The following is a 223,775-nucleotide window of genomic DNA, read 5'->3' as shown; positions in this document are numbered from 1 at the left end:
CAGGAAACGCAGCAGGAAGTGTGTAGACACGGTTAATTATACTGTAGAACAAGACCAGACAGGAAACTAATTTCAGTGTGTTAGTTACATTCAGCCTTTAAGTTATTTATAGACCAGGCCACATGTATCTACAGCTATGCTCAAATAACATACTAACTCTTGCAGAACCTTCAAGATGTTTCTCTTTTTTCTATTCGGTGGAAAAGATACGGTATATTCCACAAAACAAAGTAATAAGGTTTACCCACATTTGGCTCTCAAAAGCTCACTCAAAAAAAGAAAAAAAAGAAATCTGTCATAATTTACTCACCCTCATGTTGTTTTAAACCCATCTGACTTTCTTCTGTGAAATACAAAAAAAAGAGGAATTATGAACATTGTGCCACTTGCTCTTTTCCATGCAGTTACAAAAAATGGAGACTGGAGCTTTCAAGCTTCAAAAAAAAAAAAAAAACTAAAAGCATGAAAATGATCCACATGAGGTCCATTAACTCAAAACAATTGAAACACTAACACATGACTGAGCATGAACAATGTTGGTAACCAGACAGTTGATGGTAGCCATTGACTTCCATATTGTTTTCTTCTCTACCAGCAACTGTTTGGTTACCAACAATCTTAAAAATATCTGCTTTTGTGTACAGCAGAAGAAACTAACTCATACAGGTTTTGAACAACTTGAGACTGAGACATATTTTTTTATTTTTGCGTGAACTATCCATTTAAAATATGTATAATATCCTAATAATATATCCTGTTCCCCTCTATATTACATCTGGAAAGTACAAGGCTACAAACACAAATAAACTAGCTAATGTATCTACTGGTTGTTCTAAACCTAGTCTAGTCTCAGTTATGATCTAAAACAAAGGCAATAGCCTGAGATTTTTCTGTGCAGGACGGTGGCTCAGAAAGGCCTTGTTCCATTAGTGTAATAATCCAAAGTGAGTCTAGTGTTTGAATGAATTATTGATAAAGCTGAGTAAAGAGGGTAAGCAGCAGGCAGAGGTATACTTTGATCTCACAACTATAATTTCTCTCTCAGAACATCTCTCGGAGGATGGCAAGAAGAACTGCCACTTCAAGTTTTAGAGGGATTCAAATAAGTCTGCGCCCTTTTAAACTCAGTGAAAACTTCTGCAGTTCACTATATTAGCATAAATGAGACCATCAACACTTTGTGAGCTGTGACATAACGCTAACACCATACAATTACAATAACAACCCCCCCACCACCCCAAAGCAATATTAATACATTGAAGAATAGCTCAAAATGAAAAACAGAAATCTGTACTATCCTACATAGAATGAAAATGACTTTTGTTCTTTTGTGAAACAAAAATTAATTGCAGATTATTTGATGTGTGTATGTGCATACAGTATATTAAATTCTGATAGCTTGTAATATAAATCAATGTCTTTATATAAATGCATATAAATACCAATTGTCACTTTATAACCTCAAATAGATTTCTTAAGATAAATGCTTAGTTTTATTATTGAAGCTATGTTTGTTTTATTGTGGAGGCAAAATATAATGCAATGCCATATAATGATGATTGAGAGATGAACCTATGTTTTTTTAAAGCATGATGTATCATATACAGGTGCTGGTCATACAATTAGAATATCATCAAAAAGTTTGTTTATTTAACTAATTCTATTCAAAAAGTGATACTTTTATATTATATTCTTTCATTACACACAGACTGATATATTTCAAATGTGTATTTCTTTTAATTTTGATGATTATAAATGACGACTAAGGAAAATCACAAATTCAGTAGGCCTATCTCAGAAAATTTGAATATTATTTAAGACCAATACAAGATTTTTAGAAATCTAGGCCAAATGAAAAGTATGAACATGAAAAGTATGAGCATGTACAGCACTCAATACTTAGTTGTGTCTCCTTTTGCCTGAATTACTGCAGCAGTGTGGCATGGCATGGAGTCGATCAGTCTGTGGCACTGCTCAGGTGTTATGAGAGCCCAGGTTGCCCTGATAGTGGCCTTCAGCTCTTCTGCATTCTTGGGTCTGGCATATCGCATCTTCCTCTTCACAATACCCCATAGATTTTCTATGGGGTTAAGGTCAGGTGAGTTTGCTGGCATATTAAGAACAGGGATACCATGGTCCTTAAACCAGGTACTGGAAGCTTTGGCACTGTGTGCAGGTGCCAAGTCCGGTTGGAAAATGAAATCTGTATCTCCATAAAGTTGGTCAGCAGCAGGAAGCATGAAGTGCTCTAAAACTTCCTGGTATACAGCTGCGTTGACCTTGGACCTCAGAAAACACAGTGGACCAACACCAGCAGATGACATGGCACCCCAAACCATCACTGACTGGAAACTTTACACTGGACCTCAAGCAACGTGGATTGTGTGCCTCTCCTTTCTTCCTCCAGACACTGGGACCCTGATTTCCAAAGGAAATGCAAAATTTACTTTCATCAGAAAACATAACTTTGGACCACTCAGCAGCAGTTCAGTCCTTTTTGTCTTTAGACGCTTCTGACACTGTCTGTTGTTCAAGAGTGGCTTGACACAAGGAAGGCGACAGCTGAAACCCATGTCTTGAAACCCATGTCTGTGCGTAGTGGTTCTTGAAGCACTGACTCCAGCTGCAGTCCACTCTTTGTGAATCTCCCCCACATTTTTTAATGGGTTTTGTGTCACAATCCTCTCCAGGGTGCGGTTATCCCTATTGCTTGTACACTTTTTTTCTACCACATCTTTTCCTTCCCTTCGCCTTTTTATTAATGTGCTTGGACACAGAGCTCTGTGAAAGTTATTGCTTTCTTTATTCAAACTGATTTTCTTTTTCATGAATATATGATTGACCTGAAGAATGAAAGCTGTTTCATACACTTGGAAAATTATGATCTATATCATCACTTATCGACATTAGGGGTGTGACAATACACTTAGCTAATGAGATGAGACAAAGTACAGATACTTGGTTCACTAGAATGTGACAATATTTTTAAGAAGTTTTCAATAAAATGTTTGTCTTTTTATTACAAAAAGTAAAACAATGCAGTTGTATTTAGAAATATTTTAACTAATCTAGGCCTGTAACTAATGATTATTTTGGGTAACAAACAGACTTAAGTGAAAACCAGGCTTTAGTATGACTATTTATATATAAACTAACAATGAGGCAATAATAATTGGCTCAAATAAAACATCAAAACTAAGAAATTATAAGATTGTATTGAACAACACTGTTAAAATACATAATGTAATATGCCTATATATATAACATGAACAGCGTTTCTCTAAGTGTGGGGAATAGAGACATGACAAACAGGTTTTGTGCCCATCTTTTTAATTCCTTTATTGACCATACACTCAAAAACAAAGACACATTTAAATGTAAGCCTTGACGTTACTTAACCTCTTCACACGTAGTTTAAAAGTATTTCAAGGCGACCGTTATTGATCGTAGTATGCTTTATGGTTCCCATGGAGACGCGCCATTAATAGCTTGTCACACCGCAGCCACAATAGCGCTGAGTGACTGATGATCTGCTTTTATTTCCTTTTTTATTCAAAATTTCACAAATGTGTTAGCTATAGCAGAATATATCTGATATTCCGATTGTCAAATATGTGCAAGTGGATGTGTTTTGTTTAAACACATGTATAACGATCGCATTAGTTGAGCTGTATGCGCAACTATTTTAGGTAACGTTATCAGTGACTGTATAAAAACAGTTATATATAGACGGTTTCAACGGCAACGTTCTTTTTGCATGGATTTTGCAAAGTGTCAAAATGAATCAAAGCACAACTAGGTTAACGTTAGTCCACACTTGTATTGATGTTATCAGAGGCTAAATGCAAACACAATTATTATTATTTTTTAATCTACTTTTGAGTCTTATTTCATGCAAAGTGATAATATAATTGCACTTTCATTTTCTTTATTTGAAAGTTTTTAATGCTGTTATTTGATGTAAAGTTTTTAAAATGTGATGTTAATAAAATACATTTTAACAGTTAAACTTAAAGCCTAGTTTATTAACATTTTGTTGGGGTGATTGGGGACAGGTGGGGCTCGGAACCCTTTCCTATCTCCGAAGTGGGGAATGGCAGAAAAGTTTGAGAAACACTGAGTTAGCTGATGATTTGTTATGTTGACTGGAGTTGGCTGGCTAGATGTTCGTTTGCCAGTGTCCTATGAGGTAAAGCCAGAGGGTGCCAGGGACTGTGTAGAACCAATGTCACTGAATTGTAACTTAAGTTGCTGTTTGCTCCAATACAGTCACCCGTTTTGGGGGGGATTGCATTATTAAATAATGCTAATTAGCATGTTACCTTTTACACAAGAAAATTATACAATAAATTAATTAATAAATATGCCGCGAGTTTAACCCCACCCCCCCAATGGTAGACCCAAAGTTACGCCCTTGCCTGAAGGTGTCAATGGTTGTCTTTTGGAAAACTGTCAAGTCATCAGTCTTCCCCATTATAGTGTAGCCTACAGAACTAGACTGAGAGACCATTTAAATGCCTTTGTAGGTGTTTTGAGTTAATTAGATGATTAGAGTGTGGCACCAGGTGTCTTCAATATTGAACCTTTTCACAATATTCTAATTTTCTGATACTGAATTTGGGATTTTCCTTAGTTGTCAGTTATAATCATCAAAATTAAAAGAAATAAACATTTTAAATATATCAGTCTGTGTGTAATGAATGAATATACAAGTTTTACTTTTTGAATGGAATTAGTGAAATAAATCAACTTGATTGATGGATCAACTTTGATTGAACTTGATATTCTAATTATATGACCAGCATCTGTATGATATGGATCATGAAATATTACTCACAAAATAAAATGCATTTTTGTGTTTACTCTACAAAAATCATTAGATTTGGACTTTAGAAATGTGCATATCAAATATGATACAATAAGCTTTACAGGGTTAAAATTTGAGTGGTAGCAAGTCCTTTTTACTTCAGCTAGCTCCATTAATATGCTTATTTTACTCGTGATGCATCTGAATTCTTTTTATTGTTTAAATGTCAGCTAAATGTCAGAATTTTCTGAAACAATTTTCTTTATACATGCTTTACAGAAATGTACAGGTACAGCATACAGAAATACACAAAAAAATTAACAAAACATAAAAAGCAGCATTTAAATATTGTCAAAGCACTAAGGCTAAACTTTGGTTTGCTGTTTTGTTCCATGTGAATTTTCTTTGGTGTAAATCAAAAAGAACTGAAAGTCAAAATCACACTTGTCCATTTCTAAAGATTCAAACAAAGTCCCAAATAATTCAGAGTAAAATAAAACCACTATTCACTTTTAAACTGCTTTGTGCTAATCTCCTGCAAGCATTAATAGTAATTTGAAAAATGAAGAGGTTTTAAACGTGGCTGGAAGCCACTGATGACACTCCTTTCAACAAGACGCAGGGGGGTTTCAGACGCATCATTTGACATCAAGGTCTCAGATTAGTGTCATTGTACAGCTAACAGCAAGACAAGAGATTGTACACAATGCAACAAATCAATAAGCAAATCTAGGGGTAAGTTATCACATTTGGGAAGTGGTTGAAAATAAATCTTTTCTATTAAAAGACAGTGACCATAAATATCTGCTGCAATGCAAGATCCAGCTTTTGTACGCTCAGAAGTTGCAAAATATCAATGTACTGATTTGTTGTGGAGCTTTCTTACAAAAAGAATGGTCAAAATTTAATCAGGGATCCACGCACATGGTTTGGATCATCAAGCATTGATGTGAATCCAAATCTTACGGCGCAGTCACATTAGTTAAACTTTGGCAAAGAAGGTTTATTATCAATAGTATAGCGATTCATGAAGCCCTCTCTAATCAGATGCCACTTCTAAAATATGTAGCCTTGTGGTGTGATCACATTAGAAAAACATCAGTTACATTTTTCAAGCAAAAAAGGTCCAATATCAATTGTCAATAGCATAGCGATGAATAAAGAACAGCTCACACAAACATCACTTTTAAACAAAGAAGCTTTCTGTTGGTCAGCTTGGCGAATTCATGTGTAAATTTGACGGCACCTTTTAAGACTATGTGGTGGAAACCTGAAAAATGCTGTTCTAGAGGTAGGAAGGCATAAAAGCATATTTGAATCAAATGGTTGCCTAACATCCTGTCCACTAAGATCCTGTATATGCAGTTCGGCATAAGTTTAAAAAAATACATTCCAATTTATAAATTTTTTCCCCCGATTTCTACTGAGAAATAAGAACTGTGGTCATTAAATATGACCTTGCTAATCTGTGAATTTGTTCAAGATCATTAGACGTGATGTAACAGTGCCTTGAAAGTTTCCTTAAAAGGTGTCCGTTTTCATGAGTGGGCAGCAAGACAGTATCTTAGGTTTTGAACACAGGCTCTTAAGACAATGTTTACAGGCAAAAAAATCTAAATCCAGCTGTACTTCTAAGGCCAAAACAATAAAAATGACCTCAAATTAAGACGATGATCTGAACACCTATCTGAGCTTCACAACAAAAAAGGCAAAGAACTTAAGACAAGACCAGTTTGATCCAGCAGTAACAACGAATTTCAAATGCAGCATACACGCATTTTAAAGATGAACTGAGTGATTTCTACACTACTAGGGCACCAAATGGAATTGCAAAAAATTTCAAATGCTCCCCCACTCTCCTATTGGTCAGTCAGAATGTAGCTCCGCCCTAAAAAGCACTCCACTGGTGCTCAGTCATGCCGATCAATCAAATAAATTAGCAATTCTATTAGATGCGCATTTGCAAGAATGCAAAAATTATGTAACAATACATAAGCTTAATATAGGGGGGGGGGGGTGTAAAAAGTTAGCATATCATGATTCGTATAAGGCTATCCCGGCCAGATTGTCAAAGGTGCAACATATCCGCAACATTTTTATTACTGTCTGTTATAGTCCCTTAAAACAGAAAGAGAAATTAAGGAATGTGTTTAGGTTTGTGAGAAACACTACACAAAAAAAGCATTATTAATGACAAATAACAGTACCTCCGGAATAACAGTGGAAACAACAAAGCCGTCAACTCTGTTAAAACATTATTGGTCATCAGTCCGTATCGCTTGCCAGTAGGAATAAGAAATGCAACACAGGTAATTGGCCCTCTGACATCACTCAGAGAACATCACTGCCCTCTTTTGGCAGTCCAGTCTTCACAGTCAGTATTCGTACAGGTCTTGTACCAGAGCAAAAGCAAGTTATAGGGGAGTCTGGGTCAAGCTTTGGCATATGCAAACAGGTTTAACACTCTTAAGTAGGCGGGAAAACCAAACCTGGTATAATTTGTACGTCACACGTTACGGTAGGACTAGTGGAGCTCTTGGAAATGTTACATTCAGGACTCAAACCAGTCCGTTAGCTGAGGAATGGTGAAGGCAGGATGTTTGAAAGAGTTTTCCATAAAACACACACATCTCAGTGAGCTACAAAGGAAGACGGAGGGGAGGGACAAGAGAGGCAGTGTAAACATTGAAGAGAGAGGCATTTCATTTGGCAGACAATGAGGCTTCTCAAAGGAGGTAGTGGGCTGAGGGCACTGGGAGGTGACTGAAGGACAAAGTGGTGATGTTTAGAGGGATGACAGGGCTGGCTGGCTTTATGTGGGTGCAGAGGTGCTTTCCTGTGGGTTAGTCCTGTATGAGCCTTCCTCTAGTGCCCCCCTCCTGTCCTCTCGGCCGTCCCCAGCGGACAGACCCATCGGGGGCTTGTGTACAGTCACTGAGCCCTGGGTGAGGATAGAGTGGGTTTCTTCACCATCCCAAAATGACCTGCTTGGGACATCTGAGAAAAGAAAAACGGAGACTGTAAAAATAAGTGCATGCACTAGATCAGTTCCAAACCCTACTGAGCAGACTCTCTGTTTACTGTATGCACAGGCAAGTAAAATAGCAAAAATCTACTTTGAACCACTCTTCATGATTAGCAAACATGGTAATAACTAATGCATGCCACACAACTAGTGTTCATTATGTGAAGCAAATCATAAAAAAAAAAAAGTAAATATATTTCATTCATATTTGTATATACAAATTATACCATATTATAGAAATATATGCATTTAAGTATGAATTAAATTACATTTAAAATTTACATTTTTCTTAAAACTGGCTGTGATCTAGGATGGCATTTTCTGATTCTGCATTCTGGAACTGCCTCATGCAAAAAGAAACTAGATTTGGCACAAAACATCCTATAAAACAAAGTATCTTAAGTTTAACGTATTAGAATAACTCCTAAAAATGCTGCCTAGGTAAGAGATCACTGAACTGAATAACAAAGCAATGGTGAAAGGAATATTATTAAAACGGATAGGTCCGGTCCTTGATTCTGATTAGTTGGAAGCTGGTGTAAATTACACTACAAACATACACCTTTGTTTACTTGGGTGTTGCTCGGCGACCACTTTTCTGGAACCACAACTGTTTCTGAGGAACTAAATTGTTTGGTGGAAGAATACTGTTTTTATTTATATCATTATACTTTATTTGCTCCGTTTTATTCTGTGTTACCTTACTACGTATATAGAATAACCGTTTTATAAAAGCAATAAGCCCCATGAAGTGTGGTTTACAGTGAATTTATAACAGCTAAGGGGTGTTGTTATGCACTCTAACAACATCCCTTAACTGTTATAAATTTACTGTAAACCATGACTTCTTGGGGCTTATTGCTTTACTGATAGGAAATAAGACTGAAATGAGGTGCATAACAATATGTGGTTCATCTCACCAGTGCTATAGTGTTGTGACGCTGGTAGTCGTGGTTCATGGTTGGTGAGGAACACAGAGGCATTCTGCTGACTTATAAAACTCTCCAGTGCCGCATCTGCGTGCTCCGTGTGCTGATCCCGCTCTTGATGGCTGCTCTGGTGTCCATCCCGAGAGATCTGAGATACAAGGGAGTCATCCTCTGTCAGGTAGGCGTATGGACAGTACTCACGCGTGCGCGAGTAGATGTTGGCATTGTCGTAGCAGTCTGAACAGATGACTAGAGGGCCTGGTCCACCTAAAAACACAAACGAAGGTCAAGACGGCCGACTAGTCAAACAACAACCCATTAGCCATCAATGAGGTCAACTGGTGAGACAAACAGCCCACTTTGCAATGACATGAGGGTGAGTAAATGACAGAATATTCATTTTTGAGCAAAATTAAATAACTTGTGGGAAAAATTTAAAACTTAACGTTACCATTAGGGACATTTCCCTGTCCCTCTCTGGGTTCACTCCGGTGGAAGCTGCTACGTCCAGCAAAGAAAGAGCCCACTCGACTACCTAGTCCATTAGCATCTGGATTACCAACACTGCTCACTTCACCATAACATACTCCTGTAGAAACCCATCACAACACGATAGCATTATACTTCCATTATAATGATTTACAGAAACTATACAAGTTTTTATAGCCTTTCTGAAGGAACACAGGGTGACTTTACCGTCAGTGCCTTTGTGGACGTAACTGTTAGCATGAGACGGCATAAGCTGCTGGTAGCTTCCATTTTCTGAGTTACTGTAGCCCTCCTGAGGCTCGGACAGCGTACCCTGAGATGAGAGGTAACTGGGAATGTCTGCTGATAGGTTCATCTCATCTGGAATACACCAACAAAGAGATTTATACATTAAAATTCATGTCATTTTTGTGCTTAGACTTCAAATTATTTAATTATTGATGAATGCTCAAACCGTTATAATGGATATTTTAAATACTAGGTAGGGTTTTATATATATATATATATATATATATATCTCCTAGTAAATAGCATTTATTTAAATTGCATAATATTTCATTAAAATAATAAATTTAAAATAAAGTATATTTTATAAAGATAATATTCGTTATTCTACTTCCTTTTTTGTTGAACACCAAATTATTAAAAATGTAGTAAAAACAAACACAATTTCTTAAAATGTAACTAATTTCACTACATTGTTACCATCTATGAAAAGTAATGTTAAATAGTGTTGCATTACTTTTAAAACATAATATCCAAATTGTGATTATTTGAGAACTGCAACTATGTTGATCATTTAATCACACTTTGCCATTCAAAAAAGGGAATTTTAAAAGGGAAACATTACCAACATTTCACAAAAGCCCTATGACTAAGCATTATTTTCTATTAATGCTTTCTATTAATAACTAGAAATTATAGGCTATAACAATCAAAACACACACACACACACACACATATATATATATATATATATATATGTAGTTTTTAATATTGTTTAATATTATTTTATTTTAATTATTTAAAATAATACAAGGAAAGTTGTGCACTGACCTGTATTTGTTATGCTGTAGTCTTCACTCTTCCTCCTCATGTGATAAATGACCATGACCCACACAAGCGAGGTGCCAACGACGCAGCAGACGACCACCATCACTACTATGCCAACTGTTGTCCATCCGTCCTGACTGTATATGCTGGTCACCGGGTCACAGTTGGCTGAGGGTGAGACGCTGAGGTAGATATGACCGCGCTCTGTGCCAAGCGTGTTGGACATGATGCACGTGTATTTCCCTGCATCAGCAGGGCTGGCATCTACGATTATGAGGAGCTGATTGGCTGCGGCGAAGAAGTGACGTTCCGTCAGCACCAACGGGGCATCGTCTTTGGTCCAGTTGAGACGGGGGGCAGGACTACCACGTGCTATGCACTGGAGGACAGCAGTCTCACCTCGGGCAACATTACGGTCCTCTAGAGGGCGCTGGAAGGATGGGGTTTCTGTCAAACAGACCAGAGGCAATTCATTTTTAAACTACTATCAAATGTAAATAATTCAAAAGTAATTTTGGCCATTAGACCATGGTAAAAAACTATACCAAGCACAGTAAGAGTGGCATTGGTTGACAGGGTGCCCGCCTCGTTTTTCGCTGTACAGCTATAGACGCCCATATCCTCCGTCTTCACATTAGCAATGAAAAAAGTGTCATCATCTGGCATGACATGCATCCTTCTTTCACGGGCGGCAGGGAAATTGATACCACCGTCTTTCTGCCAGGCGATCTGCGGTGTCGGGTGTCCCTCCGCAGCGCACTCCAACCTAGCGACTGTACCGGTGCGGATGGTCAGGTCCATAGGTGTCTTCAGGAAGGTGGGGAGCTCTGGAAAAAGTCATTAAGAGTTATTTTCACTGCTTTACCCAAGTAATTCCAGAAAGGCCTGAAAACTTCAGACTTCACTTGTAAAGCTTTACTATAACAAAGGTTATTACAATGATTCTTTCATGTATAATAGTAATAAAAATATTATAGAAATTATTCTAAAAGTACAATAGAGTACAACATAAATACCATGGTATATGAATATCTGATTCATACTATACCATTAGTACATTATTTAAGGAAAGTAATAAATATAATAACATTTGTTATTAATATAATAACATTATATTACTATAAAGATTCACTATTTATGAAATGCTACAACAGAATTCACACTTTGGCATTCAAATATGAAAATAATTACTGAGGACAATAATCATATTTGGGGTGTGCGATATAAAAAATTTTTGATTGTTGATGATTAAAATGTCTCCACAGTCTGCTTTTGAAGAAATATCGCAGTATCGTGCTAGAGCGCTCGTTCTATCAGTTGTAGTTCTGCCGCCTCATCCACAATATATACCGTACAACACAACATACACTCACATCAATTCTTAACTCAGCGGTAGAATTGCACTCACAAGACACTGCACTTCGCAATCACAAAAGTAGATTATTTGGATGTGCTTTAAAGCCTTGGTGGTTAAACATTCACATACTGTTCTGACGTGCGCTTTTTTTTTTGAGTGAGTACACACTCTAAAAAGCCTGTTAAATAGCGCCTGATTACTGGGCTTAGATATTCTTCACATCTGATTGCACTAATACTGTCGAAAACACACAAGGTTCACATATAAACAGTTGGTGGTCATGTCTAAAGATAAAGTAAACAGCTGAGAGAAAAACGGATGCATGCCTGTATATTAGATGCATGCAGGTCTTAAAGTGACAGCAGACTAGATAGATAGATAGATAGACAGACAGACAGACAGACAGACAGACAGACAGACAGACAGACAGACAGACAGACAGACAGACAGACAGACAGACAGACAGACAGACAGACAGACAGACAGACAGACAGACAGACAGACAGACAGACAGACAGACAGACAGACAGACAGACAGACAGACAGACAGACAGACAGACAGACAGACAGACAGACAGACAGACAGACAGACAGACAGACAGACAGACAGACAGACAGACAGACAGACAGACAGACAGACAGACAGACAGACAGACAGACAGACAGACAGACAGACAGACAGACAGACAGACAGACAGACAGACAGACAGACAGACAGACAGACAGACAGACAGACAGACAGACAGACAGACAGACAGACAGACAGACAGACAGACAGACAGACAGACAGACAGACAGACAGACAGACAGACAGACAGACAGACAGACAGACAGACAGACAGACAGACAGACAGACAGACAGACAGACAGACAGACAGACAGACAGACAGACAGACAGACAGACAGACAGACAGACAGACAGACAGACAGACAGACAGACAGACAGACAGACAGACAGACAGACAGACAGACAGACAGACAGACAGACAGACAGACAGACAGACAGACAGACAGACAGACAGACAGACAGACAGATAGATAATTTATTGTCCCTTAACGGGAAATTTGTTCTCAAAGATTATCATACAGCACACGCAACTGGCAAAAAAAATAAAAATAAAAATACACATACATCCATACATACATGTACACATGTAACAGCAACAACAAAAACACAAAACGGTGAATGTTCAACTTTGTAGTCTATTAAGGATTGAAATTGCAGATGGTACAAAGCTCTTTTTGAAACGAGCCCTTCTCCATGTTAGGGTCCTGTATCTTCGCCCAGAGGGCAAGAGAGTGAAGTGGAGTAGACTAATAGTACTAAACATGTTGCCGCTTGTCATTAAAGGAATAGTTCATCCTATTTACTCACTCTCATGCTGTCCCAAACCTGTATTAATTTTTTTTCTTGTGCTGAACACAAAAGAAGATATTTTGAGGAATGTGAATAACCAAACAGTTGCTGGTCCCTGTTGACTGTGATAGTAGGGGGTTAAAAATACCTATGGAAGTCAATGGGGACCAGCAACTGTTTGGTTACCCAGATTCTTCAAAATAACTTGTATGTTCAACAAAAGAAAGAAATTCATTCATGTTTAAAACAACTTAACAGTGAGTAAATTATGACAATTTTCTTTTTTGGGTGAACTATCCCTTTAATTTTAATAAAACAGAACGCAAAGAGAAAAATCGCTCACTGCTCTTGACTGAAGAACTTTAAAGGTCCCATGACATGGATTATTTCCTTTTCTTTAAATGCTTTTTAATGTTTCCTTAGGTGTACTTATATTGTTAGTATGATTTTTACATTTAAAATTTAGAAATAAAAAGCATTTTTATATCCTGATATTAGCCCTCTGGCTTGAATGCTCTGTTTGAAGGGGCGTGTCTGCTGTGTCTGCTGTGACTCAGAGTAAACGACAACTGTTGTGATTGGCTGACATCTTTGCATTCGAAATGCGTATTACATGTGGAACCCCTCTCAAATATATATATATATATATATATATATATATATATTTGAAAAATAAAGTGCTGTTTGTTTTATTTGTATATTATGTGTTTTTGTAACGGTATCTTTGTTCTTATTTTTTAATAACAATGATAAAAAAAAAGGATTCATCCATTTTGGCCTAAACATTCGCAATTCTTTTTTTATTTTACACTCTGTTACCTTATAAACTTTGTTTTAATAAAGGGATATTAGTTTGCCTACATCTATTAATATTATTTATTATCTATTCAAGTGATATGGGTTTTAATATAATATATTAAATAATAAAATAAGTCTTTTTATAGTATCATTAATCTTATTCAAACCTTGTACAATAGTTATTAAACACTTAAAATAATTTTATGTAAGGAAAATATAATGTTAAAGTTCTATAACACTAATATTAACAACATTTTCTACTCATGAAACGTGACAACAGAATTCATTCTCCGATTAAATGGCTAGAACAAAAACATACAAACCAATGGCCAAACAAACCCTAATCAGCACCATGTGCATTTACAGTGTTTGCTTTGTGAATTAAGTTTCTGTTATTGTTATATTCAATTATTGGCTTACAAATCCGCTCCTCCATCAGTATCATGAACTGATATAAACAGCGTAATTAAATTGCTGAGGTCGGCATCCCAGAGGGCTGCTATGTTTGTTCAACAGACAAGGAAAATTAAACTGACAGAGCTCTGAAAACAACCATGGAGAAATGAGGGGTAAATAAGTCGAGGGAAAAAACAAGTGGCAACCTGCTTATCAAAGCATAGGATTCCTGCAGATGATCGCATAATCGACACTTTAAATTAACAATCTGACACCAGCAGACACTCTGAATTATTTTTTGAAAATCCTCTAATTGCACTAATCTCCAAAAAATAAATTTTTGCCTTATAGAAATACTTTTTTGAATAAGATCTATGACAGAGGAAAAAACAGGACGAAAGCTGTTTAAGTAACAATCGATTTTGATGAAGCACTAACCATTAACAGTGAGCTTGGCCATGGTGGAGTAGTTGGATCCAAAATGGTTGGAGACCACACACTGGTACTGGCCCTCATCTGTGAAATTGACATTAAGCAGGTGGAGTACGGTGGTGTAGAGGAGGCGGTGATCCTGGTACCGAGCGTAGTTCTGCACCTGAGCATCATACAGCACCTCTCCGTCTTTGCGCCAGGCGGTGCTCATGGGAGAATCGCTGCTACTGAACGCAGAACAGTTTAGAGTGATGTTGGTCCCACGCAAGGCCACAGTGGTCTTGGGATGAGCGCTGATCTGGGGTTTAGGGAAGTCATCTGTGAGTGAGACAATGAAGAGAGCTCAATGCAAGAAAGAGCTACAATTTAAAGTTTCATAAAATCGCTTTTTTTATTGGCACAAGACACAAAACAGAAAAGGGCACCATGAACGTTCTGTTACTGTAAGGTCACTCACTGCAGACAAAATCCTCTGGTTTAATAGCAAGCACACTAGATCCTGCCAGGAAAGAGGGATGAGCACAGACGGCAGCGCAGGATTGCTGGAACTGACTGTCAATCAACCACTGAGCCAACCACTGCAGCTGACAGTCACACAGGAGGCTGCTGGTGTTCAGATCACTGAGGAAGACAACAATACAAGCATTATTGAGAATACACTATACTATTCTAATATACAAACACGGTTACAGAAATATACAAAGATACAGAAAATACATGAAATACGTACAGTCTGTAGAAAGCAAAGAATGACTTACAGTGTTTTAAGTTTTAAATGAGTGAAAGCATCAGGATGAATAGACATGATGCCATTCTTACGCAGGTCCCTGCAGAACAAATGTTAAAAGATTATTTACAATAGAAAAACATAACAAAAATTCTTTGTGTTTGCTGAATAATGGAATGGACTGGATTATATTATATTGGATTTCAGTGTAGTCATTGTCTTTATACAAATAAGAACAATATAACAGCATATCCTTATAAATTTATGAATCTATAACCTAGAGTATTTCACGGAGACGGGTTTAAAACATGACTTATAGAAATGGGTCTTTTCTGTTACATTTTATAAAGGTTTGATGCTCAATTTCACTTGAATCAAGTAAACATTAGCTCTATTAGCCTATTTCTGCCTAAGTGTTAAAAAAGGCTTTATCTCGCAATTACAGAAGAATACAGAACAAAAGATCTGCTGCTTTGAATGTTGTGATGTAACTTCACATCTCATAGTATTTTGAAAACATCAGCTCTCATTTTTACTGGATGGAATAATATAAAAACTCTTCCAGATGTTTTTATTTTATTTCGATATTTTTATGGAAGTCTGTGCCTGTCCTTGACTACAAAACAAACAGGCTGTGAAAGTTTAGAATACAGAAAAATGTCATTTTCTGAGTTATAAAAGAGATACAAGGCTGAAAGAGAGACTCACAAATGCTCCAGCTCCATCAGCCCCTCAAACGCTCTCTTAGTGATGGTCCTGATTTTATTATTCTGTAAAACTCTGGAAAACACAAATATATACGCACATGTCAAGCCACACTTTACATCTCTGAGTCAGATCAAACAGCTCGTATCCACCAACAGACTCACAGCGAGTTCAGCCTCTTCAAACCCACAAACATGCCAACCAAGTCCTCGATGGCAAGAGAGATCTCATTATTTCGGATGTCCCTGGAATGAACAAACATCAAGAACGACCCATCAGAATATTTTCAAACTGCTGCTTTGTAGAACATGCTTTCTGTTATCAATCTAAAATGTCAGAGCTGGTTTATTTGGTGATTGTACATCTACAGAGACTTGAGTTTCAGTGCTCTAGGCAGTTCAGCGCCATTGTATGCTTTTCATGTATAATAGAAGGTACTGTACGTGGGAGTATTTTGAGCGTGTTTTCACGCACTGCTGATTTTAAAAGGCTGAAATCCCTTTTCCAACTGTGCCAAAGGAACATGAGGTTATGGGAAGTGGGCATGTTTGAATTTGTTTTTTTTTTTCTGTGGGGTAAGCTGAAATTAAACTAAACTAGAAGGATTCATATAGGGCTTAAACTACAGGGATAGACTGTATCTGTTTGTCATTAGGGGCTCTTTTTATTCTACAGAGATAGAGCTCAGTGCTACTTCTATTTTCCATCAAGATCATTTGGTTACACAAACACACCTGTTTATTATCTGAGAGCAAATACAGGGATGTTTGAATATCATAAGAAAAGAAATACAGAAAAATCAGTAATGTATGCCAGTATTTACCAGCAAAACTGTTAGAACTATTATTTGCTAGAACTCTAATACTTCCAGCTATTACTGCAACTTAAAAAACAAGTAGTATTTATATTTTATTAAGAAAATAATAACACTTATATGTTGCTTATATATATATATATATATATATATGTGTGTGTGTGTGTGTGTGTGTGTGTGTGTGTGTGTGTGTGTGTGTGTGTGTGTGTGTGTGTGTGTGTGTGTGTGTGTATGTGTATGTGTGTGTGTTTTGTGGGATGAATGAAAATCTTGGCAGGGCAAGTTAAAACCTGAATTACTGTCCTGACCGACACAGCAGGAAAAAACAAATATTTAATGCATTTTATACATAAACTTAAGGCTTTTTATATAGTGCTACCAAAACTATCTGCATAAAATGAGAGACAGAAGTGAAATGTGTGTTATCTTACAATGTGCGGATGTTAGCCAGGCTGCTGAACACTCTTTCTCCCAGGTGTGAGATTTGATTGTCACCCAAGTTGAGACTCTGCAGGAGACCGAGACCAGAAAACACCCAATCCTCCAGTCGACTCAAGTGATTGAAGGACAAATCCCTGGAATCAAAACACACACATATGCATTATCTGAGAGCCAACAATCAAATACAGCACCTCTAGAAAAAAAAAAAAACAAAGACACAGATCACCCATTTCTAAAAAAATAAATAAAAAAAATGTCACATTATTGTATATACTGTATAATTAAACGTTAAGGTCAGGGCTGAAGAGACTCACAGCTCCTCCAGGCGATGGCAAAACTCCCAGGCATCGGCTCGGATGAGTCCAATATTGTTCTGATTTACCTGCAGAATCCGGAGCATGTGCAGGCCATATAACCAGCCCTTATTCAGCTCTGTCAGATTATTATACTCCAACTCTCTGGCAGAGAACAGAGCACACATCACCCATAAATCACTACTTTGATTCATGTGAAATGGAAACTTCAATTATACATTTAAAAGCAAGGGGGTTTATTATCATAATAATACTAAAAAAATGAATAAATGATTGTACAGCCTTTTTTGGCAAAATTAAAATTTTAATAAAAAAATAAATAAAAATGTATATATTATATATATATCTATATATCTATATCTATATATCTATATATATATATATATATATATATATATATATAGATATAGATATAGATATAGATATAGATATATATATATATATATATATATATATATATATATATATATAGATATATATATATGGCTCTAAGATGGTGATTTTATCCACAAAAATTTTCTCTTTAAAATAATTTAAACTTTTTTTTTTGGCAAACAGCAATTTCTAGCTACAAATCTTTTCTATTTAAACACTTTATGATCTACTGAAACCCTGGAAGCACTGACTCACAGTTCCTCCATGTTTTCCAAACCAAAGAGAGCTCCATCCATCAGCTTTGTGATGCCGTTGCGCTGCATCTTTAACGATTTAAGAGCCTTCAGTTCTTTGAAAATGAGACTTTCCACCACACGAATCCTGTTGCGCCTCAACTCTCTGAAAAATGAAAAAACATGAAGAGGGGCACATTACAATGAGAAAATCCAAACTACTGTCCAAACCGTCGGAGAGAGACAAGACAACAAGGGAAATTAACTCCCCACTTGATAATATCAGGTGCATTTAGCACGCAGTAATCCTGTCAGACACAATCTAATTAAGCACAGCAAAAACATCCTATTCATGAGCCATGAATACGCACAAGACTTGGAGATGAGAGAGGGTGAAGACTTTATCAGGCAGCACAGAGAGTCTGTTCTGGTTTATCTTCAACACCAGAAGTGAGCTGATGTTTCCGAAACAACCGGGCTCCAAGGAACTTATCTTGTTTTTGCTCAGGTTTCTGATGGAGAGAGGAAACAGACAAATATCTGTGAGCCCCAAAAGTAATCAGAAACACCAAGCAAAACATCCAGTACTCAATGACAAAAAGATCAAAACAACAATTGATATTTAACTCAAGGGAAAAGTATAACTTCTTCAGAAAGCTCTCTTAATGTACCTAGAATTTGAACAGTCTTATGAAGGTGCACAATTCAGACGAGCTTGAGTACAAAAACTCACAGATGTTTCAGCTGCATGGGAGGGAATGACCCGGCCTTAAGCTCAGATATAGAATTAGAGCTCAAGTCCAGACTTTCCAGAGATGAATATGGCAACAGCTGCTCCGCCACAACTTCAGAGATTCGGTTATGAACACTGAAAATGAACAGCAGATCGTTATAGAACCATATCAACATACATTTACTCTTAATGAAAATTAAAATAGTAATCAATCACATAATCCACTACTAATAACACTTCAGTCAACTGCGTGACACTACATAAGCAACTGGAGCAATTTCACCAGCTATAAACAACAGTGAAGCCTGAAAAAGAATGAAACGCAGAGGGAAACTTACAGTGACAGCGCTGTGATGTTGGATGAGACATCTCCAAGAAAAGGCACCGCTGTAAGTTCATTCTGATTCATAGACCTAAATTCAAAGAGAAAATGTATTAAAACCTAAAAGTCTAAAAAGAAAAAACTTTACAGAACAATAAAGTCTATTATAAACCAAAAACTACTTAAGGAATAGCAAAAGGCTTATCTTTTTGCTCTCACTAACAAAAAAAAAAATCATTCATACGTTTACTTTAAAAGATTGCACAGGGAAAAAAACCTCTGCACCACAACATTGGTGGACATTTTTAGATATATACTAATAGGTCTTTGACTTACTAAAACTATTTTATTATCAATGAGAGGGCAGAAGGCATGTGTATTAGTTTTTTCTGCAAAAAAAGTTTTGGATATGTTGGTAATTTAAAGACCTTATATTGTCATGTATCAAACAGTAGGCTGTAGAGGGAGGGGGGGGGGGGTGCCTTTGCTCCAACCAGTGCAAGATGCTTTCTTGTTACTAAAAAACTATTTTATTATAGTATAAATAAATAAAAACATATTGCGCTATTTTATAGAGAGAGAAAAGTTGTTTCTACAAGGAATCATGTGACATTTCAAGGTAACTCCAAAAAAAAAAATCATAAATATTGACTAGAATTGCACCAAACTAACAAATGTGAACTTATCAGCTGTCAGTGGTGCGTCAGTATCGTGCACATGTGCAGAATCCGCAAACTGCTGGAGGCTGACCATCTCCAGAGCAGGTAAACATCTGCTGTGTTACTCACGCATGGGTGATCCAGACTGGAGCTCCCAGAGCTGCAGCAGTCAGTCTCTTCCTACTGCAATCCAGCAACTGTGCTGCACCTGGACCAGCGGAACACGTACAGGGAGAAGGGCAAGTGTCCAGGCCCGCGACACTCACTACGAGCAGGAGCAGGAGCAGGAGCAGGGCCTGGGGGATGGGCCAGCCCTCCGCCATTTTGAGCTTCTTGGTCGCAAATGATCAGTCACAATTATGACATTAATGAGACACAGACACTAATCTGTGTTTTAAAATATAAACGTGATTCCATATGAATCCGAATTAAGTTGAAACACATTGCAAAGCTCTGATTTAATCTCTCTCGGTTTGTCTCTTCGAAATTCCCTTCTTCCTCCTTGCAATCTCTGCAGCTTCAAGAATTCCCAAACGGAGCGTCAAACAAGCTATAAGACCCGGCAAAAAAGTTTCGGTATTCCGAGATATTTAATGTCCTATTTAAGACTGTTTGTTTGCATTTGAGGGGAAAACAGAATTCAACTAAAAGTCGTCTTTCCAAACATTGTTCCTCGACTTTTTTCCAAAGGAAAAACAAACCACCTTCTTCCGTTGACACGTGATCCGCCCCTCTGTCACGTGCTGCTGGAGGCCTCGCGTCATTGGCCAGTCGACTAATCCGTCAAACTTTCCTTTTTTTTAACTGTTTGTTATAAATGTTTCATGAAAGTTAAAATTTAAAGTGTGTATTATGACAGCTTTTCAATTGTATTGCATCTCTTTATTTACTCGTTAAATTAAATAGCTAGATTTTTTATTTTGGTCTTGTTCCCTAAACTTTAACTCCTGTAATACATTTATTTAAAGGGATCAAACTCTGCTTTGCAGTCTATCAAAAATGTAAATAAATCATATTTTGAGTTCATTAATTATCTGTTTGAACAGTTTGTATTTTTGTAGCAAGGAATTTTGCATCTTCATGATCTGATAAAAAAAAATAATAATAATAAATAAATAAAAATCTGAAGATAAATAATTTTAAACAACAGTGCATGTGATTGTTTGCTTTCCAAGAGTGGTTCCCACAGCAACATAGTTTAAAATGTGAAGTTATGCAAAAGACAATGTTATAGATGTGTAAGACAGAAATGATCTAACTTGTATGTTTGTGCTAAGGGCCAGTTCTCTGACTACACTCTCAATGTAACTCAAATTATAAATTAGACACTATAGTGAGATGAGATATTTTAAACAAGGCTGGCATGTTGACATCAGTAATACATTGTGCCCAATGATATAACAACAAAATTAACTCAATTATGTAAGATACATTTAATATATACATTTAGTTACTATGACTTTTATATTGTATTTAGAATATTACATCTGTTGCATTATATTGTGTAACACATTAGGTCAATATGAAAGCAACTATTAGCTGCATTTAAAAATAATTAAATAAATGCTAAAATACATGTTTAGCTGCATGGTGCATGTTTTAAAATGGCTTCCACAGTGTTAAAATAATAATAATAAGAAAACCTATCTGCTTTGACATGAACAGACTCATTTACACATTTTCAAAAATTTGAGGTAAACTTGTCACACCAGAATCGCCCAGGCAGGCAGGTTAATCATATGTTGTATGATTATTGATGCATGGAGAAAGCAGATAATAATAATAATAATAATTGTAAAAGAGTGAGTGCTGAAGTAAAGAAAATCAAATGATGAGGCCTCATAAATGGTGTCTTGGTAAATATATAAGAGACATATGAGGTGTCTGTAAACCATGTATTTTACTGAGCTACTCAATTCCTTAGGCATTGTTAGTCAATAACTGCACTGCTTAATCCGTTCGTTTTCTAGGAAAATGCTTTAAATATGTTGCTTTGAGCAAGTTTTTAGACAGGTGAGAACTTGTCTTTTCTCTCCTGCTGCATCATCCACCCCTGTTTCTCACGGGAGAAAACAGGTTATTATTTGAGCCCTGTAGACTTGGAAGTCTTCAACAGTGGATGTGTCACTGGAGCGAACAGTCAGTCAGTTTATTGCAAACAAGAAAGAAGTGGTCAGACATAACAAACATGTTTCAGCGGACCTGTCGACTGGAAATCAGTGTACCCACACAAATTGTGCATGTCGTTGGTACAGATCTTAAGGTGATTGTGGACCGGTAGGTAACGTGACAATATTATAATCCGTTGTTTTCCTTCACTGTGTTATTAAAAAATTGCATATTGCATGAATTGAGGAACTGTATAGCTGTAGCCAAGCCCACATTGTAAATACAATGGAGCTGTTTTTAGAATAAGCATAAAAGATACAAATTGTGTGCTGACGGTAAATATTAAATGCATTTATTTTTATTGAAAACTTTAATTGTAATTTTCATATCATATTCTAGAAAACAAAGTGCCTATAGTTACTTTAAAAGTAACCCTCAACTGTGTTTAAAATGTTTGATTAATTTATCTTTGGATTAAACTGAACTCATATAAAAAAAAAACATTTAAATTATATTAGGGGTATATTTTATTTATTTACTTATTGAAAGCATTGTGTAAAAAAACTAGAGCTGAAACAACGAATCGATTTAATCGATAAAAATCGATTATTAAAATAGTTGTCAACTAATTTAGTCATCGATTCGTTGCTAAATAACTTTTATTTGCCGTAAGCGGCTCATTTCGTGCATATTTCAAATCTGCGGTGACCAAAGTGTGGCAGTAATGAGCCACCGGAGGTTTTACTCAGCCAGTACAGCAGGAGAAGTAGCGAATAGCCAATAGCTGGCCTCGTTTTATGTCACGTGCTTCCCGAACAGCGTCTCTGCAGCATTTAGCGGGATGTGGGAGACTGGGAGTACTTTACTTTGAGCCTTCAAAAAAGAAGAGTAACCTGTAAACTCTGCACTACTGAACTGTTTAAGGGGACGTTCACATATCGCGTCTTTTGCGCGCTCAAGTTCGTTATTTCCAACACCGCACCGCGTCGAGTTAAAAACATCTCAACTTTTCAGAATGCTGCAAGCGCATCGCGGGTCATGTGACAAGAACTAACCAATCAGCTTCATCCTTTCCCGTAACAACGTTAAAAGCTCAGTCAAGATGAAAGGAACAGCTGATCATAGTTGTATGTGGATTTCCATTTTGAAATAAATTTAGTAGCAGAGCTACTGCAAGCGATTTTTTGAGCTGCAAATCCATTTATCCTTTGCTGAAATTTCCGCGTCTTCAAGGAGAGAGCACGTCACGGTTGCTTAGCAAAGGCAGACGCCTCAGGGGCGCTTCTGCCCGAGCGCTTTGGAAAGAAGGAGAAAGCGGTGCACCTAGCGTTTTCTACGCGTTTTTAGGCGCGATATGTGAACGGCCCCTAAAACTTTTATTTGTGCAGATTCTCCAGTACAATGTTGTTTGCAAATGTTTAGTCGTAAAAGCTGATAACATTGCTTTTTAACAGTTAACATTTAAAGCTTTACAAACATGTTCTGTGATCAGTTTGTAGTTTACCAGTTCAAAATTCAGTCGTGCAGCCTAATTATGACTGAATGAGAGAGGTAAATTTTTAAAGATATTTGAAATGCACTTTTTTTCTAAGTATTCACTGCTCTTTTTCACACAGCAGGTTTTTTGTGTGTGACTGTCCAATTTTTTTTTCTGGACAACCTTCTGATGGATTTTACTTTAAATTGTGATTTCCATTCAGGTTTCATGCCATTGGCACTTTATTCGAAGGATTGTTTACAATTTCACAGCAAAAGCTATAAAGCTGTTTCCCAGTAAATAATAAAATACAATGCACTGCAATTTTATTCTGTTTTATCCTTATTCTTCGTGAAAATATGTTCTGAAAGATTCCTTAATAAGCTTCGTTCGGGATGTTAAACTACTTTAGGAGCTCTAAGGACTGCCATGGTGAAAACATTATTTTAAATCTCCTTGTGAAATTTGCTGGAGTATGGGTCAGTGTTCTGATTGCAGAAGAGTTCGACAAAGGATTACTAACACAATAAAACAACTCCAGGTATATTTTTGATTAGGATATGACAATGCAAAATGGTTAAAATCTCTTAAAAATCTATGCTGAAGGATAAAGACCATTTATTAATAATTTACTTGGGGGAAAAAATGGAAAAAACTAAAATATAAGTACATAAACCGATTAATCGATTAATCGTAAAAATAATCGACAGATTAATCGATTATCAAAATAATCGTTAGTTGCAGCCCTAAAAAAAACGAACAATAAAAATGCATGTTTTATTTCAAAATTTGTATCGACTACATTTTGCCATGATACTAAAAATTCTAAAAACAAAAACAGCAAAGATCAGTGCTAATTAATATTAGTCTAACTTAAATATTAAGTAAATAATATAAAAGGGAAAGGGAAAAAAGATCATGCAATTAATGGACAGGGGTGTAATATTAACTCCACAGACTATAAAACAGATTATAAAATGTGGCTTCTAATCTAGACAACAAACCAATAACCTTAGCATTTAAATCCCCAATAGCACAGAAATAATTGAAATGACTCTTAATACAATTAAGTGTACTCACTAACAAATCTGAATTATAATTTAAATGGGTGAAAAATAATGACTTCTCCAGAACAAGTTCTCCAGAACAAAATATGTGCAGCCTTCACACGGTGCACCATTATTGAAAAATATATTAAAATCACAATTAAATAGGTTTTTATAAGTTTATTCAAAGCCATCCCTTAAAAACAACGTAGCCTACTGTCTTCGTATTTGCATCACGTGCTTGCAAATTGTAAACGGTTTATTATCCTGAGGCAACACGGCGCAATCGTGGGACAAATGGGCGTTAACAGCGCCCTCTAGCGTCAGTCGCTCTGCCTCGCACTGAGCTGTGGGCGTTTCCAGTCAGCTGAAGTCTTGCCACTTGGCCACTTGCCCCTAAACATCCATCCACCTGCATTCGGTCAACCACGGCGACATCTCAAGTACATAAAGGGGTTAAAGGGAATTGTCACTTTGAAAGGAAGACGCATCTTTACAAATCATGGTGCCCCGACGATCATTTACCATTGACACTGAGAAAACGACAAGGACGACATATGTGCTCGGAACGGAGTTGACGGTGAATTTAAACAGGTGGGCGAATGTATTTTTCATGTAACTTACTATGTGAGTGGAATCATACGAATATTAGAACGTTGTTTTATATTATAAGGGCAACCACACGGGATGCGTTCTTGTGTTTGTAAACAGCGCGACGGAGCTCAAGGGAATTAAACACAGCGGTCGATTTTAATAGCGCGAAAGACCTATTTAAAGGGACGTTTCGCCCAAAAACGAAAGTTCCTTTATAATTTAACGTTAACTTACTCGCTCTGTTGTTGCTTCAGAACCCGTTTGACGGTTTCCTTCCGTGGAAAACAAAAGGATACGTTAGAGAGGATTGTTAGGATCTGACAGACTGAGTCTCTATTCGCTTTCGTTGTAACTTAACGTATATGATTGAATGGTGACCAAAACTGTCATAATGTAATAAAATGTATGTTTGCATGCTACAACATTCCTGCTAGTTAACGTTAGTTGTCTAATATGATTTATATTTTATTCAACGTTGTTTGTGATCAGTGTCAAATTGACCAATCATGTAACGACCAAGCATGTTACTGTCTGACCACTGAGTTTAATTTAGATCAAAGGAACATATTTAAGGGATTCATTTCAAAATGAATATTATTATTTTAACAAGCACTTCATTACAGACTCTGGGAACCCAAACAGTCAGTCTAAACATAATGTCACTTGAATGGGTGTTGTATACACCGATCAGATGATATGAATGTAATGCAGTTTTGTAAACATGATTTATAACTAAAATCGTCTATTGTTTGTAAAGTTTCTAAACAATTCATTGGCGACATCTTTCTTGAATGAACTGAGTTTTCAATATTTGCTGTTTGTCATGATTGATCTGTTTGTTCTGCATCGCTGAATATTTGGTGGGAGAATTCAGGGGGCATTAATGACTGAAGAATTTCTTCTTTCAGTTCCAAAGGCGGATGAATGCAGTTGTTGTGCTGCAACATTATTTAAATTCATCACTGAACTCGTCTCAATGCTTCTGTTTATAACAGCCACTGTCGACAATTGTATTTGATGTTTTCCAAACCTCCTAATAGCTCTTTTCTTTGGGTTTTTAAAATACTTTTTAAAAAAATATATTATTATTAACCCACAGTGAAATAGACAATCCCCCAGCAATGTCATCATAACTAGCGCATGTTGTCTTAGAAGACCGAATTGAATCCTAAACCTATCATAAATAACCCACTAACTAATGCAGTAGTTGTGACACTTGTGTTGGTGACATGCCATCAGTGGTGTGACATGCTAGAACTAATCATCTAAATCCATTTTAAATTACTTCTTTAAAATTAATGTCAGAAAATTGTGGATTTCTTCACAGAACTTCATTTTTAACATCAGCATTAAATTCTCTAAGAAACACATTGTAGATTCATAACTTTGAGCATGAAGCTGCCAAATCAAACTGTCAACTTTGTTACCTTTGGGTTTACAATTTTAGTACATTTTTAATCCAGTGGTGGCGAAGCTGATTTTCAGCATCATTACTTTAGTCTTAATTGTCACATTCATTCAGAAATCATTTTGTATTATTATGCATGTTCAGATGTAGAAAATCAGATGTACTGCTTTATATTTTTGTGGAAAAGAAAGGTCAAAAGAAAAGCATTTATTTAAAATGTATATATTTTGTTAATGTCTTAATTGTCACTTTTTATCAGTTTAATCGATCCCTCCTGAATAAAAATAAACAAATGATGGACTCTAAATATTTCAATATGTTTGTTTTAATCAGTTGGGTTTGATATGGTGCAATACAGTTCTTTTCTGTAATATCCTACAGAGAAATAGATAAATTCCTAATGTGTCTGTGGATGTGTGTGTTCTCTACAGGTGTGCCCCACCGGAGTCCAAATTCTTCTCGATAAAATGCAGCCCAAACGTGTATTACAAGATCACTCCCCAAGCCAAGGACAAGAACACCGTTCCGTACCCCCTCACCCCAAACTCTGTCCTCATCATAACCATGGACGCAATCAGCAAGACTGCCAACGACAGCAAGGTACCTACAGTACATCCAATCACCTTTGTCCTAAAAAAAAATCTTCATCATTAAGAGCAAACACTGAAAAAATCTGTGGACTTTTCCGCATTTGGAGGAAAATTCTTTGGAATGGATTTAAACAAGATAAAATGTTTGAAACTGAGCCAGAAATACTAGACTCTAGTATGAGAAAGCATCAAACTAGCAGAGATATTTAAAAGAAGGATGTGATGGGGGAGTTTATTGTGCCAGATTCCACTTGGGTATATTTCTCGATGTTTGACCAACCTTAGCATGAACGCAGATAATAGTCCTTTAGAAAATAAACCGAATTGAAAGGAATCAAGAGCTGCAGACAGGAAACTGCTTGTCTCGTCAGCCTTGTTCCTCCTGATGCACACGATGTGGTTGACCCTGTTACTAGTCTATTTTAATGCAATCATTACAGTACAGTGATGAATCACTCTAGTAATAAAAAGAGCCACATTAATTGTGACAATGATCCACATAATGCTTGTTTCCATCTGATGCGTTTCAGCTATCTGTGAGGTTCTATGGAGAGAAAACTGAGGCTCTTGGGGATGCCCTGCTGCATCTAACAGCTGTTGGTACGTCTCAGACATTTTCATTCTGAGACATACGCCTGTGTTTATGAATAATGCTTATGTAAACCGTGTCTGTGCTGTAACTGTAAACATCCTCGTGCTGGTGGGACTGTGAAGAAACAAGCGAGCCTCATGATGTCTCTGTTCTGTTGCAGAGATATCTCTGGACGTAGATGCTGACCGAGATGGCGTTGTCGAGAAGAACAATCCAAACAAGGTGAGCTTTGTTCAGTAGCATCATTATTAGGGAGATTTGTTTTTGGCTCATTGATGCAGGTTTGGAGATGGTGCTGAATCTGATCCAATGAATTCGTTTAGATGAATTCGAAGTCTTCGAGATGATATTCATTGTTCAATTTGTTTGCTTTTTGCACCCTCATCAAAGAAGATATTTTGAAAAATGTCTGTGTTTTCTTTTTTTGCCAAGTCAATCGGGTATGGAAGCCTGTGTCTGCTGTGGAATAAAAAATTGTGACACTTTATCTCATAATTCAGACTTTTTTTTCTTGCATGTCTGAGTAATACCTAACAGTTGACTTTTTTCATATTTGAGAGATATAAACTTGCAATTGCAAGGAAAAAAGTCAAAACTCAGAATTGCAAGAAAAAAGGCAGAATTGCAAAATATAACTCTGAATTCTGAAATGTAAACGCAGAATTGCAAAATATTAGTCAGAATTTAGAGAAAAAACTTGCAATTAAATATATATATTTTTTTATGTGGCAGAAACCGGCTCCATAATAGGATCCAATGTCTTTTGAACCCCGCTGACTTTCAAAGTATTTCTTCTATATTCCAACAGCATAGTGCTATAGTAGATATTGAAGATTTTATTTGAAGAATGTGTGATGGTAGTTGATTTTGGCTCTAGGGATCGTGGAAGTGGGGTCCAAATGGCCACGGTGCAATTCTGCTGGTCAACTGTGACTCAGAGACTTCTTACAAGAAGACACTGGACAGTGACAATGATGAGATCCGCAAAGTCTCGGGTGAGTCTGGGCAGGTCTGGTGTCAGATATGGGATGCCACAGACATTTGTTAAGTGTAAACAGACTTTGTACTAAAGTGTGTTGTACTTAATCAGCATTTTTAAGCACCATAGGCACGCAAAATCATACTTCCTTATTATTCATTCATTATTAATCTTGTTTGGACAGAATGCATTGCAAGTCCAGTAAAACTTAGTTTTTACCTTTACAGTTCTAATAAATATACATAAAAAAAAATAGATCCATAAAAAATATAATTAAATGTACATTTTCACCCAATTTTGTATTTTTATGTGCATATTCAACTGTTAGCTTAGTTAACATCTAACTCTGCTCTTCAAATGCCAGGCCGTGGAAAGGAAGTTTTTATTTTTTTTTAATTGCAGATTTGCAGGACATGTCCAAAATGATCCTGCGCACCAACGGTCCAGCTGAACTTCCTGAAGGCTATAGACTGACCATGCACATCTCACAGAGCACTTCAGAGAACGTGAGAGTCTTTAGACCTCGCACAAAAGGAAAGAAAGTCGATGGTTGGAGTGAGTGAATAATATATTTTATATAATATACAATAAAAAAATTTCAGTATACATTTTTGAAGAACAAAGCATTTTGGAGCTTGTATAGTGTTTACTATGAACTTTTTTTTTTTTTTTTTTGTAACTTGGTTTGCTTATATAAAAGTTATTTCAGTTAAATTTATTTATATGGTACACAATTAGGTAGAAGCAAAAACTGATGCATCATAAAGGAACATCAGTATTTTACTGAATGGGTCCTCTTTCTTTCTTACCAGAGCATAAACTCCTGAAGTTGTTCTTGAAAGATTATATCATGGTGGTGGGAACGGACATGCTGACACAGGAAGTGCCCAATCTAGGAGGCAAAACTGAACAGGAATTCTTTGTTGAGGGTCTTCGCTTCCCTGATAAAGACTTTGATGGGCTCATCACCATCAACCTCAGTCTACTAGAGCCCTGTGGCAAGGTTAGTCTGAGCTGATCTCTCATGATAACATTCTGTGCTTTTATGCAATGCAAGAACTTCTGTAGTCTGTAATAAGTTACACTATAACACCCTTCTCTAAAATGAACCTCTAAATACTAAACATTTGTTATTATTTTATTAAAGGATTTCCCTGAAACTCCAGTCTTTACAGATAAAGTGGTATTTCATATTTCTCCCTGGATCATGACCCCAAATACGCTCAAACCTGTGGAGGTGTACGTGTGCAGGTGATTCAGTCCAAGCTTTCTTTAACCCTTCATATATCATATAACAAAATGCGATTTCCAGAGATGAATACAGATTTTCCTTTTTATAGGTTTTTTTTTTTTTTACTACTCACTCTTTCAGTCATGGGGAATACTGACTGTTTTGTCTTTCTTGCAGCACAGATGATAACTACTCATTCCTGAAGAGCATAAGGAACCTGGTGGAAAAATGTGGCTACAAACTGAAAATATGCCATAAGTACATGAACCGAGGTGACCGCTGGATGCAGGTCAGTGAAATCTGCATAGGCTGATGTATTGTTAACTAGACAAGCATGTCAGGTGACTGTCATATGAGATGAGTAATTCCTACTGACTCGCACTCACTCTCTTTCCACAGGATGAGCTTGAGTTTGGTTACATTGACTCTCCCCATCATCACTTCCCTGTTGTACTGGACTCTCCTCGTGATGGAGCTCTTCAGGATTTCCCCTACGACTCCATTCTGGTGAGTGAGATGAATAAATGCACCCAAATTCACCCAAAATGCTCATGCTATTCCAGGCCAACACTGGCATCAAATTTTGAGCATGCACTAATCTAAAGATCTAAATAATCTAAAACATTGTGTCACAGGGGCCAGACTTTGGGTACGTGACACGGTATGCTTTAAATGAGGAGGTGAGCAGTCTGGACTCCTTTGGTAACCTGGAAGTAAGTCCACCAGTCACAGTGAACGGGAAAAGTTACCCACTTGGCAGAATCATCATTGGGGTGGCGTTCCCTACGTATGTACCACAACTCGACTCCCCTAACAGTAACCAGAACTAAAACACTGACGTTATATACTTTGACTTCATATTGTTCCAAACAAATATATGTCGATTCGAATAAACAAACTAATACCTGAAAGATCCATCAATAATTTTTGTGTTTAATTTGAAGTGCAACACATGGCCGCAACATGACCAAAGTCGTCCAGGACTTCCTGTGGGCACAGAAGGTTCAAGAGCCAATAGCACTGTACTCTGATTGGCTGTTTGTGGGTCATGTGGATGAGTTTATGACCTTTGTTCCAGCCCCTGACCGAAAGGTAAACCGATATGCTCAGAATACTACAATACGCTACCAGTCAAAAGATTGTAATAATAAAGAATCTCTTATGCTCACCAAGGCTGCATACATTTATTTCAAAATACATTAAGAATAGTACGTTTTTAAATGCCAGTACTTTATTCTGAACATAGCCAATATCCAAAACAGTGCTAACTTTAATGGTTGGATTGTTCAGAAATTCAGGTTGCTGCTTGCTAGCCCTGACGCTGGATACAAAGTTTTCAAAAGCTTACAAATCAATGGGAATGGAAAAGCAGAAATGTTTCCGGGTAAACACTCACTACTTTTCTCTTTCCAAAAAGTTTACCATCCGCCACAGCTAACAGATTTGCCTGAACAGGTTTGCCAGAGGCCATCTCTGTAAATGAGATCCTGAGTGACAAAAAGCTACAGGCTGAAAACCGATATGTGCAGGTCAGTGAAATACACAACATTCACAAATACTGTACCCCGTTAACACATGGCATTAAGATGTGCTTTGTGTCCAAACAGTACCTAGATATATTTGCAGCCAGATTTGACAGATTATGGGAAAGAATAATGCTGGCATCTTCTAACTTTTCACTCAGAACTGTATTGACTGGAACAGGGACGTGCTGAAGAAAGAGCTGGGGTTGGACGATGAGGACATCATTGATTTGCCCATCCTGTTTAAAGTGTTAGAAGAGGAAACGAGGGCTGTGGCTTATTATCCCGACATGGTACATTATCAAGAACTAACTGAAAGTCCACTCACACTTGAACTATTTGATTTTTCTTGTAATTGAAAATTAAAGTGTCACATGATACTTCAGAAATCATTCTAATATGCTATTTGCTGCTCAAGAAACATTTATTGCTATTATCAGTCTTGAAAACAGTGCATACCTTAAATGTAAAGTATCATTAACCTATCCTCTTATATTCTACAATCAGGCATATTCAGCTTCTTGAGGAATCTGCTATTATGTTTTTTCCATCTAATTGACCTTTTGTTTTGATGCATTACCTGCATTTACCTACAGGTGAACATGATCGTGTTGGGGGATCAGCTGGGCATCCCAAAACCGTTTGGGCCGAAGGTGAATGGCAGGTGTGCTCTGGAGACAGAGGTGTGTTCTCTTCTGGAGCCTCTGGGCCTCAAATGTACCTTCATTGATGACTTTGCCCCATACCACAAACTGCTGGGCGAAGTTCACTGCGGTTCCAATGTTCTTCGAGAGCAGTCACCTTTCAAATGGTGGAACCTAGAGCTGTGAGAGAAAGAGACTAGACCAAGTCTCTTTAAGTGATGCCCTATTAAGTCTTTACAGTAGTTAATTCTGGCAATAAACAATACATAGAGTAAAATACTAACTGGATAATTAATCTAAAAATGGAAACATTCTCATGATTTACTCACCCTCTTGCTGTCAAGCTCCGAAACCGAATGAGAAATCATTCATATCACTGTGTACTGTTCGGTATTCATACAACAGCTCTCTATGAGGAGCAGACAGAAGTGCTTGTTCACTGATGAATGCCTTTTGTTGCACCCACACGTTGAGATTTGAGAGCTGCTGATTTTCAGTAAATGCAACTTGAACGAGAGCAGATCATGCACTTATGAAACAACATGAGTGTGAGCAGACAACAGTTTTTAGTACTTTGTAAAATTCTTATAACTTTCCTCTGATAACCAGGGCTTGTTTTAGCAGTATAATTCCTCCTCTGGCTGTAGTGGTGTTGCTTCAGGATTTCTAAAAAAAAAAGAATTAAGGGCTTACACAATTATACATAATACTTTGAAAAGTGGTTCAAAATAATGTTAAACTGTTGTTTTATTGTCTTTTTCTAACAAAAAGTTTACAAAGTCTTTCTTAACTGTGAACCATGAATGTTAATTCTGTGTTGCCTTACTTCTAATGACTGAGAATTTGATTTAAGAACTGGGAATCTGTGATTTACTGTCTTGGGTGTACATTTTTCCATAATGTCCATTTCAGCAATAAATAAACATTTAATTACCCCTCTGATTTTTATTAAATTTATTACGCAATTTATTTTGTTTTATTACAAAAAAAGGGAGAAAATGTTGTATTTACAGTGAAACATTTCATAAAGTAGCACAATAAGCACTTGTAAGGAACAACAATCACTTGCAGAAAGCAGTCAGTGTTTGTTTGGAATGAGTTAGGCTTTAACATGTGCAAACACATAAAGTACAGTCGACCAATCAGCAGAGACCTAGGACTCTGACACAGTGAACGTATGGATTCAGCCAGCCAAAAATATTTCTTCCTTACAATTAACTGTTCTAGAAGTATCACCCCTGGAAGCACCCAAGCAACCAAAAATTTCTCAAATTCTACTGTACCTCTTCAAACATAAATACCAAGGTATTTTCATGTTTTTGAACATGAAACTGTGTCATGTTTCTTCTATGATGGTAATACCATGGTATTCTTTGAAATGTGCATCATATACACTAAATACCATCGTATTTTAAGGAACTATAAAGTGACTAAAATGTCTGCAAACATAGACATTTCATCATTAAATGAATAAAACGTGTATTTGGGTTTGAAAACAAAATAAAATGCCTAACATTTGCTATTAAACAAAGCATCTGATGAGTATTCCCTAATCCACATCCACTATCACATGTGTCTGCAGTTTTACATTCATATTGTTCACATACAATATAAGCTAAAACATCTTCAGGACTTCAATATATCTGATTTGAGAGACACAGCACAGCTAGCTTTAAAACATGAAACTACAAACATGACACTATTACATTAGTGCACAGATTACACACAGACAGCTGTGGCCTTACAAAAATATGTTGATCAGTAAAACAGCATAATCTTAATAATATTTAAAAAGTATACAGCATATCACACCTGATCTATTAATCAAATTATGGGATGCAGAAATGGCTTGGGTGCTCGATGCCAGATAGAGAACTATGCTGAAGAACAACATTTAACATTTACCTATACTCATTTTCAACATTACATTATGACAAAAAACAGAACCACACATAGATGTGTATTACAGTGCATGATGGGTTTATGTTGAACCTCATTTGTTTTTCTTAAAGATGTCGTAAGCAGTGACAGCTTCCCATCCCATTACTAAAAGATCTACTCACCACAGTGAGCCTCAATAAATAAATAAATATGACAAAACCCAATCCCACTGAATGAGAGCTACTGTTAAAAAAAAAAAAGAAAAGAAAGAAAGAAAGCAGCCTATGATAAGGCCATAATCATGTGTAATTCATTGCCAGCTGGCAGCTCTTTTCTGTTCTTCTAGACGTGTACCAGCCTTCAGCACAAGCCAGGCAGGTTTGCTATTTTGTCTACAGACCAACAGCCACATGATAGAAGATAAAGGGCTTGAGTCCTTCTGATGCACACTTGCCCGACTGTGCGCCGCAGGGCTGGAACTAGCAGTTCGATCCCATTCACATCTGTGTCTCTACAGGAACAGGAGTGTCCGCTGCAGAGGGCAGCTTATGAAAATGCTGAAAATAGCATATAATGAATGATTAAAAAGAATAAGATTTATACAAATGCATATACTGTATATACAGTTCAACAGTTTGGGGTTGGTAAGACTGTTTAATGTTTTTGGAAAGTCTCTCCCTCTCACCAAGGCTGCATTTCTTTAAAACAAAAATACAGTAAAAGCAGTCAACATTGAAATGTTTATACTTTTATTACTATTTTAATAAGCAATTTATTTTTGTGATGAAATTCAAAGCTGAATTTTCCGCATGGTTACTCCAGTCTTCAGTGTCACACAATCCTTCAGAATCCTTCTAATATGATTTGCTGCTCAAGAAGCATTTCTTACTATTATCAATGTTGAAAACAGCTGTGTTGCTTAATATGTTTGTGAAAACCGTGATACTTTTTAAGGATTCTTTACTGTCACCTTTGATCCTTGCTGAATAGAAATATCAGTTTCATTCTTAAATGTCTTACTGACCCCAAACTTTTGATTTGTAATGTAATTTTCTGAATGCCATGCTAAATTACAAATATCAGTACAAATACCTTAACAAAAATCATAAAGGGATTAAATTAGGTCTTTAAGAGGTATAACAATGCAACTATAATCAAATGATATGCCCAATATCACATCAAAACAGATAAAATCCACTTTTTGCTGTTCCTAACCTGTTGATGGACATCCATGAAGTCATCTACAGCCTACTGGACAGCTAGCAGTTCTGTGCAGAAAAACGACATTAGATCTGATATTCAAGAGCAATTATACAGCTACAGAGAGAAACAGTCATGCTATGACTTTAAAGGGTAAATATCGAACATATTATCAGTTTAGTTATTTGCTTAAATCCACTTATAACATTAGTGAAGGTTCATAATCATCTTCCAACCTTTATACGGGACGTTTTTATTCTGCTCTGCCTGTAGGACTATAAAAATGGCTTTTTTTATGACAGGCATGTTCTTATGGCAAGCACATTTCTTACCGAGTGTTGTCTCTCTGTTTTTGGACGAGGTTCAGATTGCTGTCGAAAGGGACCTATAGTGAAACAAGATTAAAAAAAAAAGACAAAATTCAAATGAAAACTGAAAATATAAAAACTAAATCTAATTCAAAATATTAAAAAATACTTAAGCAGTATATCAATAACAATAAAATAACACAGGCTCTATTGTGGGCCTTAATTTCATCATGTAAATTCCCTTAGTATTATTGAGACAATATTTGCTCATAATACACAGCTGCAAAAAATTTCTTTTATGGTTAATTATGGTTGCTACAGGTTAAAAACAGATCTCCAATTATTTCCGATTTATTTTAGCTCACTTCTGATTGAAATAATAGAAGTAAAATAAGCACAGTAGGAAAGTTGTTGGTCTGTCAGTGGTGTATTTTGTTTGTGATTCATCATATCTCATATAATCTTTTTGCTTCTGTTACCTATCAGGAAACATATCATTTACATTATTCATTTGGTATATGTCTTTATCTCTGGGAATCAAACACATGACCTTGGCATTGTCGACAATCACACTCTACTGTACTGTTTGAGCTAATGGGATGCTAATGCTAATGATGAAGCTACAGTACAGGGTTGTAGAATAAGCAATATTTGTCTTATACAGGCTTAAAGGATTAGTTCACTGTCAGAATAAATATTTCCTGATCTTTTACTCACTCCCATGTCATCCAAGATATTCATGTCTTTCTTTCTTCAGTCGCAAATAAATTTCGGTTTTTGAGGAAAACATTCCTGGATTTTTCTCCATATAATGGACTTCAATGGTGGCCAATGGGCTGAAGGTTCGAATTGCAATTTCAGTGCAGCTTCAAAGGTCTCTGCATGATCCCAGCCGGGGAATAAGAGTCTTGTATAGCGAAATGATCAGCCATTTTTATTCTGGAAGTGAACTAATCCTTTAAGATGGGTAAATTGCATAATATTCATGATGAGCACAACATATTTCTGGCCTCCTCGATGGAGCATTTTACACGCACAAAAATTGAACAGTCAAACACATAAATTATCATTATGTAATAAATATTTGCTTGGGTTGTTGGGAGGTGAAATGTTTGTTCCGTCTCACCCGGTGAGCTGCTCTGACAAGCAGTACCAGAGCCGTCTTCCAACCATACACCGCTGTATGTGAACGAATCTCGTTTGTGAGGCGTACCGGCTGAAGACACACTCTCCTGTGTTCCAGAAAAATGAAAAACATATGCAAACAACAGAACCATTCAGTCTTGCCAAATTATACAGGTGTATTGATACTTCTGTACAGACAATTAAATGCAAATTCCATTACGCATGTATGCATTTGCCTGTGAATAGAATGGGTGTTTAAATAAAGGTGTTTTTTTCTGCCTGTCAGTTTGTATGAATTTTATCCAGTGACAACAATTTGATCACAATGTAGTGATCTTTTAAGTAAAGAATGAGTCATGCATTGATCAATGATGAGTCAGGTGTTTGTGACCACACCAGTCCGGTGTCGTAGTCCTCCGTCACTTCATGTTCCTGCTCGTTCTCTTCCACCACGCTTGTGAAGCTACTGGCATTGGACGAGGAGCGAGACAGATCCTGAGACTCTGGGATGGAGGGAGCTCGACAGCACAGGGCCGAACTACAAACACACACACGCATATGCACATATAAGAGATCAAATCAACCTGAAAGTCTAGACATTTCTTCAAAACTTGTTTTGTAACTTATTAATGTCTTGAAAGGGCTGAGGGTAAGTAAATGTGTCATTTTGGGGGAGTGAACCACTCCTTTAACCTTTAATCACCATTAAATACATTTGGTCAAAGAGTTGGATGCATGTTCTTTTTGATTTAATATTGTTGGTGAGGTATACTGTATTTGATTCACTTTTGAATTCAAACACATTTAGATTACTGTAATCACACATTAGCTGCACATAAAAGGTGAAAAAAAAAAGCTGCTCACTTTTTTTTACCTTTGCACCTGGAAACTACCCACTTTAGACGGATTTATTTGCACTAGCTGCTCTGTCCATGTGATTAAAGGGTGTTGTTTGGGATGTATTTTGATAATGGAATACGTTATGATAGCACTAGACATATTCATGTTCAGTGATTGCTGATGTAACTTCTCAACACATTCATAGAGGTTCAAAGTAGTTGTATTCAGAGTTGGGGAAAGTTACTTTAAAAAGTAATGCATTACAATATTGCTTTACTCCATAAAAAACTAACTAATTATGCTACTTTTTTTCTTTTTATGGAAATTAATGCGTTACATTACTTTTGCATTACTTTTTAAATCTGGACAGGGCTTGATTGTTTGTTTTTAAAAATAAAAGTTCTGTTTTGGGCAAATATAAAAGCCTTTTCACACCAAAAGTGAAATGAATAGTCCTCAGGCTGAAGGGAAAGTAAATTTACATCTATACAGTAGAATGCAGAAGAAATTTCAACACACTTCAGCTATAAAAAAAAGACATACAAATGTTTTTCTAGAGTAATTTTTGCTTAGTACGGTTGAACTGGATCATCCAAGGTCAGAAGTAAAAAGATGATGAAGGTTAATAGAATGGGATTAAATACATAAAAGATATTTGTGTTGTTTAACATTTCATTATTGCAGGTTTGAGTCATTCTGAGTTGCATTATTTATATTAATTTTGAGGAATACTGAATCTGTGTTTTTTGTGAGTGAGATGAATTAATGCATATATATATTTCTTTTAGAACTACAGTAACAGATTTCTCTCAACATGGGGACAGGAGAGATGTCAGTCTATAAATTGGGAAAAAAAAGTAACTTGCGTTGCTTATTTGAAAAAGTAACTCAGATATTATCTTGTTACTTTACTAGCTACTTGAAAGAAGTAATATGATTACGTAACTCGCGTTACTTGTAATGCGTTACCCCCAACACTGTTTGTATTACTAATGACTCATTGACAAACTAGTAATGTTTAAACTCAAATATAATAAAGCAAATATCTATTATTTGCAGCTAGGAGTGGTTTTATGCAGAGGATAATAAAAGATCTGAACCTAACAAGGAGCGGCCCGTGAGCAACGATTGCTCCCTTTGAACAAACTACTTACTACACATGAACATGTTATTCAACTTTGAGCATATTACATATACAAATAATAGACAAAAATAAAGCATATAAAACCCAGTGTATTATAGTACTAGTACTAGTGTAACAGTATTAATTTTCAAAGGAAATATGTTTTTGATGCACATGCACTACTGTTACAATGTATGGGGTCAGTACAAAATAAATGAATACCTGTATCCAGGAAAAAATTAAGTGACATTAAAGATTTTACAAGGGTACAAAAAAAATATATATATTTCAAATGATGTTCTTTTCAACATTTCATTCATCAAAAAAAAGAAATAGTAAGCAATAATGCAGAAGTGCTTCTTGAAAGGCAAATCAGCATATCAGAATGATTTCTGAAAGATCATGTGAGACTGAAGACTGGAATAATGAAGCTGAAAATTCAGCCTCGCACCACAGGAATAAATTATATTTTAAAATATATTAACTTGAAAAAAAGTAAGACTTGGTGAGCATAAGATGTTTTTCTTTCAAAAACATCAAAATAGCAAAACTAATATTAGAAAGTAAATAAAAACAATTACTTCACATGATCATAGACACCTTTCCTGGAATGTAAAGATCAGATTATATGAAAAACTGACCATCCATATGCACGAAGACCCGGCATTAGAGTGTGATTACGGGCAAACAATGTCAGTGTTTTCATTGGTGCTCACCCAATCCTGGTGATCTGCATCTCAGGGGAGCTCTGACTGGATGAGTTGTCTAATCTGAGGTCCTGAGTTGTGTGTCCACCATCAGATGTCCTCTGTGGACTAGGGGACACCTCGCGACTGCTGGAACATAATGATTAACACATCTTAATTATTGTTTTCAGAACTGCATTTTTCATATTGGAGACTGAATTAACCAGACATAAAAAGATACTTATTTTTCAGATACTTACTAGATTAGATTATAGTCTTTGTTATATTTCTTTATGTTTTTTTACTTTTAATGAAATGTAACGGATTATGCTTAACAAGAATGTATGCCTTTTGTTCTTTGTTATTATGACAGAATTGCCACTGTGACATTGTTCAAAAACATCAATATCTGTATGAATTGCATTTTCATGTGTTTTTGAATAAACTAACAACCCATGTTTGTTTAAAACCTTGTGATAAAATGGCTTCAACTACTAACAGAAAAGGCTGTCCTACATTGTTTTTCGTACCTTCTCTCCTGAACCTCTTGTATGTTCTCAATCCCAATGGCACTGCTCCTCCTGGAACTGAATGGACCAGATTTCTTACGGGTTGGGCTTTTTCCAGGAATAATCAAGGACTATGGAGAAATCACATTTGGGTCAGATTTAATAATATTACATTTGGACGGCTAATCGGCTGTTATGTCCGCCTGTCATGGAAGGCTCTCTCAGTTATTGCTGTTGCACTTGTTGTTACAGCAATGGAGATGGGACGGGCACTTGTGGAGAGCCCCATCTGTTCCACCGACCACCATCCAAAGAGATCATAAGAGCCAATTACAAATCAGTTTTTTTTTCTTTTGTAATGGTGAAATGATAAAGATCAGAAATGGCAGGAGAAGACCTGGTCTACCATTAGCACAAGCCTCACAGATGTGCCATGATGATACAAGCACAAGGTCAAACGCACTCACAGGGCACAACTGATGCCAGCTGTGACTCTGCTGGGCTGAGGGATCAGAGGCATGCAGACTGGCACAAACTAAATCTGCCACATTGTTTTGGGGCTTCTCATGACAGCCTGCATTTTTTAGCAAGTTGTTGTGTCTTTTAAACAATTTAAGGTCGGCTGACCTCCACAAGGGCATTCATACTCACAATGCCGGGTGTTTTGGGGGCATCTGGTGGGTTGTGGGTAAAGCTTCCGCTGTGGCTTGTGGAGACGGTGTGTGGTTTTTTGTTGCTGAGGCCCATGGCATCCATAGACTGACTTCTATTGCGGATTACTCGCTGGAAAGAGAAAAACAATGCACTGCATCACTGCAACACAACACTAGAGGACACTACAACTGCTTACATGAGAACCAGGAGGGCTAGAGAGAGTGAAGGACAGTGAAGGTGTGAAAGTGGTTAGGATTGGACTAGTATGCTAAAAGATTTCAAAAAATGTCAGTATGCAAAGAACACCAGGTCACTCTTTATTTGCCAAAATGTGCAAAATGTAAGTAATGTACTTCTACTTACAGTGCTCTTTTTTATTTTTTACTAGATTTAATTGATTAATCCACATGGATATAATGTTTCAACAGAAAATTATATCAAAATTGTAACATACTGCTGTTAGAAACATTTAATTGTTCTTAAATACATACTGTTTGAATACACTACAGTTCAAAAGACTGGTGTCAGTAAAACTGTATGAAATTAATACTTTTATTTAGCAATAATTAATTAAACTGATCAAAGTGACAGTTATGACATTTATATTTCAAATTACAGCTCTTTTTGTTTTTTTGTCTTTCTATTTATCAAAGATTAAAAATCCTTAGAAAATGACCATGGTTTCCACATCATGTTCCAATATTAAGCAGCACAACTATCATCAATAAATGTTTCTTGAGCATCAAATCAGCATATTAAAAATGATTTCTGACGGATCATGTGACACTGAAAACTGGATTAATGATACTGTAAATTCAGCATTTAATCACATGAATAAACTACATTTATTTTTTAAATATATTTAAATAGGAAACAATATTAATACATAATGCATGCAGACTTAGTGATCTTAAGAGATTTCTTTCAAAAACATTTGACAAATATACAATATACAATGTACAATGCATAAATCATACTTTAATATCACACTCTTTTTTGCATATTACAATTTTGGATGCAATAATTTTAATCTCACATATAGGATGGACAGTATGCAAATTGAAAAAGTCATCTCTGCTGTTCACCAAAACTCTTTTGTCATATACAAGCATCATTTTGTCAGTAAATATTGAAACAAATACAAACCTATAACTACTTGAAGAGGTTTAAATGGATTCTACCTTAAAAGACTCAAAGAAGCCACTGCCGCCTCCTCCTCCATTCTCCAGTTTGTCATCATCTCCTCCGAGTCCTATCATGGACTGGCTGTTCACATGCAGCTCCTCATATAAAGTCTCCAGCAGAGCAGAACGTGTCCTCTCCTGGAGAACAAAGACATTTTAAAGTGATATGCATGCAGATGCTCCCACACAAATATAAACACAAACATATGCGTGTATGCCCTTCTCACCTCCAGCTTTGCAAACTTCTCTGCTTTACAGCAGGAATATTCAGCATTGATCAGTTTGATCAAGAGGAACTCATGAAACTCTGGACTCTAAACAAAACACAATGAACAAAGTCTAAATTAGATACAGAAAGCCATTCACAAACGCACAGCGAGCGATAAACAAAAGCATGCAGCAATCTACAAATCTCCATAGTTGAAGGATGTGCAGAATTGAGTAAAAACAGCTGTTCCAGTTCCGGGGCAAAGATTCCATGTGGAACTAGTTCAACGACATAAACGCAGACTGAAAAGATGTACCTTTTTAAAGACCGCTGGGTCTGGGAGGGCAGGGCCAAAGAAAGGCACATCATCTCTTGCCGTCACAGATACCTATAATATCACAAAAGAAATTATGACACATATCAGGAAAGCTTCCAGAAAATTATTTAAAAACTTCAATCATCAATATGACTTCAGAACTGAATCAAAACAAACATTGTATGTAATCACGTATGTCAAGCAATCCATGGCTCAAGATTCATTTTGAAAGATTCAAACAAGATCAATTACCTTATAAAGGACGTTATCAGTGCAGGCGTTCTCCACTTGCACCACTATGTAAGCGTGAAGGAAATTTGATGCAATCATATCGGGTACAAATGGTGTATTTTCTTCTTGGAACACAATGGCCACGATGTCATTTCCTATATGCCTCTTCCTCTGCAGCTGAAATTAAGGCACACCAAGACAACCAAAACTGTGAAGTAATAAGAGGAAGCTGCCCATAAGGTCTGTACAACTGATTTAAGATTCACTTCTTCGAACAGACTGGCCAGAACAAAAACTTGAACTGAAAACTAAAATGGCACTAATCGTGCCATTGAAAAATGTATATTTGTGCAGAATCAACACTGTTATATCAGATTGTGAGTTATATATAAGGACATGATTGCTTACAAATGCAGGAATCTTGTTACGTGGTCTATCTGTATTGCCCAAAACAATTTAGGGATAAAGTAAATAATAATAATATTATACTACTTTTATGTCAATAAAGCATACTCCTTATTGTTTCATAAAGTTTTTCTTTTAATATTGTCTCTTACTGGTAATATACAGAAAACAAGTTCGTTCTAAGTGTGACCAAATTTAAATAAAAAAATAAATCAAAAGTTTGAAGATTTTGTATTGGCCTACTCATAAATAAATAAACATTTTGTTCATGCCTAAACATTTATGAAGTCTTGAGTAGACCCACACTAAATTTTCATACTTTTCATATTTATGCTCATTGATTGTGGATGATAATGTTCAGAAATACAAAGAAAAGAAAAGAAAATAATAAAATTTAAAAAAGAAAGGAAAAGATAGCCATTAGTTTTACAAAATTTTCATTTCCTTAGGCCAGACACCAGATTATACTTCTTATTAAATTAAACATTAAAACAAAGAAAATCAATCAAACACTGCAATTAAGTATAGTTTTATGATTTTGTATGGTGTATTATGAACATATTCCTTATTATTGCACTACAGTTTTTCCTTTTGAGTTTGTGGTGATGTTTTGTGAGATTCACCTATATACTGACAAAGATTATTACATTTCCCACAAAATAACAATATTGGATCATAATATTATACATATTACAAACTGATTTGTGTCTTATTGCACCAATGATGTCAAAGCCCTAAACTTCAGAACAGGAATTACATTTATACTTGATTTAACATTGCAACAAAACATTATTAGCTTTCTGCAGGGTGTCAGTTTTATCTTCTATAAATCTTCAAAGGTTTATCCGATTAGCTTTCCTCAGCTGAACCGTTCGTTCGCTTGTCTTCACAGTTTGCTCATAAATACTTAATAGAGAGTGCTGTCATAACAGAAAATAGTTCACAGACATTCACATTTTCAAAAGAAAACTGCTTTTCTTTATCATCAAAGTGCTCAGGAAATTAATAAAATGTATCGAGCATGTTTGCAGCCCTGTGGCAAACATCACAGTCTTTAGATAGAAACAAACCATTTTAAGGCAAAAACACATTTGTCGTGTCAGTCTGGAGGCCATTAGCATATCGCTATACTGTAACTCTCATATGACATCACATATCTCGTGCAATGAGATTAAAAAGCAGCAGGTGATGAGTCTGTACTCATATGTCATCTCTGGCCTCTGAGGCACCATACTGAAGAGGGTGAGTTTTAGTGGTCAGCTTTGTCTGTGCTGAAACCCCTAGGTGACATTCTCTCTCTGAGCAAAGCAAAGCATGCATGACAACAGATGGCTTTCCAGGATCAGTTCTTTGCACTGTGTGGTTTGCTTGTTCATTAACAGAGCATGCTGTTGGTCTGTGCATAACACAGTGACCAAGCAATTCTGGGTGGCTGCAACTGGTAATATACCCAAAACTAACACTAGATGTGACATAAAACAATATCCCAAAATATAAGTGGTTCGACCTAAGCATGCTCATGTATTTACCCACCCTCTACAGGTAACCAAAGGTTGATTTGGCTAAAAATAGGAATCTAAAATCTGGGGAAACAAAACAAAACGAGGTCTTACCTGCTGGCTATCACCTTCAGTGTATGGGAGCTTTGTGGACACGTGGAACATTATCTCTTTATTGTGGAAGTTGTTATAGACTGACTCACTTCCTGTCTGTCCATGTGCCACATCCAGGCCTCCACGAAAGCTGTATTATGAAAGAAGAGTTACTCTACAAACTCAAACATACCAGCTCTACATACAACCTTTTGTTGGCCCTGGGACAACATTCCAATAAACAATCACATTGCTCATTAAAACCTGACCTAGACTTGAAATCAAAGGCAAATTACAATATCATAAGATTGACTTCAAGATAGCCTCAACAACAGCTCTCCACCTAACCCTAAAATGTGAATGGTAGATAGTAATGTTGTTCCAGGACCAGGAAAAATGTCCTACTTGGGTACTGTTCATGCTAAATACTGTAGGTCTATACCCTTTAAAATCATGAAGTTCAATCGTCTCTCCCAAGAACTCCAGAAACTCAACAAAAGCTGGACTTTCCTCATTGTTTCCGAATAGTTCCTCTTCTGATGTCTGAATAAAAAGCGTTTTCAGCATTTTCAGTTCACAATTCATATAAATTAAGCAAACCAAGAATTAAAATCACAAAGGTAAGACAACCTGTGCAAATTTCTGGTAGATGACTCCAAACTTGAAGTTGTTGCTGATGACGTGCTCATCAAAGGTCACAATAAGCCTGGATGCCTTTAAATGGGTTACAAATGAGGGACAGTGAAAGAAATGTACATGACATTCGTTTAACTCCGTGCAGTTGGCACCCCATAAAAAGAAATAATCACCAAAATTATGCCATTCGTTTGTGCTACGTTTGTGCTGATTTGTGCCGCAGAAACGAACGTTTGTGCTGGTTTGGTGTTTGAGATATTAAACATTCTTTTTTTGATTGTGTGACGTCACTCTCCATCCCATGTCGCCCAAATCGCTCCAAACCAGCGCAGTTCGTTTGTGCTCAATTTGTGCCCATTGTGCCGTTACCGTTAATACAAACCCTGTGTTTATTTTCCTTCCGTAGATACATCCAAACTATTTTCTGGGGCTGTGACGTCACTCTCCACCCCAGTTCGTCTAAATCACACAAAACAGGTGTCATTCGTTTGTGATTGATTTGTGCTGGTTTGTGCTGTTAAAAGAAAACCTGTAACTATGACTGCTTTTTTTTATATAACAGAAATAAACTTTGTACGAACAGTGACGTCACTCTCCACCCCGTGACGTCCAAATCTCTTCAAACAGGTGTCATTAGTTTGTGCTCGATTTGTGCCGGTTTGTGCTGTTGAAATGAACGTCAAAAATATATTTCTCCTTCTTAGAAATAACAAAAACAATTCTGGGCAGTGACGTCACTCTCCACCCCATGGCGTCCAAATCTCTTCAAACCGGTGTCATTCGTTTGTGCTGGTTTGTGCTGTTAAAAGAAATCCTTTAACTATGACCGCTTCTTTTATATAACAAAAATAAACTTTATACGAACAGTGACATCACTCTCCACCCCATGCAATCTAAATCGTTCCAAAATGGTGTGATTCGTTTTTTGCTCGATTTGTGCTGGTTTGTGTCGTTCAAATTTACATTATATCTATTTCTCGTCCTCAAAAATAACAAATACAAAACGGGCCAGTGACATCACTCTCCACCCCATACTGTCAAAATCCCTCCAAACCGGTGCCATTCGTTTGTGCTGGTTTGTGCCCATTTGTGCTGTTAAAATTAACATTCTATCTATATCCCCTCCTTTAGAAATAACAAATATAATTTGGGACAGTGACGTTACTCTCCACCTCATCTAAATCGCACCAAACCGGTGTCTTTCGTTTGTGCTCGAATTGTGCCATTGAAAGAAACACTGCAACTAGATCCCCTCTTAAACGTGAAAAAATAAATAAATAAATAGGTTCACTTACATAACTGTCCACCCTATATGGTCCAAATCGTTGCAAAACTGTGCCACTTGTTTGTGCTCAATTTGTGCAGGTTTGTGCTATTACGATAAACATTGTATCTTGCCCTCTTCCTTAGAAATAACACTTTGGATTCGGGAAAGTGACGTCGCTCTCCACCCCATGCCGTCCAAATTGCTCGATTTGTGCTGTTTTGTGCCGTAGAAAGAACCATCATAAATTATTCCATTCTCTAGTTTAGACATCACAAAATCTTTGGAGGAGAGGTTGACGACCTCCGTGAAGTTGGCCCCCCACCCAACGCAAAACGTCAGCAAAATAGTCTCAATCGTTTGTGCTCCGTTTGTGCTGCTTTGTGCTGTAAATATTTTTGCTTGTGCCGCTTTAGTTTTTTAGATATTAAAACAACATTTATAGGACATTCTGAGGTCACTCAGCCCCCCACATACTCCAAATCCAACCCAAATAGACTCGTTTGTTTGTGCCTCGTTTGTGTCAGTAATATTTTCGCTTTTGCTGCTTCGGTTTTTTAATTCAATTCAATTCAAGTTTATTTGTATAGCACTTTTTTACAATACAAATCGTTAGAAAGCAACTTTACAGAAAATTATGTTTCTACAATATTTAGTAATAGCTTATAAGTGGTGACTGTCAGTTTGTGCACGTATGACTGGATTTGTAGAAAAATTTATACAAGTCGTAGTCAGCCAGATGATGAACATTATTAATATTATTAATAATTAATAATTATTATATGATGAAGTCACACTTGTAGCAATATTTGTTAGTTCTGTTGTTGATTCAGGGTTAGCATCATCTGGGGTCCTCTGAGGGTCAGCATCATCTCTTCTCAGGTGTTCTGGATCCAGACTAGAGCTTGTGTAAATCCCGTGGAAAAACATAGAAACAAATAGAGACATCATTAGCATAGCTGCCCAACAAAGTAAAATTAATTAGTTTAACCCAAGCTAAAGAATAAGAATGCACATTTGATCAGATACAACTATACTCACAATTTAAGATACATTATTCAAATGCTTGGCGAAAGAGATGCGTTTTTAATCTAAATTTAAACAGAGCGAGTGTGTCTGAACCCCGAACATCCAATCTTTTACATTTTTAACACTCTGTTAGCTTAGATAATTTAGAGGTTTCTTTCATCTGGTCTCGTTGAGATATATAGCTGAGTATCATCAGCATAACAGTGGAAGCTAATTCCATATTTTCTAATAATATTACCAAGGGGCAACATGTATATTGAAAAAAATATTTTAAAATATTAGATAATGAATTATAGACGGTGGCGTCACTCAACCCCAAATGCTCCATTTACCCAAAATCTTCTTTGTTTGTGCTTCGTTTATGCTGGTAATATTTTCATTTTTGCTACTGTGTTTTTTTTTTTTTTTTTTTTTTTTTCTAGTCAACTAGTCCCATGTTTATATTAAATTGATTAATATAATAACCTATTAAACCATCCTTTAATAAATTGGCATTTATAGCCTATTCCACGCTGACGCACTCATAAAGCTTGCCGCAAAGCACTGGAAAGTAGCCCTATTGATTGAATGCACAGGGAAAAAGAAGACATTGTAATTATTTATCACTTATTAATATTAGAACTATAATTCTGTCTCTGTGCTAGATCGTTGATGGGGAGCTGGGCAATGACCAAATTGGGTTTTATTATTATTTTTATATGAATGATAAAATCGCTATATATAGGCGCATTTCAAGTGTTTTATTTTCTTCAACATCAAGAAGATCAAGCCCTTTCTTTCGGAACATGCAGCACCAATCCTTGTTCAAGCTCTTGTTCTGTCCAGGCTGGACTATTGCAATGCCCTCTTGGCAGGTCTTCCAGCCAGTTCTATCAAACCTTTACAATTAATTCAGAACGCGGCAGCAAGATTAATTTTTAATGAGCCAAAAAGAATACATGTCACACCTCTGTTTATCAATTTGCACTGGCTTCCAATAGCTGCTCGTATAAAATTCAAGGCATTGATGTTTGCCTACAAAACGACCACTGGCACTGCACCCATTTACCTAAATTTGTTACTTTAGATTTATGTGCCCTCTAGAAGCTTGCGTTCTGCAAGTGAACGTCGCTTGATTGTTCATCCCAAAGAAGCACAAAGTCACTTTTACGGACTTTTAAATTAAATGTTCCCTCCTGGTGGAATGACCTCCCCAACTAAATCCGAGCAGCTGAGTCCTTAGCCATCTTCAAGAATCGGCTTAAAACCCATCTCTTCCATCTTTATTTTGACCCTCTAACTTTAACACTCACTATTCTAATTCTATTCTTTAAAAAAATCTAACTACCTTTCTAATCTTTTTATATTCTATTTTCTTTTCATTAATTATGCAATTGTATGTGTGTGTGTGTGTGTGTGTGTGTAAAGACCTCTAACACTAGCTTGCTCTATTCTTTTTTTATTCTATCTGTTTTCTTTATATTATATTATTTAAAATCCCATGCTAGGTGTACTGTGTTAAGCTAACTGAGACTTGTTATAGCCCTTATATATCATTGCTATTTTTGTTGTTTTTGATTGCTTCCACTGACCTCATCTGTAAGTCGCTTTGGATAAAAGCGTCTGCTAAATGTAAATGAATAAATCTACGTGTTTATGAAGAGTGTGGGAGTATTATCGCGCTTACTGTAAGATATGGAGGTGCCCGCGTAATCCCTCAGATTTTTTTTTCTTTTCTTTTTTTCCTGCGGAAATTTTTTCCTTTCTGTCGTCTAATGCAGTCTCCGTGAATGGAGCACGTCACAACAATGAACCGGCTCATATACAATAAATAAATCTATATAAATCTTGAAATTTCTACTATTAAACAAACCAATTAAAAAAAAAAATCTTCTCTAATTATGTGGTCGTATGAATATATGAATTATAATGCATTTCTCTCCATTATAACATCTATTAGGCACTAATTTCATCTATTAGTCCATTAGTCAGCCGACACTGACTGAGAAAGCACAAGTTTAGTAATAAATAATTACAATGTCTTCTTTTCCCCCTTCGCAGTCAATCAATAGGCCACCTTTCCAGTGCTTTGCGGCAAGCTTTATGTGCGCGTGAGCGTGGAATAGGCTAAATGCCTAATTATTAAAGTATGATGTAATAGGTTATTATATTAATAAATTTTATATAAACATGGGACTAGTTGACTAGGAAAAATTTAATAAAAAACGGTAGCAAAAACGAAAATATTACCAGTGCAAACGAAGCACAAACAAAGTAGATTTTGGGTAAATTTGGAGCATGTGGAGTGACATCAGAAAATTACCACTAAACATTATTCTAATATCTTAAAAACCTAAGCAGCACAAACAAATGTTTTTTACACGGCACAAACCAGCACAAATGACGCACAAACAAACAAGACTACTTTCGTGAATTTGCAGTATGGGGCTGAGTGACGTCATCGCCTATAACTCAATGTCTAATATTTTAAAAACCGAAGCAGCACAAACGAAAATATTACTGGCACAAACCAGCACAAACGAGGCACAAACAAACGAGTCTGAGTATGTGGGGGGGCTGAGTGACATCAGAATGACCTATATTATTTTAATATCTAAAAAACCAAAGAAGCACAAATGAAAATATTACCGGCACAAGCCAGCACAAACGAGGCACGAACGATTAAACTTGTTTTGGTGAACTTGGGGTATGTGGGGGGCTGAGTGACGTCATCACCTATAATTCAATGTCCAATTTTGTAAAAACCGAAGCAGCACAAATTAAAATATTACTGGCACAAACGAGGCACAAACAAACGAGTCTATTTGGGTTGGATTTGGAGTATGTGGGGGGCTGAGTAACCTCAGAATGACCTTTAAATGTTGTTTTAATATCTAAAAAACTAAAGCGGCACAAACACATTTTTTTACAGCACAAAGCAGCACAAACGGAGCACAAACGATTGAGACTATTTTGCTGACGTTTTGTGTTGGGTGGGGGGCCAACTTCACGGAGGTTGTCAACCTCTCCTCCAAAGATTTTGTGATGTCTACAGAATGAATAACTAACTAGAAGTAACTAGTAACTTCATAATAACTAGAGAATGGAATAATTTATGATGGTTCTTTCTACGGCACAAAACAAATCGAGCATAAACAAAATGCACCGGCTTGGGGCGATTTGGACGGCATAGGGTGGAGAGTGACATCACTTTTCCCGAATCCAAAGTGTTATTTCTAAGGAAGAGGGCAAGATAGAATGTTTATCGTAATAGCACAAACCTGCACAAATTGAGCACAAACAAGCGACACAGTTTTGCAACGATTTCGACCTATTTTTATTTTTCACGTTTAAGAGGGGATCTAGTTGCAGTGTTTCTTTCAATGGCACAAATCGAGCACAAACGAAAGACACCGGTTTGGTGCGATTTAGATGAAGTGGAGAGTAACGTCACTGTCCCAAATTATATTTGTTATTTCTAAAGGAGGGGATATAGATAGAATTTTAATTTTAAGAGCACAAATGGGCATAAACCAGCACAAACTAATGACACCTGTTTGAAGAGATTTGGACGCCATGGGGTGGAGAGTGACGTCACTGCCCAGAATTGTTTTTGTTATTTCTAAGAAGAAGAAATATATTTGACTTTCATTTCAACAGCACAAACCGGCACAAATCGAGCACAAACGAATGACACCTGTTTTGTGTGATTTAGACGAACTGGGGTGGAGAGTGACGTCACAGCCTCCGATAATAGTTTGGATGTATCTACGGAAGGAAAATAGATACAGTGTTTGTTTTAACGGCACAAACGTTTAATATCTCAAACACCAAACCAGCACAAACGTTCGTTTCTGCGGCACAAATCCGCACAAACGTAGCACAAATGAATGGCATAATTTTGGTGATTATTTCTTTTTATGGGGTGCCAACTTCATGGAGGTCATTCGTTTTTGATTTTTCTGTTCCAGCTTACCTTTGGGTATAAGACAGGATAAAATCTATCCACATTCACCTCTTCACAGACAAGCTTAAAAAAAGACAAAAGATTTATGATTAATCTAACATACATATTTTTATCAAATAATTGTATATGATTACTAAGGCTATCAATTTAACATATTAATTTAGTAATTCACCTTTTGTAAGATCTCATTTGCATTGGAGCTTTCTCAGCAAACACTAATATATGCAAATAATTTCAAATAAATTAACTGAATGTATAATTATAATTGCAAAAAAAATATAAAAAGAAAAAATAAATATAATTTTAACTGAATTCATCCACGTCTTTATTTTGTATCTTTTATCCACTGACAGCAATGCAAAATTCTCCTTTTGCTCAACTATTTATGTTAATGACCTACCTTCGCCATCTGGACAACATTAGGGAACTCGGTCAGACAAGAAATTGGTATCACATCATGGCAGGTTTTAAACTTTGACCTACAATTAAAAGACATTAGATTCACAGTTAGCACCAGCATTAAAAACTAATATAGTAACAGTATAACCAAACTAGACTCAACTGTACTTCACAAACACATTCTCTGAGACAAACTGCTTATGTTACTCTATTGTAAGTCGCTTTGCATAAAAGTGTCTGCTAAATGTATTAAAGTAATGTAAATGTTATATTTAGCAGAAAGGACAATGACACAAAGAGAGAGAGATCAATGGTATTGTAGTGCAACTATTAAAAAAGTAGCCATGTGAATCACTCCAGCATTCAATTATCTTACAGCCAAAACACAACATTCAAAGAGTCCCTGAAGAGATCATTTTATAAAGTGAAGCTTTACAGACCAACCTCTCTCTGACATGTACACTGTCTCTTATTCCCATCCCCATCATTAAAGGGTTTCGAGACAGGCTTTAGGTTATAAAGAATGGATGTGCCCTTGTGTTTCTGCTGGCTATTTTAAGCACTTAAGTCAGAGCATCTCTGAAAATGAACAATGAGAGAATATGTGACAGGAGAGTGTGGATGTGAATGTTTCTTTAAAAAGAAAAGTGTCTGCGACTGGGTTGTGCACCATTCAGAACTGAATTGAAAATATCTTTTAAATTCCAATTCAATTTCTAAACCTGGATATCAATTAAGGTCGCAAAAAGGATTTGTAAATCGAAGTATATAAGGACGTGGCATTACAAGGGAATGAGGGTCTGTTCTGAGAACTGGGATTGGCTCTTTACTTTTACAAAACTGTATCAGCGATTTACTTTTATATATCTCCTAAGGTATTTCAGGAGAAACATCTGCAACAAAAGTTATAATGAAAAACAGAATTTTTCATCTGTGAATAGTCAAGAGTGTATGTTTGAAGTACCTAAGCATCAGTCGAAGGTGCTCCTGGTCTCCAATCACATCATACTTCACCGAGAAGACCAGGTGGCCCAGAGCGCTGTCCACTGAGTAATAATTAAAGTGCTCCTGCAGAAAGAGTTATACATGCATAAACCCTCTTAAAGACTCTTTACGTTATCACAGATTCCTAAAAGCTCTGACCCTGAGAGACAGCAAGCTCAAAGAGTATTATTTCTGCAGAGGAAGATGAACGGCAATAATGAGACAAAACAACCAACCGTAAGAATCATCCATCAATTTGATCAACTATTTTATTATTTTAAACTATACCTCAACACATGTTAATATTGCAGGTAAAGCATAGATAAATAAAATAAACAAAACAAAATACTCTTTGTATAATAATTTATTTTTAAATGGGGACACAAGGTAGCAACAAAAAAAGGAAACAACAAAATTAATTTTAAATACAAATGTGCATTATATATCTGAATATATCATACTATATGTTATATAATTTCATACTGCCAATATTTGGCCTTTTTAAATGATAGTCATCGGTTTGATGAGGCTGATATAGTTTTTGATTTTAGTTGATTTTACTATATAAAATTCCTGGTCGCACATTGCGGTTGTTTGTTTTTTAAATAACTTGCATATTAACATTTTCCATATATTAATATTATTTTCATTACAGTATTGACAATCATTCTGGCTATTCCCTATAACAAAAACAACAAAAACCTAGCTGACTGACAGACATAATGTTATCATATCTTTAAAGAGTTAATTTAGCTTTGGAAAACCTGATTTCATTGCTAATTAAATTATTAATTTAATATAAATTGGTCAACTTTGTCTCACCTTGCCCAGGAAGTGTTTCCTATAGATATTGGCGATGCTGTTCGTCTCCAGTTTAACCTGTGATGCGGGGCAAGGGGGCGGTTCCTCTGGTGTGGAGGAGGAGCCTAAATCATGATTGGTCCCTTCAATCCAGTAACCCCCAAACTGGGGCAGCAGAATGAGTGGTAAAGTGCCTGTTCGCCCCAAAACCTGCCAGCCCACAAAAACAAAAATCACAATATTACAGTACAGCAAGACAACACATTCATATTTACATATTAAAAAGCCAAACAAGTTTGCAACCTCATGGACGCTGGGATAAGGAATGTAGTCTTCCTCTGTCTGTGGGAGGAATAGAGAGGGATGTAGAAAATAAACATTTTGGTATTAGAGATGTAGACATTTTGTAGACATTTTGAGCCCTTCATTCAAATCACTTTAAGCTGCAGATGAAGGAAATATGAAGACGCATAAAGAGACCTGTGGAGACTCATGATTCCAAACAAACTGTATACAAGGCCTACGGTGAAAGCATCAGATCACAAGTTTTCTGTTGGCTTGTTTCATGCACAGAACAACAAAGTACTTCTATATGTTCTTCTATTATGGGCATTTATATTTCAAGTTGAATGTGTGATTCGCCTGCATAAACTCATATATGTATATATAAAGCATTATATTATAAGTCAGTCTGTGTATGAGTGCTGCCTAAGGACATTTTCTAGCACAACAAAACAGAGAGCAAAGCTAAACAGAAGATGCATTTGTATAACACTTTCAAATACTGTATCCATAAGACACACTTACTTTCATAAGCAAAAATAAATAAACTGGGACAGCGAATAAGAAAAAAGACCTCTGCCAATGGATTAAGACCAAAAAAAAAACATAATTTAAGGGGGAAACATTACTTTCTGTGATGTACTTCTGATAGTTGTAGTGAATAAAATTTTAACTATGATATGCAGAATGACAAAAAGTTGAACTATTTTTAACTCATCATGGCAGCATCTTAAAGGATGCATTGCTTATGGCACAAGATTCTGAAACAGTGACATGTACTGTAATTGCACTTGCATAGTACGTTTACTCATTTGAACACATTTTATAAATCAATACTAGTGATGTCCGATTCGTGAACGAATCGTTCAATTTAACTGGTTCTTCTTAGTGAACCGGTTGAACCAGTTCACCAAATCGAACTGAATCGTTTGAAACGGTTCACGTCTCCAATAAGCATTAATCCACAAATTACTTAAGCTGTTAACTTTTTTAACGTGACTGACACTCCCTCTGAGTCAGAATAAACCAATATCCCGGAGTAATTCATGTACTCAAACAGTACACTGAGTGAACTGCTGTGAAGACCGAACTGAAGATGAACACCGAGCCGAGCCAGATGACGAACGAACACGCCCACAGCTGGAGCAGTTCTCGTTCTCGAGTCAAGAACCGGTTGGATCGGTTTTCAGATTACCAGTACACTGAACTGAGAATCGTTTCTTTTGTACGTGTCCGATTTGAGAACCGATGAGCTGATTATCGTTCTCGAGTCAAGAACCGGTTGCATCGGTTTTCGGATCATCAGTACACTGAACCGAAAACCATTTCTTTCGGACACGTCCGATTTGAGAACCGATGAACTGATGATACTGCAAATGTTTGTAATTTTTAAGTATTTTGTTAAACATCGGAAAGTGTGATAAAATAACTATATTTTATTTTGCTTTTTTTTTTTTTTAAGATGAATGTTTCTAATCTGTATATTGTAGATAATGTATAGGCCAAAGGGGTTTTCAGGGAAGTTGGACAATAATTAAGACTATGTTTAATAGGAATAAGGGAAGATTCATGAAATATGTGTACTGTATATATAGTTAAATGATGACACATTCACAAATTGAGTTTGTAGTAAACAGAACATGAACACGAGTAGAGCAGCTGCTGAAACTGAACTGCAGCACGTGCCGGTTAGAGTGATTCTCGTTCTCGAGTCAAGAACCGGTTGCATCGGTTTACGGATCATCAGTACACTGAACCGAAAACAGTTTCTTTCGGACGCGTCTGATTCGAGATATATATATATATATATATATATATATATATATATATATATATACAGTTCATTGAATCGAACCGTCCGAAAGAACCGGTTCGCGGAAAAGAATCGAACTTCCCATCACTAATCAATACTTGTATTTTAAACATCATCATCATCCATCATCTTACACTAAGCTACCTGCAGTGCATTTTGGGATTGTCTTTTCTTTACAGTCCTGCTTTATAGTATGGCCAAAAGGTATTATAATCTTTTGAAACAGCCTTCAAGTCAGAAGAGCTCCTATGATGCATTAAAATGTCAACATTTTAAAGCAGCAGAGCTTTTGTGAACCTTAAAGCTATGAGAATGAGGGTTAATATGAAAACATCCATCTGTAACAAAAGCAACACTGTGTTTCTGTGGACATGTGATAAAAAGTGCTGATGGCAGTGACTGTGAGAGCGGATTGTAATGACTATAACACTTGATGCTTATTTGTGTTGCTCTAAATGTACACACTTACTTTGAGAGGAGGTGGAAGAGTGCAACTCTGCTCATCCATTCTGCTGCTCTGCATTTACAAAAAGAAGAGGATATTAAACAGTTCATCTAAAAACATCCATCAAATGGAACAAAGGAATCAATATATATATTGATAAAGCAACAATGAACATCAAAGGAATCAATATATATATTGATAAAGCAACAATGAACATCAAAGGAATCAATATATATATTGAGAAAGCAACAATGAACATTGGCATAAATATATTGAAAATTAATTTATTATAAATAAATGTATAATTAAATAACATATTAAAAATAAATTCTGTCACCTCCTTTAGATTTGTTACAGCCCATACGCAATTATGCACGCTATGAACCAGAATTATGGGATTGAAAGTTTTATTAAAATGTGAAATAAACTGACAGTTTTAGACGTTTGGAAACTCTAACATAAAAAGAAATATGTATTTAAAAAAAAAAGTTTAACTACTACTTCATAATTTAATTTAATTTAAAAAGTCAGAAGCATAAAATGGTCTTTGTGCGTAAATTATGAAGGATCACCAGGTTCAAAAAACATTCAAATGTGTCGACCAAGCATCTGTGTACTTGCGTAGACTATATTTCTAGTCTAACAATGTTTTCAAGAGTTTAATGACAGAAGAGCTCAAGCTACATATATAAATGTTAAAGTGACATATTTTATGTATTTGAGAGAGAACCTCAGAATATAAATTGCAAATATATCTGATGTCTGAGAATCAGGAAGAACAGATAAAAGAAATGGGAGAGAGGAGGATGAACACAATAAGAAAGAGTGAGATCTGACAGTCTGCGAGTCCACTTGACATGAGAACGACTCTCATCTCTCACAGTGACTGTGGATTTGCAGTAATGAAAGGAGCTCCCTGCCTTGATCCTACAATCGACAGTGCATCAGACTACCAGATGTCCTTCCTCCCTATCATACGGTTCATCTCAATAGGAGATAAAGACTGTGAAGCAGCATAATTTAACATGGACCCAGAGCAGCTCTGCGTATGAAGGATATGACCTGACTAGCTACTGCTGCGGTGCGGTGTAATATCTTTGAGCCCACAGCTCAGAATAAACCACCATAAAAGCCAACATGAATTAAGGGGAATGTTGTTCAGAAATCACTGCCTGCTCATTAACATGTTTGATAATGCTCATACTTAGGGTTATGTATTTGAATAAACCCATAACCCTAAATATTAAATTTAACTCATCCTACACCTAAGTGAATGGATTTTCTGCTGTCAGAAGATAAAACAGGTAAAATACAAATAGAGTTTATTTTGAAGGCGGGATAACACCAAAACCACAGCCAATCAAAACACCCCTACAACCATCTAACTACACCCTAGCAACCTCATAGAACATCCCTGAAACCATATAGCAACATCTTTGCAACCCAGCACTAAAAACCTAGTTTGTCAGAATGCAGTACCATTTTTAATGTTTAATGCTGATAAGACTGCAGAGTCAGGTAGGACTCTGCAAAATCATTGCCAGTAAATAATTGCGCTCAACAAGAAAATCACACATAAACTTGCACTTAAATAACACACTCACAAAGTTCAGAGTACCTTAAATGACTTCATTGTAACAAAACACTGAACTGAAACTTTGATGTGTTTCTCCCTATGATTCGCTGACTCATCACACACACACACACACACACACTTGTGGTTAATTTATTTTTGTTGTTTTTATATTAAGCTAACAGCTGCATGTTTCTTTAACTATGGACACTTTTGGGCCTGTTGACTTTCAGAAGGCTCTTTTTGAAAAATGAATTTTCACATTCATATATAGAATTTGTTAGTTTTAATATAAATCAACCCCTAAGAGTGCCTAAAGTTGAAGAAACATCAAGGGCCCTATAATACACTCGGCGCAATGTGACGCAAGGTGCAGCGCAAGTGTGTTTGCTGGTTTCAGTCCGGCGCTGTTCGCATTTTCCCATCCAGCGCCACGTCGTTTAATTAGCAAATGCATTTGCGCTCATTTTTGCGCCCATGGGTGTGCTGGTCTAAAAAAGAGGTGTGTTCAGGCACATTGCTATTTTAAGGAGCTGAAAATAGACTGCGCCATAGACCAACTCAAACCTGGTCTAAAGTCTGCTGCAATGTTTTTTCTTTGTTATTTAAAGAGCACACGAGCAGCTCCGTTTCCGGAGACACGTTCTGTCTTTGCGGTTGCCAAATTCCACCGTGTAAATAGCAAATCCGTCATGGCATGAGCGCAACTGGCTCTTAAAGGGAATGGAAGATGAGACTCTGATTGGTTTATTGCATGTTACCGCCAAGAAACGGCCATTACTCATTAAGAGAATAGGGACAACCCGTTTAGACCATGAGCCCGGGCGCGCCAACCGTTTTTCCGTCATTAAAATAGCAAAAGTTGATTTGGACATGCCCTGAGTGCACCTGCACCATGCGCTTTACACTTTGCGTTTAGATCGTTAAAATAGGGCCCCAAGTTAAATATCTACACTTTATAACTTAAAGCCTATCCCTTAACCCATCCCATGCTGAAATCTTTTAGTTTTTAGCATTTTTTGTTATTTTAATTAAGACATTAATTAGTCTCCTTATTTGATTAACTGTTAGGAAGTCCCATAATACAGTTCCTTTGAAGTTCTTCTGTCATTGTGAGGACATTTAGTTCTCACATGTGCAGCTAATGTAAACCTGACAGAAAAGCTATTTCCTAAATTAATTTCACAAATCAACCAAGCAACTTTCTCAGAAAAGACATCCTATAAGACTACTGCGTCACAAACTTACACAGTACACTCTGTACAGATCCTATGCGAGCATGTATAACTCAAAACCCTCAGATCAATATAATATGATCATAATTCAAATCTACAGTTATCTTTGAACTTGGTCACAAACAAGGTCAATAACTGAGATTTCAATTCCCATTACCATAATGTAACAAAAAATTACCTTGTAAACATATATTATCAAACTGTAAAATATTTATACATGATAATTTCTGTTAAATCAGACAGGATGATTAAAAATGAAATCAAAATTAAAACATTGGCACACATCACAGTAAAAAGAAACACAATCACACATTACACTCTTACACTTGGCCTTTCTATATAAACACACAAACTCACACATTTCACTATTATTGATTTTTCCTTACACTTTCATACAATAATTCTACTTACATCACTGAAGCACCTGCGGTGGTGCGTGGCAGTGAGTGCAGGACTGCGAAGCCAGGACATACTCTTAGTCATGATGAAGTCAGATAAATCATCTGAACTCTTAGAGACACGACTGTGACCAGCAACAAAACACTCTTTCTCTCAGTCTTCATATGTTCTACTCATGAGAAAAGCAGCGGGGAAGGCAAGAAAAAGACCAATAGCTTCCTCAATCTGATACAACTTCCCTTATTCTAATAAAGCCTCTAATGAAGGAAATCACTAAGTGACATGTGGATGTGTGTGTGTGTGTGTGTGTGTGTGTGTGAGCACAGAAGCGTCATGCCCATTCAAACTGCACATGCACCCTCAGATTTACAAGTCAAAGGGCATGCAAAAAGTGTAATTTTAAAAAAAATTTATCTTTGTGTCACAATCCCTTTGATTAACACTTTGATAATTAAATTGCACAATCAAATTGTCCAAATGCTGTTGCAGAAATCACCAATTATCAAAACGTTATAACTGCTCTTTTCAATACTTAAAAATGCCCAGTGACTGGCTTACGGAGGAGGTGTGTGTGCTTTCTAAAGAGTCTGTAAAATCGCAGGGCTTTTTTTTTCTAAATCAAAGACCTACAGATGACCTCTAGATGCAATAGCATTATATAATAACAGGAGTGGTGTTGTGCATTTGATTGCAATGCTTTGATACACAAGCCTCTCTTCATTCTCCAATAGGGATGGGACAGTATGAAAATTTAATATCACGATTATAGTGACTAAAATTATCACGATTATCAATATTATCACGGTTTTGTTGAAACGAGATGAAAGTGTTCAAAAATAGTTGATGCTCACACTGAAAACATTTCAGCAAGTTTTATATTTAATAATCAACAAACAACTAATAAAACAAGCAACTCTATGCACTTAATTTAAAGAAAGATTAAATTCTGTGGCATTTCCTTCCTTACAATGAAAAGTGTAGAAGCATAGAAAAGCATAGAAAAGTCACTGACTTTCGCCATTCCTTCTCGAAAAAAAAAAAAAAAAACATTGTGCGCTGCGCTTGCGTCAGACTGTTGCTGGCTGGACATGATTTAATAGTGAGTTATTAAAACCGCGATAATCAAACACGGTTTTAATGATAATTCATTTTTAAACGATATTACTAACCTTCAGCACATTTTATCACGGTTATCAATAAAACCGGTTATCGTCCCATCCCTATTCTCCAAATATCTAAAATAATACATAGCTGCAAATGTTTCCCATTATATTATAGTGTACATGAGCAGCTCTGAGAGTATTATATTTTATAGTAAAAATTTACAATGACAGTGTCATAGCTGGTGAAAGATAATATGACTTCCTTTAGTCACATTACGGCCAGAGTTGCGGCTATTCTCAGAGGTTGCTGAGACTTTTTTCAGATCTATTTACATTACATTTACAGAAATAAATGAGACAATTGCTGACAAACAGTGAAGTAAAAGTATAGAGCTGTATAATTAATGTAGATAGCATAGCTGACAAGAAAAGTTTTGATTTCATTTGAAATCTCTGAAATCGATTGCACAGTGTGCAACATTTTGAGATCTCTTCTGAAACTCTAGAAGTGTTTACTATTGATTACTAGCATCTTTTTCTGAGAAGAAAATGCCAGACATGTCAGCAAACGTGACGTCAACACCCAACAAGGTCTATAATACCCTGGATCTCGGTAGCATTTTCTTAATTTTAATTTACATTTTATTAATATTTATTGATAAATATTTTTCATGAGTTTTTTTATATTTTCGATTTAATTTTAATTACTTTTTTGTCATTTTGTTATATGCTTTAGTAATTTTTTTAGCTTCAATTTGAGATTAATTTATTTTTATTTCAATTTTAGTGTTAGAAATTATAGCACTTCAACCTAAACTTACGTTATGTCAGTTAAAATCTCTAATTGTTTCTAATATTGTTCAGCTGTAAATGCTATCTGATGAATTACTCTAGCACTGCAAGAAAATGACGCACACATTTTCATGGCCTTCATTAGCGTCCATCTTGAACTTTGACATGAAAGCCAGCAGACAGGAAAAATGAGTCCATTTAATGCTTTTGGGGTCCCAAAAACAAACAGAATGAAACATTTGCCATTTGCCAAAGTCTCAATTTCCTCTCCAATGGAACTACTCAGATATTAAAAAGAAGCCATTTGCAATATTTGTATTTGATACGATACCTATTTCTGAATTCTGTACCAAATTAGTCAACTCTGTGTACAATAAAACCTTATATTGCATTATACAACCTTGGTCACTATTAATACAACAAAACCATAATGCAAAGTCCATAATCCACTAACAATAAACACATAATTAAAAAATGCATGGTAAGGTAACTTGTTTAAAATCCAATTTCCCTCGGATCATGCTGAAACTAAATTCACAGCCATTATAAGCCCAGTGTGGCTCTACAGAGATGCTGGGCTGATTGTATAAGCATTTTGCATTATGAGACTCTTAGTGAAATACATAAATGCTTAACTACACAATCCAGGCTAAGCCAATCTTATTCAACCGCTCACAATGCCATCGAGACACTAATCATTCTTTGACATCCCTAAAACATGGACACTTCAGTCCTCCAGGTTCCCAGAAGCCCTTGAGCTAATGGCTCTCAGAGCAGCTCAGAGACACAGATAAGTTCAATTAAAAAAGCACTTGGGTGTTAAATGAGGGGAATAGGTGTCCCAGGAGAAGAGCTAGCAATGGATCATCTTCAGATAATAAAATTATCTAAAGTCTTATTTAACAATTGATATAAAATAACCAAAAGTGTGGTACTTTTTGAGATTCCGCTCAGAGAGGGTCCGTCAGCGGAGCCTCCTCATAAATGTATTTAAAGACTCCCTGAAAGTTCCCTAATGGACCACCACCAGTTCAGTAAAAGGTGGCTTTAATTTGCGGTTCATCGTAATGCGTAGAAAAGCTTTGAATTCTTTTTAGATCAAATTAGCATTCCGTTCCTCAACAAATTATAATTTCTAAAGTTAAACTTGGATGTTGGTCCTCGAGGGGGAATCTTGGAGCGCTAGCGCAGAATTATCTGGTGACACACTTCAACCAGTCAAGCATGAATTACAAAATAATCTTTTCTATGGACGACTGAGAGTGCTGCCTTAAATAGAATAAAGGAATCAATCATAAATTCATCAAATAATAATAATATTTTTATATATATTTGCCAATCAAATGCCATGGAGAATTCATTTTGTGAAAACAACCAATGAACTTTTGAATAATATGGCTACCAACAAAATGTTTTTAAATAAAATTCAGTCAAAAGTTATACATTTGTATTCGTAGTAAGCCAAGTGTATTAGCCAAGTGGTAATTTATTCACAATACTGTTCAAAAGTTTGTCACAGCTATGTTCAGTTTGTTTTAGTTATCATGGATTTTGTTTGTTTTCATTCATCACATGTGTTCCTTTGTTCGAGTTTCCCGCCACTTTTTCTTATGCTCACATCATTATGAGTTTGTTGTTTTCAGCTGTGTTTGATTAATTACCTAATTTGTAGCCACCACTTAAGTTGTACATTCCTTTTCATTTTGGGCCTGATCACTGTTGTGTTAAGAGTTTTGTGCTTCTGCCTGTTTGTTGGAATAGTATTCCTAAACTTGATCTTAATCTGTCTTCCTGAATTCACCCGTGACAATGACAGTTTTATTCTGTAATAGATTTTAAAATGTAATTTATTCCTGTGATGCAAAGCAGAATTTTTAGTTTCATTACTCCTGTCTTCACTGTCAGATGATTTTTCAGAAATCATTATAATATGCTGATTTGATGCTAAAGAAACATTTCATATTATTAATGTTGGAAACATTTGTGCTGCTTAATGATTTTTTATATTTTATATATATTGATTTTTTTAGGATTGTTTAATAAACAGAAAGATCAAAAGAACATCATTTATTTGAAGCCGAATTCTTATATGTATAATGCTCACACAAAAACAAGCAACTCATCTATTTGTAATATATGGATGTTAAAGGAAAAAGTAAAAGACAAGTGAACAGCAGGAAGAAATAAATGACAGAAGGCAATAATTTGATATTCCTACCACATTTCCGACTGGACCTAAGACTCTGGAATATAACATGATTAGAGGAAAGAGGAGTGAAATGTTAAAACTTGCCAAACCTTTAGAAGAGTCAGAGCAGATGATGGCGAAAAGGACTTGACCAGACCAGGACGTTCTAGCGGGTCAGATATTCGCGGGATTCTGCCATCTTGTTTCCTGTGGACAAACAAACATCCTCAGAACTAAACCAGGACATTAACAACTCAAGGCAAACAGATCATTCACATTAGCACATTTTTTTACAAGTGTTCATCTGAAGATCAAATTAGAAATGCTTGGCATCATTGACTGCTCCAGCTGAGAAGGAATTGATTAGTTAGTATGCAAGATGCTGAAAGAACCACTGGTGTTTTTGTGTGTGTGTGTGTGTGTGTGTGTGTGTGTGTGTGTGAGAAAGTAGACTGAGAAACATTATGGCTCAATGACAGACTGCATGGAGTAGAATCAAGCCCTCAGTTTTGGTTCCCTCCCTCTACTGGCCTATAATTTGGCCTATAATTTGGCCACAATGCTTTTAACAGCCGATCCTAAATCAATTAAAACTCCACTGCAATTTGACACACAATCTGTTCGTCCACACCAGTCTGGATGCATAAGAATGTCTCTCTGAAGGCACATAATGGTTGATCATTATCTGTTCATCTTGACTGAAACCAGGTTATTATTTTATTATTACACTGAATTTTGCACGAGTTGGCCCTACACTTAACAGAAATGTTATATAGTGACTTATATAGTGATGTTTGGTCTAACATAACTGAAATAAACATTTTTAATGAGAGCTGACCTCTGGAGGGTGGCCTTCAGCAATGTATTCACTGTCAGTATGAATGCACCTTCAGATGTCAAGCCCACAGATCACACTGTCTGTTAGATACTGCACGCAAAAATGGCAAGAAAATCTCAAAACAGCAAGCTCAAATGTTATTGGCTGACTTTCACTATTTCCAGGAGTCAAAGTGGCCAGGTTATTTTATTTAATTTTTTTAAATTGCCTTTTGGGAAATAAAGTCTCCTTCTGCTACAATGAGCACTTTTGAGGAGGAACTAATGACTACTGACTTACTAATGACTCATTTGCATACTGTTAAAAACCAAATGAATCTGATGTCACCCTAGACAGCAGGATGAAAAGCCATTTCATGTACAAGTGGCTGAGACGCATCTTGAAAGGAATGTCAGATGCCAACAACATGTCCTGTCACCAAAGGCGCAGACGTGTTTTATTAGATCTTTAACTCTTTGGATCGCCAGAGTTGACTCACTTCATTAGCCTGATGGCAGGTTATGTGCTGAAAAGCCCCTGAAGTCGTCAGGGAGTTCTGACAGTGGTACAAGCTGATTTGTCACAACACATAAGCCAAGCTTGACTGAGATGTGGCACAAGAGGCTTATACAACACACAATGCCAGTGATTTTTCCATAGAGACGATGAGTGTGGGTATTTGCATTTATTTGAAGACAAACATTACACCAGACAGCTCTAAAAGTATTTACTCAAAAATCTAATTAAACGTGTATTTTCTGATCCATTTAGATCCCCTTACAAAAGTCCACCTATACTGTGCTTTTCCTATATGTGTGTAGTAGGGCTGTCATTTTTGTGAAAAAATCATTTTCAATTTTTAAGACATAAGTGTTCATTGAATCGATTGTAAAATCGATTTTCCATGTCTAAAAAAAAGACGTTTCCTTTTTCAACGTCAAATAACAGATGAGCGTAAAGAGAGTGCTGGAAACGCACAAGTCAGCAATATTACTTATTTATTGCCATGAAGTTTCGTGCAGAATAACAAACAGCAACAGGAGTGCAACATTCTCGAAAAAATATATATGCAGAGGGGACGGCTGCCATAACAAAAGAAAAACATCACTGCAGGCTTCAACCCGGCTGCATTTATGATTTAGGCAATTAAAAAATCTCCAAGATTATTTTAAATAATGATTCAATCCATTTCAAACAACTGTTCAAAAAATGAAACTTTAAATGGACTTGTGTTTTTTTATTGAAAGTAACCGACACTTAGGCTAGGCGGCACTAGGCAGGCATAATGAAATGCACAAAAAGGCTAGGGCCAATACACATTTATTGGACCGGAAAACAAGTCGATCAACATTTTCGGACGTGTCTTTACATTGACTTAACATTGAAATCATTCGTGCCAGACGGTCTATTCGCATTCGGTGTGAACGCAGCATAAGAGGTCGCTTTCGACGTCACTGGGTCTTATAGGCGCGGAAATTGCTGGTATTTTCTGTCTAGCTTTCGCAACGCATGCACTTTCGGAATTCTTTATTTTCTTTTTCTGCTTGTTTGTGAGTTTTGTTACATCTATATTTTTTAATCGTTTAATTCTTTTTAAAATTAATAGTGTACATATTTGGTTAAAATCGATTCCCTATTTTCATTTTCGAAACTTTTTTTGGTTGGTCTGATCGATTGTGCAATCGATTTTCGAACTAAAAGTGACAGCCCTAGTGTGTAGCACCTACCTGCTTTGACATAACAGGAATAAATTCCATTTTAAAATATATAAAAACAGAAAACAGCTATTTTAAACTGTAATGTTATTTCACAATACAATTTTTTAATTTATTAAATAAATCATACTTTTTTTCAAAAACATAAAAAATCTAACTGACCCCAAACTTTTTGTAACTGGCAGACACTTTTATCCAATTTAAGGATAAATCAATACATGACTGGTTGTTTAACCTGTCAGTCATACAGCCTCTTGGACAGTCCTTTAAAATGGCCAAGGTTCCCAGACCTTCTGCTGTCAGTCTGAAGGTGTGCCTTTGCGAGACTGCGAAAAATCAAACCCATAAACTTAGCATTTAGTTAACGGTAGGCTATTATCAATTCAGCAACAAACACACTAATATAGAAACCAGAATATACCCCTTTAAGAATCCACATTGGGCAATGGTTAGGAAAGGCTCAGGAAAACCTGGAGGCAGAACGAGTTGCAGGATTCATAAAGAAAATGCAAAGCAGAGCTGCTCCCTGGGTCTGTCAGGTGCACCTGCTAATACAAATGAATTTGACTGTGTTTACATGAATTAGCAATAAGCTATCTGACACTAGCAAAGAACTACAGAGCATTGTGTGCTTTAAGAAAAAATAAATAGATTACCTGTCTAATGTTCTATGTTAATTTCTTTGCAATTTGCAAAAATGCACAAAACACAAATTAATCTCAATCCTATCACTTAGGGTTAATGTGATCAATGAGAAAACCCCAAGTGAAATCAAGACAATTTATTAAAACAAGTGTACATTCAAAAACTAAAGATGCAGATGACATTCCTCATGCAGTTATAGCATCATGCATTTGATGTTATTAATAGTGGGGTTAATACACTTAACACACTCAAATCTAAAAATCACAAATATCTTTAACCAACATTTGCAAGGAATCACTACACAGTCACTGAAAACTGGTATCGGTGTATCGCTACCAAAAACAACATCATGCCCCAAAAACAAGCTCACACACGGCTCACTCAACTTCATCACAACCTGCTCCACTAATACTGTCTTGCACTTCTTCAGCTGACAGCCTCCCAATACGACCACCTGAGCTACACACAAGCAGAAGACAGATGATCTTATGATGGAGTGATGAAGAGACAGAGAGATGCACATTACTTACTTGTACGCATGCACAGATGACAAATCTGTTCTGTTCTGCAGCTCTAAACTAAATGGGCAGGTGATGGACAGAGCTCTCGTTTTCCTATGGCTCCCTCCCTCTCTCTCTCTCTCATCCTCGCAACTCTTTCTGCTTCTTTCCCTCCCCCTGGCTTCTCACACTATTTTATGACTCACTCCTCTCCTCTCTCGCCTTTTTTGTCCAGAATCTATTACTTCTAAACCAGTTTGAGGTTTCTGCATCCCTTTATCGGACTTGTTTTGACATTTTGCCAATTGTCATTTCTCATGCCAGCATTTCTATATCCCCACAGTCACCAATACATTCTGCTGATAAAAGTGCTGCTTTTGGCTAAAGGAACAGTTCACCCAAATCTACAATACAAACCTTTGTCTGTGGAACTCTAAAGGATAAATAAAATAAAATAAAATCTTTCTTTCTTCGGCAGAACACAAAAGGAGATATTGGAGAGTTGTACTGGTCACTGTTTAACATTTCTTTGCATTGTTCATTGTTATTGAGAAATGAAATAAAATAAAATGAAGATGAAATAAAAAAACAAAAGAGATGGAGAGTTTTCCATGCAATTACCCTGATTGCAAAAGCATCATGAGTGCCATAACATTACATAATTACATCCAACTCATAGTCTTAAAAGATTCAGGAACAAATACTTCTTTTGAAGTTAATATGTTCATTCAGTTCTCAGATCCGGTCATGATATTTCAGAAAAAAAGTTATAGGTCTGAAATTACATGAAGTTCATCTACCTAAAAGAAAGATTTAGACAACTTAACAGCTCAAATAACACATTTATAATGGTGAATTAATATAGGCACTATAGAATATAGAAAATATCTTCACTTTTTTTTTTTTTGCTTAAAATGCCTTGTCCTATCGATTTTCAATGTAAATGCAGTACAATACAACTTCTGACAAGTCAAATGTCACGGTTTCTGACAGCATGTCATGGATACTGTCAACAGAGCTTAACTGGTTTTGAACATTCCCTGTGTGTGTGTTCGAGCCTCTTATGTAGTTTTAAAAGGATGCCTGATCTGTCAAGCCTACAATTAGCACACTCAGCCCTCTAAACTTCCACAAACGGACTTGCTGCCGATCCCAAACCATTCCCACAGCTGCAGACATACTGAGCTGAAGGATCTCAGATGGGAACATTCCTCACAGAGACAATGTCACCACAGAGTTCCCATCAGTCCTCACTTTATGTAGCAGCAGTAACTGGGTGGTAAAATCTCAATGAAAATCATCTACAGCGCATGCACATTCTTCACTTGTCTTGTTACAAAGACAAGTGACTCAGCATAAATAAAAGCAGCACACAATAAAACAAACATCATTTATTCATGGTGTGATGATGCATGCTGGAAAAAGCTACAAAGAAATATCAACTGCATTATAAAACGGTGCTTAGATTATAAAGTTAATTGATAACTCTAAGCTATCTTCCCCAGTAAAACTTTCTTTTGGGATCATAATAACCCCACAACATTTAAAGTTCTTGCACACAACTTTGTATCTCACCATAGATGGTTGACTTTCCATAGAACAGCCTCAGAAAGGCTCAGCTTTCTGCCATTCCCGTTTTCTGAGTTCCCCAACATGCTTCTCAGCAGCTCCAAGCAAATGGACAGAATCAAACGAAGCAGGCCTCTACTCTCTAAAGCTTTTCTGTCCACACCCAAGTAGACAGAGACTTAGGTCTGAGACGTCCACCTGATTGTTGAGTTCTTTGTGTTTATTTGACAGTTGACGTCTCACTCCCGGCTCTTTGATAATTTGAAGAAGTCAAACCAGTTTTCAAGTATTTTCTCCATAAATGGTCTTTAGGTCCAGGATGGATTTCAGGTTAACAAACAAATCCAACCCCAAGGGCTAACATAACTGACCATGGAAATAAAAGAGCTGGGTGCTGTTCTCCTTTTGTCATGTCATGAGAAATTTCCAGTCATACTGGATCAATCAAAAATGGACCGGAGAAATCTAGTCTCTACGTATTTGACCTATGTCAAAACAGCCCACCAACAGTGAACAACCACCTAGCAACTTCTTAGCAACCACCCAGAACACCCTAGCAACTGCATAGCAACATGCTTAAAATGGAACAGAACTTCTTTGCAACAGCTGAGGCTGGTTTTGCACAACCCACATGAATACCATACAAAATGTGTTTGAATAATTTATGCAAATGAATAGGCAAATAAATGGATAAGTAGAAAAAAATATTCTGTAAAAAGTGTTATATTTGTCCGCTTTCAGATATCTTGACTGTGTTTTCTCTGTATACATGGATGAAATGAATATTCACTGACAATAATGCTTCAAAACAAAGTGTCAGATCTTATACATACGATATCAACGGCAGACTCTGGTGTCATGGGAATTACTTCCAAAATAAAACTGACAGAAATCAGGTCTATTTTCAAACTCCCATTCAACCCTCCCATCTCTCAATCACTCTCTGACTAAAAAAATCCATCTGCTGCTAATCCGTATCTTTTTCTATATCCAGAAATAATAAGAATTTATCACACAAGAAGAACGATCAACAGACTATAAGTAACAATACACAAAAAAAAGTCAATACAAATATTTTCAGCTGAAAATCCCTTCCCGTTTAACACAGACTGGGCTATCCGGTAAAAACGGTAGGTGAAGACTGTTCACAAAATCAGTTTTCTCACCTGACTAGTTTTACAACTAGTTTCTGAATAAACACTGCATTTGGAAAATTGCGTTATAATAGGGGTGTACCGATAGATATATAGACAGAAAGATACAGTATATATCCATATGATATGCATATGTAAAATAGTTTAATTAAAAAAATATCAAATTATTAATATATATTTAATTATAAAATAATATATTTTCCCAAATGCTTTTTTCAACAAAGAATTAAAAAGAAAGTTGAACAAACATAGACAGACAGGGGGAAAACAACAGGGTGAAAAAAACAGTGGGGGGAGTGGACAACACATTTAATAGAGTTTCCAGGGTGAAATGAAGGGCAAATCCTGAAGGGCCCAATCACTGCTGCTCAAGCACCTGTTGTCATGTTGAGCTGAGCTGAGCTTCCTGTGTGGTGATTCACAACCTCTGTTTGCCCTGTTCAGGCTATATCACAATCACACAGACCCAAACCTCTAGCTCTTCATGTCAAACACCAGCGAAATAAACTGAATCCAGTGTGAAGATGTCATTTACAGATACTAAATGAGTTCATATCTCATAATTACATATTGAGAATTTCTCTAATGCACGATTCAGAGTAATGATAGAGGAAGCAAAAACATCATGCATTTACAACATAACTCAATTCCAAAAACATTTACTCATCTGTCTAGCCAGTTCCCATGTCTTTGTACAATTGCAGACTCTGCAGGACTTTGAGAAATTGAAATGTAATCGATCTGTTCCATTCTAAACCCCATCCAAATAAAGTTCCAGTCTACTCTTTCCAGACTCCAGGTAAGAGGACATATGTTTTCCAGAGCTCCACACCACTACAGAGCAATTTTCAATGGCACCATACAAGCATTTTAATAATCTCTTTCATACTAAAGCACACTGCGAAAGCACAGATCTCTGGGGGTTTACTTATCCTGTCAAATTAGATGACTTAAATGACGTCGCTGTGAGGCATAGCTTACTAACGTCCCCCAAAGACCACTGCTGTCCTCACTAGAACAGTGTCCTTACAGAATCTGGGTAAACTACAGTCCAAAACAAACTCAAAACAAAGCACGGCTTTCCAGATCCTATGATAACAAGACTAATTATGTAGTCTTTAATTTACAGTACTAAAAGTGTTATTATTATAAGTGACAGACAAAGTTTAATATGAAGTTTAATAATTTAGGACAGGGGTTTGTTAAATATTATGAGCAATGGTAAGACTATTAAAATAACAACTTACATTCAAATAGGCACACATTTGGTTTTTACATATTTAGGCCAGGTAATTCATCAGAAAACATTTAACCATTCTGAGACTATTGCATTGACCAGTAACCATGTCTGCTTGACCAATTAACAGATATGGTAGTAAATTACAAAGAACATGTAAGAAAAATTTTATATTTGTTTTTGCCCACATTTTTCATGAGATGAATTCAAAAATCTAAGACTTTTTCGGTGTACACAAAAGGCCTATTTCTCTCAAATATTGTTCACAAATCTGTCTTCTGCTTTGCCAAGATAATCCATCCACCTCACAGGTGTGGCATATCAAGATGCTGATTAGACAGCATGATCATTGCATAGGTGTGCTCACTCTACAATGTGCAATATTACTGTATTGGGGGGGTCTGGGGGGGTCCGAAAACCAGTCAGTATCTGGTGTGACCACCATTTGCCTCATGCAGTGCAACACATTTCCTGTCACATAGAGTTGATCAGGTTGTTGATTATGGCCTGTGACATGTTGGTCCACTCCACTTCAATGGCTGTGCGAAGTTGCTGGATATTGGCAGGAACTGGAACACATTGTCGTATACGCCGATCCAGAGAATCCCAAAACATGCTCAATGGGTGTCCGGTGAGTATGCTGGCCATGCAAAAAACTGGGATGTTTTAAGCTTCCAGGAATTGTGTACAGATCCTTGCAACATGGGGCCGTGCATTATCATGCTGCAACATGAGGTGATGGTCGTGGATGAATGGCACAACAATAGGCTTCAGGATCTCATCACGGTATCTATGTGCATTACAAATGCCATCAATAAAATGAATCTGTGTACGTGGTCCATAACATACACCCATCATAACCCCACTGCCACCATGGGCCACTTGATCCACAACGTTGACATCAGCAAACCGTTCACCCACACATCTGCCATCTGTCCTGTACAGTGAAAACCGGTATTCATCCGTGAAGAGAACACCTCTCCAAAGTGCCAGATGCCATAAAATGTGAGCATTTGCCCACTCAAGTCAGTTACGACGACGAACTGCAGTCAGGTCAAGACCCCGATGAGGATGAAGAGCATAAAGATGAGCTTCACTGAGACAGTTTCTGACAGTTTGTGCAGAAATTCTTTGGTTATGCAAACCGATTGTTGCAGCAGCTGTCCGGGTGGCTGGTGTCAGACGATCTTGGAGGTGAAAATGCTGGATGTGGAGGTCCTGGTCTGGTGTAGTTACTCCTGGCCTGCGGTTGTGAGGCCGGTTGGATGTACTGCCAAATTTTCTGAAATGCATTTGGAGATGGCTTATGGTAGAGAAATGAACATTCACGGGCAACAGCTCTGGTAGACATTCCTGCAGTCAGTATGCCAATTGCATGCTCCCGCAAAACTTGCGACATCTGTAGCACTGTGCTGTGTGATAAAGTATTTTGCACATTTTAGAGTGGCCTTTTATTGTGGCCAGCCTAAGGCACACCTGTGCAATAATCATGCTGTCTAATCAGCATCTTGATCTGCCACACCTGTGAGGTGGATGGATTATCTCGGCAAAAGGAGAAGTGCTCACTAACACAGATTTAGACAGATTTGTGAACAATATTTAAGAGAAATAGGCCTTTTGTGTACATAGAAAAAGTCTTAGATCTTTGAGTTCAGCTCAGTAAAAATGGGGGCAAAAACAAAGGTGTTTAATTTATAATTTTGTTCAGTGTATGTATATATATATTTTACATTCTACATAAATATACATATAAATATTTTGTAATATATACATGTGTGTATTTATATAAACATGATAAATATACACTGCACACATACATGTAAACACAAACTTGTATATTGTATGGGAGTAATAATTAGACAGCGCTAAATAAAACTAAATAAAATAAAAAATAAACTTTCCATGTTTTTTGGACAATGTATCTATCAACAATTTTGGGTTATGTATAGAGTGACCACCCGTCCCGCGTAGCGCGTGCGCGCACAGTGTTTGAAGCCCAATTCATGCGTCCCACAAATTGAGACTGTGTCACGCATAATCAATGCTTGCTCAAAAAAAGTTGGTCACTCTATATCTTCGAGTCCCAGGCAGCCAAACGAACATTACTTCCCAGTTCAGCACGTTACTGTTGCCACACCCACCCCTCAGTTGAACTGCTGACTAGATTGTTGTCAACTTTTTCGTTGTTGTCATGACAGCGCACGCACGTGCATACCAGACACACTAGGAAGGAACTTTTAGATGCACGCTTTACGATTCGAAAAATGCCATCATCAATTAAAAAAGAGAAGGTGTGTCCTGTTTCAAACTGTTTTTTTCTTCATGCGCCTGCCTTTACTAACATGCAAGTTCACCATCCTTTCTCCCCCTTCTCGTTCCGTGAACCTCTGAGTTGTGAGTTTATTTTATTTTTTAACTGTTCCTGTGGTGTTGAGCAACTACAATTCATTTTAATCCTATAATTTTATATTATAATTTATTTAAAGTGAATAAATTGTAATGAAAAATAAATAAAATAGCTAAAGCAAATCATAAGTGGAAGTGCATCTGTCAATTCTGTCATGAGCATACATCAGCAATTACACATGTTTAGGGGAATAGGGCATTATTAATATACCATGTAAGGTGGTATGTGCTAGAAATGGGTAAACCACTATCACTGAGTCTGCCCATGGGGTGGGGGCACCGCCGCGCAAGGCAGTGTCCCACATTGTCCCTCAGAAACATACCCCTTGTCCCCCCTTGGGCTTATTAGCAGGTGGTCACCCTAGGTATGTATGGTACATGATCCATTATACAAAGTTCCTTGGTGTACCATATAAATGCCATGGCATATAAACATGGTAATCATTCAGTACAATTGTACAAATCAAAGCTCCATATTATTTATACTGTCCTTTCAGAGTAGGATGTACACTGCATCAACAGCATCACTTAAAAGCATCCCTTTGTCCCTGGCAGCTTTTATCCCAAGCACATGCTTGTCCCATGAGAAAAGATGCGGGGATGCCCCATCCAGCTACTATTGCCTCCATATGACCTTTTGCAGCCTGTTTCTTATCAATCTGAGAGCTGTCTTAATAATTTTCTCAGGCCTGCAAGATAAAGACCAGCTTAGAAAAGCCTACACGGGCCACATCTCGGCAACTGTAACAGCAGAGACATTCATGCCATGCAGAGAGAACACCAGGATGATGCGTAATACTGATCTGAATAGGTCTAATCATAAAAGCATTGTGTCTTTAAACAGCACAGGCTGTGACAGTGGCAGTGGGTGTATATGAGAGGAAGTGTTCGGACACAAAGTGACTCTTGCAGTGAAATTCCAAACATCCACAACAAAAAAGGTTAACACTCATTTATAACTTTCATGGTTTGCTTTTGCAAGTGCTCTGTTTTTACAGTCTACTTATCACTGTAAGTACTGCTTTTGAGAAGAATGCTTCCATTTATTTATTTTATTTTTTTAATAGAATTTTATATTTCCAAAGAAAAGATTAGTCGGGGTTCAAGTGATAATGAATATGTTTTTGTTCTCAAATGTACCAAATGTTTTAGTACATACTGTATTTAAAAATACTACTAATAATAATACATATATAAATATAATAAAAAATAAAATGAACTACAGTACTGCTTCACACATGGGAAAACGAAATACAGCCATTTAAAAGGATAAAAATGAAAAATCGCAATCATCTACTCACCTTCTTGTTTCATCCAAACATCTATGAGTTTCTATTTTCTGCTTAATAAAAAGGAACAATGTTGGTAACAAAACAGTTGATGCATCCATTGAATTCCACAGTATTTTTTCCATACTATAGAAGTCAATGGGTACTGTCAACTTTTTGGTTACTAGCATTCTTCAAAGTATCTTCTTTTGTGTTCAACAGCATTTAGGTTTGGAACAACTTGAGGGTGAATAAATGACAACAGAATTTTCATTTTGAATAGTAATACTATAGATACACAAATAGATACATACTTAGTGTTTTCATATTCAAATAATGTCTTGTGTCTTCCAGTACATTTAAACCTAAATGTGTATGTTTATCTGACAACAAACCTCAGGATGAGGGTAGTTAATGTGTTTACTTAATGTTACATGTAACTTAGGGGAGACGTCAGAGAGAGGGACATAAAGGGGGAAAACTGAAAAATCTACTTTAGGAAGAAAAAAAAAGGAAAAGAATAGTATAAAGATTGCTAAAAGAGAGTTCTTGGTGTGTGCTGTTTCTCTTGGGTCTCTCATCGCATTAGCATGCACTGCAGTGCTCATCTGGGATGATACACGCAGAGTGAAACTCAGGTCCCACCATAATTACATTCCAGCATTCGCCCTCTTCCTTCACGTTCCCTCTTCTCTCCAGAAACATCATCTTAACAGCCATTTAAACCAGCTTTACACATAACCAGCTCCCTCCATAGTAATAACGCTGTCAATCAAGCAGCCATAAAACTCTGCACCAGCAATATAGGGCGGGGGTGGCTAATGCAAAAGATATCTGAGAGTTTGCTCATATTTGTGAGGTAACTGAATCCACCCTGCATTTCACAACCGCTCACACACACATTAAAGTTGATAAAGTGACCTTTAACGTTGATGGAATGTGATAAACTTTGTACCTTGAGTCCAGTGTTCAATGTTAGAAAAATGGATATGATACAAAATCTTCAATAAACTATGCAATAAGGGGGTGCGATACAGTACAGGAAAATATGTAAATATTTATTTGTATATATATATATATATATATATATATATTAGATAGAAATAAAAATATTATAATTTAATTAAAAAAATATATAAATAAATGCATATTTAATATATTATATATATATATTTTTTAAATATTTAATTATTTTTCCAGTGTCTCCTTTTTTTCTCAGTAAAAGAATATCAAAATATCCTTAAAACAAGATACACTTACTTATTTAGGATTTAGCAATACAATACCAATTTTAAAAAAAAATTAATTAAATAAATAAAATATATGTTTTTTAACTTTACTGGCATTTTGTAGCACTATTGTTTGTAGAATAAATCTAACAAAATTTTAAGGTTATTATATTCACACACACCCACTTGGAGCCACTTTAACAATTAAATAAACTGTGCTTCATTTTATTCAACTTAGAAAGTAGGAATTCCCAAACTTGGGAGAGGTTGGAAAACCCTTTCAATTTGGAAAGACAGTTATGATTTACCAAGTTCAGCTTATCAATGGAGAATATTTTTAGCTTTCAAATGTTTTAAAGAAAACTTTTATTCAATACTGCATAAATTAAATAATAAAAAAAATGTATTTGCTAACATTACATTATATACTGTACATTTAACACTAACTACCTTTAAGAAAGAGAAAGACTTACCAAATATGTCTTGAACTGGAGAATGTTTTGTCCACTCTGTAGAGAAAATAAATATGGTATTGTTCAAAAACAAGGGCATTTTAAAAGTTTGCATTTATACTGACACAACTGTAAGTCCCTACAGCCATTACACAAAAAGGGGGCTACTTGATTTCACGCTTTTAACACATTCTGGCAATCAGTCTCCAACCAGAGCCTGCTAAATGCTAAAGGCTAATCAATTCACCGCTTACAAACTCTTTGTGCACTTTAACACTTGACTCGATGTGATTGTGACTCAGCAAATCTCTCAGCTTAATGAATGGTGAGGGCCAATAAGTTAATGAAGATCCACTGGAGCACATTATCAATTAATAAAAATCTAAAATCCCTTTGAAACATTTCCGCTGCCCTCACTCAATGTGTAGTATGCAAAACCTTAAACCCCTCATGCTATTATTTTGTGTTTATGCATAATATTTCATTTATTTTGATGGAAAACCCAACAATTATAATTCAGAGGGCATTCATGATTTTTGAGACGCTAATGAGAGAAGCAGCTTCTGTAACAGTTCTCTGAAGAGCAGCTGTGGTTTTGTTCTAAGAATGTGCTACGACTCTACTTGGTTTAAAAACAGCTCAGTCCTCAGATATGTACTGAAAAAGACCTTTCCTAAGACTGAATATCAAAATATACAATGCTGAACTCAATGGCAGTTTCAGTTTCACACCATTTGCCTTGCTTACATACAGTAATTGGTGTCATTTTGTATCTTGCCACAAGGTGGTTCTACAAACCCCTTCTGTTTGGTTAAAAACAACATGCATCATGCAGCATGAGCGACTGAGCCAAGTGTTGTACATGTTTTTTGCCAGAAATTGTTGAACAATGATCAATAACCTCAATCAAATCCAAACAAAAACTGAGACTGAAAGTAACTGTTTTACAGCCAGAAGCATCAGGGTATCCCCTTTACTGTACTTTGCTGTAAATGTCAGACCTTCATTGTCAATCATAGCACTAGTGTGTCTTCCAACCTTCTGCTGAGTGCAAGGGAAAAGTGTGGCTGTTGTGTCAACAAACTGAGTTAATACTTCAGGTAGAGCGTAACAAATATTTCCATAACCTTGAGGGGAAGGACAAACAGTGACTTTTATTAGCTGCTGGAGCTAACAGTCTTTCAGATTTATTTTACATAATAAAGTAGGGCTGTGAATCAATTAAAATGTCATTTAAATTACATTACATGCATATTATTTAATCAAAGGGAATGTCATGCCTAAATTTCTATGCTTAAATTATTGCAGAAGTGCATGTCAGGAACTTGCAGTTTTGTAATAATTAACTAAATTCAATTAATGGAATAGAACCAAGAAGTAGAAAAGTTTGTTTCCTCGTCAGAAATGTAGCATCACTTGCTCACCGGGATTTATACACATACACATCTCTGACATTTTCTTCAGAAAATTAAACAAAATTATATTGTAAAATACTGCAGTACTATATTATAAAATATAGGTGCAAAAAGCATTGCAAAATTTGTCATATGAAATGCAATTTTTTTAATAAAAAAAAAAAATCTAACAGTATAAGACATAAATAAACCACTCTGTCTACACAAATGGCTTGTAAATACCACATGAGTTCAGAAGTAAATATTGGAGCCCAGGCGCTGAATGTGGAAACAAAGCCTATAAACCACCACATGAGGGATCAGTGTGTTTGTACGAGCATCTGTCAGTAAACACACTGGATCTAACACAACCAGTTTCAGATTGCTAATGCAAACCAAAAATACAAACCTGTTAGGCCTGATGACATGGGTAGAAAGCCAAAGAGCAACAGATGTATTACAACACACAATGTCATTACGGGGGTCTTTTTCCATAATCTGTTATTTCAACAAAAAGTGCTTCAAACTTCACATAAAAAAAGTTTCAGGAAATAGAGACAAGATGAATGTCACCAATTGCTTCATGAATCATGACTCATGTTTCCATTGTCTCTTTCTGTAGGAGAAACACATCTGAGTGAACTATGACATCATCTTACCATCATCAAACCAGCAGTTCAGCTGAACCGTTTTAACCGAGTAGGCATAACAACACAAGTGACAAAATGTGCAAGTATAACAGACATGCATATGTGATATCTTATTTCTGTGAATAAAAGAAACTTTAAAATAAATGTGTATATATATATATGCTTATGTATTAAAGCTAAAACAAGTAATTTGCAATCATTTTCAACAGCCTAGTTTTAATTATTCCACATATAACATGTTTACCACACATAATGTGTTATCAGGTGTTCATCTTGAAAAAACAGTAGTTCTAAAAGGTTTAAACCTATCTACTTACTACACAAAAACATTTTTACTATTTCGAAAACAAGATGGCAATTCGATCAACAAACCTGGAACTACTTCATAACCATGCAGAAAATTAATCAGCACCTTTAAACATACATCAACCAATCAGAATCAAGCATTCAGCACAGTATTGTGGCATGAACTACTAAATATTGTAGAAAATTAATTTTCAGTAAATTTGCTGTGCAATGATCTGTATCGTAAAAAGCGCTATTCAAATAAACTTGAATTGAATTGAACATTGATTAGAAGATGTCATGTTTGCTGATATCACAATGCATGAATCAAGTTGTAGGTAATCTACCTATGAAAAGTCAAATACATAAACAGCGTTCATTTTAACAAAACAAATCTTAAAAACTCAATGACATCACGTCAAAATCTGCATCCTATAAAAGGAAAGTGGCAACCAGTTAACATTAACTTCAGTAGTACATTTTGGATGGCAAATGAGAATTCAAAGCCATGTTCATCAGTCCTTGCCACACACGCGCCCCTCACAAATCCACAGTGGTCCGTCTTACCCCCCATATGCTCCAAAAGTGAAGCTCCTCTTCCTGTGAGACATTCTTCTGTTTTCTCTCTTAACCTTCCACTCTAACGGTCTCTTCTCCTCTGTCTCTCTTTGACAGAGAGCACTTGTTTTGTGCCTCTGACTCAATGTGAGATTGTGTCCCTCCTTCTCTGCTTCCCATCCTCCTCTCTTCCCTCCCTTTCACTACCTGAGATGGAAAATCCGAAGCTATGAGCAGGTGCTTGTCTTTTAAATGATTTCCTTACATTGAGACACACACATAGGGGTCAGCGACTATAACATGGATGTCCAAGAGGATGAAAAGTAAATTAATGAAAGGATTAAAAGAAAAGGAAAAGATTTAAAGACTAGTTTAAAATTTAACCCCGTCTTATGAGAAGTCATAAAAAATATTTTTAGCTCAAACCCAAATCTAACCATGATTAATGACAAAAATATATATAAATCCTACCTTTTGTGCGAGACTGGCAAGCACACAGGCTCTTCATCAAACAAATTAAACACCATGTGCCACCCTTTATAGCTCCAGGTGATAATAAATTCAACTAATATCGCCAAAAGGTTATGTTCATTTATTATGTACATATGCAGGTATTAATTAATTTTGTATTTTGTACTTTGCATAGTTTCATATGGTCTGGTTATTATTACACATGACCTATGTGCTAGGTCGTGGGAATTTGGATCACCTGGAGGTATAAAGGGTGGCACATTAGTGGTGTTTAATTTGTCTTAATTTGACTATGCAAATGTTTTAAAAAAAATATTTTTGATACTTTGGAGCTTTGGTGTTGCCGACTTTATATCCAATTTTATCTCAACATTTAAAAGATGATTATGCACTATAATAACAGCATGCATTTAAAAAGGGGAGGGGGGGGGGGGTTACAGGGCATATTCGCACAGTGGTTAACCAGAAAATTTTAAAAATGCTCTTATGTAATAAAACACTCCCACTGGTGCTGTGCAACTGATGAATTTAACAGCATTACAGCATAAACTCAGACTAAACGTAGAACTTCTTCAATTAAAACTTAATTGAGAACCAGCTGTATTATTTTCTCAGGCAGATCTCTTAATGTCAAACATATATAACCTTTGGTAACCTCAGGCTCAGATAAATGGATGTTTACTGTATGGAAGCATTGGCAACAGCACAATGCACTCATAGCTGCTGGAGAGCTCAGTGAGAGTACATAAATATCTCTTACTAGCTCGTTTTGCTTTCGCGCAATTAGTTGTTGACATTAGTTGTTAAACAATGATTAGTTTTAATGGTAGGATGACCATTACTATGGTAACAATCCATTACTCTTTTATAGCTCATTAAACTTTAATCCCAGTTATGTTTCATTTAAGTCTTTAATGCTTCTCATAAAACTCCGAAATAAAAATAAAAATTAAGGGAATAGTTCGTCCAAAAATAAAAATTTGCTGAAAATTTACTGACCTACTGGTCAAAGATGCAAATGAGTTTGTATGTTCATTAGAACAGATTTTGAGAAATTTTGTGTTACATCATTCCCTCACCAATGGATCCTCTGAGTAAATGGGCGCATCATTAAATGCATAATTAAAACATTTTAACTTCAAACAGTCACTTTTAGGCAAAATCCATAATACATAACAACACTTTCTCCAGTGAAACAATCCACCCCCCTGTTGTTCTCTCAAATCAAAAACCACCAACATAATTGTTTAGAACTTTTGCTGAACTGTTTTGCTTGTAAAAGGTGCTTGATCTTGCATATTTCTCTCCTGATTCAGACACTGGAGAAAGCAATATTATGGACTGTTTGAAGTTAAAAACATCTTGATGGCTTTGATACTTATACACACAACTTTTCGCTTCACTAACTATCAATTGATGAACTGGAGTCATGTGAATTGCTTGTGGATTATTGTGACGTTTTTATCAGATGTTTGAAGTCTCATTCTGATGGCACCCATTCACTGCAGAGGATCTATTGGTGAGTAAGTGATTCAAGGCTACATTTCTCCAAAACTTTTAAAATGCATTGCACCACCCAATTCCAAGTGCCAGACGAGCTAGCCCCCAGTCACAAACTAAAAATAAGTCTAAAACAATCAAAAGTGACCCAAAGGGACAAAGTCAATTCAATAAAAGAGATTATTTTATAGTTTGGGTAGCTGTGTGTCCTGATCTGAGAGACGGACGGCGTCTAGTGTCTGCGGTGCAGGTCATTTCATAATCACTTTGAAATGTCGTGTCATGGGGTCAGACTGTCTGAGACAAAAGCCATTAGAGCTTTTCTTCTAGTGCTAATGCTAAAGGTGACCATTCATTTTTAGAGGGGCATAACCATTAACTTAAATATACCTAAATATATGTGGCCTAGTACAAATGTGGCTTGTGATATTTCTTAGTCTATTTCTTGTTCTCTCTTCATTGTCCTTAATAATAATGGAATGGAAGAACTGTTAATCATAATTAAGTATGTGTGTGTGTGTGTGTGTGTGTATGTGTGTGTGTGTGTGTGTGTGTGTGTGTGTGCGCACATGTATATATCATTATTATTAAAATAGTTATTTTATGAATATATTATAATACTAAATAATAATAATAATCAACATTAATATTATTAATGAAAACAATATATATATGGTAGAAAACTGAAAAAATAGCTACACATTGGAGATACAGTTTTTATGGCATTTTTCCTGGATTGGACCTTTAGATGAACATACTTGTCTCCAAAATTAATAAATTAAAACTTCATATGCATGATACATCCTCACCATTTTGAGTTAATGCCCTCTCTCTCTCTCTCTCTCTCTCTCTCTCTCTCTCTCTCTCTCTGTCAATGTGCTTTGTGGGGACACATGGAGGTAGAAACAGGACTGGTTAATTTGTGAACAGCTGATATGGGAAGGACACCAGGAGATTAATTAATCTGTAGCAGCCCATCACACTCACACTCTCTCTCTCACACACACACACACACACACACACACTATTAAAAGCAGGTCAAAAAAAGTCAAAAGGTACAAGAAAATGTTATGCAGCAGCATCCTTCAAGAGGCCAAACAGCATGGTGCCTGAGATGTGTTTAGACACAAACGCTCAATAATAACAGAATAAAAAAAAAAACTGACAGGTATAGTAAAGAAATGGTAGAATGACCTAAATTACTGTAAGCTTAAATTTAATGGAGTAGGTTAAATGAATTCAGGCCAGGCCAGTAAGTTCGTCAAAAGCTTAAAGTGTAAAGCAGCAATGTGGCAGAAAAGAATTTGGATTAGCACTGCCACCATGTGGTACTACACTCCCAATGCACATCCCATAATTCAACACTAAAGCACCATGTATAAAAACAGTGATCAAACTCTTAACATGTAACTTATCAATATGCAACCTCCTCACATTTCAACCCAATAATGGAAAGTCTGCAAAACAGGACAAAGAAAACCATTTTATCAAGGATCATAATAGTAGTGCATTATATTCCAAGTATTCTTAAGGGGTTAGTTCACCCAACAATCAAAATTATGTCATTAATGACTCACCCCCATGTCGTTCCAAACCCGTAAGACCTGCGTTTATCTTTGGAACACAGTTTAAGATATTTTAGATTTAGTCCGAGAGCTCTCAGTCCCTCCATTGAAAATTGTGTGCATGGTATAATGTCCAGAAAGGTAAGAAAAACATCATCAAAGTAGTCCATGTGACAGAGGGTCAGTTAGAATTTTTTGAAGCATCGAAAATACATTTTGGTCCATTTTGTCTTCTCTTCCGGTCTGTTGTGAGATTTCAAAACACTGAAGAGTAGTGATATCCGGTTCGCGAACGAATCATTCGATGTAACCGGATCTTCTTCAACCAGTTCACCAAATGGAACTGAATCATTTAAACGGTTCACGTCTCCAATAATCATTAATCCACAAATGACTTAAGCTGTTAACTTTTTAATGTGGCCGACACTCCTTCTGAGTTCAAACAAACCAATATCCCGGAGTAATTCATTTACTCAAACAGTACACTGACTGAACTGCTGTGAAGAGAGAACTGAAGATGAACACCGAGCCGAGCCAGATGACGAACAATAGATTGACTCATTCACGAGTCAAGAACCGGTTGCATCAGATTTCGGATCACCAGTAGTTCTTTCGGACAGTTCGATTCAATAAACCGGTTGAAGAAAACAGTTCACCGGTTCTTTTGCACTCGACGTAATTACGTCTTTTGCGATGATTGCCCTTGATTGAGGCCTTTTTTGATTATTGGGTGAACTAACCCTTTAAGTCATTTTGCCCATAGTTCATTCTCATGCATGCTAATGCACATCAAACCTGGTGCACCAAGATGTATAACTCACAATATAACATGAATGGCCTCTAAAGTCATATTTACTACTAGAATACTCTTACCCCCATTTCTGAGTTGGGCAGGCCATAAACTTTAAAAAATGGTGTAAAGGTTAGACAGACTGCTGTGGTGAATGATATTTTTTTATAATTTTTTTTAACCACAAAAACTACCTTGCCTTGTGTTTTCATTAAAGTCTTGCATATTTATGTATACAAATAACCATTTTAATTTATATTCTATATTATATATATAGCAAAAATAGCATGTATCCTCCATGACTCCCAATTCATTAGGACAATAAAGCACTTGAACCTGTTACCAAAGCCATAGCTTTGCATTTATGAAAAGCAGCATCAACAATTTGCTAAATATCACTTTTTGTATTCCACAGAGGAAAGAAAGCCATACAGGTTTGGAATGTAATGGGGAACAAAATTTATATAAAATGTTCACATCAAAGTACAAAGTAATTATGGTTATGATACTGGTAAGGTGTCATTGCATTTACCATTGCTTGGTGAAATTTTGTGGACGAAATCCAGTCATTACAACAGGAATGTGTGCAAAAAAAGTTGCTGAAACAGATTTTGCTTGTGTTCAAGTTGGTCACATAAATTTGCCATGTTGACAAGTAGAAAGCTACTTGGTTTATAAGAGACTTCTGTGAGAGGTGATTGATGAAACGCTACACTAATGACAACTGAGCTTCTTTCAACCACAAACTTTTGCCTAAAAATGGTGAACACACTTTTACGATAAAGCACAGACTTCTGGGTACAGTTAATAAAGGGAGAGGAGTGAAGTCGCTGAATGAGGTTTTTAATGTGGCCATGTGAATGTGTACACTATTAAAGAAACTCAAATACTACCAAGCATCTAAAGGGGTTCTTTATTTCCGACCGCGTATGCAGAAGACACGGCATTAATACTATTGGCTTCCAATTGCGGGGAAAGTTGTGCTGAATGAGATTTATAAAATGCAAAATAAACACAACCAAAAGCACGCTTTCCCAAAGATATAAAGAAACAAACCAAAGTTCTAAGTGCTTCCAGTGGTTTTCACAATTACAGATATCATTTTAGGCCAGTTTAGCCAGTTTCCCTTTTTCCTTTTACACAGATAGCCACACAGTAAAAATAAATATATAAACAAATTAGAACATAAATCAAACAAAGTACAAAGAAACTGGATGTGAGCACTTAACCCCCAGATAGACAACGGTAGTGGCTTATAATGCTTTCTAAAGGAAGAATAACCATAAAAGTATAATCAAATATACATTCTCATAATCACTTACAGCTATTGACTCTTCAAACATGCACATTTTACATTGTAAATTCTTTACATCTCAATTAACATTGTTATTACTTCTGTCTTCTCCAAAGGACAGGTTATTAATGAATACAAATTAACATTGACATCAAAACAGTATACTACTATTGAATCATTTCCCCTGAGTGTACATATATATTTATCAAAATTAAATTAAATAAATGTTACTCACTCTGTGGCGCGTTGCGTCGCATTAAAAATTCACACAACTGTCATCTCACATGCACCTTCACGTGCCTTCGTTCTCCCCTCTAGTATTATTTTATTAAAGGACAAAAGAGTTTAGTTTACTTTCCATTTCACTTCACAACATAAATAGCATGTCCTAAACTTAACGTTTCCATAAAATAACACTCACACTCAATCTCTGTGGCCTGCGCAATTTCTCTACGCAGTCGCAGATATTTCTCACCCACAGAGAAATATCAAATCAGTGTGACCGTAAACTGCTCCAAACTGCCCAGCGACTGGACCAACACACAACCGAGGGTTTCCCATTTTTTTCTTCCTAAACAAACAACGAACGGTGTTGTTTCCCAGCCCACACACTTCAACTCACGCACGAATCATAATCATAACCTGTTCCCTAGAATAAACATTCTCCTTTTTTTCCCCTCCTCACTGCGCTGCTCAATCGCACAAGAGTGCCCCCTAAGGATGGATAGACATGACCGCAGGCCTTTCAACCCGGCCACATTAATGACAGCATACCTTCAGCTCAATGTCAGGTGTGATTACCTGGCAACACGTATCGCTGTCTGCTGTGATATACAATGCTGTCTATTGTCTCTTTCAGCACTTTTGATAGCTGTGGGCATCTGAGGGCACATGTAGACACACAAGAAGACAACCACATGTGAATACACTGCTGTGCGTGTTTCTTTTCTGAGAACCCGTGTTATTTACCAAGTGCAGCGTGAACGACAACAGCATGTGTTCTCTACAGAAACCCATCAATTTACATCTGCAGTCTGCTGAGAAGTAGAGCCCAGTACACAAGTTTTCACAGAGCACTTATAGGAGAAACAGGACTGCATTAGGCTATGAGCAGGCAATGCTGGGAGTCCAGTCAAATAACCTCCATCTGAGCAAGGTTCCAGCATCTATCTTCCTGCAGTCCTATTAACATAACAACAGACAATATTTTCATTTATTAGTATTAGCCGAAAAAAATATATTGAAAAATATTTAATGAATAAAGTGTCTTTTTTCTACAAAGTATTATAAAGTGCATTTTAAATTCATTTCCAATTTATTTATATGAAACCAAAAATTGTTATAGTTCTAAATCTATAAAAAAAAAACAAAGTCACACACCAGTGTGCAAACTAAAGGAGGCAATGAAAAACATTCTAGAAACAACATAGGCTATTCTTAAACGCATATACTGTAAATAGCAAGGTGATCATTTAAAAATAAATCAAAATATTGTTGTTGCAAAAATAATTCTGTAATAATACTAGTATTTTATTATAATGTAGCTTAACTTTGCTTTTTATAACTAAAATGTATTTTGTAAATAAATATATAATTCCACAAACTGACAGTGTTTTTTAAATATTATACTATTATTTAATCATTTTAAATTAGCTTTCATTTTTAAGTTTTTCATTTCAGTACAAGTTTTAGTCATTTTGTTGCGTCTTGTCATTTTTATTAGTTTTAGTTTTTTTCTATTCAGCTTTAGATACTTTACATTTTATGATTTATATTTCAGTTTTAGCTTTAGTCATTTTTGTTCTACAGACCAAATTTACTTCAGTTAGTGGCAAGGCAACATTGCTAACCTTCTTTTATAAATATTTTCAGCTAATCCAAGTTTTAATTTTCAATATTCTATTGCAGATTTATTTTAATTACTAAAATGTTTTAAATAATGATAACACTGCTCACAGACCTCAGTCTGAAAACACTTCTAGACACCAGAAGGACAACAGCGAGTAAAACCACTAACAACACCCAGGAAATGACATACTGTAGCAGTACTCTCAAAACACTACAACACCTGAGCAAAGCAATGCTGAGTTTAGTCCTCCTCTAAAAATCTAGTTCATTCTTTAAAGCACCTAGAGTGGATTTCATGTGAAGTTCCTCCACATTTTGGAGTTGCTGCCCATTCATATATTGCCACAGCTTGTCTGCTCTCTGTGCGCTTCGCCTTAGATCTGCTCTTCAATGTGATCTTCAAAGCCTGCGGCACCATTTCATGACTTACTGCTCGGGTTGACTGATCTCAGACCAATCTCTGTGTGTTGTTCTGTCTGACCAACCCCCCTACTACCACCACCGTGTGTCTGACCTCCAGATGAGCGAGCACTGCCGGCAGACTGAGGCTGCTTGAGACATCACAGTTGAGCAGAGCGAGTGTGACCGAGAGGGAAAAAGAGATAAGAATGTGTCACAAAGAATCGGTCTCAAAGTGTGAGAGTGAAATGCTGTGTGCATAGTTGTGTGTCTGGGTGAAATCTGCAGTAAATGAGACTCACACAATGACCCTCTTCAACTGAACAGGAACACCATCACTGTGTGCTTTCTATGCAACTAAATTGAACCTGTCTGCATAAATGCATTTAAAACAGATGGACAGGAATGTTACAGGTTTACTCCCAGAGGAAAATCTTGACCTATTTCAAAGATTTTTCAGTTATATTTCATTGAAATATCAAGGTAGTATCAGATGTTGGTCTTGGAAGAATTTGATGAGAAATGTTTGGGTTCATACTGAAATCTTTGTCTTTAGTTTGCAGATGTTCCTGCAGGAAAGAACAATCACAAATATGATCTCTGTAGCATTTCAACTGTTTCTCCTAGACCGCAATGAATAAAAAAAAGAAAAAAAGAAAATGGAGACTTTGCGCAAGTCTCCTGCTGCTTCTATTTTCTCTCAAGAAAAAGAGCAGTGTCTCAAAATTGTGCTAAAGATATTCTGTTTTCTATGTAAACTGAAACCTTTCTCATCAACGTCTTCAGGACCAGTTAACAATGGTCTTATTTGTCTTTTTTATTTATCCTAGGGAACATTAGGGACAAAGTTGATCTTTAAAAGAAGAAACCTGAGAACTACTGGCAAATCTGAGCTTTTGTTTTCTCTTAATGTATTTGAAACCAGTAATAAATGAGATAAGAATATTTTTGGACAAAGGTCTCCACTTATGTTATCACTAATTTAAGGTTCTTTATTGACATCTGTGGTTTCACGAAGAACCTTTAACATTCATGGAAACTTTACATTCCACAAAATTTTCTTTAAAGTAGAAAAATATTATTGTTCTTTGGAGAAATAAGATCGTTCTTCTCTGGTATTGATGTAAAAAAAAAACTCTTGGAACCTACAGGGTTTGTTTAAAAGAGATAAAACAAGAAAAGCATTATAGGTAGCCTAGTTATGAAGGAGACAGAGAGAAAGCAAGCGCTAAAGGACCATGAAGCAAGCATCTTGCCATGATTGTGTTGGCACATCCACTCCTAGCTCCTGGGCTGCAATGTCATGTCACCAAATGGCAAAAGTAACACCAGTGTTGCTGAGCCAGAAAGCAGGGTTATCAGCATTTCTCCTGTCCGTCAAAGAACATTTTCTGTAAAATATGGACTTAATATGATCTTACATGCACATACAGTACCTGTACAATATCAAAGTAACTTTTGAAAAATACATTGTTTTTATTAACACTATCAACATCTTGTTCAAATGCTGACTTGTGTTCTAATACAATGACACATGGGGAATGTTTCCATTCATCTTACCAAACATGCTTCAAATGGGGCGAGAATGACTTGAGGATTTGATTTTAACTTTCAGATGGCTAGACATCTGTCTGCTTTTGCCAGTTTGCACTGAGACCACAATGACACAGTGAACAAATGCATTTCACACAAGATACACACTTTTTCACATTTTAGCCAGAAACTGTGAACTACCACCAGTCATGCTGTTAAAAACTGATAAAAAAAAATCTGTACACATGTCTGAAAAGTGTCAAAAGAATTAAGCTACAAGCATTAAGTTGTAGTATAAAGGCATATCTTGAGTGCTCTAACATTCAAGCTGGCACAGAGCACAACAGGACAGCACTGCCATTTGTCAGTAGTTAACAGTCATCAGAGTGGAAATGTAACTCTATGTCCTTCTGGACCATTAACCATTTTAAGCAGCTTGGATTGTATTTTTCAAGGAATAAGCCATGGGAAGCATATGCTTTGTTGGGATTTTACCATGCTTAAAGGGATACTGTTGGGTAGACTTACGGTCAATCAAGGAAATCCATGGTTATATTGGTTCATGAAAACAAAAAATAATCATTAAATTATATTTTAGCAAGAACTATCTGTTTTATAGTCATACTGTTTGTGATCAGTCTACTCTGTCATATTTCAGCACTTTCCAGGTGACAAAAAACATCATTGGCAAGAGTAAGTGGCATTGCAACTTAGACTGTTGGCAAACAGAAAATGATTTTAAATTGCATTTTTATGTGGGAGCTGAGCAGCATATGAAATGATCAGTGTAAACAAACAACGTAAACACTGGGATGTCTGATTGAAATGATTATGCCTGATTGTACACATACTGATTAATGCAACACCCTGGAGCTCTGAAAAAAAGGGAGTGCGAGTCTGAATGTGTATATATGTGTGTGTAAAATAGCATTCCACAACAAAACATTTGCACCCAACTGCTACAAAAACAAGCAACTACTCTATCTATCACCTTCCTACACCCGCATCTCTGTTTGACTTTCTGTTCTTCTGTGGAACACTCAGCAGAATGTTTTCTTTACAGTGAGAACGGAAGGTGACCAGGGTTGTCAAGCTGCAAAAATGAAATAAAGCCATAACTAAATCATAAAAGCATCCATATGATTCAAGTGCTATATTACAGTCTGCTGAATCATTTGAAACTGAAATTGACCAGATTTACAGTACCAGAGCAGGATGTGCTCTCACATAACAACACATGTAATTATGCAAATGGCTTTGCAGACTTGTAACACAAACCCCCATACTTAATTATACTTACAAACACATATGTAATAAGGCCTCTATGTTACCCCTGAGATTTCCTTAACATCATAACCAGTGTTACAATCACACATGACTCTGCTAAATGAAAAAAATGTATACAATGTAAACAAGATGAATATAATCCCATGTTCAAAAAGACAAATTACACAAGACACAAAGACTGTATGATTTGACAGTAAACAAGCAAACCAAGCTCACCCTTAAATTTGTGAATCCTGAATTTGCAATTATTAGGCTTTAACCAAACTGTGTTAATGTGACCATATTTAGCACCACACCGGAGTAGCAAACATATTCTGCTGCTGTGTGAATGTACGATTAAAAAAATAATTTATTTATTTAAAATAAAATAAAATAATAAAAAAATAAAAAAAACAATGCAGCTGTTGCTGCCGGAACTTTACTGTAAAAAATAGGGTAGAAACATTGTAGGTTATGGTTTTATCTTTAATTAACAGTAAATCATATATTTCATTAACTTATATAATGTTAATATACCAACCTTCTGAAATACTAAAATCTATACACACTAATATTTAGAAAGGTGCACAGTGTCATACAAAAACAAAACACCACCAAGGAAAAAACAATGTAATTATATTAATTTAACAACATAAGATGTAACAAAAAAAAGCAATTATTTTAATGAAAAACCATCAAATGTGAGGATTCACGTAGGAATTCTGGGAATGTCAGTTTAATTGTAAATTATAAAATGAAATATCCTTTTTTTAACAGTGTACAGTATTATAATGTAAAATTACTTTAAATAGTCCTGTTAGATTTACTGCAGTTTTTTTTTATGTAAGGAAACTTACCACTAACCAATAAACAAACAATGTACGATTTAGATGGTAATCGTTTCTCATGGGGACATAAGTTATTTCCAACATTTACAAGATTTAGATGATTTTATTTGCGTCTGAATCCAGAATATCTGTGTTTTTCTCCCACCATCTGCATAGAAATCCCCAGCCGAATTTCCTACTGTTTTTTGACAAACAACATTGCCATCCAAATACACATCCTTAAGTTAATAAGAAGAAATCGATTCAAAATGCACTTTTAAATCTTTTTTGACCACTGCCAAACACTGTACAGTAACAGTAAACTGTTGCACTTTGCTGTAATTTGCATGCATGTTTATTACTGAAATGCTAGAAAGTATACAAGAACAATATTTCAAAACTGCCCCACCATAGTGAGTGGGAGCTTCCATAAGTTCACATGTGATATAATTACAGTCCGAATAGGGCTTTTTACCATTAAAATTACGATTATATTAACAGTGTAGCCTCAGATAATTGTGTGAGGTGGGGGGGTTCTTTTGATTCGGGGCACAGACAGGAACATAAGTGCTGCTGGCAGATGTCAAACAGATTCTGCTTCCATATGATGGGGGAACTGTCACATGTAAGCTATAGAAAACAGATTTTTATGTGCACTGCAGGGGTATTCATGGAGCATGGCATAATCATGCTCACAGGCATGACAGTCGCAAGTGTTCTAGTGAGGATAACATATGAGACTGAGCATATCAGTCATGCTGGTTTATTATTATGGTTTAACCATAAAATTCAATTCTAACTCATATTCACTACATTTATGTAACTGCAATGAATAACAGCCAAATTTTCGGTACTATAATTTGTAAAAGGGTCATAATACTAAGCAATGTTCAGTGCTTTTAAAGCAGCTTTAATAGCAAACCTTCTTATTTTGATAAACTGCTTCCATGTCTGTGATTTTCCACAGCAGGATGAATACTTCCTGCACGTCACTGTCGCAAGATTTATCTACCTGTGTGGCAATAACACTCAATTACAATGTGAAAAAAAGGATATGTAGCAGTTTCTAAAGAGCTAGAGCTATATATCACTGGTCTGACACAGAGCTCAGAAACTGCAGTTTCCAGTCTACTGCTGGTTTATTTATGAAGCCTAAAGGGGGGGACATCTTAAGCAAAGAGAGCATGATAGGGCTGGCTAGGACAGCATGATAAGAACAAGAGAGAATCCAGACAAATTGAATATTCCTTCTGTGAAGATGTTTTGTCTAAAGCCTGAGCCACCAGAAGACGAGAGCCAGCTGTGATTAAAAGAGAAACCTTGTCTTAATTGGTGCATCTGTCAAAAAATAAAGGTCATATTTCACCACAAATGATATTCTGCATAAAGAAAACAAAGCCTTTTCTTTTGGTTGGTGGCATTGTGAAATTCTCATTGTTACGGAAAAATACCTTCTGTGACGGCTGCTTCGCATTTTCTGTGTCTTTACACACCAGAATCGTGCCTGACGCGGCGCTGCCGTGCTGCTGCTACTGTAGGTGACATAGAGAGAGGCTGCCGACAGACCAGGATCTTGTCTTCACGACAACAATATCTATACTTCATGTTGAGCATAAATATAAAGCCTACTGATAAAGGACACCGTCAACAGTATTGACGGCAAAATAGACTATGTTTGAAGGTGCAATACGCCAGTGTGTCACCAGCCTAAGGTTTTCAAAAGGCATCACGCGAGTGTGAACATCACTACAACTAGGAAAAAAACGATTGTAATTCAAACGCAGCTACCGTTGGCATTTAAACAGACCTTTGCTCTTAATTCCGATCGGTCCAAAGCAATAACGAAATCTGAGCAGGTCTAAAAACTGAAACTGTTGATGCTGCACTTTACACTTTGGAAAAGTTGTATATATTTTTTAAATATGAGCAGGCCTACAAGCTGGGATTGGTAATGCTGCACTGTAATCATAGTTATTTATTTATATTTTTCATTATATTTTATTATATGATATTGGTTTGAGACAGATTATTTTATTTAGTGGAGAACTTTGCAGCAGTATTTTATTTCTTATTCTTTTTTTATTTTATATATATTTTATAAAAAATATTTTTTTAAAAGTGTAAACAAATTGTTAAAAAAAAAAGTTTATAGTAATAAACAACCTGCAGTTTAATGTTTGCATTTCTTTCCCTTACTGTACCGAAAATGAACTGAACTGTGACTTTAAAACCGAGGTACGTACCGAACCGTGATTTTTGCTTACCGTTACACCCCTAATATATATATATATATATATATATATATACAAATATATAAAAATATTTTTTTCCTTCTAATTTTGAGGTGAAATAAGATGTGGACACACGTTAGGTTCCATAGAGAAGCTCTCTTTCTTACTATAAATGTATGACATCTCACATTTGTCATGTTACAAACCATTTTGATGGTTTTTGCTCTGTCGTTCTGCTCTACATCTTGAAAGTCCTCAGGGATTGTCTGAGCAGCAGGAGTAAATCAGTTGCACTCTCGGTCTGGCCAAGAGCTCAGACAATTTCTCAGATCAGGAAAACAACTAAACTGCTGCCTCATTTCTAACATCCACAGGTCAACAGTTCAATGGGTTTACTTACATGGTCAGCAGGATATTCGTTTTACAAAACCAAAGGAACTTCTGTGAGTGAGGAAATAATACTTTTAACATGGAACACAAAAGCAAATATTTAGCAGAACATCCAACCTGCCTTTTTCTATTAATTAAAAGGGTGTTTCTTCTATAGAAACACCAGTCAGTTATAGACAAAACAATGTGGAACTAAAATGAATTGGGTCTAAATATTATCCATATGACTCTGGAACTGTACACCAAGCTCTCTAAAACCATACAACAGCTTTGCATTAGGAAAAGTTCATAACTGAAGTCATCAAGTCATTATCATTTGGAGCTTGTCATTATCTTTGGTCATGGTCAACATCCATTTTCACAGTATGAAAGCAATGCTAACGAAAAAACTAAATTAAATGCTAATACATTTTGACTTTTATTTACAGAAACAGTATTACCCTCATTCTTGCTACAACTCAATGTCCTCTACACAGCATATCAGACGATGTTAAAACTCATTCTCAGACCCACAGGGATTAATTAGAATGTGATGGGGCTTAGCCCAAAAGCACACCAGGTTGTTCGTCTGAGCAGAGGGGAATAATATCTCCTGGCTCTATCAGTAAAATGGTAAGCGATGTGAACAGACCTCATGAAAATCAATTATGCATTAAGCGGAACTGTGGTAAATTATTAGGGTTGTCTATTGTGGAGGCAAAGGGAGCATTCAGACTCTTGCATACTCATAACGGTTCACAGGAGTCGACCAAACTTGAATATTTGCTTGAAGAACAAATCAATGTTGAAATTGATTCATACATGCACCGATGGTTAATTCTAATAATGGTTACCGCAGTAACTCCATTAGACAGCAATCTGCATATCTGCTTGTTTAATTACCAAAGACCATTAGTAGGACACCATTATCATTCCCATGGGTTGAAAAAGAACTTTGTGATGTGAAATTGCATAATGAAGCACATTCCATGTCGAGAAATGTGCTTTATTACAATTAATGACTTCCCCTCTGCTTCTGTTAAAACATCATCGTGAACAACAGGTTTGAACTGCTAATTGGTTGTCTTTATAAATACATAAACTGAATTTGCTGCATTTTTTTCCCCTGAATCATCACAAGGCAATTAAGATAATGATGACTGTAATCTGTTTTCTGTGGAAGGGCCGCTGTCTCTATTAATAGGTGCAGTTGTATGAGCACTGTTCACATGTCTAATTAGTGTCTAATGGAAGATTGCTTATGATCCGTGTGTTTCTGTGGGGGGTGGATGAACATCAGGGAAGATAAATTCAGAAGATGTGAAGTACACATATATTTAGAGGTGCAACAGACCACAAAACTCAAGATTCAGATCATATTGTTTTTTTGAGCCACTTATAGGATCACTGGCGGTGAGACCAATGTAAATTTGCTCTCCATTTATTACTTCTAAAACATTATTAATGAAACATTATTAAACATTCACAAGTAAGCAGTTAGTGATTAAATAAGAACAAATACACAAATTAGAAATAAAATAAGGCCTAACAGTAGTATTCAGGTACAGAAATGTAATTATGTAAAGTAACATAACATTTTATAGTGTTCAATGTGTAAATTAAATACAGATTAATTTTTGTTAAAGGTTGTTGTTTGATTAACATTAATGATTTAGACAGCAGCAGGTATTTATAGGCTGCTGGCACTTTAAGACTAAATTCATAGCTTCAATATAATGATACACGTCTGATTTCTTTCTATTTACATCTGAAAACCAAATTGAGTTCTCTTACGCCTCTTCCTGGGTTTGAATGGTTTAAAATCATTTGAATGTTTAAACTGGCAAGATTTAGAAACACATGCATCATTCTATGATGGTTACACTTTGCAACTAATCCGTGAATCACATGTGCCGAACCATGGGGCCTGGTCCATTTGGACCAAGGATCAACTATGATCTGTTGCACCCAAATATATCTATTCAAAATTGTTCAAAAGTTTGGGGTCTGTAAGATTTTTTTTAATTGTTTTTGAAATAAGTCTCTTATGCTCACCAAGGCTGCATATATTTGCTATAAACACAGTAAAATCACAAATATTGTGAAATATTATTGCAATTTAAAAATAACTGTTTACTATTTTCATATATTTACAAATGTATTCCTGTGGTGGGAAAGCTGAATTTTCAGCATCATTACTCCAGTCTTCAGTCTCACATGATCCTTCAGAATCATTCTAATATGCTGATTTGCCGCTCAAAGATTATTTTTTTCTTATTATCCATGTCGAAAGATAATAGTGCTGTACGTACATCTTTCATAATTGTGTCTGTATTTGACTACTCAATTCTCACTACTGTACACGAGACAGACTGCAGTAAGACACTGCTGGCTGTCCAGAGCCTCCATTAAACTGATCAATGATTCAATCATGCCATTTCCTGGAGGTAGGTGTAGGTGTGTGTGTGTGTGTGTGTGTGTGTGCCTTCCTGTAATGAAAGACCTGCACAGACAGTGTTTCAGAGAGAGCAGAAAGGTTCAGAAAGCACATAAGACTTGTGGTCTCGTCCAGTTTCTTTTAGTGAACTTTTGAGTCAATGACTCTGTTCCTCAAATTGAACTTTGTCTCCAAAGACTGCATGCATTCACTAGACATATTAGGTTACAAACTGCTCCTGGTTCAGCCTAATGTTTTAGAAAGTCAGCTTGACCACACTGTAATTTCTAACAAATTCATTTTACTTTAAAAAAAAAAAGTTTGGAAACCGATTGCTTTATTTTTGAAAAGCAAACTTAAAAAGGTAAAACTGAAGTTAATTCAAGACATAACTGACAGTTTTTTCGAACATACTATCCAAGACGGGTATTTTCACATATTTTTTTATGTATTTGTCGGTACAAGAGCAAAAACAGACAAATTCGGTGTTCAAGTGTTTTGAGACGCCTCTCTCTGCGTGAGCCCTGAACACCAGAACACCACGGTGCTGAAGTGGGCTCTTACACATCCTTTTCTGTTTGTTTAAACTGCGATTTGTTTTTGTTCGTTGAGGTGCAGGAGGAACTTAAAGGAGAACTTTGCAAACAAGAGGTCGGTTCAGTGTTGCTGTCTGTGAGACGCGGCTCTCTCTCGAGGTTTTATTGGGGATTAAACGTGGAGTTATGTTCTGTATTCCAAATATGAAAACGAGCGTATGTGCACCAATAACTGCGCTTTGTATCTGCTGATTGCTGATCGAGATTTAGATGCTTAGCCGACTGACACTATATACTCTCATTCATATCATTCATGAACGAGATGTATCAGTTCATTCAACTCTATCACCTACGAGAAGATTGTTTTCGAGAACGTAAACGAGAACGATTCGTTCACCTAAAAGATTTGTTCACGAACGAACCATCATAGTGCAATTACCTATAGCCTATATTGATAAGGTTACGATACGAAGGTCTAAGTAGCAACGTAACTTCCGTGGTGTCCCCGATGCGCGGGGCGGGTCAAGAAATTTTACTTTATTAGCGGGGCAGGCTGGGGCTGGCCAAATAATTTAAAAAAAGCGGGACCCGCGGGTTGGAAAAAACCCCGACCCGCGCATCACTAACAGGGACTGATTATTGCAAATGCAGATCCCTCTGTGTTCTGGTTATTTATTTATTTATTGCTAATGTTTGCATATGGTGATGTGTTCTTTATGACAGCTTTCCTAAAAATATATCCTATTCCTAAAATAAGAAATATCCCAATAAATTACCTTGCTTTCAGTATCACATTATATCGTATCGCAACCTGTGTATCGTGACATGTATGACATTGCCAGATTCTTGCCAATACACAGCCCTAAGATCAAAGTGTTTGAACACCCAATTTGCCTCTTCTTGCTCTTGTACTGAAAAATAAATTCAAAATTATGTCAAAATACCTGTCTTGGAGAGTATACTCAAAAAAAAAAACTGTTGGCTATGTCTAAAGTGAAAGTAAACAGTGGAGAAAGATATTGGATCTTTTCATTATAATAGATGTGTTGTCTCTTAAAGGGGTGGTTTACAGTTTTTTTTTTTATAGGATTGATTGTGTTTATGGGGTGCAGTCTAACATTTTAATGCTTCATAAAAAAAACATAAAAAAAAAACATTTTTCACATAATTTTCAATAATCTGTCTCCAGTAAACGTGCTGATAATTTCATGCTTTTATGAAGCCCCTGCCTCAGACATACATAAAAGGGATATTAGTGAAGAGGATCGCGCAGAACCTGTGCAAGAGGAAGTCATGGCCTAATGGTTAGAGAGTCGGACTCCCAATCGAAGGGTTGTGAGTTTGAGTCTCAGGCCGGCAGGAATTGTGGGTGGGGGGAGTTCATGTACAGTGCTCTCTCCACCCTCAATACCATGACTTAGGTGCCCTTGAGCAAGGCAACTGCTCAACTGCTCCAACTGCTCCCCTGGCGCCGCAGCATAAAATGGCTGCCCACTGCTCCGGGTGAGTGTTCACTGTGTGTGTGTGTGTGTTCACTGCTATGTGTGTGTGCGCACTTTGGATGGGTTAAATGCAGAGCACAAATTCTGATTATGGGTCACCATACTTGTCTTTTTTTTTTTCTTCACTTAATGGTATGTTTTGTTGCTTTCTCAGGGTGCTTTCACACCTGTAGATCAATTGCTTTTTTCCGAAACAGGGATTAGTACTATTACAATGTTACTTTTTATTCTTAGTGTGGACCAAAATTGTTAATACAAGTCACGTGCGAGTAAACTGTTCTCTCATTGGTCAAAGTTCCATGGTTTATTTTCCATAATTCCACTCATAGCTGTCATCCGTCAAGATTGACGGCAACAGCTTCACGGGCTTATTGCTGTTGATATTGTATTTTTTTGTAGTTGTCATTATATTAATCTATCATTTTGAACAGGAGTCCAGGATTCGTCTGGAAAACATTTTTAAAATGTACCTAACAGTTACTATGAAGTAGAGCAATAAGACAGCATTATAAATTGAAAAGGCGTTCTTTTACTTTGAATGGCGAAGACGTGCTCACCCACAGACTTCACCTGCATCCCAATGTGCAAACTATCCATCCTAAATTCTATGTGATATTAGTCATTTTTAATACTACTTAGGGCAGATATGGTGGATAGTAGAGCCCGACCGATATATCGGCCGGCCGATATTATCGGCCGATATAAGCTAATTGCATTTAAATCGGCATCGGCATTTATAACGGCCGATGAAACATGAGAAACAGAGTCTCATGCTTCACTCATGTTATGAGTGTTGCATAGTGTGCCCACCAGAGGGAGCTCTGCAGCTCCAGAGTTAACAACAGCGCCAGAAGTCCACTACAGAAGAAAGCGATCAACTGTTTTGACGGTGAGTCTGTCGTTCGTCATGTGAAATGATTGTAGATTTAGTTCATACCCTGTATATAAAAACTGTGTGGTAGTTCTAGCTAACGTTCCTATCATTATTACTTCTAAATATTCTGTAACATCACTTACAGCCGCTAATGCATTGCTATATTAGATTAGCCACAAAGCTAATACCATGTTTATCAGTGGAAGAGCGCGAACGTTAATAGGAGGTCAAACTATAACGTTAGCGTTTAACTTATTCTTATTCTATTGCGGTGTGTTTCCCACATAATGACCGCGTAATTGGACCTTTCACACAGTACGCGGTATGCACTGCGCTTGCCGATGGGCTCAGCGTTGCCCTTCAGATACAACGCGATTTGCGCTGCGCTATGGCATAGGTGGAGTTTTAAAAACGTTTAGCGGGAGCTCTTTCATAGTCTGTTCCTCCTCCTTTCGGTCAGCAGCAAACATGTATCTGTCCCGTTGTAAGAAGCGAGCGATAGCGCTAGTCCTGCTGATGAGAATTAAGAGAGAAGCAAGGAAGAAGAAGCTACCCTCAGGTCCAGAGAACAATTTGGTGAATTCAGGCTGGTTACGTTACTCTAACGCTAATAGCTTCCTTTTTAGCAGGCCCCTTAAATGCTTGCTATTAACTTGTTTGAAGGTGGTTCTTCTCTAAATTGACAGCGGTGTGTTCATGACACTAACGTTAACCATTCAACTTCGAACTGATTCCGTAATCTTCCGGTAATAGTAGGCAAGACAATGTTTTGATTCAGACTGCACAAAGAGAAGAGGAGAAGATATACGGGTCTGTTGTGAATGTGTCTGTGAGAGCAAATATAGTGTAGTTACAGTAACTACAGTAGGTGCGTCAGAAATGATTAAACCAGAGAGGACATGTAAATAAATGTGAGCTGAACAAGCGCTTTTTTTTTTTTTTTTTTACATATTGTTTCAAAGCAGCTTTACAGACATAACAGGAAAATGTTGAAATAATATTGTTAAATAAAAGTAGGTAATACCTATTGCTTGACAAATAAAAAAATATATATATTTCTCATTTTTGCCTATGTAGGAGATCCCAGTTTATTATTATTATAATTCTAATGATGACATGAGTAATGATACATGGTGATATTATTAATACACATGCTTATTCTTTCTCCGTCTCTCTTTCTGCCTACAGATGGCTGAAAAAGGTGAATGCTGTAGCAGCAAAGTGTGGGACTACTTCTGCAAATACTTTAACTTTAGTATTATAATTTATTTACAGTAAACACACAGACTGTTAAAACCAGCTTCAACTGGAAGAAAGTAAAAGTGTTAAATGTTTAAAACCAGACTGTTTTTTGATCATTAAAAAATATATACTTTTGATGTGCAATTGTTTAGTCATTGAGACTGTAATCTAAGGCTTTTTTTTTTAACATAGTCCATTCTGGAAAATGGTTTATACAGCCCACATACATAGAACAGGCAGATATTTTGCTATTGAATGTTGTGTAAATGCAGTTTATAGGAAATGGGTCTAATATCCAGATTATTTTTAAAATCAAAATATCGGCTTATAAATCGGCTCTTTTCGAGTTAATATCGGCATCGGCCCCCAAAAATCCATATCGGTCGGGCTCTAGTGGATAGTATTCACATTGGGACACCAGGACCGTCTACTGCTTTTCACAGAGCTTACATAAATTACCCATCATACATTTTGTAGGCATTAAACTGCCAGAATTTTAAAAGACGATATCTCCGTTTCCATTGAACTTTCAGCGCTGCAACTTTGCAGATATTGTTTATGCTCAAACACAACATTACACACAAACTAATGTTAAAGAAATGAAATAGCAATTAACCACCCCTTTAAAGTGACCTCGTCTAATAATGCTTAATTTTGTTCAGTCTGTGTTGTAAAAAGGTCACATTAGCAATTAAAGAAAAAACATTTAACAAAACATTGTCAGGTAAAAGTGTCTGAATAAGTTTTGGTCCCAATTTTTTTTAATCAATTTTACTGGTAGTCCACTGTACGAAGAATTATTTGGTATGATATGTCACAGTTTACTTTATTTTGCTATACTCATTACATAAATGAACTCTAGTGTCCTGCACCCACTAGTAAAAATAAAAGATTATATCTGATGTCTGAATAATTTTTGGTTTGACTGTGGATTAATTCTTGTTAAAACTACAAAGTAATTCAGTCAAGAGTCATGAGTGATTTGCTTTCTTTCATTTTCTTGGATAAACATTAAGAACACTGACAGCAGCTGAATTTTGCTGCTTCATTGCATTGTGTTTTAGGGTTACTGGAAGTGTCTACGCTTCATACAAATGGGGCTGTCATCCTGTTCAAAACCATTGGGCATGATGATGGTACTTAAAGAGGACATGTGCCAGTAAACATTCACCTAGTAACCACCCAGCAATGTGTTAAAGGAGTCATCACCTCGTGTTATCTTGGATACCCAATGCTCTATTATAGTCTTTCAGGCACTTCTAAAAAAGAAAATTTGAAAAAAAATAAACACAGAGCTCCTCAGACCCTTATTTCTAAAGGCATTATTGTCTCGCGAGATCTGATGCGATGTTTTGGCTTGCGACCCGCGACGCGCCTTCATTTGAAATAACGAAATTGTGGTCGCCAGAAAAAAATGGTCCAAAGCCTCGTACCGAACGGTTCGTTACGAATACGCGTATCGTTACACCCCTAATTCTTACAGAAGCCCCACTAACTGAAAGCTATTTTCAGACTGCATGTTTTGCATGAGTTTGGCTAATAATGTTTAGTGGCATATTGTTTTCATAATTGCATTTAGCAAACAGTTTTAGCCACTGAGCATGGACTCCTGTACCGTCACTACTGTTGTGTAAAACAAAGTGGAAAGATGTGGCTACAGTGGCTAGCATTCATAGAGTCCATTCCCCGTGTTTACCTAGAAGCTAACGTTACATACAATAGCCACATTAGCAGTTAGCTGTTGTTTGTTACACACAGTAGAGCAATAAAACACAGTCTTACCGTTTCAATTTCAGGCAAGTCTCTGATGGTGGGGATGGCACCTTTTCCCAAACGGAGCTTCGAGGCCAACTTAGCCTGATATTGCCCAAAATTTGTGAATGAATCCTGTGTAAAATGTTTAGCACAGACACCAAACGATACGCCGGTTGAAAGGGTTGTAGGAACCGCGTCATTAAAAATGAATTTCATCCACTGGTCCTTGATAGTTTCGTCCGTTTTTGGTATAGAAAACACATTTGCATGTTGTTTATGGCAGTCAACCACAGAGCAACTCAGGTGTGCACTACGTTTCTTTGTCGAATGAATATGAGGGGGAGAGGGGGAGAGCAGAAGGGCGCGGCTTCCTGCTGCGGTGTCCATATTTGGTATATCCTCCCCCCGTCTTGACGTCAAGTCGGGGCTGAAATCAAAATCTCGTATTTGAGTGCGCGTGCACGCGCGCTGGTTTATAAACCCTGAGGTAAACAAACGCTTCACTTTTAAATATCGGCTTCCCGGCCAGTGTATAATCGTTAGGCAATCATAACATACATTGATTCTCGTGGAAAAGTGCAAATTGTGGGTCATGACTCCTTTAAAACAGACTCAGAACACCTTAGCAACTGCATAGCAATATCCTGCTAACCACTCACAACACCCTTCATGGATGCAGCGACCTCACAAGCACCACTCACATTTTCGCCAAATCTAGTTGAAATTCAAAAATACACATTTCAGACCCCGTGTGGGAGTAGGGACCACATATTCACCCCTTCCAAGAGACTGTTAGAGATCTCTTTGAGATTATGTAACCTGTCCTCACAAAAACACCCGAGGTTTACACCTACATTCTTCTTTTCCCAGAGCATCTTTTTCATCTGCTCGCCCTCCTCTTAAAACCTTTCTTCCCATCATCCACACATCCATCCGGGTCTGAAGCACTCTGTCAGGGAAGGTAGACATGATAAAATAATCTAATCTTTTCTGTTCGTTTACCCCTGTCCTTTCATCATCTATCATTCCGTCAAACGGTGAGAAGAGGATCTGTCAGTTACTAGTCTTTCAAATGGAGGCTGTGCTCTGAGGGAACTGTGGGGGTGGAAGCAGAGGACAGGCGGCAGGCCTTCCTTATATCAACTAGATCAGAATTAATGATCTAATCAGAACTAACTCAGTGGAACAGGTCTGTGCACACAGGCATTAACGGCTAAGTATTGTTGTAGTCTACATCACTCTGTCAAAAGTCACTGTGTAATTGGGGTTAGGATTAATGTACAAACAATAAAATGACATGTAGAATCCTTTTTAGGGGATTAAAGGAACAGCTCATACAAAAAAATAATAATAATTATATTGTCATACAGACACATAAGATAATATTTTCAAATGCAAAATGATTAATCTAAATAAAACCTAAAGTCCAATATGTGAAACTGGTAACACAATAAGGATCGATCAAAACACAACATGCTAACCATCTTCCAAAACCGTAAAAATAAAAGCTAATTTTACAGTTGCACAGTAAAAAAATAATAATAATTATAATAGTTTCTTAAATTATTTTATTTTCAGTAAAATATTACAATAGCAATATTTAATATTTGTATTTTTAAATAGCATTTTTTATTATTATTATTATCATCATCATCATATTGATGCTTGATGACAAAATATTTTACCAAATTGTGCAGCTCAACAAACATGCAACGCAAACATGGAGATTTAAGCATTTTTAATTGTAAATACAATTTTATCAGAAAAAAAGCATGATTAAATTTTTTTTCCCAAATTGTGCAGTCCTAGTATTTTTTTCTCTGCTCTTCACATAAAAATATAATTAATTATTCTTCATTTTGAAGCTTGAAAGCCATGGTCTCCATTCATTTTCATTGTATGGAAAAGAGCATGCGAGCAGCACTGACATTCTGCAGAGAGAGAGAGAGAGAAAAACTCCTGTTGTGCTCCCTAGGAGAAATCAAACAGGTTTTATAAAAAAACGAAAGTGCATGGATGACAAATTGTCATTTTTTGGGTGAACAATCCTTTAAGAATTGATACTATGCATTTTATAGCAGGGACTGGGGCTCTTGTCAGGATAGAAGGATAAATGGATAGGGAAAAATTACTACAATTCTTAAGGAAATTCTGCTGCCCTCTGCCAGAAAGTTGTCAATTGGAGGAAGGTTTTCTTTCCAACATGACAATGACCCAGAGCACACAGCAAAACTGAGCACACAGTGGTTGAAAGAGAAAAATATGAACGTCCATATGAACGTTGCATGGCCTAGTCAGAGCCCAGTGTTAAACCCAATTGAAAATCTGTGGACTGACTTGAAGACAGCAGTCCACAAATGGTCACCATCAAATTTACCTGAACTTGAGCAGTTCTGCAGAGAAGAGTGGGCAAATATTGCAAAGTTAGTAGAGACAAATCCCAACAGACTAAAGACAGTAATTAAAGCAAAAGGTAGTTCATAAAAAAACTGACACAAGGGGAAGATCCTTTTTCCAACTCAGTGATTCTCTTTTATTTTTTTTTTTGACATGTTGGTGTTATATCTTTCACTTGGATGTTACAAGTTGCACTGAGTAAATACAGCTGGATAAAACAAAAACGGTTTCATTTCTGTCTTCATTTCAGGTTGCAAAGCAATAAAATGTGATTATTTTAAAGGGGGTGATTCTTTTCTTTACCCACTGTAGTAGAAGTTATTTTTGGATCTCTCCCATCTCTAATACAACAACAAAAATGAATAATGCAAAAAATAAAAAAAAAGAGATGTGACTCAGAACATCTGAGCTGCATTAAAACAAGAACCTTCAGCTGAAGTGTTCCAGGAGGCATCTGATGGAATGCTATTTGCTAATCTAATACCTCTTGAAAGCTCAGACTACTCCTGCAATCAAATGTATATTGAATCATTGTGATTTATAAATAGGCTATTTTATTAACATAACAGTCTTTCATAGAAATGCTTAGAAGTAGTAGTGGATATATACAAAGCACACTACAGGATAGATAGATATATATAGATATATATATATATAAAGGAAACAGTCCAAATATTACTGGTTTTATATGCTTATCTGGCACATTGGCATTTTTTTGTGTGACTGACATGTAGACGGCACATGTTTGACTTGACCATTACTCATAATGACCCTAAAGGCAGGTATGTGTCTGTGTGTCTGGATGACCACATCTATCACTTGCCCTGGTCATCTTACTGTAGCTCATGCCCACAGCATGTCTCAGCATGACTGAAGCATATTTAGCAGGACTGTCTACAGTCGTGGCCAAAAGTTTTGAGAATTACATAAATATTGGAAACTGGAAAAGTTGCTGATTAAGTTTTTCAGATGTTTTTCAGAATGTTATGAAGAGTGATCAGATGAATTTCATAGTCCTTCTTTGCCATGAAAATTAACTTAATCCCAAAAAAACCTTTCCACTGCATTTCATTGCTGTCATTAAAGGACCTGCTGAAATCATTTCAGTAATCGTCTTGTTAACTCAGGTGAGAATGTTGACGAGCACAAGGCTGGAGATCATTATGTCAGGCTGATTGGGTTAGAATGGCAGACTTGACATGTTAAAAGGAGGGTGATGCTTGAAATCATTGTTCTTCCATTGTTAACCATGGTGACCTGCAAAGAAACGCGTGCAGCTATCATTGCGTTGCATAAAAATGGCTTCACAGGCAAGGATATTGTGGCTACTAAGATTGCACCTAAATCAACAATTTATAGGATCATCAAGAACTTCAAGGAAAGAGGTTCAATTCTTGTAAAGAAGGCTTCAGGGCGTCCAAGAAAGTCCAGCAAGCGCCAGGATCGTCTCCTAAAGAGGATTCAGCTGCGGGATCGGAGTAACACCAGTGCAGAGCTTGCTCAGGAATGGCAGCAGGCAGGTGTGAGCGCATCTACACGCACAGTGAGGCCAAGACTTTTGGAAGATGGCCTGGTGTCAAGAAGGGCAGCAAAGAAGCAACTTCTCTCCAAAAAAAACATCAGGGACAGATTGATCTTCTGCAGAAAGTATAGTGTATGGACTGCTGAGGACTGGGGCAAAGTCATATTCTCAGATGAAGCCCCTTTCCGATTGTTTGGGGCATCTGGAAAAAGGCTTGTCCGGAGAAGAAAAGGTGAGCGCTACCATCAGTCCTGTGTCATACCAACAGTAAAGCATCCTGACACCATTCATGTGTGGGGTTGCTTTCCATCCAAGGGAGTGGGCTCACTCACAATTCTGCCCAAAAACACAGCCATGAATAAAGAATGGTACCAAAACACCCTCCAACAGCAACTTCTTCCAACAATCCAACAACAGTTTGGTGAAGAACAATGCATTTTCCAGCACGATGGAGCACAATAAGGCAAAAGTGATAAACTAAGTGGCTCGGGGACCAGAATGTTGAAATTTTGGGTCCATGGCCTGGACACTCTCCAGATCTTAATCCCATTGAAAACTTGTGGTCAATCCTCAAGAGACAAACAAAAACCCCCTAATTCTGACAAACTCCAAGAAGTGATTATGAAAGAATGGGTTGCTATCAGTCAGGATTTGGCCCAGAAGTTGATTGAGAGCATGCCCAGTAGGGATGTTGCGGTGACGGATTTTTTCCACCGGTTAATCGACGTGTAAAAAAAACGGTAATCCCGGTGTCACCGGGGTTGCGTGTCGGGGATTTCGGGAGGCCGAAAATGCGGTCGTGCAGACGTGCACACGTCTCAATTTACTTTCACTTTAATTAGCGGCAATTCAGTAGCATTTGTTTGAATTAATCATGGGTTAATTTATTTTATTCTTAATAAAAATACACAAAACAATAAGACACTCGCTTGTATTACACACATCTTTATTGCAAAATGAATAACTTAACACACCATGCAAAACTAAACGAAAGCACTTATGAAACACCTTTAAAGTGCATTTATTAACAAAACGAACCACTGCACACATTGTGCAAGTATCAAACAAGACTCATTAAATAATTATAAATATTCGTTAAATAAAGTGCCTGCCTTTTTCAGCAAAAAAAAAAAAAAAAAAAAAAACACCGCACAACCATCGAATATGAAACGAACGAACATCAAAAACTTCGTTAAATAAGGTAGCCTACCCGAATAATCACTGGACACTTAAGTGCAAAAAAAATAACTAATATAAAAATTAAACTCACGTTAAGCTGTTAAAAAAAAGAGGTAGGCCTATTAACTGCATACACCGTACAAAAAAAAATTATAAATAGGCTAAATGAGAAACAATAAATGAAAAACCTTCATTTTAAATTGCAACAGATCGCTTTGAAACCAGATCTTCTGCCATCCTTTGCCAGTTAGCTCGCCTCACTCTCCTCAAATGATAAATGAAATCGGACACCTGCTGCTTTACTGCGGCGCTCGTTCCGCTTACGCTAAATTACGAAGGCACGTAGTCACTAACTGAATTAAGTGCTTTATCGCTATAGGCTAAAACTTCAACACGATGGGGACGGTGCCGGTGGTCAAGTGCTATGACCGGTAGGTGGGTTAAACACCGTGTATCACCGGTAACACCGACTATCGCAACAAGCCTAATGCCCAGTCGAATTGCAGAGGTCCTGAAAAAGAAGGGCCAACACTGCAAATACTGACTCTTTGCATAAATGTCATGTAATTGTCGATAAAAGCCTTTGAAACATATGAAGTGCTTGTAATTATATAAAACTGAAACAAAGATCTAAATGCAGTTTAGCAGCAAACTTTTTGAAAACTAATATTTATGTAATTCTCAAAACTTTTGGCCACAACTGTAGACTACTGGCACACACAAACACACACAGCAAGGACAAATACTGCAAGTGATTTATACAACCATGCTAGACTGCATATAGAATATTTATAAATTTACTTATTAATTCACAAAATTAATGAATAGACATTACAAAAAGTGGCTTTATAAGATTTATTTCGATGCCATTGAACATATTACTGACATGTATATACACTGAACAAACTTATAAATGCATTGTGGCCAGCCTAAGGGACACCTGTGCTATGATCATGCTTTTTAATCAGCATTTTGATCTGCCACACCCGTGAGGTGGATGGATATCAAAGAAGAAGTGCTCACTAACACAGATTTAGACCAATGTGTGGACAATATTTGAGAGAAATAGGCTTTTTGTGTACATAGAAAAAATTTTAGATCTTCGAGTTCAGCTCATGAAAAATGGGGGCAATAACAATAGTGCTGCATGTATAATTTTGTTCAGTGTAGTTCTGCCATCAAACAGATTGACTGAACAACTGCAGATCCTATTAAGCTGCAACAGTGACTTTTTCAGCATGTTTGTTACAAAATTTGACTTGAAACAAAGGCAGTATCAGCTGTATGAATAATTAAAAGTACCCAAACTACTAAATGAGTCAATGTCAGTGACCTGTACTGAAATTTAAAATTTTGCCTCTTTAAACGTCTCTTGTGCCTTCCAAAAAGCCATCTAGACCTTTTTAAATTAGCTTATTTTGTTCTTTCAGCATGAACACTTAGTGTAGAAATGCTGTGCACAATGACTCACAGTCTGGGAGATATTGTCAACCAGCCAGTATTGAATAAGATTTCTTTCTACCTAAAACTGCTACATTCTTTTAAGAACTTAAAGGAACCCAAAGGAATCCAAAATGGTTCTTCTATGACATTACTGTGAAACTCCTGGAACCTTTATTTGTAATATAAGGAAATGTGAAAGAAAACAAATCGGAATTAGGCTAAACACACACATGGTCTTCAACTATTTCCTTTACAGCTATTATTAGAAAATATTGGCTTGTGATGCTTATTTTCAGGATGTTGAAGAATGTATTGTATGTATGTATTGTATGGGAAAAGCAAATCATAGAACAAGGCCGACCAGGAACATCCTTTAGACTACTGCTCTCACAAAATCACTCTTTCAGTGCCAGGTGCTCCTTCAAACTAGCTCTTTCAATTCTATAACTAAAAATGTGACTTGCAGAAGACTCCGTAGAAGTTAAAAGGTTTTCTTTTTTTTTTTTGTTTACAAATGTTAACTAGAGAGCATGAATAAATCAAGCATTATTTTTTTCTTCAAACTGTCTGCATGCTTCAGTTTCTAAAGAATTTAATCAAAGAACAATAATTTTTTTTTAAATAAAATCATACCCCAAATGATTCTGGTACCCCATTTGCATGCATTTTCTTTGGCTGTGGACCAACGGACAATGAAATAAGAACAGCCAAACCCACACACACATTCCAGCACTACAGTGTGCAGTTAAACTATAAAAATGACTGGTGAAAAATCACAGCCAACAAGTGGCATCAGTTTGGGGCAGTACTGTTTGTTTGTTCAAATAATGACAAATGAGAATGGGATGATAGGGACGCGGAAAAAACCCTGCTCTGCAACTATCATTATTACAGTATACAATCCCATTTCAAGCTTCTAGTTGCACTGTGATGACCGGTGCTGATCCTAGACTCCTGGGGGCCATAAGCAATACTTTGTCAGTGGTGCCAGTCTGTGCATTCATTAGGGGTGTAACGGTATGCAAAAATCACGGTTCGGTACGTACCTCGGTTTTAAAGTCACGGTTCGGTTCATTTTCGGTACAATAAGGGAAAGGAATGCAAACATTAAACTGCAGGTTGTTTATTACTATAAACTTTTTAAACAATTTGTTTACACTTTTTTTTAAAACTTTTTAATAATAATAATAATAATAATAATAATAATAATAATATTATATATATATATATATATATAATAAAAAAGAATAAGAAATAAAATACTGCTGCAAAGTTCTCCATTAAATAAAATACTCTCAGTCTCAAACCAATATCATATAATAAAATATTATGAAAAATATAAATAAATATGATTACAGTGCAGCATTACCAATCCCAGCTTGTAGGCCTGCACATATTTAAATAATATATATAACTTTTCCAAAGTGTAAAGTGCAGCATCAACAGTTTCAGTTTTTAGACCTGCTCAGATTTCGTTATAGCATTGGCCCGATCGGAATTAAGAGCAAAGGTATGTTTAAATGCCAACGGGAGCTGCATTTGAATTACGGTAGTTTTTTTCCTAGTTGTAGTGATGTTCACACTCACATGATGCCTTTTGAAAAACTTTAGAATCAGCTGCAGGGCGGGATTTGCGCTGAATGCAGAGGCTTCCACCACTTAATATGTTAGTGTGGAAACGAACCCTAGGGTTAGGGCACACAAAATATTGCATTCGGTACACACGTGCACCGTACCGAAAGCCGTGTACCGAAACGGTCTGGTACAAATACACGTACCGTTACACCCCTAGCGTTCATTAAAAAAAAATCAAATTCCCCCAACCTTTCAACCTGTTCTTCCAGAGCAGTTTCAGGGTCAACAAACATTGAGTTTAAATAAGGATACAGTAAGGCTATACAGTACGATGCAGTAACGGAATGCACAGATCTAATATAACTGACCTGCATTCGATTACTTTTCAAACCATTTATGTTTACACGCTTTTAACTCTTTTCTTTTTTTGTATCAAACAAGGCCAGCAGTCACATAATATGCACGTAATAATAAAATAATATATTTTTTATTTGTTAGGGTTGAAATTCTACTTAATTTTGCAACGTTCTCCCTCTACAAGATCTAATGCTAATGCAAAATACCCCATATGAAAGCATCTGTTGTCTTCAAAATATTTCCACAACAGTAGCAACATGGGTGGAGTCGTCCACAGACCCAGGTGATGCTGACATTCTGCACATTTTGCGAGTCAAGAAAAAAAGAGACAGAAGCAGCAGCACACAGGGCAGGGATCAGAACAGTCTCAGCCTCAGACGTCACACCCACGGACCATTGGATGAACGTTTGATGCATACGGCACACAAAATTTGAAACACTTGTTGAAGGCATCATCAGATTGGTTGAATTATACAAGATTTCTGGGAGACATGCGTGTTGCGTTATTTAAAGTTTTGCCTGGAAACAAATATGCCGTGACGCTGATCCCCCTCATGTTAGAAGAAAGCCGTTGTTTTTACAACTGTGATAATGAGCGCTTATCGGGATCAACTAAACGCAGTTTTACAAACGTGAAACTTTTACAAAAGTTTTACAAAATTGTGGGGACATTTCCACGCCCCTAAACATCATGCAGCACAAACCGAAACATGATTGGTTGCTTTATCTGCCAGTCACATGGCCTCTTGGGCGGTACTTGTCATTCAAAGCTGCCAAGGTTACCAGATCTTCTGCCGTCAGTCTGAAGGTCTTGCTGCGTGAGACTAGGATCAGAATACTTGTAAGCAATATTATTGTACCCTTATCTTTATAACGGCTTCATTGACAATTCAGATGCTTAAGTCTTTAGCCAAAGTCAACATGCAATGGCATTTGCAACTTATTTTATTTCAGAAAAAGTGAGATGAGGAACAGAAAGGTGTACAAATTACACAGTGAGAGTGAGAAATGGAGACAAAGAAGAACAAAAACTGAGATACAGTTTTCGAAATAGTAAGCAACACATAAGTGTGACATGGGTCTTTGGCCCGACCCCTGGTCTCCTTCTTTGAGCGGCTCTGTACTTTAAGCCCAGCACCCTCAAATATCTGCAGGGGCCCAGTGTGTCCTCCAGAGGGCCACTGTTTAAATCTTTCACACTGAGAAATCATTACTCATATTGTGCTTGGGGTGTCCCCACTGACCCCAGCACTATGACTAATAGACTGTTTTACTGAGTCTGTCTCTTCTCCCCCAGAGGAGTGGCAGTATAGAACAAGAGAGAGAGGGGGGTAAGAAATAACCATGTAATATCTCAGTAAATTAGTCCCAGTGACAATTACATATTCAATGCCCTCCTTCTGAAGTCTCTCTCTCACACACACACAGAATTCCACCAGCATGAAATTTTGAAGCAGTGATCAAAGTAAACATGTTATATTCATATATTCATATTAACATTCATATTTATGTATATGTAACCATTTATATTCACATTTATGTTCTTATTGATAAAATGTTTGATTCAAAAACCATTAAATAATTGTTAATTTTATTTTAAATTTTTAATTCTTAAAATTATGTTCTTTTTTTTTTATTGGAACATATTTAAATAACTTCAACACCTACAAATATCTACACCGATTCAACTCTCGCCAGATAGATAGATAGATAGATAGATGGGAATCTCACACAAGCACATTATCTTTAATGGACACTGACAAGAAACCATTACTATGGTGTTATCCCACTCTCTGTCTACACAAGTGATATGAACTGTTTTTATAACCTCTGCTTTATCCAATTTATCATACACTGGCTCAAGCTTAAAACTCATTTGATTTAAAACCAAAGGCACTGGGAATCCCAAAGCTCTAAAATAAAGAATGAACTCAATGCAATCCCTGCTGAAAAGGCAGGCCACGATTCTGAAAATCAGTAGAAAATTTCTGACACAACTGCCCCAGCTAAAAGCAATTGTTCTATCACTGACTGCTTGAAAGTACACTATACACTGTACTTTATTCAAACATGGTTTTTGTAAATAATCTGTCAGATTTTTTATCATCAGATTATTATTCACGATTCAAATTTGAAAACCCCTTTGAACCTGCATTTGACTGTTGGTGGTTCTTTAAAGAAAAACTTCCAAAAACTAAAAGAAATTCATATAATATAAAATAATCATAATGCATATTTTTATTGTTGTATTCTAAAGACTTTTTAGACAATATTGTGCCAGAAATAAACAGTAAACAATTATTGGTCTTAAAATTCATTGCAAGTTTGCAACGGTAAAGGTCAATAGCAGTCAATCTCTCCTTAATGTTTGAATGTTCAACGTTCACGTTATCACTGAAATATTTGCATTCTGAATTACAAGACTTCTTTCTTGCATTTATTTGCATATACTGAATTGTGATTGGTCTTGTCATTCATCAAGCTTATCATCTATAATTGTCCTTATACTGGACAGAAAATAGGACATGCTGAGTGTCGGGACAACAGTAAAGGAGTATTACACAGCATTTAAAATTAAACTAAAAGCTTTAACACTATGGTTTTTCTGCCTTGTACAGCACTGTTATTTGCTTCTGGAAAAGCAAAGCTATTTGGTTGTTAAGTGATGACGTAAGAAGCGCTGTTTACGGGTCCAAGCCTCAACCCACTTCACTTGCGAATACTACCTCAGCAGCTGTTTAGGAGCACTGTTTATTCATATTAATAATTTAAGCTAAACGCTTTCAAACTTACGGTGTACACTACAGTCTCCATGCTCACAGCATCCCAAACACAAATAATTCTAATATTTATTTATTTATATTTTCATTGCCTGGCTATCTGGGACATCGGTATGGAGTTAAAGATTGGGATTATAACTTTTTCGGTAGTATTATATAACATTGTGAGTGTATATTAGCACCTTTTGTTGTTTTCTTGTGGTATCTGAAAGAGCATTTTGGACACGGAAGTGGTGCTACGTGACATCAGACTTAACAAGCAAATAGCTGCTATTGATGTTTCTGTAATAATTTTTTTCTTTTCACAAGGTCCAACAACAAAGATGGTGCTAGAAGAAGTACAGCAGGCGGGATTTTGCAACAACACATAATTGTAAGAACGTCTCAGTCCTAAAAGTGGTTCTGATCACAAAAGCAGTTGTATCTTAGACCTGCAGGAAGCATTCACTCTCCCTCTTCCAGTCACACTCTCCACAGTGTACACTCTCCATCCTTGGCCTTGATTGCCCTTGCTGAAAACACTTGCTGCCTGACGCCCTCAACACAAAAACATGTCCTCGTCCCAAACTATTAGCATTTTTTGTAAAGTATATGTAATTCAGCACACCTCAGCATTAGATGTTCTAACATACAGCAGGGCTCCAAACAAAAAAATCGAGTAAGGAGCCATTGGCTCCTATAAGAAAAAAACTTGGGTGCCTAATGATTTTTTTAGGTGCCACATGTTTTATGCGTTTTATTTAAATTATTTTTTTTACATTTTAACTTTTTAATCATACTGACATGTTTATGTCTCATCTTTTCTTGACTTTATCAGGATTTTAATCCATCTTGTAGATGACCTGGGAATGAAGGTTCACTTAAAGTGGGAGCTAAATGTCTTTTCCAACTTGAAACATACAGTCATGCGTTGTTTATTACACAAAATCTGTACCAATATCATGGATCTTAAGCATCATTGGCCCCTGAGTATAGTTTGGGGTCCTCCTCAATGCATCCTGTAAATGTTCTCATACTCTCTTAAAAATAAAGGTGCTTCATGATACCATAGAAGAACCTTTTTTCCTGTCTAAATGGTTTCATAAAGAACCTTTAACATTTGAAGACAATAACAGATTATGAAAAGGTCAGAAAGAGATTGTTCTTCAAAGAGCCTTTGACTGAATGGTTCTTTGTGGAACCAAAATTGTTCTGTGAAGAACCTTTTAAGCTCTTTTATTTTTAAGAGTGCATGTCTTTCACACTTTCAGTGTGTTTTTCTTAATTAGTAAAATAAAATTTTATAGGAGGAGTTGAATCATGTAGACAACAGGTTAAATAAAAATATTAAAATTCAATAGCTCATAAATATAGCAAAATGCTCCTCTTTATAGTTATTTTTCTAGCTGACTGATGAGCTTATGGACACCGAAAGGTTACTGAGGTTAATATTATGTTGCAATGTTTACAAGCTTTACACGTTTTCCGCAGTTTGAAAGTGTTGTACTGTAGAATCTCTTATAAAATAGCCTACCGTTTGATGTTAATTCATGTTCATTATGTACTCTAGTAGTAAAGAGCAAGGTATGATAGGTTCACGTGCTGCTTGAACTGAGGCACTACTCGCGATCGCGCCTGCCGCATTAGGGGCCGTTCACATGTCGCGTCTTTTGCGCGCTCAAGTTCGTTATTTCAAATGTAGGCGCGCGGTATGCGTGCGTGCTCATAATGGAAACGATGAACTCGTTTTTTTCCAGGCGCGCCCGCACCGCATCGAGTTAAAAACATCTCAACTTTTCAGAATCCCACAAGCGCACCGCAGGTCATGTGACAAGAACCAACCAATCAGCTTCATCCTTTCCAGTACCAACGTTGAAAGCTCAGTCAAGATGAAGGAACAGCTGATCATAGCTGTATATGGATAGCCATTTTTAAATAAATTTAGTAACAGAGCTACTGCAAGCGATTTTTTAGTGCTGCAAATCCATTTATCCTTTGCTGAAATTTACGCATCTTCATGGAGAGAGCAGGCGCCTCAGGAGCGCAAGAGCCCGAAGGCTTTTGGAAAAAAATCAGAAAGCGGCGCGCCTAGCGTTTTCCACTCGTTTTTAGGCGCGATATGTGAACGGCCCCTTAAAGAGCACCAAAACTGTATTTATTGTTGGAATTTGTTATGAATTTGGAATAATTTTAAAGCTGATACTTTGTAAATTAAAAAAAAACAAAGCAAAAAGCTTTTTGCGATTACTGGATGGCAAGTGCACTTCAAATAATGAAGTTCATGCATTAACAGAACACAGCATGGACCAAGATCTTGTTAAGAAGAAGCCTTATGATTATAAATGAGAACTGTTAACGATATTGCCAATATCCACACAGATGACAGCTTTACCGGTTGTAGTTTGTTCAAGTTATGAACGAAATAGACGATGTTTTTCTGCACTTTCTCTTCAAGTCTCCATCATTTCTCTCTCTCGCGCGTTTATCAGGTGTGAGTCAGCGCTGCTGCGCGGCAGATGAGGACTCTTTTTCCCACTAAAACTTCGATGCGCATTCTCTCAATGCGCGAACATAACAAAAGATGTGAATGCAAAACAATCAGGAAAAAAGGCATTAGAGATGGCATGTAAATACATAGGCCTAGTCGCCAGTGGCGACCTCAGCAAAAACTTCACTCGCATTTTAATATTTATGGTCGCAAATGTGACCGTTTTAGTCGCAGTTTGGAGCCCTGATACAGTATTTCAACCTCTTTGGTATATGAAATCCATCTTGGAAATTGTGATTATTTTGGCTCAGATTTAACAAAAACACACCAACAAATCAGAATATGTTGACATGCCAATCAGCTAATCAACTCAAAACACCTGCAAAGGTTTCCTGATCTGACAGTTGTCCATAAAACAATCATTGACACCCTTCACAAGGAGGGTAAAGCCGGGCATACACTGTTCAATTTCGGCAAGGTACCAACTCACACTGTACGAGTAGATCGCATGCGATGTAAAACCAAAGCTCACGATTTTTATGTGCTCACTGTACGGTCCGATCGTTGAGTTGAGATTTGACTGCTCACACTATACGTGGGGAATCAACATGTAGGATACCTCAGAACTCCAATGTTTGTGACTGTTTCAGAATAAACATCCTTTCCCGGGATAAACACAGCTTTGGTGATATGCGCAATTCTGTGTGCTGACACGTCCAAAAAAAAAAAAAAAGGCTTCGGCATATCTGGACGCACAGGTGGCTCGGACGCAACGCGAACTGGAGGTAAGCAGGCGTTTTCTTTCCCCTTTTATTTGTATTTTTCTTTGCCATAACTCCACAAGTTTTCCCTCCATCACTTCAGTCCACACTACACGCCGTGTCGCCATGGTTTCGTTTATGTTTTCGCGCATGCGCATTGAGGAAAATGCAGAAAATCGGTTCGTAACCCTGCTTCAATAGTGCAATGCCTCACGAGAGGCGACCAAAATTTCTGACTTGTCAGAAATCCATCCGACCAACCGATTGCCAGTTGGGAGAGGTTAATCACCTCACATTTCTTCCCTTGTATACTGCACGAACACTGCACGACGCACAAAAATGCTGAAAATCGTCCCAACCTGAAAAAGAGTTGCACGAGTCAGAATTCAGCTCAAAATTGGATGAAAATCGCACGGTGTATGCCGGGCTTAAGCCACAAACATTCATTGCCAAAGAAACTGGCTGTTCACAGAGTGCTGTATCCAAGCATGTTAACAGAAAGTTGAGTGGAAGGAAAAAGTGTGGAAGGAAAAAGATGCACAACCAACCGAGAGGACCGCAGTCTTATGAGGAAGGAATGGACTGAGGCTGGGGTCAAGGCATCAAGAGCCACCACACAGACGTGTCAAGGAATTTGCTGAACCACAGACAACGTCAGAGGTGTCTTACCTGGGCAAAGGAGAAGAAGAACTGGACTGTTGCCCAGTGGTCCAAAATCCTCTTTTCAGATGAGAGCAAGCTTTGTATTTCATTTGGAAACCAAGGGCCTAGAGTCTGGAGGAATGGTGGAGAAGCTCATAGCCCAAGTTACATGAAGTCCAGTGTTAAGTTTCCACAGTCTGTGATAATTTGGGGTGCAATGTCATCTGCTGGTGTTGGTCCATTGTGTTTTTTTGAAGACCAAAATCACTGCACCCATTTATCAAGAACTTTTGGAGCACTTCATGCTTCCTTCTGCTGACCAGCTTTTTGAAGATGCTGATTTCATTTTCCAGCAGGATTTGCACCTGCCCACACTGCCAAAAGCACCAAAAGTTGGTTAAATGACCATGTTGTTGGTGTGCTTGACTGACCAGCAAACTCACGAGACCTGAACCCCATGGAGACTCTATGAGGTATTGTCAAGAGGAAAATGAGAAAGAAGAGACCAAAAAATGCAGATGAGCTGAAGGTCACTGTCAAAGAAACCTGGGCTTCCATACCACACTGAATTGAGGCAGTAATGAGCCCCTTACCAAGTATTGAGTACATGTACAGTAAATGAACATACTTTCCAGAATGCAAATAATTCACTAAAAATGTTTTTTTTTTCTTTGGTCTTAAGAAATATTCTAATTTGTTGAGATTGTTGAGAATTGGCGGGGTTTTGTTAAATGTGAGCCAAAATCGTCACAATTAAAAGAACCAAAGTCTTAAACTACTTCAGTCTGTGTGCATTGAGTTTATTTAATACACAGTTTGAGTTGAATTACAGAAATAAATGAACTTTTCCACAACATTCTAATTTACTGAAATGCACCTGTATGTGCAGCTTTAGATGTGAACAGTCTCTATTGACTGCTTCATCCTCATCTTAAATGAACCAGTTATAATCATAGTAATTAATTACAAAACCTTAATTTAGGCTGCATTCACACAATAAGAAAGTGTTCAAGTCAGGTTTTCTGCTCAAATCCTATTTTTAGTCAAATTGTTTACATTACATTTATAAAGTGACCCATATCAGACACTGAACTTAACCGACAATGCACTCTTTTTTCATGATCTTCTAAATATCATCAACAAATGCAGTAATATCCTTGAATATAGATTTTGTTATTATAGAAAATTAGAAGAACCTTTCTAGTCTATATATTGTAATTAACATTTTTAACTACTGTTGTCACTCGCCATTGTCATTGTTACAAGTTTAACATTTAAAATATAATGGTATTTAATAAATAGTTAAATCAAACTAATTTGTGCAATTTCCGTGTACTTCCTCAGTACTTAATGCAAACAATATCAAATTAAACTGATGTAATAATGACATGAATTCACATACACACACACACAAAAAAATCTGATTTATGAATAGAAAATTAACTCGCATAAGGCTGTTTTTTAGGAGACAGCATTCAGGTTACTCTGTTTCCGTTCTACATTAAAAATACACACATTATCTCTTCCTCAAAGATTCTGCCCAGTTAGCGTTCAGCTCTTCCATCTGTGCTTTCTCATCCATTTATTTCTCGTCTATAGCCGGGCCTAAAACTTACAACAGCGCTGAACTTTCAGCCTTGGCCAGCAGCTAGACTGAACAGTCAATACTCCTCCACTCGCTCTGACTAATCTAATAGTGTTATTTTTCTGTAATGGAAATCGCTGCGGGTTCATTAGACTTGTGAGATGGGGAAAAAGCCAACAATCAGGAAATAGCTGCAGGAACTCTTGCCCTCCATGGCATCTCAACAGCTGTCCATCTCTTTAAACAGACGGACCACAGAATAATGCTAGCCACAGGCGGGGAAAGCAAAGAGGTTGAAGGGTGTTAAAGAAAGAGAGCGGGAAGAGAAACAGGAGGGAGAGGGAAGGATGAATAAAGGATGAAAGAGTGGGAGAGAGAGATGGAGAAGGTGAGAGAGTGAGGGAGAGGGAGAGGAATGGGGGAGGCAGATAAGAGACGCTGAGGGGACAGAAGGGAGGTCGGAACATGGGTGATAACAGGGTGGAAGAACCAGGGCATTGGACAAACACCATTTGTATGTCCCACTAGGCTCAACTAAGATTCAGACACGTCTTATAGTTACACATTCTAAAATATAAAAGGCAGTTAGTGAAAAACTAGTGATAGTGATTAGAAAAGCTCACTCACTCACATCCTTTTACATTGGATTTGTGTGAACTGATAACAAGCCTGTTAACACCTGTGCCTTATAGTAGTACAGCTGCATGTACAGCTGCATGTAGCAATATAATAATGTTGAATATGACAACATAAATCACTTTTATTATATGGAAAAGAGCAGAAAAGAACATCTCATTTTAGCCCAAGGAAGAAAGACAGGTTTGAAACAACATGAGCTGAGAAAAGGATCAATAGTATTCCATAGACACACTGGAAAAGCATCACAGTTTGAACCCTTATAATAAAGCAGAGGTGGATTTGACTGAATCAAAAAGCAGGCTCAAAACAGCAAGCTTGTGACGTTATTTTCTGAACGCGTCTCTCAAAATTCCTTTCATCTCTTTCCTCAAAAAAAGCAGCATGGTTCATTTTTAATGGCAAGCTACTCTAATATACTCTTCACACACCTGGAACAATGAAGCTTAGCTGCAACATCAACGACGACAACAACCAACGGACACCCATTCGAGTTAAATAATGAAAGACAAAATTAAGCTCGGAAAAGGAAAATTGGGGGAAGCGTTTTAATCTAGCCATTAATTTGCTATCAAGTGTATTTCAATACAAGACTAAATGAACAGCTTGATAGTTCATTCACATATGTCCTAATATAAATTCATCTGCTCTAATGTGGCATTTAAGGTAAAAACAAACTTTCACATCATTGCAGAAAATACGTACAAAGCATCATAAAGTAATGTGGCTCACCAGTAGCTTTGCGGAATCTCACTCGGATGATGCTGGGACAGGTGTAGTCTTCGAAGCAAGGTTGGCGTTTCTAACGGTTGTTGGGCGTATTAGTGGTAAAATAGCTAAATTAAGAGGTTAAAGAAAAACGTCCGGCTGCCTAGGTTATTAAGTTAGCTAATTGTAGCGCAAATAAACAAAATATTTGCTGAGCTCTGTCCCCTCAGAGATGATGCCAGTGAGGAGTGCGGCGCGTTTCCTCTTTCAAAGAAACAAGCTACAGAACGCCCGCGTCACGTGATCATCACTCCCTGTCTCACAGCACGCGGACTACACTCGAACACATTTTACTATCTGCTGAGATTTTATATTTTTCTCTATGGTTTATAGCGTGTAGTTTTATTTTATTATTATTATTATTTATTTATTAATTTTTTACTATTTACTTTTTTTTTTGTAAATGCACATTTATTTTATTAATTGCGAGACTACATTGATTATTATTTTCATTTTAACATATAGATAAATTGAATACAGACCAAAGATAACCTGATAGATTTACCCAAAAAGAATTATATTTTATGTTTAACCACTAAAGAGACATCAAAGCCAGCGGCACATATCAGAAGGTCTAGCCGAGGTGAGGCTGCTCTCTGTGGATACATAAGCACTGAGCTCCCACTGATCGCGTCTCCGGGATAGGCGAAACACATTTTTAAATAGGCTCTATCTTTATAAATAAACCACAGATTTGAGTTTTAAACAACTACATTCTCGCCTGAAATACTTTTAAAATTACAATTCATGACACAATAACAGTAATATTTTGAAAATGATCCAAATAAATGATGGTTAACCCAAACAATGCTGCGTGAACTCAGCTCGCTTTGGCTACTGCAATTTTCCTCTCTGTATATTTACAATAAAACGAAATAGGATATCAAATACCTCTGCCTCCTTTCGTTTTCATTTAAACATAATAACAGCTGCAGAAATGTACTTAGTTCAGGGATGTGTGTATATACAGCCAATACAACGAAACTAAATATTATATAAATTTGCCTTTTTTCTTTTCATTTTAACATATAGATAAATTGAATACAGACCAAAGATAACCTGTTAGATTTACCCAAAACGAATGATATGTTATGTTTAACCACTAAAGAGACATCAGAGCCAGCGGCCCATATCAGAAGGTCTAACTTAGCCGAGTTGAGAGTGCTCTAGGGCGGATACATGAAGACTGAGCTCCCGCTGATCGCGTGGAGCTGACCGTCTCCGAGATCGGCCAAACATTTTTAAATAGGCTCTGTCTTTATAAATAAACCACAGATTTGAGATTTAAACAACTACATTCTCGCCTGAAATACTTTTAAAATTACAATTCATGACACAATAACGGTAAGATTTTGAAAATGATCCGAATAAATGGTGTGCGTGAACTCAACCAATCAGGATGTTTAGCGCCCAAGTCCCGCCCACGAAAGTTCCGGAACTTTGAAAAAGTACTACCTCGCCAGCAGGGACTTTCTGAGGGGCATTTTTTTTACCCGGGACTTTATGTAGTTCCTGGTTCCTGGTTCCTGCGGTGGAAACACACCGAGTACCAGGCCAAAGTCCCTAGTTCCTGGGTAAAGTTCCTGCGGTGGAACCTTGGCATACTTCAAATGATCGCTCTGTTGCAAAGCTAATTGTGTCATTACAGTCACTCTCCATTTTAGCGTCTCTGACAGCAGCTGTCAATCAATCCCTCACTGCGGGTCTCAGGTTCGCGCCGCACTCGCTCAGCCCCGCCCTAGGTTCGTCCCCTCTATCTCCGCTGTGATCTGCCAACTTTTCAGCATTTTTCAAATATTGTCAGTGGGTTGAGACAGGCTCTGACCAGGGCTTTAGTTACCCTTTCAGCTTTTAAAAATGTACTTGTCACACTGCATTACTATTTTAGTGAAACGCAAAAAAAAAAAGCCAGTCGCAAAGCAAAAAATTAATAAATACACCTTCCTTACATATTACATTTTTTTTTCTTCTTCGTGTTTAAAACAACGCTAAAACACATTGTTTGTGTGGATGACCAGTATAATGAAAATAAAAAAACATGAAAAGATTTGTATGCTTTGTACCTGAATCCCTTCAAGTGAATTTACACAAACCCATAGAAACAACTAGCATCACAATGTAAATGTTTTCAAACACAAGAACCATTAGTTCAATTTCATAGTCACTTAGACATTTTTTTAACCGATGAGGAAACCACTCACTCTGGTATATAATTATGTTCTCACCAACTACTCGTGGTCCATCGAGCAACAGCTAAGTGGCTGTTAACTACCACACACAGAAACCCATTATTAATGGCATTGCCTTTGTCATTTCTGCCATAGCCCTCAGTCGTTGCAGGTATGACACATTCTGAGTATTTTTATTTTTTTTACATAGAATTAGGAGACCCTGTATTAGAAAGTATTTCCTGCTGACTGTCTCTTTGACTTATAAATACATGCAAAAGAGCCTCAGGCAATGAAATCTCTGCATAATTGAAGCATAATTGGGTTGTTCATTTCAGGGTAAATTTAAAACCAACACAAGAGAAAAAGAACAAAGGTGCATGCCATGAATAACATTTGCAATACTCCAATGTGTGCACCATTGCCCACTTGTGTAGCCGGCTCAGGAAAAATAGCAGCACCATGGGTTTTGGCAAGAAAAAAAGAACAAATACAGGATTTTATTCTCAGCTGGATCCCACAGAGATATCTCCCCTGCAGCATCCTCCGCACCCGTATTTGTTCATTTTCATTTCAAGTTTGTGTATTTTTAGTGTGTGTATATTATGTAGACAAAGGTGTGTTGAAGATCCAACAAAGAGCCCAGAGCCTCCCCAAAATATCTGGTCGACAGATAAACCGACCATCCAGCCAGCACCGAACAACTGCCAACAATAAAGCCGTTATGTTCTTTCACAGTCTGTGAGTTTTTATCTTTCTCTTTGGCAGTCTGCCACCTCCTCTGTGCTCCCACACACACACAGGTAATTTTGGAGCAGTGTGTAGGCAGCCCAGTCCAGATTTCTAATCATAGTAAGATCCAGATCAATAGGTGCCTGTAAGATGGAGTTTGCAGCTGAGAGCAGCTCTAGGAAAACAAAGCAATGAATACAGGCTGTGGCGAGGAGACTAGAGAAAGGAACAGAGGCATATGCTTGAAATTTCAAATTTCGAAAGTAAATCCTATACCAGTTTGTTTTTGTTTGTTTGTTTTTTCAGTGTACAACATTACTGTAGCTCAAACAATAGAGAATGGACTCAGATACTAGGGAAACTTCTTTAAAATTTGTCTATAATTCTGGTCATCAAATAACATGAAAATAATTTGGATTTTGATGGCAACTAAATTATGGACCAATAACTTTGCAGTTACTTTGGCAATTATGCATGAATTTATCAAAGTATTACAAATATTGTATGTAACTGGAACATACTGGCTGTATTGACAATGTTTTAACTTCAGGCACAGAATGTTGAGGTTACGTTGCCAATAAGTCATGAAATTACTAAAGTATTATGAATTCTTTTATTCCAACTGCAATTTCTAAATAAGGCCAAATAGTTCTATTAGTATATTGTATTTTAGTCTCAGTTTACTTATTTACTTATTTATCCTTAACAGTGTTTCTTTAGACCAATTGTGTTTTGTTTGTTGTGTGTGTTTTTGTATTGTATACTGTATATGTGAGCTTTTCACCTATAAGACAAATTTCTATTACTGGTTGATAGACAATAAAGTTTTAGAATTTTGATTTTGAATTTATGCAACTGAAACATTCTTGGAGTTCGTACTGAAGAGATTGTGAGTTGGTAATTTGACAGCAATGAAATTATGAGCATTCAATGTCCTAGTTGTCAATTAAGTCATGAAATTGCCCCAAAAATACCAATAGATTACATAACTGGTGCATTGTGTGGTAGCTGGGAAATGTTATGGCAAGGTTCTCCCAAAGTTATCAATAAATGTTCTTCCAGTAACTTCAATAGAATGTTTCTTCAAAGTTGCCTGTTCTTCAATAATGCTCACAAAATTCATTATATACTCAATATATTGTTCATAGAAGAAGGTTTTTTTTTTCCTGAAATGTTTTAGTTGGGTATTTGTCAACATTTTTACTGTTCTTGTTTTAGAAAGTTCAGAGAACATTCAAAAGTAAGGTCCTCATAACATTTTCTAAATGATAAAAAATATTGTTCCCTTAATATATTCTCTAGCATTATACATAACCAATAAATTAAAAAGAACATGTTTTTAGAACATAATTTTGTTTGAGGGGGTGCTAGTAACATGGGTCATGGGTTTGATACCCAGAGAATGGATGCACTGATTCCAATTACTTTGAATGCAATTATATATTACTTTTGATTAAAAATGTCTGCTAAATATAATAAAGAAGCTGACGCTCATGATTGTGTGAAAGATTGAAAACAACATACCATGGGTCTTAAAAGTGTACAGGATGAAGAAAACCTTCTGCTTTCCAGTGTTCATTTGACCGCTGACATAATGCTAAGTATGGTTGCTAGGGCTTGCTGTGAAGCTTCTAATGTGTTTGAATTGTTTTTATCATGTTTGTAGCGGCACATGTAAACAATCCAAAGACCGCTAAGGAGTTGAGTGGAGGAATGACATTTGTGACACGTTTCTTTGAAAGCTGAAACGTTGTTTTATTTTGTACAGGTTTGTACGGTCAACAAAATATGTGCTCCAGCACTCACCCCATTCTTCCATCTGAACGCACACACACAACAGGTGTTTTAACCCACTTAATTAATGACACTCCCATTATCAGTTGGTCACATGACTTTCCAATTACATGGCTCCTACATACCAGCCCCTAATTATTATAAATCAATAATTATATTAAATACACATAGGAGACATTTATAAATACAAGATCCTCAAGTATATAAAGAATATTTTTTACATCAATCATAAATGTTTGCACATTTACAATACATCAATACGGAGTCCTTGTAAAATCCATAGCAGAGTGTCAGCACAGAGTGAATTTACCATCGATGTAAGGTGAGAAGTATGTGGTGCGTATGTGATACGTGTAATAAGTCCATGTCTGTGTTAAAAGTCAAATATCCACCTCTTGCAGAAGGCAGATTTTCGTCACTGGTCTAATGAAACGGTTTGTCTTGGTCTGAAGTCTCACTTGACGAACAAAGCCTTGATTATCTGGAAACGTTTGAATCACTTTTCCAGTTATCCATGAGTTACGAGGTGCTGAGTCATCAACCAAAAGCACAATATCACCTGGAACGAAGTTGCGAGATGGAGATGACCATTTTTGCCGCTCTTGCAGTTGAGGCAAGTATTCCTTTGTCCAACGTTTCCAGAACAGATCTGATATATATTGCACCTGTTTCCATCGACGACGAGCATATATATCCTCCTTTTGAAAGATCCCTGGTGGTAATGATGGAATAGTCTTTAACAGCAGCAAATGATTGGGTGTCAGTGCTTCCAAATCATTGGTGTCAGTAGACTCCTTAGTAATGGGACGCCCATTAATAATGGCTTCAGCTTCACATAGAACTGTATGAAGGCCTTCTTCATCAAGGTTTTGTGTTCTTAAGGTGGCATTAAGTACTTTTCTTACAGACTTAATCATTCTTTCCCATATGCCTCCATGATGGGAACCGGTTGGGGGATTAAAAATCCACTTTATTCCCTTCTGTAGAAGCATGTTGTTGATCCGAGATTGGTTCCAGCCTTCAATAGCTTGCCTTAACTCGCGTTCCGCTCCAAGAAAATTTGTACCATTGTCAGATTGCATTTCCAAGACTTGTCCGCGTCTGGCGATAAATCGTCGCAGTGCATTAATAAAGGAATCAGTATCCAACGATTGTACAACTTCAATATGAATAGCACGAATGGCTAAGCATGTGAAGATAACTCCGTATCTCTTCACAATACTTCTCCTGCTCTTAACTTCAAAGGGTCCAAAACAGTCGACTCCGACAAACGTAAATGGAGGTTTATCTGGAGAAACTCTAGTCAAAGGTAGGTTTGCCATCTGTTGATGCCCTGGAGCTGCTTGCAAATGCTTGCAAATCACACACTTGGACAATATCTTCCTTATGGCTATACTGGCACCAGGTATCCAGTACCTCTGATGCAACCTTGACAGCATGTAGTTTCGACCACCGTGACCCACCTCTTGATGTATGTGTCGAAGAATGATGTCTGAGATGTGAAAATCCTTAGCAAGTATAGCGGGATGTTTTGTCTCTTCGGGCATGTTCCAAGTCCAAATCCTTCACATTTTTTGCTCTGAATTCCTCTGGGATTTTTGCCAGAACATTTCGATTATTACTCATCCATTTTGTCAATAAAAACCCTCCTTTCGCACAAATAGCAACAAGGTTGTGATGAAGAGAAACGGCCTCTTCCTCTGATTTTACTGACAACAGACAGTCATCCACATAAAAACAATGCAAGATTGCTTCGGTAACTTCCTTGCTGAAGTCTTTGTTGTCTTCGGCACACCTTCTGAGGGCAAAATTGGCACAACTGGGTGATGAAGTAGCTCCAAAGAGATGCACAACCATACGATGCTCAACCATATTTCTAGTAAGGTCACCATCAGGCCACCAAAGAAATCTCAGCATATCTGCATCATCTTTTGGCACTCTCACCTGATGAAACATGGCTTCGATATCAGCTGTGATCACAACTCTTTCCTTCCTGAATCTGGATATCACTCCGCTCAATGAACTTGTGAGATCCGGACCCTGTAACAGTTGGGTATTTAAAGATATACCTCGAAATGAAGCACCACAATCAAAGACGACCCGAAGATTTCCCTTTCGTGGGTGATGGACACCGTGATGGGGTATGTACCATACCTTCCCGTCGCTACGTCTTAAGTCCTCCTTTGGCACTCTTTCTGCATAACCTTTAGAGATAAGGTCTTTCATGAAAACAGAATATTCAGAATAAAATGAAACATCCTTTTTCAACCTTTTCATTAGGTTCAGAGCAGGCTGTTCAGCAATTGTCCTGTTGTCTGGCATACAAACGTTTTTCTTCCTCAAAGGTAAGCCAATAGTATAATGACCGTTTACAAGCTTTAATGAATTTGTTACCATCTCAATGAATTTGTGATCTTCTCTTGAAAACCCAACTTGTTCGTTTTTGTTACACTCAGGAAAATCAACCTTGAATTGTTGCTGCCAAAGTTCTCCCAAATTTGAAATAGAAATCCGGTTGACCGTAACGTCAGGACACTCAAAGGCAGACTGGTCACCACCATCTCCTCTTAGTGGACCATTTACTGTCCATCCCAACCTGGTTTTAATTGCATATGGTCCATTGTTGACACTGCAGATCACTTGAATCGGCTCCATAACCCTTGAGGCATTGATTCCTATAAGCAATTCAACATCAGAGTCGATTTCAGGTAGAGACACACAATTCAGATGTGGCCATCCCTGCAGATCCTTTTGTTTTGGGATGTTTCCACTGTGCACGGGCATAGTATTTTGAGTATAAGCATCGGGCAACTCCCAAAAGTCATCTTTGTTCAAACCAGACACCTCTAATCCAGAAACAACATGGGTAGTTGTAACTTTCTCCTGCCCCATAGTACGCAAGAGAATATTAGTCTTTTTACCTGAAAGACCAAGTCTATTCATCAACGCAGGTGTACAAAATACTGCGGAGCTACCTTGATCCAGAAAAGCGTAAGTAATCACAGTCTTATTGCCTTTTTTAGAGTTCACTTGCACAGGAACTATGGAAAGTTTACATTCAACTTCACCAGCCCCAATAAATCCACTGGACTCAACAGATTCTGGAGCACTGCCCATTACAGTGTCTGTTTGTCTCCTGACAGGTTTAAAAATCGGTCTCCTTGGCTCTTGGGTAAATGTGAAGTATACTAGGGTGTTTAAGATTACATACTTTGCATGAAAGGCGATCTCTACAATCTCTACTGATGTGCCCTGTGCACATACAGCCAAAACAAACGCCATTCTCTTTTAAGAATGCAATCTTCTCACTATGACTCCTCTTTTCCAATAGAGGGCACGACTCCAGAGCATGTCCACATCTGCAAAACAAACAATTCTTGTTACTGGGTGAAACTATTTTTTTTTTGTTGGTTCCAATTTCTGATTTCCTTTCCATTGCTGTAACGGTAGTAGCAAAACTGCTTCTTTTAGATTTAAGATAAGACTGAGGCTTGCTTTTGTTCAACAATTTACTACCTGTAAATGCTGGACCATCCTGTATGTCTCCGAAAACTGGATCAGTCATTATCTTTACTTGTCTTTCGACGAAGTTAACAATGTCGCCGAAGGTAGCTCTTTGTTGGACAGCTTCTTGCAATTCACAGACTTCGGACCTCCATTTTTCCCTCAATTTGAATGGTAATTTCTTCACCACTGTCAACATATTCGTGGCTGTATCCAACTCGTGAAAATACGGAATATGGAGTTACAACAGCTTCTTAAGAACAGACTATAATCTTCACTTTTGATACTCGCCCATGACAGAGCCTTTTCCATATAGGTAGATGCAATTACATACTGGTCACCAAAATGCTCTTGTTGTAAACCTTTGGCTCTTAAATACCCATGGTCGGCAGGCATATGCTGGCAACTTTTTATAATCTCCTTTGGATGACCCCTGGTATATTGTTCAAGAAAGTATAAGCGATCGCTATGACTTTCAGTTTTACGCTCCACACAACTTTCGAAGGATTTCATAAAGTCATGATATTGCAGAGGGTTTCCATCAAACACTTGAATTTCCCTTTTAGGCAAAGATGACAAACACTGCTGTTGAATCAGTAATGATGTTATTTCATTTTGTTTATCCAAAATATGGAGAACTTGATCAGTATTTCCTGGACCAGTATTCACAGAACCACTTGGATTTGTTTTACTTAATTTTGATATTTTCTGGGAATAAATTGTGTTAGAAACATTCCCCTTTGGCTTGGCACCTTCATTGCCACCACCCATAGAAGAAACAATTTGTTGTGTCTCAGCTCTAGGAGTAAATAAATTTGCATCGGCATTGAGTGTCTGTGTTGCCTGTTGTCCTTTATCAAAGTAGGAATTCATTCCATCAGAATGATGAGTCATGGCGCTTTTACCATGATACACACTAGAACCTTTAAGCACTTTCACTTTTGCCATAGTTGCAGCAATCTCCATTTTTTTATATAAAAAGCTGCGATATCAGCCTCTGCCTTAATGCGAGTTGAAGTTGTTGTTGATGTTTTTGAACGTCTTGTGGCAGCGCTACGTTGACTTAATCCTTTACTTCCAACGTTAGAAATACTGTCACTTGGGATTATGTCATCTTGATTCTGCATGGAAATTTGATGCACTTTCTGGGTTTTTGGATCATTCGAAGTGCATTCCGCTGTTTTCAACTGTTGATCCTGGTTATCATCACTTGACTTCTCAATTCCATTTATCCATTTATTGGTCTCTTTTATAAATTCATCACTGTGTTTATAGATGTTTGAAAACCACTCATTTTGTTTGATTTGCTCGTCAATTGGCAATAATGGGATCACTGTATCATGAAGCTTGACTGTCTCTTTAAAAGTTTGCTCCAAAGTTTCAAGTTCAGACTGTACGGCTGAAACGTTCTCATTTTTCAGCATGAGTTCTTTGATGGCTGGTATAAAACTTTTAAGCACATTTACATTTCTTTTTCGTTCTTTTTGAAGTTGCTCAAGTTTATAAGTCAAAGCCTTTGCTGTGAGGTGAACTTTTCTTTTACATTTGTCCTGTTCAAGTTCAACATCTGCACCAGTTTCAATTTCAATCATGACTGAATCACGCACACAGCACGTCTAAATACGACGCGCTTAGACACTTCCCAAAACAAGCGAACACAACACAAAACAACGCATAGCAATGGATGCCTCAATTCCAATATATTCGCAAAGCCCAGCAGTCTAACCAACGATTCATCTAACGTTAACCAACGATTCATCAAACCAACGATTCATCTAACCAACGATTCATCTAACCAACGATTCATCGAACCAACGATTCATCGAACCAACGATTCATCGAACACAACAACCGTGCTGCATAAATCGTAAATGAACTGCAAACTGCCAAACCATTTCGAATCATCCGCAAACACAAGCAAATTCGTAAGAACCCAATGTCCTACCAGTTCAACTGCAGCAAACATATCTGAAGTTATCGGTCCTGTTGCTTTGAATGTCCAATTGTGTGATGATTGTTAGCAGCAAACATATGCAAAGACGTCGGTCCTGTTGCTTTGAAAGTCCAATGTGCTAATCTCCTTTAGTCAGCGCTGCGCAGCCTGCATTTCCTTTCCTTCCAGTCAAAGCGTGAGTGAGGGCCTGTTCCTTGAATCCAACGTAGACGCTTTCACGTTCTCAAAGAAACAAATTTGTTGACTAACTTGTAGCGGCACATGTAAACAATCCAAAGACCGCTAAGGAGTTGAGTGGAGGAATGACATTTGTGACACGTTTCTTTGAAAGCTTAAACGTTGTTTTATTTTGTACAGGTTTGTACGGTCAACAAAATATGTGCTCCAGCACTCACCCCATTCTTCCATCTGAACGCACACACACAACAGGTGTTTTAACCCACTTAATTAATGACACTCCCATTATCAGTTGGTCACATGACTTTCCAATTACATGGCTTCTACAATGTTTGTTTATGTTGGCTAGTGTATTCTGTTTGTTGTTTCTCTTAAAGAGCCCTCATAATACTCTCTGGCTATGAAAATCAGTTTGGACACCACACACCCAGGCCACTCTCTCTTTGAACTGTTGCCCTCTGGTCAACAAGAACAGTTTTTTTTTTGCCTCATGCTATATTCAGCCTGAACAATTAAAACTTTCATAACTATACACTGGCCATCATAAGAGACACATTTATACATACAGTATAGCATCTGAAAATTGTACATTTGTTAATTACATAAAGTGTACACCTCTCTATACCTTTCATACATTGCATTATTTAATTTTCAGTTTTTTTATATTAGTGTTATATTTCATCTATACTGTGTAATGTATGTCTGCTCTATCATGTATGTCTTCACAGTGAACCAGAATGCTCTGCAGGAACATAAGAGCCCACTTTAATTTCAAAATGAGATAATTGGGCCAATGAAAAAAGCTCCAGTAGAGATAATGACCTTGAGTCCCAGGGCATGGTCACATCAGAGTGCAATAATCAAGGGCACGCACTATAGTCATTGTGACCTGAATCTACACAACGCCTGCTTGTTAGTGGAGCTGTTACTGAACAGACAGACAGAGAGTAAGTGAGTGAGAGAAAAAGACACATAATGATGTCTCTGTGAGGCACACTACTCAATGTTGACTTAACCTTTTGACAAAGAATCATGAATGTTTCTTACAGGAGTAGTGCAGTAAGTATTCAGAATGACTGTTGCAAAACTTGGCATGGGAATCATTCTGGTTTCAGTGAAGATTTTTTTTTGTAAAGAATAAATATTTTTAATCCCACTGCCAAAAGGTGAGATATTTTCAACAATAACTACATGTAAAACAATTCGTGTACAAGTTTTCTTAACTCAGAATGTTTTTTTTTTTTTGGCACACCTTCCACTATGTATTAACAATACTAAATACTAGGCCCAGCTCCACTAATTTTTTCAGACAGCCTTAGCCAGCTACTTCACTTCTCTACATCTGAGGTAAACGAATGTGCTGAATAACAAAGCAATATAACGACAGTAAAAGTCAATGAAATTTGTTAAAACTATAAATTAAATTTATTAATTACTAAATTACTAAATGAAATATTAAAGCCATAAACTGAAATTATCAAAGCGTACACGGACCAACTGTCTTGTCCATGTTCTCTCACTTGAATCCTCTTCTTGAGATTTGAGTCTCTGACCTTCTGCAAGCCCCGCCTTGTTCACGCAGTGATTGACATGGCGGGAGGGGGCGGACACGTGATTGGCTCGGAATGCATTTTCAATGTGCACATTGAATTTTGCTACATTCATTGCGGGACACTGAATGAAAATGCAATCGTAAGTGTCTTGACTGTGAGTGTTAATGCATTTGAGAGAAATAGCATTTAAATGATCATTTTGCCACAGTTTTTGCTTGAACATGTTATACATATCTAATCATTTCTGTAATACATTTTCATTTTAATTTTGCAACTTATAAAGCGTTAAAATTAGTTTTCATCTTACATATTAAAACTGGTGTATGAAATGGCAAATGAAAATTATGTAATTTAATTTTCATTTTCATTTTGCACCAAACGTTGCACAAATGTATTGGAAAATATAAATGTAAATACAGAAATGCATTGTCATTTTACATATTGCATTGTCATTTTGTATATTACATCCCAAATTGACTATTGCTACACATACGCTTCCATATCAAATAAATTAAGATTTTTTTTTTGTAAATAAAATGATTTTAAAAAACCAATCACTCAAATCATTTAATACTACTATGTTGAAGTCAGAAAGCTTTTACATTATTCTGTATTACAGTGTAAATTCGATTCACAGACACAAGTGATTTCCAGACAGCATTATAATCATTACTCTTCTGTGCTCTTTAAGTGTTTCTGGTCAATACATTTCTGAATAAGTCTTTAGGAGTAGAAGCTGATCCTACATATTGCTTCTCTGTATCAAAATATTTTAGTGCATTTGATCCAGGTATTCATTTCCTGAAGTGGAGGACCAGAAATTGAAGATAGCCTCACTTTGCATTGTCAAAGTAGTCCTTTGGAGTAGTGTTTGAGAGCTTGAAGACTACTAATCTTAGCACACTTTGGATCAAGGGTTGAGCATGATGGGGATTGCAGGCTGAAAGGAAACATATGATAGCATGGCACTATATTTCTATACGTCAACCCCCCACAGGGACTGTACCAGGTCCAGAGTACTGATCAATAATTCATTTGTTTTTCCTTTTTGGCCTGCTTATTTTTCTCTGGCCGGCATTCTTTATCCCTCACATCCCTCATATTTTCCCTCCCTCTCTTTCTTTCTCCCTAGAGCCCTTTCCAACAGTCTGTACTGTCGTTCTGGTTATCAGCCTAATGACAGTCAATCATTCTAATTTGCCAAGCGATTGTGAGAAGCTGTCTACAGCAGCTATAGTGCGGAATTTGTTTCACGGGAAGTCAGCAATCCATATACAATTTACTGTTTCAGAGATAAAATATTTTTGTCACGCAATCACTCTGGTATCAAAAGATGCAATCATACTTAAAACCATTTATTTGCATTTCTCTTGTCACAGGCACAAATAAGCACATATACAAGTTTCTTGATAAACAGGGCACATAGACCCCTAAAATACACTTTAGATCAATATTATAATACATTCAATGCTTTAGTTGTTTTATTAACATTTCTCTGTTTAATCTCATGCTACAATAAGTATTGGTGTCAAAGGGCCTTTTGGCCTATTTGGTGAAAATATTTTAATGCAGCAAAGTGTCAATGCTGGTCTTATCAAATTATTATAAAAAAAATCTAAAAATGCTTACTGATTCGTAAATGCAGAGGCCTGTAATTGCATTGTGTGAAATGATTACCTGAGAAACAGCTGAGCATCTGCATAAACAGAAGTAGCTGAAAAAGACTGGATTGCACGATCTTATAGCTGCTATAGACAAAGTATACACTTACACACGTGTACATGCACTTACACACACACATGCACAAAAACACACACACACACACACACACACACACACACACACATGCAGCTGGTTTCCTTGGCAACAGCAAAAGGCACTAAAAATCAAATTTTAGGAACTGCTTCTCGTTTCCTCACATTCTTCATCTGCTTTTCATTTTGGATGACCTTTATGTGATCGCGCCTTGAATAAGTTATTAAATAAATACATTTTCAGTTACAATTGTGCCTGAAACCATTGACAGTGTGTATTTGTGACCTTGAGCAAAACATCTAGGTCTGATAAAGCAATGTAATCTATAGAGCAGACAGGAAATAAATGATCACTGCATGTCACCTCGCTTAATTAATCAAGGTGCACAGATTGGTTATAAAGATTTAAAACTTACAACACTGCAATCTTAAAATCCCCATGAATATTAAATGGAGGTTTGGTGGATTTCATTCTGTCTGCATTTTATATATACAAAATTTCCTCTTTCAGGAAAATGGACCAGAAGTACTGATAATGCATCTTGTGCTCAACATTTTTTGCCCAATCACATGCTCTCTAGAATAAGAAAGCCCCTCACCCTAAAAATAATTTTGGTTACAGCAGTAACATCAGCTAAAACAACCCAATCTCACAAGAATTCAAAACTATTTTATATTTTGAATGGTGATTATGTTTGGGAGTGGACCTTCATGCATACTTTTTAAGTAGCCTACGATTTCTTTCCTTTCATTATTCAACTATTTTTAGATTAATTTTTTTGAGATATGAAACTTAGGAAACTCATTGCCACAACAAAATATGTGAAAGCTATAATTCGGATTCATTTTCATTGTTCTAGCTTGTGACCAGATAGCTGGTATATTTATTGATACATTTGTAGCAGTAGAACTATTTTGCTGAAACAAAATAAAGCAAATAGAGTATATTATAGTTGGGGGTCTTTGTCAAGCTCTATTAATGTCTCATTGAGCAGACATGGTCAAAATGGTTCTAAATGCAAAAAGCTGCCCGGAAGGATGTACTATTGATTTGGAATGTTTCCTTCAAGGTGAACACAGTTTGAGGTGAATGTGACATCTTAAACATCCATCCAATCCCTCTAGACCACATTAGAACTGATAGCTCTCAGTTAACCCCCACTGACTCACTGAGAAGGGTACAAATTGCATTGCACTTGATGGCAGCAGGGCTCTGAATGCATTAACCCTGACTGTCTGCCTGTAGCAAAAACCTCTTTCTCAATGCTTCTGTCCTCACAGCTAAAGTAAATCTGTATTGGTTGAATCTAAAGAAGAATAATATGAGTATTTTCTTGGTCTTTGCTGAAATCTTTATTATTATTTTTTTTTTAATTGTTTTAAAGTTTTCAACTTTTGTATTAGATTTATTTAAAAGTAGGCATATAGCCATTTCTCTGCAGTGTGAGTGTGTGTTTGATATAATGTTTAGTAAAATGTCCTTTTAATTTGAATGAATACAAGGGCAAATGTGTTTCAACACTGGATGAATTACTCCATTAAGAACTTGAAGGAAGAATGAGGTTTGGCAGGTGGATAAGCAGCTGCTGAAAGTGTCTGACGCAGGCAAACAAATGAATATGATTTATAAGAATTTGATAATATCTGAAAACAACTGGTCCTGGTTTCTTTAGGGTTTGTGCATGGTTCATTAGCCAGTTCAAGCTTAACAAAGCTCGATGGCACCATCTTCTGTTTATAAAGAAATAATCAAATATACTACCCTTCCGAAATTTGGGGTCGGTAAGATTTTTGGAATGTTTTCGAAAAAGGCTTTGATGCGGCTTCCCTTATCTGATCAAAAATACAATGTGATTTCTGTTCTGATACTGAATAATTTCATATGCCATAAAGCAACATACAATAACATACTAATATAACATGCTATAATTTTGTTAATTAGTGTTTTAGTAGAAAATTATATTCAAGGGACATATGACTGTGCGACGATTATTATTATTATTATTTACTTTACACTGCACACTGCACTTTTTTAAGACAACGCAACTCATCCCCACTGCATATTTTTTATTTATATTTAATTTTCTCTCTATTTTTTTATTTTTGCACAGTCTAAAAAGAGTATGCCAGACCTACTTTCACTGATTGTTGTATGTCATATAACTTGTACGTGACAAATAAAATCTTGTATCTTGACTTGAATCTTAAAGGTGTGAACAAATAAAGCTCTCGTTTGACGCGCTAGATGTTCTACAGTACTGCGCGTGTCCACTAGGCTCGAGAGGCGCTCGCTGTCTGCATCATCTCTCTATAAACAAACAACCAACGCGAAACGACGCCGAGAGGTGGAGCCGCTGCGCCGACAACTGTCAAAAGACCCTTCCTGATAAGACAAGCCCTTCCGTCCTCAAAGCATCTCGTCGTAGCCCGCTCGAATCCGTTAGAAACCACATAACTGAAGTGAGTACTCCGTATCTCGCGAGTGTACGACGTCTCGGTCTCTATTCCGTTATTGCGGAGCGGTTTCGGATGAGCAGGTTTTGACAGACTGCATGTCTTCCTGGAGACCTACTGAGAAGGTGAGACGACCACGGCTGTGTATGAACGCTAACTTATAGTTTCAAAAGCATCTTTGCATGCTTTTTGGACAAGTCAACGTGTGACATAAAGTTGTGTGCTATAGAAATGATGCTGCGCGAGCATTTCTTAGAAATGTGCTGCAAACGCGCTACTGTATAACGTTAAACGTATTTCCACGCAAAGGCTGCATAGCTACACGATGCATATTGAATTGTCATTTGGGTAGTCTGTTGGTGATTATTCATCACAAAACTATGTGCTATTCAGTCCAAGAAAACATTTAATTTGCATCCACGTCAGGATGGAAACAAAATGACCCAGTTTTATAACAAGAAACGTTTATTTGTGGTTAAAATTGGCGTAAATATCTAGAGAACCGCCAAAGTCTCGTAAAGTAATGGAAACTCTTCTGTGCCCCCTTCTGTGAACTCCTGATCATTACCATAGTTTATAACGGGATGTTTGTTGTTTGGGGATGCATGGGTATTCATGTTATTAAAAAAAACTTAAATCAATTGTACATTTAACATATATTAAAAATTTTAAGTGTAATATATATTCCCTTTAACCTTGAAAAAACGGGTACAAAACAATAATATAGAAACAATAATACAGTGTACAAAATAATAATACAGAATTTTATACACTATATATATATATATATATATATATATATATATATATATATATATATATATATATAAACCATTAATCATTTTAATAACTATTACTAATTAATAATTAAAAATAGAAAAGTTGTATTAAAATTGTATTTTGAATAATTTGCCAATATTACATGAATAAGATATTTTCCTTTCACCTTGAAAGAAGTGTACAAAACAATAATATAGAAAGTAGAAACACTATATTTTTATTTTCCCAGTTCTATTTTGGACAATATCATATATATGTATGTATGTATGTATATATATATATATATATATATATATATATATACATACAATTTATTTAGTTATCATATTTAAAAACTAGTAATAATAGTTGTAATTAATAATTAATAATAGAAAAGTTGTATTAAAATTGTGTTTTGAATAATTACATGAATGCAAATATAACATGAAGAGAGGATTATGAAAATAGCTTTACAGGTTCCTCAAAAAAAAAAAAAAACACAGAAAACATGGTAATCATGTAATAGAAAAGATAAAGAAATAAATGAGAGATGATGAATTTAATGAACACAGCTGAGCAGCCGAGACAACGCTGGCAGTTTAAAATAGCTGTTAGAGGGTTTATTATCTGAAGATGGGGATTTCTTTAAAACGCACTGGACTTGTTGCATCAAATAGCCTCTAAAGTCGGCGTGAATAACACTTCAGTTTTTAATCAGTAGTTTCTATTTTGCGTCACTGAAAGCATCTGTGGGTCATTTGAGAAACTGATGCATTCGGATTGCCGTATAAACTTGGTCATGCTTTGCATCTTGTCTCATATTAGTGTTTCCCCCCAGCATTGGCCATTGAGTAGTTTGTCAATATGTAGGCATGGTTTTAATGCTGCGTGAGAGTATTAGCTCAATCAGGATTAAGGATTTGTAGGAAAAAAAAATAGGTGCTTTCATTACGAATCATAAATGCTGTATTAAAAAAATAGGCGACAGGAGCAACGAATGAGTGTTTGTATTTCCCCATCTGCACAGAAAGGTGGATTCCTAGCTAATTAAAGTGTAAAGTGCAGTCTTGTTGTTGAGATTATCCAACTAAAGGGACTTATTGTAACTGACTGAAAGGGAACTGGAGGTTCATGGTTTGGGAATTTGCTCCACGTGTTCTCCTTCACATAATCTGCTGCTAAAAGCTTCGTCACCCTGCACAAGATGAGCCTGCTGTTTGAGATTAGGAATTACACAGAGATCAGTATTACACTTTGGGACTGTAATGACAGTGTCTTATTTACTGTCACGTTTATTGTGATGTTTTTCATCTTGGTGATCCGATTCACGGTGTTTTCTTGGATCCTGTGAGCAGTGAGTCTGCATTAACAATGCATTTAATGCACATGGATTTAAATACAGTATGAGCAGTAGTACTAGTCATATAGTGATGTTTGGGTTATCAGTCACATCTTATAAGTTAAAGTACTTTTGACACATTGTATATATTCATGTGTTCTGCAGAGATGTCAAGGCGAAGCACAAGGGTAGTGTACAAAGGGCCGTCCTCCGTCCCTGATGATGACGCAGCCAGCACGAGCTCCACTGGATCCACTGGTCACATATCTTATAAAGAGAGCCCAACCAGGTGTGTTTGTATTTGCAGGAGCTCTCAGTACATCATAAAGTTAGTTTGCATGTGCATTTTCACCTGATACAGAGGCTTTCCTGCAGGATCTTCAAGAAGAGGACCGGGCGCAAGAGCGCAGGCAGTGTTTCCCGCAATTCAAGTTGCGCAAGCAGCGTGAGTCAGACGCTTTCTGGGCAGCGCAGTGAATTCACAGCCACTGAGCGTGAGAATGGTTAGTATCTGCACACACACAGGACATGCAAACAAACAAACAAATTAATGAAGAAATAAAATGATGTTCATGTTTTTAAATTTTACATTTATTATAAATAATAAAAATAATATTAATAACATATATTACATGACATATTATTTATATATATATATATATATATATATATATATATATATATATATATATATATATATATATATATAAAATAAACAAATATATAATTAATATAAACAAATATTCTAATAACAAAAAATATATATATTTTATATAAGAATATTATATATAGTATCCTAAATGTATATAAATAATATTTTATAAAAATTGTATTTATTATTTTAAATTACCAAATGGAATTCTTTTTATGTATGAATTTTGTTTCACTGTCTCTGGGTTTTAGGCATGTCCTTTGCTACTCAAGGATTCTCCTCTGGATATTCCTCGGCTGAGGAGCATTATAGACAACCCACAAAATCAAACCCTAGTAAGTGTGCATTACACATTTTAGAAATGGGGGGGACGGGGGTCACTGTCTGGTGGGTTGGTTATGAATGGTCAAGCAAGAAGGTTGTAAAACATCTAGTCTTTATTTTGCCTTTTCTCCAGGTTCTACCCAGACTGTAACTGAACCAGCCTTTGATGTGTGGGACGTGTTTCACTCCCCAGGTATTAAATGTATAAACCCTCCCTTCACCCGACTAACATGAACAATCAGGGTTTTATTCCTGCTGTAGTCATGTGCTCATGTGTGTGTCGCAGCTCAGGCTCTGGTCATGTTCTACTGGTGGCTGGGAAGTTCATGGTACAGCCTGACCTCTCGACTGTCTCTGATCAATGTGTTTCTGCTCAGCAGGTACAGTGCTCTGTATGTGTGTGTGTGTGTGTTCTAGTTACAAATGTGTGGCCTTAAGAATATGTTTGATAGTTATGTAAGAAATTCACAGTAACTTAAACCTTTATAAGAACCTTTTTACGGTCTAGATCAACATCAATCATTTTTAAATGACAAAAAATCAAAAAGTCTGGAAAGTCTCACAGATTAAGGAATAGCAGATAATTGTGATTTCCGGGTCTGGAGAAGTTCTAGAAATGATAAAAATCCTAAAGGAATTAAGTGAATTAAATTGTTTGCTAAAATCGCTCAGCTGTAAGGAGTAGCGGCCTCTTCTTTTAATGCAAATAGTTTTTTTGAAGAACCATTGAAGAACAATTATATTTACACATGATCACATTTCCTCTTTCTCTCTCTGTAGATGCACAGCAGATATGAGAAAAGCTATTCTACTTGTCCTCCTTCTATTCTTTCTCCTTTTTGGTGAGACATCAGATAGTGATTCTTTTCTTATCAAAAATGAAACCTATGTATTTCAAGATATCCCACATTGCACACAAGAACCTTTAAGACTGCATTTAGTAAATGTAGCTATAAAAAATGCTTATCCATGTTCACGCCTGAATATTTGAGTAATAAACATTAATGTCCCGTGACCTAACATTGTGCTGCAGGAATATGGAACTGGTTCCCGTTTGCTTCTCGTTCTCCTCCTCATGAGGTTGTTTCCAGGGCTCCATCTGTTAAACACACAGATAGACCAGTGAAAGAAGCTTTTGATGTGAGTAGATGTACTCCACTTGAGTTAGACCTCCAAAAGGTCCTGCATCGTGCTTAGTTATTGCATATTTTTCTTAAATTACTATTATTTTATTAAATGCACTTTTTTCTCTTTAGGATCACCAACAGCATGCCAGCCTATCACACTTGAAGGATGAGATCGCCAGCTTGCATGAAAGGGAGGCGAACCTGATGGTAATTCAAATCTAATCATGTACGTCTTTCTGTTGAAGAGGAGGAGTCCCAATTTCTTTCTCTTTGTCTGTTATTTCAGAGAGACATCGAACTGCTGAAGATGCAGAGCATGCAACAGAAGGTTAAATCTGAGGTGAAGAGACGAAACGTTCCTTCTTCCTTTCTACCACCTCGGTTTCTTCTGCCATAGCAACACAACACAAAACAGGAAGTGATGTCATCCTGTGTATTTTTCTGCTTGTCTCCTAGATGATGCAAACTGATGTGAAGTCTATGAATGATCAAATAAGGAAGTCAGTTTTTTTACTTTGATTTTGTGGACTTAAGTTTAATGTTCTCTTGCATCTTGCATCGTTATTTCAACCGGTGCTGAAATATGTTTAATATTCAACAGTGCTGAGGCTGAACAGAAGCAGCAGATTTCTAATCTGAAGTCCAGCATCTCAGACCTCCAGTCGGCCCAAGACCTCCTCAAGGAAGGGGTTGATGCACAAGACTCTCTCAACAGCAACGTAAGGATGCTTTAACACATTTTAGCGGATTCCTTTGATGTTATGATTGCAATTACTTTTTATACAACTAATGATGTAATTTCCTCTGCAGCTGAGAGCAGAGCTATCCGATTGGCTAATAAAACACCTGAAAGATCCAAGCTCATTGGAGTCAACCATAGTGCTCCGTCCTGAGCTACGGAGGGCGCTGGAGGATCTGGAGATCCGGATACTAGACAAGCTAGTGCATGAGAAAGAGAGCAGCAGAGATGTCTGGAGGACCGTGGGGGAGACGCTGCAACAGGAAGGAGTCGGAGCCGCCACTATACAAGTGTGTGTCTGTGTGTGTGTGATGGGATGGGATGGGATGGGATGCCAAAAGAAAAAAAATCTGAGGGGTTTATTAGTTTAAAGTTGATTTGATGATTTGATGAATTTGTGAATGTGTTACAGGATGTGAAAGCAATCGTCCACAGGGCAATTAGTCTGTACAGGGCAGATGGGATTGGAATGGCGGACTATGCCTTGGAATCTTCTGGTACTGATTTCCCTTATTATTAAGTTTGTGAGTGTACTGTATGTGTATATATATGCTTTGCCATCACAGGAATAAATATAATTTCTAAATATATTCAAAATCAGAAATCAGTTCTTTTACTCTGTAATACACAATATGACAATTTTACTGTATTTTTGATCAAATGAATGCAGTCTTGGTGAACATACAGTCGTGGTCAAAAGAATTACATAAATAATAGTTTTTAAAAAGTTTGCTGCTAAACTGCTTTTAGATCTTTGTTTCAGTTGTTTCTGGGATGTACTGAAATATAATTACAAGCACTTCATACGTTTCAAAGGCTTTTATCGACAATTACATGACATTTATGCAAAGAGTCAGTATTTGCAGTGTTGGCCCTTCTTCAGGACCTCTGCAATTCGACTGGGCATGCTCTCAATCAACTTCTGGGCCAAATCCTGACTGATAGCAACCCATTCTTTCATAATCACTTCTTGGAGTTTGTCAGAATTAGTGGGTTTCTGTTTGTCCACCCGCCTCTTGAGGATTGACCACAAGTTCTCAATGGGATTAAGATCTGGGGAGTTTCCAGGCCATGGACCCAAAATTTCAACATTCTGGTCCCCGAGCCACTTAGTTATCACTTTCGCCTTATGGCACGGTGCTCCATCGTGCTGGAAAATGCATTGTTCTTCATCAAACTGTTGTTGGATTGTTGGAAGAAGTTGCTGTTGGAGGGTGTTTTGGTACCATTCTTTATTCATGGCTGTGTTTTTGGGCAGAATTGTGAGTGAGCCCACTCCCTTGGATGAGAAGCAACCCCACACATGAATGGTGTCAGGATGCTTTACTGTTGGTATGACACAGGACTGATGGTAGCGCTCACCTTTTCTTCTCCGGACAAGCCTTTTTCCAGATGCCCCAAACAATTGGAAAGGGGCTTCATCTGAGAATATGACTTTGCCCCAGTCCTCAGCAGTCCATTCACTATACTTTCTGCAGAAGATCAATCTGTTCCTGATGTTTTTTTTGGAGAGAAGTGGCTTCTTTGCTGCCCTTCTTGACACCAGGCCATCTTCCAAAAGTCTTGGCCTCACTGTGCGTGCAGATGCGCTCACACCTGCCTGCTGCCATTCCTGAGCAAGCTCTGAACTGGTGGCACTCCGATCCTGCAGCTGAATCCTCTTTAGGAGACGATCCTGGCGCTTGCTGGACTTTCTTGGACGCCCTGAAGCCTTCTTTACAAGAATTGAACCTCTTTCCTTGAAGTTCTTGATGATCCTATAAATTGTTGATTTAGGTGCAATCTTAGTAGCCGCAATATCCTTGCCTGTGAAGCCATTTTTATGCAACATAATGATGGCTGCACGCGTTTCTTTGCAGGTCACCATGGTTAATAATGGAAGAACAATGATTTCAAGCATCACCCTCCTTTTAACATGTCAAGTCTGCCATTCTAACCCAATCAGCCTGACATAATGATCTCCAGCCTTGTGCTCGTCAACATTCTCACCTGAGTTAACAAGACGATTACTGAAATGATTTCAGCAGGTCCTTTAATGACAGCAATGAAATGCAGTGGAAAGGTTTTTTGGGATTAAGTTAATTTTCATGGCAAAGAAGGACTATGCAATTCATCTGATCACTCTTCATAACATTCTGGAGTATATGCAAATTGCTATTATAAAAACTTAAGCAGCAACTTTTCCAATTTCCAATATTTATGTAATTCTCAAAACTTTTGGCCACAACTGTATGTGACTTTCCTGGAAACGACTGTGTTTGTGCAGGTGCCAGTGTGCTCAACACTCGTTGCTCAGAGACGTATAAGACCAGATCTGCGTGTCTGAGTGTATTCGGCATTCCTCTGTGGTATCATTCAGAAAGCCCTCGGACTGTTATACAGGTAACAAAGCACACAAACACTGTCACACAGACACTGATCTGACTCTCTAAGCATCTGTGTGTGTGTGTGTGTGTGTGTGTGTGTTGTAGCCGGAGATGTATCCTGGGAAGTGTTGGGCATTCCAAGGCTCCCAGGGTTTTCTGATAATCTCACTGTCTTACCCAGTAAGAATCACTCATGTGACACTCGAACACCTTCCCAAAGAGCTCTCACCAACGGGCGGCATTGACAGCGCGCCTAAGGAATTTGCTGTCTATGTGAGTTGATATTTCAATGTTTTTTTGTCTGTGTAACTGATAAAACAACAGCTTTGAGATTCTTTGCCTGTTCTGTGTTCAGGGTATGTCTAATGAGACTGAAGATGGAGAGTTGCTCGGGACATTCACATATGACCAGGATGGAGAGCCCATTCAGACTTTCAAGCTTCCGGTGAGTCAAAATAGACAAATTATGAAGTATTTAGTATCATCATCATATCATGGTAGTATTGTATGGTAGTACATGGTAGTACATGTTGTATTCCTGCAATTTAATAATTGTGTTACTGTTTAGAAGTAAAGAGGTATCATTTTCTATGTATTTTATATTTACAAATACATTTATTATATATTTATATAAAAATACATGTGCATTTTTGCACCTACATAGATAAGATTTTGTGAAATTTATTCTAAAATTTTAATCAAATTCTTCCAATGTTCTTGGCTACAGGAAGCGTCAGACATCTACAGCATGACTGAGCTGAGGATCTTGAGTAACTGGGGTCATCTGGAATACACCTGTGTGTATCGCTTCAGAGTTCACGGAGAACCTTCACTTGCCTGAAAGGAAGAGGATCTGAAATGATTCGGCCTCTTCAGCTTTGGTTTAGTCTATGCAAAAAAATGGAAAGCTCAAATGCACTGAACTCTTAAAGAATGATTCAGACAGCTACCTAATGTACGAATACCAAAAAATGCACTTGAACGTTCAACTAATAACAGAGTTAAGATTGTTTGCCCTTTTAAAAAATATTTCAGTTTACATTCCTCAAATATTGATATGAAGTGCTGGTAAGATTTTTTTTTTTTATAAAATATTTTATGAGAATAATTTTTAGTTGTTTATGCAGTTTTGAATGAACAGTTGTAATTAACCATTTTTCATATGAAGGACAGGCTTATATTGTGTGGAACAGTAAATATGGTTTATAAAGCCAAATGAAGGACAAAAAGTGTCATGCTCAGCTAGAATTACCATAAAGCAGCATTTGTGTTATTTTGCTCCGCCTTTTGCATTTGTTTTATTTTCAATATTGAGTTTTGTAATAATAGATAGTTCTGAAATGTGTTTGTTCACATCATCATTGAACCATATACCTCTTAAGAAGCTTATAATAGTTGATTGTTTATATATGTCCATATATTACAATGCTGTTTTCTTTGAGCAGCCGTTCTGATTGCACTCTGAGACATTATTATTTTCTGCCCTGGGTGATGATTATAGCTGGGTACTAGAAATGTCAGACGGTGGACGTCACCTCTGCGGGACGGGGGAGGACTGGAGTCAAACTCAGGTTTTGGGTTTTCAAACCAAAGTGCTCGAGCGTCCCAGATTATATAATTCTCTTGACCTCTATATATATATATTTGATTTGTCTTATTTGATTTATTATTATTTTATTTTGGCATCCTTTTACATTTCTCATCAAGGTTTATTTGGCAAGTTTACATGATGTTTGTTACATTATTTGATATTATTTTATAAGAAATAGGATTTTAGTAAATTTGAGATGGTACATAATATGGTGTGATACAAATATTAATGCGTGAGGTTTTTTCATGCAGAGACATTTTAATGCAGAAATAGGATTTGTTTAAATAAATTTGAGACGGTACATGATATGGTGTGATACAAATATTAATGCATGAGTTTTTTTTCATGCAGGTTTGCTTGTATAGCACTGTACTGATCTTTCTATGCATCATTTAATATCTAAATCTCATCTAAACTTAATTCAAATCATTTGCATGGTTTTATACACTGGCAATTCAGAAATATATATATTTTAGACATGGATCAATTTTAAATTGACTTAAAAATCACTTTTTTTTTCTTTTTTTTACCTGAAAATAAGCACTTTTTACACATGCATGTGTAACTTGACACACATACACGTAATCACATGAAGCTGTTTATAATATGAAACTAAAAGGGTGGTAATATTTTTTTTACCCACTTTTCAGTTGTTTTGCCTCTGCAGTTCCTTGTGTAGACACGTCTTTACATATCCAAAACAATGAGGAATCAATGTTCAACCTACTTTTCACGAGGTTCTTGATTTCTGCAGCTCTTCAGAGGTAGAAGCTAAAGCAGTGGTTATTATAGACAGCTCCAAAATAACACCAATTTCAGTTCTTCAAGTAAACTGAATCAGAAGTGTTCGGAAACCACTAAGCTAAAACTGTACCAACAGATCCTCAAAATAATTCACAAACACATTGTTTTTTCTTCTAACAATTTTATTTCCTTAAGTAAAACTGACAGCAAAAGAAAAAAAAAACTAAATAAATTAGATGTTCTAATAAATACAGAACGGTATACAAAACAAAAACAGATGTTTACAGAGCCTTACAGTAATGACTACCATGATAGTGCATCACAGAAAAGAGAAACATATTCTACATTATAAAAACAGGAAAATGACAAATGAGAATGGTACAGCTGTTAAAATCATACTTTAAACTACAATGTCTTTAATCACCTATTTTACATTCAATATTTACAGTTACAGCGGGAAATCGAACTCTCCATAGGCTATAAAATGTTTCTTTGACAATTCCACACAACACACATCAGTGATTTCAACTCATTCTGAGAGTTCATGTGAACATGCATATGATCTGAAAAACACAGACACACCTGTGTCTTTCTGATGTGCATAAAACGTCAAAGACACACACACAAGATACTCCCGTATGGAATGCTGTGCGGGTGAATAAGTATGTATTAAGGATGCTGGTGTTGAAATACAAAAATTCATTTGATCTGTTGTATTGCTGGCAAACTGGCCAAATATCACATGCACACACACTCAAACTCCACTCAAAGTGAGAAAAAAAAGAAAAAAAAAGACACAAAGATGATTTATTAGAGGTGAAGATCAATTATAGTTTTTTAAAATAGTATTTCCACCTAAAAATAAAACTAAAATTGTTTCTGGAGCGTTTAAAAAGCAGAATAATGTTTAACAGCAGATTATACGTATATGCTCACGTAAATTCAAAGTGAAAAACCTCATTTGATAACTTTGATGTGCGTAAAAGCCACAAATACTCATGGGTGAACAGACTAGGTTAAAAGAGAAGAAAAAAGAAATCTAGAAGTTAAAAAAAAATGTCAAGGCACACTGAGGCCAGGCATACTGTGTTTTCAAACATGTCTGTCAGAGAAGACGGTTCTCAACAGACACATGGTTTGTATTAACTAGGGATGGGTATCGTTAAGGTTTTAACGGTATTACTACTCTTACCGATACTGCTTAACGGTCCGGTACTTTAACGGTATTCTTATCGGTGCTTTGTGTTGTTACTTTGTGTTGTGGTAGGCAGTCGAAAACTTTGCATTTCTCTGTCTGCACATAATGCATTTTTGAAAGAGCGACCGCGTCGCTTCCATTATGAGCGCGCATATCGCGCGCCTACATTTGAAATAACGAACTTGAGCGCGCAAAAGACGCGATATGTTAACGGCTCCTTATGCGTGTGTTTCTGCGCCGCGCTCGTTCTTGTTGTGTTGTGACTGACAGTACGATAACAAATCTCTTCGCCATCGTCACTCTTTATTATTAAGCGGGAGTTTTCATGCTGTTATGTCTGTGCGTGCGCCGCGCTCGTTGTGGTGTGTGTGTGTGTGACTGACAAGACAGCCTCCGCGGCGCGCATGAGAGATCTCGCAGATCTCACAGACAAACGTCTTAATATGATCGCACATTAGAAATGTTTGGTGAGATCAAATGTGCACGATAACATTTATTAAGACAAAATACATAGTACATTATTTTTTCCCTCCAGTACCGAAAGCAGAACCGATAGCGTCAGATCTTACTGATACTACGGTCTTTAATAATTTAGCCCCGGGGCCAGTTTAATACCGGGTTTCGGTACCCATCCCTAGTATTAACAGCATCATCAATGGTCTGGTCTGGCAGCTCTTCCATCAGATGAAGAGGAAGGCTGTTCAGTGCACTCGAATCACGCCACCAGTCACAGTGCATTTTGGTCACTCTCTCCGTGTTTCCCATCTTGACAATTCTCCCTCAGCTGGAGGGGGGTCGACTGTGCAAAACGCATTTCAAACTACTGACATCTGAACTAATCCTGAAGTAGAGCATTATGAATGTCTGATATCTGCTGTAATGTATGACCAACATTCACTTGCACTGATGCGAATACTTTCATTAAAGAGTGCGTCTGATTGTGCATTATAAAGTGACGACCTTACATTAAAAAATGGGTTAATGTAATATTTGATGACAAGTTACATAATGAAACGATTTAAGAAATGTTTCGGTTTGTCTCCTACTGGAGGGGTCATAACTATCTACATTTCATAGAGAAAGCAAGTGAATTTGTTACAAAATATAAATATATTTTAAAAAGATGTGACGCATCTTGAAAGCAAGAAAAGAAGACGTATTGATATGAAAATAGCGATACAATACCCTGTAAAGTGTTAAAATAACAGAAAATGCTTGCTATGCAGAAGAGTTTTACATAAATGTACATATATGTATAATAACATATTTTGGGTCTTATTTAACTAACCTTATATATATATATATATATATATATATATATATATATATATATATATATATATATATATATATATATATATACATTTAAATGTGATACAGTTATCTGGAATACAGTATTAAATTGTCAGTATAGATTTGGCATCTGGATTTCTGACGTCAAGAGCTCGATCAGGAGTGACCCGGTGACTCCGGTGATTTTTTTACTCTCTCAAAGCACAGCAGAAGTAACAGTTAAGTAAGATTTAAAAACATAAAACCTAGTAAAACTAGCCAAAGCAATTCAACACCTCAAACATGTCTTAAAATGATCATCTATCTGATAGAAGGATTATGATAACTTCTCTTACTCCCTGCCTTTCAAACCCGGTGTCTGGCATCCAGCAGCTGCCGTTCGGCTGGCCGTGTGAAGCCATCGGGGAGCGCGGGGGGACTAAGAGGTGAGTGCAGCCATGGGAAGGGGGAAATGTTTGATTGACAGCCCGCTGACCCCTTCTCCTTGGTAGTTGCATGCAGAAGAGTGACCAGATGAGGCAGGCAGGGTTAGAGGAGGGGTTTAAAGTTGAGAGTCCGCCCCCAGGCTGCTCATCTCCTCAGGCAAGTGCTTCTCAGCACCTGATGCTGTCTGGCGGAAACCGGCAGAGATTTCGTCGAACGTCCGGCCCTTGGTCTCTGGGACTTTGAAGTAAGTGAAGATGAAGAAGCACAGTAAGAATACGGTGAAGATGATGAACACGTACGCCCCACAGAGCTCCTGTCAAAGCACAAGAAAGACAGAAAGAATAAAGTTAAACCAGCCAAAACAAACGTGTCCACATCCTACAAATGATTCTCATCGGCCTCTTACCTCGACATACTGAAAGCACATGCCCACGATAAAGTTCGCTGTCCAGTTGGAGAATCCAGCAACAGCAAAAGCAGAGGGTCTTGGGCCCTGACTGAACAGTTCAGCCACAATGAACCATGGGATGGGGCCTGGTCCGATCTCAAAGAAGGCAACGAATGCAAAGATTGCTACGATGCTCATGTAGGACATCCAGTCATACTTTTCCTGTTGGAGAGATGGGCAATAATGCCGTCAGTTCCAATAGATTGTAAACCTTTGGTCCAAAAGGATGACTTTCTGAATGATAAATAACTCTAAACATAGGTAAATATATATTATTTGCATACCAGCAATGCAACAGCGATGGTCATCAGTACGGCAGATCCAGCCATTCCCAGAAGTCCCAAGAGGTGCAGAGACCTGCGGCCCGCTCGCTCAACCACAAACAGCTGCATAACAATAACACATCATTTTAATATTAGGCAAAATAAATGCTGTATATTGTATATACAGAATACACTAGTGCTAGATAATATTAGGTCATTAGGAGATTGATAACATCATTGAATATTATATATAATTATTACTATAGTAACAGCAATGGTTCTGTTAGGTTTGTGCTCATGTCTGTTGGCATACCGATACTCACCGACACGACAGTGAAAGCAGTGTTGACGACTCCTGCTCCAATAGTGGCGTAAACTGGCTGCTTCACACCTGCCTTCTCAAAGATCTTTGTAGAGTAGTAGAATACCTACACAACAAATGTTAGCACGAGTTAGGGTTGGAGTTCAAAATAAAATCGAGTTTATATAAAAACAGTAAAGGTACAGGTCTAAGGTTTATCTTTGTTTTACCTGTAAACATGTGCACATGAAGGTTACTCACAGCATTGATTCCAGAAAGCTGCTGGGATAGCTGCAGCATGATGGCTATAATGATGGGCTGTCGGTAGAGCGGAGAGCGGAACAGTTCAGGAATGGTCACCTTCTTCTCTCTCATCATCTGTCTGCTCTCCTCCTTCATCTCCTGCATGTCTGCGCTCACATCTGTCATCCCACGCAGCTTTTTAAGCACTGTAAGCACATGAAAACATGTTTACACTGATGAAATCACTCCTACGCTGGATAAATGGGGATGTTTAGGTGAAGTGGGTCCGTGCTCACCTGATTTGGCTTTGTCTTCCTCGTTGCGGATGATGAGGAGAAATCGAGGGCTCTCGGGGCAGAAGGGCAGTAAACAGCACTGCAGCAGGGCTGGGATGAAGGTGAAGCCAAGGAGGAATGGCCACATGGTGGCATTTCCCAAGATTGATTCCATACCAAAGATCTACAGTACACAAAACAGCACATAAACATGGAGAAATATCCAAAAATGGTCACTGAAACGGCACAAATGTCCTAAGTATGTATGTACCTGAGCCATGAGGATACCAATAACAATGCCCAACTGGTGAAGGGTGCCCAGGGCTCCTCTAAGGGCTGTGGGGGCCACTTCACCCACGTACATGGGCACAAAACCAGTGGACAGGCCCGAGTAAAGGCCCACCACAAACCGTCCAGTAATGAGCATCTCCCAGGACGCCACCATTTTAGAGAAGCCCATCAATGCTGCAGCGATGAAAGCCAGGACGTTAGCCATGAGCATAGAGTTCCTCCTGAAATGAGAAAAAAACAGCAAGAGTTTTACAATCAAACATTAAAATCATCCAATCACCATCAGAAACAAGGACGTAATTGTACACAAGGAATTAAATAATGTAAAAGATGGTGGTGCCTTGATGTAAAAAAAAAAAAAACTGACAACAACTGTATTTCACCTTCCAAAGCGGTTAACAAACAGCCCAACGGAGAAGGATCCAATAATGCCGCCCACAGAGAAGATGGCCACTGATAGAGACCACAGGGTAGTCATGGTGGTACTAGGGATGTTCTCATTATGTCGATCAGTCCATGTCTGATTGTAGAAGGCCTCAATGATCTACAACACAAATACAGTCACTTATTACCAGGGTTATTATAATTCCTAAAACTGAAACTAAAATTAATCAACAAAACAAACGTTAACTGAAATAAAATACAAACTTTTATTTCAGTTTCTTGCCAAGGCAACATTTCTCATTATAAATGAGTTTAATTTGATATAAAATCAATAAAAACTATATAGGACTGTAATTATTCTTTAGATTTTATTATTATAATTCCAACAATGTAGTTCAGCACATTTCATGTTAATTATTTTTTTTTTTAGATCAAACCATCAAAATTAGAATCATCAAAAAAAAAAAAAAAAATCACATATAAAGTATTGAAAAATAAAAAGTGTGATTCTTAATAATGATTTTAATATTTTTAAATATTAATTTTATTTTATGCTTTACTTTTTATTTATAATTTAATAAATCAATCTGCTCTGGGTGCTTGAGATTTATGTTGTAATGAGCAATTCTGTCCAGCAGGTGGCTCACTGTCTCGTTCAGTATTAGGTAACATGGTTTAGTAATGGAACCTGAAACCCACAGATAAGAGGGAGTCGGGTTTCTCTGAGATCTCTATGTGAAGTGTTTGTTGATAAACACAGACTATCTGTTGTAGGGATCAGATGAATGTCACCCAGTAAGATTCAAGCTGCGTTATAAAGAAGAAAAAAGTTAAGTTTGTTCTGTATGATCTGTTGATGTATTAAGGTTAGGAAACCAGTTCCTCTCTCCTTTCTCGTCATCAGCTGTCTGACACCTTAGGCATGCAGAAAGCCCTTCAGTGCATCAGCATCACATAAATATCATGCAGGGTTAAAGTCATGTGCCTCTGGGTTTGACCCGTCATTATACAAACCTCTACACAACATAGAGACACATGCACATAAGAATAAATATTAATTCACAAGCATATTACTTATACTAAATATAATATTCTTCCATATGAGGGGCTAAACTGCTTATCAAATAATCTCTTAAAACACAATAGTCTTTAAAAACCATGTTTAGTTCAAGTAAATGCTGAACACAGCTGTCCACAGTCCCAATCAACTGCCATTGTGTGAAAAATAAAAAGTCAAATGGGTTCGGAAAGATTCGGGTGAGAAACTGATAACCGTTTTTTATTTCACCAGGTTTATCAGGACCTTTAATGTTTGATTATGTGAAGGAACTCCCACACTGAGGAGTACAGCAAAGATCCACCTGGTCACAAATAATACAGTCCATTCATAGAGGAGTTTTGCGCTAGATAATGCATTATAACACTGTATAGTTTTGGTGATTTGTGAGTAAAGTCTCAGTAAGGGAGGACTGCAGACAACAAGCCCTTGGGGGTGCAGTAATCTTATCGAAGCGATTATTTATAGAGAGGGTCTGCGTCAGACCCACACACGTTACTCCTATTAAGGCCTCATCACAGCCCTATCTCACGTGTTAAAACTATTGTTACAACCATCAGAAACACAAACAGTGAAAGCAAACACACCATCATTTGCCAGAAGCTAGTATGTACAGAGTCTAATAGTATTTAAGTAGTTGAACCACTGTATGATAATAAAACTCTGCCTGATAACAATAGACAGATAAATGGCCAATGTTAAAAACCGTACTCTATTTTGTCTAAATAAAAAAAGCCCTAAAAATGAAAATCAAATGCTTAAATGATATGCTACAAGTCAATCTAGGCAACACAACATTATACAGTAAAAAACGGGTATTAATTTCATGATTTGCCAAAGATTAAACAGTTACTAAATTATTAGGCAAACTAATCCAAAACAAATCTAATACTAATAATAAAAAAAAAAAAGTTTGAAAACTGAAATGGTATTGGATTAGACAGCACAACTATTTTCAGCTGTACTAATAAGAAATCTTGTCTCTTGAGCACTACATCAGTAGTATTTTAAAATATAAGTATCATGTGACACTGAAGAATGGAGTAATGGATGATGAAACTTCAGCTTTTACATCTCAGGAATTAATTACATTTTAAAATATATTAAAATAGTACAGTACAGTAATTGTATTTATACATGCACATACACGCGGACACACATACAAATCTTTACGGTAGGTATTAAAAAGTCAATTTCGGGTTTCTCTAGACATTGAAGAGGAGTGTGAGTAGAATCTATACACTCCATAGAGTGTTTAAAAGCCAGAAAAGCTCCATTCACATAAGCGAAGTCTGGCCCCTAGTTCAGCACGCGTGTCTGAACAAGCTGTGCTATGTGTGACAGATGACCTACACCCTGTACCAGAACAGAGAGCGTATTTAATGTATATTTGATAGGCAGTTAGTCACTTATTATTTAACAAATGTAAATTGCCTCACAATGTGTGGATGAAAGGCAATATCTCCCCGAAGAGATGTATAGAGCAACTCTACAGTCCTCCTGTAGTTGAACAGGAGGCGTTTGTGTTATGTTGATGAGTGTGTGTGTGTGTGTGTGTGTGTGTGTGTGTGTGTGTGTGTGTGTGTGTGTGTGTGTGTGTGTCCACTGACAGACAGGAATTTGGAAACAGCTGCTGAAGTACATTACTGAGTGAAGGGGCAGCGTTTCAATAATGTCAAAGTCCAAGGACACACTTGGGACATCAGGGTGAACAGTGAAGAGTTTGTCTCTAAGAGTTTGCACATATGTGAGTATATGCTTGTCACTCACCTTTTGTGGGGCATTGATGACACCTGTGTTGTAACCGAACTGAAGGGAGCCGATCACAGCCGTCCCGACAGTCAGCATCAGCGGGAAGGTCAGTTGCTGTTGAGGGAAGAATAAAACAAAACGAGTCAAATTTTTATTTTTTTGCTACACAATGAATTGTACTGAATCTCCATCACGTCCCATTGCACAACAGAGCTCTAATACCCTCAGGACAAAAGCCAGACCTGACTGTAATAAACAGAACTATTCTCAGAGGTGTGGTGACCTATTGTTTGTCATCCTGATACGTGTCAGGGTAGCTGTAAAACTTGTTTTTATTCTGTTCTTCCTCAAAAATGAAAAACATTTTAGCCAACCTGTGCTAACTGCAAGGCTACTGCGCAGATAAGAAAAACTGCAAAAATCATAAAGTCTGTGTGTCTGAAAGTTTACAAAAGAAACCCAAACATATTTATATTTCTTTTCCAGTATTCAGTGTTCCCAAAAGAATTCTGAACTTTAAAATATCCAGCAACACCCCCTTCCTAGTGGGACTTTAAAGAGAAGCACTACACAAAATGAAAGCATTTCCTTATCTTTTAATACAACAGAAGTATTCACTTGCACAGGTGACTTCCTGACAGGTTTTGTTTATTTTTCTGCAGGTTTGGAAGATATATTTCAATAATTCTCAGGGAAGTGATCAGAGAATCAATCGCTTTCCTCATTCCTAAGAAAAAAAAACAAGCTGAAGTATATTTATTTTCAGACTGTCTGTTTTAAAAATGACTGGACAAAATGTGATGAAATCTGTCTGCAACACAGGAAATCTTGAAGGTGAAAGGGAACTGAAAGCTCATTAAAACAGAATAGTGTGCTAATATCGCAGTAATGCAATGCTATATAGGCCAGTCAATCCTTAATAAATCATATTACATTATAATAAATTAATTACATAAGAATAGGAGAATAACCATTTTATGCACCAGTTAGAATATTTTTACAATTATGATTTAACATTATGTTCATTAAATTAAGCATTTAATTTAATTAATATGAAAACTGAGGAGGATTAACTGTCATGACAATAAGTGTCACAGTGCAAAAAGTCATCAGGTACAAAGCATTGTCTTTATCTTCTTATTAAAAATATAAATACCTAGATTATTTTCTGTCTCTAGTGGTGAAATGTGACTGGGACATGAGAGGCTTCACATGATTCAGTCCCTTACTATATTTGTTTCAACATTATCTACTATCTAAGTTTGGGTGAAATGACATCAGAGCGAGGCTGTGCCTCTTGACCTGAAACAAACTGTTCCTGCAAACTACAAAGATTGAACCTGAACTTGTGAAAGACTACAATGCAAGTCTACTGGATGACTTAGGGAAGAATTTCTAGTAGTTTAATCTGCCGCTATAAAGAATGGGTTTGTGTAAACTCTTCTCCTCTGAAGGCATCATCGTCATTGTTTGGGTTCTTGACTGTTATTTCAGAAATCACTGGATTGGAATATTCACACAGACAGGATATGGGATGGACATTTTTTTCCACGTGGCTACCCATCCACAGCTTTAAAACAAAACCATCTAAAGCTTGTTGTTTAGTTCACTGTTTTAAAAGCCACTTGACCCTGTAAATCAAGCCATTAACAGTTTTACAAATATGAATGTCTAATGACGAACTTAAGCCCAAATACTGTCACCAAATACATCACTGATACATAAAGAAGTCACATAGAACCTCAAACCTTAAAATACATTTTACTCAAACATGCATAAAACCGAATCAACAGGTTCTACACTTTTTTAAATTCCTTTTATGGCAGTCAACTTAAAGGAATTAAGAGTTGTCTGTAAATATTATGATGGAATCTGTAAAAGGTCTCTGATTTGTTGATTCACTCAACAAGCTAAAACAACTCTAAAAAAGAGCTTCAAATGTCGAGCTGTTCGTATTTGAGCTAGCATTTAGCATGCTAGATGAGACTGTAAACAGATCTCCATTTTGAACATTTTTCAGAGTTGCATTCCTCCTTTATAAACAGACAGTCGGCGATGAGAAAGATACCAGATTTGGACGTGTGCGCTTCTTTTATTTGCACACACAAGGACCCCCTTCTGCACAAGACGCAAGAGCTTAAAAGGGGCTAGAAGTGGATACACCTTCACTTTGTGTAGAGGCTGCAGTTTACGGAGTTCACGACTATGCTGTTTAACCAGCCCTGAAACAGGAAGCCAAATACACTCAAACACAAAACCTCTAGAAGGCTTTTAAATATTCATTCGGTAGTTTAAAATGGAAGTCAATATCGCACACAAAGAACATGTTGACCAAGCCTGCACAAATGAAAATGCAATGGGCACAGCCAACTGCCCTCAGAAGTTAACTACATCCTTCCTGCTGCTGAAACTTTGATAGCGAACAGATGCAGAGGTGAAGGCCTCTTTAAGAAAGATGAAACCTCTAAATATGGAAGATTTGACTTGAGTCTTACTCGAGGGGAGGGTGTAGGTTTGGCTATGAAACATTCCTCTTGAGATTCCTGCCTTTACCTTGTATTACTATGCAGTGTGTATCTATGCAGACATGCTTAGTTACAGTGTAGACCTTTTTAACATAGATCAAACAGATATATAAACCTGACCCTCTTCATGAAAGATATTGTGAGTATGTTGTGACTGGACAATTTTGTAAAGGTTACATTAACCGTTTAGGTGCCACACATGTATGAAATGATATTTTTAGCTTCGTCATCCTGAATTGACGTGGCTCACCCCATAAACAGTCACACCCTTCTGCTAATAGCACACACTGACAGCTGACTTGGACACATATTTTGGCTCAGTGCTTATTTCATTGTCTGTAGGCATATTAGGTTAAGGGAAGTTTAGGACTTTTTAAACTGTATAAAAAACTTCTTGGTGACTTCCTGTAGAAAAATGCAAACAAAAATTCCCTCAACAGGCAATTGTACGCCAGCTCTGTCGTAGCAACCAAACTAGTATGCAAATAAACCTTGCCATTCACTGCAAAGTACAAAGGCTTTTTTTTTGAGCCTGTCAGAGTTACGTAACAAATTTGAGCTGATCTTTACATTGCTTAAAACACTGAAAGCCTTAATTCTGTACTATGGCTGTTTTTTTTGTGTGTGTGTCCTCATAAATAAATAAGCAAGCAAAATTATAAATAATTATTTTTTTTGTTTTGTTTAATTTTACCCTCCTCAAAATTGTGATAAAAGATGAAAGATTAACACCTTTACAACAGCAGTGCTACTGGAAGTTCTTACTTTATAGCCTCATTAACCTTTAAAACAATGGTGTGAGGATCTGCATCCTTAGTTAAACAAACAAAAATGGATCTTAAAAACATAGTATTTAATTGAATATGATAAAATGAAAAAGTGCCATTAAAATAAAGCCATGATCATTTTAATCATAAACATATCTGCTTTAGGTAGAAAACACAATGACATACTGTAAGGAGAATGACGTTAAACACACCTGTCTTTAGAAAGCGAACAGTAGGCACAGCGCAGGACTTCGCTAGAAATGCAATAATAGCCAATAAATTATTTGTTGCACCTACCGACAGGCTTTATTTGTTCCTCCAGTTTTCATTCACAAAAAACAGGCCCAATTAGGGCACCTTGATTCCCATCAAAACTTCAAATCAAATTATTTCAAGCTAATTATTTGTATCAGTTTAATTATAGAATTTCAAGCCGGACAATTATTGTCTGTGCTTGAACTTACTGACTTTTCAATCAGTTTTCCCATTTATTCCTCTATTTATTTAATGGTTTATTGATGACAGGCCCTGTATAACACACCCTATGCTCGTCTAGTTTAAACTTGTTCATTCGTCTGTGTTAAAAGTTTCAACTCAAATCTATATGTTGTGTCCAATTACTTACTTATGTGGGAAGTAGCTGTGTATTAAGCGGGATAATGTATATCCAGCCAGTTGTTATCACAAAATAAACCTCTTTAGGGTTATGATCAAGTCCTGATCACCATGTCAGGGATTATTCTGCATGAACCACTGGCTGGATCTACACTAGGGCTGGACAATAATTTAATATCAATATGTATCGCGATATAATTTTTTTCAATAACGGTGATATGATTTTTAAACACATTTCCAATATACATTGCCAGTGTTACCCATACATTGATTTATTTGTGGCGTTTGACTTCGTTGAATATACAGGAGCACTGCACGTTTCAGAATCAAAACACGTTGCGGGTGTTTTATATGAATGTATATCTGAAGGGAACCAACGTCTTCAGAAAAGTTTCGATGGCATTTTCATTTTATCTGATAAAGAATCATTCATAACCCATAGAGAGTAAAAGAAATGGACACAGCGACCCCATTGGAACTCAGTTGAGACAAGTGAAGCCCATTTTTAGCGATTTGTAGCACTTCCGTTTCTGACGCGCAGACTCAAACTAAGCTTGATGACGTCAGCAACCTGTCTGACAGATGTAAATCTTCTAGTAGCTGTGCGTGCAAACTGCCATCCTTAATCTTGCAGAGACGGCGAGCTTGAGCGGGGAGTTCTTTGGCGTGAGTGAGCAGGAGTAAGTATTCTGATTAATTATTTTGTATAGTATTTTAAAATGTAACGCCAGGGCTTGTATCTATGGGCTTCTCTCTTGACATCTCCCTGATTGCCTGCGAGCTTCTCCTCCTGTCTGTATGGTAATTTCTCTACTGTGCAACAGAGAGTCGAGTGGTTATGACGCAATCGTTAGCCTATTTTTACAAAAACTGTTTCTACGGAGCCATAATGTAACATAGAAGGTAATGGAGCCCTTTATACATTGTCGTGTATCTTTAGAAATAAATAATGCACAAATGGAGTCTTTAAACGCCTCAGATGTAAAGTTATTCGCTGTCAAAGTGACGCCAAAATGAATGGGAGTCAATGGGATGCTAACGCAAGTGAAGTTCTGCTACAAGATGGCGGCACACGGCCGACTTCAACTTCCGGTCGACTTCCTTCCCGCCTGTCATAACCGCGGGTTCTACACTGTTCTACCGCTCTCACAGCGCCTCCTGCTGGCAGACTTTGCATTCAAGTCTGTCTCCAGCAAGGTTTTTTTTTCTCTGCAGCCACTCAGAGCACTTTTCATACTCTTTATACTTTTTTGTTTCAATCTATAAGAATAATCAGCTTGAACAGTAAGTTTTTTATGTTTTTCTTTTAAAGAATTCTTCTGCTCACCAAGCCTGCATTATTTGATCCAAAGGACACCAAAAATGGTTTAATTTTGAAATATTTTTACGATTTAAAATAACTGTTTTATTTTAAAATGTAGTTTATTCCTGAGATCAAAACTGAATTTTCAGCATCATTAGTCCAGTCTTCAGTGTCACATGATCCAGAAATCATTCTAATATGCCAATTTGCTGATTATCAATATCTAAAAGAGTTGAGTAAAGGATTCAGGATTCTTAAGGATCCAAAGATTAGCATTTATCTCAAATAAAAATATTTTGTAACATTATACACTATTCCATTCAAAATTCCATTCTGTATGATTTCTTTCTTTTCTTTGCAAAGAAATTATAGACATTTTTATTTAGCAGGGATGCTCAAAATTGGATCGATCAAAAGTGATGAAAAAGACATTTATAATGTTACAATTTCTATTTCAGATAAATGCTGTTCTTCTGAACTTTCTATTCATTAAAGTAACCTGAAAATAATCTACTCGGCTTTTTTCAACAAAGTATTTTTGAGCAGCAAATCAGAATACAAGAATGATTTCTGAAGGATCATGTGACTGGAGTAATGATGCTAAAAATATAGCTTTGAAAAATCACAGGAATAAATTACATTTTAAAATATTTCCAAATATAAAACAGTTATTTTAAATAGTAAAAATATTTTAAAATGTTACTGTTTTTGCTCTATTTTAGATCAAATAAATGCAGGCTTGGTGAGCAGAAGATAATAAAAATTAAAAAAACATTAAAAACCATACTGTTCAATAAGTTTTGACTGGTAGTGTATATTAGCTTATAGTTTGACGTTAAAGAAATTAATTTTAATTAGGCGAGTCTGAGATGATTATTTGACAGTGATTTCACATTTATTGTTTGTATGCAAGCTAAATACAAAAAAAAAGCGGAACATTAACTTATTTGTGCTGGTTTTATTCTAATATATCATATGGTTTTAAATGAGATGTAATAGACTTGGCAAATTATTTTTTCATAAGTCGGTATGCACAGACATCTGTTGTGTGTGTTCTTGGCAGTTTTTATGAGGCTTTTTTATAGTGTTCATATCGATATCGGAATTATATCTTATCGAATGAAACTACTACGAATCGACTGTAACTACTCAGTGAAAAGGAAGGTTAAATCTGAGAAATGCAGCATTTGAGATGTTACCTGGATTTGACATTCCATTATCTAATGCAGTGGCATTTAGGCATTTTTAGTTGAATTAAGTGTCCAAATACATCTGGAGCCGATAAATGATGAATACAGGCCTGCAAGATGAGGAAGAGAAGCTGTCTGGTTCGTACTCAAGGAGAAGAGCTTAGTCTGCAACAAAGACAAAGATCCCTCTCTTTCTGCCTCTCTCGCTCTCTCTGAGGTGATGCTCCGACTGGCACGTCCTCATTCCCAAGCACCATCTATCTGCCAGCCTCTAGTTCTGTAAAGTCTGGGAGTCACTCCAGTAATATGATTTCACATATGCCACTCACAACTACACTGAACTGCTTTTACACACTGCGACAGATAAGTTTGTGAAGTTTACAGTGCTAATAATGATATCCTTCACTGGAATGGGGCCCCTGCTAGGATTTAGGCCTACCACTGCTGTATTACAAACAATGTTATGTAACCTACAGTAAATGACCTCAAACAAAAACTCAAAGAAATCCCTTTATTAGCACCAATTAGGCTGAAATGACATAAACAGGGGAGTACATACAAGAGACGCAGTCATGCAGGAGTGAATAAGAAAAGAAAAGTAGCCTGACTTGAGAAAGCAAAATCGAATTAAGTCTTCTGACAGTTTGCTTTAGGTTTAATCCTCCCTAATCAAATGCTTCAAATGTCTCTGCAAATCGAGATTCCCTCTAAAAGCTTGTTAGTTCTGCTTGATATAGTACAGGTCAACTGTACATCTGCCCCCAATTAGGCTACCTGATTTTTTGGCTGTCCTGGTGCTCAGTTGTCATTTTTCAACAGTTTGAGGTGATTAGACCAAAGTCAGGAAAGTGATGAAAAGACCACTTAAATGAACAAAATGAGCTAATTCAGAAATGCTCAGTTAGTTTTTCCATTTTATCTTTCCATCTACTTTGAAATAAACATTGTTTAGTCGTTAAATATTTACTTGGTTATTTAAAGTTTACAAGAATTCATTGTAGATCATTAGATATGACGTTAAGTCTGTATGATTTCTTTATGAGGTACCTTCATAAAAGCAAAAATGCTTATTTCTGTTTAGAACATAATCAGAGCTTCTGAAGAAAAAGTAGGGGAAAATAAAGAGAGAGTGACAAAGTTGTTCTCCTATGCAAATACGAAAACCTGACAGGTGAGTGACAGGTGTGGCACTGTTGTCTATTCATACAATACACACTGATACATGTACTTTACATTTCTGAACATGTTTTATGATCAGTCACGGTATCTAAAACTTTCCTGTCAAGCACACATTCTTCGGACATGTTAAATATCAGAAGCGGGTTTGGTATGAAAATACTAAGCACGAGTGTTGCATGCGTGTGCACGTTTCTCTGGCATTAGACACGTTGCCTGGAGAGTGCTGTACAACACAGGCACAACATTAGGCAGTGTGCTGGGAAGGGGTTAAGAGCATGACCTCACTGGCAGTGTCATGTTAAGCGTTCCCTTGTTTGAAGCCAGCTGTAGCTGTCCTCTCCCTAGGGACATATCGCTTGCCCTCGTTCCCAGCACGTCAACCAAACACTACAATAAAAGCAGCAACAGCATAACACAAAGCTGATTTTTTTTTTTTATTCACAAGGTGTTTTTAAAAACACTTTAGGTCTAATTTAACTTAAGAATCTTATATCAACCACACTATATTTAGCAGAAAACCAGTTAATTTTACTCATCTTAAACTCTAAAACATCCCAAATGTTTGTTTTTATGGTTTGCTTCTGTCTTTCGTGATAAAAGACTAAATAAAACCCACAACATCATGCAAAGTCCCTGAGCTCAGGGAAACTGAAAGACACTTGACCTATCATGGGTGAGCATCATGCAGCGGTGGTTAGCCATGTATAACAGCTTACTAGTCACGTATGAGTCTAGCAGTATTAGTCACTAGTTTGGATGGTGCCCTAAATAAAACTAGAGATGGAGCTTTCCAATTCATACATAATTATCAAGGTGAATTCCAAGGTAAATTTAGTTCAGAAAATACAGTCATACTTGTATATACACCCAATCCAATTACATATATAAACCACATTATTGTAAATATATAAACATCTATGGGTAGTATACACACATATATACCAAAACTCCAGAGTAATTCTAATAATTATGATGTTATAACCAAACAAATAACTTATATAGATAATAGAATATTGTATATTTTTGCTTTGTGTAATATTGTAATAAATGGCAACATTGTATGTAAACCAGGAAATGCCTACAAAGTACTTTAAATTGAAACTTACTTTAATCGGAAAAGAAAAGAAAAGAAAAGAAAAGAAAAGAAAAGAAAAGAAAAGAAAAGAAAAGAAAAGAGCTAGCCACTGATGGATTAAAGCGGGCACGTACACCACGATTCTCTGGCTGTGTCTGAAAACCCAATGTGCTACCTGCAAAGACAGCACTTTAGGTCACCACAGGCGCCACTACTGATACATAAAGATGCTACACAGGCAGCTCATTGTCCTATATAGACATAGCCAGAAAACGCGTCTGTGATGCCCAAAAAATGCTGTCAATGTAGGCAGCTTAATAGGGGTTTTAGACACATGATTTTCCGGCATTGACTGACTAACTAACTAACAATCAACACCCGTTTTTAAGAAACTGTAGCACATTCTTATGTGCTCATCACAACTTCGTTACACGTGTGACAGCTCTCAACATGTGCTACGGGCTTATTTCTTTTTGCCACTCAGCTAACGTTAGTTCGTCAACTTTTCGTTGCTCGAGATCAAGGATCGCGAGGTTATGCGGCTAGTAACGTTAACAGACCGACATTTAGAAAACTATTTAACTAACCTTACAGAAATACCATTACAGACAAATATTTTCCGCATAATTTTTGTTAAGACACAACTTATCTCCTTTGTTTGTTTGTTTTTTGCATTTTGACAAGAAAAAAAAACGGTTTTACCTTTCCGCCCTCCATCACGTCTTGTCAAATGTTGGATGACGTCTCGACGTACGTTGACTTAGTTGAAAATTCGCCCTTTTCCCTCGTTTTTCCTCAGAATTCAACTTTTAAATTAAATTAACGACAATAATAATAATAAATTAAATAAATAAATACAGCTTCGCCAAGTATGATGTAGCTTAAAAGGGAGACCGGGTAAATGCCTGCACAGCGTTCGTAAATAAGTTTATTTCTTCTCCTTTTTCTTATCTGGTCTATTTTCTATCTGCTCCAGCCGGTGAGTCTGAGATGCTGCTGTCCGGGTTCGCCGGGTTAATATGTATGACGCAATAGTAGGGCTAGGAATGTGATCTGTGATTGGCTCATCCGGAATGACGACATGTAGACCGTAATGGCTGCGTAAAGAGAGCGTGCAAAACTACACATCACGAGAATCAATCTTGAAAGACTGGGTTGGTTTATATATATATATATATATATATATATATATATATATATATATATATATATATATATATATATATATATATATATATATATATATTGGAGAAATTTATTCTTTTTCTGTTCATATTTTAGTTTTTTTTCACAAATAAGTGCATTTTTAAAACTCTTAATAGGCTTCAAACTCCATCGATGTTCACTAAGCCACGATTAAGCAGTGTGAAAAGCTGCTTTCATAGAACAGCATATAGCCTAGAACAAAAAATAATATGGCATAAGAATATTATGCAAATGTATGCCAAAAAAGAAAGAACGTTATGAGAGATAGATATATTTAGACAATGCAGTGCATGATAGTGTATCTCTGACTCTGATCCTTAAAATATGTTGTAATTCCACATTGTTTAAGGAAGTATGTGAAGAGAAAATCTTTCCAAGTAAAACATAAATCAAAATAGAAACAAACCTTTCATGTCTTGTTACTTTGAAATACAATGAAAACAAAAGTAGGTATCTGGCGACAGAAAAGTCCAGAAAGAAAGAAAGAAAACCCACTAATATACACACAAATTGCTAATTATTTCCATTATGAACGTACCAGATTTTTTGCAATATTTTGCAGCTTAACTTTGTTTCATAAACTTATTTATATAGTTTACACATTAAAATACACATTAAATAATAATAATAATAATAAATATTCTAAATATGTTAGTAAATAAATACTGATCCCAGATCCACTCTATTGTAAGTTAAAAATGTTGGCCAATAAATAAGGACTCTTAATATGGAAATATGGGGTTTTCCTTAAATGAATCAGAAAGAGCTTTATTGCCAGGAATTTGATTTGATGACAGAGTCATACCCAGAACAAACAAAGTAACACTGACAACATACAGATAATAAAAAAATAGTAGTAGAAGTACATTTAAAACAGAATATCTTAAGAGATATACAAGAATATGTGGAAAGACATCATATCCTGCCAAGAGAGGAAACGGGTATCCAGGGAACTATGAGCTGCCATTCCGGACCCTTTATATTAGATCAGTAATTAGACCACCAGACTTGCAGTCAAACTGAACAATGAAGTGAGTGAAGTGACATACAGCCGAGTATGGTGACCCATACTCAGAATTCATGCTCTGCATTTAACCCATCCAAAGTGCACACACACACACTATGAACACACACAAACCGTGAACACACACCCGGAGCAGTGGGCAGCAAGTTGTGCTGCGGTGCCCGGGGAGCAGTCTGGGGTTTGGTGCCTTGCTTGAGGGCACCTCAGTCGTGTTATTGCCAGCCCAAGACTTGAACCCACAACACTAGGGTTAGGAGTCATACTCTCTAATCACTAGGCCAGGACTTCCCCTTAACAATAGTTTGTAGAGAAGCCCAGAGAGCGATTCTGTCTCACTCCTACAGACAATTCCTTTTGAATCACTTTTGAGGTTTTGTTTGAGTTGGTGGCACAAGGTAAGAACGTGCACCTTTTGTTTCATTGTTAAATTTGTTTGATATGCTAAGGAAAACAAAAACAGACATTTCTGAACAATCAGTGATGAATGTTTTAAACCTGGAAGACAGAAAAGAATATAATACAATAAGCGTGACTGTCCAGGATGTTCGTCAGCTCAAAACTTTAGAAGAGCGTAAAATAAGTGAATCAAGCACTGGAACAATACAATACAGGAATATGCTAAAATTAAAAGATTAATGAGAATATACTGTGTTAAATAAGATACATTGAATTGTTGGAAGTTTAAAATAAACACTACTATTACTTTTACTACGCTACTATTACTATAACACTCAAAAAAAATGTACTTTCACTTTCATTTTACTTAATCCATTCATGTTGTGATTACTTAAAAAATTAATTTAACAATGTGAACTTAATTTAGTCTAGTTCATTCAACAAAAAAAGTGTGTATTGTCAGCTTTACTTAAAAATTATTTGTTCAGCCAACATAACATTGTTGCATAAAAGTAACAGATTAATAAAACCAATACAGACTTGAATCTCATTGGCTGAGGATTTTGCAGTGTATTATGGGTAATTGTTGTTCTGTCACCTTCTTGCAGAAGTGTAGTACCATTAGATAGTTACGTGAGTAATTAAAAAAATCTTGTTTGATTTACTGAACTTGTTCTGATATATTTTAGAACACATCATACAAACAAATGGTTGGAAATTTAACATTGCGTTTCAAACATGTTTGTGATCTGTTTGATGAACTGTAATTAAGAGATGGTTTATATGTTGAGTTGTATTGAGCAGCTGCACTCTTATTTATTGATTCAGTGTTACGGACTTATTAAATCCTAATTAAAGGGGGGTGGTGTTTCTGAAGTGGCATTATTAAAATTTTTTGTCATTATTAATTACAATTTTCATGTACAATTGACACAATTGTTGTTTGTTGACTCTACTAAGGTTTGTTAAGTTAAGTTTACTTAAACTTCTTTTGTAAAATGAACTAAATTATTGTTTGTTGAGATTACTTAAATTGTGTGGAACCTGTTGACATAATATTTTTAATTAAACCCAACATTTCATTTTTTTGAGTGAACAATAAGAAAATAATACACAAAAAATTATATGTAATTATATTATAATTAAAATCTATTTACAATATATTATTTAAATATTATAATACATGTTTAGTTTATTATTATTATTATAAAATAATATATATTTATATAACAATTATATAAAACTACATTTTTATTGATATTATTCACAAAATTGTATACATACTTTTAATCAAAATGTATAAACCCCTAGTCTTTTGTTTATCTAAAGCTAATAATTTCTAGTCATATGCAATTTAAATGGCATGGTGACACTTAATGTTGACATTTTTAGAAATAACATTTTATGTTAGTGATTATTTATTTATTTTTTAAATCTGTTCCTGCTTGGATTTGCATGCAGTGGTGTGTTGGCCTCATTCAGAAATACTGCCTATCAATCTGTCAAGGGCAGAGCAAGCAGCCATACACTCTCTTGACAGCAACCATGTACTTCATTAACTACGAGGAACTCTGGTAAGGAGTACGCAGTGAATCTCTGGAAATTTTAACACTGTACTGTATGTTTATCTTCTTAAGTAAATAATAGTAAGTACTCATATGACAAACTTGTCACACATTTCTTTCTCCTGTGTCAAACAACAGGCATGGCAATCTCAGACTGTTTTCAAAACACAAAAGCTGCTCAAGAGGGTCATATAAGTTCATATTTTAGATAATAAACATGACCTGTGGATCAGATGACAACTAAATGGATACTGCATGATAAACACATTTCCACCTTGCCATGTGTTTAATATAAATTAGCCTAGAGTTGATTTTATTTTCTATCATGTTCATTCATATTTACAAAGGACGAATGTTGCATTAATGCTGACGCTGCATGAACGTTTCAGTATAATGAAAGAAAAAAAAGAACTGTGGCTATCAAATGCTAAACAGATGAAAAAGTAACATAAAAGTATCGATAAAGTAGTCCGTACTACTTGTGCACAATATTCCAAGTCTTTCGAAACTATACAAGATTTGTTTAAATATATAAATTAAATAAATAAGTAAATAAACCTTTAAAGGAGGAGTTAGAAAGAGCATATACTGTAGGGCATATTATAGACATCTATTTTGATAAGACCTTTATTTAGAACTAAAAACATTGCGTAGCTAAGGTCAAAAGGTCATATAGCTGAATTAGCATAGGGTCATGCCAGAAGATCTGAGCGGTCAAGGCCACAGGCTGACCTTTCATTTTGTATCTTAGCTGTCTAAACCAAGGGTGCCCAAACTCAGTCCTGGAGGGCAGGATAGACGAATGGACTGTTCAGTATGTCTTTGTGTTGTTTGAGTCACTGGGAATGAATCCCGACACAGCCCTGACCAGCTCATACTTTGGACTTGCATATGCACGTTCTTACTGGTAATATAATCTTCACTGTACCTATGACATTTTAGCGCCAGACCAGTGGAGGCAAGTGCTTTCATAGCTGTGAAATCTGATACAGAACTGATTGCAGAACTGACAAGCCTGCTACAACAGCCCTGAAACGCCCAATGCCCTCTCTGCCAGTTTTGCCCTGCTGAGTCACTGCCCCCATTTAGGCCAGTTAGATGGGGCCCGTCAAATCTCATGGGTGTGTTAATAGCACCACTGTAGGGCATTGTTTAATTCCTCATCAGATTTATAAAGACTTCAGCAATCAGTTACCTTTCTAAAAAGACAACGAAAGAACAGCTTTAAAACCTAACAAAGGCTTTTTACATGATTAAATCAGATAATAGACTACATCAACTGCTACACACACTGTAAATTAATTACATTTTACAAGAAAATAATGTTTGAGTTCTTCTGATTCAAAAATTCATGTTTAATTCATTGTTACTTAGTTTTCTTTGTAATTATTTGTGAAATTGACTTGCTGAGTAAAAACAGTTTCACCATAAAAAAAATTCAGTGTATATATTTGCAATCTTTTACCAATAATTGTAGTAGCCGCATTTTTATCCTCTAAATGAACAGTTTATTAAATTGTAAACAAAAAAAACTAATGTTTATTTATTTGATTTCTCATTTTTTAACGTATTTTATGCATACAGATTCATTTAGTATCATTGTCATGCACCAAAGGGTTAATTGCTGACATTATCTGCCAAAGGAATTAGTCTATCTTTTTTAACATTGTAATAATACAGTGTACACTTTAATTCGTCAAATAGTTCCATCAGTCTTTACATCAGACATTTTGTGACTAGAAAAATAAAAATACATTTTTTCATGCTATTAAAAGGTTAATTGTTTTAAGACATAATTCACGAAATGCTGCTAAAAAGCTTAAAACACGCATCTCACATAAAGATTTCATTCTACATGTGTTCTACACGGGTCACCATGGTCCAAAAGGAGGTAGATTTCTTAGCCTATTGCACTTGTTTTTACAAGATGAATAGAGGATTTAGAAGTATTTACTTGAAATATGCAAATTACATAATCAGATCAACGTGGAGGAATTTGAAGAGATAACATTGTAACAAAGTAGTATTTGTGTCTAATTTTGGTCATTATATTCTTTTCATTTAAATTTGTGCAATTCATATGGTCCCTGCATCAAATAGATAAAGTGTAGCATCTTTGTATAATAGGTAGGTCCAAAAGAGACATTAGCCAACCTATTGTATCTTAACTCATGAGCAAAAATAAACAAAACCTTAGATTGTTACTGTTGCGTAATATTGCAACAGACATCTCATATCCGCTGGCTGATAGAATGCAAACACAGCATTGCTGCCTTCTTAATAGCAAAGTTCAATTTGTAGAGCTTAAAAACTCTAAAAGGCCTTTTGTCACATGGTTTGACACCTGCCTCGTTGCCAAAGTTTAAATCTATAGTAAATAATACTCTTTTCAAAACATTTATAATCTAAACAGTTACATAATAGTAAATGTTCTATATAATAGAACGTTTAAGATGTCTGAGAAAAATCTCAAATGCATTCACCCCTTACAGTTCCTGTCAACATCCATAAAGCCATTAGCAGAACCAGCTTAAGACTCCTGAAATGGTTCTACTGGCTTTTTGCCATTACCTATTGTTATGTTACCAAATAACAGCATACCTAAACTTTCAACCAATCACAAACCGACTACAAAATAAACATTGGGATTCTAATTTGATAAACATTTCAGCATCAATATTTCTGTATACTTATAATAGGATTTGAGTCGAAGTTGAAGTTTTCAAACTTAAAAACTTTAAACTTTAAAAACAAAAAAATGACCACATAACCTGCTCAATAGGTCAATATTATGCAAATATAAGTAAAAGCGCTTTGCATTCAAAGGATTTTAAATGGTTTAGTATAAAATCCAGCTTAAAATCCAGAGTTTCCAGCTCTACTCTGATTCAGATTGAATGTGGTGGATTCAGATGAGGTGGGACACTTTTATTACGGTCGTTCATAACTACCAGTCAACATAAGGTCCACCAAATAGACTCTGCCTGTTATCAATAAAAAATTGTCTGATTGTTTTACTGCCATAATATTTCCTAAAATTAAACTAAACACACATGCAAGATAACACACAATTAGGCATGCTTCAGCTAACTGACTCTATACTATACTGATATCAGCTGGAAATGTCTGACTGACGGAATACTGACATGTCTATATAGATTTACCAATGAAAAGTGACTACATTGCTGATTTACTCAATCCACTTTGATTTGATAATGTCTTAGGATGACCTGTGATGGTACTTCATCATACACTGCTTTATCAGTCCACTGGGGAGCAAAGTTTTGTCGACAAGTTACCTGATGCACTAAACACTTCAGGAAGAATGAGACTTCAGTAAAGTCTGCAAGGTTCATTTCATCAAATCTCTGAAAGATAACAAAGGGGTTAGGAGCAAGTAAAGATATATCCTCAAGCACATTTATATATCCTGCTTTGCTTTGTCCATGGGCAGAGAAATATGTGAAATACATAATAAATTGCCATCTGCTGATTTATTCCTCCTTTCATACATAGAGAATACTGTGTTTAAAATGAGCTACAACTTACATTACTGTTCTACCATCCGTTTTACTCCCTATGTCACATACAAACCATTTTTTTAATTATACCTTTTAATTTATGTCAACTTGCTCTGACATCATCTACGTATATGCTTGTATTTTTAAAACTGAACAAAAGCTTAAATTTAGTCATAAAAATTGGTCTGAAATGTTCAATAAAATCCCTCACTCTGATTCTGCCTACGTTTTCTAACACCTCATAGTCAACATTTGTGAGGAGTCCTAGTCTCCAAGTAAAAAATACAAAATAAATAAATTGACAAGTCCCATCCAAACTTTGTTTGAATAGTAAATGGTTTAGGGATGTCAAAGTTAACATGGGATATAAATGAAACATAATTCACAAATACATTTATTCATGTTCAATGATTGACTATAAGTTTGACTATTCTTGACTAAACTTGCCTATTCATTTCTGGGTGAAGAATTCCTTTTAATGTGTTGTATGTAGAAATAATAACAATAAATAAAAATAAAAAAACATAATAAACATTCCTAACTACATATAAGCAGCTGACATCTGACATTACAGATGCTCAGTAAACCGTGAGAATGTTTGGTTTGTGTCAGTGTAAAAAGCAGCCTAGCAACAGTGCAGCTATGGAGGAAATACTCGATTGATACATGGCAGAAAGAAGCCTGGAAGGTGACCGAGGGTTACTATATCAACTGCGTGGAGAATCAATTCAGGTGAAAACTGAATAAATAAGCTTTCCATTGATGTATGGTTTATAAGGATCGGACAATATTTGGCTGAGATACATCTGTTTGAAAATCTGGAATCTGAGGGGGCAAAAAAATTAAAATACTGAGAAAATCGAGTTGCTTTACACAGAGTGACCAGGTGTTTCTTATTTGATTAATTAGCTGCTGTTAAATGAACTGAGACATTGTTTGTAATACACACCCTGATGAAGGCATGTAGCCGCAACGCGTAGGTGTACCTCTCACCAATTTTTTAAAAAAGCAAGCCAAGAATGTAATAAAGGCTTTTTAATTTTTTCACTGAGATATTCGAGTGCCTTGGAGTTCTTGTCTACTGAGAAAATCGCCTTTGAAGTTGTCCAAATGAATTTTTAGTAATGGTTATTACTAATAAAAAAATGTTTTTTTTATATATATTTACAGTAGGAAATGTACAAAATATCTTCATGAAACATGATCTTTACTTAATATCCTAATTATTTTTGGCATAAAAGAAAAAACGAGAATTTTGACCCATACAAGTGTTTTTTTTTTGCTATTGCTAAAAATGTACCCCAGCGACTCAAGACTGGTTTGCCGTCCAGGGTTACATTTTATCTAAGGAGCTCAGATGTGATCGATTGCTACTGTTGTGTCATTAAAGAGCTTTTTCAGTAGGGATCTTTGTGAGCCCTCAGTTCCACAAATTCTTCATTAGAATTCACAAATCTTCATAAGCCGATGACCTTTTTCAGTCCTTTGGGACTTGGGGGCCCTCTTGATTGATTGAGAGGGGTTTACAGGCAACATTTAATCTCACAGTAATTAAAAGGGGACTGACCGAAATAAACGGGGCTATTGTAAACATGTGACCCTTTTATAGATTTTCCCAGGGTTCCTTTGCTTTCCATTTTATTTGAGTAATGTGACATTTTTCTTAGCTCCGACGATTCTGTAATACATGTCTTCTTCATTCAATTCTGAACGTGAAGCTTCATCTCCATGGAGCATCGTCAGGTTCTCTGTGGATTCCTTTTGTCTTCCTGGCACACAAATGAACTTTAACAAAGGATTAACCTACTAAACTACAACTCTATCTAATTAGTAAAGCATGCAAAAAAAAAAAAAATCAAGTAATCAAATATAATAAACATTAAAATATATATTTGGACACTAAGGGACAAAATATAATATCTCAGACTGGGCTAATCATTGTCTGTGCTTGACATTTCAATCAGTTAATACAGTTATTCTTTTATTTATTCAATGACTAATTATTACTAGGCCCATACATACAGGCTTATTCATTTTACCTACACGAAAAGAAGAAAGCCATTAAATGCCTATTAGCTTTGAGAGAAATGTATAGACTTATGCCACGCCAAAAATTTATGAAAGTTATTACATTGCATAATAAAATATTACATCAAAAGACTTTTAAAGAGCATAAGCACACTTGCCAAAGTTTTCAAAACAAGAAGTTGTCGTTGTATATTACTTCATAAATATTTCTATTATAATATAAATGAATGTTTCATCCACTTTTCCGTAAGTCTGCAGACTGCAAAGCAGCTGTGTGGAGGAGGATTCCTCCGAGAATTGTTTTTCTTCCCATATCTTCATATATTAAATCAACACTGTTAGACTACAAGTTTAATGTAAATAAATACATTTAAAAATAATACTTTTATTCAGCAAATGTTCAAAAGGGACAAAGACATTTACAATGTTACAAAAGATTTACATTTGCTGTTTTTGAAATTTCAAAGAAAATTATCAAAGAAAAAGAACAAGATTGCAATTTTGCAACTGGTTGTCTGAAATGATTATTCATGTTTATTCATGCACCAAATAAGCAAACTGGAATGATTTCTGAAGGCTGGTGTGATACTGAAGACTAGAGGGGAAGAAATGCTGGAATAAAGAAATATACTACATTTAAAAAAATATTAAAACTAAAAAAACTGTTATTTTAAATTGTTATAACATTTCACAATATTACTATTTTAGTGTATTTTGACCCAAAAAAAATAAATAAATTCAAAATTGGTGAGAAGAAAGTTATTTACAAAACATAAAAATATCTTACAGACACCAAACTTGTGAATGGTAGTGTACAATAATCTTTTTGGGCCCACTGTTCATGTTTAATGATTTAAATAAAACAGAATAAGCAAAACTGATGAGAAAATAGTGAGCGACCACTGAACCAATCATGCTTCATCCCCTCTGGCATTCATTATGTTCAATTAAGCATCTGCCACTCCAGCTTTTCCCTGCAACTGGGCACAATATAAAAACAGGCTGTCAGCCGGAGTTAAGCGAAAGTGCTTTTAAACCAGTGGAGAACCAGAGTACCCAGTAACAACCTGGTTTTCTTAAAGCCCGCAGACAGACTAAATATTTGTAAAAAATAAAATATAAAAAAATTGCTGTATTTTCCATTTAGTTGATTGAAAACTTGAATTCCACGTATCCATTTGTGTGGAGTCTATATGTTCTGTCAAAGTTGCTAATGGACCAGAGTTTTCATCAGAGCAGTTTGACAGAGGAAAATCCACAACTCCATCACTTTAAACAGGCGCAGGATGAATGTGAGCATTTATAAGCGTTCATTATGAATACATCAGTATTCCCCTAGTAAACAGAATTATTTTGTGACATGTTTTGAAAGCATGTTGATATACCAGAAAATATAGGTCAGGTTTATGACTGGAGAGTAGTCTGTGATTATAGAGGAAGTGGCATATTTATCACATGAGTCATCAAGTGTCACCGTCTCTCTGTGTGGGAAGTTGGTCTTTCATTAGAACTGGGTTTGAATGTGTGTGTGTTTGTGTTAGCATTCAGGATCAAACTGGTTTAGATTTACGAGCACATGATGGTGAGGTAACGCTTGTGTGACACCTATAGTATCACATCTCTTTTTCTTTTATTCTCCTTCTGTTACACCCCCCACTGAACCTTCTATCTTACCATCACAGTCTCCTGTTTAACCTTTCAGTCTTAAATCTTCTCTGATGATGGCGCCCTCCATGGACCATGAGAGATTTAGGCATCTAACAATAACATGGGCGTCAAACTTTAAGGGTACATTTTACCTGAAACTAAATGGAAAAGTGCTGTGGTTGGTCAGAATATCTTTAAGATTTTCACAATTATTAAATCCCATTGTCTCAAGTTTATTAGTCTTCTAATTAATATAACGTCTTAAAAACTGCATATAAGACCAAAATAAATAACTAAAATCATATAATAAAATTGAATATGCATTTGATAATTTTTATCACATAATAATGTTTTGTTTTTATTTTATTCATTAAAATTGCATGTATAACATTTATAAGATTGATCAAAATACTAAATAGATAATAATCATGAAATAATGATCATTGATCAAATTTTCAGTTTAGTAAAACTGCATGTGCAATAATTAAAAAAATCATCAAAATGCTATATAATAAAAATGATAAAATATTGACCAAAATGTTGATCATTCTAATTTTATTAATTTGCAATAATAATAATACAAATAATAATAAAATAAAACAATATTATTCTATATAATGTTTGTGCTTATTATTATTATTTTACTTCCTTTACTGGTCCCTCTTTTGTTTGCAAACTTTTGTGTCTCTCTTCCTCTCTCTTTCTCTTTTATATTTTATCACACACTCACAAACACCCTTTCTTTCTACCTAAACTTAATTCTCATTACTGGGGAAGTGAATACGCTCTTGTTGACACATACACGCCCTGAAAGCCAAACCCACTAGATGTGTGCGTGTCTGCGAGCATGCACGTCTGCCATCAGACCGCACCTCCCTCCTCTGCCATCTCACATCTATTTGTTTAAACAGGAATTTGAATGAAGCAGCAGCTCAGCCTCTGATGTGCAAACCACAACCTAGAATGACTTAATCCTGCCTTCTGGAGCCATGGAAAAATGTTATGACCTTGTATCATCTGCCCAGCTTCAGTCAAAATCAGCTGAATGGAAACTGTGATGTTTCGTGGTAGCATCACGTACTGTATCGTTGCGTTACTAGGACAGTCAACAGTTCTAAGCTACTATGGCTTTAGTTTCTGAATGAACTAAAATGTTCTATACAAGAGCAAAATCTCAGGTTGTGCATTTAATTTTACGTGTGTGGCTTTTTCACATACATGTCTACTTTGGGCTGTTCAGTAACTCTTAACATTGGTTGAGAGAGCAACCAGTAAGTGCAGAGCTGTTAGAGGAATACATTCAACCAAAAATGACAATTCTGTCATCATTTACTCACCCTCATGCCGTCCCAGACCTGTATGACTTAGTTTCTTCCGTGGAACACAAGAACACAAGATTCTAAAGATGCTGGTTGCTCTTTTCCATTCAATTGCTATGGTTTTCAGCTTTAAAAAGGACACAAAGCATGTTTAAAAGTGTCACAAAACCAGTCCATACATCTTCATATGAGAAAAATTCATTTCTAAATTAACTAAATGCTTGAATTAAGCTTTCTAGACAAAAATAATAAAAAAAATAATTTGCAAATGTATGATTGATGCAGCCAATAAAGAATGTGAAAAGCTGTTCAGAGAAAGTATGGCTACACAAAGTAACAACAATAAGTGTTTTATTCTGTTTTTATTATTTCATTTGTGTTCATTTCTAGTTTTGAAAACGTTAAGTTTAAAATTTGACATTAAAATTAACATCTCATATTAAAGTAATATCTCAGAAATCTCATATTATTTTGCAAAATGGATGCACAACCATCTTTCTCTGTTGTACATAAAGGTTGTCTGAGGCCACGGTCACACTATTGAAAGTGAAAACAGGAACTTGAGAACTCAAGATGTAGAGATGCAAAACCACCACAGTGTGCAGCGTGGTGTGTGTACTGCAGAGAGTGTTAGACTGTGCCAGTACTGGTGAAAGGTAGAATCACCTGCTGTGTATGGGAGGATTGGGTTTTGCCTTTCAAGCACACAAACACACATCCAAAACAAATGCAAAGCTGACTGAATGTCTTTAAGACGTCACATTCAGAACAGCGGCCAAGCAGCCGAATCAAAAGAGCCTCTGAAGGCTTTGACAGTATTCAGTGAGTGTTAGTATTTGTTTACTGGTCCTTGTAGAAGCTTAAAGAGTGTGAATGCTTTCATACTTTATAACATTCCCACTGTAACTGTGGTAACTGCATAGCCAGACAAATGCAACTTAACATTAGCACATCATCGGTCAGTTCATATTACACAGTTTTAGTCTCACGCGAATTCTTCTCACTGTTTGTTTAGTAGAACACTTTTGTTTTGTTCAATGAGTAAAATGGTGCCAAATCTGCCGTGTGGACTGACTGGCTCCACGGGTACAACGGGATCTCTTTCTCACTAATGTCCGAGCTATTCCAGGAACTTTATTGTCCATTTAGTCATTTAATTTGAATTCAAAGTCATGAAATGTTTTATTACAGTACGTGTCACATAAAAAATTAAATCTTTTAATTTTGAAAGAAATAACATTTTAAAACATGCAAAACAATTTTTGTATTAGATGACTTGAACTGTTGTATTTGTGATGCAATGCATAGTGCATTTTTTTTTCATCACTGAAATTCTAAACAAAAGTGTGTACGCATGTATACAAGTATATGAATATATAGTATATTATATAAATATATGTGTGTGTGTGTGTGTGTGTGTGTGTGTGTGTGTGTGTGTGTGTGCGCGTGTGTGTATCTATATATAACTATATGTACATGTATATATAATGTTAGTAAGTCTCTCTTGCTGCTAACTCGGTCGGCAGTTTTCAGGAAGTGGTTAAGTCAGTGACATTAGATAAAAAGAAGGTGAACAGTTTTTTCAACTTGTACTTAAAAGTAACATTTTAAAGTGTTTTCTACTACATAACACACCTAGACAGAAACACATACACAAAGAATTAAATGAGAAATTATCTTATTTTTTGCTGTTTTCATTTTTTGTTCCAGTAATGTTTAATTGTTTTACATGATTGTGTAAATACTACATACCATACTGTACATCTAAAAATACTATTGCTGAAAAGCTACAAAGTAAAAAATAAAATTGAATGGAAATACAGACTTTTTTTTACTTTATGGATGGCAATGGTGGTTGACAAAAGGTCAAAGGTTAGCATGTTAAATTTAACAGTTTTTAATTTGTGAAGGTCCAAACTGACTCAAAATTAAACTCAACCTGAGAAATGTTCGCTGGAGTAAATATCCACCAGTATTATATCAGTTTTCACTGCATACAAATGCTTTATACACAGATGATTACAATTTCAGTTGCTGTATGAAGTTTTGTTTGAGTATGAGAACTGAAAAGGACCCATGCAAGCCCCATTGTGGAAAAATGAGTGTTCTGTTCTTTTTTTAAACAATGCCTAATTCTGATGAACAGATGTCATGACAAAAGATTCAGATCTTCAGATTCCCACAACCTCATTAGCCAGCTGTCACATTTTAATTTCTGGCCCGTGTCCTCACTAACCTCACATCTTTCCACCGTTGTATGTCTCACATTTTGCACCATCTATCTATCTATCTATCTATCTATCTATCTATCTATCTATCTATCTATCTATCTATCTATCTATCTATCTATCTATCTATCTATCTATCTATCTATCTATCTGTCTATCTGTCTGTCTGTCTGTCTGTCTGTCTATCTATCTATCTACATTAGTAATTTAATTAAACAATATCTATTTTGTAGTATATTTATTTTTTTCATTCTGTGCAAAAATGAGAATCATTATACTGTAAAAAAAAAAAATCATGCAAAGGCCTATCAATAGTTCAACTAACAATCTCATGAAAATAGCTCAATATTCAAAAAGTAAATCTAATTATGACCACTAGATGGCGGCTATAGCATAGTTTACGTATTTCCTAACACTGACCTACTTTTGATATCACACCAGTCTACACGCCTCCTTCCTTAATCAACATATAGAAAACGATACCAATGTAAAAAAGCCTACAGTGTCGAAAAGCTCTATTATAAATAAACTGGACTTCCATTCAAGATTGTGAATGGCAGATTCTAGCTGTGAACTCATTTAATGTTACGTTTCCTCTTTGCTTTGAGGTCAAATGAGGTGACAACATACCGACCTAACATCAAGTATCTAGAACAAGCCTGTGCTTGCAAAGGTTCAACCAAATAGTATTTTAAAATATATATAAAAAAATAATTTACAAATCTGATTAACAAATTAAAATCCCAGTTCTCCTAAACTAAAAGCCTATTATATTCCATACGGGATCATACCGTGGATAAATACTCAGGGGACATCAAAGGAACTGTTGCAGGTATTTCTCTGTGTTACAACAGAACATCAGCGGCACAGAGGGACTCCACATAAATATTTCATCTTCTTGCCCATGAATTATGCATATTATATTACACGCCCACATAATATGATGCTCATGTCAATTTGGAGGTCCATTGCTCTATAGGGTGACGGCTATGAAATCCACCTCTCAGGTGAAATGTGATATACCACCGAATGCTTCTTCTTCTCCACAGTGGGGCGTTTGGGAATTAGTGTTTTACTGGAAAACAGGTTAAGGCTGTGGGTCACTGTGTCTTGAAGTGGAGTATCAGGGGAACTGTTGGGGACCACATAATTAAGTACCGGTCAAACCAGATAAGTCATATTGCAAATTAATTATTTAGAATAATCCTCATGATGCATACAGAGATTTATGAATATCAGACATCTGATGCTAGATAGGGAGGTGTGTGAGATTATTGCTGCGCTATATAATACAGATTTTCGAGAGTACGATAAAAAGACAATGCATGTAATACACTACTAATAGTCTTCACATTAATTTTATGTGAAATAAACTACTTTTTTGGATCCATCTGCTCTACCTTAAGATAAATCATAACTGTTGAAAGATAAACTAGATTTCCATATTTTCTTAAGAAAATATGAGCAGCGCTTGTCGGTCCAAAACTCTTGAGGAGGTAGGGTAGCAGTCGCTGTGAGTTCTGAGCAGTTCTCCTGTTTCTAGAAAACAATTTGAGAAAACAAGCATTTCTGGGTACATGAATGTATAAAAGTCCCTTATTTCTTGGTAATAAAGTTATGCAGCCTTGCATTCACAAATACATGGGTATGCTATATATCTATATATTGCAGGGGCTTCCACTTCCCCCATAATGTGGAACAAATACATGACCACCGACATTCAGGCAAATCACCCTCTGGACTAATCAACACACTCAGAATTAGCATTTCAACCAATCAGCTTAACCCCAGGGCCCCGAGGACTGTGTTTTACTGTGATCTTCATGCCCCATTATTTGAATATGTTTGCATACATTAAAACCCCATTGCGTTTATATAGAAGTCAACAATTACATTATATATTTGACAAATGGCTATGCTTTCACAGGTAAAACAATTAACCTGCAGATTATTTTAAGCAGACAGATCATTATTGAAGGCATCGCTCATACACATGCATCAGTAAACTTTTCAGCATGCATTTCAAGCAAGAAGCTCTTTGTGTTGCCATGGTGCAGATAGACTGACAGAACAAGAAGCAGGGGAGGGATTTAAGAAGAAGGGGCAGAGTCATGGAAGCATGCCTTCCTGTGATTGGCCAAGGCTGTGTCACATGTGACCTTTGGAATGCTAATGCCTAGATTCCCCCCCTACTTTCTCTCTCTCTGCTCTGCGGTAAAGCTTACAGCACAAACACAACCCAGAAATGGTGTAGGATAGCAGGAAAGCAGGACGTAATCCAGACCTAGGAAAGAAAGGCAAAGCCAAAGTGTAAGGTAGGCATTATTTATGTGCATGTTGTGAAATTCCTTCCTTTTCGTGGTTCTTAAACTAGGAGGGAAGGAATTAGGGAGAGGGAATGTGTTTGCTTTCTTACTGCATGCTTCCAGACCTGTTTCAAAGCCAGCCAGCCCAGATCTGACAGCTCGAGGGACAACAATGTGGATGTGAGGGCATTGGCCTGCTGTTGGCAAACCTATATAGACACTATTATTTAGACAGCAATCCTATTACGTTAACAAAACCTGCCATTCTTGTGTATAAAGATAAGCTTGAATGCATTACACATCACTTACATTATATTAACTACAAATCCAATGGATGGTAGAAATATTATCAGCCTTTTCACCATGATAAAGAATTGGTTACAAAGCAGTCCATCTAAAGCATATTCCTTTGAAGGTCAGTTTCCTTCATGCCAAGTACAGTGTATGTATGTGCATCAGAAAGAGTTGAGTCTGGGGTCAGGGTCAGGTCACTGTGCCCTTGGCATTCCATGTGACCCACATTAGGCCAGATTATTTAGAATGGATACCATGTGAATGAGGGCACCAGACCACAGTGCAATTGGATGATTGTGTACATGAATTGTGCATACTTTTAAACTGCTTTTCTCTTTAGCACTTCCAAGTTGGTGATTCAGCCAAATAACAACAAAGCAGGATTAGAATGAGAGGTGCAAATAAATCCAAACCAGATCCTCTACCAAAGAAAAAAAAAAAAAACCTTCTGCATCGTATTAAATCCAGAATGTTCTGATCTGTAGATTCCCAAACATGTAAAATTCTCTTCTGCCTCATGGAATTATTATGCTGCCACTTGGTTCAGGTTGTTTGCCTTTTGCCAAACACACTCACATAATTTTGATTACTTATTTTATGGTAGGTGTGTTTGGGCCTTTTTTTGTCACGGTAAATACATAATTAGTTTGAATTATCTCATACATTAATTTAAACAAATTAAATAAAGACAAAGATTATAAATTACTCAGTGCTCCTTGAATTTAAATGGTGATGTGTTTATTAAGGAGACAAATAAAGGCTAGCCATATGAAAGAATAAATTAATGAACACCTAACAACCAATGCACACATCATTATTCTGTTTTTACAATCATAATAAGGTTTGTAGTTCCAGAGGACAGTGTTGTTCTGACTTCATGTACCATGAAGCTAGATTAGCTGGCTAGCCAGGTAAATTGCAGGTTAGTTTGCACCAATCCTGGGCTTTAGGTACCACGTAAGTGGCTTGGCTTTCAGCGGCATTCATTGCCATAGTATCTTACACTCCACGGCAAACCTGTTCCGGGGCAGATTATGTTCTGGGTTAGAGATCTCAAACTGAAGCTGGACCAATCAGATGTGAGAGAGGTGACACATGTCTGACACAAAGTCACTCCTCCAGTTTATGTTGCTCCATATTAAAGGTCACTAATGCTAAAAAAAGAAGAAGTCTGTCTTTAATGATAATTACTGAGTCATTTTATGATTTATATAATTATTGTGATTCATATTATTATTATTTATCTTACACACACAAGCAATTTTAGTTTAACAGTTATTGTAATTTGTTTATTTTAAATAAATATGAATGTATACAGATCATGTATAATATAAATAAGCTGTAGTATCAAACTGTAGTATTGCACTATTAAAAAAAAAAAAAAAATCTGACCTTACATGTTCGGGTCTCTACCACTATATATTTTCAAATTTATAAACTAAGTTAACAAGTTTCACTTGTCACTGCACTGATAGAGCAATATTATTTATTTTATTAGTCCTCCTTAATTTGTCGTATTCTTCAATCTCTTAACCTTTAGCAAAACCTTTAACCTGTAGTTTTGAATCTCGCTGGGTCTCTCGCGAGAAGTAAATCACAACTTGCTTTGTGTTGCAAGGCTTGCGATTGGCTGTTCGCCAGTGATGTCACACATTCATGTGCACGCGCTCCACAAACTCAGGATCAAAGCCTGATTTGACAAAGAAAGTTGATGATCAGCATCATGGTACCAACAAAGCCGGATTGGAGAGGTTTGGTTTTGTCAACTCAAAACTAATCCTGTAACTCTGAATTTGTTCAGCTACCATTATGCCCCAGGACTAGTGTTTCCAAAATTTCAGTATTCGGTACCAATACCAGTAAAAATCCACATTTCTTAGTACCAATTTCGGTTCCAAAGCAAAACACAAAAACATGCTAGTTAATTTGGCTATACTTTTATTTAATCCAAACTGTGTAGTCTACATATTTAATTTTAAAGCGCTTTTAAAAACCTTCTAGAGTTATTCATTGAATAGTATTCATAACAGAAGCAGTGTTTCCCACAGACTTAAACTCTATTTGTAGCGGCATATATATGCAAATTCATTCTCTGCCAGCAGGAGGCGCTTGTAGAGGGGAAACATAGGTTTCCCTGGTAACAGCTGTAATCAAATAAGTGCTGCGCTCACAGACACTGTTCAGGCATTACAGGCAAGATGAAATGAAAATGGCATCGATAATTTTCTGAAGACAGACGGTTTCGTTATATTGTAATATAAAAACACACACACGTGTCATTCATTATTAGTATTTAATTAAGGTGCACGTGTGGGAACTGTGTTAGAATGTGGCGTGAGGCTGAAAACACAGGTCTTCTCGACCTGATGTGAACACATTATCTTGAAGTGTTTGTGGGCAAGTCAGAGTGTTTGTATTTTGCTGGCAGGCGGGGATTATGCAAATGTGTTACCTTGGGATGTATACTATATAAGTAACAGGCAGAAGATTAAAAAATATGACGACTTGTTAAGGTGGTTCAGAATCGACTCTTTCTTGTGAGATACAATATCTTTATTTATCATGCATTTTGCAGACTGTTTACATTAAAGGATAGCTACGAAAACCCATATGACCTGCTCTTTAAAGAAGTCGAAATATAATTTATGTGCTCCCAGACTTACTGACATGTCCACATGATGTTCACCGTGGGCTGCATCAATGACAGAGGTGTTCATGTGCTGATGTCTACATTCTCCAGACTAGCCATTGAGCTGTTCTGCTTTGTAGCACTGTGACACTTAAGACAACAAATGTTCTACAGAAAGAACATGAGCTGATTTTTCAAACTCTTGCCAAAAATAATTGGCTGAGAGTTTGTAACAAAGAAAGTGTGCAGTTTTTCCACAAACAACTTTTTTTTGGCAGGACGATTTGAATTCAAAGGTATGAATAATGGCATCTAAAGTAAGACTTTTAAAAAGAGCTGCCTGGAGAAACTTTTGGAGCAATTATTATTACTAAAAGTGCAATTTCTCACCACTGAAACATGCATGTACATGCAACATCAGGAAAAAGCAAAAATGTTCAGTTACTGTAGAAAGCAGAGAATTATTAGAATTATTAGAAAATTTGCATGCAACTTAATTCATTACTACAGATATGTACAATAATAGGGAAAAATGTTCAATAAGACAAAGTTAGTAGTATTTGGCTGGTAATGTGGTCTTAATATGTAGTCAGTGCACCTTTAATTAAAATTCTGGTGTGTTTATGAAGGAGATAAATAACCAAAACTACACTAGCTATATAAAAGAATAGATCAATGAACGCCTAACAACCAATGCCAACATTATTATTCTTTTTTTTTTTTTACAATCATAATAAGGTTTGTGGTTCCAGAGGTGCTCATTACTGACATTCATATCCTCCTTCCCATTAATAAGTATGAGGGGCCCCCTCGGTAACCCATCTTAGTGGTCATCATCAGTGTACTATATTCACAGCCTTCTTAGGGAGAGTTAATCCATCTCCTCTGCATTTGATGCTGCGGCTCTGCTGAGGGAAACAGAGTCACTTGGGAATGTCTGTCTGGGGCCGTAGTGGCTCTACTGCCACAGAATGGGACACCAATTAAATGAGTCTCAGAGGAGAAAGAAAATAGAGCAAGATGGAAAAAGATGGAACTTTTCACTGTTGTACACTACCATTAGTCAAGTAAAGCCCACCGGAAAGCTTTACTTCTATGGCTGTGATTTATTGTTCAGTCAATGGCTTGATTGTTTGTACTGCTTAAAAATATAAACTATATTAGCGCAAACTCTAATCTGCTAAATGTGACTATAAGTCATGAAGATATTAAGAAATGATAAACATTAACATAATGATTTTCCGTAAAGCTACTCTGAAACGATGTGTATTGTAAAAAGCAGTATACTGTATGAATAGAATATTAACTGAAGTTGAATAAAATGCAACATAATGCATACAGACTGATGCAAATTTAAACAGTACAATTTGTACTTGGTGTAAGAATCGACTATTTCATATCCATTATGTTAATCTATTGGCATCAGTTTAATCCCCCCCCCCCCCCCCTAAAATTCAAACCATTTCGTTTTTTCATTGCCTGGTTTTCAAAGTTAAAGTTATCTAAATAAAATAGATTATCAAGAAATGTAGAAAATGTAAATGCTACTTTTATAAATAAGTTTGTAAAATAATTATGAACAAAAGCACAAATTATATAAAATATAAATCAAATAAAACTATATAAAAAATAATAAGAATATATAATTTTATTGAACTTTATATTATCATAAATAATAATTGAAAAGACTCAATAAAAATACAATATAATAAAATAGTATAAAAATGTATAAAAAAAATTGTTTATATATAAATCTTCAATTGTCAGTGAACCCAATAATCAACACGCAGGCTGATAAAAAACTCTTAAGAGACAAAAGAGTGAGGGGGGAAAAAACTCATTGATGGGTTATCTAATGATCACCAGTGCACTGTTACCAACATTACCAGACTAGTTACCACTGGCAGACTGAGGTTTACTATGACTTTTACAGCAGTTCATTAAATGTGCTCAATTAGTCCGAATTTAGTGATGTGAGAGACTGTGAAATCAGCATTCCTTCATCTCTCAATGCTCTCACATCTGTCCTCGCCCTCTTCCGCCCCTCCCCGTGGCTGCCAACCCCCGCCTCATTTCCCTGCCCCCCACTCATTTCATGCTGAGTGGTTGAGTGAGTAACTAATATGGATCAGACTCAGACCAGACAGACAGCAGCACCCCCATCCCATCTCATCCCAGTTTACTGCCTCTTCCTCAGCTGTCCGTCTTGATTTTCCTGTCTCATCCCATATTCACAGTTTGTCTTTTTCTCTGTTCACTCTCATTCTTTCTATCCCTATCTGAATGGATGGTGCACATGTGGAAATGATGAAAACACAAGAGAAGGAGGTGATAGATAACATAAAGAATATGAATGAACTGAACAATGATGCCAAAAAGCAGAATGGGAGACTAAAATATATTGCATTTTTACTTTACTTTACTTGTGACCCTTGTTATAAAAAATAGAAAAAAACAGAATTTTCCCATCCTGCTGTTTGCAGTCATTTTGCTCTGTTCCTTCTCTTCATGCTGTTTCCACCTTGCCTACCTTCTTTCATCCTACTCATTCCTTCTCTTAACTTCCTTCTTCCACCTTAATTTATCCAGCCCCACCAGAAGCTAATCTATATGCTAATAAGTAGATGGCAATCAATGATATTCATGCCTGTCTGTGTGCAATCAATATATTACATAATAGAGAACATTTCAGAATAACACAGCCCAGAGGTATTACACAATAAGTGCCTCAATTTACTTTTCAGGACAGTGCTGTTCTTATCTTCTCCTTCGAGGTCAAATAGGCCCCCTTGGATGTATATTTTCAATTTAGTAAGGCCTCTTCAGAATGGTCTTTTGTTGTGCCCCGATTTAAACGGGTCCCAAAACCCTAATCAATTTCTGTAACACATGCAGTCTGTTTTTCATGAGTGTGTGGTTTGATTGTGATTGCCGCAGCAGTCGTAGGTTTTTACCGTTTGCTAAGTGATGCTCTAATCACCGATTATTAAGAGGCAACCTCATCAGCACACAATACTTCATCAACCAACACTGTGTGCTTGGTGTCTCTTCTTTGTCTTTGTTTTTAGTACTGCCATTAAAGGTGCTGTATGTAATTTTTTGATTGTACTAAAGCATTAAAATGCCATAATATGTTTAAAGATATTTAGGAAACTTGAGAAGTTCACATACTTGTTTCTCTGGAAAACAATGCTTCAGTTTGTTATTCTGCTTTGAAATGTCTGTTCTGTGTCGGAATGTCTGTTTTTTATTTTAACCTTATCTTAACCCAATAGTTTTTCAGAACCCTGGGTTAGGGTATTGCAGCCATGGCAGCAAGCAAACAAATTGTGTCAGAGATCATAGATCGTCATCCATCTAAAAATCTATATGAGCAAAGGAATATTATAAACACTGATAAATCAACTCATCAACTTACAGTGTAAAGCTCATCACCGTCCATTTTCAATTGCGATTGTTCCTGTTGCATGTTCTAAGTCTGGAAACTTTTGTAAGCATCTAAGGAGGAGGGGGTGGGGAAAAACAACTCTCTCCAATATTATGAATTTGGACTGCAACACCCATTTCAACCACTAGCTCTCAATATTACATATTGTACCTTTAATTATTACACTTTTCTTTACTACAAAATTAAATTAGCTTAACTGCAAGCATGAGCGGCACGTGATCAGCGCATATTTTTTCCGGCGTGCTTGTTAAGCAATGAGTGCATTCACACCGGCAGCAGGAGCGTCGCGTGAGCAGCAGTGAAGCGGGGGGTTTCGGCGCTGAGTCTATTTTTGCTGCACTCCTGATGCTCAATTAAAGTGACAACACAATTTTGATGGACGAAATAAACATGATTTCACACAAAACATGCTAAAAATGCACAGATTAAGCATTTCTAGATTTCTAAATTATGAATAAAATATGTATTGAAGATTTACTCATTTTAACTTGTTTAATTGTCATATAAGCAAATTATAACTTAAAACATTTTATCAAACTCACAACGAACAATTCATCTTGCTCAGGATCTTAAGTTACAATGGAGTATATACAGTACATAAGAAGTTCATTATTCATACATTATTGACAGATATTCTGTTAATATTGTATTCTCTAAATATTGCACACGTGTTAACTTACGATTGACGTGACAAACTTGCGCCTTTTATTTATTTACAGTTCCACAGTTACAGAAACGGAATTATAGACACAATAAATACAAATAAAACATATTGACATCTTCAATATTAGGCCTAATAAAAATATTACGAATGCTCAGCATGTTCACTTAAATTTTAATTTTAATTTTAATGAATCTCAATGACTTTAACATAATATTCTTACTGAACAACTAGCTAAAATAGAATAAATAATTATATTTCTCTAGGTCTTCAGTTACAAAGGCAGACAAAAGGCAAAAGGCACAAATTACAAATAAGGACACAAGATAAGCAGAAGACAAAACAATCGTATAAATCATATTTAGAGCTTCTAAGAAAAATATTAAGATTTAAATTATGATTTGCTAGAAACGCACATAGCCAATTTTTTTTTTTTTTTCAGCTCTACAAAAATAAATTTTGAGATTCTTACTTAGCCTAACGAGTAGTTAAAATCCAACGAAAAATTCACATTTCTCCTGATCAACTACAAAAACGGAGCTAGTAATTTACAAAGCCTAAAGCATACTGACAGCTTATAAGAAATTGATATGAATATTATGAACACACACTGAACTTGGTTAATACCACATATATATATATATATATATATATATATATATATATATATATATATATTAGTGGTGGGCATAGATACATTCTTTTAATCTAGATTAATCTCACTGTGATTTTGAAATTAATCTAGATTAATCTTTGAGAAGGGGTTTATCAAGTTAGGTGGTGCATTAGAAAAGGGGCTATAATATACAGCACTTTCTATATTTGAGTATGACTGAAACGAGCCGTTTTCCCTGCAGTGTGAAACCGGCATAAGAAAATTGAGGATAATCTTTTCTCCAGTAAAACTCACTGCCACAATGCCAGGGTGTTGCTATGTTGTTCTGGGCAGTTGCTATGCATTATGAGTGGTTGCTAGCGTGTTGCTACACAGTTTCTGAAGTATTTTGGGTTGTTGCTAGGATGTTGCCATGATCTTTCTAATGTGCTCCGAGTGGTTATTAGAACATTGCTATGTGGTTTCTAAGGTATTCCGGATGGTTCCTAGGATGTTGCTCTACAGCTTCTAAGGTAATATGGGTGGCTACTATGACATAGCTAACTGACTGCTGTTGCTAGAATGTTGCCATGCTGTTTCTAAGGTCAGAATATTGCTATGTGATCAATGTATTCTCAATGGTTACTACAATGTTACTGTGTGGTTTCTATGGTTATTCTGGTTTGTTGTTAAGATGTTGTTATGTGGTTTCTAAAATAATCTGGGTAGCCACTACAGGACAGTGCTAGGTGGTTGCTAGGTTTTAGCTTTGGGGTTTCTTACGTGTTTTGAATAGTTCCTATAGGAAGTTGCTGTGTCATTTCTAAGGTAATCTTTGTGGTTGCTAGGATATAGCTATAGTGGTTATATCCACTATATCCCATTATAGTGGATATAGTGGTTTCTATTATATTTTGAATGGTTGGTAAGATGGTGATTTGTGGTTGCTAAGTATTGAGAATGGTTGCTAAGATGATGCTCTGCAGTTTGGCTGTTAGGACAGCCGAATGGTTGCTAGAGCATTCTGGATGTATTGTTCTAAAGCAAAAAATGAATGAGCTAATATAAACTCACCAGGATTCTAGGGTGTTTTAGCATTTTAGCATGGTCTGTTACAGAAATGATTTTATATAACAAATTTTAATACTCAGCATTGAGGTTTATTGAAATACCTAACCTAAAGTAGTATCAAAACAACAATAATGATTGTATTGACAAAGACAAAATTAGCAATCATGTTAACATTTCTAAATATTTTTTAAACATAAATATAGATTTTCTAGCCAGGTCTCTTTTTCTGGGACAGGTCTTTTCCTCTGTTTAGGCAGGACGAGCCATCACCAGTGTAGGTTCTGAGATGGGGGGCTGGTCATGTTCAAATCATTACCATCATCCTCATTAGAGAAGAACCAATTGTCCAATCAGCACACAGCTCTGCAATAGGGCTCCAAAAGGCACCCCCAGTTGGCTGTCGCTAGGAAACCACAGAACTGTGAGGGGGGGGGGGGGGGGGGGTTTGCATGCGTGTGTTAGATGGAGAGAAACACGGAGAGAGAGAGTGTGTCTGTGCCTGGCGACTGGGACAGTGGATGCTAGCGGTGATCTGGCAGGATTGGGGTGCAGAACGCACACTAGACAAAGGAGCATTAGGGTCCTGAGGCATGGGGCTCACCAAGGGGCCAAACGAAGCTCGTGCTACCCCTCAGAAAAGGTAGGATCTAGGTTATTGTCTGGGAGGTGGGCCCTTGGCTAACCTGGATTTCTGTGAAATCTCTCAGTGCATGCATATTGATGCACATCTGTTTTCAATGTCACCCATTTCCATCCTCATCCTTCCATCTTACCCAATCCCTTTGACTTTTCTTGCTTTTTGGGATGGTTTGTTAATTTGTTCTGTGTTTTGGAATTACTGACAGACTTATTTTTAGCCCTGCTAAAGGTGACAGTGCATTTAATAGTTGTTTAAACTGTATGCTGTAGAGAGCCACTAATTGGCTGAATGCATAGGGTTGGTTGGACTGGAAGGCTCTGTGGGGCCCGTGACTTTGATTCAACATAAGAGCTTCCCTCTCATTAGCAGACCCACTCAAGTGCTAAATATGAACCAAGCAGGCTTTGAGCATGAGTGTATGCTATTCCATGATGCATTTCCACCATAGCACATCCTAGTGTTTACTAAGAAACACAGCTGGTATCATCTGAAAAGATTGCGATGAGTACTACCATAGTACTGTGTGTACTACTATGTGTAAGGTTGTGGGTTCTATTCCCAGGGAACACATGTTAGGTAAAAAATGTTAGCCTGAATGCACTGCAAGTCGCTTTGGATAAAAGCGTCTGCTAAATGCATAAATTTAATTTAATTTAAATTTAATTTACTATTTCTGAAGTTTGCAATATACAATCTTTCAAAATGCTTGATAAACCAAGTTTCTTTCTAGTTCCATCTGATAAATTCACCAATATCAACTGCAAAAATCACATTGTGTACATTTAACTGCCAAGCATGTGCATACATACGTTTAATAATATTCTAATTTTGTAACCATGTTCTCAGATATCCCTATGGCCCTTCCATTAATGCATATTAATGAGGCTCAGGACTTATATTTAGATTATCTAATTACAATGCCCAACTCCATTATGTTCTTTGGAGTGCAGGAAATGGCTTAAGGGGAGGCCTCATTGATATTACACCATGTCTTGGTGTAATAACAGACTTAGAAAGGGTGGGGGGGCATAATGGTTTGTTGTGGATAAAGTGGGGGCGATTTGGGGTAGATAGGGAGGGGGTTAAGAGTGTGTGGGGTTAGTGGTTCTCAACCACATGTGTGTGAGTAATTAAATGAGTATAATTGAAACCATGCCAAATTTCTCCTCTAAAGCTACCCCCCTCCCAACACAAATTCTCTTTTTGTCCCCCATCTCAATCCCATTACCACTTTCTGTCCCTGAATAACATACCCCAAAAGACAGAGAGACGGAAAGAAAAGGAGAGAAGTCATTTAAACAGCAGTGCCTATGGCGATTCCAGTGATGGTGAACCCTCAGCTGTGGCACCTATTTTCCATTCATTAGCCTTGATTACATGCTTAATGTTTGTATCATTGGATGAGCAGTCATATGATTCTCTTGTCATACTTATGATATTCATGTCTAACTTTAAAGAATGTTTCAGATTCAAAACAAGCTCTGCCCACTGCATGCTTGACATGCTGTTGATTATCACAGATAATGATTTCAACTCGGTCTAAAAACATGCATCATGTTTACAGAATGCACTTATAATGGACGCTCATGCAAAAACACATTCTGGAGAATTGAGAACACATTCTCTTATTTTCACCGAAGCTGATCAAAATACAGTAAAATATTGTGAAATATTGTTTCAATTCAAAATAACCTTTCTCTTGAATATATTTTAAAATGCAATTTATTCCTGTGATGCAAAGCTTAATTTACAGCATCATTACTCCAGTCTTCAGTGTCACATGATCCTTCAGAAATCATTCTAATATGCTGATTTGCCACTCAAGAGACATTTTTTATTATCAATGCTGAAAATAGTTGTGCTGCTTCATATTTTTATGGAAACTGATACTTTTCAGGATTCTGGTAAATAGAGTTAAAAAAGAAAAGTTTTTACCTGAAATAGAAATCTTTTGACATTAGAAAAGTCTTTACTGCCACTTTCGATTAATTAAATGCATTATTACTGAAAAATATCAACATCTTTCAAAATAAAAAAAAACTGATCCTAAACTACATCTATAGACATAAATGTGCAGTGCTTTTCCAACTTAAAACTTAAAATTGAAATTATTGTCTGTGGTAATCAACTGCATGTTGGAAAATCTTGACTTGTATTGAACCAAGATGATTTCTTTAATGCCTCTCTATAAAAGCTGACTAAACCAAAAGAGTAAAGCTTTGTTGCATCAAGTATTGTTTGACAACTTTTAACATGGCTCTGTATCACATATTGACATGGGCATCTCTTCTGACTCGATGTGTAATCCATCTTCCATTGCTGTTCTTGTGGTGGTAACTGGACACTTGTGTCCGGGATGAACTTAAATGCAATTATAATGTCATTTTGATATATAATTATAATGTCACATAATAAGCTGTAAACACACTTGGTCATGTAAACGTGGTAACCTGGAGTAAGGTCATGAACGGTGTAAGCATAAACCGGTCGCAACAGGTAGTTTTTTTCCTCTCACTCCGATTTCACACGACATGTGAAAGCAATAACCCGCTTTCTGTTGGTTTATTGAAGTGTGCATGTGTGATACGTGACAGGTACGCATTGTTAGTGCAGATTTATGCGCATCTAGACCGAGCAAACATCTTGCAGTAAAGAAAGAAGGAAATACATCACAAAAGCAGACTTTTTCATGACTCAGAAAATGATAAAAATGTGTTCTCATCTCGTACAGCAGAAGTAGACGTGGTTCAGTCACAATGCCACATTTATAACGGCATGAGAGGATAATATAGGCTATGAGCTGTAAGTTTCCAGACATGTTACAAGCTTAATTTAACATCACAGCTGACAGATGTATGGAATACTCTGAGTCAGATATGCAAATTATTATATTTGAACGTCACTACAGGGAAATAACCTGATTTATTAATGAAGTCATGTAAACACAGCTTACTTGAGTTGTCAGGTTAATGATGTGCATGTAAACGGGGAAAACAGGTTATATTTGTGAGTTATCAGCTTACTGGTGTGCATAAACGTGCTCATTGATATATCATATCACACAATTTTGGCCAAATTGTGCAGGCACAACATTTTTGCTCTTGAATTTTATCATAAAAATCACAATTTATTTTTTTCCCCAAATCGTGCCGCCCTAATTGACCCTTCACAAAGACCTGCCCCCCTTAGTTACTGTTGCTATGACAAGCCATACAGCTCTCACGCTACACATGATGTTCTCATGCAGTGAAAAATACATTGCAGAGTAAAGAGAAAACTGACAACACAGTCCGACAGACAAAACAGAGCAGGTTACTTTTGGTATGAAACAAAGCAAAACAAAAAAACAAATTTTTTCATTTTTTAAGAAATTCAAACAATAAATACAGTTTTATGGCTATTTTATATCCACTAGTTATAGCATGAAATAACCACAGAAAACCATTTTTCAAGTTGAAGTCCACTGACGTTAATCTACTCTCCTGTCTGGTTTGTTGGACAAAAATGGCAGATTCGCCTGTCAATCAAAGTCCCTGCAAAGGGCCAATTACCATTCAAAAACATGGCATTTTCTTGGTACTGTCTAAATAACATGATACCACTTTGATACTCTTTATGTTAACGCATCAAATTTCATAACTATCAACTAAAAATAGCTTCAGTGTCTCGATGATCTCAACAAAAGAAAGGAATTTTTTTAACATGAATTCACAAATTCTTATTCTTTGTCTCTCTCAGCTTGCGTCGAGTTTGGCAGCGGTGTGGTCGTGGGTCAAAGGTGAAGCATCGGGGCGGCACTATGGAGGGTGAGCAGAGCACTCCTGCCTCCAGTGCTAGCAGCAGTACAGGCACCAATACCTCCACCACTAACTCCACAGGCACCACCAGTGCCTCCACTGCCAGCACTGTCAGCTCCACCAGCAACAGCAGACCGGCCGTTCCACAGATATCTGTATACAGCAGCATACCTGACCGACAGACTGTACAGGTGCGCGTCACACTCACCCTAAAACTGAACCATCTGGCAGAATCAGTCAGTTCAAATATGGACAACTAAGTTCAGAAATGCATAGTAACTCTGTTGATAATATTTTGTGCATGTTTACGATTCACCACATGTCTGCTTGTCGAACTTACATGTATAATCACTCACTGCATTGCACCACACATCACTTTGTTCTTGCTTAAATGTTTAATTATTGGACTTTAAGTCCATACTGCCATCTGCTGGTATGATTATTACTCCAGGTTCATTATTGACATTATTAACATGTAATTTAAGTGGCTGGGAATTAGACACTTGCTAGATTTCAGCCAAATGTGATATTGATAATCTTATATTCAATTTAAACACTGTAATAATCATTAATTTGATGCTTTTTTTCAAAAATAATAATAATAGTAATATGAGGGGCCCAATACAATGTTATTGCTGTTGTTGTTTTTGTTATTAACATTAATATTGTTAATGATAATAATTATTATTATTTTGATCATGATGTACAGCACACTTCATGCATAAAATGCAGCTCAAAGTGCTTTACATGATATGAGTTAATGGCAAAAATTGGCAACATCCAGTCAGACTAAAGTAGTTAAATTATTTAAACTGCACCAATGTTCACTTAATTGTGTAAAGAAACCTAACTATATATTTATATATATATGATATTGACATAGAAATATACTGCATAGCAGGAAAGACCCAGCTGTATTCTCAAATCAGTGCATGATCAGACACAAGCAACACTGTTCATTAAACTTAGTTCAGGCTGCACTTTACTCATGCCAAGACCAGGGGTCAGGATGCCTGTTGCCTAGCAACTGTGTGGTTGTGGGCAGTTCAGTGAGGACATAAAGGATGAGACAAACAGAAATGCGGGATAATGGTGAACATAGCTGGGAGAAAACAATAGAAAGGTACTATTAGTGACGAGAACGAAGCACTTCTCTACACTATTATCATGTAATGAACGTGTTGTTTGAACGTCTGCTCTGACTATTCATTCAGGTATTTATCTTGTTTTGATTCTGTTCTGAATGTTATGGGATGCTAGCTCAGAATCAGTATTACAGAACAACTGTTAAACTAGGTAGGTGTTCATATGGTTTGCAATTTTTAGTAAGTAACATTATTATTAGAGTTTGACAATACAAAATATTTTTTTTTATATTGGATGTATATTTGGTTGTCATTAAACATAAATATCATAAAATGTAACATCCTATACAATATCAATGGATTGTTGTTATGAGTTATTACACTTGCAATGGCTTATGTGTATATAAACAAGTATTGAAATACAGTAGCTAATATTAAACATTTTCTTAATCATGTAATGTTAATATGATGATAATATTACCATCATAAACATCAAGGCTGACCTTGAAAGAAAAATGGGAAGTGATATACAACAGAAGAATCTGAGATACTGGAATGTCTTTCAAGTTTGTTGCAGTTAATTTTCTGACCAAAAGGAGGAGACAAATACAAATTTTATATATATATATATATATATATTATGTTTTTGATTTTTTTTTTTTTTTTATTGTATATGATGGAACAAAGCAAAAAGTTGCCATGTAAGAATGAAAAGATTCTGATTTCAGTCTGACCTATAAAAAAATTTTAACTTGGAGCCACTTATGATTTAATTTAATTTGATTTAATTTATCAGTGTGATGAGTGGTGCAGGTGTCGCTCATTATAATTTACTCCACGGCCTCGCTCCGTTTCCCACGGCTCTCGGCCCTGCCCCGGCCCGGACCCACTCATCACAATCAGCTTTGGCAGATGTTTCTCTCAAACATCTTAAGACGAATACAATAGAAATACATGATACAAATGTTAACACGTTATGGGCTATTGGTTAGAGAGTCGGACTTATATTCCAAAGGTTGGGAGGTTCGTGTCTCAGGTCCGGCAGGAATTGTACTGTAGGTAGGCGGAGTGAACAACCAGTGGTCTCTTCCACCCTCAGTACCACAACTGAGGTGAGACCCTTAAGCAAGGCACCAAACCCCCAACTGCTCCCCTGGTGCCGCAGCAATATGCCTGCCCACTTGAGTCACCATACTTGGCCACACTTCACTTCATATACCAATGGAAACAGAACTATAAAAATGCAGACGTGTCTCCCCATTTAAATGATGATTTCTGACTTTGATTGTTATCTTGGCAAATATGAGCAACAAGTTTGAGACACTACTTAGATTAAAAACTCAAGAGGGGATGTAAGATTATCAAAGTCATTTTTTTTTCAGGAAAAATAAAAAATCCTTAAAGAATCTGCAGAATTTGCTAATCTCATTGCTCTGTATGTGAAGCAATTTCGATATTATTGACATTGAATCTATGTTCTCACTTTTTTTTTCTCTCTCTTGAATGGTAGGTGATCCAGCAGGCTCTACACAGGCAGCCCAGCACAGCGGCGCAGTACCTGCAGCAGATGTATGCAGCTCAGCAGCAGCATCTGATGCTCCAAACGGCAGCTCTACAGCAGCAGCACCTCAGCACAGCGCAGCTCCAGAGCCTCGCAGCAGTGCAGCAGGTCAGTTACAGTAGCATCCATAGTCTTCTACAGCAAGACATACACATAATACACCCAAATACACTTACTGTACACTCTCTGTCTGACATGGTTTCTCCCTCTCAGGCCAGTTTAGCAGCTGGCAGGCAGAGTTCGAACCAGAATGGGACCCTGTCTACCCAGAGCGGGTCATCACAGACCACAGTAAGCTATTATTTGGATGCAGCCACTGAAAACAAGCACATTATAATCACGTCAATATCTTAGTTTGCATGTGACATAACATTCAGGCTGCTAATGTCACAACTCCGTCTCTCTTTTTCCCACAGATTAATTTAACCACGTCCCCTGCTGCTGCTCAGCTGATCAGTCGTGCACAGAGCGTAAACTCCGCCCCCTCTGGGATAACCCAGCAAGCTGTGTTGTTAGGCAACGCCACAAGCTCCACCCTCACAGCCAGCCAAGCTCAAATGTACCTGCGGGCCCAGATGGTGAGCACACCTGTATAACCACAACACAAGAGTCTTTCATGCTTGTGAAGCTGCTTTCTATATTATATAGCCTATATATTTAGGAGTGAGACATTGACTCTTAATCAGTCATTGCTTTCTTGCTGAATGCTAGAAATAAATAGGTTGAATTCGGTTAAATTAGGCGACTGATAATAAATGTAAACAACATTTGACCCTTTACTTTAATTAAATTTTTCTAAGCAATATATCACAGATAAAGCACCTAACAATTCTATTTACAAGTAAAGTTGTAATATATTTAATGTAATGTCTAGATAATTACTCCAGACTTTTTTAATATATACAATATATAATATATAATATATATAATATATAATATATAATATATATATATATATATATATATATATATATATATATATATATATATATATATAAAATGAAAATAATAGTTGAAATATGCATAATCCATGTTTTTACTGTTGTAGTCTAATGCCATGGTTGTAATCTAAACATGGTTCTGCATACTGGTTATACTGCAAACTGGGTAATACTGGGTATACCAGAGTATGATGGAGAGCTTCCTGAGGATGTGATTTTAATGAGAATCTTTGTGTGTGATTATTTTAGGCTCAGCAGAGTAATCTTGTGCATGTAGCCAGGAGTCTGGGCCGAGCCGTCCCTCTGTCCCCTCAGCTGATCCTGGCTCCTACAGCTACAGTAACTGCTCTACAGTCTGACACTAACACAGCCAAAAACACACAGTCTGCCTCTGCGCAGGTACACACACGTGCTGATATACACTACTGTAATACAACCCGAATTCCGGAAAAGTTGGGACGTTTTTTAAATTTTAATAAAATGAAAACTAAAAGACTTTCAAATCACATGAGCCAATATTTTATTCACAATAGAACATAGATAACATAGCAAATGTTTAAACTGAGAAAGTTTACAATTTTATGCACAAAATGAGCTCATTTCAATTTTGATTTCTGCTACAGGTCTCAAAATAGTTGGGACGGGGCATGTTTACCATGGTGTAGCATCTCCTTTTCTTTTCAAAACAGTTTGAAGACGTCTGGGCATTGAGGCTATGAGTTGCTGGAGTTTTGCTGTTGGAATTTGGTCCCATTCTTGCCTTATATAGATTTCCAGCTGCTGAAGAGTTCGTGGTCGTCTTTGACGTATTTTTCGTTTAATGATGCGCCAAATGTTCTCTATAGGTGAAAGATCTGGACTGCAGGCAGGCCAGGTTAGCACCCGGACTCTTCTACGACGAAGCCATGCTGTTGTTATAGCTGCAGTATGTGGTTTTGCATTGTCCTGCTGAAATAAACAAGGCCTTCCCTGAAATAGACGTTGTTTGGAGGGAAGCACATGTTGCTCTAAAACCTTTATATACCTTTCAGCATTCACAGAGCCTTCCAAAACATGCAAGCTGCCCATACCGTATACACTTATGCACCCCCATACCATCAGAGATGCTGGCTTTTGAACTGAACGCTGATAACATGCTGGAAGGTCTCCCTCCTCTTTAGCCCGGAGGACACGGCGTCCGTGATTTCCAACAAGAATGTCAAATTTGGATTCGTCTGACCATAAAACACTATTCCACTTTGAAATAGTCCATTTTAAATGAGCCTTGGCCCACAGGACACGACGGCGCTTCTGGACCATGTTCACATATGGCTTTCTTTTTTGCATGATAGAGCTTTAGTTGGCATCTGCTGATGGCACGGCGGATTGTGTTTACCGACAGTGGTTTCTGAAAGCATTCCTGGGCCCATTTAGTAATGTCATTGACACAATCATGCCGATGAGTGATGCAGTGTCGTCTGAGAGCCCGAAGACCACGGGCATCCAATAAAGGTCTCCGGCCTTGTCCCTTACGCACAGAGATTTCTCCAGTTTCTCTGAATCTTTTGATGATGTTATGCATATTGAAATTCCTTTAGTTTTCATTTTATTAAAATGTAAAAAACGTCCCAACTTTTCCGGAATTTGGGTTGTACATCCACATCCAAAAGTACCCATGATTGCACAAGCAGTTCTCATTTGAATTCGTGAATATGCTGTTTAAAACAGTTATCTTCATGAAGCATTCATAAAATCTTGCATGGCTTGATGCACAAAAATCCTAAAGGATTATTTATAGGATTACTTGGTATTTCAATTATAATTTGGAACATTTATTGTACATGTATTCATTCAGCAGACTCTTTTATCTAGAAATACTTTAAGGAATCAATCCGAAAAGAAAACCCTGATATGTTTGTTAATTGGATAAAATGTTCTATCCTTGACGTCAGAAGGAAGCCTGTAGCCCCCCACTTTAATGTCCAATGCAATACTGTTAATTATATTACCAATTACTAATAATACAAATTAATAATTATACCATAAATATTCCAATATTTAATAATAATGAATAGCATAGGAATATTAATAAATTGAATCATAAAAAAAATCCAGTTTATCCAGTAGTTCATTTGTTAAAGATCCTTATTTGATCACATGAGGATTAGGACCATCATAATTGGCTCCAATTTCTAATAAATATTCCAATAGAAGTAGTGTGCACATTACATTAGGATCTTTAGCCTATGTAATTCTATGCAAAATATTACTTTTTAAATACAACAACTTAAATGTTTTATATATATTTCAATATAAAAAAAGGTTTATTAGTACATTTATAACTTTCCCAGGTGCAGAATCTTGCCCTGCGCAGCCAGCAGGGGGCGTCTTCCACCTCTCAGTCCTCAGGTCTGCAGGCACTGAGTTTAAAGCAGACCCCCGTCTCCATTCAGCCCACCCCACTCATCAAAACATCCAGCCAGAGTGCTTCCAGCTCAGACACTGGGAAAAGCAATGTGAACACTGCTTCCACGGATGGAGTGAAGAAAGTAGAGGAAGGGCAAACCGAGATGAAAGCAGTTAACATGAGTCGTAATGTTTCCTCATCACATCCCTTACTCGCACCAGGTAAACTCAGACCCATATCACCTATAGTGCCGCTAAAATATTACAACACCTGATCTTTTCTAAGAACTATTTTACTTTTCTGAGGCATTTTTTGCAATGAGTGTTTTTTCTTTCTCAATTTCACACGGTGTTCTCTCCACAAAGATGCTCAACAAATTCAGTTACTTCTAGTATCTTTTCTTACTTTGGCTTATATTTGAGCTAATAATGTTGTCATCAAGCACCTTTTATCCAAAATGGTCCAGAAATTGTTGTGTGTGTGCACATTTGGTCTTTAAACAAACTGAAAGCTTCAATTAATTTAAACAGAAATGCACTCTTATAAGCTCCAGCTTCACATGTCTGTCCATCATGTTACACACTAAGTACCAAAGAAAGGAGAAATGCACCAGAGGCTACATTTGTTCTACATGGCTTAAGCTCAAGTGCATTAATGCATATGTGGCCTTTGAAGGGCACGCACTTTCTCAGATGAGTCTTTCAGTGCCTGTCAACATCTGTCAACTGCCATCCATCATTCCTGTGGTCTTTAATCATAACAGCTCACACAGGGCAAGTATCCTGCACACTCAGAAGCAGGTACTTGGACGTGTCAAGGCTGGTAGAGATTCTGCTATGTGTTTAGTTTTTTTTTTAAATTTAAAAAGACCTAGATTTTTTTTTGTTACAAAAAAAAATTTTTTTTGTAAATCTTAAAGGGTAGCTCCAGGGTTCAATATTAGTACCAGTCAAGTGCCAAAAGAAGTTAAAATAGGAGTTTTCTATTTAAAAAAAATACTTTTCCACATCAGGTCCAAGAATAAAAGGAGGTAAAAAGTGGCGAAGAACAAAAAAAAGGAAAAAAGGAAGGGAAAAAAACACACACACATTTCACATTCCAGAAAAGAAGAAATGTGGGATAAAAGTATTTATAAATACTGATGATTGATGGTTGGGATAAAATAAAGACAACTGGATATTTAAAAGAGGTATATTTGTAATGAAACGTGCTTCTCTTTAGTGTGTAGCTACATTTGTGCATCAGTATAAACTCGCTTCGTTTCAGTTTCTTGATAGAGCTGCATTTCTTTTCTTTCACATCATTTGCAGGTGCACGGTTTATGCCACTGTTTATGTACAAAAATACCAGAATGACCGAAATGAAATGCTTAAACAAGCTTCAGTTTGATTGAACAAGTGTGTTTGAGAGGGTCCAACTGAGCCTCAGTGGGTTGGGATGTTGTTTCCATGGCAGTGTGCTCCAGAGAGCTGATGTGATCTGTTATGATGCATGGTTTACCCTTGTACATAAATGATATTCACAAATCTGGAAACTCATCCTGGATTATTCTCTTAGATTAATTGTTCAGTTTACTTTTAAGAAATGTCCTAATGTTATTAAAATCTGAATATTAGATTAAAAATAATGTGTACTTGGATACTAGAAAGAGACTGGACTGGAGATTTTGCTATAAAAAGTCTTACTATTTGCAATAAATATGATCTCTTGAGAATATGATTCCCAGCTGATTGTCCGATTTCACTCCTTGTTTTTGTTCTGTAGGAACAGTGAAAAATGGTAAAAATAGCTTGATTTGAAGTTGAATGCACTCTCCCTTTTATTTTTGTAACAAATGATTGAGACTATTCCTTTGAAAACCACCACACACCAGAGGGCTTGTTAAAAGAAAGTATAAAAGACCCACAGATATCAACTGCACTCAAACTACTAAAGTGAAATCATCCTCAAAAAAAAGCTTACTGGAGTTAAACTGAGCACAGTCTAAGACACTGATCTCTTCTGAGAGTATCCTCTAGAGATACATATCCTCTATCTATACATACAGGTTTTTGTCTCGGGAAAAGTGTTTCTCTATTCGCAAGATACATGAGAGATTTCAGAGATCTGATTCAGCCCAACATGCGAAAATGTACATATTGTATGTCTTCAAGCATATATGTCATTGTTTTAATGTGTTATGTGTTGTGGCTTTGCATATAGCTGAACGTTCAACAGGAAATTTCGGGGTTTTCCAGGGTTGCGATCTGCAGGGAATAACTCATCAACTCCTTATTCTGAACATCCGGGAGAAAGAGAGAGTGAGAGAAAGTGAGCACAGAGGATTGAGTCATCTGAACACACCATCCTACACCATTCACATTAAGATGGAAGAACATTCCCACACTGAACCTTTTCTGTTTGCTATTAACAGTTTTAAAGAAAGGCTGTATTTGTTCCTGATTTCTGCTTTGTATATCCTGTGTGCATTTCATGTAACAGAACACACAAGCGTATATATATAAACAAAAACCACATGCTAGCTAACTTTCCAACCAGTTGAGAGTTATTCAGATTCTTTTTGTGATCTCAACGTGCCCAACTCTTAAGGTTTTGTGTGCCTGAATGTTCTCCTGCTGAGTTAAAATTTTATTTTAACACACTTTCCTGCAATTCTTCCAGTCAAAAACCTAATCACAGTTTTAATACTCATCCAGTTTCCAATGTTGTAGTCCTGGATACAGAAGTGGTACTGGAAAACCAAAGCACTGAGACGAATGTTATTAGATACAGAAAAGAAAAAAAAAAGACAAACTGAACAATAAAAAAAAGTTAAACTAAATTTGTTGAGATGGAGTCAAGGTTCCCACACATTTGACTTTGTATGACTTTTCCATGTAATTGCCATGTTTATGAGTTCCTGGATAAATATTTTAAAGAGACATTTATATTCAGACTGATTCACTACTGAAAATGGATTTATAAACTGTTTCCAAACGGATTCATTGACTAAATAAATTTGCTTACAAATCAGAATTCACTAATGGCTTGCAATGTTACTTTAACAAGAGCATTATTAAATTGAGAAAAAAAAATAGAGCATATGGATTATAACTTTTGAAGTTTCCAGGGATAGAAAACTGAATTTTAAAATTCCCATGACTGAGGGAAACCTGTGCAGTTTAGGAATTTACTCATGCCAGCTTGAAAGAACATTGTCTAAATGTATGAAATTACATGTACCTGTTACTGTTGTTTTATATTTGCAACCTTTAGTGTAATGTGTAGTCATGTGAAACAGTATGTAATAGTAAGTGTTTGTCTGTGGTTTCTCTTTCCAGCGTATTCCCAAATCCAGCCACAGGCCCTGATTAAGCAACAGCCGCAGCAGTTTGTTATTAAACCCCAAGCCCCACCCACCTCAAGAACCCAGCCCCAGTTACTGCAGACCGCCTCCGTCCAGCCCCACCAACACACAGCTTCACTTGCCATCCAGAGCTCCGCCCAGACTTCATCGGCAGCAGGGACCATTCCAGTTTTGTCTAAACCAGCACTTCACAACCAGGGAACGGCTCAAAGTCAACAGGCCACCATCTTCCATTCAACTGTAAGCCACCATGCACTTAACCAGCATGGCTCACACACAGGCCTGACCCATGCAAAAGCTCAACCGGTCCAACTGACAGCCATCAATCTCCAAATCCAACCGGCACAAAGCCAGGTAATGGACTCCCTTATTACAGCCTTATTATAAATTAAAGATAATGTATACAAATCAGAAGCAACTAACTACTTCTATACTATTTAGAGTTCAAGACTTGTTCAAGATGACAAGGAGAAGCCCACCTCTTTGGTGGTAAGAGAGATTTGTCCCCCAGTACAAATGCAGCCAACCACTACAACCCAAGGCACCGACCCCCCTGAACAATCCAAAGCTGATACTGTAAACACTACATCTCAAGCTCAAGGTACGGTGGACAAATTTTCACATTTACAGAATCAGAATCAGAAAGAGCTTTTTGCCAAGTATGCTTCCGCATACAAGGAGAAGCCCATTACAAGTATGGTTTCACAATCAAATAATGCAGTCATAAAACTGCAAGTCAATACATGATTACTAGAACACAAAGATTCCATGAAAACACAGTAATAACCACCTTATTATACCTCTTTATATACACTTTTTCTGTCTCTCTCTCTCTTTCTATATATATATATATATATATATATATATATATATATACACACAGGGGTGTCGGATCATCGGCCATTAGGAATGCCTATGCATAGGGCCCGGGATCTTGTGCAGCACCCCTGTATATACATACACACACTATTTAACTTGGATCAAAATACGGTTACAACTACGTTTTCAACTAAATGCACATACAAATCTGCCTGTTATCTGCACTTCGAATTCCCTCAATATTTTGTGTACAAGTATGCAAACCATAAAAAAATAATTTAATCATTAAAATACAAGGATTTTAACACCCACATGGTGAACCACATTTGCCAAAGAAAGAGGTAGTAGGATGGGGGTGGCATGCAATTCCCACATAGAGCAATATGGACTAGAATTGACTCTGGGCCAGTCACGTGACTTCCTTGCCTGGCTGAAGGAACTAGCAGCTTTGCTGCACAATCAGTCAGTACCTTAACAGACAAACTGGTTTTGGACAAGGGTATTTTCCTACCATCAGATAATGCCCAATATAACCTGCATAGAAGGCACAACCGCTGCCACCAGCCAGTGAAAGATTCATTGAACCTCTACAGAGTCATGTGACCTGCCACTCGAGGCTGCTGCCATCCAGAGAAAGACTGAACCGCCTTTCTGGCAGAATGTGCAGCGCTCGTGCGTGGGAGTGGAGCACTAGAAAAGAAGCAGCGCATACTGCGTGTTGCGTGGAATCACAAGCGTGGAGGAGTCTGGATACTGTCATTGGTATAATCAGGCGTGTGGGAATGAGGCTTACCCCGGGTTTTGAGACGGAATTGAGGAGCGCAACTGTGGGAAATGACTTTTTATTGCGCTTTGTCGGTAAGCTACAGTACGTCTTGTGTTTTTGTTAGTGGGCTTAAAAGAAAAACGCGACGTAACTGAAGCCAGTCTAGTGTATTAACGTTGATTTAAATACAGCGCAGACTGAAAGGAATAGTAATACAAAAGAACCTTTTTTGAGAGAGAGAGAGAGAGAGAGAGAGAGAGAGAGAGAGAGAGAGAGAGAGAGAGAATTTAGATTTAGACGCCTAATGATGGTGGCATGTTTCCTCAAGTACGTTAACGTGAATATTTCGCACAAAATGAAATCATTTGCTCACTCTCATTTCATCCCAACCTTATTTCCGTTCTTCAGTGAACTTCAGTAGGCTATGTCTTTTGACATCTTGTCCAATCAGTGACTTTATTACGTACGCTGCTATTCCATTTCGCAGGATTATACCAGATTTGTGTTCTCCTGTATTCAGGAGTTCGCGCTCCCGAGTCGAACTTGCCAAATCCGAAAGTCCGAACTTTGTGTACTTGAAACGGAGAAACGGTTTATGTCTTTTGACATCTCGTCCATACAGTGACGGTGGATGCCATCAAAACACTTAGTGCGTATTCCGAAATTATATATAGCTTTGTGTGGGGAACAAATAAAATATAAATCGTTATTGGCTGATAATTCCCCTCAGACGTCGGTTGTTGTCAAATATCATTTGGCAGAGTTGAGTCGAGATAAAAAATGGCGCTATCGCACGCGCCGCTCTAATTGGAAGAAATTTGACGTTAAACCATTGATAACTGCGTTTGGTGTGTGTTCTTAAACCGATTATGTTTAATAAACTGACAGCGCACGTGATCATGTAAACACGGTAACGTTAACCCATTTTCTTGACTGAGAAAGTACTATAGTAATGAACTAATTTGGTGTGATAATTCAGTAGTTCCTGTGGTAATATAACCACCATACTAATATAAACAAATTAATATACCCAATACTGTACTAAGTTTTTTACAACTATAGGGTATATTATACTACAATACACTTCCGTTTACTGTAGTAAAAACTAAAGTGTACTATATACAGTATTTATTAGAGTTTATCAGTTCTCTATAGTTAAAACTACAGTATGCTGTATCATTCATTACCAAAGTGGTAAATACTATAATATATACACTTTGCTATACTATATATGGTTCAAAAACACTAGAGTATTTACTATAAATTTCTTTAGTAGTTTTTCATGTGGGTTGTGATGGCATGGGAGTATATTGTGCTGAAAAACATAATGAATCAGCTATCTTAGGCTGGTTTAAGAGATATTATTTTTCAGTTTTGGCTGAACTATTCCTTAATGGTAACCTTATAAGTGCATTGTTTGTATGTTATTTCCAGCATCTGTAAACACTGGCGGCTGCTGATGTTTGATCTGATGATGTTGTTGTGGTTGCTTTGGTGATGAGCCGATGCTTTGTTCCTGTGCGCCAGGCTCTGTGGAGACAGCACGTGACCCCACGGGAGAACATGTGACACCGACCATGACCTCGGCAGCCTCGAGCGAGCCACCTCCAGCAGCTGTGACGGGAAGTGTGGCACAGAACGGCGTGAACAAGCCACCTCAAGCCATAGTGAAGCCACATGTCCTTACGCATGTCATCGAGGGTTTTGTCATTCAGGAGGGAGCTGAGCCATTCCCTGTGAGCTACAATAATAACACCAATACTAATACAACAACTACAACTACTACATCTTATTTTCGAATAGTGGACAATTTTAGAATGATTCATAATAGTACATTTAAGATAACACTATTATTATTATTAATTCAGTTTATTGTAATTGTTTAATTATACAATAAATAAAATAATATAATATTTGTATTATTGTTTAAACATTATTTTAGTTTAGTTCGAATTTATTATTATTATGTATTATTATTATTCATAATCATTTTAATACAACACAAAAACCACCATCACAATAATAATAATACATTTATTTTTTATTATTCATTCAGTTATTTATACAAAATGAATTATACATAATAATACAAATTTAAACTGGAAATGAATTCAATAAAAATAAAAATAATTGCTATTGTTAATAATAACTGTTGTTGTTCTACAATTATTATTCACAATCATTTTAATACAACTACAACAACAACTATTATTATTATTATTCTTTCAGTTAATTATTAAAATCAATACAAATTGAAACTGAAAATTAATTCAATAATTGTTATTGTTAATAATTGTTGTAGTTCTAAAATTATTATTATTATTCACAGTAATTTAATGCAACAGTCATCATCGTTATTTATTAATTAATTTTGTTTAATTATTTTCTGCATCATGTGTTTGACTGTATGTTAGTGAAACACTGAACATCAGATTAAATTGTGGAAAAAATATTGTCTGTTGATCTGCTTATTCCAGCTTAACACAGCAAGTGTCCACAGTGTTGCAGTGATCAGCCTGACATCATTATGTCTGTATACTGTATTGTCAGGTGGACATACCGCCGGTGCAGGCAGACAGCCCCAAGAAACCAGACACGCAGCTTCCCTCAGATCCAGAGAAAACAGCCAGCAGTAATTCCCTCAGTGCCACAAACTCAGACATGGAGGAGGCTGGACAACAAGGTAGACTTGATTCAAACGAATACTGGAACCCATGGCTGTTTTTCTAAGATGCATGACCTTTTTAAGTGTCAGGGTAAAGTTTTGAAACATTGGAAACCTGCATTGTTATGAACAAAAGAGCATCATTATGCATTAGTGATGATGTGATAAGATATGGAATTTCCTGTTTGTGCAATCAAGATGCAGCAAAACATGCTTCATAATAATGCCTCACCATTCCAACGATTGCACACAAACACTGTTTCAGCTAGTCATAAATAAACTTTAAATTAATACTTCACTTACTAAATATTTGATAATTTTTTAATCAGACACGAGGACTCAGGAGGAAACGGAGGAACCCAAGCTTACATGTGAGCTCTGTGGATGGGTCGATTTTGCCTACAAGTTCAAACGCTCAAAACGCTTCTGTTCCTTGGTCTGTGCTAAAAGGTTAGAGATTCAGTAGAATATTAAATGGAAATATTTAGACCAATTTTGGTTTTTGCAAACAGTGATCATGTTTTTTTTTGTGGGTGGAGCCAATCTGGTGGCAGAAAATGCTAGTTTTGAAGTAGCGGTCTATGGAAGCCATGGTTTTAAAGAATAAAAAAGGTCATTTTGAGTTTGTATTTTAAAATTCTGACTTTTTTCTCACAATTCCGAGATTATACTCCACAATTCTGATAAGAAAAATCAGCTTGTCATTCTCTCTTTTCCCCTCAGGTCAGAATCATGAGTTTATCTCCCACACTTCTGGCTTTTTTCCCCCTAAGAACTCACAATTGTTGGGTTAAATTTATTTATAAAGTCAGAACTAGGAGATGTAAACTTGCATTTGTGTGAAAAAAGTCAGAATTGGAAGATAAAATAGGTAAATGTTAAAGGTTCAAATAGTAAGCTATTTCATGCTATTGTTTATGCTTTAAAAGTAGGGTAATCATAGCCTGTTTCATCCATCGTTTAAACATCTGCATTTAGCTTCAAATGTTGTCTTTAACCACATTATCCTTTAAAAAATAGTTATATTCTGATTCTGACAACCGAAGGCACAACAATACATTTACCGTTTACCTCCACTTGTGTTTTTCTGCCACCACAATGTGTGCACAGCTGCATGTGATGTATGTCTACTACAAATTGGTCGTCTATATAGAAATGCATGTTTAAACAAAGCTGCATGACACTTCATGGTAATTTGGGTTTACTAAAGAAGTTATAATACTCAATGACTAAAATAATATACTCATTCATTCAGCTGCCTGGTCAACTACTGTTTTTTTAAATGTGCTTTAGAAGTGAATTGAACTTGAAACTTGCCTATACTAATAATAGATTTTTGTGATATTGCAATGATGTGACATTGTCTGTATGGTAATTTATAACACTTTTGAACAGATACAGTGTAAGTTGCACGAAGCGGGTTGGTCTGTTCCACCCCAACAGAACTAAAACAACCAAAAAGATAAATCAATGGAGAAGGAGGAGGTCTCATAGTCCCAGAGGCAGGGAGGCCAAAAAGCAGGTGAACAGCTACTTCAGTACAATGTAGTAGTGTTGCATGCCATAATGTTTTTGTATAAATATATAAAGTAAATGATGCTCATATTGTCTCGTTTTAACCCCCCCAGCGGCTCTCTGTATCTCAGCAATCTCAGGGAGAATCTATATCCTCACCTCTCCAGTCTCAGCCTAGTCAAGGAGAGTCCAGTCCCTGTTCGGATATGTCCAGTTATGAGGAAGCAACTTCCCCGCTCTCTGCAGCCAGTTCTGGCCCAATTGTTTCTCAAGATGGGGTCACTGCTAACGATCCTGAAGAGCTTCCTCTCCTAAGTCAGCACTTCCTGCCATGTGACCCCACCAAATGGAATGTGCAAGAGGTTTTTGAGTTCATTCACTCTTTGCCAGGTAAGCTGCTTGTATCATTTGGGGTATTATATATATATATATATATATATATATATATATATATTGTACTATATTCCAAGTACTTTAAAGACATTACTGTTTAAAAGTTTGGGTTCAGTACAAGTTTTCTTGAAGAAATTAATACTTTTGTTCAGCAAGGGTGCATTAAATGAATTAAAAGACAGTAAAGACTTTTCTACTGTTTTACATTGTAAAAAAAAAAAAAACTTCAGTTTCAAATGAATGTTGTTCTTTTGACTTTTCTATTCATCAAAGAATCCTGAAAAAATGTTTCACGTTTTTCACAAAAATGTTAAGAAGCACAAATGTTTTCAACAATGATAATAAGAGGAAATGTTTCTTGAGCAGCAAATCAGCATATTAGAATGATTTCTAAAGGATCATGTGACACTGAAGACTGGAGTAATGATGCATCACAGGAATAAATAATATTTAAAAATATCTTAAAACAGAAAACAGTTATTTTAAACTGTAATAACATTTCACAATATTGCTGTTTTCACTGAATTTAATCAAATAAATCCAGCCTTAGAGAGCAAAAGAGACTATTTACAAAAATATCTTACCAACCCCAAACTTTAGAACAGTAGTGTATATATACAGATATGCACAAGCACTCAATGTAAAATATTAATAAATGTCATTAAATATTACAGTATAATATAATGATGGGGGATTTTTTTTTTTTGCAACAAAAACGTAATTTATTTACAATTATGTTGATTAATATGTAAATTTTTGTGACTTCACAATTTAGGTTGCCAGGAGATTGCAGATGAGTTCCGTGCTCAGGAGATTGATGGACAGGCCATGCTGCTACTGAAGGAAGATCATCTAATGAGTGCCATGAATATTAAATTAGGACCCGCCCTCAAGATCTTCGCTCGTATAAACATGCTGAAAGATTCCAAACCTTGAAAAGGCAGTGTGTGTTTCCTCTGATGTCACTGACCTTGACCTAGTGACCACAGCACCCCGACTGCACTACAACATTTTAAAAATAATTAACTAAAATTCTTTATACATATTGGGGCTAAAGCCTTAAACTACACCTCTTCAAGAAAAGAAATTAAATAAATTCAGCTGGAACACAAATGACCCGACTACCTATGAAAAATTGCACAAAGAGTGACTTTATACCAAATGGAAGGGATTATAAAACAGTGATTTGGAAGATCAGTGAATTTCCCAGATCACTGGACTTAACTAGTAGCATCGGTGCTCCGAAGAAATCTTTGGATAATGTATGTATAACAGTGCAGTCCAAACAGATCTAATGTTATCATGTGGTTTGACAGTCCCACATCTTAGCCCAGATGTCTCTGGATTGTACATTTGTTGTTTTCAGGTATGATTATGTCTTATTGCACATGCCAGATGCTTTTGTACAGTAAAATATGTTTAAGTAAATTATTATTACCTTCGCGTGCGAATATTTGTTACGGAGTTGAATCACAACAAACTGGTGCTATATCACTCTCACATTTACTTTAAGACTTAACAGAAGCACAGTAACAGAATATTTAACTTTAAACCTGAAAAACAACCTGTAGAAAGGGATCCAGTCTGAAAAATTCCTGTCAACAGCGCCTTATTCAATGTGCGTCCGTACAGACGGTCTGGAATTGAGATGCACATTAAATTGTATTTGCTTTGGATACTGGGAATGACACTATGTTTGGTTTTAATTGTGCCCATTTTTGTCATTGTGTGTTGCTAGAAAGGATTGTGATGATGAAATGTTTTTTTTTTTGTACAATGCTTTGTGAAATGGCTGTATTTATCAGATGAAATTTGTAATATAACATTTTTAATGAAGGATTTACATATCAACTTGTTTAATTTTTTGACCCTTTTTGACAGCTTCATTTATTATTATTTTGTGATTACACACCTAAATTGTTATTGCATTATTTATGTAAAATACCCAACAAAGCCTGAAAACAAATGTTGTTTGTTGCCCTTTAAAACCTAACTTATTTTTGCGAAACATTCTACTCTATTTTTCTTTAAATAAATGCTACCCAGTTTGAGATTTTTCACTTTTTAAACTCTGGACCAAGTGTCCAAATATTATTGTTTACTCCAATAAGACACCACTAGGTGGCACACTTGCGTTTCTAACCCAAACTAACGTCTAACATTCAACATTTAGGATTACTTTTAGAGTGTTTATGTATCTAACTCGACCCTGATACTATAAAAACTAAATTTTTCACAGAAACCCGTTGTCGTGTTGGGAATTCGGGACCAAAGCTTGCTTTCTAGTCTCACCGTTGCAAAGGTAATCTCATTTTATAAACTTTTCCTGTTACGCCCCGCCTCCTACCTCTGCGTCTCGCTTCTAATTGGTCGATTGTGCTAAAACACTCCCATCCTATTGGCTGTGTAAGATGTCTGTTTGCGTTCCTTCACAGCAGATGAACTTCAGTGAAGCCGATTTTCACCAACGGTGCTGCTCGATGAGCGATATTGGAAACTGATCATCAAACCTGACATGGCACCCGCAACGGTGAGAATGTTCTCTTTATAACATATCACTTAATACGTAACGTTATATAGAAAAAGAAAGTAGAAGAAAAGAATGCACACGAGAGGCAGAGAAAGTTTTGTGTATGAATAGTTTGAATAGTTAATGCTAATTACAGTTTTAAATAGCCAATAGTTCTGACAGCAACTGTGCTAACATTGCAACGTATATGGAATAAAACAGCCCAATTATTCTATTCTATTTTTTTTATTTATTATTTTTTACAGCTTTTTGCTTGTCAGATCTGCACAAATGTAAAAGGCTGTGTTTCGAAACGTAGTGCACTGTCTACCTAGGCAGCATTTTTGCATCAATGGGAAAATCAACGGGAGTTTAATAGTTCATAAGTTTTGGTCATCATATACATTAACGTTATGCGTTCAAAGTCAGAAGAACTCCAGTGAACCCAAAACAGCGATCGTAGGCAGTAGCCTACATTAAGTTTGGATGGATAACATCAAAGAAAATCAACCAAAAAGTGGAACTTTTCCTTTTATAATATAATATAGAACAGTTATTTTTATTTTATCATTAATTGTATACTGAATATGATTTCAGAATTTTGCATCTTATTTTTTTGAACACGGTGTGTTTTTTATTATTTTACATTTTCAAAATCATATTTAGTGTGTATATCAAAAGTCATGTACAACAAATAATAATGATTAAAAATCTATGATAATATTATTTTCAACTGCTTAAATTGGATTGGAAACGGTTTAAAATATGACACTATGTGTTCTGTCCAGCTGATCACATCAACAGGCAGTTGACTTTGGGCCATCAGTTTTGTAGCTCACAAGCAGCTTGAGGATAAAATAAATTACCCTCTGACATGTCGGGTGAGCTTGGACTCAAACACTGCCTGCTTCAGTCTAGCTCCAGGGAGACATGCTGGGTAATTTAAGAAGCATTTGGGGTGATGTTGAATAGTGTAGCACCATTTAATTCAGAAAGGCATGGACACCGGTAAAAAGGAAATGCCAAATTAGTCAACCATGCAGAACACTATCAGATCATCTTCAAGTGCACAAGAAAAAAAGGTTATGTAGATGTATAAAGATTTCTACAAATGATTTTACTCTTTTTTTTAATCACCTTTCCCTATAATGTTTCATTCTAAATCACAAGTTTTAGTAAAGACAGATATTTTTCATACTTGAGATATCTGTTAGGTAATTGAAAGTACTTACTGATGCATGATATAATTTTCTTTGGGCTTTATGAAGTGAACTTGTGAAATTAGCGCGTCTATAATGTTTGGCTTTGCTTAGGAGCACGATTCATATTAGCACTGTTTGAATGGGTAAACCGCAAACCATGAAAGCTTTCTTTACGGCCACAGATATAGTATGCAGGTTCCATCGGCGCACAATACATCAAAAGGAACGTGACGGCTAAAGTTGCTCAACACAGATGAAAAGAAAATTTGAATTCATGCACTGCAAACAGTAATGCAATTTATGGCAGCTCTGACGTGGAAGTCAAGCTTCCAAATTTTAGCTGGAGCACAGTAGCTGGACGTCTTCTGTCTCTGCCATATTATGTAACACTCTGAGACTCCTTCATGATGTGGAAACTTTGGCTAACCACACAAATCTTGACATGAAGCACTATTAAAAGCAGAGTGGGGTCAGAATGTAGAAATCGAGATTGAGTTTTATAAGATTATTTGAGGTGAAGCTTGCAGTGCAGGATGAAGCATTTATGGTACACACTTTCTTGATTCGATGCTTTCAAGTTTATTCATGCATAGTTACTAAGTATTTTGAAGCGAGAGTTTGGGAGGGAATTTCAGTCAGTCTCACCCTTCCAACAAGAAGCCTCTTTCTCTAGCTGTCTATCAACAGAAGAGTCGTGGAATGCTGCTTTAGCTTTGATGTGCGACAGATGCTTGGACTCATGAGTAAAATGGAAAAAATGACCTTATTTCTTTTCCTGTGAACTGCACAGAAAGAGAAACAACATGGGAATGGGAGGTTTTTTTTAGATCACAGCTGTGAACAGCATTATGTTCTTGGACAAGCCTGTTAACCCTTTGTTTGCTACAGGAGGACTGGCTTAAAATAAATGGCTTTTGATGAAGCATAAATGCCTACTAGACTGAACATTGTGATGGGCTTAATTCAGGTTGTTGATTTAGTGCAATTAAGTCAAAATGTATTTAATCTTGGTCTGATTTGGTAAGTCTGTTTCTTGATGCTAAGAGCACGGCAAAATATGAAAGTGAGATGCAAAATATAGAAAAGTTTTTTTTAAGTAAAATAATTACACTACTGTTCAAAAGCTGTGGGGCAGTAAGATATTTTTTTTTGAAGAAAATAACATTTTATACATTAAATTGATCAAAAGTGATAATAAAGGCTTTTATAATGTTACAAAAGATTCCTTTTCAAATAAATGCTGCTGTTCTTTCTATTCATCAAAAATCCTGAAAAATAAGATTGTTTTCAACGTTGTTTATTGAGCAACAAATCAGCATATTCGAATGATTTCTGAAGGATCATGTGACACTGAAGACTGGAGTAATGATGATGAAAATTGTACGATTTTCAAATAGAGAACAGGCTTTTTTTTTACTTGCAATTAGATTTCACAATATTAGTTTTTGATATATTTTTTATTAAATAATGCAGCCAGTTGGTGAACATAAGAACTTAGTTCAAAAGAAGTTCAAAAACTTCTGAACAGTAAGTGTGTCTGTGATAAATATGCCTGCAAGTGGTATTGATGTTTAATGCCAGTAGTAACTGAAAACATCTGCTTGCTGCATCCATTCTGGAAACCTAAAGCAAATGTATATAGTTAATCTGTTTGCTGTGGGTTTGCATTGTTTATTTCATTATACCGTGCACTGAATACGCAGCACACTGTATAATCAGGACAAGCACATGGAGATTACAACAGACTTTTAGTCATTTGGTCTGCAGATGGAAAGGAAGGGAGAAGATTTGTAGACATGGGGATTGTTGCCTGACTGCATGTTCCCCAAACAATTTATTATAGACTTTATCCTTATGTAGTGTAGCATTTGCCGAAAAAAGTCATTAGAATCTCTGACTGCATTTGAGTTTTATTTCGTATTTTGTCACCGTTTGTTGTCTTTTCAGGAGTCGAGGCTGAATGTGGAGGCTCTGAGTAAGCGAGATGTGCTGCTGCTCTTTAGTGTTCTTGAGGGAGAGCTGGAAGCCAGAGACTTTGTCATACAGGCACTCAAGGTTAGTCCAGTCCCGTCAATGGACAAGAATGCTTGTTTTGTAGTTCCTTTGTAAGCAGCAATCAATGGCAGTACAGGCAAATCGTGCTGCTGTTAGTTCTCAAAGGAACAGTTCACTCAAAAATGAAAGTTCTGTCATTATTTAAGCAGACACATGTCATTCCAAACCCATGTGCTGTTATTTTATTTCTAGATTATTTTTGGAGAGTCTTCATACAGGTCTTAATTTGGACCAAAAACACTATCAATAAAACATTCAATTGGTTTATGACCTGTGCACTACACATCTAAGCCTTCTCAAGCTATATGAAAGTTTTGTGTGATGCACAGAAAGAAAATGGGCATCACAACAGGACAACAACAAAAAAATTCATTCCTCTGTCATGTACACTTTATTTATGAGCATCTGGACTTATTTATCCATTCAAGATGTTTGGATGTTCAGCTACGTACAGTGCTGTTGTTGCATGTTTATGCAGATGCAACAAAAGTCATACATCGGTTTACACTATTAGGGAGGAAACTTCCTCTGTGATTGGCAGCTTTTATGATCTTGCGGTGTGTATTTCTTGGTATTCCTTAGAGAGTTCCCATCATCCAAATATATAAACAAACCCAGACTGTCCTGAATTAATTTTATGATGACCTCGATAGCTGAGACTGATAGTCGCATTAGTTGATAAAAACAGAATGCTAATCTGCAATCAATTAGTTTTGTTGTATTTAGTTTCATTTTCTTCAGAACACACACACACACACAAACACAAACACACACACATATGAGCAAGTATCAGAATAATATCGCATGCCTGGAAAAGGCTCTATGCCAATCAGATTCTAGGACCATAAAGAACTGTTTTGTATGTATATACAGTATATATATATATATATATATATGTGTGTGTGTACAATTTAAAAATGTAATTATTTCTACAAATTTTAACTATTTTAATATTAATATAATTATTTAAAACACATTTTCTGTCCATCCCTGGTTTTCATGGATTGTTTAACTGGTGAGGTTTTGTTCGTGAATGAGAAAATACTGATAAATCAGTACTTCAATAATAGTTTGCTTCAGTAATTGTCTATTGACAGTAGTTCACTGTCAAACACGTTTTACTCTTTGCACAGCAGACCAGATACCCAGGAAGACGTTATGGCTGTATCATTCAATGAAACCCAGATGTTTGTCTGGCTCAGAGCTCAATTGTACACGCTAGCTCATTAAAAACTAGTATATTAAACACTATGAAACTTCAGTGTATAGTTCATCTATATCAAAGCTCAGTTTAAGATATCTAAAGGCTATACATTTATAAAAACATCTTAGCCTTTATAAAACTTGTCCTTACCCTAGAAATGATGCTGCTGGTATGCAGAGTTCTTGGTTAGCTGTGCAACTAACATCTCACATGTTTTTGGAATAGTTGCCAATAACCTACACTTAAATAATACCAAAATGATTGATATTTGATCATACCCACTGTTAAAAACTGTTGTTGTACTTCCTGTTTTACTTTTTTACTCCTATGTTTTACTCCTACTACATTCCATTGCTGTTGCTGGGCCTCATCCCACACCAGATATATATATAAACAATATATATATATATATATATATATATATATTGTTTGTTCTCTGCAAAGCCACATACAAACATGTAAAACATTATTACACACATTTCCTTTTGTCTACCATCAGCTTTCAACTTTATTGTAGTGCCGCTGGTTCATCTGATCATGTTAGCATGGTAATAAAATTCAGCATCTGTGCTCTCAGATCATGATTTTTGTGGTTAAGCTCTATGGAAGGCTGCACAGATATTATCTGCTGCATTCCTATTCTCGAAAGCGTTGGACTGAGGCAAAAAAACAGTTGATTCAGGCATTAATCATTCTTTGAATCGCTTTTAAGTGACTTCTTAAGTAGATGGCATATATTTAGCCCAACTACATATGTCTTCTAAAACCCTCTGTGGGTTTTAGGGGTGATGTTCTGGCATGCTCTGTCATACAATCTCTGTCACTCACTGCCTGCTTTGAATGAGGTCATTAAAGCATGACTTTTCTGCTTTGACTCTTAAACACATTACAAATTTCCTTTTCCATTTGGTCAAAAGAAAAGGGGGAAATCAACAGGAGGGTAGAAGTCACATCACAACTAGCTCCTAATCTCTGTATAACTTCATCAGCCATGCTAATCGTACATACAAACACTATTCGTTAATTTGCTGGTGGTGTTTTCTCTGAAAAGAGGGGAACTAAATAGTATTTTGCTCAAATAATCATTTCCATGCTTATTTCTGGCCCTCAGCAGCTGTTGACTTTTAAACTTAAAAAAAATTCATGACTAACAAAGTATATAGACTTGGAGTTCCAGAAAGAATACCTTCCAGGTGTTCGGCTCAAAGTTTCAAGCAAGTTAACAACATAAATATATTGTCATAAAAAAGTTTCATATGAGGAGCTGGTATGATTTTGAGAGTGCAGGTAGCAGATATTGTCCCTTTATCCCTTGTCTCTCTAATTACTCTTTATGGTATCTTTATCTGTCAGATAGACTAACAAACATATAATAGAGATTGTTTAAAGGCACCAGACTGGGTGACTTACCTTAAGTCATTAGAAAGGTTAATCTTCCCAAGTCCCCCATAATTGCTCAGGCTATTATCCTAAACACACACACACACACACACACACACACACACACACACACACACACACACACACACACACAACTGAAAGCATCATAAATATAGAATGGAAAGCAGACCCTCATTAGCTTCACAAACAAAATATTTTACATACAGTACAGCTGTTGTTTATTTGAGCTATTTGGAGCTTAAATGACCTTGTATTCAAGTAATTATCTTAAATATAATTAAAATTGTCCAGTGTCCTGCTTTTTTTTGTCTAAGCAAAAAATGACCTTTATTAATTCTTACCATGATTTATAGAAGACACCTACAAAAATGCCATAGTTTATGTACCAAAAAATATTTTAGAGCAAGAATCATTAGATTAAATTAAAAGAATAAGGATCTTAAGTATCACATTACAGCCCCCAAAATGAATTAATTGTAATTTTAAATCTTTACCAATCTTTGCCACTGTCCTTCAAACCAGGTTTTACCCTTTTGTCAGCTTTTTGTAAGTTTTTAATAATTTAAAATATAATAACATTTAGTATGATCACTAACTCTTTTATATTTTTTAATAAGTGTAGGTCAGAATAATGTTCATTTTTTACATAAATATATATGTTATGCAGAATGATGATAGAACATTATTTCACCTATATTTAGAATTTTTTTTATTCAAAAAAGCTATTTGAGTCTTACCTGTCATGTTACAACCCTTTTTGACCTTCCCTTCCATCACTTTTCTTTTCTGACTTCCTATAAATATAACTCAAAACAGTTATATAATAAAAAAGATTTTACTTATTATGCAACAACTCTTAAAGTTGTGCACTTCTGAAACGCCTTTCCTTACTTTAGATTTCTTCCCCTTCATGTTTACCATCTTTTTCCACATAATTCACAGGATATTTCCCAGAACAATGAATTTACCCAGTGACTGTTTATTTCCAGTTTGTCACTGGATACCTTAGTGACAACTATAAAATCCCAGAAATCCCTAAACATTACATGTTTTTTATTACATGCAAGACATGCTTTTTTATTTAAACCCCAAGCTTTCATTGAAGTACTGGTGGTAATGTCACCCACCATCACCCTCAGATTCTTGTTAAACACTTCCAGCAGGCCTCCTCTAGACAAAAACACAGCTTCTGCTCTCTTTCTGTCTCACCCCTTCTGATTCAGAGACTGTAAAACACTCATGCATTGTGTCACGTCTACACAGCACATTTATCTGTTCCAGCATCAGTGCCACAGTGGTTCACAAAGAGTCAAGGTGTACTGACTTACACTCATGTACCACATTATTCATGGCTAGTGTGTGAGTTTCTAATAATCTTAAATTATTGTTGAAGTAGAATCTTAGATCTGTCTTATATGGCAAGTTCATGCTCATGTTGCTGAATTTGAGTAAACCATTAAACACACAAATACTCTCTCACACACTTACCAGACGGACAATCATGTCACGACTTGAATCTGTCATTCTAGAGAGCAGATGAGCCGAGTGATTTGACAATGCAGTGGAGAACATGTTACTTTGAATTGTTTATTTCAACATGGTCATAATATATATTATGCAGCTCCCAGTCTTTAAGCTTTCAGCTGAAATCACAAAACCTGACATCCTTCCAAACAACCCTGTACAAGGTGGAGTGTTTAATCCCACCTTTCTCGTTACATTCAAGCTTCTTTTGTTGAAACCAGAAAAGTTTAAGTAACCACCCAGAACACCCTAGCAACAACTTAGCAACTTTCCAGAACATCTTAGCAACCACACAACACACAACCTAAAAACAACCCAAGATACCCATCAAGCAACTCCCTAAAAACTCTCTAGCAGCCACACAACACACCCTAGTAACACAAATTAACTCCCTAGCAATCATCCAAGGCACCCTTCATGCTAGAGCTGTAATCGGGCCTAAAAAGTTAGGCCCGACAGGACCCGAGCCCGACAGGTTTAGGCCCGAGCCCAACAAGTACATTTTGATTGACAGCTTTTTAAAAGCCCGAACCCGTTTACAGCCCGACATTATTCAAATGTGCGCACACACACAACTCTTTTGCCTTTTGTCAAGAATGAGTCATTTATAAAAAATTTTAACATAATTTATTCATAACTACCATAGACTAGACCACTTGGAAGTTGGATTAAAGAAATAAAATAAGTCCTCTGTAACATCTTAACTCACTGATGGTGCGTCATTATTCACTTATTATTCTCATTATAAACATGGTTAAAACTTTTCCACACCTCGGACTTTGCTTTAGTTGCTGGTGCAACCAAAACGTAATTGCCAGAGGCAAGCCTCCGTCACACCTACTCAGCATCCATTTTTGCATTTTTCTCGCGCTAACCGAAACACATCACATGACCGGAGCACAAGCCCGAGCCCGACCTGAGCCCACATAAGATGATATAAATTAAGCCCAAACCCGACCGAACCCGTCGGGTCCCATCGGGTCCCGTCGGTTCGGGCAAAGATCTTCAGCTCTACTTCATGCGAACTGAAACTGGAACTGGAAATTTTGTATTAACTACCCAGTATACCCTAGCTACATTAACTACCTAGCAACCACCCAGAACACGCAGCAATAACCTGGCAACCCTGGGTTACTCTTTCTAGCTTTCAGTGACAGTCTCTTCACTGTTCAAACAGTTCTGTTCAGTTCCTTTTTCCTGGGGTTTTTTTCTGGGTCAAATGAGTTCTTTTAGTTCATTTAAGGAGGTATTAAAGTACTCCAACTGGAACTTTTTTTGGTGCCCCATTCGCTGCGTTGACCCTAACTATACTGGAGCACACACACACACACACACACATACAGAGCCTGGTTTATGTTGCTTTTGGCAGGGTCATGTGCTCTGTATCATCTCATTTCCTGTTTAGAACACAAGCTTGTACTGAGTGTGTCTGTGTGAAAGAACGAAAAGTAGAGGCCTCTTTACAAAGCTTGCAGAGTTGTTTTGAATGAAAGCGACAAAATTTAGTCACAAACTACCAAGATAACAGATCTCGGATAGCTGTTTTATATCAAAAAACATTTTTTTACACTAAAATTTTGCTGAAATCCATCTAAACTAATTCAATAAATACCTATCTGTCTCTGTCTCGCTACAGGCCCAGTGCAGAGATTCTTACATCTGGGAGCGATATGGCAAATACAACTTGAGCGACCCGTTCCTGGCCCTGCAGAGAGACGGTGAGGTCCTCCAAAGCTCGGGACAGACCAGGGGAGACAGAGAAAATTCCTCCCAGAGACGAGAAGGGTTCTGTGGGGCCACGGCTCACTCAGATCCTTTGGCGGTCCTGAAGCTGGTGGTCGGACACTGTAGAAGGATGCAAGAGAAGATGCTGAAACAGCAGGCAGCTGCCGAGACCAGACACAGGAGGGTGAGTTTATACTGCATAACAGCTGAAAGCCACTGACATCGATACTAATGTGAGCATCATATCATTTAAATCGATTTATTACACTGCAGTATGTCAAAGAGAGATTGGATTGGTTTATAGGCTAATCATTATCTCAATCTTTCGCCCCTCTGTGGTGGTTTCAGGTCATTGCTGATCTGGAGGAGGAGAAGAGGAAGCATGCTGAGGATACTGCAGAAGGAGACGACGTCATTTACATCCTGGAGAAGGAGAGAGAGCGCCTCCTGCAGCAGGTACAAAGAACTGAAAATACTATATTTCAATTATATTATCTTAATTTGAGGTACTACAGGCTAAAATTTATTTTGCTTTAATAAAAATGTGTTATTGCTCTATTAGAATTCTATTAAATAAGAATCTATTAAATAAATGCAGCTATGCTGAGTTCAGCTTTACTTTCAAAGGGATAAATTACATTTAAAATAAATAAATAAACAAATTTTTTATAATATTTCAAAATATTTGTTTCACTGTATTTTTATCAAATAAATGCAGCTATGCTGAGTGTAAGAGTTTTTCTTTTACAAAATTTTTTTTTAAAAATCCACAAACAACCCCAAACTTTTAAGAAGGGGTTCTTTACAGAAAAATGTCTTATGTAATTTTCTTTTGTAAATTTATAAATCTATCCGTTTATTTCCAACTAACTGGTTTATTGTGTAATACTTTTTTTAGTTGGAGTTTGAGAAGGCAAAGACGTCCAGAATGGAGAGGGAGAACAAACGACTGTACGATCAGTTAGAAGACCAGCGAGTCCAGCATAAACAGCTTATGACGGCGCTGAGACGAGAATACAAACGCTCCAGCACACGTGCCCATAAGGAATCCCGGCGCTCCAACGAAATCAGCCATCGCCTCGATCGTGAGCGAGCGGCCAATCAGGCTCTGAGGGCGGAGCTCGAGGAAGAAAAGAAGCAGGCTATGCAAACGGAGGCGAGGCGAGAGGAGCTGCTGGCCGAGTTTGACACTGAAAGGGAGCAGCTTGGGTTGAGATTAAGAAAAGAGGAAGCGCGCTCCAGAGCACTACAGGAAGAACTAGAGAAGCTGAGGAAAGAGATGGACAATGCAGAAGAGAAATCAAATAAGATGCAGACAAAAATGAACGGACACCATGTTCCTATAGAGGAATATGGGAATTTTGAGAAGCAGTGCATGTTAACCAATGGGATCTCTCAGACCAATCCACAAGCTCACAGCCCCACAAACATCAATCAATCACCTGACATGCCCAGTACACAAGCTGCATACCAGGCTGGCATCAACCAGCGCTTCCATGCAGCCCGTCACAAGTTCCAAGGCACCTCTGATCAAGATTCACAGACCCTCTCCTCCCCTCCGAATAGTCCATGTGACTTCTCGCCCTCTGCAGCCCATGTGACTCCACTAGACAGCGCTTCTTCTAAACAAGCAGCCCGCAGCACCGTCACACAGGGCCTGAGTCACTTCAGCACTCAGCAGAGTCCCAGCAAACCAACATCCACCAACAGTTCCCCTTTCGGCACAGATTACCGCACACTGGCCCACTCTGGGATGTTGTCTCCCACCATCAGGTCTCCAACTATTCCCAGAGGGAACCCACCTCCAGTCCCACCCAAAAAACCAGGCCTCGCTGACACACCGCCTTCTCCAGCCACACTCCGAGCTGCTCACTTGGCTCAAACGACGGTCGGGTGTGGACGCTGCAGCAACTCAGAGAACAGCAAAGAACCAGATCTGGTGCTGTCGTCAAGCGGCTAGCAAGCACAAATGATGAACTTGATCGTGTCAAACACTGTTGATTATTATTTTTATTTTTTTTGTAAGGGACATTTCAGGTTTTTCAAATCAGTTTTAGAATATTTGAAATGTATATTTTCTAAGTAAATTTGCAATACTACCATATCTCAGTCAGATGCATGTTGATTGTGTGCATGAATAATACATTATACATTCTGTATCTTACCATGAGAAAAACCACCTGTTTATCACAGAAAGTCACCAGCTTCTATAAATAGTTTTAAATATTGTCATTCAAACAAATATATATAAACACTACCACTCAATAGATTGGGATCAATAATTTTTTTTTTTTAATAATTTACTACTTTTATTCAGCAAGGCTGAATTAAACCAATCAAAAGTTACAGTAAAGACATTTTTTTATGATTATTTTACAATAAATGCTGTTCTTCTGAACTTTTTTCAACATTGATAATAATAAAAAATATTTTTTGAGCAGCAAATCAGCATATAAGAATGATTTCTGAAGGATCATGTGACACTGAAGACTGGAGTAATGATGCTGAAAACTCAGCTTTACCATCACAGGAATAAATTACATATTAGAATGATTTCAAATAGAAATAGTTCACATCACATGATTGTGTATCTGATCATTTTATCCTTCCCTGTCATCTAGTTTATACACTGAACTATAATATTTAACAGATTGCATGAGCAAACAACCCTTTGCTTTCTCACATAGCAGTTTGTTTTGTATTTCTAAAGGTACTTGATATTTGGCCTAATATTTGTCTCGTTCAAATTCAGAAAGTTACAGATGTGTTTATCACATTATAATGTTGTTTTTGTTTATCTTTTTTTTATTTTGTGATCTGAAATAAATGTTATTTTTATTACCATTATAATTTTTTTTACCCATGGCCTAGACTAATTCTTGTAGTTATGGGCTAGACTAGAGCAAAAGATTTTAGATTTCCATATTTGTATCGCCTAAATCCAGCCAGCAGAGGGCACAGTATCACCTATTCTCAGCCATTCATGTTTGGAAAAGAATACTAGTGCACTAGCTTACTGCATATATTACTTATATACTGCCTTCGGTTTTTTTTTTTTTTTTTTTTTTTTTTGCAATATTTAGTGAAATAAAGTTACTTTGAAATTTAATACAATTTTGTTGTTGATGATAAAAGAATATATAAAAAATCACAGATTGAAATGGATGGTCGAGTGGGGTGCATTGCATTATTTCATTGCTGTATTCATTTTAACATTAAACTGACGAATCTGAATAAAGTCTTACAGAGAGCCATCTAATAATGAACGTTATTATAAAGTTTTATCTTTTAATCAACTGTACCACAGAAATAAGTCTTTGTATGATTCTCATTTTGATGTTACAAGCACGACCGATCCTTAGATCCTCCAACATTTGCTGTCTCAAACTCGGGATAAAGCGTGTGAAGAAAGATTGTGCATCACAAGCATCCATGTGAAACTAGCAAAAGCCAAGCGGGGATCAATCTGACGGGAGTAATCTGACTGCTTTCCCTTTCAGGAGTTCCTCGGTGCGACTGAAATCGTATACTGTTTGGGTAGGTACTTCATTTGAATTTACTCACGACAGTTAAAAAAGTACATTTTGTATAGTATCAATATGTGTAGTATGAATGAAATCCCTTTGACTGACTGCTCGGGTGGAGCAAGATGTCCCTCGGGAGAGTATGTGGATACTGAAGCAGGGTTCCTTGCTTCTCTTTTCAGTCCACATGTACATGTTTCTTGGATTGAGCGCTCATAAAGTCTCTCTGTTCAGGAAATTATTTGTCAAAGATGTACCGGTTCAGGCTGGTTTCCTTTGATAAGATCTCCCCCTCGAGAGTCAAGAGCTTTTTTCCTACCTAATATTTCTGGTGGCAGTGTTGGGCTGCCTTCCCTATGTTCCAGGGCTTTGAAGTAGGTGGTTCCCCTCAACCCCACATGCTTTGGTCTGTCTCCCCAAAGGGTTTTAAGTAGATGGCCCATTATCTTAGGAACATAGCTGTTAGAAGAAAGTTGTGTTCCCAACTTGGCTGAATGGGATGTCCCTCATATTAGTGTTGGTTGGGTACCCCATTTCCCCCAAGTTCTTTTAGCATTATTTTTGGTGCTCTCTCAATAGGTGGACAGCCATGCAACGTGGCATGGTGTAGTGGGTATTTCGTTACCCAAAGTGTCCCCAAGGAGACGCAATGTGGAGTTCACTTGAAGGGGAACATCTCAGGTTATGCGTGTACTGTTTAAATAAAACACTGATAAATTAAAT

General features: G+C 36.6%; 7 protein-coding genes across 18 annotated transcripts; 4 read left to right on the top strand and 3 right to left on the bottom strand.

Moving 5' to 3' along the window:
• Nucleotides 1-5,003: 5,003 nt before the first annotated feature.
• LOC132151617 (leucine-rich repeats and immunoglobulin-like domains protein 2) lies at nucleotides 5,004-20,708 on the bottom strand. Of its 2 annotated transcripts, none has more exons than XM_059559840.1 (18): nucleotides 20,096-20,708; nucleotides 19,324-19,398; nucleotides 18,986-19,120; nucleotides 18,624-18,764; nucleotides 18,275-18,418; nucleotides 17,645-17,788; nucleotides 17,321-17,464; nucleotides 16,240-16,320; nucleotides 16,079-16,150; nucleotides 15,402-15,470; nucleotides 15,101-15,264; nucleotides 14,650-14,961; nucleotides 10,849-11,130; nucleotides 10,307-10,750; nucleotides 9,458-9,610; nucleotides 9,213-9,350; nucleotides 8,753-9,028; nucleotides 5,004-7,804 (listed from the first exon to the last, which is right to left on the bottom strand). In XM_059559840.1, exons 1-18 carry the CDS (start codon nucleotides 20,287-20,289, stop codon nucleotides 7,620-7,622), a joined length of 3,153 nt encoding a protein of 1,050 aa, XP_059415823.1. In that variant the 5' UTR covers nucleotides 20,290-20,708; the 3' UTR covers nucleotides 5,004-7,619. The 2 variants fall into 2 exon arrangements, with proteins under 2 accessions (XP_059415823.1, XP_059415825.1); XM_059559842.1 differs by having other exon boundaries at nucleotides 8,753-9,019.
• Nucleotides 20,709-22,065: 1,357 nt separating this feature from the next.
• LOC132151616 (protein-arginine deiminase type-2-like) lies at nucleotides 22,066-33,095 on the top strand. 2 transcript variants are annotated; one of them, XM_059559838.1, is made up of 16 exons: nucleotides 22,066-22,243; nucleotides 27,032-27,200; nucleotides 27,721-27,790; nucleotides 27,943-28,004; nucleotides 28,660-28,777; nucleotides 29,164-29,316; nucleotides 29,574-29,764; nucleotides 29,909-30,012; nucleotides 30,170-30,281; nucleotides 30,392-30,499; nucleotides 30,628-30,779; nucleotides 30,937-31,084; nucleotides 31,283-31,376; nucleotides 31,448-31,521; nucleotides 31,677-31,808; nucleotides 32,112-33,095. In XM_059559838.1, exons 1-16 carry the CDS (start codon nucleotides 22,086-22,088, stop codon nucleotides 32,343-32,345), a joined length of 2,079 nt encoding a protein of 692 aa, XP_059415821.1. In that variant the 5' UTR covers nucleotides 22,066-22,085; the 3' UTR covers nucleotides 32,346-33,095. The 2 variants fall into 2 exon arrangements, with proteins under 2 accessions (XP_059415821.1, XP_059415822.1); XM_059559839.1 differs by lacking the exon at nucleotides 22,066-22,243 and adding an exon at nucleotides 25,032-25,192.
• Nucleotides 33,096-34,307: 1,212 nt separating this feature from the next.
• LOC132151614 (rap1 GTPase-activating protein 1-like) lies at nucleotides 34,308-119,971 on the bottom strand. 7 transcript variants are annotated; one of them, XM_059559835.1, is made up of 24 exons: nucleotides 119,705-119,971; nucleotides 76,324-76,359; nucleotides 63,421-63,517; nucleotides 56,045-56,092; nucleotides 53,784-53,822; nucleotides 53,502-53,690; nucleotides 52,660-52,763; nucleotides 51,697-51,775; nucleotides 51,306-51,359; nucleotides 45,052-45,135; nucleotides 44,864-44,964; nucleotides 44,443-44,572; nucleotides 42,446-42,601; nucleotides 42,194-42,265; nucleotides 41,897-41,983; nucleotides 41,667-41,807; nucleotides 40,483-40,614; nucleotides 39,853-39,962; nucleotides 39,353-39,472; nucleotides 37,070-37,211; nucleotides 36,675-36,780; nucleotides 35,573-35,625; nucleotides 35,256-35,308; nucleotides 34,308-34,597 (listed from the first exon to the last, which is right to left on the bottom strand). In XM_059559835.1, the coding sequence occupies exons 4-23, from the start codon at nucleotides 56,081-56,083 to the stop codon at nucleotides 35,300-35,302; spliced, it is 1,947 nt and encodes a 648-aa protein (XP_059415818.1). In that variant the 5' UTR covers nucleotides 56,084-56,092; nucleotides 63,421-63,517; nucleotides 76,324-76,359; nucleotides 119,705-119,971; the 3' UTR covers nucleotides 34,308-34,597; nucleotides 35,256-35,299. The 7 variants fall into 7 exon arrangements, with proteins under 7 accessions (XP_059415818.1, XP_059415814.1, XP_059415816.1 ...); XM_059559831.1 differs by lacking the exon at nucleotides 119,705-119,971 and adding an exon at nucleotides 79,199-79,285; XM_059559833.1 differs by lacking the exon at nucleotides 119,705-119,971 and adding an exon at nucleotides 79,199-79,285 and having other exon boundaries at nucleotides 39,353-39,469.
• Nucleotides 119,972-135,657: 15,686 nt separating this feature from the next.
• Nucleotides 135,658-144,481, top strand: LOC132151613 (SUN domain-containing protein 2-like). Its single transcript, XM_059559830.1, has 18 exons — nucleotides 135,658-135,955; nucleotides 138,094-138,217; nucleotides 138,304-138,431; nucleotides 138,832-138,915; nucleotides 139,038-139,097; nucleotides 139,191-139,284; nucleotides 139,685-139,746; nucleotides 139,938-140,044; nucleotides 140,161-140,238; nucleotides 140,318-140,371; nucleotides 140,488-140,531; nucleotides 140,633-140,750; nucleotides 140,842-141,060; nucleotides 141,183-141,267; nucleotides 143,037-143,152; nucleotides 143,242-143,409; nucleotides 143,492-143,581; nucleotides 143,864-144,481. Exons 2-18 carry the CDS (start codon nucleotides 138,096-138,098, stop codon nucleotides 143,975-143,977), a joined length of 1,743 nt encoding a protein of 580 aa, XP_059415813.1. The 5' UTR covers nucleotides 135,658-135,955; nucleotides 138,094-138,095; the 3' UTR covers nucleotides 143,978-144,481.
• Nucleotides 144,482-147,982: 3,501 nt separating this feature from the next.
• LOC132151612 (solute carrier family 2, facilitated glucose transporter member 1-like) lies at nucleotides 147,983-163,056 on the bottom strand. Its single transcript, XM_059559829.1, has 10 exons — nucleotides 162,759-163,056; nucleotides 153,421-153,516; nucleotides 150,593-150,753; nucleotides 150,190-150,430; nucleotides 149,940-150,102; nucleotides 149,662-149,849; nucleotides 149,423-149,527; nucleotides 149,121-149,222; nucleotides 148,795-148,998; nucleotides 147,983-148,701 (listed from the first exon to the last, which is right to left on the bottom strand). Exons 1-10 carry the CDS (start codon nucleotides 162,771-162,773, stop codon nucleotides 148,504-148,506), a joined length of 1,473 nt encoding a protein of 490 aa, XP_059415812.1. The 5' UTR covers nucleotides 162,774-163,056; the 3' UTR covers nucleotides 147,983-148,503.
• Nucleotides 163,057-179,174: 16,118 nt separating this feature from the next.
• LOC132151609 (polyhomeotic-like protein 2) lies at nucleotides 179,175-209,782 on the top strand. 4 transcript variants are annotated; one of them, XM_059559826.1, is made up of 15 exons: nucleotides 179,175-179,300; nucleotides 192,373-192,622; nucleotides 195,027-195,185; nucleotides 195,291-195,368; nucleotides 195,494-195,655; nucleotides 196,268-196,417; nucleotides 198,349-198,625; nucleotides 201,725-202,104; nucleotides 202,192-202,351; nucleotides 204,863-205,071; nucleotides 205,886-206,018; nucleotides 206,330-206,450; nucleotides 207,396-207,522; nucleotides 207,629-207,905; nucleotides 208,684-209,782. In XM_059559826.1, exons 2-15 carry the CDS (start codon nucleotides 192,434-192,436, stop codon nucleotides 208,842-208,844), a joined length of 2,583 nt encoding a protein of 860 aa, XP_059415809.1. In that variant the 5' UTR covers nucleotides 179,175-179,300; nucleotides 192,373-192,433; the 3' UTR covers nucleotides 208,845-209,782. The 4 variants fall into 4 exon arrangements, with proteins under 4 accessions (XP_059415809.1, XP_059415808.1, XP_059415807.1 ...); XM_059559825.1 differs by having other exon boundaries at nucleotides 179,192-179,305; XM_059559824.1 differs by lacking the exon at nucleotides 179,175-179,300 and adding an exon at nucleotides 188,485-188,634 and having other exon boundaries at nucleotides 196,268-196,357.
• Nucleotides 209,783-210,152: 370 nt separating this feature from the next.
• On the top strand, nucleotides 210,153-222,258 carry LOC132151611 (CTTNBP2 N-terminal-like protein). Its single transcript, XM_059559827.1, has 5 exons — nucleotides 210,153-210,438; nucleotides 213,567-213,674; nucleotides 219,440-219,712; nucleotides 219,877-219,984; nucleotides 220,427-222,258. Exons 1-5 carry the CDS (start codon nucleotides 210,424-210,426, stop codon nucleotides 221,486-221,488), a joined length of 1,566 nt encoding a protein of 521 aa, XP_059415810.1. The 5' UTR covers nucleotides 210,153-210,423; the 3' UTR covers nucleotides 221,489-222,258.
• Nucleotides 222,259-223,775: the final 1,517 nt, after the last annotated feature.

The sequence above is a fragment of the Carassius carassius genome, chromosome 10 (assembly GCF_963082965.1).
Source record: "Carassius carassius chromosome 10, fCarCar2.1, whole genome shotgun sequence".
NCBI lineage: Eukaryota > Metazoa > Chordata > Actinopteri > Cypriniformes > Cyprinidae > Carassius > Carassius carassius.
This window is presented reverse-complemented; position numbering and strand designations above follow the sequence as displayed.

What these genes read in the sequence shown, in the direction of transcription:
- LOC132151617 (XM_059559840.1), bottom strand. Translation starts at nt 20,289, where the DNA reads ATGGCGGAGGGCTGGCCCATCCCCCAGGCCCTGCTCCTGCTCCTGCTC. An exon ending in TTGGAAAACATGGAGGAACT is followed by an intron (nt 17,789 to 18,274) that starts GTGAGTCAGTGC and finishes GTTCTCTGCCAG; the next exon opens with AGAGTTGGAGTATAATAATC. An exon ending in CTACAGCATAACAAATACAG is followed by an intron (nt 9,611 to 10,306) that starts GTCAGTGCACAA and finishes GGTGTATTCCAG; the next exon opens with ATGAGATGAACCTATCAGCA.
- LOC132151616 (XM_059559838.1), top strand. Translation starts at nt 22,086, where the DNA reads ATGTGTCACTGGAGCGAACAGTCAGTCAGTTTATTGCAAACAAGAAAG. An exon ending in GCTGCATCTAACAGCTGTTG is followed by an intron (nt 27,791 to 27,942) that starts GTACGTCTCAGA and finishes GTTCTGTTGCAG; the next exon opens with AGATATCTCTGGACGTAGAT. An exon ending in AAAGAAAGTCGATGGTTGGA is followed by an intron (nt 29,317 to 29,573) that starts GTGAGTGAATAA and finishes CTTTCTTACCAG; the next exon opens with AGCATAAACTCCTGAAGTTG.
- LOC132151614 (XM_059559831.1), bottom strand. Translation starts at nt 79,242, where the DNA reads ATGTCTCACAGGAAGAGGAGCTTCACTTTTGGAGCATATGGGGG. An exon ending in ACCCAGCGGTCTTTAAAAAG is followed by an intron (nt 41,984 to 42,193) that starts GTACATCTTTTC and finishes TGTTTTGTTTAG; the next exon opens with AGTCCAGAGTTTCATGAGTT. An exon ending in CAAGAGGTTCAGGAGAGAAG is followed by an intron (nt 39,473 to 39,852) that starts GTACGAAAAACA and finishes ATTATGTTCCAG; the next exon opens with CAGTCGCGAGGTGTCCCCTA.
- LOC132151613 (XM_059559830.1), top strand. Translation starts at nt 138,096, where the DNA reads ATGTCAAGGCGAAGCACAAGGGTAGTGTACAAAGGGCCGTCCTCCGTC. An exon ending in AGCCACTGAGCGTGAGAATG is followed by an intron (nt 138,432 to 138,831) that starts GTTAGTATCTGC and finishes TCTGGGTTTTAG; the next exon opens with GCATGTCCTTTGCTACTCAA. An exon ending in CTAAGGAATTTGCTGTCTAT is followed by an intron (nt 143,410 to 143,491) that starts GTGAGTTGATAT and finishes TTCTGTGTTCAG; the next exon opens with GGTATGTCTAATGAGACTGA.
- LOC132151612 (XM_059559829.1), bottom strand. An exon ending in TTGGTATCCTCATGGCTCAG is followed by an intron (nt 150,103 to 150,189) that starts GTACATACATAC and finishes TGTGTACTGTAG; the next exon opens with ATCTTTGGTATGGAATCAAT. An exon ending in CCATCGCTGTTGCATTGCTG is followed by an intron (nt 148,999 to 149,120) that starts GTATGCAAATAA and finishes TCTCTCCAACAG; the next exon opens with GAAAAGTATGACTGGATGTC.
- LOC132151609 (XM_059559823.1), top strand. Translation starts at nt 188,585, where the DNA reads ATGGGGCTCACCAAGGGGCCAAACGAAGCTCGTGCTACCCCTCAGAAA. An exon ending in GCCTCGCAGCAGTGCAGCAG is followed by an intron (nt 195,186 to 195,290) that starts GTCAGTTACAGT and finishes TCTCCCTCTCAG; the next exon opens with GCCAGTTTAGCAGCTGGCAG. An exon ending in GTTCATTCACTCTTTGCCAG is followed by an intron (nt 207,906 to 208,683) that starts GTAAGCTGCTTG and finishes TTCACAATTTAG; the next exon opens with GTTGCCAGGAGATTGCAGAT.
- LOC132151611 (XM_059559827.1), top strand. An exon ending in TTGTCATACAGGCACTCAAG is followed by an intron (nt 213,675 to 219,439) that starts GTTAGTCCAGTC and finishes GTCTCGCTACAG; the next exon opens with GCCCAGTGCAGAGATTCTTA. An exon ending in CCGAGACCAGACACAGGAGG is followed by an intron (nt 219,713 to 219,876) that starts GTGAGTTTATAC and finishes TGGTGGTTTCAG; the next exon opens with GTCATTGCTGATCTGGAGGA.